This window comes from Lonchura striata, chromosome 1A (genome assembly GCF_050655825.1).
Source record: "Lonchura striata isolate lonStrDom1 chromosome 1A, ASM5065582v1, whole genome shotgun sequence".
In the NCBI taxonomy this organism is placed as follows: domain Eukaryota; kingdom Metazoa; phylum Chordata; class Aves; order Passeriformes; family Estrildidae; genus Lonchura; species Lonchura striata.
The window spans coordinates 6,302-286,848 of record NC_140741.1 but is presented as its reverse complement, the minus strand read 5'-3'; the positions used below and the strand labels follow the sequence as shown (position 1 = coordinate 286,848).

Genomic DNA, 280,547 nt, shown 5'->3' with positions numbered 1-280,547 from the left:
GGACTTGAAATTTGTCATTTGCAGGGTGTAGTTGGGCTCTAGATTGTATGGGGAGATTGACATAACATGTTTGGTGCTGTTAAGTTGTCCTGCAGCCATTTGACACTAGTCCTAACTTCCTTTCAGATACAGACAGTTCAGGTCAGTGGCAGAGAGCCCCAGTCCTGGGGTGAGGGTGTTGCCATGATCAGGTCAGTCATTGTTTGCGTTTGCAGGGGAAGCCTAAAGGGTGACTGTGTTACAGCAGTGTTCTTTGCCTTTATTTTTAGGAGGTCCAGGCAGGTAGCAGCAGTCAAGGCCCTGTGTGCCAGGTGAGCAGTGGACAGAAGCAGTTGTTCTTGCTCAGGTTTCAGGTTTTGGTGCAATTGTAAGCATCCATTGTTGTTTGTGTGCTTTAGGGAATCCACTCAGAGTATGCCAAGCCCCTGTCACCAACAGCTGATGGCCTGGATTTCCTGTGCTTGTGAGCTCTCAGGAAGTATTGCAGGACTCTGTGATGAAGCCTTGAAATTTTGTATTTCAAGATTGCATCAGAGTTGCCTTTGGCAATGGCTGAGGAGTTGCGGTGAGTCGCCGAGGTAGGGAGGGGGAGCCAAGGTCCACTCGTGTTTCAGCAATGCCGAGTCTCTTTGTCTCTTCTTAACCCAGGCAGACCCTGCGATGACGGTGGCAGCCTCTGAGCCTGGCCAAAGTGTGCGGCCCGAGCGTTCTCAGGAGAACGGTGAGTAGCAGGATTGCTGGGTTTTGTCCATTGTGCAGCTAAGATCATGCAGTGATGTTTGGTGTTCTCGATTGTAGCTGAGCACGGGACCACAGCCCGGTGACCATAGGACATTCCCCGCAGGCGAGGCAGCCTCCATTGCCAGGCGACGTGGATTCTCATCCCCAGATGCCAGAGAGATAAGTGGAGGGCTAAGGCCCGCAAGGGGGTGAAAGCGGGGTGCTGGGAGGGCCTTTAGGATCAGGTTTGGGGGCAGGGATGTGCAAGAAGTGTCCCCTTAGGCCAGCTAAAGGGAAAGTGTCTGTTTTGATCACAGTGCTGAGGTGCTCAGGGCAGAGCAGTTCTGGTGTGTGTCCTGTCACTTGTCTCTGGTGCACTCTGTGTTCTTTGGGTCTCTCGGTCCTTTCTTCTCCTCAAAAGCTCTCTCTCCCTGTCCTGTGTCACGGGTGTCTGCACGTATTTGTCCCACAACTGCTCTGCCCTGCTGCATAGCCTGTAATAGCACAAGTCCTGGGGACTTGAAATTTGTCATTTGCAGGGTGTAGTTGGGCTCTAGATTGTATGGGGAGATTGACATAACATGTTTGGTGATGCTAAGTTGTCTTGCAGCCGTTTGACACTAGTCCTAACTTCCTTTCAGATGCTGACAACTCCAATCAGTGGCAGAGAGTCCCAGTCCTGGGGGCGGGTTTTCTTGTATCTCTGTCGGCTTACATTGTATGCACTTATGTTGCACCTACCTGTGTCGGCTTCTATTGTATGTGTGTATGTTGCGCCTACCTATGTTGTCTTATATTGTTTGTGCTTATACTGTATGTACCTACGTTGCCTTATGTTGTTTGTGCTTATACTGTATGTACCTACGATGGCTTATGTTGTATGCACCTCTGTTGTGGCAATTGTGATCGGAGCTGCCTTGCCCGGGCACGTAGTCACGCTCAGGTAGAGCAGTTATAAAGCTTTGCCGTTCATCTGTTCTCTACGGGGTTTGGGGTACAACACTGATGGGCCCAGAGTTGGTATAGCTCCTAGCTCTCAGATAGTCAGTCACTGACCGCCTCCCCTTGTCTCGTAGGTCCCCGGGTCCCTACAGAATTTCCTGGAATCTACCATTTGACATGGAGGTCCTGCGGTCAGAAGAAGCGTTTAAGCATATTCTTCAGTGCAGCGTTTCACGTAAGGGTGGCAGCCAGCGTGTCAGCAGAAGAATGTGTGAGAGTGTGACTGTCTGTGTCTGTCTGTGAGAGTTTGTGTGTGCTTGTGTCTGCAGCTGTGTGTGTGTGTGTGTGTGTGTGGAGCAGTTCCAACCTTGTGTGTATGGCCTTTGCCTTTCAGGGGGGGTTTTCATCAGGCAGGAGGATTTTTTGGGAGTCTCTGGAGCGAGTTGCCGTGAATGTGAGTTTGTGCGTAACGCGAAGGGGGCGTGCACGTCGGCGGAGCGTTTTGCGCCGTTTTTGTTCCGGGTGCGTCATAACAATAAAAGCGTTGTGGACTTTTCTGAAATGGAGACACGGTTATATTGTGTCAATATGTATTTTCCTTGTAATACATTATATTGTTCTGTCTTTGCAGTTGTTCCTGTATTTTGATGTATTTTGCTATATGTAAATTGGACTTGTACTTGTGTGCCTAGGTATGATGTATTCTTTGTTGTATTTGTCTCTGTACTTGCATTTGTATGCATTGTTTCCCTGTGTATTGCTGAAGTTTAAATTAAGGGAATAAAGATTAATCAGCCCTAATAATGATGCCTCTTACCCTCTGTCCTGCCCACCATTCATCTCCTGTCTTTCTTTGGTGTGGTTGAGTCGTATCATTCTCACCCTTTTTCTCCCTTTGCCTCTTACTTTCCTCTTTAGTCTATTCCTCACTTTATCCTTCCATGTGTAACTCTTTGTCTCTGGCTGTGTTTTCCTTTGTTTCCATTTCTAACACATCTCTATGTTTCTCTAACCCTATTTCCTTCTCACCCTGTCTATTTTCTTCCATTCCTCTACATGTATTTCCCCATGTCTCTTTGTCTCTTTCAATCTAGGTTTCACTATGTTTTCTTCTTTTTTTTCTCTTTGTCAGCCTTTGTCTTTCTAACACTTGCTATCATTGTCTTTGTCTCTGACCCTTTTTCCTTTTCTGTCCAACTTTAACTTTTTTGTCTAACTCTCTATTTCTTTCTCTCTTGAACCCTACCTTGTGTTCAGTCTCTCCATTTGTTTTCCTGTAGGTTTTCAGCTCTATTTCTTCTTTTTCTTGTCTCTCTATTTGCTTTTCTCTTTCATTTCAAGTGCTTCCTTTTCTGATTGTCTTTCACTCTTTTTCTCTTTACCCCACCTTTCTTTCCTCTTTCTCTGCCTTTCTCTTTCTAATCTGACTTTTTTGGTTTTTCTTTTTATCTCTGACTCTTATTTTTCTTGCTTTGTTTTCTTCTTACTCTCTCCTCTTCCTTTTCTTCTCAGTCTTTCTTCTTCTCACTCTCTCCTCTTCCTTTTCTTCTCAGTCTTTCTTCTTCTCACTCTCTCCTCTTCCTTTTCTTCTCAGTCTTTCTTCTTCTCACTCTCTCCTCTTCCTTTTCTTCTCAGTTTTTCTTCTCACTCTCTCCTCTTTCTTCTCACTCTCTCCTCTTTCTTCTCACTCTCTCCTCTTTTTCTTCCTCTGTCCTGGGTTGTAAGATAAGCTTGTATTCCATTTGCCATCTGTCGAAGGCGAACCGGTTGGACAGGTTTTTTGTTATCTCTCTCAGAGACAATGGTTTGTGTATACACCTTCGACTGATTCAATGAAGGGGGTCCCACCCAGAGGGGGGAAGCAGCTCTCTCCCTCTTCTTCGCGGGACTCCGAGAGAAGCAGCTCTCTCTCTCTCTCTGCGCGGGATTCCCGGGGAAAGCAGCTCTCTCCCTCTTCTTCGCGGGACTCCGAGAGAAGCAGCTCTCTCTCTCTCTCTGCGCGGGATTCCCGGGGAAAGCAGCTCTCTCTCTCTTTCTTCGCGGGATTCCTGGGGAAGCAGCTCTCTCTCGCTCTCTCTTCGGCGGCACTCGCAGCGAAGCAGCCGGCGCGTTGAGCCGACGGCGGCGGAGCTCAGAGGCAACCCCGGCGCAGAGGAAGACCGGCCCCACTGCCACCAGATCTGCAGAGGGAAACTATACCCTTCTAGAGATCACCACTGCAGCTACAATTCACCAGCCACTGCAAGGGAAGCAAATTGTCCCAGTAGAACTGATACTGACACCCCGCAGGTTCTGGACTTTTTTTTTTTTCTTTCACTGGTTTTGTTTGTACCGATTGCATTTGCCTTTTTAAATTGTTGTCTAGTTTTCTCCTAGTAAAGAATTGTTACTCCCACTCCCATATCTTTGCCTGAGAGCCTTTTAATTTAAAGATCCTCGTAATTCAGAGGGAGGGGGGTTTGCCGTTCTCCATTGCACAGGAGGCTTTGCCCTCTTTCACAGACTCCTGTCTTGTCGAACCAAGACAGAATTTGGCGCATCAACGTGAGGCCCGAGGGCATTGAGAGGGAAAAAGGATTAACAGTTCTTAAGTAATTTGGTTTTGTTGTGTGTAAAAACATCTTCAGCATCACCATGTGGTCTAGTTTACCTTGGTTTGGGTGGCATGTGATCGTAGCTATACTTTTCCCATTTGCAGACCCTTATCTAAAAATGGGTCCTATAACTAAGGCTACGGTGTCTGTTATCAAGTTTGGCTTCTGGGTTAATTGGGTGAGGAATTCATGGATCTTTAATTTCCTCTGGAAGGCAGGTACATGGATTCATAGCTATCACACGTTAACTGTATGTTTTTGGGGTTACTTTAATAACGGTACCTACTGCGAGGAAATAGCACCTGGGCAAACTTTCTCTCAACCTTTTAACCATCTTTTTGGGTCTGCTCCACCAGTTCTCAAAGGGTTAAGATCCTTTATAAGTGCTAATGATACCATACAATGGGTGGTGTTGCTGATAGTCCTGTTATATTTAGCATTCAGAGATAAGGGAAGATTAACCTGGATAACTACCCTCACACCTACACCACAGACTCGAGATGCTGCTGCTCCAGAGCCTGACCCTGCCCCACAGCCCACCTCAGAAATGAACCGCCCAGATTGGGTGAGGGTTCTGGTTAAGGAGATACGAGAGATGCTGAAGGAGTGCATTTCCCCAGCTGGTGAGAAACCGGCCCTTTGCCTTGAGGAGGGACAGTCTAATAGTACAGCTGTGGAACCCACTAATGTTACAACTGTCCAGGTTCCAGCTGAACCACAAAGGCAGTCACGGTCAGCAGCAGTGGCCCCGGTAGAAACAAGGAAGTCTAAGGTGAAAGCAGAGCACCCTGCAGATAGGGACAGGAATGGAGGAACCTCACAACCCACAGGGGAGCCAGAGATTGCTATCATCACCGAGTCCCTGACGTACGAAAGTCTTCGCAATCTGCATAAAGACATTGTGCGACGAGGGCGTGAGGCTTATGCTACCTGGCTACTCCGGGTTTGGGATCTTATGGGTACAGGCGTGCAGCTGGACGGTGGTGAGGCAAGGAACTTGGGACCCTTGACCCAGGACTCAGGTATAAATCAGGTTTTTGTAAGGGAACCAGGGTCCCTTTCTCTCTGGGAGCGGCTCTTAATGAGTGTCAGGGAGAGGTTTATCCACAGAGAGAGAATGCAAGAGCACCATCATAGAATGCGCTGGAAGACCCTCGAGGAAGGGATCCAACAGCTGAGAGAAGTGGCAGTATTGGAGGTACTCTTTGGGAGGGATGGACGACACAATAATGATCCTGACAAGGTCAGGTGTACGGGACAAATGCTGTGGAGTCTGGCAAATCTTGGGCCATCTCAATACGCCACCTTCATTGCAACGATCAATGCTGACACCCACCGGGAGACAATAGGTTCTGTTGCCAACAAACTTAGGAATTATGAGAGTATGATTAATGGGCCAATGCAGGCTCATATCTCAGCTGTGATTAAGGAGTTTAAAGAGGAGATGAGGGAGGAGATAAGGAAGGTTAATACAGCACCCGTGAGAGTCACAGGCCCCAGAATCAGCACCCAACAATCCCCAGCTAGAGAGAGAGGGTACACCCCAAGGGCTAATCTGTGGTTCTTCCTGCGTGACCATGGGGAAGACATGGGGAGGTGGGATGGGAAACCCACTTCTGTCCTGGCAGCACGGGTCCGTCAACTCAAGGAGGGAAACTCTAACCGGGGGAGTTCTACCAAAGTGAAGGTAGCCTCAACCTCCCGTGACCAAGCTTGTGGGTACGATCTGTCAGACCCCCTTGAAGGGACCTCTAGTATGTATGCCCAGGGAAGGAATGATAACCAGTGTTAGAGGGGCCCTGTCTCTAGCCAGGGAGAGGCACGGGAAAACCGGATCTTCTGGACAGTGTGGATCCGATGGCCTGGCACATCAGAGCCACAAAAATATGATGCTTTAGTTGATACTGGTGCACAGTGTACTCTGATACCATCGGGACATGTGGGGGCAGAGCCTGTTTCCATTGCTGGTGTGACAGGGGGATCACAACAATTGACTCTGGTGGAAGCTGAGGTGAGCCTGACTGGGAAGGAGTGGAAGAAACACCCTATAGTGACTGGCCCAGATGCTCCGTGTATCCTAGGCATAGACTTCCTCCGGAACGGATATTACAAAGACCCAAAGGGACTCAGGTGGGCTTTTGGAATAGCCGCTGTAGAGGCAGAAGACATTAAGCAATTGAACACCTTGCCTGGACTGTCAGAAAACCCCTCTGCAGTAGGACTCCTAAGGGTGGAAGAACAACGCGTGCCAATTGCGACCTCGACAGTGCACCGCCGGCAGTATCGGACGGATCGAGATGCCGTGATCCCCATCCACAAAATGATTCGGGAGCTGGAGAGCCAAGGGGTGGTCAGCAAAACCCACTCACCCTTCAACAGCCCCATCTGGCCTGTGCGCAAATCTGACAAAGAATGGAGATTGACTGTGGACTATCGTGGCTTAAATGAAGTGACTCCACCGCTGAGCGCTGCTGTGCCGGACATGCTGGAACTCCAGTACGAGCTGGAGACCAAGGCAGCAAAGTGGTATGCCACCATTGATATTGCTAATGCGTTTTTCTCCATTCCTCTGGCAGCAGAATGCAGGCCTCAGTTTGCTTTCACCTGGAGGGGCGTGCAGTACACCTGGAACCGACTGCCCCAGGGGTGGAAACACAGCCCCACCATCTGCCATGGACTGATCCAGGCTGCACTGGAAAAGGGTGAGGCTCCAGAACACCTGCAATACATTGATGACATCATTGTGTGGGGGAGCACAGCGGCAGAAGTGTTTGAGAAAGGTGAGAGGATCATCCAGATACTACTAGAAGCTGGCTTTGCCATCAAGAAGAGCAAAGTCAAGGGACCTGCCCGAGAGATCCAGTTCCTGGGAGTGAAATGGCAAGATGGACGGCGCCAGATTCCCACTGAGGTCATCAACAAGATCACAGCTATGTCCCCACCAACCAGCAAAAAGGAAACACAAGCTTTCCTGGGTGCCATAGGTTTCTGGAGAATGCACATTCCTGAGTATAGCCAGATTGTGAGCCCTCTTTATCTGGTTACCCGAAAGAAGAATGATTTCCACTGGGGCCCTGAGCAGCAACAAGCCTTCACCCAGATCAAGCAGGAGATCGCTCATGCTGTAGCCCTTGGCCCAGTCAGAACGGGACCAGAGGTCAAGAATGTGCTCTACTCTGCAGCCGGGAACCATGGGTTGTCCTGGAGCCTTTGGCAGAAAGTGCCTGGGGAGACTCGAGGCCGACCACTGGGATTCTGGAGCCGAAGTTACAGAGGGTCTGAAGCCAACTACACTCCCACAGAGAAGGAAATCTTGGCTGCCTTTGAAGGAGTTCAAGCCGCCTCGGAGGTAATTGGCACAGAAACACAACTCCTCCTGGCACCCCGACTACCGGTGCTGGGGTGGATGTTTAAAGGAAAGGTTCCTACTACCCACCATGCCACTGACGCCACATGGAGCAAATGGATTGCCCTCATCACTCAACGCGCCCGTATTGGAAACCTGAATCGCCCTGGGATTTTGGAGATAATTACGAACTGGCCAGAAGGTGAAAACTTTGGTCTCACTGATGATGAGGAGCAGGTACAAGTGACAAGGGCTGAAGAGGCTCCACCATACAACCAACTACCAGCAGAAGAGACCTGCTACGCTCTTTTCACTGATGGTTCCTGTCGCATTGTAGGGATGAACCGGAAGTGGAAAGCAGCCGTATGGAGCCCCACACGCCAAGTTGCACAAGCTACCGAAGGAGAAGGTGGATCGAGCCAACTCGCCGAACTCAAGGCCGTTCAGCTGGCTCTGGACATTGCTGAAAGGGAGAAGTGGCCAAAGCTCTACCTTTATACTGATTCATGGATGGTAGCCAATGCTCTGTGGGGCTGGCTGGGAAGGTGGAGGAAGGCCAACTGGCAACGTAGAGGAAAGCCAATCTGGGCTGCTGATATATGGAAAGACATTGCCTCTCGGGTGGAAAAGCTGACGGTGAAAGTCCGTCATGTAGATGCCCATGTCCCCAAAAGTCGGGCTAATGAGGAGCACCGAAACAACGAGCAGGTAGATCAGGCAGCAAAAATAGAGGTGTCAAAGATAGACTTAGATTGGCACCATAAGGGGGAGTTGTTCCTGGCTCGATGGGCTCATGATGCCTCAGGTCATCAGGGCAGAGATGCCACCTACAAGTGGGCACGAGACCGAGGAGTGGATCTAACCATGGACAGTGTTTCCCAGGTTATCCATGACTGTGAGACGTGTGCTGCCATCAAACAGGCCAAGAGAGTGAAGCCCCTATGGTATGGTGGGCGGTGGTCCAAGTACAAGTATGGGGAGGCCTGGCAGATTGACTATATCACACTGCCCCAGACACGCCAAGGCAAGCGCTACGTGCTGACCATGGTGGAAGCCACCACTGGATGGCTGGAGACTTTCCCTGTACCTCATGCCACTGCCCGGAACACCATCTTAGGCTTGGAAAAGCAAGTCCTGTGGAGACACGGCACCCCTGAGAGAATTGAGTCTGACAACGGCACCCATTTCAAGAACAGCCTTATCAACACCTGGGCCAGAGAACATGGTATCGAATGGATATATCATATTCCCTATCATGCTCCAGCTGCCGGCAAAGTTGAACGGTGCAACGGACTCCTTAAGACTACCCTGAAGGCACTTGGTGGGGGAACATTTAGAAACTGGGAAATTAACCTGGCAAAAGCAACCTGGATGGTCAACACCCGGGGGTCTGTCAATCGAGCTGGCCCTGCTCAGTCAGAACCCTTACACGCAGTAGATGGAGATAAGGTCCCTGTAGTACATATGAAAGGTATTTTAGGGAAAACTGTTTGGATTAATCCCACCTCAGGCAAAGACCAACCCATTCGTGGGATTGTCTTTGCTCAAGGACCTGGTTACACTTGGTGGGTAATGCAGGAAGATGGGGAGACCCGCTGTGTACCACAGGGAAACTTGGTCTTAAGAGAGAACTGGGTGTAAGATTTCATGGTGTGCAGATGGAAATAGAATAAGGGGTGGATAATGTCCTGGGTTGTAAGATAAGCTTGTATTCCATTTGCCATCTGTCGAAGGCGAACCGGTTGGACAGGTTTTTTGTTATCTCTCTCAGAGACAATGGTTTGTGTATACACCTTCGACTGATTCAATGAAGGGGGTCCCACCCAGAGGGGGGAAGCAGCTCTCTCCCTCTTCTTCGCGGGACTCCGAGAGAAGCAGCTCTCTCTCTCTCTCTGCGCGGGATTCCCGGGGAAAGCAGCTCTCTCCCTCTTCTTCGCGGGACTCCGAGAGAAGCAGCTCTCTCTCTCTCTCTGCGCGGGATTCCCGGGGAAAGCAGCTCTCTCTCTCTTTCTTCGCGGGATTCCTGGGGAAGCAGCTCTCTCTCGCTCTCTCTTCGGCGGCACTCGCAGCGAAGCAGCCGGCGCGTTGAGCCGACGGCGGCGGAGCTCAGAGGCAACCCCGGCGCAGAGGAAGACCGGCCCCACTGCCACCAGATCTGCAGAGGGAAACTATACCCTTCTAGAGATCACCACTGCAGCTACAATTCACCAGCCACTGCAAGGGAAGCAAATTGTCCCAGTAGAACTGATACTGACACCCCGCAGGTTCTGGACTTTTTTTTTTTTCTTTCACTGGTTTTGTTTGTACCGATTGCATTTGCCTTTTTAAATTGTTGTCTAGTTTTCTCCTAGTAAAGAATTGTTACTCCCACTCCCATATCTTTGCCTGAGAGCCTTTTAATTTAAAGATCCTCGTAATTCAGAGGGAGGGGGGTTTGCCGTTCTCCATTGCACAGGAGGCTTTGCCCTCTTTCACAGACTCCTGTCTTGTCGAACCAAGACATTCCTCTTACGCTCTCCTCCTCCCTCTCTCCTCTTACTCTTCCTCTTACGCTCTCCTCCTCACTCTCTCCTCTTTTTCTTCCTCTTACGCTCTCCTCCTCACTCTCTCCTCTTTTTCTTCCTCTTAGGCTAAATACTTGTATCAAACATTTTAAACAGCTCTTTTATACAGAAGTGAATACATTAAAAGAGAAAGGGAAAGAAAATAACTGGTAATATATTTCAAAAGTCAAACCAGTATTTAATTTCTGCATCAAGTATTGCAATCAAAGACACCTAAAAGATTCACCTTTCCATAAAATCAAGGTTTTAGTTATTGAGATGGTGGTTTACTTATTTAGGTGGTTGTTTTTTGTCCTTCTAACAGCTTGTATTTTTAACTGTTTAGTCCATCAGCAGACAGACACCCTGTCCATCTTAACAGGCCATAAAAATAGTGCAGGTGATGACATTGGTTAGCAACCTTTTCTTCATCATCATCATCATCATCTCACATTAACCTAGAGAGACGAAAGGCACAAGGAATTCAAATTATTAGCTTTGAGAACTGAAATAAAAATCTTCTTTCTACAATTAGCCTACATATAGTGGCATTAGAAATACCACTTTAAGTTCTGAAAGTACCGGAAGGAATTTATACCCAAAGGATCCTAATTCTTTGGTAAGTCAAAGCTGCCATTTGTACCTGTGAACACTATCACTTGGAGAAAATGCAACACTTAGGAAGAGTTTTAATTGTTTTTTTCATTACTTGACTGTGTCATTTTTTCTGAAGTTTTTACAGCTTCTTGCATTCAAATGAAGGAAGATTAAGGCTGGATGGTTAAGGTTGTAATGCAGCATTTCAAAGTAATATTTGTGAAGATGTACTAGAAACTGCATTGCTTAGAAACCTATTATTTCAGTAATCCTTTCTCAGAACTTCACAAAGGTCCTCTTATTGTGTCTCTGATAAATAAAATGTGATTTCTATTTAGAAAGAATTAAGGTAGTGAAGACTAACTAGAGAAGAACATGCAACCTTATAGATACTGAGGCAAAAAATAAAGCAAAATGGTTAGTTGCTGGTTCCAACTGGTATTTTTAAGTCTGTATGGCTAAGCATCTCTATCTTAAATTTGTGATCTTTCTGCAATTTTGTATTTATGGGGCTTATGCCTGTTCAGAGTAATTAGTGTCATTTACATTAGAACAAATACTGAAATACAAAAAATGAAAAGTTATTGGCAAATGGGATACAGAGTAGCAAATCTGGAAATTAGACGCTGCTGATATTTATCTGTAATGAAATTTGGCATAGGACCAGCAATAGCCAGAAGTAGGTAGAATATCCTGTGATACAGCATCTGAAATTCATCAAAACCCCCCCTCCAAATTACCTTTGGTATTGTAAAAGTTTCCATTCTTTTTATTATTTGTACTTTATTAGAGGCATCTTGTCAGTACTACTTTTTCTTAGCCTTATCCGGAGATGCTTTCTTATGTCTGACTCCTGAAAGTCTCTGTGCAGAACCAGAGTTCTGCAGAGCTTTTCCCCCTGTATTCCTTCCCTTTTCTGTCTTCCCAAAAGCTTTTGGGATTATGGCTTTTACACCATAATTTACTTAATTGCCTTTTCGTGTCAGAGAATTCTTATGCATATAACATCTCATTTTTAACTACCTGCTTGGTATTGCTACAACATCAAAGAACTTATAAAATTATTCTTTGTTCTCTTATTAGATTTTTTGCTTTGTCCTTACAGAATCTTCTCTGATAAATAGAAGTGGTAGTGCTTTTTATTTACTGCCTTAATTTCCTGCAATAAAAAAACACTCTATGTTCATTAATCATTCAACGACAAAGGGTATTCTGTATTGGAGCCAAAATTGTATACGTTTCTAAGCAACTACAGCATTTTGCTTTATTTTCTTAAATCTGTTTCAGAGCTTTGATCAAATTGCACTCTCCAATTGTTTTCCAAAGGGTGTAATAAGAGAAAAAAATAACCATTTTTATAACGAAATTTCAAGCCAATAAAATCCTTAAAGGAAATTTGATTCTGTAAATGAGGACTAGGAAGAGGAAGGTCATAAGAAGTTACATCATCTGAGTTTAACCATCCCCTTAGCACACTGATCTAAAACAGGAAAAGCGTATGAAAAACTGCAGAGGTGTCTTCTGAGAAGGTATATGCACATTTCACATACTTCTTGTTCTGTATCTTTCTTCTAAACAGTGATTAAAGCAGCTCCCAGTACAGATCTGTAACAAATTCATGAGCAAATCTGATAAGACGTGTCTTTGAGTAAACTGTGAACCTAACCTGACAACTAAGATAACTAGTTTGTCAGTTGATCTAACCGCACCATTCTTTTCTCCTGTATCTGGTTTCTTTTCTTCAGAATTAACCCAGTACTTTCTCCCCCATCGTGCTTTACAAACAACCTCCCTATCTGCTTTTTGTGCCCTATGAAGCCAAGAGGAGCAGTGATGCACAGGAACACTGAAACTCCAATGTCTGGTCAACTAAATCTGGATGATGCTCTTTAGGAGCAGCAGAATGATTTTCTAACTGCAAAAACTGTTATAATACCACTTATTTAAACTTGATTTCCTGTTCACTTGTGAATTGATTATTTGACCTTAAATTGTTATGGTTTTTTTGACCATAAAGCCAGTTCTGATTTGCTGAGTTGATGCCGTAGAAAATACTTATATTTACATGGTTCAGCTGTTCGCAGGTAAAGTTGCATGATTCAATAGCCACTGGACATGCTGAGTTCTGACTGGCGTGTTAAAATTTTTCTAATATGTGGGAACTCAAAATGTCTCTCAGACATTTTTAGAGGTTCCAGGCCTTGGTCAGAGGCATTCTAGACCCTGGCAGACAGCTGAAAAACAGCTGTGATTTTGAGTTTGAGCCATGGAATGAATTGCCAACTTTGGAGGTGGAACAAGCAATCACAAAAGGTTAGATAGTATAGTAAAAGTAGTTACAAAGTAGAGGGGAAATTTTTTTAGTATTGTACAGGGGGGTTTTAACGCATGTACATGGGGGTCAGAAGTTCTAAGATGGAGGAAAGTGGGCTGATCCTGTTCTTCCTCCTTCTTTTTCCTTACCTCCATGTTCTTGGTGATGTTGGCACTCACAGATTGGTTTAGAGTAGAAAAACACTTGGCAACGTAGGTAGTAGGTATTGGGGAATAATTATAAACGTGTTATACGTAATATATCTTATAAAAGATAGCAGCAGCCCTGGGCGGAGAGGGAGACGAAGAAGGCAGCAGATCGAGAGGATGTCAGGGGCTGTGTGTGCCTCTACCCAGGCCGCTGATCAAACAGCCGCAGTCCAAGAACATAATCTGTTAGATAACTAGCGATAAACTGCCTTGAGACCGAACAGCTAAAGCCTGCGGAGTTTTTCTTTGGAAGCACGGGTGGGAGGAGGAATTTCACCACCACATGAGACCCCAGAGCAAGGCCGGGGTTCTCACAGTAATAAAGATGCACCCTTTGTTTATCCACCTTTGTCATTTATACATCCAGCTGTGAAGCTCTCCAGCTTTGCAGTGCTGTTTACTAGGACAATTGAATACCATAACTTCCCAAATTTGGTGTACGTGACCAATCAATATGCAGATTTTATAGCCATAATTTCACACACAGATAATTTGTTAATTGGGCTGCATGCTAAGCTGAGGAAAGCAACACAGCAAATAGTTTTTGCTTTTTGATAGTTTCTGCCATGTCGAGCTCTCATTCTGTCCATTGGTAATGATTGTACCTCTCATGGGAGGAAATCTGACGGACAAACATACAAAACAATCCACTATTTGGCATAGAGGGAACTAACAACAATAGCCGAAGTTTAATATTTTGCTTCCTTTGTCACCTAAGGGTGTGGAAGGTATTCTAGTTCATTGAGTTTATATTCTGTCACTGATCTTTAGCTGAGGGACACAAAGATATATGTGTTATGCGTGTTTGCATATTTATGTGTTTATATATGCATGTAGATATAGACATATAAAAACACATAAATACACACAGGTGGGGGTGTATGTATATGTATGTATTTATATATATATGCCTGAGGTCATATGTGTGTGGGATTCAGTTTGTGTTCTGTTAAACCCAGCCCTCTGTGTGTGTGTGTGTTTGCACCTCGTCCACAGGAGCTGGTTACAGTCCTGGCTATTGAACTGTTGTTGTTTTCAAGCTGTAATTTATTTGGTAATGATATACAATGTTTCACAGTGATAAGGAGTCAATAATGAATATGTTATGCTTTAACATCATAAAGACATCCTTAGGAAAAAGTCCCTGTCTTTCTCCAACAGTGATCCATATGGTGTGCTACTAAAAGGAGAAGATCTCTGAGTGAACAAATGTGAAATAGTACAGACTTAATCTTTATTGCTCTTTTCCTATCAAGATAGCCTTTGTTGTCTGGCCTATGAAGACACTGCAAGACTACTCACTCATACAGCATTGTTTTATTGTTCACTTTTATTTTCTCTAAAGCAGACCGGGGTTGTTTTTTTCTTTTTCCTTTGCATATGTCTTAAGAAGTTGACCTTTAGCTTTACTAATGCAATTAATAGTTTTTGCTTCCTATCTCCTATAAATGATGTTGGTGAAATAGGTCACCTGATTTCATGTTCTAGTAGGTACAGTCAGAGAAAATTCTGGCTATGTAAATTATCATATTTAATTAGCATTATTTCTATCCTCTTTATTACACATTTTGCAATACTATTGATTGTTGGACCTAGAGTATCTTTTGTCCTCAAGCCACACACCTAGAAGTCACCTAAATCTTCATTTTTTCTGAGGATAATTCAGCTTGGAATATTTTTTTTTAAATCTAGATTAAGAGTAAATAATTTAAATGGAAGTTTTGACAGGACCACACGTATAAGGTTTTGAAGTATTTCAAGACTACGAAAAATTGCTACCCTGTCATCTGACTTTTTAGTCTTTATCTAAGACATAAACCACGTGTTTGTTTGATGTTTGATTTTTTGTCATAAAAGGAGTAGGTGCTTTATCAATAGACTTTATTTTAATCAATACTGCCTTGATTATTCCCTACATGAATCCAATTTTTATTTCTACTGTCTAGAGTGGGAAAATATGAGAAAGAGTTCCCCACATCAAATCCATCTGCATCATCTCAGAGGCTGCCTTCAGTAGCTTAAACATGACTAAACCCCTCCCACTGTTACACTGGAAAGAGTCTTGCTGACTCAAAACTTTAAAAAAACCTTGTAGTTTTCACTCCATTTAAATGTGTCACTTTTAATAGCAAAACAAGTAGAGAAATTCCAATGTGAACTCATTTTAGAGCAATGACCAAGTATTATGAATATTTGACTGCATTTAATCTTTCAGTTCCTTTTCTTATTGCATCCTTAATCCTACTCCTGAAGGGACTTGGATTTAAATACAGTAGAATTTCCAGTGTTGAGCAAATCTCTGGTTTCATACCTGAAGATCTCCTTAGTTCAAAAATCCACTTTGTAATTAATTTTATTTATGCTGTGCAACTCTGCTTTCCCAGATATTAAAAAACATATTGGCAAAGAATATGACATTATTTCTTGAATAAAATGACAGGAAGTAATGCAGCAAGATTTTCTGCCTTGAGAGTCACCTGACTTCTCCATTCAGTGACTTTATATTCCTATTCAGGGATTATTATACCTAAGAGATCCAGAGTATAGCCAAGAGAATAGTAATAGAGAAGTTCTAACTAATGCTGATTTTCTACTGTTTGTTACTATTTCCTCACCCATAAAAGGCACTTGTAATTAATTTTCTGTTCCCTAGGACCACCTGTAGAAGTAAACTTCACTATTGGTGATGAGATTTAAACACGAAGAAAAAAAGCTGGGTAAGTATGAAGTTGTTAAACTCGCTGTCACAAGACTGTATTGTTGAAGACTGTTACAGGGATGATGGGAGTCTGGGATAAGTTTAGCTATGAAAACTTAGTTCCATTTCATTAAGTAGGCTTAAAAGAAGACCCAAATTGGGTTGGTTTTTTGCTGTTGTTGTTGGGGTTTTTTTGGTATTTTGGGTTTTTTTTGGTGGTTTTTTTTTTGGTTTTTTGTTTTTTTTTTTTTTAAACGGAATATTTTTGGAAAAAATATGAAGTAGTTATCTCTGACATTTCTATTGACAGGTTGCCAAGACATGTCTGGGGAATCGTAATGATTCAACATCTCGTTTGGAAGCAGCAGAAACAGAGACAAGCTTTCAGGTATTCTCTTCCAGAGTAATTTGTGGGGTTTTACTAAAAAGTCTCATGAGATTCAGTTACTTAAAGTATACTTACACATTCTTCACCAAGTTCTGTCTCAAAAGAGAAGACTACTTAATTCAGACTTTGTCTGTGTCTGATTGCAATTGACCTGTTCAAAATGATTTCTGGCTGGTAACAACTTGCAAACTATGAAATATTTGGAAAGCTGGTAGTCAAATGAATTAGTAGTCAAATTACTTAATTTGACAGTGTGATGTGTATAGCCCTGGAAGCAGGAGTAAGGAGAGTTATCCAAAATAATTAAATATTAAATACCTATGTGGTTGTTTTCATACATATATACATAAAATATGCAGTGATATGAAGCTGTATGTAGCATCAGACTTGTATGGTTTTGCACTGTGAAGGTTGTTAATGATGCTTTCTTAGAGATCAGGACCCTTTTCTAGGGACAATTCCATTGCCATGGAATTTTAACAGACTTTTTTATTTCTGTTTATGTATATATGTATTCTATACACCATGTTTTTACCTTTACAGAAGTTTCACAGCCCTCCATGGACTAAACCTGAAGATGAAAAATCACCTGAAAAAAAAGAGAAAAAATACGTAGAATCAGTTAGTACACCAGAATAAAAACTCTAAATGCTGCTAACCTACATTGAAAAATGCCAATCACTTCATGTTCTGCTAGCACAAAGGCATGAAATGTCCCAGGTTTCTAAAGCATGCGTTTTTCACTATTCTATGAATGTCTGTAAATTAGTCTATAACAGACCATTTAGTACCTTCCAGCAATAATCCAAAATTGATGTTTGAAGAAGTGCTTTGTAAAGCAGTCCAGTTTTTGAACTCTTGTTCTACCTTATCAGTAATTGTATACTATAAATTACCTGTTTTGTAAACAACAGTCATTCTCAAGTATGTTTCTCACTGTTTTATTTCATGTAATTTTGTGGCAGATTCGGTTCTAATATTAAGAGGCAGTCAATGTGGAGGGGGGGAAGATATCTGTGTAACCATATTTGAAGTACAATCCTTAAGTGCAACTGCAAAAAGACAACTGTGTGTGTGGGGGGGGGGTCCATGTATGCTTACCTTTTAGTAATTCCATCTCAAATCTACTTACTTACACAATAAAATATGCTTATTGTGTTCTTTCTTTCCTCAGTGCTATCTTAACTAGTTCATTTTTGAACACTGAAAAGCTGACAGAATTGGATTTTAAGGGATGGAGATGGAGAGAATCATTACTTTAAGGATTCAAGCAAAAAAATGTGCAGGTGGTACTGAGTTACAGTGTCATAGCTTGGATGGCAGCCGTGGGAAGTCGGTTTCATCCCTTGTGTTTGTGCTGATCTCGACGGGATGGAATACACTTCCAAGGGGAAAGCCCTGTTTGGTCCACTACAGTTGGCCTTTGATCACTCCATCGGGGAGGATTGATTGGAATCAGCTCTGTCACTCATGGATTCTTTTCGTTTCTCCTTAGTCACACTCTATGACAAGAAAGCAGAAAAGAAAGGGAGAAGAGAGAATGTTTTTCTTTTTTGGGTGCATGTCATTGTTGGTCTAATTTAAGAATTCATATGCCATATCTTTTTGAGATGCAAATCTTTCAGGAATGGATGCAATGCTATCTATCCCTAGCAAGAAGTGTCTTAAGCATTTGTAACTTGTAAACTTCCACCTTTGTCTTAATGCACACCTCAGCACATTTTCAACTAGATTTGAAGTAGTTATAATAATTTACTTTGTCTTGCTTTGTATCAGTTTAAAAGCAAATAGACAAATCTTTTATTTGACTTAGTGATGCTCTGTCTTCAGTTTTAGCATTTAAGACTTTACCTCTCCTTCAACAGTCTCCTTCAATACCTCCTTGTCCTTGCTGGTGTGAAAAATGCATATTTTATGATTGGCTTTTCTCAAAGGCTATAATGAATATTATAAGTGTAATGTTAGAAAGTTATGCTGTGTTCATTTGCTTAAGTAGTGTGTTAAATACAGTTTTAGGTTCTAACATAATGTTAAAATAGAGACTATGTAGGTGGGGAAGTTTTTTTTTTAGGAATGAGATACTTACTTCAAAGAACACCTAAATCTTCCAAAGGAGAGGAATTTATGGCTTCTTATCAGAAGAAGCTAATTTCTTCAGGCCTTACTCGAAGACACCAAGGGATTAAAGGAAACAATTAACATACAACAAACAGAGTTTCTTGTTTAAAATAGAATGCATTCATAACCATAAAGGATATATAAATATGCAACAAGTATATTAGTTTAAGGGTGATTCCTTTATTCACAAGTCATGCTTTTCGTAGCTTAATGTCCGAGAACATCCGGACGTCCGTAATTCTTTACTTTTTTTATTGTCTTGTAATTGTCCTAACTCTAAGCTTTAGTACTCTAATGATATTATTATTTTTATAGCCATTTTATTATTATTAAACTTTTAAAATTTTAAAAACCAAGCGATTAGCGTTTTTTTTCACACTGGTATGAGTAATCTTTCACCCTGACATTTTGTATGTGCTCCTCTACTCAAAGATAGATAGTTGCAGTTTCTCTGCCTCGAGAAAACACAATTTTAAAAACTAAAAAACCTCATGAGCTGACCAAATGATGACAAAGTACGGCTTAAGACTATCCATGTGAAGAGTCAAAACACATGAAATCATGGCTACAAAGTTTATTTCTCTTGATTTCCTGATGCCCCTGGAATGATTTGGGTCTCAGGAGGCACCTGGGAGCCTCCGTTTGTGTCCTGGGCGGGGCCGTGGCTCTAAAAGGGGTAAAGGCTGGAGGAAGGGGGGTCCGGGGGGGAGAGGGAGCAGGGGCTGGGATCGGCGGTGCCCTGGGCATTTGCATCTGGGAGCGGCCGCCGGTTTCCCGATGGGAGCCCTGGAAACGGAGCTCGGAGTCCGTGAGAGATGCGAACGCTGCAGCTGGAGCGCTGAGAATGGAGGCTCTGCCGAGAATGTCGTCTGGTGAGTCTCCCGATGTCCCGTAGCTAATGCTGTGCTGGCACCGAGTCGCCTCATTGCGATTTAAACTCTCTTGAAAGACGCTGAAATTACAAACTGGACTACAACATGCGCGCGGGGAGCTTCGTGTCCCTAAGGAAATGCTTTAGGGATGTGCAGCTTCTGAGCTGCAGCAACAATCCCCGCTCCCACAGAAATCTGCTGGGCCGTGGTTCTAGGGCAAGGGTGCCAGAAATGTGGCACCTTCAGTGCCACCCTAACAGGGATTTCCCTGGGAGCTCTCAGGCTCGGGAGGAAATGGTGTTCCTGCCCCTCTGGGAAAGCAGGGAGCGGGATCGGTGCTGCAGCTGTGTCTTTTTCCCGCTCTCCGCAGCTGTTCCAAGGATGCCCTGGAGTGCTCTGGCTCACGGCAGGATAATCGATCTGTGTGCCTGGGTGCGCAGCTGGGTCAGTCACTGGGCTCCCGTGGAACCCCTGAGGTTGGAAAAGCCCTTCGTGCTGCTGAAATGGCCCCAGGACAAACCTTCCCAAGCTGGAAGCAAAGCCAGGGGCAGGGAGGGAAATCCAAGAGGGTGGTGGGAAGGGCTTTCTCCCAGCTCTGGACGCCCTCAAGGCAGGGGTGATTTCTAAGTGTTGTTAAATGCTGCAGCAGCTCTGTCCCTACGTGAGAGCTGCCTCAGCTTGGGCGAGTGTGAGGATGTCCAGCTCTTCCTCAGGGCTTGGAGCACGGCAGGGTGCAGAGCTCAGGTTAAATCTTGTTTAAACACTTTTAATATCAAAATGTATTAGAACAGAGACCGAGGAAATAACACACGAAAGTCTGTTGCAAGCATAGGTACCAGCTGCCTTTATTAAAGATCCACGTTGACGGATGTTTTGTCAGACCACTCTGAGGCCAGAATGTGTCCAAAAAGCTTCACTAACCCCTTGTTCTTCTGCTGGTAGGGCAGCGTCTGACCCCAGGTCTCGGGGGCTGCGTGGAGAGTCCTCCCTGGAGCAGGTTCACCCCGTGAGGATGAGCCACAGAGGTTCAGTTCTTGGAGCAGGTGAGGATCTCTTTTACTTAGTAATTGCTTTTGCTGGTTTTAATGTCACAGCTCCGGTGTTCCTTCAGGCATTGTGCCCTGCAACAGCACTCGCAGCTCCTGTGCTGGGCAGGGAGCAGTTCTGCTGTGGGAAATGGACTTGCAGAAAATTGTCAGAGTTTGACAGGAGGTTTACATAGTATGTATCTGAATGGAAAATTTGAGATAAGAAACGCTGACTTAGAAATGCCATGGAATAGGACATTGAGAGAGATAAATCTTCCTCACACAACGCACCAGTTTATCAGATTATGCCCTTTTCTGACCCAGAAATAAGGCAACTGAGAAGTGTTTTTAAAAACTTTTATTTCATTTTCAGTCTCACGTGAAGGGTGAGACAATACAGATGTTATAATTCATGCCACCGCAATCAGAAGCCAACTATTTCCTAATTACAATACATTATAAGCGTTTCTTGGCCTATTAGCTTTTGCTACACTATGCCTTAAAACCAATCATCTGAAATTACCCCTCATGAATCTTATTAGAGTGCATCTTTCATAGTTCTATTTCTCTAAAGTATCTAGTCTTATTTACAAACTCATCCTTTAAAACTTGTTTCCAGTTCCATTTCTCTCTCAACAGGGACGTGCAGTGAAGGACGGTGCAGCAGGGAAGGGGAGTCTTTACAAACTCTATCAGTATTTCTCCCAAAATTGGGAGAAATGGGGTGGAGCAGAGATGGGGGTGGTTTGGTTTTGTCTGGGCCGGTTATTCCTTGCGCAACGTTTTAAATCTGTTGTAGGATTTACTCTCCAGTATCTTTCTAACAAAAGCTGACAGAAATTTAGGTCCAGGGTTAGAAGTTGGGTCCATTCGCTGCAAAACCTTGCCCAGGCTGGAGGACCGGGGTGATGGCCGCTCTCAGCAAAGGTTACCTATGAATACCGTGTCAGATTTCCCTCGGTGCTGGGCAGGACAGGTGAGGGCTTGGATCAGGAATTCTGCAAACAAGGCCTGTGTGATGTTGGTTTCTTGTGTTTTTCAGGGCGCCAGGGCTGGCACAAGGACTCGTGCAGGTGCCGCTCTGGCACGGGAGCCGTTGCCCTGTGGAGCCATTTTAAAGGTGTGATTATGGAACATTTTGGAGGCCGTTTCTGGAATTCCATTTGTAGCTGGATCTCGCTCCGAGTGCAGCGGTCCAGGTGAGGGTTCTGACCTCTCCAGACTTGTGCTCACCTTGGTACAGCCTGGAGCTGGAGCAGTTTTCCAGGGAAGTGGAGATGGCTGAGGACCGGCGCTCTGGGAAGCAGGGACCCGCTGGGATTTGCATTTGCAAAGCTGACGTAAAGTTTGTAAAAGCGGCCCGAAATTCTAATTCCTGCGGTTTCTGGGGAGGAGGTGCAGGTCACCCCGAGAGCGAGATCAGAACTCGTTTGTGGCGAGGAGTCTGAAGGTGCCACACCTGGCAGGAGCTGTGTGCTCGAGGCAGTCCCAGCCCCGGAGGGAGGCTGACGGGCTCTGCTCACGGCTGTCCCCAGCTGTCCCCAGCCCGCTGCTCAGCCCTGGAGCTGCTCTGGATCCGGGCTGTCCGTGCTGGAGCGCCCTGCTCCCCGCAGGGCCCTGCCCTAACCCACGCAGAGAGAGCCCTGCCGGCCAGAGTTTCCTTTTTTCCTTTGCGATCGCTGCGCGCTCAGCAGGGAAGGGCCGGGGCTGCTCTTGGGCCGGGGGCACTCGGGGCTCAGGCAAACCCAGCCCCGGCGCGTGGGGGTTCACAGAGCGAGCAGCTGCCGGGGCTCAGGAGCGCTCACGGCTCTTTGTTCCGAGGCAGCCGGAATTTCTGACCCCGGCCTTTATTTGGCTTTTCCAGCCCAGCGCCTTCGCTCGGCTCCGCTGCACCGAGGGGACTTTTGCTCAGCGCCTCCTGTCAGAAGGTGCAAACTCTCCGTTCAGCCCACACAGCCCCAGCCCTGCCCTGCGAGCCCTTCCCCATCGTGCCCACGCGGTTTCTCTCTCGCTCAGCCGGGGCAGGCTCTCACTGACAGCCACAGAAACAGAAGGGATTGCCTTTTATTTCATTCTTTTCCTGCTTAATGCCCGCGTCTTGTACTTGCACATCAATCCCAGCTTCTCCCGAGGCTGCAGATCAAATCTTTCAGTGTCCGTGGGAGTTTCTGGTTTTCCCGTTCCCACGTCTCCCCTCTCCCTCTGTATTTAAAAAAAATAAAATTATTAATGGATTTTGTTAAGCATTTGTTGCATATATTAACATAAAGAAGGTGTTATCGTTATTATTATTATAATAATATAATTTAAATGTATAATTTTGTTATAAGATTTTAAAATTATGGTGTTAAATTTTATTTATTGTTATATTAGTTATTCTTATTTTTGATATTTCTTAAAGTTGTACACTTTTATAAGTAGATTTTATGTGATTAGATGCATTTATAACTTTTATTCAATTTTTATATTTATGTTTGTGTGTTAATAAAAGAAAATTTATTGTTGATTTTTTGTAAAACTGCGTATTTAATATTTTATATTTGTTAGAAAGGTATTTAGTGTAAGGGATGTAGAATTAGATCGTTTATTTAGATAATATTTCAATTGATTTAATTATTTTAGTGTTGTTGAAGTAATAGGTGGTATAAAATGTGATCCTACCATTTTTAAGTTTCAAGGCTTAAAATTACTTTTATATTTTGATTACTATTGATGGATAAATTACTTTTTTGTTTTAAATTGGTAACTATTTTTATATTAAGAGCTAATAATGTAAGGGCTTTTTAATTATATGGATTACTTGTAATGTTTTTTATTGGTATATTAAGTAAGTAGGTAAAGAATGGATTTTTTTTGAGAAGCGCTAGATAAATACAAAGTATTTAAACTTGAAACTTTAGTTAAAGTTACTGAAATGTTTGTTTTAGGTTGGTTAATTGGTAAAGTGATATAATTAAAAGTAAATAAAGTAAAGAGAGTAGAAGTATAATATTTGATAGAATTTTATACTTTGTAAGTTATTAAATAAGATGTTTATAATATTGATTTTTATATTTATAAAAAAACCTAAAGTTTCTATATTTTGGTGGGTGCAGTACAAGACGTCAGGCGTATGTTGCAATTCTCGCGTAATCTACCATTTGTATTTACATAGTGTAGTGTATCTTTGTATTTACATTGGTGTTTTATTTGTGGAGTGGCGAGTGTGTTTTTTGTGTGATCTGGTTTTATGGTCCTTATTGAAATTGACTTGGGTTTTTGTACTTGTTGAGATATAAGTAAACTTTATGTTTTGACATGAGAAATAAGTCTTGTTAAGTTTTGTTTTATAAAATTGTATAGAGACTTGCAAGATAATGGTATAAGTTGTTATAATTTTTCAGTTATAAGCATGAAGAAATATAAGAATAAAATAATGTACGTAGTAAAGAAGAAATTGACAATAATTAGGAATTACTTAGATAACATCTATAATTAGTAACATAGGTGAAATTATATCATTAGTAAGTATTAAAATATGGTACGTTATTTTAGAGTTTTTAACAGTTGATAAATGTTAAATTAGTAGCAAGTTAAATAATTATGTGTGGATAATGATTTTTTAAGTTTAAAATAAAAATAAGTTTATTTGTTATATCGATAAAGTTAAATTGTTAAGTTAAAATTATTTGAATTTTATTTTTGACGTAGAAAATATTTGGGTTTCTTGTTAATTATTTTATTTAGGTAGAGTTAGGGTTAGGTTCTAGTTTAAATTTTAATTGGTGAATGTTACTTAATGTATTCTTATATAATGTTTCTAAAAATAGTAGTTAAGAGTAAAAATGTTAGGATTAAAGATGAATTACATTATTTAATAATTGGATTTTTTAGAAGTGTTTTTAGAATAGATTTGAGTATAGTAAACTTTTGTTTAAAGATTTGAAAGTGGTTATGGACAGGATTGTGAGTTTGGATTTGGATATTGAGAGTGTGAAGGTGGAGAAAATGTATGAGAGAGCGATTACTTAGTGTGAAACTTAGAAATAGAAATTAATGTTGTAGTCGGGTTTTACATTGAAGTGATTTTGTAATAATAACTGAGGAAAGTGATAAGATTAACAGTCTGGAGGAGGTTTTTAATAAAATATATTTTTTTTTAGTCTTGAAAAATATTTAAAACTGTGAGATAACATTAGGTTAAATTATAGAGTTAGTGTAGAGATTAGTTAGAGGGTTAACTTGTTTTAAGAGCTGTATAAGTAGAGAATAAAAAAAGTAGGAATTAGAAATTTTATGTGTTTTTTAGATCATTATATAAAGAGATAACAAAGTACATGAAAGTTGGTTGTAAATATTATAATAATATTTAATAAATATTGCTTATTATAAAAATTATTATATAATTAGTATATTAGTAGTAAGTGTTTGAAGGAGTTAGGATAACTTTAAAAATATATATTAAGGAAATAGAGTAAAATTCTTAAATAGCATGATATGAATAGTAATTGCTATTTTTTGGTGTTACTTATGAAAGATAAAAAGAGTAGAGATTGTAATGAAGAACAGAATTTTTGATGAAATTGATGACATAATACACTATATTTTTTTAACTTCTGAATAGGTGTTTGTTAGTGTTTTCTTTTAGTTGTTGTAATTTGAGTAGTTTCATTTTTTTAAAATAAAATTAACCATATACTGTATAGTTTAGAGAAGTGATTTTTAATAAAATTTAGGGTAAGTTATATTACATAACATTTAAATTTAGACTGAATGAATTTTGATAGTAAGGAATAATAAACTTAATTTTAATAGATAAAAAGAAACTTAATGTATTTATTTAAATGCATTGACATTTAAGTTTGTTTGATTTTACTAACACTTAACATATTGAATGTTGTTATTTATAAGTATTGAAGGTTTTTTAAGTCTTTTGGTTTTGGAGAAATTTTAGCTTGTTGAGTTGAGATTATTACTTATATCTTTACAGAGTGGTTTTATTTATTGGGAGATATGTTTCTTAGTCATAGATTTTTATTTATGTTACATTTCAAATGGTACTAATTTGTGTAGTGGGTTTTGTTAAATGTAGGATATCGATTGGATTGTTTTATATTTTTTGTGGGCTTGGACAAATGGTTTTTGTTTTTTAAGAGTTTTTGATTTAGAATTTGAAGAGTATTTGGCATTTGGAAGAAATAAAATCGGGGGTTTTTTGGATACGGTCGAGCTGTATTTTTAATGTTAGCAAGGACTAGTTTTGGTACGTTATTTTGATTTTTTTGTTTGCTTACGGGGAGGGTCTCCTGTTAGATGTGGAAGCCTGAGACTGGCACAAGGAATTTTTGTCTAATGCTTGATGAGTCTGTTTTATGGGGAGGAGGTGTTATTTTAAGTTTTATAAAATACACCGAGAATTAGTTAAAATCGTGGAAGAAACATTATGGTAATTAAAGGGCGCTACGTTTAAAGAGCTATAAATCTTTTTAAATAGCTGCTTGACGTAAGGCGAGCTTAATCTCCCTTTTCTGCCCCAGAAAGCATCGGGCACGTCCGCATCAATGGCACCACCTCTGCCCACTGCTCCTGCTCCACCCGACCAAAAGCAAGAGCAAAAGTTGGTCGGGCTTTAAGAACTTGCAATAACTTTGAAGCAAAAGAAATCACGTTTGTCTCCCGCGCTTTTTCCTTTCGGGTGCCGCACTCACCTCTGCGGACACGCGCCGAGCTCTCGCTGCAGGAACCCGTCAGGCCTCGGTGGCTGTGAGTTCACGCTCCTCTCCCCGGGGAATTGAAAGAATTGCTGAGGAATCGCAGAAATGTTTTCTGGAGCCTTTCCCCTTCGGTGCCCCTGTGCTGTGTGTGGGACGAGGGCAGAGGAGCCTCGGGCTGGAAAGGGGCAGGAGAAAGGCAAAGGGACCCGCCGGTGTCCCCAGGGCACCGTGGGGAACACAACGGACACCGCGCGGGCACGGGGAGGTGAGGAGTGACAGTCTGGGCCAAAATCCCAGCTCACCCCAGGGAAATAAGCGAGGGACATTTTGGAGGGGAAAGCTGAGGTCACGAGTTCACCCAGCCCGGCCACGTTGTGTTTGCGCAAAGCGGCACCAGAGGTGAAGGTCAATCCTGAGCCAACCCTGCTCAACCTCTAAGTCCCAGAATAAATTCTACAAGCTGTCCACTGAGGGACTAAAAATACACAAAAGAGAACCAAGAGCATTCCGAGAGCAAACCAGAAGGTTCCTGGCAATCCCGTTGCAGCGATGTCACAGCCTTTTTGACAGAGCTGTAAGATTTTTATTTCAATGCTGCGTTTCTCTGCTGGGATCATTCACTCCGTGGGCTGTGGGGATTTTTTGGGTTTGAACTCCCTCACGGTGGCCCTGACACTGCTCAGGAGCTGGAGGAAGAGCAGAGCCAGCGCTCCTGGCAGGGGCAGGGAGTTTTCCCCCACAGCAGATCCAGCAGCTGCCCTCCAGCCCGGCCAGGAGGGATCTGCTTTGGCTCCTGGCTGCTCCAGGTGACATTCCAGCAGCCTCATCTCCCATCCAGCCCGGCCAGGAGGGATCTGCTTTGGCTCCTGGCTGCTCCAGGTGACATTCCAGCAGCCTCATCTCCCATCCAGCCCGGCCAGGAGGGATCTGCTTTGGCTCCTGGCTGCTCCAGGTGACATTCCAGCAGCCTCATCTCCCATCCAGCCCGGCCAGGAGGAATCTGCTTTGGCTCCTGGCTGCTCCAATGACACTCCAGCAGCCTCATCTCCCATCCAGCCCGGCCAGGAGGGATCTGCTTTGGCTCCTGGCTGCTCCAGGTGACATTCCAGCAGCCTCATCTCCCATCCAGCCCGGCCAGGAGGGATCTGCTTTGGCTCCTGGCTGCTCCAATGACATTCCAGCAGCCTCATCTCCCATCCAGCCTGGCCAGGAGGGATCTGCTTTGGCTCCTGCAGGGACAGAACATGTTCAGCTGCTCCAGGTGACATTCCAGCAGCCTCATCTCCCATCCCTGCTCCTGCCCCTCCGGCTCTCAGCTCCCTCCCCACCCGGAGCTCAGGCTCCAGTTAATGTTTTAAAGCAGGACAAGGCGGTGGCTGGATGTGCTCCCGGCCTGTGCTGAGGCAGAACATCTCTCCTGCAGAAGCTCAGCTCCTTTCAGAGCCTCGGCATGTCCGTTTTCCTCAGGAAAGGGATGCACATCCCTGCCTGCAGCACACCTCCAGTGGGACCCACCTGTGAGAGTTTTCCATCCCTTCTGCACCTCCAGCTGGCTCCCTGGAAATCTCCGAACATCATCGCACTCGAACCTCTGATTTCAAGGCATCTCCGAGGCTCTTGCTTGGCATTTAGTACCCGTGAAGGAAGATTGCCTTGGCTGAAATGCTGCTGGTGAATGATGGCCTCAGGCTGGAAAAGAGGGAGGAGATTTGGGGTGGCTGGAACATACCTGGCAGCTGTGTGGGAGCTCGGGGAGGTCGGCAACAGGGATTGCCGTCAGAGCCCCTCTGCAAACGGCCCGTGCCTCCATTCCCAGGTAATGCCAGCCGTTCCCTGGGGTCCCTGTCGGCTGTCCGGGCTGAAGCATCCCTGCGTGCCTGTGGGGAGCAGCCCCTGGCCGAGGAGCCGCGGGCAGCCCTTCAGCCGTGTCCGTGCCAGCGCTGTCCCGTGCGCCGGTGCCCGTGCCGGGACGTGCGTTCGGCACGCTGCGAGCCACGGGCAGGGCACGGCAGCTCCCGCCCCGCAGAGCCAAGGACAGGAGGTGCTCTCTGCCCTTCGGGGGCTCCGGCGCCTCCAGCCCCGCACCGGGCACAGCCGGAGCGGGAGCAGCGGCCCCGGCGGAGCGGCCGCTCCCGGCCGCGGCGCCGCAGCCCCGCTCGTCCGGCGGGGCTCCCCCGGGGATGCGGACACGGGGCGGGGGAGGCGGGCGCTGCTGCTCGCAGGGGAGCGCGGTGGCCACGGGGCTACCGGGGCGGGGGGGCTCGGCATCCCGCGGGGGCTGCGGGGCGGCTCCGTGTCCGCCCGCGGGGCCGGAGGCGGCGCTGCGGGAGCGGCGGTGCCGATGGGGTCCCGGCCCCGACGCAGCCCCAGCTCCCCGCGGCCACAGCGAGAACGGGACCCGAGCCCCGGCGGGACCCGAGCCCCGGGCCGGCCGCAGCTGGAGCGGCGGCGCCCGTCCCGGAGCGGCTCCTCCCGGCCGCGGCGCTGCCGGTCCGGATCCCAGCCGCGATCCCGCCTCGATCCGCCGGCCCCGGCACCCCCTCCCTGCCCGCCGAGGAAGGAGCGGCTCTGCCCGGCTCCCCCAGCAGACACCGGCGGGCCCAGGACCCAAATCCCGATCCCGATCTCAGCTGAGCGCCTCGGACGCCGCGCAGGCCGGGAGCTGCCCCGATCCGATCCCCGCACGGAGCTCCGAGCGCCGGTCCCGCCGCAGTCCGTCCGAGCATCCACACAGAACACGGGGCGGGCGCGGAGCCGCCGCCATTTACGGGCGGGGGGCGGGGCCGGGGGCGGGGCCAGCACAGGTGCGCGCACAGGTGCGCGGGGCCCCAGCGCGCCTGCGCGGGGCGGGGCCGCGGGTATTTAAACCGCGGGGCGAGCGCGGCGGAGCCATTTGGTGCTGGGCGCTCGGAGCGGGAGGTTACGACCGGTCGGGCTCCATATCTCTGTTTCTTTTGCTTTCCTTGCGCGTTTCTTTTCTTTTGTATTTCTTTTTCTCTGTACCTCTCCTATCTACCCTCCTTTCCTCCCCTCCCCCACCCCCTACACCCTCCCCCCCCCCAAACCCCCCCCCCTCCCTCTCCCCCCTAGCCCTCCCCTCCCTCCCTCCCGGGCGGGCCCCCCTACACCCCTTTCCTTGTCCTCCCTCTCTATTCCCCTACTCACCCCTACACTATCCTGTCCCTCCATCGTGTCCCTGTTCCTTCCCTCCCCAGCCGGGCTCCCCCGTGCCCCCTCCCCCTGCTCCCCCCCACGCGCTCCCGGTTCCTCCTGCCGCCTTTCCGTGATACCTTTCCCCCTCCACACATTCCGCCTCCTTCCCCAAAGCTGCCTTCAATCTTTCTTTTCCTTCACCCGGCTCTCCCCCCAGGCCCCTCCCCAGCTGCCCTGCACACCCCGACCTCTCCCCACCGGCCCCCTGTCCTCGTCCCCTTCCCCTCGACTGCCGCTCTGCTCCCCTGTTCTCGTTCCCCATTCCCCTTTTCCTTCTTTCCTCGCAGCCGCGGGGCTCGGGGCGCCGCAGAATAAAGCCCAGAGGGCCGGAGCCGGCGCCCCCCGCCCTCGCTGGGGTCCCCACACGGGGCCGGAGCCGCTCTGCGGGTCCCCCCATTGCAGTCTAATACACGGCCCGACACTGCCGGGGTGCGGCTTTCCCGACATCACACTGGGGGTCGGGCTGGGGGTCGGGAGGGGGTCCTGGGGGGAGGAGGGTGGGGGGGTTAGGAAGGGCCCCCTCCGGAGGAGGGGGTCCCGGGGGTGGGGGGGGCCAGGGTGGGCCCCCTCCGGAGGAGGGGGTCCGGGGGAGGGGGGCGGGGTGGAGGGGGGTCTTCCCCCCTCCAGCCCCGCCCCCTCTCCGGGACCCCCTTCTCCGGACCGGGACCCGGGGGGAGGAGTGGGGGGGGGTGGGGGGTGGGAGGGGGGGTGGGTTGGGGGGGGTGGGGTGGGGGGCGGTGGGGGGGGGTGGGTGGGGGGGCGGGGTGGGGTGGGGGGGGGGTGGGGGGTGGGGCGGGGCGGGGGGGGGGGGGCGCTGGAGGGGACCGCCGGTCGTGTGTTTTTTTATTTCTGTTCACGGCGCAGAGTGACGTGACCCCCTCTGCTACCCCCCCCCCCCCCCCCACCCCACCCCCCCCCCCACCCCACCCACCCCCCCCACCCCACCCCCCCTCCTCCCCCCGGGTCCCGGTCCGGAGAAGGGGGTCCCGGAGAGGGGGCGGGGCTGGAGGGGGGAAGGCCCCCCCTCCACCCCGCCCCCCTCCCCCGGACCCCCTCCTCCGGAGGGGGCCCACCCTGGCCCCCCCCCCCCCCCCCCCGGGACCCCCTCCTCCGGAGGGGGCCCTTCCTAACCCCCCCACCCTCCTCCCCCCAGGACCCCCTCCCGACCCCCAGCCCGACCCCCAGTGTGATGTCGGGAAAGCCGCACCCCGGCAGTGTCGGGCCGTGTATTAGACTGCAATGGGGGGACCCGCAGAGCGGCTCCGGCCCCGTGTGGGGACCCCAGCGAGGGCGGGGGGCGCCGGCTCCGGCCCTCTGGGCTTTATTCTGCGGCGCCCCGAGCCCCGCGGCTGCGAGGAAAGAAGGAAAAGGGGAATGGGGAACGAGAACAGGGGAGCAGAGCGGAGCATGCGGGAAGGTGGGGAGGGAGGTCGGGCTGCGAGGAAAGCGGGCGGGGAAGGGAAAGACCGGCAGGGGGAAAGAGGGACGGGACAGAGGAGGGAAGAGAGAGGGAATGGAACGGAGCAGCGGGGCAGGGACAGGTGAGGGACGAGTGGGGGGGTCGCATTTGGGGGAGGAGGGGGAGTGGGTTTAGGGGAGAAAAAACAGAAATATGGAGAGAAGGAAGGAAGGGTAGATGGTGGGACGGGAGGGGAGGCCGAAATGGGACGAGAAGGAAAAGGAGGAAGACAAAGAAGGGGAATAGGAGCAGAAGGAAGGAAGAGTAGAAGGGGGCAAAAAAGGGGAGCGAAAGCAGTCGGCTTTGGGGAGGAGAGGAAAACGGGGGAAAGGCAGGGAAAGAAGGGGAATGGGAGCAGGAGGAAGGAAGAGTAAAGGGGGGGAAGGAGAGAAGGGCGAAGCTGCGGAGCCCGCACAGAACCCACCACCCTCACTGCGCTCCGAGTGAGCAAATGGCGGCTGCAGCGATTCCCGGCACTTAAATAACCTCGGCCCCACCCCACGCAGGTGCCCCGCGGTCCCGCGCACCTGAGCCAGCGCCGGCCCCGCCCCTGAGGCTCCGGCCCGGCCCCGCCCCTGAGGCTCCGGCCCGCCCGGGATGGAGGCGGGGCCATCGCTCCCGGCCCGCCGGGATGGGCCCGGGGCTGCCGCTTCGGCTCCCGGCGGTGCCGCCTCTGCCCCGGCGGGCGGGTCGGGGTCTCTCTCGGGCCGGAGCACCGGGGCGGCGCCGGGGCCGAGCCGGCGGCGGCGGCGATTTCCCGGGGCTGACCGAGACCGGCCGGGGCGCGGGGACCCCCGTGCCGCCCCAGCACCCCCAAACCCCGCCGCTCCCCGCCGTGCCAGGGAATTTTCTTTTTCCCGGTGCAGGCCGAGACATTTCTGTGAGAAAACTCAAAAGTCAGGGGTACGGGGTCTGAGGGGAGAGAAGAGATTCTGGTATAAATCCAAAACGCGTTGTGAAAAACAACATGGAAGAGCTCATTTGCTCTCCCAGCCCGGTTTCTGTGTGACCGTCTGTGATTCCAGCTGCTCCGCTGGCACTGGCAGCCTGCGGGGCTCGAAGGACTTGCCAGGTGCCCAGCACGACAGAAAAGAACGGGAGAACTCCCCGGCTCTGGCAGCGGAGCCTCTCGGCAGTGTCCCGAAAGCCCCGCAGTGCCAGCATCTCTGCATGGAAGCTGAGGGGCTCCAGCGCAGCCCCTCTGCAGCGTTCCTCTGCAGCTGGCACTGCCCAGCGCCCCTGACCAGGGTTTGGGGTCCCTGCACAGCCCCCGGCGCAGCCCCCTGGCTTCTTCCAGCTCCCTTCAGCCAGGATGATTTTCTCGGGGGTAGGAGCACCCAAAGCCAGCGGAACTGGCCTCAGCCACTTTCCGTGGGATCTCTCCTCTTCCTTCCTCACCAAATTCCCACTGTCAAAACCCAGCTTGAGGCACAGATCCCCATCCCCTCAATCTCTCCAAGGAATTGGGCTCGGATTTCCCAATCCAGCAGGGCAGAAATGCTCTTGTCCTTACCGTGCATCCTAATTGCAGTAATGGCTTAAGAAATAATTGAAAGAAATTAAAGGAATGAAGAGAAATTAAATAAGAGCTGCCAGCTCCAACTAAGGGATGCTCAAACCCCTTACCAACAATTCGCTTTAATTAACCGACTCAAACAAAGTAATCAACACCACATTGATACAGTAGGATTCTTTTTAATCGAGTTATAGATAAATATTGCAGAATGTAAAAACCTTTGTAAATCCAGAAACTCTTTCAAGAGATAGACAGGGCACAGCTGCAGAGAGTCTTGGGGAGTTCAGGGGAAAAACCCCAAAGTTTTCAGTGTTTAGCATCTCCCACCCTGTCGTCACTGACAGCAAACACGGCTTCAGCCTCGGGAAAACACGGAGAGTCAGGGATTTTACAGATCCTGGTCTCACCTCAGCCTCTCAGCAGGTACAGTCTGCAGGGAGAGGGAAGAAAAAGGGTCAGAATGGACAGCCTACTTCCAGAAAATCATCACCATTCATAAAGCACTAAGCAGAGCTGTAAGAACTTCCCCAAAGGTTCATTTCCCTGCGGACTGAGGGCTCTCAGTTGAAGCACGGGCTGGACCTGCCACGGACAGACTCCAGGAACCCCAGAAGTAAAAGCCACTGGGCCAATTCCAGAAAACATTCCAAAATCAGGCTCCTAGGATGTGACCATCTCCTCTCTCACCTGGAGGTGGAAGCACAAGGAATGATCTTCCCTCCTGTGGGTTTTCTGGGATCTGCAGTGAACCGCAGGGGGAAGAAAACAAAGCCTGAATATTTCGCACGACTGGAACAGAAAAGTGGGGAAAAGGGAGGCAGGGGCACTGCTGGGGTGATAACTGGGATCCAGCCTCTCCACACCAATGGAAGCAGAGACTGAGTGACAGAGCCTTTGGGACCACTTTGCTGGGATTCATAGGAAAACGGGTGAGTTTTATTTTGGCAATAAAGCCAAGCTGCTTCTCACCTCATCAGCCGGGTACAGCAGCAGCACCCGCAGGAACCTGGCCAGGTGGCTCTGCCTGGCAGAGGGCTCCCCACTTCCTGGGAATTGTGTGCTACAGGGCTGTGCCACTGGCCATTAAAACAGTTCCCACCTGGCCCTTCACAAAGGCAAGGTGCTTTTTCCATACAGCAAATGGTTTTTGAATTAAGAAGGTAACACTATACTCAACTGGAGAAGAAAAAAGTGAGAGCTGTAAAATTTTCCCACGCCAGGCAAAAAAGAAAGCCAAATCAAACCAAAACGAAAAGTAGCATAACAATGAAAAAAACCCCAAAACATATCAAGCATATTTCAAGAGAGTTTAAATCTGAATGAAGTGATTTACTTAGAGGCTTGAAAATCTGCCATGCTGCAAAAATCTAACTGCTGCAATAAAAGCCTTTTCTTACATCACATTTTAGCCCTGAATTTGCAAAAACCCCTGCCAAACTAACAATTCACCACATACAGTTCTTGAGTCATTCCTGTCCTTGAGCACGAGTCAAGCTAAAGTTATGGAGACAAGAAAAACATAAGTGACTCAATGCTGCTCCTTTGGAAATTACAGAATCAGAGGGAGGGTTTTCCTTAGCTTAGGAAAAATGCACAGCCAGTTCAGCAGATACTGAATAGCAGGGAAGTCAGGAGATACGTGCTTTGCTGTCAGAGACAAACATATAAATAAATATTTACATTAAGCCAGAGGTCTACAGATGGTCTGATCAGAAGTCTTGATGCAGAAAACCAGCCCTGGGGTATCCTCTTAAGGGACACAGGAGGAACTCCTTGGCTGGGACACAGCCTCGCTCAGCGCTGCTCCCATGGCTCTCGGCTCTTTGCCAGTGCTTGCAGTGTCCCCGGAGATCCCAGAGGATGGCAGGGCCAAGGCTCCCGTTCGCTCCTCCGGCACTCAGCGAGTGTTTCCTGCCACGCCCCCTGTGCAGAGCAGCCACGCGCGGCTCGCCGGTGCTCAGCCCTGCCTCCAGGGCTTTGAATGGCACATCCACCTGCAAAATAGGCAGGGAGAGCTTCTGGCTCACACGCGGGATTTGACAACACAAAGAGCACGCGTGGGTGTCAGAAAGGGCTCAAATCTCATCTCACACCACCGAGAGGGGGAATGGAACGGAGCAGCGGGGCAGGGACAGGACAGGACAGGAAGGAGCCGGGTTTGGGGGGGACACGGAAACGGGGGAAAGAGAGGTAACTGAACACGGGCAGGAGCATGGAGCGGGAGAGAGAGGGACAGGAGGGGATCCTCCCGGCGCCCCGGCTCCGCCCCGGCTCAGCCCCGCCCGGGCTGCTGCGCTCGGCAGAGCTCGGCTCCGTTCGGCTGGACTCGCCTCCTCGGCCAGCTTCGGCTACTTTCGGCCACGCTCGGCTATTTCCGGCCGCATTCGCCTCCATTCGCCTCTTCGGCAAAGCTCGGCTCGCCTCGGCTGAACTCGGCAAAGCTCGGCTCCGCTCGCCTCCTCGGCCCCTTTCGGCCGCTTTCGCCCACGCTCGCCTAGTCCCGCCCGCTCCCGCCTCCATTCGCCCACTCCCACAGCTCGGCTCCCTCCGCCCGGCCCCGGCTCCCTCCGGCTCACACATTTCCTCAGGGCACCTCAGCACAGGTTGCACACAGAAGCTGTGGCTGCCCCCGGATCCCTGGAAGTGTCCAAGGCCAGGCTGGACAGGGCTTAGAGCACCCTGGCATGGTGGAAGGTGTCCCTGCCCATGGCAGGGGCTGGAACGGGACGAGCTTTAAAAAAAGGTGCCTTCCCATCCAAACCCTTCTGGGATTCCACGAATCTGTGAACCGCTCCCGGCAGAAGGGCTAGATTTCCATTGTGCTTCGAAAATGCTGCTGCAAGAACACGAAGAGAGATTTCAAATACTGTTAAAGTGGCACAACCACATCAAAAATTACGTCTGGGGGTAAAGTGGCAACTCTGCAATTCCAACCTCTGATACCAAGGACACATGGAGGGCTGAATCCTGGAGGTCCTTACATGACAGGATTTCTAGAGTTATCCGTCCCCAGTTTGCTGCTTAGGGTTAGAAAAGGTGGAATTCTGTTCTTAAGGGGTTACCACGTACCATCAACGTGAGAGACGGGGATGCTGATGTTTGATCAGAGTCCTGGAGCAGCCTGGAGCACGCTGGCTTCCCGAACCAGGTCTGCTGCCTTGTCCGTGTAGGGGTAGGGCTTTGTCCTCAGCCTCAGCAGGATCTGTCAGCAAAGGAGGAGAGAAAAGTAGAGTGCACCGGCTCCCAAGTGTGGGGGAACCATGTGCTGCTAAGGAAGACCACGTGCTGAAAGTGGTTGGAAGCCGGGCGGGTTTTGGGAGGACAAATTCCATATTACTTCTGCAGGATTCTGTCTACAGTTCCTGCTCTACAAACCAAATACATCAAACGACAACAACAAACAAACAAACAAAAAAACCCCACATTAAATCAACAACAACAAAATAATTACTCCTACCTCAATAACCCCATACTGCCCCAAACCATTCCAAGGAGGGCGGCAGGAGGGGCTGGCAAAGGCAGGGCCCCGCCGGGCCCCCCTCGCCGCTGCCATCCTTCTCCAGCGCCGCCGCTGAGCCGCCTTCAGCCCAAAACCCACCCAAAAATACCCCAAAATCGTCCTAAATGCCCCCAAAAAACCCACCCAAAACTACCCAAACCCTCCTAAAAATATCCAAAAAACTCACCATAAAATGCCCCAAAACCAGCCCAAAACCCTCCCAAAAATACCCCAAAAAATCCACCCAAAAATATCCTAAAACCCACCAAAGAATACCCCAAAGCCCTCCCGAGAATACCCGAAAACCCTGCCCATAAACACCCTGAAACCCCAAATTAACCACTCTGAACCCCAAAATATCCCTGAGCTCCTCATACCCCAAATTTTCCTCCCCAACCCCCAAATTCCCCCCCGACCCCCAAAATTCACTTCTGGGTCTCGTCCTCGGGGGCCGGCGGCTGCCGGGGCCCCCCCAGGCCCGCAGGCGGCGCCCCCAAACCCGGGGGGAGTTCGGGGTCCGAGTCGGGGTCGTCCTCATGAGCCACCAGCCTGGGGACCCAAAAACCGGGGGGAACCCCGAATCGGGGGGGGACCCAAAATTGGAGGGGGTTCTGGGGGGTTCTGGAAGGTCTTTGGGGCATCCCAGGAGGACTTTTGGGGTCTCAGGGGGTTTTGGGGGTCCCAGGAGGAATTTCAGGGGTCCTAAAGGGAAATTTGGAGGTCCCAGGGGGAGTTTTGGGGTCCCAAAGAGAATTTTGGGCGTCCCAGGGAGGGCTTTGGAGTCCTGGGGAGAAGTTTGGAGGTTTCAAGGGGTTTTTGGGAGGAATTTTGGGGGTCCTGGGGGGGGGTTGGGGTCCTGAAGGGAATTTTTGGGTTCCCGAGGCTGTTTTTGGCGGTCCCGGGGCTGTTTTTGGGGGATCCCGCCGGGTATTTTTGGGGGTGCCGGGAGTGTTCTTGGGGTCCCCCCTCACCAGTCCATGGCCGGCTCCACTCCCCGGTTCCCGGTCAGCGCCAGCGCCTTCGCCCTGCGGGACCGGGGGGCTCCCGGTTATTTTTGGGGGGTCCCAGAGGGTTCTGAGGGGTCCCGGGGGGTTTTTTGGGGGTCTCGGTGGCGTTTTGGGGGTCCCGGGGGCTCCGGGGCCTGTCCGTGTGTCCCGCCCCCCCCCCAATCCCATTCCCGGTGCCGGGTCCCCTCCGGCTGCTCCCGCCCGCCCTCCCCCGCTGTCCCCCCGGTGCCGCCGCCCTCAGCGCGCCGGGCCCCGAATCCCACCTCCAGCAGCGCCTCCAGAGCCGCCCGAGCCCGGTCCCACCGCCCGCCGCCATCACGGCGGCGCCGGGCTCCCGACACGTGGGGGACGGCGGCCGGCGAGGGACAGAAAGGCACAAAGCGTTCCGGTACGGACGGCGGCCGGAACGGGACAGAAAGCCTCCCTCGCCGCTGCCATCCTAATCCGGCGCCGCCGCGGAGCCGCCTCCAGCCCTCCCCTCACTCACAGACATCGCCCCGCTCGCCGCTCGCTGCCGCCCCTCGCCCCGTCTCGGTGATTTTGCCGGGCGCTGGCTGGGGGGCTGCAGTACCGCCCTGTGCCCACAAGGCGGCAGCACTTTTCAAGCGAGTCCGCGCCAAGCCACTCCCAAGAGGGCGGCCGGGTTGCAGTACCGCCCTTTGTCCACAGGGCGGCAGCACTTTCCAAGCGAGTCTGCACCAAGCCACTCCCAAGAGGGCGGCCGTGGGCGGCGGGGTTGCAGTACCGCCCTGTGCCCACAAGGCGGCAGCACTTTTCAAGGGAGTCCGCGCCAAGCCACTTCCAAGAGTGCGGCTGCGGGTAGAGCGGCTGCACTACTGCCTTGTGTCCACAAGGCGGCAGCACTTTTCAAGCGAGTCCGCGCCAAGGCACTCCCAAGAGGGCGGTCGGGCTGCAGTACCGCCCTTTGTCCACAAGGCGGCAGCACTTTTCAAGGGAGTCCGCGCCAAGGCACTCCCAAGAGTGCGGCTGCGGGCAGAGCGGCTGCACTACTGCCCTTTGTCCACAAGGCGGCAGCACTTTTCAAGGGAGTCCGCGCCAAGCCACTTCCAAGAGGGCGGCCGGGCTGAAGTACCGCCCTGTGTCCACAAGGCGGCAGCACTTTTCAAGCGAGTCCGCGCCAAGCCACTCCCAAGAGGGCGGTCGGGCCGCAGTACCGCCCTGTGTCCACAAGGCGGCAGCACTTTTCAAGCGAGTCCGCGCCAAGGCACTCCCAAGAGTGCGGCTGCGGGCAGAGCGGCTGCACTACTGCCCTGTGCCCACAAGGCGGCAGCACTTTTCAAGTGAGTCCGCGCCAAGGCACTCCCAAGAGTGCGGCTGCGGGCAGAGCGGCTGCACTACTGCCTTGTGTCCACAAGGCGGCAGCACTTTTCAAGCGAGTCCGCGCCAAGGCACTCCCAAGAGGGCGGTCGGGCTGCAGTACCGGCCTTTGTCCACAAGGCGGCAGCACTTTTCAAGCGAGTCCACGCAAAGCCACTCCCAAGAGGGCGGCTGCGAGAGGCGGGGCCACAGTACCGCCCTTTGTCCACAAGGCGGCAGCACTTTTCAAGGGAGTCCGCGCCAAGCCACTTCCAAGAGGGCGGCCGGGCTGAAGTACCACCCTGTGCCCACAAGTCGGCAGCACTTTTCAAGCGAGTCCGCGCCAAGCCACTCCCAAGAGGGCGGCGGGGTTGCAGTACCGCCCTTTTTCCACAAGGCGGCAGCACTTTTCAAGCGAGTCCGCGCCAAGCCACTTCCAAGAGTGCGGCCACGGGCAGAGCGGCTGCACTACTGCCTTGTGTCCACAAGGCGGCAGCACTTTTCAAGCGAGTCCACGCCAAGCCACTCCCAAGAGGGCGGCTGCGAGCGGCAGGGCCGCAGTACCGGCCTTTGTCCACAAGGCGGCAGCACTTTTCAAGCGAGTCCGCGCCAATCCACTCCTAAGAGGGCAGCTGCGGGCGGCGGGGCCGCAGTACCGCCCTGTGTCCACAAGGCGGCAGCACTTTTCAAGCGAGTCCACGCCAAGGCACTCCCAAGAGGGCGGCTGCGAGAGGCGGGGCCGCAGTACCGCCCTTTTTCCACAAGGCGGCAGCACTTTTCAAGCGAGTCCGCGCCAAGGCACTCCCAAGAGGGCGGCGGGGTTGCAGTACCGCCCTGTGTCCACAAGGCGGCAGCACTTTTCAAGCGAGTCCGCGCCAAGGCACTCCCAAGAGGGCGGCCGGGTTGCAGTACCGCTCTCTGCCCACAAGGCGGCAGCACCGCGCCGTCCCCGCCGGCACGGCCTCGGCAGCGAACGCCCCAAAGCGTCCGCGCGGGAAAGAACGGAACAAAAAGCCTGCCTGAGACCCGATAGGAACCGAAAGAAAAAAGCTTTACTCTTAAGCTGCAGTTCAACACGCTTTATTTTTATGTTTTTCATATTTATATTCACATTCGGATTTGTAATGGATATTGATGGAAAATTATATTTTCATAATTTCTTACATTTATTCCTATTATATTTTATTTCAGATTTTTATACGTATCCTAATGGATATCTTAATAGAGGTCAGGGGAGGGTGTGTGGCTGGGGGCGGGGCCAGGGGAGGGGGTAAGGACAGGGGTGGGGGTTAGAGGGTGGGGTCAGCATTGGGGGAGGGGGGTCAGCATTGGGGGCGTGGTTAGGGGTGGGGTCAGGGTGTGGGGGAGGGGGTGGAGGGTGGGTCAGGGAAGGGGTTAGGGTAGAGGGAGGATTCAGGGTGGGGGTGTGGCTACCAGACAGACCCCTCCCCTACCCCCCCTATACATATATATATAAATATAAAAATATTGTCAGGCGCAGCAGTGGAAAATTTGATGCTACCAAGGAGTAAAAATTTTTATTTTTACTTTGATGCTCCCAGGGAGTAGAAATTTTTATTTTTAAAGTTGTTTTTCTTTTTTTTTACTTCCTCGGAGCACGGTATTTTCTACTCCTGCTTTTTTATTCTAAGTACAGAAAGGGGAAAAAAGAGAGAAAGAGGAGGAGAGAGTGAGAAGAAGAAGAAGAGGAGAGAGTGATAAGAAGAGGAGAGACAAGAAGAAAAGGAGAGAGGAGGAAGACGAGAGAGCGAGAAAAGGAAAAAGAGAGAGGAGGAAGATGAGAGAGTGAGAAGAAAAAGAGGAGAGAGGAGGAAGAGGAGTGAGAAGAAAGGGAGAGAGATGAAGAAGAGTGTGAGAAGGAGAGAAGAGAGCAAGAAGAAGAGGAAAGCGTGAGAGGAAGAAGAGAGTGTGAGAAGGAAAGGAGAGAGTGACAAGAGGAAGAGAGAGGAGGAAGAGGAGTAAGTGAGAGGAAGAAGAGGAGAGAGAGGAGGAAGATGAGAGAGAGGAGAGAGTGAGAAGAAGAGGAGAGAGGAGGAAAAGGAGAGAGTGAGAAGAAAAGGAAAGAGTGAGATGAAGAGGAGAGAGTGAGAGGAAGAGAAGAGAGTGAGAGGAAGAAGAGAGAGGAAGAAGAGGAGAGAGAGGAGGAAGAGGAGAGAGGAGGAAGAGCAGTGAGTGAGAAGAATAGGAGAGAGGAGGAAGAGCAGCGAGTGTGAAGAAGAGGAGAGAAGAGGAAAAGAGCGAGAAGGAGAGAGTGAGATGAAGAAGAGTGTGAGAAGAAGAGAACAGTGAGAAGAAGAGGTGAGAGTGAGAAGGAGAGAGGAGAAAGAGGAGAGAGGAGAAAGAGGAGAGAGTGAAAAGAAAAGGAGAGAGAGATGAAGCGAGTGTGAGAAGAAGAGAGGAGAGAGTGACAAGAGGAAGAGAGGAGGAAGAGGAGTAAGTGAGAGGAAGAAAAGGAGAGAGAGAGGAGGAAGATGAGAGAGAGAAGAAGAGGAGAGTGAGAAGGAGAGAGGAGGAAGAGGAGAGAGTGAGGAGAAAAGGAGAGAGATGAAGACGAGAGTGTGAGAAGAGGAGAGAGTGAGAAGACAGGAGAGTGAGAAGACGAGGAGAGAGGAAGAAGAAGTGAGAGGAGGAAGAGGAGAAAGTGAGGAGAGGAGGAAGAGAGTGAGAAGAAAAGGAGAAAGATGAAGAAGAGAGTGGGAGAAGAAGAGGTGAGAATGAGAACAAGAAGAGGAGAGAGGAGGAAGAAGAAGAGAGGAGGAAGAGGAGAAAGTGAGAAAAGGAGAGAGGAGGAAGAGGAGCGAGTGAGAAGAAACGGAGAGAATGAGATGAAAAGGAGAGTGTGAGAAGAAGAGAGAGATGAAGAAGAGGAGAGTGAGATGAGAGTGTGAGAAGAAGAGGAGAGAGTCAGAGGAAGAAGAAAGAGGAGGAAGAGGAGAAAGTGAGAAGAAGAGGAGAGAGGAGGAAGAGGAGAGAGTGAGACGAAAAGGAGAGAGTGAGAAGAAAAAGAGAGTGTGAGAAGTGGAGAGAGTGAGGAAGAAGAGAGAGGAAGAAGAGAGGAAGAAGAAGAGAGGAAGAAGAGGAGAAAGTGAGAAGAAGAGGAGAAAGGAGGAAGAGGACAGAGTGAGAAGAAAAGGAGAGAGTGAGATGAAGAAGAGGAGAAGGTGAGAAGAATAAGAGGAGAGAGTGAGAGGAATAAGAGGAGAGAGGAGGAAGAGGAGAGAGTGAGGAGAAAAGGAGAGAGAGAGATGAAGAAGAGAGTGTGAGGAGAGAGTGTGAGGAGAGGAGAGAGTGTGAAGAAGAGGAGTGAGAAGAAGAAGAGGAGAGAGGAAGAAGAAGAAGAGGAGAGAGGAAGAAGAAGAAGAGGAGAGAGTGAGAAGAAGAGGAGAGAGTGAGAAGAAGAAGAGGAGAGAGGAAGAAGAAGAGGAGAGAGGAGGAAGAAGAGGAGAGAGGAGGAAGAGGAGCGAGTGAGAAGGAGAGAGTGAGATGAAGAAAAGGAGAGTGTGAGAAGAAGAGGAGAGAGTGAGATGAAGAAGAGGAGAGTGAGAGGAGAGAGTAAGAAGAAGAGGAGAGAGTCAGAGGAAGAAGAAAGAGGAGGAAGAGGAGAAAGTGAGAAGGAGAGAGAGAGATGAAGACAGTGTGAGAAGAAGAGGAGAGAGCGAGAAGAAGGAGAGAGGAGGAAGAGGAGAGATGAGAGGAAGAGGAGAGAGGAGGAAGAGGAGTGAGAAGAAGAGGAGAGAGCGAGGAGAAGAAGAGGAGAGTGTGAGAAGAAGAGGAGAGAGAGTGAGAAGAAGAAGAAGAGGAGAGAGTGAGAAGAAGAGAGCGAGAAGAAAGAGTGAGAAAAAGAAAAGGAAGAGAAAAGAGTATGAAGAAAACAGAGCAAGAAAAATAAAAGAGATAAAAAGAGAAACCAAAAAATTCAGATTAGAAAGAGAAAGGCAAAAGAAAGGAGGGGTAAAGAGAAAAAGAGTGAAAGACAAAGAGAAAAGGAAGCACTTGAAATGAAAGAGAAAAGCAAATAGAGAGACAAGAAAAAGAAGAAATAGAGCTGAAAACCTACAGGAAAACAAATGGAGAGACTGAACACAAGGTAGGGTTCAAGAGAGAAAGAAATAGAGAGTTAGAAACACAAAAAATTAAAGTTGGACAGAAAAGTAAAAAGGGTTAGAGACAAAGAAAATGATAGCAAGTGTTAGAAAGACAAAGGCTGACAAAGAGAAAAAAAAGAAGAAAACATAGTGAAACCTAGATTGAAAGAGACAAAGAGACATGGGGAAATACATGTAGAGGAAGGGAAGAAAATAGACAGGGTGAGAAGGAAATAGGGTTAGAGAAACATAGAGATGTGTTAGAAATGGAAACAAAGGAAAACACAGCCAGAGACAAAGAGTTACACATGGAAGGATAAAGTGAGGAATAGACTAAAGAGGAAAGTAAGAGGCAAAGGGAGAAAAAGGGTGAAAATGATACGACTCAACCACACCAAAGAAAGACAGGAGATGGATGGTGGGCGGGGCAGAGGGTAAGAGGTATCATTATTAGGGCTGATTAATCTTTATTCCTTTAATTTAAACTTCAGCAATACACAGGGAAACAATGTATACAAACGCAAGTACAGAGACAAATACAACAAAGAATACATCATACCTAGGCACACAAGTACAAGTCCAATTTACATACAGCAAAATACATCAAAAGACAGGAACACCTGCAAAGACAGAACAATATAATGTATTACAAGGAAAATACATATTGACACAATATAACCGTGTCTCCATTTCAGAAAAGTCCACAACGCTTTTATTGTTATGACGCACCCGGAACAAAAACGGCGCAAAACGCTCCGCCGACGTGCACGCCCCCTTCGCGTTACGCACAAACTCACATTCACGGCAACTCGCTCCGGAGACTCCCAAAAAATCCTCCTGCCTGATGAAAACCCCCCCTGAAAGGCAAAGGCCATACACACAAGGTTGGAACTGCTCCACACACACACACACACACACAGCTGCAGACACAAGCACACACAAACTCTCACAGACAGACACAGACAGTCACACTCTCACACATTCTTCTGCTGACACGCTGGCTGCCACCCTTACGTGAAACGCTGCACTGAAGAATATGCTTAAACGCTTCTTCTGACCGCAGGACCTCCATGTCAAATGGTAGATTCCAGGAAATTCTGTAGGGACCCGGGGACCTACGAGACAAGGGGAGGCGGTCAGTGACTGACTATCTGAGAGCTAGGAGCTATACCAACTCTGGGCCCATCAGTGTTGTACCCCAAACCCCGTAGAGAACAGATGAACGGCAAAGCTTTATAACTGCTCTACCTGAGCGTGACTACGTGCCCGGGCAAGGCAGCTCCGATCACAATTGCCACAACAGAGGTGCATACAACATAAGCCATCGTAGGTACATACAGTATAAGCACAAACAACATAAGCCATCGTAGGTACATACAGTATAAGCACAAACAACATAAGGCAACGTAGGTACATACAGTATAAGCACAAACAACATAAGGCAACGTAGGTACATACAGTATAAGCACAAACAACATAAGGCAACGTAGGTGCATACAGTATAAGCACAAACAACATAAGGCAACGTAGGTACATACAGTATAAGCACAAACAACATAAGGCAACGTAGGTGCATACAGTATAAGCACAAACAACATAAGCCATCGTAGGTACATACAGTATAAGCACAAACAACATAAGGCAACGTAGGTACATACAGTATAAGCACAAACAATATAAGACAACATAGGTACATACAGTATAAGCACAAACAACATAAGCCAACATAGGTAGGCGCAACATACGCACATACAATAGAAGCCGACACAGGTAGGTGCAACATAAGTGCATACAATGTAAGCCGACAGAGATACAAGATAAGTGAGGACTTGATATAATTCTCCAGAAGACTAATTTTTGAGCCCTATATCCTTTGAGAAGGCAGATGCTACGGAACTACTGTGGTCAGGTGATGAAGGGCTAATAAGATCCGTACGGAAGTCCAAGAGAAGGGCTACCAAAACTGAGAATGAAGATGGATGAGAACATCTCATGTACATCGTCCGGTCCCAAAAAGTAAATATGTAAAGATGCCAGAATAACTGATATCCAGGAAGGTACGTGAGCAAAATATGGCCGATACGGCACAAAATGATGTTGCTAAAGCATGGAGATGTAACAAAGGCCTAAGACACAGACAACGTGACACGGACACAGACAACGTGACACAGACACACATGGAAACTGCCTGGCAATTTCACCTTATGGACCCAAGATTCCTGGCCCAAGATGAGCCATGGGCTGATGATGCCAAAGAAAAGAAAGCCCTAGGGCAGTAGCACTTGATGATGACATGCAACGCCTTTCAAGATGTTAGTGCCAAAGCACTTAAGAGAAAGCCTAAGAAGCTCAGTAGGCCTAGAGAAGGAAGAAATGACTACAGGGTGACTGTAGCTATAGCTCCAGACATGAAGGCGGGCTCCTATGGTGAAAAGATCCACGACAACGTCAAGAGTCAAAGAAGGCCGCCGATGCGAACGTCACGAGAACGCGGAGAGGGATCGGAACTGCCCTGCCCAGCAAAGACTCTGGGGGGGCTGAGGAGAAACCCTCTCCCTTTGCTCCCGAGGGGCCCATCCCACTATGGGCCTCTTCTCCAAGCTAACATCAAATAGCCTCCTGTGATAGTGAAGGTTTTTCCCCCATCTCCCACCTACTGGCCCCAGCACTTAGCTTTTGCAAGACAACCGGATGGAATCCCATGTCAGTTGGATGTGAACGGCGAGATGTTCTGTACATCCGCTTCGGTGCTGCCGTTTCCAAACTTCAGCTACGCTCCTCCTCAGGGTACCTAAGACAAAACAGAAAATGCAACTAGTGCCCACGAAAAGAGGAATCCCTGAAACTCCGACACACCGCTGCCCCAGCTCACCTGAAGTCTCAATTTGACTCCACAGGCTGCCAGGAGGATACCTGAAAAACAAAAAGCTACACACTTAGCATGCTGCTGCATAAGAGTCACCTGTGAGTCACCGTGCCAAAATGCCAACTCACCCGCTCGCCTCTGTTCCTTCACACAGCTAGGGCAGCGACAGCACCTGCAAAAAAACAAAGCAAAAAAACCCACACCGAGATTCTGTGAAAACAACATCCCCCTGCCCTGAAAAGCACACCCACCCAGACCTTACGCTTGCACCCACCTGGCCTTGGACATCCGGACCAGAGATATCTTGCAAGACGACTGCCTAAAATAAAACAAAGTAACTAAGAGTGGATGCTTAGAATTGCACCAGAAATGGAGACCTGAGCCAGAACAACTCCTTCTGTCCACTGCTCACCTGGCACACAGGGCCTTGACTGCTGCAAACTGCCGGGACCTCCTAAAATTAAAGGCAAAGAACACTGCTGTAACATGGTCACCATTCAGGCTGCCGCTGCAAATGCAAACAATGACTGACCTGATCATGGGAAAATCCTCACGCAAGAATGGGGCCCTCTGCCACTGACCTGAACTGTCTGCATCTGAAAGGAAGTTAGGACTAGTGTCAAATGGCTGCAGGACAACTTAGCATCACCAAACATGTTATGTCAATCTCCCCATACAATCTAGAGCCCAACTACACCCTGCAAATGACAAATTTCAAGTCCCCAGGACTTGTGCTATTACAGGCTATGCAGCAGGGCAGAGCAGCTGTGGGACAAATACGTGCAGGCACCCGTGACACAGGACAGGGAGAGAGAGCTTTTGAGGAGAAGAAAGAGCTGAGAGACCCAAAGAACACAGAGTGCACCAGAGACAAGTGACAGGACACACACCAGAACTGCTCTGCCCTGAGCACCTCAGCACTGTGATCAAAACAGACACTTTCCCTTTAGCTGGCCTAAGGGGACACTTCTTGCACATCCCTGCCCCCAAACCTGATCCTAAAGGCCCTCCCAGCACCCCGCTTTCACCCCCTCTGCGGGCCTTAGCCCTCCACTTATCTCTCTGGCATCTGGGGATGAGAATCCACGTCGCCTGGCAATGGAGGCTGCCTCGCCTGCGGGGAATGTCCTATGGTCACTGGGCTGTGGTCCTGTGCTCAGCTACAATCGAGAACACCAAACATCACTGCACGATCTCAGCCGCACAGCAGCCACAACTCAGCAATTCTGCTGCTCACCATTATTCTCTTGAGAACGCCGGGCTCCTCGGGCCGCACGCTTCGCCCACGCCCTCCTGGCAGGGTCTGCCTGGCTGAAGAGCAGGCGAGGTGAGGTGGCGTTCCCAAAACTCGAGTGGACCCTGGTCCCCCTCACTAGTAGTTCCCCCACTTACAGCAACTCCTCGGCCGCTCCTGAGGCTCCCTGGTGCCACCTCCAAGTGACAAAGATCAAGGCTTCGTCGCAGAGCCGTGTGCCGCTCCCCGAATTCCCAGGAGAGCGAAGGAGCGGCTCTGCGGCCGCTTGCAGGGGGGACTCGCTGGTACACGAGTGGACTGCCTAACGCACACAAACATGAATGGATACTGAGACTTGCAGCAGAGACACTACAGCTGCAGGCACACAAATTCATAAATAATTAAACTAACAAAACCCCAAAATTCTACCAAAATATTAATTTTATTTACCCAGTATCCAAATTGCCAAATAGATTAACAGAGACACCCTGTCCTATCCCCTCAATAACGCCTCTAAAATCTATGCCAAACAAATCCTTAAAACTAAGAAAACCCTGCCTGTATTGAAATAAAAACAAAAAAAATTCTTGTAAACGTTATAAATTCATTAACCTAACACATCAGAACCATAAAAATATTAAACCTTTATGAACACCAGTACGCACGACCCTCGTTTCAACGTATAAAAGTAAAGCTATCCCTACTACTAACCTAACACAAATATCAAAAAAATATAGCAATAAGCAATAAAAAAAAATAAACCTCACTAAAAATGAAAAATAAATTTTTTACTTTAAGCCAAAAAAAAATCATACATTCTAAACAGAAACTTCCTCAAAATTGAGGCACATGCCCAGGGGACCCTGCTCCTGAGCAGGGACCTGACAGCAAAAAATTCATACAACGAAGGATATATCCCAGACCATAGTTGCCACCATCTCCAGCAGGTGCTGCCCTGACAGTCCGCAGGGAGCCCTACAAACGGACATCAGGAACCTGGACTGGTGAATTTTCTTTTCCATGGAAAATGGCCAAAGGAAGTGCCCAGGGGCCCCTAGCACTGGGCTATGACCTCAAAGCAAAAAATCCTTATATTGAAGGATGGACCCCAGACCGAAGTTGTCCCCTCCCCAAAGTTGTGCCGCCCTGATAGACCCAAGGGAGCCCTACAAACTGACATCAGGAACCTGGACTGGTGAGTTTTCTTTCCCAGGGAAAATGGCCAAAGGACGTGCCCAGGTGCCCCTGGCCCTGGGCTAGGGCCTGACTGCAAAGAATCATTAAATCAAAGGCTGGACCCCAGACAAAATTGTCCCCATCTCATACTTGTGCTGCCCAGATAGACCCAAGGGAGCCCTACAAACTGACATCAGCAACCTGGACTGGTGAGTTTTCTTTTCCAGGGAAAATTGCCAAAGGATGTGCCCAGGGGCCCCTGGCACTGGGCTGGAACCTGAATGCAAAAAAATCCTTATATCGAAGGATGGATCGCAGACCAAAGTTGTCCCCTCCACAAACCTCTGCTGCCCTGATAAAGCCAAGGGAGCCCTACAAACTGACATCAGCAACCTGGACTGGTGAATTTTCTTTTCCATGGAAAATGGCCAAAGGATGTGCCCAGGGGCCCCTGGCCCTGGGCTGGGGCCGGACTGCAAAGAATCCATATATCGAAGGATGGATCGCAGACCAAAGTTGTCCCCTCCACAAACCTCTGCTGCCCTGATAAAGCCAAGGGAGCCCTACAAACTGACATCAGCAACCTGGACTGGTGAATTTTCTTTTCCATGGAAAATGGCCAAAGGATGTGCCCAGGGGCCCCTGGCCCTGGGCTGGGGCCGGACTGCAAAGAATCCCTATATCGAAGGATGGATCGCAGACCAAAGTTGTCCCCACCTCAAGTTTTGCTGCCCTGATAGACCCAAGGGAGCCCTACAAACTGACATCAGCAACCTGGACTGGTGAGTTTTCTTTCCCAGGGAAAATGGCCAAAGGATGTGCCCAGGGTCCCCTGGTCCTGGGCTGGGGCCTGAATGCAAAAAATCCTTATATCAAAGGATGGTCCCCAAACTGAACTTGTCCCCTCCACACACCTCTGCAGCCCTGATAAAGCCAAGGGAGCCTGACAAACTGACATCAGGAACCTGGTCTGGTGGGTTTTCTTTTCCAGGAAAAATGGCCAAAGGATGTGCCCAGGGGCCCCTGGCCCTGGGCTGGGACCTGACTGTAAAGAATCCCTCTATCGAAGGACGGATCGCAGACCAAAGTTGTCCCCACCTCCAACTTGTGCTACCCTGATAGACACAAGGGAGCCCTACAAACTGACATCAGGAACCTGGACTGGTGAGTTTCCTTTTCCAGGGAAAATGGCCAAAGGATGTGCCCAGGGGCCCCTGGCACTCGGCTGGGACCGGACTGCACAAAATCCTTATATCGAAGGATGGACCCCCGACCAAAATTGTCCCCTCCTCAAAACTCTGCTGCTCTGATAGACCCAAGGGAGCCCTACAAACTGACATCAGCAACCTGGACTGGTGAGTTTTCTTTCCCAGGGAAAATGGCCAAAGGATGTGCCCAGGGGCCCCTGGCACTGGGCTGGGGCCTGACTGCAAAGAATCCCTCTATCGAAGGATGGATCGCAGACCAAAGTTGTCCCCTCCTCAAAACTCTGCTGCCCTGATAGACACAAGGGAGCCCTACAAACTGACATCAGGAACTTGGACTGGTGAGTTTTCTTTCCCAGGGAAAATGGCCAAAGGATGTGCCCAGGGGCCCCTGGCACTGGGCTGGGACCTGACTGTAATGAATCCCTATATCGAAGGATGGATCGCAGACCAAAGTTGTCCCCACCTCAAACTTGCGCTGCCCTGATTGACCCAAGGGAGCCCTACAAACTGACATCAGGAACCTGGACTGGTGAGTTTTCTTTCCCAGGGAAAATGGCCAAAGGATGTGCCCAGGGGCCCCTGGCACTGGGCTGGGACCTGACTGCACAAAATCCTTATATCGAAGGATGGACCCCAGACCGAAGTTTTCCCCTCCTCAAAACTCTGCTGCCCTGATAGACCCAAGGGAGCCCTACAAACTGACATCAGCAACCTGGACTGGTGAATTTTCCTTTCCAGGAAAAATGGCCAAAGGATGTGCCCAGGGGCCACTGGCCTTGGACTGGGACCTGACTGCACAAAATCCTTATATCGAAGGATGGACCCCAGACCAAAATTGTCCCCTCCTCAAAACTCTGCTGCCCTGATATACCCAAGGGAGCCCGACAAACTGACATCAGCAACCTGGACTGGTGAGTTTTCTTTCCCAGGGAAAACTGCCAAAGGAAGTGCCCAGGGGCCCCTAGCACAGCACTGGGACCTGACTGCAAAGAATCCTTATATCGAAGGATGGATCGCAGACCAAAGTTGTCCCCACCTCAAGTTTTGGTGCCCTGATAGACCCAAGGGAGCCCTACAAACTGACATCAGGAACCTGGACTGGTGAGTTTTCTTTCCCAGGGAAAATGGCCAAAGGAAGTGCCCAGGGGCCCCTAGCACTGGGCTATGACCTCAAAGCAAAAAATCCTTATATTGAAGGATGGACCCCAGACCGAAGTTGTCCCCTCCCCAAAGTTGTGCCGCCCTGATAGACCCAAGGGAGCCCTACAAACTGACATCAGGAACCTGGACTGCTGAGTTTTCTTTCCCAGGGAAAATGGCCAAAGGATGTGCCCAGGGGCCCCTGGCCCTGGGCTGGGACCTGAATGCAAAAAATCCTTATATCAAAGGATGGATCGCAGACCAAAGTTGTCCCCTAATCAAACATGTGCTGACCTGATAGACCCAAGGGAGCCCTACAAACTGACATCAGCAACCTGGACTGGTGAGTTTTCTTTCCCAGGGAAAATGGCCAAAGGATGTGCCCAGGGGCCCCTGGAACTGGGCTGGGACCTGACTGTAAAGAATCCCTATATCGAAGGACGGATCGCAGACCAAAGTTGTCCCCACCTCAAACTTGTGGTGCCCTGATAGACCCAAGGGAGCCCTACAAACTGACATCAGCAACCTGGACTGGTGAGTTTTCTTTCCCAGGGAAAATGGCCAAAGGATGTGCCCAGGGGCCCCTGGTCCTGGGATGGGACCTGAATGCAAAAAATCCTTATATCAAAGGATGGTCCCCAAACTGAAGTAGTCCCCTCCACAAACCTCTGCTGCCCTGATAGACCCAAGGGAGCCCTACAAACTGACATCAGGAACTTGGACTGGTGAGTTTTCTTTCCCAGGGAAAATGGCCAAAGGATGTGCCCAGGGGCCCCTGGCCCTGGGCTGGGACCTGACTTCACAAAATCCTTATATCGAAGGATGGACCCCAGACCAAAATTGTCCCCTCCTCAAAACTCTGCTGCCCTGATAGACCCAAGGGAGCCCTACAAACTGACATCAGGTACCTGGACTGGTGAATTTTCTTTTCCAGGGAAAATGGCCAAAGGATGTGCCCAGGGGCCCCTGGTCCTGGGCTGGGACCTGACTGCAAAGAATCCCTCTATCGAAGGATGGATCGCAGACCGAAGTTGTCCCCTCCTCAAACTTGTGCTGCCCTGATAGACACAAGGTAGCCCTACAAACTGACATCAGGAACTTGGACTGGTGAGTTTTCTTTTCCAGGGAAAATGGCCAAAGGATGTGCCCAGGGGCCCCTGGCACTGGGCTGGGACCTGACTGCACAAAATCCTTATATCGAAGGCTGGACTCCAGACCGAAGTTCTCCCCACCTCAAACTTGTGCTGCCCTGATAGACCCAAGGGAGCCCTACAAACTGACATCAGCAACCTGGACTGGTGAGTTTTCTTTCCCAGGGAAAATGGCCAAAGGATGTGCCCAGCGGCCCCTGGCACTGGGCTGGGACCTGACTGTAAAGAGTCCCTCTATCGAAGGATGGATCGCAGACCAAAGTTGTCCCCACCTCCAACTTGTGCTGCCCTGATAGACCCAAGGGAGCCCTACAAACTGACATCAGCAACCTGGACTGGTGAGTTTTCTTTCCCAGGGAAAATGGCCAAAGGATGTGCCCAGGGGCCCCTGGTCCTGGGATGGGACCTGAATGCAAAAAATCCTTATATCGAAGAATGGATCGCAGACCAAAGTTGTCCCCACCTCAAGTTGTGCTGCCCTGATAGACCCAAGGGAGCCCTACAAACTGACATGAGGAACCTGGACTGGTGAGTTTTCTTTTCCAGGGAAAATGGCCAAAGGATGTGCCCAGAGGCCCCTGGCCCTGGGCTGGGACCTGACTGCAAAGAATCATTATATCGAAGGATGGATCGCAGACCAAAGTTGTCCCCACCTCAAACTTGTGCTGCCCTGATAGACCCAAGGGAGCCCTACAAACTGACATCAGGAACCTGGACTGGTGAGTTTTCTTTTCCAGGGAAAATGGCCAAAGGATGTCCCCAGGGGCCCCTGGTCCTGGGATGGGACCTGAATGCAAAAAATCCTTATATCAAAGGATGGTCCCCAAACTGAAGTTGTCCCCTCCACAAACCTCTGCTGCCCAGATAAAGCCAAGGGAGCCCTACAAACTGACATCAGCAACCTGGACTGGTGAGTTTTCTTTTCCAGGGAAAATGGCCAAAGGATGTGCCCAGGGGCCCCTGGCTCTGGGCTGGGACCTGACTTCACAAAATCCTTATATCGAAGGATGGACCCCAGACCAAAATTGTCCCCTCCTCAAAACTCTGCTGCCCTGATAGATCCAAGGGAGCCCTACAAACTGACATCAGGTACCTGGACTGGTGAATTTTCTTTTCCAGGGAAAATGGCCAAAGGATGTGCCCAGGCTCCCCTGGTCCTGGGCTGGGACCTGACTTCAAAGAATCATTATATCGAAGGATGGATCGCAGACCGAAGTTGTCCCCACCTCAAACTTGTGCTGCCCTGATAGACCCAAGGGAGCCCTACAAACTGACATCAGGAACCTGGACTGGTGAGTTTTCTTTCCCAGGGAAAATGGCCAAAGGATGTGCCCAGGGGCCCCTGGCCCTGGGCTGGGACCTGAATGCAAAAATTCCTTATATCGAAGGATGGACCCCCGACCGAAATTGTCCCCTCCTCAAAACGCTGCTGCCCTGATAGACCCAAGGGAGCCCTACAAACTGACATCAGCAACCTGGACTGGTGAGTTTTCTTTTCCATGGAAAATGGCCAAAGGATGTCCCCAGGGGCCCCTGGCCCTGGGCTGGCGCCTGACTGCAAAGAATCCTTATATCGAAGGATGGATCGCAGACCAAAGTTGTCCCCTCATCAAACATGTGCTGACCTGATAGACACAAGGGAGCCCTACAAACTGACATCAGGTACCTGGACTGGTGAGTTTTCTTTCCCAGGGAAAATGGCCAAAGGATGTGCCCAGGGGCCCCTGGCACTGGGCTGGGGCCTGACTGCAAAGAATCCCTCTATCGAAGGATGGATCGCAGACCAAAGTTGGCCCCACCTCCAACTTGTGGTGCCCTGATAGACCCAAGGGAGCCCTACAAACTGACATCAGGTACCTGGACTGGTGTGTTTTCTTTTCCAGGGAACATGGCCAAAGGATGTGCCCAGGGGCCCCTGGCCCTGGGATGGGACCTGAATGCAAAAAATCCTTACATCGAAGGATGGATCACAGACCGAAGTTGTCCCCTCCACAAACCTCTGCTGCCCTGATAAAGCCAAGGGAGCCCTACAAACTGACATCAGCAACCTGGACTGGTGAGTTTTCTTTCCCAGGGAAAATGGCCAAAGGATGTGCCCAGGGGCCCCAGGCCTTGGGCTGGGACCTGACTGCACAAAATCCTTATATCGAAGGCTGGACTCCAGACCGAAGTTGTCCCCTCCTCAAATTTGTACTGCCCTGATAGACCCAAGGGAGCCCTACAAACTGACATCAGCAACCTGGACTGGTGAGTTTTCTTTTCCAGAGAAAATGGCCAAAGGATGTGCCCAGGGGCCCCTGGCCCCTGGTTGGGACTTGATGGCACAAAATCCTTATATCGAAGGATGGACCCCAGACCGAAGTTTTCCCCTCCTCAAAACTCTGCTGCCCTGATAGACCCAAGGGAGCCCTACAAACTGACATCAGCAACCTGGACTGGTGAATTTTCTTTTCCAGGAAAAATGGCCAAAGGATGTGCGCAGGGGCCACTGGCCTTGGACTGGGACCTGACTGCACAAAATCCTTATATCGAAGGATGGACCCCAGACCAAAATTGTCCCCTCCTCAAAACTCTGCTGCCCTGATAGACCCAAGGGAGCCCTACAAACTGACATCAGCAACCTGGACTGGTGAGTTTTCTTTTCCAGGGAAAATGGCCAAAGGATGTGCCCAGGGGCCCCTGGCCTTGGGCTGGGACCTGACTGTAAAGAATCCCTCTATCGAAGGATGGATCCCAGACCAAAGTTGTCCCCAACCTCAAAGTTGTGCTGCTTTGATAGACCCAAGGGAGCCCTACAAACTGACATCAGCAACTTGGACTGGTGAATTTTCTTTTCCAGGGAAAATGGCCAAAGGATGTGCCCAGGGGCCCCTGGTCCTGGGATGGGACCTGAATGCAAAAAATCCTTATATCAAAGGATGGTCCCCAAACTGAAGTAGTCCCGTCCAGAAACCTCTGCTGCCCTGATAGACCCAAGGGAGCCCTACAAACTGACATCAGCAACCTGGACTGGTGAGTTTTCTTTTCCAGGGAAAATGGCCAAAGGATGTGCCCAGGGGCTCCTGGCCCTGGGCTGGGACCTGAATGCAAAAAATCCCTATATCAAAGGATGGATCGCAGACCAAAGTTGTCCCCACCTCAAACTTGTGCTGACCTGATAGACCCAAGGGAGCCCTACAAACTGACATCAGGTACCTGGACTGGTGAGTTTTCTTTCCACGGGAAAATGGCCTGTGATTGTGCGCAGAGCTCCCTGGGTCTTAGGGTGAGGCTGACTAGAAATAATCCGAATATTAAAGGATATATTCAGACCTCAGCTGCCCGCCCCCCCCCCCCCCAAACTTGTGCTTTTCTGACAGTGCCAAGGGAGCCCTACAAACTGACGCCAGGGACCTGGGCTGGTGAATTTGCTTTCACCAAGTAGATATCCCTCATATTTTCACAGGGCCCTGCGATGCCGCTGGGTTGTCAGGTCCCAAGTTTCCTTTTGCCTCCTCAATATCAAAACAGCACAGGATTTCTCCCAGTCGAAGTCTCCCATCCCCAAGTACTCAGGGTTTTTTATTTCTTTACCGAATACCCGTTGCAAACTGACAGTACAAAGCTTCGGGCTTGATATTTTCTGTGCAGTATTTCACCTCCAGAAATCTGCCACCATAAAACCCTAACCACAACCACCTTGCTTTGCTCAGAAATCACAACCTTCAGACCAGCATCATGGCACCTTACCCACTGGCCCTCCACTGGCACCTTCCCCAAGCACTCCAGTACATTCCAGAAGTACTCTGCATTTTCAGTGGGCATCCTGTCAGACCCTCATCCTTACCCTAAAAACACACCAAGGAATCCTAAAATAGCCATTAGGAAGGTATAACAATTCTCTAAAAGTCACCAGAGAAAGCCTTCAAAATTCCCCTAAATATTCCTAATAGCCCTGCAAAAAAAAAAAAAAAAAAAACACTCAAGGAAGCCTGCTCAGCCTCCAAACCCCTTCCTGTTGCTCTCTAGCCCACAGATGTCATCCCTACCTTTTAGCAGCGGGTCCTGTTGTCCTCTGAGGGTTCCGGCGTTGTCCTGGTGCGAGGGTCGCTGCCCTGTCCCACTGGGAGGCTTCTGGTGTGGTCTCGCTGTCAGGCTTGCTGTGCTGTGCTGCTGTTGTTGGGGCTGAAAAGGGAAAAGGCTGCTTAGGGTGAGGTACGGGTGGCGTGAGGGGTGCCGCACCTGTACCCTAACTTGCCTCCTAAGATGTACCCTGTAGCCCTGATCTCCACTGGACTGTCCAGCCCTCAAGGCCTCACCCTTTACCCCTGACCCCTCCCTCTGCCCCCCAGCCCTCAGGCTCTGGCTGTCACCCTCGAGCCCCCCCCTGCCCCTCAAGCCCCCTCTCAGCTGCCCCTCAGCTCCTGTGTGCCACCCTTAATCCCTCTCCTCTGCCCCTCAGCCCCCAGCTTCTCTGTGTCACCCTCCAGCTGCCCCTGCCCCCCTCAGCATCTCTCTGTGTCACCCACTGTCCCCCCCCCGTTCCCCCCTGAGGCACAGCCTCTGTCACCCTCAAGGCCCCACAGTGCCCCTCAAGCTGCCCCTCAGCCGCGATGCCATGAAAAGACCCTAAAAACCCATAAAAATGCCCTAAAAAATCCCTCATCTTCAAAATGCCTTAAAACTTTCACAACAACATAACAATAGCCTCTGAACGCCCTTAAAATAAAATAAAAACAAAATAAAAATACCCTACTTTAAAACACCCCTAAAAGCCCCCAAAGAACCTTTTAAAAAAAAAAAATCCCTACATATTCCTAAGAGCTCTTAGAACAGCTCCATAATCCTTAAAACACATCGATAAGACCCTAAAAACCAGCGCAGCGAGGGAGGCTGGAAGATGCGGAGCCGCGCTCCCGGCCCCGGGCGCAGCGCGGCTCCGGCAGGAAAGCGGCTCCTCCGGCAGGCAGAGGCGGCGCCGCGCCGGCAGACCCCCGCCCGCTGCCCCCGGCCCGGCGGGGCCGGCACCGGGCCCGGGGGGCCCCGGCGGCGCCCGAGCCCCGCGCCCGGAGCGGACGGAGCGGCGGCACCGGCCGGCACCGGCCCCGGCCGCCCTCGGCCCGCGGAGCCGCCTCCAGCCCTCCCCTCACTCACAGACACCGCCCCGCTCGCCGCTCGCTCCCGCCCCTCGCCCCTCCCGCCGCTTCGGCCGGGCTCCGGCTGGGGGGCTGCAGTACCGCCCTGTGCCCACAAGGCGGCAGCACTTGTCCAGAGGGTCCGCGACACGATGGCGGCCCGTGGGGACCTTGACGGAGAGAGGCGTTTTTGCCCATGCCTGTCGGCTCCCGCCAAAAACCCGCACGCTCGCGGTGCTGCTGACCCCACAGCCCGTGTGCACGACACCCGAACCTCCGCGGAAAATCTCGTCGGGGGGCGCCGGCGGTGCGCGCAATTCACGCAGTGTAAAAAACAGACACGGGTCCTCGAATTTCAACGTCCTCGTTTTCGCGCCCTCTCGAGAAGGTCAAGCGAGTCCGCGCCACGCCACTCCCAAGATGGCGGCCGCGGGCGGCGGGCTGCAGTACCGCTCTCTGCCCACACGGCGGCAGCACCGCGCCGTCCCCGCCGGCACGGCCTCGGCAGCGAACGCCCCAAAGCGTCCGCGCGGGAAAGAACGGAACAAAAAGCCTGCCTGCGACCCGACAGGAACCGAAAGAAAAAAGCTTTCCTCTTAAACTGCATTGCAACAGGGTTTGTTTTTATATTTTTCAGATTTATACTCACAGTCGGATTTGTAATGGATACTGATGGAAAATTGTATTTTTATCACTTCTTACATTTATTCCTATTCTATTTTATTACATTTTATTTTTTATACATATCTTATTAGATTGCTTACATATTTCTATAGTTAGATTTAGGTTTCTAAAAGGTTTGTATTGCTTAAAATAAAACCCTGCCTCTATCCAAGTAAAAATCTTTTTAAAAAAACCCTTTATTTAAACTCCATTTAAATGTATCTCCATTTCTCGCATTTATATTCAAATGTATATTTTAAATGTAGATTGATGTATGATGCTATTTATAGTCTATCTCTTCCTAATACTCATTTTTATTTCTATTTTATATTTTTATATATACACCTGTATACATTGATTATATATTTCCATATTTAGAATGATATCAAACTAAAATGTATATTCATCTCTTTTCCATTAAAACCCTGCCTCCAACCAAATAAAAACGAAAAAAGCCCTTTCTTTAAACGATTTTCGAATATTCTTATATTTTTTTCATCATTATAGTCACATTTGAACTTCTACTTTATATAGATGTATTTATAAATATATTTTATATATATATAATAAGGTAGTGAGATAGATAAATTATTTTTTAAACTCTATTTCGTACACACTGCTAATACTTATATTTACTTACCTTTGAATTATCAAATCGATCTCAACGTATTTAGGATATATTTCTATACAAAGACTTCTAATTTTACTTTATTTCTATTCATAATTTTAATAATAAAACCCCTACCTAATACCAAATAGAAAATAAAAATCCCCTTTATTCTAAATTATATTTAAATATTTCTATACTTCTATTTTTGATTTTTATAAGTAATTATCTATTCTATCACAACATTTTGAGGTACTATATTTCGATAGATAGTATTTATGACATGAAATGTGTTATAATAAGACACATACAGTTAAATATGCATTAGGTACTGTATTGATTCCTATTGTTTTGTAATATTCATATATCCACATGTATTAATTATACATTTCTATATGGATATTTATGTTTATAATCGATATTTATATGCATATAAACATATAAAATACTCCATATCAAACAAGGTTATACCTAATAGTAACGGACAGCATTATTTATGTTACACGTTTCATTTATATATTTTCCATTTACATTTAAAATTGAAGCTTTATATTCCCATTATCATGTTTATGCATGTGTTCTATTTCATTAGAGTTATAGTTAAAACTTTGCAGTTATAATCTAATTCCTAAATATAAAATGCCAAAACAAACAGCATCAAATTCCCACCAATACCGTCCAAAAAATTCAGAAAGGCTCCACCAGCCAACCAACTACCAGCAAAAAAACCCGCAGTACATTCCTTTCACCAGCAGCTCTTATCGCGTCACAAAAACGAAACAAATATTTTAAAAAACCCTATAGAAACCCACACAGCAAATCACAAAAACCACTATAAAGGAAAAAAAAAAAAGAGCCAACTAACTTACCATACTCCAAACCATACAAGAGACCCCCAAAGTTTGTAAAAAAAATAATAACCAAAACCCTACCACTACACTAACTCATAAAGAGAACCCCATGCTCTATAAAATTAACTAAAAAAAAACACCAAATAATTACAGATATAAAAATATGGGAACCACGAAGAAACAAAAAATTCACCCCCCAGATAAAATAAACACCTAAAGAGATCCACCATGGAAATGCCCATGTTCCCAAAAGTAAAACCAATAAAAACAACAACCAAACACATCAAACGACAAAAAAAATATATATTAACAACAACAAAATAAGTATTCTTAACTCAAGAAACAAAAATTGCCTCAAACCATCAAAACACAGATACCACCTAGAAATAAACACGTCGCCAAAAGAGAAATGTAACCACAAACAATATCTCCCAAGTTCTCGGCAACAATGAAACATACACGGCAATCAAATAAGCCAAACGAATGAAACCCCTATAATGTAATAAACAAGAATGCATTCATCAAGATTAAAAGAAACCTCACCGATTAACTCCAGGGCACTCCCTCAAGCCCACCAAAACAAACACTATGCACTCGCGCTAATAAAAGCCTCCACAACCGAATTGAAAAACAACCCTCTACATCATGCTACGACCCATAAAAACCAGCGTAAACCTTTAGAAACGCATCCTTAAAAAACATAAGAACCGATCAAAAAGAAATCCAACAACAACACTCAATCCAAAAAAAACCTTGTCACGAGCACCCGAAGCAACAACCGTAACAACCAAGAAGCGCCCGGGGCCCTTCTCCTACAGCGACGCCGATCAAAAGCCACCGATCCCAGGAGCTCCTCAGGAGCGCCTCAAAAGCAGCGCAGCGAGGGAGGCTGGAAGATGCGGAGCCGCGCTCCCGGCCCCGGGCGCAGCGCGGCTCCGGCAGGAAAGCGGCTCCTCCGGCAGGCAGAGGCGGCGCCGCGCCGGCAGACCCCCGCCCGCTGCCCCCGGCCCGGCGGGGCCGGCACCGGGCCCGGGGGGCCCCGGCGGCGCCCGAGCCCCGCGCCCGGAGCGGACGGAGCGGCGGCACCGGCCGGCACCGGCGCGGCGCCCGCGCCGCCTCCCCCGCCCGCCGGCCCGGCCAAAGCTCCGCTCGGCTCCGCACGGCTCGCACCGGCGCGGCTCCGGCGGGCCCGCGGCAGCCCAGCCGCGCCCAGCTCCCCTTCCGCCCCGGCCAGCCCCGGCACTGCCGGCAGGGCTCCGCGCCGCACCCTTCGCTGCCGGGCCGGGGGCAGAAGAAGCGCCCCGAATGCAGCGGCACAGCCCGATCCCCGCCCTGCCAGCGCTGCCACGGCTGCAGCTCCCTTCCTCTGAAGGCCCGACACGCTCCGGCGCTCACCTCACCCCAACGAGGGCACAGAAACGTAGCCTTCCCTTCAATCGCGTCCCCTAGAAGAGAAGAAAAGAAGCGGCTTGCCTCAAACGATGGCAAAAGGGGGCTTTTTACCTCAGTCCAAACCCCTTAAAAGGGGGGACAACAGGACTGCCCCCTCCAATTCAACCTCAGGAGGACAAAGTTTCAAAGGGAAAGGAGAAAAGTCCCGGCTGCAAAGGCGCACCGGCTCACCTGCTGCTTCTCGGCACAAAGGTTTGTCCCTCGGCTCCTCCTCAGAGCAAGGCTCCACGTATCCAGGTGTGTTTCCAGGTGATCCCCCAGACCCTGCCCGAAGCGCCCGCTGTCCTTCCAGGAGACAACCCCGGGAGCCCCCCATAAACTCCTCTCCTCCAGCAGCTCCGTGCAAAAGCATTGCGAGGAAAACCCCCTAAATCAGCTGCCGGAGGAGCCGCGCCCTCCTCATCATCCTCACAGCCCACACCTGGGGCTGCTCTGAGCCCTCCTCATCCTCACAGCTCACACCTGGGGCTGCTCTGAGCCCTCCTCATCCTCACAGCTCACACCTGCCGCTGTTGCCGCACTCCAACAGCGTCTCTCTGTCTCCAGCACACAGCCCACTTCGCACAGACACAGATCCAACAGAAATCTGCTACAGGTGTCGGCTTTTCTTAATCCGCCTGGGTGCACGGTTAAAACATGTACATGCATTGATGGTCATTGAGAGAAAGCTTTCCCCTGGAGAAAACAGTCCTTTTGCTGGCACACTTTGATACACCTTCGCAAAAAGCAGAAGCAGTAGCGAGTCCTAAGACCCCTGCCGAGGAACCCAGCCCTGCTTAGGACACCCAAAGCAGCAGACCTCGAAAAAGGAGGGGGAAAGTCAAGCTTGGAGGGGAAAAAGAGGATAGAAATACAGCAGCCTTTAAAAATGCCTGCACGGAGCAATAGTGGGAACCAGTCACATTTCTTCTTTCCTTGCTTTCTGTGATGACATAAATAGGAAGTAAGAACACGTTAAACAAAAGGCAAGAGTTAGGATTTGACAGGTATTCATTTTGGCAAGCTGCATAACAAACGCCTCTTCTGAGACTGAGACGCCTTTTGGGGAATGGCAGAGAACGGAGGGAAAAGGTGCCGGGGAGCCCTTTTTGTTCCCTTCAGCCTCTGCAGCTGCTCCGCTGGTTTCAGGGCACTTGCTTGGTTCGTTCCTAGAGAAAAAGGCTAGGGCATGATTTTCAGAACTACTGCCCGTCCCCAGCCAGCTTCCTACGTTCCTGCACACAAATGAACGGATAGAGAGATGGCTCATTTCCAAATGCGTTTAGTTTTAGAATCCTATTCTTTACCAATAGCTGTAAAAACAAAACACTTGCCAGGTTTTAGTGTTATACGCACACCCCTCCCAGGGAATTTTGGGGCAGCTTTGGGTTACTCTGCGGGACGGCACCCAGCGTGGCCCCCTCCCCTCATTCGCCACCCACCCGCTCCCCCACCGCAGTGTGCGTCCCTCTCCTGGGGACCTTGGGGTGCCCCAAATGGCATCAGAGCCCCGAGTCTTCAGCCCCTTTTCCTGACCCCCGAAGAAGGCACAGGGGGAGTCCAACTGCCCTGGAGAGCAGCTAAAAGGACTGTTTTCTCCGGGGGAAAGCTTTCTCTCAATGACCATCAATGCACGTACATGTTTTAACCGTGCACCCAGGCGGATTAAGAAAAGCCGACACCCGTAGCAGATTTCTGTTGGATCTGTGTCTGTGCGAAGTGGGCTGTGTGCTGGAGACAGAGAGACGCTGTTGGAGTGCGGCAACAGCGGCAGGTGTGAGCTGTGAGGATGAGGAGGGCTCAGAGCAGCCCCAGGTGTGAGCTGTGAGGATGAAGAGGGCTCAGAGCAGTCCCAGGTGTGAGCTGTGAGGCTGCGGAGGGCTCAGAGCAGCCCCAGGTGTAAGCTGTGAGGATGAGGAGGGCTCAGAGCAGCCCCCGGTGTGAGCTGTGAGGATGATGAGGAAGGGGCGGCTCCTCCGGCGGCTGATTTAGGGGGTTTTCCTCCCATCGCTTTTGTACGGAGCTGCTGGAGGAGAGGAGTTTATGGGGGGCTCCCGGGGCTCTCTCCTGGAAGGATGGTGGGCGCTTCGGACAGGGTGTGGGGGATCACCTGGAAAGCCACCTGGATACGTGGAGCATTGTTCAAAGGAGGAGCCGAGGGACAAACCTTTGTGCCGAGAAGCAGCAGGTGAGCCAGTGTGCCTTTGCAGCCGGGACTTTTCTCCTTTCCCTTTGAAACTTTGTCCTCCTGAGGTTGAATTGGAGGGGGCAGTCCTGTTGTCCCCCCTTTTAAGGGGTTTGGACTGAGGTAAAAAGCCCCCTTTTGCCATCGTTTGAGGCAAGCCGCTTCTTTTCTTCTCTTCTAGGGGACGCGATTGAAGGGAAGCCTACATTTCTTTTCCCTTGTCGGCGTGAGGTGAGCGCCGGAGCGTGGCGTCAGTGTCGGGGCTTCAGAGGAAGGGAGCTGCAGCCGTGGCAGCGCTGGCAGGGCGGGGATCGGGCTGTGCCGCTGCATTCGGGGCGCTTCTTCTGCCCCCGGCCCGGCAGCGAAGGGTGCGGCGCGGAGCCCTGCCGGGGCTGGCCGGGGCAGAAGGGGAGCTGGGCGCGGCTGGGCTGCCGCGGGCCCGCCGGAGCCGCGCCGGTGCGAGCCGTGCGGAGCCGAGCGGAGCTTTGGCCGGGCCGGTGGGCGGGGGAGGCGGCGCGGGCGCCGCGCCGGTGCCGGCCGGTGCCGCCGCTCCGTCCGCTCCGGGCGCGGGGCTCGGGCGCCGCCGGGGCCCCCCGGGCCCGGTGCCGGCCCCGCCGGGCCGGGGGCAGCGGGCGGGGGTCTGCCGGCGCGGCGCCGCCTCTGCCTGCCGGAGGAGCCGCTTTCCTGCCGGAGCCGCGCTGCGCCCGGGGCCGGGAGCGTGGCTCCGCATCTTCCAGCCTCCCTCGCTGCGCTGGGTCTTTAGGGTCTTATCGATGTGTTTTAAGGATTATGGAGCTGTTCTAAGAGCTCTTAGGAATATGTAGGGATTTTTTTTTTTTAAAAGGTTCTTTCGGGGCTTTTAGGGGTGTTTTAAAGTAGGGTATTTTTATTGTATTTTAAGGGCGTTCAGAGGCTATTTTTATGTTGTTGTGAAAGTTTTAAGGCGTTTTGAAGATGAGGGATTTTTTAGGGCATTTTTATGGGTTTTTAGGGTCTTTTCATGGCATCGCGGCTGAGGGGCAGCTTGAGGGGCACTGTGGGGCCTTGAGGGTGACAGAGGCTGTGCCTCAGGGGGGAACGGGGGGGGGACAGTGGCTGACACTGAGAGATGCTGAGGGGGGCAGGGGCAGCTGGAGTGTGACACAGAGAAGCTGGGGGCTGAGGGGCAGAGGAGAGGGATTAAGGGTGGCACACAGGAGCTGAGGGGCAGCTGAGAGGGGGCTTGAGGGGCAGGGGGGGGCTCGAGGGTGACAGCCAGAGCCTGAGGGCTGGGGGACAGAGGGAGGGGTCAGGGGTAAAGGGTGAGGCCTTGAGGGCTGGACAGTCCAGTGGAGATCAGGGCTACAGGGTACATCTTAGGAGGCAAGTTAGGGTACAGGTGCGGCACCCCTCACGCCACCCGTACCTCACCCTAAGCAGCCTTTTCCCTTTTCAGCCCCAACAACAGCAGCACAGCACAGCAAGCCTGACAGCGAGACCACACCGGAAGCCTCCCAGTGGGACAGGGCAGCGACCCTCGCACCAGGACAACGCCGGAACCCTCAGAGGACAACAGGACCCGCTGCTAAAAGGTAGGGATGACATCTGTGGGCTAGAGAGCAACAGGAAGGGGTTTGGAGGCTGAGCAGGCTTCCTTGAGTGTTTTTTTTTTTTTTTTTTTTGCAGGGCTATTAGGAATATTTAGGGGAATTTTGAAGGCTTTCTCTGGTGACTTTTAGAGAATTGTTATACCTTCCTAATGGCTATTTTAGGATTCCTTGGTGCGTTTTTAGGGTAAGGATGAGGGTCTGACAGGATGCCCACTGAAAATGTGGAGTATTACTGGAGTGCTTGGGGAAGGTGCCAGTGGAGGGCCAGTGGGTAAGGTGCCATGATGCTGGTCTGAAGGTTGTGATTTCTGAGCAAAGCAAGGTGGTTGTGGTTAGGGTTATACGGTGGCAGATTTCTCGAGGAGAATTCCAGCACAGAGAAAATCAAGCCCCAAGCTTTGTACTGTCAGTTTGCAACACGTATTCGGCATGAAAAAAAAAACAAAAACCCTGAGTACTTGGGGGTGGGAGATTTGGACTGGGAAAAGGAAACCTGGGACCAGGCAGCCCAGGGAGATTGCAGGGCCCTGGGAATAAATGAGGGATATCTACATGGTGAAAGCAAATTCAGCAGCCCGGGTTCCTGGCGTCAGTTCGTAGGGCTCCCTTGGGGCTGTCAGGGAAGCGCAAGTTTGTGGCGGGGACAACTTCGCTCTGGGGTACATGGGCAAAAACGCCTCTCTCCGTCAAGGTCCCCACGGGCCGCCATCGTGTCGCGGACCCTCTGGACAAGTGCTGCCGCCTTGTGGGCACAGGGCGGTACTGCAGCCCCCCAGCCGGAGCCCGGCCGAAGCGGCGGGAGGGGCGAGGGGCGGGAGCGAGCGGCGAGCGGGGCGGTGTCTGTGAGTGAGGGGAGGGCTGGAGGCGGCTCCGCGGGCCGAGGGCGGCCGGGGCCGGTGCCGGCGGGCGGCGGAGGCGCGGTCGCAGCGCTCCCGGGCCGCGGCCGAGCGGCATCGGAGCAGGGCTGCGCCGCCTTTCCCGGCCCCGCGCCCCTCTCCAGACGCCGGGAGCGGCCGCGTGCCGGAAAATGCCGCCGGGGCGGCGGAGCGGGGCCCTGGCTCTGCCCGCCCCTCCTGCCGCCCTCCCTGGAATGGTTCGAGGCGTTATGGGTTTAGTGAGGTAGGAATAATTATTTTGTTCGTGCTAATTTAAGGGTGGGTTTTTTTGTTGTTGTTGTTTGTTTGTTTGTTCGGTTTTATCTTCTGTTTTGTTGTGTTTTGGGTTTTTTTTTGGGGGGGAACTAGAAAGATACCTTGTGTTCCTGGAATGTTGCATTCTACCTCTGTTGTTTTCCCAGTTAGTCTGGATCCTCTGCTTACATTTTTTCCTTCACTTATTAGATGTCGTGGATATGCTGGCTGTTCTGATGGAGGGCAGTGATGGCTTAGATCAAGAAATTGAGTTCTCTTTAAATGAAGACGTGATTATCCAAAGAGTTCTCTGCAGTGCTGTTGTCCCTGCTGCATTAGCAGCCAGGAATATGCTGTTGCTTCAGTCTGAAAATGGAACAGGTACTGGGTTTTTTCTTACGTTTTGTGTCATTTCCAGCAGTGGAGTGAAAGTAGGAGAAGATTTTAACGAATTGCATTCATCCATACAGATCTCTTTTGTGGACCCATTTGGGCCAGTTGACTAAATCTGGCATAAAAGATAGCACAGAGATTTTAACTGTTGAAAAACTCTGAGCAGGAAGTGTTCCCACAGTGCAAGAATCCTTTGAGTCAGGGTGCTTAAATACTGTAATTCATAAGTTGTCTAGAGGAGGAGTAGAAGAAAGTTATACTAAGCTACCTTTTCAGGAAGATGAACTAAACCTCATTAGAAGTCTGTATGGACACTCATTCTGCAAATTAAAGGAGCAGGAAGGAAGGCAATTGATGGTGCTTCAATTCTCCATCAGAGGCCTAAGACGAATGTATCTTAACAGATTTCTCTTCTTAATTCAGTTAGTGTATTTTCATTTCCCTGAATGACTCCAGGTAGACAAAGGCACAAGGGAATAGTGGGTTTTGAATTGCCCAGGATACTACAGGTGGAGGTCCTCAGGAGGTGGCACGTCCTTTTTGGCTGTTGCCACAAACCATGGAGCTTTGAGCCATCCCAGGTGCCAGCAGCACCCTGAGCAGTGCTTACCAGCACCTGGCACTGGTAAACGTTCCTGGCACAAAAGATTTTCTCTCTGTGGCCGAGCTGTGTCCGTGCAGGTAGCAGGGACAGCCATGCCATGGTCAGGGTTGCTGCTGCAGCACGTCCCATTCTGTCCTGGTAGGATTCGCTGAGCGCTAGTCACAAGAAGAGTGTCTAAAGTGATTTCTAAGAGAAAAGCTGCAAGGGGTCAAACATGATCTTTCCTGTGGTTTTTGTAGCCAGATCACCGTCGGTTCCCAGCACTGAACCAGGGCAGGGTGTGCCGTAGCTTGGCTCGTCCCTGAACGGGTGCCACCGTGCCTCTCCCTTCTTTACTGCCCAAAGCTTTGTGTCCAGGCACAAGGGGAGTAGAGAAGCTTCCTGCCAGGAGATTGAGAGGCAGCCCGTGTGCTCATTCTTCTGCTCCATGAGCCTTTCCTGGCAGAGACGGGGCTGCATGGCGCTCCCTGCATTTGCAGCACTGGTACTTGCTGATAGCACAGCTTCTTCTCCCATCCTCTTGCTGGCTGCAAGGTCCTGTTACCTTCCCTCATGTTACTTTCTGGCTCTTTTCATCCCTAACTGAATTTAATTTTCCCTTGGGAGTGATCCCTGGGGTTCCGGTGCTTGCCCGTTTCTCTCTGCATGCTATAGAATTTTATTGTTCTGGGAAGACTTAAGTTTCCGCTTAAGCTAACAGGGTGATCAAAAAAATGTGTATAAAATGTCTTAGCTTTGGCCTTCTCTGCAGCAGGTGCACTGCGAAGGGAAAGAATTGTGAAAGGTATGGAGCTGCCTTCTCTGGCATACCACCAAGCCCCCATCCCCAGGCTTCTACTCTCCTGCTCTCTGGTTTCCAGTGCAGAATCAGCTGCCCATGGGTGCAGCATGGTGACAGTGCACTGGTGGCACAACTGCTCTGTGGTGTATTTCTTCCAGAAATAAAAAGGGCTAATTTCTTGTAATTTGCCAAAGAGAGGGGAATGATGGAATGAGTCTCTTGGAGGCATCTTTTCTCCCGTGGTGAGTAGACACTGTTACTTGCCTTCTGTCAGTAATTTCACAGTCTTACCCTTCATTTTGTTGCAGATGCAGAAGAAACAGCTATGTAACAAGGTGCTATGTGACGCGTGCTGTGAAATTCATTAACTTGCCACTACCTGATTATTGCAAGCAATGAAAAGGTAAAGAGATAATTGTGTTAGTAGAGCAGGGCTCAGATCACGTTATTTGATTTAAACCATTATCTGTTGTGAATCTTCTGTTACCAGTGAGCTACACGGCAGTGGCAGCAAAACTTGTGTAGCACACGGGTACGGTGATGTGCCAGATTGTGCCAGCTGTGTGGGCAGCTCTGCCCAGTGCCCCCAGTTATGGCTTTGGCATGATCCCCAAGTGGCTGGCCATGGCTGTGCTTTGGCTGAGAATGGGCATCCACCAAGAAGAAGGTGGAAGCTGTGGTGGGACAAGGCAGGTACCCAGAGAGGGAACGTGCTCTTGAGAGTGGATCCAGAGGCCTCTGGTTTGAAGTCATTAGGCAGAGCCTTGTGCTTTGATGTTTTTCTGATCCACAGGCAAAGCAAAAAGCAAGGGTACTTCCTCTGACAAGAGGAAGAGCCATAATTTAGCCTGGCTGAAATCTGTCAGAAAAGCGCTTTGCGAAATGCAGTTGTACTTGGAGTGGCTGTTGCATACAACAGATGAAATTTTGTTTGAGGAAGAGCTAAGAACTGTCAGCTGCTTGTGCTACTGGACACCAGATATCCCTAAGCCTCCCTCATTGCTAGACAAGAGTCCTCTTGCTGCATGAGCACTGCATAAACACAGTGAAGGCATGGTCTCTGCACTACGGATTGTGCAGCCTGATACATGAGAGTAGATGTATCTGGATGGACAAATGGGGAATGGCAAGAAACAAGGAGAGAAATATCACAAAAGTGATTTTATGACTGTTAAAATAATAATATATCGATGACCTGAGTGGTCAGAAGTCCCCTAGAGGGGCTTCCTTGTTGTCTTGTTGGTTGATTGTTGGGCTCCAAGAAAAAAATACTTCCCTCATTCCTTCTGTAGCACTCATGAGCCTTGTTCAGTTGAAGAGAAGAAAGCCTTGGAACAAGCAGTGAGATATTTCTCTCGTTTCTCCTCTGAACACATGAGAACAGATGTCCAGGCAGTATGAAGTTGATGCAGGTCTGCTAAAGCCCTTGTGTATAAAGGTGGAATTGGGTAATAGTTGCCTTAAAAGCTGTAGAACGTGGTTGTACATAGAGCCATGGAGATAATGTTTAAAAGAGAAGCAAGGAGAAGACTTGCTCCCTGGACATGGCTATGTGATAATATGTGGGTTAAATTAAAGCACTAGCCTGCACTGAGGGGAAAAAAAGAAATTTGTTTTAGTAGTTCCATTGCATGCAGCTGTCTATGGTTGTTGTAAGAATTCTGAACACTGTGAATTTTGCCGGAGTGTGGAGTTGCCATGTCCTTGTCAGGTGATGGATGAGGCAAAGTCAGCCCTTCAGAGCCACTGCTGATGGCTAATGCTAATCCACAGATTGTTTCTGTTTGGGGAGTGCACTGGCTATAAACTCACATTTTGTATGCTAGTATTTCTTTGCTTTCTCTACACGTTGGGTTGCTGATAAAAAGGGTATTGGCTCTAGATCAAAGCAGTTACTTTCGGAGTATTTTGAATTAGCAAAGACTTTTTTATTGAAATGAAAATGTTATGTAGGAATGCGTTGCTTTCAGCTGTGTAATTTGTAATTAATTTTGGGAAGTACCCAAAGTTTTCTAGGCTTTTGCAACAAGCCAAGTGGGCTGCCTCCAGCCCAGGCTTCCAGGGTCCTGGATTCCTAAACTCACGTGTTCTGGGACTCATGGCAGCTCAGCCTCCTCAAGAGTAGTGTCAAGACAGACAGGTGATCTGCTGCTCTCTGGCTCACAGGGATGGATACTGGTGATGAAAATGGTGTTGCTACCAGAAATAGTAAAACTTTAATGTCTGCTCAGTCTATTCGTGTGTATTTCAAAAAAGGAGAGAAAATTCTTGGAGTAGATTCAGTCACCTTGGAAGGGTGCGGCACCTTGGAGGATGCTCATTAGTGATTTCAAAGGGAAGTGTCCCTGGAAGCCAATGTCAGAAATCCTCACAAGTGGGTAACAGCAGTCAGGTTAATGTTTGTGGCTCTTCAAAAGCTTTACTTGGATGTCTCTTCAAAACAGTCTGGATGCACTGAAGGAGGGCTGTGCCTTCCTTTTTTCTTTTTGAGTAGCTGCCTGAAGATAAATATAAGATGGACTTTCTTAAAACATAAATGAGAAAACACCCAAGGCTGGGTGAAAGTCTTGAATGCTCAGACTTAAAAGTCATCAATTCCCCAGCAATGTTAGATGAGCCTAAAGTGTATAGGTCAGCAGCAACTTCAGCAGGCAGCCTAAAAAACACAAGACTCTTGGGTATTAAACATGGCATCTTATTCTTTGGCAGCTCATAGGTGATCTCTGCATGGGGCTGCACATGCCTTTCTCTGCGTGTGTGTATTTGCCTGCAAGTGTAATGTGACAGTCCTAAAGCATTTGTGGATGCAGATAAACTAAGTCCAGCTCAAATGTATTCCATAAACAGCTCTTGAGGTACACTCATCTTTGTGTTGTTTCATTTGTTCAGTTCTTGGAAAGCCACAGGAGCTTATTAGACTGCTCTGGCCTATGCCCAGGGGAGTCACTTAGGTGGGAATTGGACACCTCTAGCCGTAAACCTATAAAAGGAAGAAATGCATACCGTTATTTTTGTTGGGTCTTATTGAATGAACTGGCTGCTCATCTTCTGCAGAATCCTAAGCACTGTATTTAAAGCCTCCGAGTAAGTTCCTTACTTTGAATAATTTAATATCTTTCACTGGTCCTTCTGCTTTTTCTTTTGCAGTCCCATATAAAATGTTTTATGACAGTTTAAAGAAACATCAGTCATTGGATATCTGTAGGTCAGGCAAAGACTAGCCTGCTTTTAGTGTTTTAGTGTATGGTTCTGTCTGGAAAGAAAATTCCCATTGCTGCCTATCCTTGTGCAGCCAAGGCGTTTGAAAAACTCACCAGCTGAACACAAACTATGGCTGGGTGTTTTGTCTTCCTTATCTTTTGTCTGTGCCTCATTGGTGGCAACCAGTGAACGGAAGGAGAAGACAGAGCAGCTTCTCACACTGACATAATTTGGCACTTGCTGGAGATGAAAGTGAGTAGAGCAAGATCTTTCTTTCTGAGGCAGTAACAGGGATCTGAAGTGCTGACTTCTGTCAATATGGCAATGGCAAGCTCCTCTGCCTCTCCCTCCAGTGACTGCTGTTGCTATAAGAAAAGCAAGAGGTACAGGCTTTACCAATACGCCAATGCTTTAGGATAAAATGAGGAGAGGAAAAAATAATGTGAGGCAAGGCTCTCGAGGGCTCATAACAGTACAGCCATGAACGATGGGGGTGCATCTGTCCAGCATGTGCGGAAAGGATACCAATACCTAGGGATGAACATGTAATGCATCAGGCACGGCTTCCCATGGTTGTAAACCGGTATAAAAACATTAACCTAACAGGGGTTTTTCTAACTTGGTGTATATAAGAGTGTGTGATGTACCAGTCCTGCTTTTCCCACCTCGTTCTGCCATGAGGTAATGCCTGTTTGCAAACACACCTAATACAGTCTGAGAGGGTTACTGCAAGTGAGTCCAGTGTGAATTCTCAGCCCCCTCCACTGGGCTCAAAGAGCTCTCTCAGAGGGCAAACTGCATTCTTCAAGCTTGTTCCAGGCTGCAAAGGTGTGGCTTCTGTTTCTTCCCAGCCCAGGCACATTTTCTCATTTTGCCTTTGGACTGTGGTAGAGGAACCCCCATGGGAAGGGGGCATGCAGACTTGCAGCAGATCAGGTTAGCTTAGTAAACACAGGCTTCATCAAAGCAAAATGTAGTCCCTTATTGAAGCAGTTTTGGTTCTGTTTTGAATCTATTTCCTAAAGGGTAAAAAATGGCAGAGTTGTTTGCTTGGGATGAAAGTAGCATGAGTCATCAGGGAAAACCAGGAGGAAGTACCCAAAGTTTTCTAGGCAAACAAAGCCTGGCAAATATGGACAAGTGGGCTAGAAGCAGGAGCAGGTACATTAAATTCTCAGTCTTTCCCTTGTTCCCATTTACTTGGATGCAGGGCATTTCATTAGCCAGTTGTCTCTCCACAATGCATCGGTTGCTCTCGTAATCCCTCGCAGTGAGTTTATTCAGCACTTTTATGGGACTTGAATCTCTCAAGTGGAGTCCTCCAGAAATGCTGAGCCCCGTTGGAGCTACTAGAACTTGTGCAAACAGTGTGCCCTGGCTGCAGGGATGGCCAGTGGTCTCCTGGGCTGCGTTAGACAAAGTATTGTCAGCAGGGCAGGGAGGTGGTCCTGCCCCTCTGCTCTGCGCTGCTGAGGCCACGTCTGGAGTGCTGTGTGCAGCTCTGGGCTCCTCGGGACAGGAGAGACACGGACCTCCTTGAGAGAGTCTGACAGAGCACTGTGAAGGTGGTAAAGGGACAGGAGGAAAGACTGAGAGAGCTGAGGCTGTTCAGCATGGAGAAGAGATGTCTCAGGGGCGTCTAGTTACAAATACTTGAAGAGAGAATGTAAAAAAGATGGAGCCAAACTCTTCTCAGTGGTGCTGAGTGTCAGTGGTCACAAACTGAAGCAAATGGAGGTCCTCTGAACATCAGGAAGCATTGTCTTTGAGGGTGACTGAGCAGAAGGATTGAGAACTGCATTCACCCAACTGCTAAATAGGGAAGCTGCAACCACACAAGAAGAGCTCTTTGCAAAAGTACCACAGAGATCCATCCTCTCCTCTGTTCAGAGGAATCAATAGCTGAGTTGGTTCTTTATTTCTGGAAGTTAGTTATTTTATCAGTTATTGGCAACCTTCACCTCGATTGTTAAACCATTTCTAGCACAGCTTGTTTATGCTTTAGGGCTACTGCAAAGTCCCATGCAGCAAGTTTTTACATCCCTGTTTGCTAGAAGCACCAGCATATCCTCCAAGAAAGCCTGCACTCAGCATGGCCTATTTCCTTTCTTTGCCTGTGCATTTCTCCTGCTATCGCTGTTAGCAAGAAAATGTTGGATTTAGTTAACTTTTAGGTCTGAAGCTGCATGGCTGTTTCTCTGCATTGCGTTGTCCTTGGTGTCAAGTTAGCAAAAGCTGAGAAGAATCCATTGTCACATTAATACTTGGGTGAGTTTACTCATCAGTTTGTACTGTGTGCATGTGTAAATGGAGGCCAGATGTTGCTACCAAATGGAGTCTAATACTGCTGTATAAATGCGTGTAATACTGGGGCATTTGCCCTGCAGGACTGACATGCTGGAACAAGGCGGGCACTGGGGGTGAGAGAGCCCAGTGCTTCCTCCTCCTCGTGTGCGAGTTCCTGCAGTGCTGTAAGAGCCAGAGCTGTGAGCTTTTCCTTCGAGGGCTGGGCACGGCCACGGCAGATGGAGGCACGGGAGCAGGAGGCTTCAGGACAGGGCTCTGTGGTGCAGGGAGAGCAGCAGCTCCCGAGCAGCTCTGCGCTACAGGAAGGCTCCAGCTCCTGGCAGCACTTGCTGCTCCAAGGACCACTGTGGTCTCGTCCAGAGCATGTGCTGGGTGGGCTCAGACAAGCAAACGGTGCTGTAGAGAGCTGGTGACAACTCCTGAGGCCTCTTCTCCACTAAGTAAGCCATAATGTAACTTCACTGCCATAGGTTTGTCTGTGAGCGGTCTGTGATTTTTGTCTTGAAGATCGGTGCAAATTGGATGATTGGCTGTAGAGTGTGTGCATCTGTCTCTTCTAAGGCTGATGGAGGACTGCAGATCTCCATCCAGAATGTGATCCACAGTGTAACCGGGAGCATATGCTGTGCCATTGGTGATGCATGTGGCATGGACTAGTGGCCCATTTGTCTGCAGCTTGTCCCCATATGATTTCTTGCATGCCCCGAGGCAGGGTTGGTCTGTGTTACTCGAGTTCCAGAAGGCTGCGATGCAGTGAGAGTGGCATAACAAGTAGTTCTGACCTGTAAGGGCGCTGGTTCCCAAATGCCTCCCAAGCAAGGCTGCTGCTCTCTCTTTGGCTATGCCAAGCAGCACATCTTGCTGCATATGTGGTCACCACGGTGTCCAGATTGCAGTGCACCAAAAGTCTCCACCACCAGTGCTGGCTGAATAATGTATTTTCACAACAGATATTATTCTGCATCTGCCTTGTGACTTTTAATTTCAATTTTCTCTGGGAGCGTTTGGCCAATGATTGTTATCCGGTATGTGCCAGATTATCACCATTGCCCGAGTGTTTCTTTTTGTCAGATTGAGTTTTCCTTTTCTCCAAGGAATTTGCGGCTTTTAAGCAGAAAATAGTTACATTTCTTAGCTGTTTGCCTGTGTGGTTAAAACAGGGCAATGCATGAGGCCAGGACCTCGCTTTGCTTTCAGAACTGATCCCGTCAATGCTTCCTGGCAGTGTTTCCTTTCGCACAGCACCAGGTCAGGACTGTTTCAGCATTTTGCTGGTAGTCAAGCGTGAGTCCAGCCATCCAGGTTGCCCCTGCTGTCCCCATATGGAGGATGCTCCAGCAGACTGAGGTCAGAGTGTGTTATGTGGCCGTGAGCTGAGCCATACACAGTCACTTCTTGTCTCTGGGCAGAGGACTTTGCTCCTCTGTTCCATTAAGTTACCAAGAGTGATCGTTGCTGAAATTACTCTGTTAAATAATCCAGAAGTTTGCCTTTTCCTCCTTTCTTTCCTGAGTTCAGAAGTTGGTAACCTAAGCACCCAGCCGTGCTGTGCATCCCTTAGTGCTGTGTGTGTTGCTGGCAGGGCCTGGGGCTTGGGTCCGGAAGGTCTGGCTTGTTTGTTCCCCTGGGTCTGGAGGAATACAGATTTTATTTATTTTATTATTTTTGATTTTTTTAATTTAAAAGCTATCCAGCAGTTTGTCAGTTGAAGCAGAAGACAATCCTTTGCACCGATACGTACTCATGTGCACATGCTGATCAGCTGAAGTGTTAGAGCTCAAGGTGAGTGCTCCAGCCTTTAATCAGTGACCAGTCATTGATTTAGCACATCCACAAGTTTCAGGAAGTAGTTCCTCCATTGCATCCAGCTTTTAGAGTACCTTTAGACACTAGAGATACTTTTCAATGTGTAATTGATGAGGTAAATTGATGAGGTCTCTTAATAGCATGTGCTAAAGAGAGATGTGAAAAGCAGCTGAGCAATATTGCCACTTCTGGGGGTTACAGGTGGTGGGTACTATCAGTCAGAACTGGAAAACACAGAACTGTGACCTTTTATAAGTACTGAGCGAAACACTGAGTTACTGCTGGTCAATTAAAAGCAGTTTGGGTGTTTAATAGTTGTTTCTGATGATACTCATACACAGATGAGTGAGGAGCTACTTGAGGCAATGTGTGTGCAGCTGTCCAGCCAGAACTGAAGCAGCCTCTGGTGAAGGTGAATGCAGAGAGGCTTATGTGGCAGAGGAGCTCAGCAGATGACAGGGGGCTTGTCCATAGACTGAAAGAGGAGCCCGGGATGGGTGTGGGCTATTACAAAACAGCAGATGTCACAGGGATTGAGCAAAAGTTTAAAATGGAAGGAATCAGCCATGAGAGAGTGATGGCCAGATGGAAATCCAGCTAAGGCCCTGAAGTGGAATTATGTAAGGCAAACATCAATGAGAATCAGCTGGGGAGCAAGAGTAGCCAGCAGCCAGGCTTGTTTCTGGTCTCTTGCCATAGATGAGACATGCTTTAGGGTGTGCATGATGACTAGAGGCTGTGATAGCTTTAGCTGTAGCTCTTTTGTCTCCAGCCATTGTGAGTGAGTTCTGTGCTTAGTTCTCTGCTCTGGTGCATTGCAGGATTTTTAGGGTAAATATTTTTTCCATCAGTGTAACCCACCAATTGCCAACATCTCGAGGTGGCAGGATGGGGTGGTGAATATGCCATTCTTCTGCTGGTGGCTATCAGAAACTCTTAAGAGGAAAATTTCATCTTTGTTCTACATAGTGCTGTGCTAGCAAGTGCTTTCCAATAGGCTGTAATTCCCAGAGCAGTGGGGCAGGAGCTGCTCCATGATCCAGGAGCAGGCTCCCATGTAGTGGGTTGGATGCAAGGCACCCACCAAAGCCTCTCTTATCACTTGCCGCCACAGCTGGACAGAGGAGAGAAAATACAAAAAAGGGTTGCGATAAGGACCAGGAGAGATCGCTCGTCAAATACTGTCACAGGCGAAAGAGAGTCTTATTAGAGATACTAATTGAATTCATGGCTAAATAGTCAGAGCAGGATAATGAGAAACAACATAAAACCTTAAAAACATCATCTTCCCACACCCTCCTTCCCAGCTCTACCTCCTACCCCATCTGTGCAGGGACACAGGCAATGGAGGTGACAATCAGTTCATCAGGGAAAGCAGTCGCTCCCCTGCTGCTCCTTGGGGTCTCTCCCATGGGAGACAGTTCTCCATGAACTTTTGCAGCATGAGTCCGTCTCGCAGGCAGCAGATCCCTGTGAATTGCTGCAGTGTGAGTCCATCCCACAGGCAACACTCCCCATCACACTGCTGCAGTCTGTGTCCCTCCAGTGGGTGAAAGTCCCTTCAGGCTGCTGCAGCGTGGGCCACCCTACCACGGGTACAGCCTTTCAGGGACAAGCTGCTCCAGCAGGGGCTCCTCCTTCCACAGGCCTCCCACGGGGTCACAGCCTCCTCACAGGCATCCCCCTGCTCTGGCATGGGTCTCCTCCACAGGCTGCAGGTGGATCTTTGCATCCCCATGGATCTCCATGGGCTGCAGGGGCACAGCTGCCTCACCATGGTCGCAGAGCAATCCCAGCTCCTGTGCCTGGAACACCTTCTCCCCCTCCTTCTTCACTGACCTCGGTGTCTGCAGAGTTGTTCCTTTCACGTACTCTCACTCCACTCTCCTCTGGCTGCAATTACAACTGTGCAGAAACTTATTTTTTTCTTTTTTCTGAAACACATGATCACAGAGGCACCACCACCATTTCTCATGGGCTCAGCCTCGTCCTGAAGCACATCCATCTTTGGAGCTGCCAGGGACTGGCTCTGCCAGACATGGAGGAAGCTGCCAGCAGCTTCTTGCAGAAGCCGCCGCTCTGCCCCCCACCCTGCTACCAAAGCTTTGCCTTGCAAACCCAGTACAGTTGTATTTCATTGTTGGTCTGTCTGCACAGGCTATTAATGGTGGGGATCTGCCACCTCTTTGTTCCCCAGTACAAAGGTAAAAAGGATGTCTGCAGCTCCACGTCCAGTTTTTGGGGGTAAGGAGAGGAGTAAGCAGCAAAGGATGCACAAACCCAACTCCCATTCTGCCACGTGCCAGGTTTCCACAAGACAGGAACATAACGCACCCTACCTCTGCTCAGAAGAGTGTGGGGAGCCTAAAATTCTCTATCCTAATTCAGTCAGACTGCCCAATGATACGGGCCGAACTGTCAGCAGCCTAAATAGCTTTTCATGGCTGTCATTGTGGTTGGGGAATTGATTCACGTCTGGGTTTCTTGCCAGAGCCTGAGGAAAGGAAGTAGCCAAGACCAGGTGAGAAGCGGTGTAAGGTAGGCAATTAATTTTTGGATTCCTTTGCCACTCACAGAGCAGCTGCTAATGGGCTGGGCTTGGGGAGTCTGGTTTACAGGCACTTGGAAGTGCTGATACCATCTGGTGAAATGTTAGGTGTCTTTTTAAGAGAAAAAAATGAAAGTGTTTCTGTTACAACCGTGAATAAAGAGCCTGGGCGCAGCAGTGACTGCCTAGTAGCAGAGGGACAGAGGCTGCAGGCAGGTTTGTATCCTCCATAGAGCTGGAGCAATGGCAGGATTACTTTGCCTGCACGTTCACTGCTTTGAGGGAGGAACAGGGTAGGAGAAATTAATGTAATAGGAAACAGAAGCACAGACTTGAGACTGTGCCGTCTGTTTTGTTGCCGTGGTGAAATAAAGCAGGGACATTTGATGATTTTTAAAAATGTATTTATTTAAAGAAAAAAATGTGGCAAATCTTATCAGAAGAGTTTTGGTTTCTGGCAGCTTTACAAGTCAGGTACCCTGTGCCTACATACAGTATTAATAATGGCTTTGCAGTATTTTTGGTTAAAATTTACGTTCATTAAAAAATTCTTCAAAACACTCTGTAATTGGTGAGCAGCATATGAAAGGTTAATGAACATTGAACATGTTTTACAGTTTCCTTTGAGAAGGACCCTTTACATCCGTAAATGCCTGCCTGAGGTGGCCTCTGCTTTAGGACTTTAAAGCTTAAAGAAATCCTACATACAGAAGAAATTCTTCCCTGTTACGGTGACGAGGCCCTAGCAGAGGTTGCCCAGAGAAGCTGAGGCAGCCCCACCCCTGGAATTGTCCAAGGCCAGGTTGGATGGGGTTTGGAACAACCTGCTCTAGTGGAAGGTGTCCCTGCAGGGGATGGGATGAGAAAAGCTTTGGGGTCCCTTCCAACCCAAACCATTCTCTGATTCTACGATTGTACATGTTGAAAAAGGAGGCTGTGGCCTTATGTGCTTAGGTACAAACCTCCCACCTATTCTTCTGAACATACCAGTTTAGTCATTTATTCTTTCCTTTGTGCTTTCACAAGAAGCCCTTGTGCCCTTCAAAATCTCCGTAGGAGTTTGTGGTCAGTTTCCAGAATAAACAGAGATGGAAACCCGAGCAGTTTGGTGCATCCCTACTTGCTGCTGGAATGATTGTGGATTTGACTGACAGGGTTTTGTTCCTAAACACAAGAAAAGTTTTATTCCAGTGCCACACTCAAGCGTAGCAGTGGGGCCGTGTGCGTGGCTGACCCAGCAGATGGGGCAGAGTCTTCATAAAGTAAATATATAGTAGCAGTCCTTAAGGATGTGGCCCTTCTGGGAGTGCTTGCATGTTTATGTATCAAAACCGTTTACAGAGAGGGAGGGCCCTTTTAATGCCGTTGAACTGCTACGGAAAAATTTTGGTTTCAAGACCATTTAATTAAGGTTAATGAAGTCTGGGACTTGGGCACTGTATCTCGTGCAGTAACGCACGTCTCTGTTCTTGATAGATGTCTTCCATTTGCAACAGTAGTTACATACTGGGGACTCAAATCCCCATTGTCCCCATGCCTTCAGAGTAGGGCAGGCTCTTGTCTTAATTTTACATTATAATCCTTTCCAAATGGAGACATAATGACGTAATTCATTGTTGCATTTTGAAACAGTGTGGTCAGCGTGAGGATTTGATCGAGCAGTTCCACTCTTCCAAAAGTACTAAGGTGCTTGCAGATATTTGATATTGAGCTATTTTGGCTCTCAATTGCAAAATGAATAGGTCAGGCAAGGCCTTTGAAAGGAACTTAATAGATACATCTCACAGTCACAGAGAAGCAGGAAACTCTTCTGCTAAAATGAGACTGGGTTTATGAAAGGTCGCAGTTAACCTTTTAAAGTAAGTTTTTGCAGGTCTGCAGAGCAAATACTGCATTTTTAATGGGTATGGGGAGAATCTCTGTTTTACTGATAATGCTCCAAGTTTTATTTTTTCTCCAAATTGGAACAGAGCTTCTTGTAAGCTAAGCAAGCCAGCCTTAAGGCTTTTGCTTTATTGCTTCATAGTGAACTACTGAAATAGCAAGGCATTGAGCAGTAAGTACAAGAAGCAGCATAAGCTGCCAAATACTTTATTACTGTTGTTATTATTACTACTGTTGGTGACTTTTAAGTGCTGTCATCATTTTTTCAGAGACTGTTGTGACACAAATAGCCACCCCAGTTGGCTTAACTTAAAAGTTCATTTTTTTTGCCTCTATAAGCACCAATCACTTACAAATTTGGGGAGGGGTCTAAAAAGGACTTCATATAGATACCGGTGTAGGTGGGTGTACAGATGTCTGTACATATTTAGCTATCTATTTATCTATCTTTACATACAGATATATGAAACACGTATAATAACTATACTTTCCTCCATTCCTAAGCTTCTCCCAGAAGTGCTTTTCTGCTGTATTTGGTGTTGCACATGTGACACGGGGGAAGGGTTAGAAACCTCTGGTGGGGAGACAGGAGTTCAAATGCAGTCTTGGGCCTGGCATCTAAATCAAAACAAGCTTCTTCCAGGCTCCTAAAGCTTGCTCTGAGCCAACAGACACTTCTCTAGGCTACGTGGGCTGGGGTTCTCAGTAAATAAGTGACAGTGTCATTGCATCATATGGAAAGTTTAGATTGGGAAAGCTGAAATTGTCCTCGCTAAACGTTGGCATGTCCTTGTATTTGGTAACACAGAGGCCCAGAGGATGTTTGTCATTGAGTGTCACAGCAGGAAGGAATGCAGGAAAAACCCCTCTTTGGTGGGGTCAGGACAGGATCTGCACCCTGTTATGCTCCTGCCCTGACAGAAGCTCAGCAAGCTCCTGTTGCTCTGTCAGGCCCCTGCAGGAAAGCTTTGAACAATGGTCAACGCAGGAGAGATGTCACAGGTGATGGAGCGTGTTTGTGCCAAGGCACAGTGCAGAAGTGAGCCCTGGCTCCAGTGAATGCCACGTATTTTATGAGTTTTCAGTGTGTTTTCAAAAGTATCCCTTGGAATGCAGAACTGAGGACTAAAACTAATAGCAGGCTCTGTCAGTACTGAGTGGTTTTACTCTGTAATGGTAGAATTCAGTGGCCTCTTCACTTCAAAGGTGTCAATTGAAAGATGTTGCGATGAAAAAGAGGTGGAGATGAACAGTGCTTTGAGAGAGCAGAAATGAAGGTTGCGGGCAATACTGAAGAAGAAGCAGATGCAGGTGGTGAGGGAGTTGGGTTTTTGCGAGAAGAGAGTGTTTCTCAGGAGCAGAGAGCCAGCGGGCTCTCCGGGGACAGCAGTGCTGGGGATGAGGGGAGTCTGTGCCCTGCACAGCTCCCTGGCCCCGTGATGGAGAGTTGTCCCGGTGGCTGTAGCTTGGGGGCCGAGTCTCCATCCTCTCAGCTTACCATGGGAGCCTATCCCAGCCCAGCAGAGCTGCTGGAAATCTCCCTGTATTCGTGCAAGAGCAGCTGTCCATGCAGAATATAGCTCTGGCTTTTGGGGCGTTCATTAGAACATACAATTCAAAACCAAAGGAACTCTCCAGACCTGAAGGCCGATAGGAAATCAGACAGAGTCAGGGTGCCACCAGGTGTAAGGACACTTTCCCTCTGTGTCTCCCTTCTCCCTCTTGTTCTCTCCCCCATTCCTTTTCCATTTTCCTTCCTCCTTCTGTGTCGGCGAGCCGAGCTTTGCCGAAGAGGCGAATGGAGGCGAATGCGGCCGGAAATAGCCGAGCGTGGCCGAAAGTAGCCGAAGCTGGCCGAGGAGGCGAGTCCAGCCGAACGGAGCCGAGCTCTGCCGAGCGCAGCAGCCCGGGCGGGGCTGAGCCGGGGCGGAGCCGGGGCGCCGGGAGGATCCCCTCCTGTTCCTCTCTCTCCCGCTCCATGCTCCTGCCCGTGTTCAGTTACCTCTCTTTCCCCCGTTTCCGTGTTCCCCCCAAACCCGGCTCCTTCCTGTCCTGTCCTGTCCCTGCCCCGCTGCTCCGTTCCATTCCCCCTCTCTCCCTCCTCTGTGCCCCGTCCCTCTTGCTGCCCTGCCGGCCTTTCCCTTCCCCGACCGCTTTCCTCCGCAGCCCGACCTCCCTCCCCGCCCTTTCGCATGTCCCGCTCTCCCTCCTCTCTTGCCGTCGCCCCTTCGCTTCTTTCCCCCGCAGCCGTGGAGCTCGGGGCGCCTGCCAAAATGAAGACCTGTCAAATCCTAGCTCTGCCTTTTGTTTAACGTGTTCTTACTTCCTATTTATGTCATCACAGAAAGCAAGGAAAGAAGAAATGTGACTGGTTCCCACTATTGCTCCGTGCAGGCATTTTTAAAGGCTGCTGTATTTCTATCCTCTTTTTCCCCTCCAAGCTTGACTTTTCCCCTCCTTTTTCGAGGTCTGCTGCTTTGGGTGTCCCAAACAGGGCTGGGTTCTTCGGCAGGGGTCTTAGGACTCGCTACTGCTTCTGCTTTTTGCGAAGGTGTATCAAAGTGTGCCGGCAAAAGGACTGTTTTCTCCAGGGGAAAGCTTTCTCTCAATGACCATCAATGCACGTATGTGTTTTAGTCGTGTACCCAGACGGATTAAGAAAAGCCGACACCCGTAGCAGATTTCTGTTGGATCTGTGTCTGTGCGAAGTGGGCTGTGTGCTGGAGACGGAGAGACGCTGTTGGAGAGTGGCAACAGCGGCAGGTGTGAGCTGTGAGGATGAGGAGGGCTCAGAGCAGCCCCCGGTGTGAGCTGTGAGGATGAGGAGGGCTCAGAGCAGCCCCAGGTGTGAGCTGTGAGGATGAGGAGGGCTCAGAGCAGCCCCAGGTGTGAGCTGTGAGGATGAGGAGGGCTCAGAGCAGCCCCAGGTGTGGGCTGTGAGGATGAGGAGGGCTCAGAGCAGCCCCAGGTGTGAGCTGTGAGGATGAGGAGGGCTCAGAGCAGCCCCAGGTGTGGGCTGTGAGGATGATGAGGAGGGCGCGGCTCCTCCGGCGGCTGATTTAGGGGGTTTTCCTCGCAATGCTTTTGCACGGAGCTGCTGGAGGAGAGGAGTTTATGGGGGGCTCCCGGGGTTGTCTCCTGGAAGGACAGCGGGCGCTTCGGGCAGGGTCTGGGGGATCACCTGGAAACCCACCTGGATACGTGGAGCCTTGCTCTGAGGAGGAGCCGAGGGACAAACCTTTGTGCCGAGAAGCAGCAGGTGAGCCGGTGCGCCTTTGCAGCCGGGACTTTTCTCCTTTCCCTTTGAAACTTCGTCCTCCTGAGGTTGAATTGGAGGGGGCAGTCCTGTTGTCCCCCCTTTTAAGGGGTTTGGACTGAGGTAAAAAGCCCCCTTTTGCCATCGTTTGAGGCAAGCCGCTTCTTTTCTTCTCTTCTAGGGGACGCGATTGAAGGGAAGCCTACGTTTCTGTGCCCTCGTTGGGGTGAGGTGAGCGCCGGAGCGTGTCGGGCCTTCAGAGGAAGGGAGCTGCAGCCGTGGCAGCGCTGGCAGGGCGGGGATCGGGCTGTGCCGCTGCATTCGGGGCGCTTCTTCTGCCCCCGGCCCGGCAGCGAAGGGTGCGGCGCGGAGCCCTGCCGGCAGTGCCGGGGCTGGCCGGGGCGGAAGGGGAGCTGGGCGCGGCTGGGCTGCCGCGGGCCCGCCGGAGCCGCGCCGGTGCGAGCCGTGCGGAGCCGAGCGGAGCTTTGGCCGGGCCGGCGGGCGGGGGAGGCGGCGCGGGCGCCGCGCCGGTGCCGGCCGGTGCCGCCGCTCCGTCCGCTCCGGGCGCGGGGCTCGGGCGCCGCCGGGGCCCCCCGGGCCCGGTGCCGGCCCCGCCGGGCCGGGGGCAGCGGGCGGGGGTCTGCCGGCGCGGCGCCGCCTCTGCCTGCCGGAGGAGCCGCTTTCCTGCCGGAGCCGCGCTGCGCCCGGGGCCGGGAGCGCGGCTCCGCATCTTCCAGCCTCCCTCGCTGCGCTGCTTTTGAGGCGCTCCTGAGGAGCTCCTGGGATCGGTGGCTTTTGATCGGCGTCGCTGTAGGAGAAGGGCCCCGGGCGCTTCTTGGTTGTTACGGTTGTTGCTTCGGGTGCTCGTGACAAGGTTTTTTTTGGATTGAGTGTTGTTGTTGGATTTCTTTTTGATCGGTTCTTATGTTTTTTAAGGATGCGTTTCTAAAGGTTTACGCTGGTTTTTATGGGTCGTAGCATGATGTAGAGGGTTGTTTTTCAATTCGGTTGTGGAGGCTTTTATTAGCGCGAGTGCATTGTGTTTGTTTTGGTGGGCTTGAGGTAGTGTGCTGTAGTGAATTAGTGAGGTTTTTTTTTTAATCTTGGTAATTGCATTTTTTAAATTTTCCTATAGAGGTTTTATTCATTTGGTTTGTTTAATTGTTGTGGACGTTTTATTGTTACCGGTAATTTGGGACTTACTGTTTGTGGTTACATTTCTCTTTTGGTGATGTGTTTATTTCTAGGTGGTATTTGTATTTTGATGGTTTGAGGCATTATGGGTTTATTGAGTTAGGAATAATTTTTTTTGTTGTTACTGTATTTATTTGGGTTTTTGTTTCAGTTTGATCTATTTGTTGGTTGCTTTTTATCAGTGGTTTTTTTTTAGGAACTTGTGTATTTATACAGTGGATTTTTTTAGGTAGTTATTTATCTGGGTGCTTCTCTTTTTATTGTCTAGTGGTTTAGGTTTTTGTTAATCTCCTTTATTAGTTTGGTTTTTAAAGCTAACTTAGCAGAATGCTGGTTACTCTTTGAGTTAGTGTAGAGGTACCGTTTTAATTTTTAGCAGCTTTCAGGGTCTGTTGTATGGTTTGAAGTTTAGTAAATTGGTTGGACTTCTTTTTCTAGTGGGTTTTGTGATTTGTTTTGTGGGTTTCTCTAGGGCTGTTTTTTATTTTTGTTTCATTTTTGTGATGTGTCTCACTGACAACTGTTAGTGAAAAGAGTGTAGTGTGGGGTTGTTTTTGCTGGTAGTTAGTTCTATGGTGGTGTATTTTTAGTTTCTGTTGTTTGTTTTTGGGTTTCTTTTGTTAAAGTTTTCATTTTGGGGTTAATTTGTAATTATTTTTAAGGTTTTAGGGCGATTGAGATTTTTTTTTATATGGATGTCCTGTATGATAACAGTTAATTTATTTGCTTTATGTGGCATTGATGGAAGGGTAGAGGACATTTTTGTATAGAATGTGTATTTTAATCATAGTACTAAAATAATACCATGGTAAGAGGGGCTGTGTTTTATTGTTTGTTTCTGAGGTGGTTTGGCATTTTCTTATAGGTTGGGGTTTTTTTTGTTGGCTCGTGGAGCCATTCTGGCTGTTTTTGATGAAATTGGTGGGACTTTGATGCTTTTTGATTTTGCTTTTTTTTTTTTTTTTTTCTTTTTTGTGGTATAATAGTCTTTTAGAAGAATTTGGATGATTTAAAAAATATTTTTGTTATACTTTTCATCTAATGATGTTGGATTATTACAGATGTTTTGGAGCTTTATTTTTTTGAAGTTTCATTTGGATGAATTTATGCTGGATGGTAGGACTGTGTTTTTATTTTTGGGGCAGTTGGTTGTAGGTGTATTGTATGTTTTTCAAGTGAAAGTAAATCGAGGCTTGTATTTGGTTGTTAGAGGAATGGAGAAAAATGTTTTGGTGATGTTAACAGTGGTGTGTTTTGGGGTTTTTGATTTATAGTAAGTCTGGTACAGTAGTGTTTAATGGTGGAGTTCTTTAGGGTATGATAGTTTATAGTTAATTCTTACTGGTTTTAGATTTGTGTGTAGGTTAGAGGAGGTTATTGAAGGGTAAGTGGGTGTTTTAGATGAGTTTTAGTGTTTCAGTTTATAGAGCATTTTTTGGATGGGAGTTACAGTATTTTGAGTTGTTTGGTGTCGCTGGTGATGTATTGTTGAGGTGGTAAGAAGTATTTGTTGGGTTTTTTTAAAGAAGGTTTATTGTAGATAGTTTTAGATAGTTGTGGTGGGTTGCTTGATTGTTTTATGTTTTTTAGCCTTTTTGTAGTTATTTGAAATATGTTAGAGTTTTTTGGGTTTATTGAAATACTTGATTTTGAGGAAGTTCCTGTTTAGAATGTATGAATTTTTCTTGGCTTAAAATAAAAAATTTATATTCTAGTTATAGTGAGGATTATTTTTTTTTCTTTTCTTACTGCTATATTTTGTGATATTTGTGTTAGGTTAGTAGTAGGGATAGCTTTACTTTTATACGTTGAAACGAGGGTAGTGCGTACTGGTGTTCATAAAGGTTTAATATTTTTATGGTTCTGATGTGTTAGGTTAATGAATTTATAACGTTTACAAGACTTTTTTTTGTTTTTATTTCAATACAGGCAGGGTTTTCTTAGTTTTCAGGATTTGTTTGGCATAGATTTTAGAGGCGTTATTGAGGGGATAGGACAGGGTGTCTCTGTTAATCTATTTGGCAATTTGGATACTGGGTAAATAAAATTAATATTTTGGTAGAATTTTGGGGTTTTGTTAGTTTAATTATTTATGAATTTGTGTGCCTGCAGCTGTAGTGTCTCTGCTGCAAGTCTCAGTATCCATTCATGTTTGTGTGCGTTAGGCAGTCCACTCGTGTACCAGCGAGTCCCCCCTGCAAGCGGCCGCAGAGCCGCTCCTTCGCTCTCCTGGGAATTCGGGGAGCGGCACACGGCTCTGCGACGAAGCCTTGATCTTTGTCACTTGGAGGTGGCACCAGGGAGCCTCAGGAGCGGCCGAGGAGTTGCTGTAAGTGGGGGAACTACTAGTGAGGGGGACCAGGGTCCACTCGAGTTTTGGGAACGCCACCTCACCTCGCCTGCTCTTCAGCCAGGCAGACCCTGCCAGGAGGGCGTGGGCGAAGCGTGCGGCCCGAGGAGCCCGGCGTTCTCAAGAGAATAATGGTGAGCAGCAGAATTGCTGAGTTGTGGCTGCTGTGCGGCTGGGATCGTGCAGTGATGTTTGGTGTTCTCGATTGTAGCTGAGCACGGGACCACAGCCCAGTGACCATAGGACATTCCCCGCAGGCGAGGCAGCCTCCATTGCCAGGCGACGTGGATTCTCATCCCCAGATGCCAGAGAGATAAGTGGAGGGCTAAGGCCCGCAGAGGGGGTGAAAGTGGGGTGCTGGGAGGGCCTTTAGGATCAGGTTTGGGGGCAGGGATGTGCAAGAAGTGTCCCCTTAGGCCAGCTAAAGGGAAAGTGTCTGTTTTGATCACAGTGCTGAGGTGCTCAGGGCAGAGCAGTTCTGATGTGTGTCCTGTCACTTGTCTCTGGTGCACTCTGTGTTCTTTGGGTCTCTCGGTCCTTTCTTCTCCTCAAAAGCTCTCTCTGCCTGTCCTGTGTCACGGGTGTCTGCACGTATTTGTCCCACAACTGCTCTGCCCTGCTGCATAGCCTGTAATAGCACAAGTCCTGGGGACTTGAAATTTGTCATTTGCAGGGTGTAGTTGGGCTCTAGATTGTATGGGGAGATTGACATAACATGTTTGGTGATGCTAAGTTGTCCTGCAGCCATTTGATACTAGTCCTAACTTCCTTTCAAGATGCTGACAACTCCAATCAGTGGCAGAGAGCCCCCAGTCCTGAGTGAGGGTGTTGCCATGATCAGGTCAGTCATTGTTTGCATTTGCAGGGGCAGCCTAAAGGGTGACCGTGTTACAGCAGTGTTCTTTGCCTTTATTTTTAGGTGGTCCAGGCAGATAGCAGCAGTCAAGGCCAAGTGTGCCAGGTGAGCAGTGGACCAAAGCAGTTGTTTTTGCTCAGGTTTTAGTTTTTGGTGGAACTGTAAGCATCCACTGTTGTTTGTGTGCTTTAGGGAATCCACTCAGTGTACTCATACCTCTGTCTCCAACTGGCTGATGGACCGGGTTTCATGCACGTGTGGTCTTGCCAGAAGCATTACAGGACCCTGTGACAGAGCCTTCCAATTTTGCATTTCAAGGTCCCCTCCTGGTAACCCACAGGAATGGGCAAGGAGTTGTGGTGAGGCAGGGAAGAGGAGCGAGGGTACCCTCAAGTTGCAGCAATGCCATGTCACCTTGTCTGCCCTTAACCTAGGTGTGCCTTGAGATGACGGTGTCAGAATCCAAGCGCGCCTGAGGTGTGTGGCCCAAGACTTCTTGGGAGACGGTGAGTAGCAGAATTGTCAGGTTCTGGCCCATGTGCTGTTAAGGTAGTGCACTGACGTTTGGTTTTCTTTCTCTTGGCAGAGCAAGAGATAACAGCCTGGTGACAACTGGAACTTCCCAGACAGGCACGAGGCCTCGTTCTGCACCTGATGGGGATTTGCATCCCCAGATATGTGCAAGATAAGTGGAGACCTACAACCCACAGAGGGGATGGAAGAGGGGTGCCAGGTTGGGACTCCCCAGGAGGGGTTTTTGAGTCAATTTTGGAGATGGGGATGTCCAAGAAGTGTCCCCTTAGGGCAGCTAAAGGGAAAGTGTCTGTTTTGATCACAGTGCTGAGGTGCTCAGGGCAGAGCAGTTCTGGTGTGTGTCCTGTCACTTGTCTCTGGTGCACTCTGTGTTCTTTGGGTCTCTCGGTCCTTTCTTCTCCTCAAAAGCTCTCTCTCCCTGTCCTGTGTCATGGGTGTCTGCACGTATTTGTCCCACAACTGCTCTGCCCTGCTGCATAGCCTGTAATAGCACAAGTCCTGGGGACTTGAAATTTGTCATTTGCAGGGTGTAGTTGGGCTCTAGATTGTATTAGGGGATTGCCTTAATATGTTTGGTGATGCTAAGTTGTCCTGCAGCCATTTGACACTAGTCCTAACTTCCTTTCAAGATGCTGACAACTCCAATCAGTGGCAGAGAGCCCCAGTCCTGGGTGAGGGTGTTGCCATGATCAGGTCAGTCATTGTTTGCATTTGCAGGGGCAGCCTAAAGGGTGACCGTGTTACAGCAGTGTTCTTTGCCTTTATTTTTAGGTGGTCCAGACAGATAGCAGCAGTCAAGGCCGAGTGTCCAAGGTGAGCAGTGGACAGGAACAGTTGGTTTTGCTCAGGTCTCAATTTTTGGTGCAATTCTAAGCATTTATTCTTGATTTTGTGCTTTAGGGAATCAACTCTGAGTGCGCATACCTCCGTTACCAACTGGCTGATGGACCAGGTTTCATGCCCTTGTGATCTCGCTGGAAGCATTACAGGACCCTCTGATGGAGCCTTCCAATCCTGCATGTCAAGGTCCCATCCTGGTAGCCCTGAGGGAATGGCCAAAGTGTTGCGGTGAGTCGGGGGGGAATGAGATTCCACTCGTGTTTCAGCAATGCCATGTTGCCTTGTCTCCACTTAACCTAGGTGTCCCCTGCGATGACGGTGTCAGAATCCAAGCACGCCCAAAGTGTGAGGGCCAAGAACCCGGGCATTCTGAGGAGGATGGTGAGTAGCAGATTTACCAGGTTTTGGCCGATGTGCTGTTCAGATTGTGCACTGATGTTTAGTTTTCTTTCCCTTGGCAGACCAAGAGGTGACAGCTGGAACTTACCAGACAGGGAGATGGCGTTCTTCTGCACCCAACAGGGATTTGCATCCCCAGATATGTGCAAGATAAGTGGAGGGTTATGACCCACCGAGGGGCGTGATAAGCGAGGTGCCAGGTTGGGACTCCCCAGGAGGGGTTTTTCAGTCAGTTTGGAATTGGGGACGTCCAAGAAGTGTCTCCTTAGACCATCTAAAGGCGAAAAGTGTCTGTTTTGACCTTAGTGCTGAGGCATGCAGGGCAGAGCAGTTCCGATGAGTGTCCTGTCACATGTCTCTGGTGCACTCTGTGTTGTTTGGGTCTCTCGGTCCTTGCAGATATTCTTCTCATCAAGAGCTCTCTCTCCCTGTCCTGTCCCCTGGTTTGTCACATCCTGTCCTGTGTCACAGGTGTCTGCACGTATTTGTCCCACAGCTGCTCTGCCCTGCTGCATAGCCTGTAATAACACAAGTCCTGGGGACTTGAAATTTGTCATTTGCAGGGTGTAGTTGGGCTCTAGATTGTATGGGGAGATTGACATAACATGTTTGGTGATGCTAAGTTGTCCTGCAGCCATTTGACACTAGTCCTAACTTCCTTTCACATGAAGACAGTTCGAATCTGTGGCAGAGAGCCCCAGTTCTGGAGGAGGGTTTTCCCATGATCAGGTCAGTCATTGTTTGCACTTGCAGGAGCAGCCTAAATGGTAACCGTGTTACAGCAGTGTTCTTTGCCTTTATTTTTAGGTGGTCCAGGCAGATAGCAGCAGTCAAGGCCGAGTGTGCCAGGTGAGCAGTGGACCAAAGCAGTTGTTTTTGCTCAGCTTTTGGTGGAACTGTAAGCATCCACTGTTGTTTGTGTGCTTTAGGGAATCCACTCAGTGTACTCATACCTCTGTCTCCAACTGGCTGATGGACCAGGTTTCATGCACGTGTGGTCTTGCCAGAAGCATTACAGGACCCTGTGACAGAGCCTTCCAATTTTGCATTTCAAGGTCCCCTCCTGGTAACCCACAGGAATGGGCAAGGAGTTGTGGTGAGGCAGGGAAGAGGAGCGAGGGTACCCTCAAGTTGCAGCAATGCCATGTCACCTTGTCTGCCCTTAACCTAGGTGTGCCTTGAGATGACGGTGTCAGAATCCAAGCGCGCCTGAGGTGTGTGGCCCAAGACTTCTTGGGAGACGGTGAGTAGCAGAATTGTCAGGTTCTGGCCCATGTGCTGTTAAGGTGGTGCACTGACGTTTGGTTTTCTTTCTCTTGGCAGAGCAAGAAATAACAGCCTGGTGACAACTGGAACTTCCCAGACAGGCACGAGGCCTCGATCTGCCCCTGATGGGGATTTGCATCCCCAGATATGTGCAAGATAAGTGGAGACCTACAACCCACAGAGGGGATGGAAGAGAGGTGCCAGGTTGGGACTCCCCAGGAGGGGTATTGGAGTCAGTTTTGGAGATGGGGATGTCCAAGAAGTGTCTCCTAAGGCCAGCTAAAGGGAAAGTGTCTGTTTTGATCACAGTGCTGAGGTGCTCAGGGCAGAGCAGTTCTGGTGTGTGTCCTGTCACTTGTCTCTGGTGCACTCTGTGTTCTTTGGGTCTCTCGGTCCTTTCTTCTCCTCAAAAGCTCTCTCTGCCTGTCCTGTGTCACGGGTGTCTGCACGTATTTGTCCCACAGCTGCTCTGCCCTGCTGCATAGCCTGTAATAGCACAAGTCCTGGGGACTTGAAATTTGTCATTTGCAGGGTGTAGTTGGGCTCTAGATTGTATGGGGAGATTGACATAACATGTTTGGTGCTGTTAAGTTGTCCTGCAGCAGTTTGACACTAGTCCTAACTTCCTTTCAGATACAGACAGTTCAGGTCAGTGGCAGAGAGCCCCAGTCCTGGGGTGAGGGTGTTGCCATGATCAGGTCAGTCATTGTTTGCATTTGCAGGGGAAGCCTAAAGGGTGACTGTGTTACAGCAGTGTTCTTTGCCTTTATTTTTAGGAGGTCCAGGCAGGTAGCAGCAGTCAAGGCCCTGTGTGCCAGGTGAGCAGTGGACAGAAGCAGTTGTTCTTGCTCAGGTTTCAGGTTTTGGTGCAATTGTAAGCATCCATTGTTGTTTGTGTGCTTTAGGGAATCCACTCAGAGTATGCCAAGCCCCTGTCACCAACAGCTGATGGCCTGGATTTCCTGTGCTTGTGAGCTCTCAGGAAGTATTGCAGGACTCTGTGATGAAGCCTTGAAATTTTGTATTTCAAGATTGCATCAGAGTTGCCTTTGGCAATGGCTGAGGAGTTGCGGTGAGTCGCCGAGGTAGGGAGGGGGAGCCAAGGTCCACTCGTGTTTCAGCAATGCCGAGTCTCTTTGTCTCTTCTTAACCCAGGCAGACCCTGCGATGACGGTGGCAGCCTCTGAGCCTGGCCAAAGTGTGCGGCCCGAGCGTTCTCAGGAGAATGGTGAGTAGCAGGATTGCTGGGTTTTGTCCATTGTGCAGCTAAGATCATGCAGTGATGTTTGGTGTTCTCGATTGTAGCTGAGCACGGGACCACAGCCCAATGACCATAGGACATTCCCCGCAGGCGAGGCAGCCTCCATTGCCAGGCGACGTGGATTCTCATCCCCAGATGCCAGAGAGATAAGTGGAGGGCTAAGGCCCGCAAGGGGGTGAAAGCGGGGTGCTGGGAGGGCCTTTAGGATCAGGTTTGGGGGCAGGGATGTGCAAGAAGTGTCCCCTTAGGCCAGCTAAAGGGAAAGTGTCTGTTTTGATCACAGTGCTGAGGTGCTCAGGGCAGAGCAGTTCTGGTGTGTGTCCTGTCACTTGTCTCTGGTGCACTCTGTTCTTTGGGTCTCTCGGTCCTTTCTTCTCCTCAAAAGCTCTCTCTCCCTGTCCTGTGTCACGGGTGTCTGCACGTATTTGTCCCACAACTGCTCTGCCCTGCTGCATAGCCTGTAATAGCACAAGTCCTGGGGACTTGAAATTTGTCATTTGCAGGGTGTAGTTGGGCTCTAGATTGTATGGGGAGATTGACATAACATGTTTGGTGATGCTAAGTTGTCTTGCAGCCGTTTGACACTAGTCCTAACTTCCTTTCAGATGCTGACAACTCCAATCAGTGGCAGAGAGTCCCAGTCCTGGGGGCGGGTTTTCTTGTATCTTGTATCTCTGTCGGCTTACATTGTATGCACTTATGTTGCACCTACCTGTGTCGGCTTCTATTGTATGTGTGTATGTTGCGCCTACCTATGTTGTCTTATATTGTTTGTGCTTATACTGTATGTACCTACGTTGCCTTATGTTGTTTGTGCTTATACTGTATGTACCTACGATGGCTTATGTTGTATGCACCTCTGTTGTGGCAATTGTGATCGGAGCTGCCTTGCCCGGGCACGTAGTCACGCTCAGGTAGAGCAGTTATAAAGCTTTGCCGTTCATCTGTTCTCTACGGGGTTTGGGGTACAACACTGATGGGCCCAGAGTTGGTATAGCTCCTAGCTCTCAGATAGTCAGTCACTGACCGCCTCCCCTTGTCTCGTAGGTCCCCGGGTCCCTACAGAATTTCCTGGAATCTACCATTTGACATGGAGGTCCTGCGGTCAGAAGAAGCGTTTAAGCATATTCTTCAGTGCAGCGTTTCACGTAAGGGTGGCAGCCAGCGTGTCAGCAGAAGAATGTGTGAGAGTGTGACTGTCTGTGTCTGTCTGTGAGAGTTTGTGTGTGCTTGTGTCTGCAGCTGTGTGTGTGTGTGTGTGTGTGTGGAGCAGTTCCAACCTTGTGTGTATGGCCTTTGCCTTTCAGGGGGGGTTTTCATCAGGCAGGAGGATTTTTTGGGAGTCTCTGGAGCGAGTTGCCGTGAATGTGAGTTTGTGCGTAACGCGAAGGGGGCGTGCACGTCGGCGGAGCGTTTTGCGCCGTTTTTGTTCCGGGTGCGTCATAACAATAAAAGTGTTGTGGACTTTTCTGAAATGGAGACACGGTTATATTGTGTCAATATGTATTTTCCTTGTAATACATTATATTGTTCTGTCTTTGCAGTTGTTCCTGTATTTTGATGTATTTTGCTATATGTAAATTGGACTTGTACTTGTGTGCCTAGGTATGATGTATTCTTTGTTGTATTTGTCTCTGTACTTGCGTTTGTATGCATTGTTTCCCTGTGTATTGCTGAAGTTTAAATTAAGGGAATAAAGATTAATCAGCCCTAATAATGATGCCTCTTACCCTCTGTCCTGCCCACCATTCATCTCCTGTCTTTCTTTGGTGTGGTTGAGTCGTATCATTCTCACCCTTTTTCTCCCTTTGCCTCTTACTTTCCTCTTTAGTCTATTCCTCACTTTATCCTTCCATGTGTAACTCTTTGTCTCTGGCTGTGTTTTCCTTTGTTTCCATTTCTAAGACATCTCTATGTTTCTCTAACCCTATTTCCTTCTCACCCTGTCTATTTTCTTCCATTCCTCTACATGTATTTCCCCATGTCTCTTTGTCTCTTTCAATCTAGGTTTCACTATGTTTTCTTCTTTTTTTTCTCTTTGTCAGCCTTTGTCTTTCTAACACTTGCTATCATTGTCTTTGTCTCTGACCCTTTTTCCTTTTCTGTCCAACTTTAACTTTTTTGTCTAACTCTCTATTTCTTTCTCTCTTGAACCCTACCTTGTGTTCAGTCTCTCCATTTGTTTTCCTGTAGGTTTTCAGCTCTATTTCTTCTTTTTCTTGTCTATTTGCTTTTCTCTTTCATTTCAAGTGCTTCCTTTTCTGATTGTCTTTCACTCTTTTTCTCTTTACCCCACCTTTCTTTCCTCTTTCTCTGCCTTTCTCTTTCTAATCTGACTTTTTTGGTTTTTCTTTTTATCTCTGACTCTTATTTTTCTTGCTTTGTTTTCTTCTTACTCTCTCCTCTTCCTTTTCTTCTCAGTCTTTCTTCTTCTCACTCTCTCCTCTTCCTTTTCTTCTCAGTCTTTCTTCTTCTCACTCTCTCCTCTTCCTTTTCTTCTCAGTCTTTCTTCTTCTCACTCTCTCCTCTTCCTTTTCTTCTCAGTCTTTCTTCTTCTCACTCTCTCCTCTTCCTTTTCTTCTCAGTTTTTCTTCTCACTCTCTCCTCTTTCTTCTCACTCCTCTTTCTTCTCACTCTCTCCTCTTTCTTCTCACTCTCTCCTCTTTTTCTTCCTCTTACGCTCTCCTCCTCCCTCTCTCCTCTTACTCTTCCTCTTACGCTCTCCTCCTCACTCTCTCCTCTTTTTCTTCCTCTTACGCTCTCCTCCTCACTCTCTCCTCTTTTTCTTCCTCTTAGGCTAAATACTTGTATCAAACATTTTAAACAGCTCTTTTATACAGAAGTGAATACATTAAAAGAGAAAGGGAAAGAAAATAACTGGTAATATATTTCAAAAGTCAAACCAGTATTTAATTTCTGCATCAAGTATTGCAATCAAAGACACCTAAAAGATTCACCTTTCCATAAAATCAAGGTTTTAGTTATTGAGATGGTGGTTTACTTATTTAGGTGGTTGTTTTTTGTCCTTCTAACAGCTTGTATTTTTAACTGTTTAGTCCATCAGCAGACAGACACCCTGTCCATCTTAACAGGCCATAAAAATAGTGCAGGTGATGACATTGGTTAGCAACCTTTTCTTCATCATCATCATCATCATCTCACATTAACCTAGAGAGACGAAAGGCACAAGGAATTCAAATTATTAGCTTTGAGAACTGAAATAAAAATCTTCTTTCTACAATTAGCCTACATATAGTGGCATTAGAAATACCACTTTAAGTTCTGAAAGTACCGGAAGGAATTTATACCCAAAGGATCCTAATTCTTTGGTAAGTCAAAGCTGCCATTTGTACCTGTGAACACTATCACTTGGAGAAAATGCAACACTTAGGAAGAGTTTTAATTGTTTTTTTCATTACTTGACTGTGTCATTTTTTCTGAAGTTTTTACAGCTTCTTGCATTCAAATGAAGGAAGATTAAGGCTGGATGGTTAAGGTTGTAATGCAGCATTTCAAAGTAATATTTGTGAAGATGTACTAGAAACTGCATTGCTTAGAAACCTATTATTTCAGTAATCCTTTCTCAGAACTTCACAAAGGTCCTCTTATTGTGTCTCTGATAAATAAAATGTGATTTCTATTTAGAAAGAATTAAGGTAGTGAAGACTAACTAGAGAAGAACATGCAACCTTATAGATACTGAGGCAAAAAATAAAGCAAAATGGTTAGTTGCTGGTTCCAACTGGTATTTTTAAGTCTGTATGGCTAAGCATCTCTATCTTAAATTTGTGATCTTTCTGCAATTTTGTATTTATGGGGCTTATGCCTGTTCAGAGTACTTAGTGTCATTTACATTAGAACAAATACTGAAATACAAAAAATGAAAAGTTATTGGCAAATGGGATACAGAGTAGCAAATCTGGAAATTAGACGCTGCTGATATTTATCTGTAATGAAATTTGGCATAGGACCAGCAATAGCCAGAAGTAGGTAGAATATCCTGTGATACAGCATCTGAAATTCATCAAAACCCCCCCTCCAAATTACCTTTGGTATTGTAAAAGTTTCCATTCTTTTTATTATTTGTACTTTATTAGAGGCATCTTGTCAGTACTACTTTTTCTTAGCCTTATCCGGAGATGCTTTCTTATGTCTGACTCCTGAAAGTCTCTGTGCAGAACCAGAGTTCTGCAGAGCTTTTCCCCCTGTATTCCTTCCCTTTTCTGTCTTCCCAAAAGCTTTTGGGATTATGGCTTTTACACCATAATTTACTTAATTGCCTTTTCGTGTCAGAGAATTCTTATGCATATAACATCTCATTTTTAACTACCTGCTTGGTATTGCTACAACATCAAAGAACTTATAAAATTATTCTTTGTTCTCTTATTAGATTTTTTGCTTTGTCCTTACAGAATCTTCTCTGATAAATAGAAGTGGTAGTGCTTTTTATTTACTGCCTTAATTTCCTGCAATAAAAAAACACTCTATGTTCATTAATCATTCAACGACAAAGGGTATTCTGTATTGGAGCCAAAATTGTATACGTTTCTAAGCAACTACAGCATTTTGCTTTATTTTCTTAAATCTGTTTCAGAGCTTTGATCAAATTGCACTCTCCAATTGTTTTCCAAAGGGTGTAATAAGAGAAAAAAATAACCATTTTTATAACGAAATTTCAAGCCAATAAAATCCTTAAAGGAAATTTGATTCTGTAAATGAGGACTAGGAAGAGGAAGGTCATAAGAAGTTACATCATCTGAGTTTAACCATCCCCTTAGCACACTGATCTAAAACAGGAAAAGCGTATGAAAAACTGCAGAGGTGTCTTCTGAGAAGGTATATGCACATTTCACATACTTCTTGTTCTGTATCTTTCTTCTAAACAGTGATTAAAGCAGCTCCCAGTACAGATCTGTAACAAATTCATGAGCAAATCTGATAAGACGTGTCTTTGAGTAAACTGTGAACCTAACCTGACAACTAAGATAACTAGTTTGTCAGTTGATCTAACCGCACCATTCTTTTCTCCTGTATCTGGTTTCTTTTCTTCAGAATTAACCCAGTACTTTCTCCCCCATCGTGCTTTACAAACAACCTCCCTATCTGCTTTTTGTGCCCTATGAAGCCAAGAGGAGCAGTGATGCACAGGAACACTGAAACTCCAATGTCTGGTCAACTAAATCTGGATGATGCTCTTTAGGAGCAGCAGAATGATTTTCTAACTGCAAAAACTGTTATAATACCACTTATTTAAACTTGATTTCCTGTTCACTTGTGAATTGATTATTTGACCTTAAATTGTTATGGTTTTTTTGACCATAAAGCCAGTTCTGATTTGCTGAGTTGATGCCGTAGAAAATACTTATATTTACATGGTTCAGCTGTTCGCAGGTAAAGTTGCATGATTCAATAGCCACTGGACATGCTGAGTTCTGACTGGCGTGTTAAAATTTTTCTAATATGTGGGAACTCAAAATGTCTCTCAGACATTTTTAGAGGTTCCAGGCCTTGGTCAGAGGCATTCTAGACCCTGGCAGACAGCTGAAAAACAGCTGTGATTTTGAGTTTGAGCCATGGAATGAATTGCCAACTTTGGAGGTGGAACAAGCAATCACAAAAGGTTAGATAGTATAGTAAAAGTAGTTACAAAGTAGAGGGGAAATTTTTTTAGTATTGTACAGGGGGGTTTTAACGCATGTACATGGGGGTCAGAAGTTCTAAGATGGAGGAAAGTGGGCTGATCCTGTTCTTCCTCCTTCTTTTTCCTTACCTCCATGTTCTTGGTGATGTTGGCACTCACAGATTGGTTTAGAGTAGAAAAACACTTGGCAACGTAGGTAGTAGGTATTGGGGAATAATTATAAACGTGTTATACGTAATATATCTTATAAAAGATAGCAGCAGCCCTGGGCGGAGAGGGAGACGAAGAAGGCAGCAGATCGAGAGGATGTCAGGGGCTGTGTGTGCCTCTACCCAGGCCGCTGATCAAACAGCCGCAGTCCAAGAACATAATCTGTTAGATAACTAGCGATAAACTGCCTTGAGACCGAACAGCTAAAGCCTGCGGAGTTTTTCTTTGGAAGCACGGGTGGGAGGAGGAATTTCACCACCACATGAGACCCCAGAGCAAGGCCGGGGTTCTCACAGTAATAAAGATGCACCCTTTGTTTATCCACCTTTGTCATTTATACATCCAGCTGTGAAGCTCTCCAGCTTTGCAGTGCTGTTTACTAGGACAATTGAATACCATAACTTCCCAAATTTGGTGTACGTGACCAATCAATATGCAGATTTTATAGCCATAATTTCACACACAGATAATTTGTTAATTGGGCTGCATGCTAAGCTGAGGAAAGCAACACAGCAAATAGTTTTTGCTTTTTGATAGTTTCTGCCATGTCGAGCTCTCATTCTGTCCATTGGTAATGATTGTACCTCTCATGGGAGGAAATCTGACGGACAAACATACAAAACAATCCACTATTTGGCATAGAGGGAACTAACAACAATAGCCGAAGTTTAATATTTTGCTTCCTTTGTCACCTAAGGGTGTGGAAGGTATTCTAGTTCATTGAGTTTATATTCTGTCACTGATCTTTAGCTGAGGGACACAAAGATATATGTGTTATGCGTGTTTGCATATTTATGTGTTTATATATGCATGTAGATATAGACATATAAAAACACATAAATACACACAGGTGGGGGTGTATGTATATGTATGTATTTATATATATATGCCTGAGGTCATATGTGTGTGGGATTCAGTTTGTGTTCTGTTAAACCCAGCCCTCTGTGTGTGTGTGTGTTTGCACCTCGTCCACAGGAGCTGGTTACAGTCCTGGCTATTGAACTGTTGTTGTTTTCAAGCTGTAATTTATTTGGTAATGATATACAATGTTTCACAGTGATAAGGAGTCAATAATGAATATGTTATGCTTTAACATCATAAAGACATCCTTAGGAAAAAGTCCCTGTCTTTCTCCAACAGTGATCCATATGGTGTGCTACTAAAAGGAGAAGATCTCTGAGTGAACAAATGTGAAATAGTACAGACTTAATCTTTATTGCTCTTTTCCTATCAAGATAGCCTTTGTTGTCTGGCCTATGAAGACACTGCAAGACTACTCACTCATACAGCATTGTTTTATTGTTCACTTTTATTTTCTCTAAAGCAGACCGGGGTTGTTTTTTTCTTTTTCCTTTGCATATGTCTTAAGAAGTTGACCTTTAGCTTTACTAATGCAATTAATAGTTTTTGCTTCCTATCTCCTATAAATGATGTTGGTGAAATAGGTCACCTGATTTCATGTTCTAGTAGGTACAGTCAGAGAAAATTCTGGCTATGTAAATTATCATATTTAATTAGCATTATTTCTATCCTCTTTATTACACATTTTGCAATACTATTGATTGTTGGACCTAGAGTATCTTTTGTCCTCAAGCCACACACCTAGAAGTCACCTAAATCTTCATTTTTTCTGAGGATAATTCAGCTTGGAATATTTTTTTTTAAATCTAGATTAAGAGTAAATAATTTAAATGGAAGTTTTGACAGGACCACACGTATAAGGTTTTGAAGTATTTCAAGACTACGAAAAATTGCTACCCTGTCATCTGACTTTTTAGTCTTTATCTAAGACATAAACCACGTGTTTGTTTGATGTTTGATTTTTTGTCATAAAAGGAGTAGGTGCTTTATCAATAGACTTTATTTTAATCAATACTGCCTTGATTATTCCCTACATGAATCCAATTTTTATTTCTACTGTCTAGAGTGGGAAAATATGAGAAAGAGTTCCCCACATCAAATCCATCTGCATCATCTCAGAGGCTGCCTTCAGTAGCTTAAACATGACTAAACCCCTCCCACTGTTACACTGGAAAGAGTCTTGCTGACTCAAAACTTTAAAAAAACCTTGTAGTTTTCACTCCATTTAAATGTGTCACTTTTAATAGCAAAACAAGTAGAGAAATTCCAATGTGAACTCATTTTAGAGCAATGACCAAGTATTATGAATATTTGACTGCATTTAATCTTTCAGTTCCTTTTCTTATTGCATCCTTAATCCTACTCCTGAAGGGACTTGGATTTAAATACAGTAGAATTTCCAGTGTTGAGCAAATCTCTGGTTTCATACCTGAAGATCTCCTTAGTTCAAAAATCCACTTTGTAATTAATTTTATTTATGCTGTGCAACTCTGCTTTCCCAGATATTAAAAAACATATTGGCAAAGAATATGACATTATTTCTTGAATAAAATGACAGGAAGTAATGCAGCAAGATTTTCTGCCTTGAGAGTCACCTGACTTCTCCATTCAGTGACTTTATATTCCTATTCAGGGATTATTATACCTAAGAGATCCAGAGTATAGCCAAGAGAATAGTAATAGAGAAGTTCTAACTAATGCTGATTTTCTACTGTTTGTTACTATTTCCTCACCCATAAAAGGCACTTGTAATTAATTTTCTGTTCCCTAGGACCACCTGTAGAAGTAAACTTCACTATTGGTGATGAGATTTAAACACGAAGAAAAAAAGCTGGGTAAGTATGAAGTTGTTAAACTCGCTGTCACAAGACTGTATTGTTGAAGACTGTTACAGGGATGATGGGAGTCTGGGATAAGTTTAGCTATGAAAACTTAGTTCCATTTCATTAAGTAGGCTTAAAAGAAGACCCAAATTGGGTTGGTTTTTTGCTGTTGTTGTTGGGGTTTTTTTGGTATTTTGGTTTTTTTTTGGTGGTTTTTTTTTTGGTTTTTTTTTTGTTTTTTTTTTTTTTAAACGGAATATTTTTGGAAAAAATATGAAGTAGTTATCTCTGACATTTCTATTGACAGGTTGCCAAGACATGTCTGGGGAATCGTAATGATTCAACATCTCGTTTGGAAGCAGCAGAAACAGAGACAAGCTTTCAGGTATTCTCTTCCAGAGTAATTTGTGGGGTTTTACTAAAAAGTCTCATGAGATTCAGTTACTTAAAGTATACTTACACATTCTTCACCAAGTTCTGTCTCAAAAGAGAAGACTACTTAATTCAGACTTTGTCTGTGTCTGATTGCAATTGACCTGTTCAAAATGATTTCTGGCTGGTAACAACTTGCAAACTATGAAATATTTGGAAAGCTGGTAGTCAAATGAATTAGTAGTCAAATTACTTAATTTGACAGTGTGATGTGTATAGCCCTGGAAGCAGGAGTAAGGAGAGTTATCCAAAATAATTAAATATTAAATACCTATGTGGTTGTTTTCATACATATATACATAAAATATGCAGTGATATGAAGCTGTATGTAGCATCAGACTTGTATGGTTTTGCACTGTGAAGGTTGTTAATGATGCTTTCTTAGAGATCAGGACCCTTTTCTAGGGACAATTCCATTGCCATGGAATTTTAACAGACTTTTTTATTTCTGTTTATGTATATATGTATTCTATACACCATGTTTTTACCTTTACAGAAGTTTCACAGCCCTCCATGGACTAAACCTGAAGATGAAAAATCACCTGAAAAAAAAGAGAAAAAATACGTAGAATCAGTTAGTACACCAGAATAAAAACTCTAAATGCTGCTAACCTACATTGAAAAATGCCAATCACTTCATGTTCTGCTAGCACAAAGGCATGAAATGTCCCAGGTTTCTAAAGCATGCGTTTTTCACTATTCTATGAATGTCTGTAAATTAGTCTATAACAGACCATTTAGTACCTTCCAGCAATAATCCAAAATTGATGTTTGAAGAAGTGCTTTGTAAAGCAGTCCAGTTTTTGAACTCTTGTTCTACCTTATCAGTAATTGTATACTATAAATTACCTGTTTTGTAAACAACAGTCATTCTCAAGTATGTTTCTCACTGTTTTATTTCATGTAATTTTGTGGCAGATTCGGTTCTAATATTAAGAGGCAGTCAATGTGGAGGGGGGGAAGATATCTGTGTAACCATATTTGAAGTACAATCCTTAAGTGCAACTGCAAAAAGACAACTGTGTGTGGGGGGGGGGGGTCCATGTATGCTTACCTTTTAGTAATTCCATCTCAAATCTACTTACTTACACAATAAAATATGCTTATTGTGTTCTTTCTTTCCTCAGTGCTATCTTAACTAGTTCATTTTTGAACACTGAAAAGCTGACAGAATTGGATTTTAAGGGATGGAGATGGAGAGAATCATTACTTTAAGGATTCAAGCAAAAAAATGTGCAGGTGGTACTGAGTTACAGTGTCATAGCTTGGATGGCAGCCGTGGGAAGTCGGTTTCATCCCTTGTGTTTGTGCTGATCTCGACGGGATGGAATACACTTCCAAGGGGAAAGCCCTGTTTGGTCCACTACAGTTGGCCTTTGATCACTCCATCGGGGAGGATTGATTGGAATCAGCTCTGTCACTCATGGATTCTTTTCGTTTCTCCTTAGTCACACTCTATGACAAGAAAGCAGAAAAGAAAGGGAGAAGAGAGAATGTTTTTCTTTTTTGGGTGCATGTCATTGTTGGTCTAATTTAAGAATTCATATGCCATATCTTTTTGAGATGCAAATCTTTCAGGAATGGATGCAATGCTATCTATCCCTAGCAAGAAGTGTCTTAAGCATTTGTAACTTGTAAACTTCCACCTTTGTCTTAATGCACACCTCAGCACATTTTCAACTAGATTTGAAGTAGTTATAATAATTTACTTTGTCTTGCTTTGTATCAGTTTAAAAGCAAATAGACAAATCTTTTATTTGACTTAGTGATGCTCTGTCTTCAGTTTTAGCATTTAAGACTTTACCTCTCCTTCAACAGTCTCCTTCAATACCTCCTTGTCCTTGCTGGTGTGAAAAATGCATATTTTATGATTGGCTTTTCTCAAAGGCTATAATGAATATTATAAGTGTAATGTTAGAAAGTTATGCTGTGTTCATTTGCTTAAGTAGTGTGTTAAATACAGTTTTAGGTTCTAACATAATGTTAAAATAGAGACTATGTAGGTGGGGAAGTTTTTTTTTTAGGAATGAGATACTTACTTCAAAGAACACCTAAATCTTCCAAAGGAGAGGAATTTATGGCTTCTTATCAGAAGAAGCTAATTTCTTCAGGCCTTACTCGAAGACACCAAGGGATTAAAGGAAACAATTAACATACAACAAACAGAGTTTCTTGTTTAAAATAGAATGCATTCATAACCATAAAGGATATATAAATATGCAACAAGTATATTAGTTTAAGGGTGATTCCTTTATTCACAAGTCATGCTTTTCGTAGCTTAATGTCCGAGAACATCCGGACGTCCGTAATTCTTTACTTTTTTTATTGTCTTGTAATTGTCCTAACTCTAAGCTTTAGTACTCTAATGATATTATTATTTTTATAGCCATTTTATTATTATTAAACTTTTAAAATTTTAAAAACCAAGCGATTAGCGTTTTTTTTCACACTGGTATGAGTAATCTTTCACCCTGACATTTTGTATGTGCTCCTCTACTCAAAGATAGATAGTTGCAGTTTCTCTGCCTCGAGAAAACACAATTTTAAAAACTAAAAAACCTCATGAGCTGACCAAATGATGACAAAGTACGGCTTAAGACTATCCATGTGAAGAGTCAAAACACATGAAATCATGGCTACAAAGTTTATTTCTCTTGATTTCCTGATGCCCCTGGAATGATTTGGGTCTCAGGAGGCACCTGGGAGCCTCCGTTTGTGTCCTGGGCGGGGCCGTGGCTCTAAAAGGGGTAAAGGCTGGAGGAAGGGGGGTCCGGGGGGGAGAGGGAGCAGGGGCTGGGATCGGCGGTGCCCTGGGCATTTGCATCTGGGAGCGGCCGCCGGTTTCCCGATGGGAGCCCTGGAAACGGAGCTCGGAGTCCGTGAGAGATGCGAACGCTGCAGCTGGAGCGCTGAGAATGGAGGCTCTGCCGAGAATGTCGTCTGGTGAGTCTCCCGATGTCCCGTAGCTAATGCTGTGCTGGCACCGAGTCGCCTCATTGCGATTTAAACTCTCTTGAAAGACGCTGAAATTACAAACTGGACTACAACATGCGCGCGGGGAGCTTCGTGTCCCTAAGGAAATGCTTTAGGGATGTGCAGCTTCTGAGCTGCAGCAACAATCCCCGCTCCCACAGAAACCTGCTGGGCCGTGGTTCTAGGGCAAGGGTGCCAGAAATGTGGCACCTTCAGTGCCACCCTAACAGGGATTTCCCTGGGAGCTCTCAGGCTCGGGAGGAAATGGTGTTCCTGCCCCTCTGGGAAAGCAGGGAGCGGGATCGGTGCTGCAGCTGTGTCTTTTTCCCGCTCTCCGCAGCTGTTCCAAGGATGCCCTGGAGTGCTCTGGCTCACGGCAGGATAATCGATCCGTGTGCCTGGGTGCGCAGCTGGGTCAGTCACTGGGCTCCCGTGGAACCCCTGAGGTTGGAAAAGCCCTTCGTGCTGCTGAAATGGCCCCAGGACAAACCTTCCCAAGCTGGAAGCAAAGCCAGGGGCAGGGAGGGAAATCCAAGAGGGTGGTGGGAAGGGCTTTCTCCCAGCTCTGGACGCCCTCAAGGCAGGGGTGATTTCTAAGTGTTGTTAAATGCTGCAGCAGCTCTGTCCCTACGTGAGAGCTGCCTCAGCTTGGGCGAGTGTGAGGATGTCCAGCTCTTCCTCAGGGCTTGGAGCACGGCAGGGTGCAGAGCTCAGGTTAAATCTTGTTTAAACACTTTTAATATCAAAATGTATTAGAACAGAGACCGAGGAAATAACACACGAAAGTCTGTTGCAAGCATAGGTACCAGCTGCCTTTATTAAAGATCCACGTTGACGGATGTTTTGTCAGACCACTCTGAGGCCAGAATGTGTCCAAAAAGCTTCACTAACCCCTTGTTCTTCTGCTGGTAGGGCAGCGTCTGACCCCAGGTCTCGGGGGCTGCGTGGAGAGTCCTCCCTGGAGCAGGTTCACCCCGTGAGGATGAGCCACAGAGGTTCAGTTCTTGGAGCAGGTGAGGATCTCTTTTACTTAGTAATTGCTTTTGCTGGTTTTAATGTCACAGCTCCGGTGTTCCTTCAGGCATTGTGCCCTGCAACAGCACTCGCAGCTCCTGTGCTGGGCAGGGAGCAGTTCTGCTGTGGGAAATGGACTTGCAGAAAATTGTCAGAGTTTGACAGGAGGTTTACATAGTATGTATCTGAATGGAAAATTTGAGATAAGAAACGCTGACTTAGAAATGCCATGGAATAGGACATTGAGAGAGATAAATCTTCCTCACACAACGCACCAGTTTATCAGATTATGCCCTTTTCTGACCCAGAAATAAGGCAACTGAGAAGTGTTTTTAAAAACTTTTATTTCATTTTCAGTCTCACGTGAAGGGTGAGACAATACAGATGTTATAATTCATGCCACCGCAATCAGAAGCCAACTATTTCCTAATTACAATACATTATAAGCGTTTCTTGGCCTATTAGCTTTTGCTACACTATGCCTTAAAACCAATCATCTGAAATTACCCCTCATGAATCTTATTAGAGTGCATCTTTCATAGTTCTATTTCTCTAAAGTATCTAGTCTTATTTACAAACTCATCCTTTAAAACTTGTTTCCAGTTCCATTTCTCTCTCAACAGGGACGTGCAGTGAAGGACGGTGCAGCAGGGAAGGGGAGTCTTTACAAACTCTATCAGTATTTCTCCCAAAATTGGGAGAAATGGGGTGGAGCAGAGATGGGGGTGGTTTGGTTTTGTCTGGGCCGGTTATTCCTTGCGCAACGTTTTAAATCTGTTGTAGGATTTACTCTCCAGTATCTTTCTAACAAAAGCTGACAGAAATTTAGGTCCAGGGTTAGAAGTTGGGTCCATTCGCTGCAAAACCTTGCCCAGGCTGGAGGACCGGGGTGATGGCCGCTCTCAGCAAAGGTTACCTATGAATACCGTGTCAGATTTCCCTCGGTGCTGGGCAGGACAGGTGAGGGCTTGGATCAGGAATTCTGCAAACAAGGCCTGTGTGATGTTGGTTTCTTGTGTTTTTCAGGGCGCCAGGGCTGGCACAAGGACTCGTGCAGGTGCCGCTCTGGCACGGGAGCCGTTGCCCTGTGGAGCCATTTTAAAGGTGTGATTATGGAACATTTTGGAGGCCGTTTCTGGAATTCCATTTGTAGCTGGATCTCGCTCCGAGTGCAGCGGTCCAGGTGAGGGTTCTGACCTCTCCAGACTTGTGCTCACCTTGGTACAGCCTGGAGCTGGAGCAGTTTTCCAGGGAAGTGGAGATGGCTGAGGACCGGCGCTCTGGGAAGCAGGGACCCGCTGGGATTTGCATTTGCAAAGCTGACGTAAAGTTTGTAAAAGCGGCCCGAAATTCTAATTCCTGCGGTTTCTGGGGAGGAGGTGCAGGTCACCCCGAGAGCGAGATCAGAACTCGTTTGTGGCGAGGAGTCTGAAGGTGCCACACCTGGCAGGAGCTGTGTGCTCGAGGCAGTCCCAGCCCCGGAGGGAGGCTGACGGGCTCTGCTCACGGCTGTCCCCAGCTGTCCCCAGCCCGCTGCTCAGCCCCGGAGCTGCTCTGGATCCGGGCTGTCCGTGCTGGAGCGCCCTGCTCCCCGCAGGGCCCTGCCCTAACCCACGCAGAGAGAGCCCTGCCGGCCAGAGTTTCCTTTTTTCCTTTGCGATCGCTGCGCGCTCAGCAGGGAAGGGCCGGGGCTGCTCTTGGGCCGGGGGCACTCGGGGCTCAGGCAAACCCAGCCCCGGCGCGTGGGGGTTCACAGAGCGAGCAGCTGCCGGGGCTCAGGAGCGCTCACGGCTCTTTGTTCCGAGGCAGCCGGAATTTCTGACCCCGGCCTTTATTTGGCTTTTCCAGCCCAGCGCCTTCGCTCGGCTCCGCTGCACCGAGGGGACTTTTGCTCAGCGCCTCCTGTCAGAAGGTGCAAACTCTCCGTTCAGCCCACACAGCCCCAGCCCTGCCCTGCGAGCCCTTCCCCATCGTGCCCACGCGGTTTCTCTCTCGCTCAGCCGGGGCAGGCTCTCACTGACAGCCACAGAAACAGAAGGGATTGCCTTTTATTTCATTCTTTTCCTGCTTAATGCCCGCGTCTTGTACTTGCACATCAATCCCAGCTTCTCCCGAGGCTGCAGATCAAATCTTTCAGTGTCCGTGGGAGTTTCTGGTTTTCCCGTTCCCACGTCTCCCCTCTCCCTCTGTATTTAAAAAAAATAAAATTATTAATGGATTTTGTTAAGCATTTGTTGCATATATTAACATAAAGAAGGTGTTATCGTTATTATTATTATACTAATATAATTTAAATGTATAATTTTGTTATAAGATTTTAAAATTATGGTGTTAAATTTTATTTATTGTTATATTAGTTATTCTTATTTTTGATATTTCTTAAAGTTGTACACTTTTATAAGTAGATTTTATGTGATTAGATGCATTTATAACTTTTATTCAATTTTTATATTTATGTTTGTGTGTTAATAAAAGAAAATTTATTGTTGATTTTTTGTAAAACTGCGTATTTAATATTTTATATTTGTTAGAAAGGTATTTAGTGTAAGGGATGTAGAATTAGATCGTTTATTTAGATAATATTTCAATTGATTTAATTATTTTATTGTTGTTGAAGTAATAGGTGGTATAAAATGTGATCCTACCATTTTTAAGTTTCAAGGCTTAAAATTACTTTTATATTTTGATTACTATTGATGGATAAATGACTTTTTTGTTTTAAATTGGTAACTATTTTTATATTAAGAGCTAATAATGTAAGGGCTTTTTAATTATATGGATTACTTGTAATGTTTTTTATTGGTATATTAAGTAAGTAGGTAAAGAATGGATTTTTTTTGAGAAGCGCTAGATAAATACAAAGTATTTAAACTTGAAACTTTAGTTAAAGTTACTGAAATGTTTGTTTTAGGTTGGTTAATTGGTAAAGTGATATAATTAAAAGTAAATAAAGTAAAGAGAGTAGAAGTATAATATTTGATAGAATTTTATACTTTGTAAGTTATTAAATAAGATGTTTATAATATTGATTTTTATATTTATAAAAAAACCTAAAGTTTCTATATTTTGGTGGGTGCAGTACAAGACGTCAGGCGTATGTTGCAATTCTCGCGTAATCTACCATTTGTATTTACATAGTGTAGTGTATCTTTGTATTTACATTGGTGTTTTATTTGTGGAGTGGCGAGTGTGTTTTTTGTGTGATCTGGTTTTATGGTCCTTATTGAAATTGACTTGGGTTTTTGTACTTGTTGAGATATAAGTAAACTTTATGTTTTGACATGAGAAATAAGTCTTGTTAAGTTTTGTTTTATAAAATTGTATAGAGACTTGCAAGATAATGGTATAAGTTGTTATAATTTTTCAGTTATAAGCATGAAGAAATATAAGAATAAAATAATGTACGTAGTAAAGAAGAAATTGACAATAATTAGGAATTACTTAGATAACATCTATAATTAGTAACATAGGTGAAATTATATCATTAGTAAGTATTAAAAGATGGTACGTTATTTTAGAGTTTTTAACAGTTGATAAATGTTAAATTAGTAGCAAGTTAAATAATTATGTGTGGATAATGATTTTTTAAGTTTAAAATAAAAATAAGTTTATTTGTTATATCGATAAAGTTAAATTGTTAAGTTAAAATTATTTGAATTTTATTTTTGGCGTAGAAAATATTTGGGTTTCTTGTTAATTATTTTATTTAGGTAGAGTTAGGGTTAGGTTCTAGTTTAAATTTTAATTGGTGAATGTTACTTAATGTATTCTTATATAATGTTTCTAAAAATAGTAGTTAAGAGTAAAAATGTTAGGATTAAAGATGAATTACATTATTTAATAATTGGATTTTTTAGAAGTGTTTTTAGAATAGATTTGAGTATAGTAAACTTTTGTTTAAAGATTTGAAAGTGGTTATGGACAGGATTGTGAGTTTGGATTTGGATATTGAGAGTGTGAAGGTGGAGAAAATGTATGAGAGAGCGATTACTTAGTGTGAAACTTAGAAATAGAAATTAATGTTGTAGTCGGGTTTTACATTGAAGTGATTTTGTAATAATAACTGAGGAAAGTGATAAGATTAACAGTCTGGAGGAGGTTTTTAATAAAATATATTTTTTTTTAGTCTTGAAAAATATTTAAAACTGTGAGATAACATTAGGTTAAATTATAGAGTTAGTGTAGAGATTAGTTAGAGGGTTAACTTGTTTTAAGAGCTGTATAAGTAGAGAATAAAAAAAGTAGGAATTAGAAATTTTATGTGTTTTTTAGATCATTATATAAAGAGATAACAAAGTACATGAAAGTTGGTTGTAAATATTATAATAATATTTAATAAATATTGCTTATTATAAAAATTATTATATAATTAGTATATTAGTAGTAAGTGTTTGAAGAAGTTAGGATAACTTTAAAAATATATATTAAGGAAATAGAGTAAAATTCTTAAATAGCATGATATGAATAGTAATTGCTATTTTTTGGTGTTACTTATGAAAGATAAAAAGAGTAGAGATTGTAATGAAGAACAGAATTTTTGATGAAATTGATGACATAATACACTATATTTTTTTAACTTCTGAATAGGTGTTTGTTAGTGTTTTCTTTTAGTTGTTGTAATTTGAGTAGTTTCATTTTTTTTAAATAAAATTAACCATATACTGTATAGTTTAGAGAAGTGATTTTTAATAAAATTTAGGGTAAGTTATATTACATAACATTTAAATTTAGACTGAATGAATTTTGATAGTAAGGAATAATAAACTTAATTTTAATAGATAAAAAGAAACTTAATGTATTTATTTAAATGCATTGACATTTAAGTTTGTTTGATTTTACTAACACTTAACATATTGAATGTTGTTATTTATAAGTATTGAAGGTTTTTTAAGTCTTTTGGTTTTGGAGAAATTTTAGCTTGTTGAGTTGAGATTATTACTTATATCTTTACAGAGTGGTTTTATTTATTGGGAGATATGTTTCTTAGTCATAGATTTTTATTTATGTTACATTTCAAATGGTACTAATTTGTGTAGTGGGTTTTGTTAAATGTAGGATATCGATTGGATTGTTTTATATTTTTTGTGGGCTTGGACAAATGGTTTTTGTTTTTTAAGAGTTTTTGATTTAGAATTTGAAGAGTATTTGGCATTTGGAAGAAATAAAATCGGGGGTTTTTTGGATACGGTCGAGCTGTATTTTTAATGTTAGCAAGGACTAGTTTTGGTACGTTATTTTGATTTTTTTGTTTGCTTACGGGGAGGGTCTCCTGTTAGATGTGGAAGCCTGAGACTGGCACAAGGAATTTTTGTCTAATGCTTGATGAGTCTGTTTTATGGGGAGGAGGTGTTATTTTAAGTTTTATAAAATACACCGAGAATTAGTTAAAATCGTGGAAGAAACATTATGGTAATTAAAGGGCGCTACGTTTAAAGAGCTATAAATCTTTTTAAATAGCTGCTTGACGTAAGGCGAGCTTAATCTCCCTTTTCTGCCCCAGAAAGCATCGGGCACGTCCGCATCAATGGCACCACCTCTGCCCACTGCTCCTGCTCCACCCGACCAAAAGCAAGAGCAAAAGTTGGTCGGGCTTTAAGAACTTGCAATAACTTTGAAGCAAAAGAAATCACGTTTGTCTCCCGCGCTTTTTCCTTTCGGGTGCCGCACTCACCTCTGCGGACACGCGCCGAGCTCTCGCTGCAGGAACCCGTCAGGCCTCGGTGGCTGTGAGTTCACGCTCCTCTCCCCGGGGAATTGAAAGAATTGCTGAGGAATCGCAGAAATGTTTTCTGGAGCCTTTCCCCTTCGGTGCCCCTGTGCTGTGTGTGGGACGAGGGCAGAGGAGCCTCGGGCTGGAAAGGGGCAGGAGAAAGGCAAAGGGACCCGCCGGTGTCCCCAGGGCACCGTGGGGAACACAACGGACACCGCGCGGGCACGGGGAGGTGAGGAGTGACAGTCTGGGCCAAAATCCCAGCTCACCCCAGGGAAATAAGCGAGGGACATTTTGGAGGGGAAAGCTGAGGTCACGAGTTCACCCAGCCCGGCCACGTTGTGTTTGCGCAAAGCGGCACCAGAGGTGAAGGTCAATCCTGAGCCAACCCTGCTCAACCTCTAAGTCCCAGAATAAATTCTACAAGCTGTCCACTGAGGGACTAAAAATACACAAAAGAGAACCAAGAGCATTCCGAGAGCAAACCAGAAGGTTCCTGGCAATCCCGTTGCAGCGATGTCACAGCCTTTTTGACAGAGCTGTAAGATTTTTATTTCAATGCTGCGTTTCTCTGCTGGGATCATTCACTCCGTGGGCTGTGGGGATTTTTTGGGTTTGAACTCCCTCACGGTGGCCCTGACACTGCTCAGGAGCTGGAGGAAGAGCAGAGCCAGCGCTCCTGGCAGGGGCAGGGAGTTTTCCCCCACAGCAGATCCAGCAGCTGCCCTCCAGCCCGGCCAGGAGGGATCTGCTTTGGCTCCTGGCTGCTCCAGGTGACATTCCAGCAGCCTCATCTCCCATCCAGCCCGGCCAGGAGGGATCTGCTTTGGCTCCTGGCTGCTCCAGGTGACATTCCAGCAGCCTCATCTCCCATCCAGCCCGGCCAGGAGGGATCTGCTTTGGCTCCTGGCTGCTCCAGGTGACATTCCAGCAGCCTCATCTCCCATCCAGCCCGGCCAGGAGGGATCTGCTTTGGCTCCTGGCTGCTCCAATGACACTCCAGCAGCCTCATCTCCCATCCAGCCCGGCCAGGAGGGATCTGCTTTGGCTCCTGGCTGCTCCAGGTGACATTCCAGCAGCCTCATCTCCCATCCAGCCCGGCCAGGAGGGATCTGCTTTGGCTCCTGGCTGCTCCAGGTGACATTCCAGCAGCCTCATCTCCCATCCAGCCCGGCCAGGAGGGATCTGCTTTGGCTCCTGGCTGCTCCAATGACATTCCAGCAGCCTCATCTCCCATCCAGCCTGGCCAGGAGGGATCTGCTTTGGCTCCTGCAGGGACAGAACATGTTCAGCTGCTCCAGGTGACATTCCAGCAGCCTCATCTCCCATCCCTGCTCCTGCCCCTCCGGCTCTCAGCTCCCTCCCCACCCGGAGCTCAGGCTCCAGTTAATGTTTTAAAGCAGGACAAGGCGGTGGCTGGATGTGCTCCCGGCCTGTGCTGAGGCAGAACATCTCTCCTGCAGAAGCTCAGCTCCTTTCAGAGCCTCGGCATGTCCGTTTTCCTCAGGAAAGGGATGCACATCCCTGCCTGCAGCACACCTCCAGTGGGACCCACCTGTGAGAGTTTTCCATCCCTTCTGCACCTCCAGCTGGCTCCCTGGAAATCTCCGAACATCATCGCACTCGAACCTCTGATTTCAAGGCATCTCCGAGGCTCTTGCTTGGCATTTAGTACCCGTGAAGGAAGATTGCCTTGGCTGAAATGCTGCTGGTGAATGATGGCCTCAGGCTGGAAAAGAGGGAGGAGATTTGGGGTGGCTGGAACATACCTGGCAGCTGTGTGGGAGCTCGGGGAGGTCGGCAACAGGGATTGCCGTCAGAGCCCCTCTGCAAACGGCCCGTGCCTCCATTCCCAGGTAATGCCAGCCGTTCCCTGGGGTCCCTGTCGGCTGTCGCTGTCGGCTGTCCGGGCTGAAGCATCCCTGCGTGCCTGTGGGGAGCAGCCCCTGGCCGAGGAGCCGCGGGCAGCCCTTCAGCCATGTCCGTGCCAGCGCTGTCCCGTGCGCCGGTGCCCGTGCCGGGACGTGCGTTCGGCACGCTGCGAGCCACGGGCAGGGCACGGCAGCTCCCGCCCCGCAGAGCCAAGGACAGGAGGTGCTCTCTGCCCTTCGGGGGCTCCGGCGCCTCCAGCCCCGCACCGGGCACAGCCGGAGCGGGAGCAGCGGCCCCGGCGGAGCGGCCGCTCCCGGCCGCGGCGCCGCAGCCCCGCTCGTCCGGCGGGGCTCCCCCGGGGATGCGGACACGGGGCGGGGGAGGCGGGCGCTGCTGCTCGCAGGGGAGCGCGGTGGCCACGGGGCTACCGGGGCGGGGGGGCTCGGCATCCCGCGGGGGCTGCGGGGCGGCTCCGTGTCCGCCCGCGGGGCCGGAGGCGGCGCTGCGGGAGCGGCGGTGCCGATGGGGTCCCGGCCCCGACGCAGCCCCAGCTCCCCGCGGCCACAGCGAGAACGGGACCCGAGCCCCGGCGGGACCCGAGCCCCGGGCCGGCCGCAGCTGGAGCGGCGGCGCCCGTCCCGGAGCGGCTCCTCCCGGCCGCGGCGCTGCCGGTCCGGATCCCAGCCGCGATCCCGCCTCGATCCGCCGGCCCCGGCACCCCCTCCCTGCCCGCCGAGGAAGGAGCGGCTCTGCCCGGCTCCCCCAGCAGACACCGGCGGGCCCAGGACCCAAATCCCGATCCCGATCTCAGCTGAGCGCCTCGGACGCCGCGCAGGCCGGGAGCTGCCCCGATCCGATCCCCGCACGGAGCTCCGAGCGCCGGTCCCGCCGCAGTCCGTCCGAGCATCCACACAGAACACGGGGCGGGCGCGGAGCCGCCGCCATTTACGGGCGGGGGGCGGGGCCGGGGGCGGGGCCAGCACAGGTGCGCGCACAGGTGCGCGGGGCCCCAGCGCGCCTGCGCGGGGCGGGGCCGCGGGTATTTAAACCGCGGGGCGAGCGCGGCGGAGCCATTTGGTGCTGGGCGCTCGGAGCGGGAGGTTACGACCGGTCGGGCTCCATATCTCTGTTTCTTTTGCTTTTCTTGCGCGTTTCTTTTCTTTTGTATTTCTTTTTCTCTGTACCTCTCCTATCTACCCTCCTTTCCTCCCCTCCCCCACCCCCTACACCCTCCCCCCCCCCAAACCCCCCCCCCTCCCTCTCCCCCCTAGCCCTCCCCTCCCTCCCTCCCGGGCGGGCCCCCCTACACCCCTTTCCTTGTCCTCCCTCTCTATTCCCCTACTCACCCCTACACTATCCTGTCCCTCCATCGTGTCCCTGTTCCTTCCCTCCCCAGCCGGGCTCCCCCGTGCCCCCTCCCCCTGCTCCCCCCCACGCGCTCCCGGTTCCTCCTGCCGCCTTTCCGTGATGCCTTTCTCCCTCCACACATTCCGCCTCCTTCCCCAAAGCTGCCTTCAATCTTTCTTTTCCTTCACCCGGCTCTCCCCCCAGGCCCCTCCCCAGCTGCCCTGCACACCCCGACCTCTCCCCACCGGCCCCCTGTCCTCGTCCCCTTCCCCTCGACTGCCGCTCTGCTCCCCTGTTCTCGTTCCCCATTCCCCTTTTCCTTCTTTCCTCGCAGCCGCGGGGCTCGGGGCGCCGCAGAATAAAGCCCAGAGGGCCGGAGCCGGCGCCCCCCGCCCTCGCTGGGGTCCCCACACGGGGCCGGAGCCGCTCTGCGGGTCCCCCCATTGCAGTCTAATACACGGCCCGACACTGCCGGGGTGCGGCTTTCCCGACATCACACTGGGGGTCGGGCTGGGGGTCGGGAGGGGGTCCTGGGGGGAGGAGGGTGGGGGGGTTAGGAAGGGCCCCCTCCGGAGGAGGGGGTCCCGGGGGTGGGGGGGGCCAGGGTGGGCCCCCTCCGGAGGAGGGGGTCCGGGGGAGGGGGGCGGGGTGGAGGGGGGGCCTTCCCCCCTCCAGCCCCGCCCCCTCTCCGGGACCCCCTTCTCCGGACCGGGACCCGGGGGGAGGAGTGGGGGGGGGGTGGGGGGTGGGGGGGGGGGTGGGTTGGGGGGGGTGGGGGGGGTGGGTGGGGGGGTGGGTTGGGGGGGGTGGGGGGGGTGGGTGGGGGGGTGGGTTGGGGGGGGTGGGTGGGGGGGTGGGTGGGTTGGGGGGGGTGGGGGGGGTGGGTGGGGGGGTGGGTTGGGGGGGGTGGGTGGGGTGGGGGGGTGGGGGGGGGTGGGGGGGGTGGGGGGGTGGGGTGGGGGGGGGGGTGGGTGGGGGGGGGGGGCGCTGGAGGGGACCGCCGGTCGTGTGTTTTTTTATTTCTGTTCACGGCGCAGAGTGACGTGACCCCCTCTGCTACCCCCCCCCCCCCCGCCCCCCCCCCCACCCCACCCCCCCTCCCACCCCACCCCCCCCCCGCCCCCCCCCACGCCCCCCCCGCCCCCCCCCACCCCCCCCCCACCCCTCCCACCCCACTCCTCCCCCCGGGTCCCGGTCCGGAGAAGGGGGTCCCGGAGAGGGGGCGGGGCTGGAGGGGGGAAGGCCCCCCCTCCACCCCGCCCCCCTCCCCCGGACCCCCTCCTCCGGAGGGGGCCCACCCTGGCCCCCCCCCCCCCCGGGACCCCCTCCTCCGGAGGGGGCCCTTCCTAACCCCCCCACCCTCCTCCCCCCAGGACCCCCTCCCGACCCCCAGCCCGACCCCCAGTGTGATGTCGGGAAAGCCGCACCCCGGCAGTGTCGGGCCGTGTATTAGACTGCAATGGGGGGACCCGCAGAGCGGCTCCGGCCCCGTGTGGGGACCCCAGCGAGGGCGGGGGGCGCCGGCTCCGGCCCTCTGGGCTTTATTCTGCGGCGCCCCGAGCCCCGCGGCTGCGAGGAAAGAAGGAAAAGGGGAATGGGGAACGAGAACAGGGGAGCAGAGCGGAGCATGCGGGAAGGTGGGGAGGGAGGTCGGGCTGCGAGTAAAGCGGGCGGGGAAGGGAAAGGCCGGCAGGGGGAAAGAGGGACGGGACAGAGGAGGGAAGAGAGAGGGAATGGAACGGAGCAGCGGGGCAGGGACAGGTGAGGGACGAGTGGGGGGGTCGCATTTGGGGGAGGAGGGGGAGTGGGTTTAGGGGAGAAAAAACAGAAATATGGAGAGAAGGAAGGAAGGGTAGATGGTGGGACGGGAGGGGAGGCCGAAATGGGACGAGAAGGAAAAGGAGGAAGACAAAGAAGGGGAATAGGAGCAGAAGGAAGGAAGAGTAGAAGGGGGCAAAAAAGGGGAGCGAAAGCAGTCGGCTTTGGGGAGGAGAGGAAAACGGGGGAAAGGCAGGGAAAGAAGGGGAATGGGAGCAGGAGGAAGGAAGAGTAAAGGGGGGGAAGGAGAGAAGGGCGAAGCTGCGGAGCCCGCACAGAACCCACCACCCTCACTGCGCTCCGAGTGAGCAAATGGCGGCTGCAGCGATTCCCGGCACTTAAATAAGCTCGGCCCCACCCCACGCAGGTGCCCCGCGGTCCCGCGCACCTGAGCCAGCGCCGGCCCCGCCCCTGAGGCTCCGGCCCGGCCCCGCCCCTGAGGCTCCGGCCCGCCCGGGATGGAGGCGGGGCCATCGCTCCCGGCCCGCCGGGATGGGCCCGGGGCTGCCGCTTCGGCTCCCGGCGGTGCCGCCTCTGCCCCGGCGGGCGGGTCGGGGTCTCTCTCGGGCCGGAGCACCGGGGCGGCGCCGGGGCCGAGCCGGCGGCGGCGGCGATTTCCCGGGGCTGACCGAGACCGGCCGGGGCGCGGGGACCCCCGTGCCGCCCCAGCACCCCCAAACCCCGCCGCTCCCCGCCGTGCCAGGGAATTTTCTTTTTCCCGGTGCAGGCCGAGACATTTCTGTGAGAAAACTCAAAAGTCAGGGGTACGGGGTCTGAGGGGAGAGAAGAGATTCTGGTATAAATCCAAAACGCGTTGTGAAAAACAACATGGAAGAGCTCATTTGCTCTCCCAGCCCGGTTTCTGTGTGACCGTCTGTGATTCCAGCTGCTCCGCTGGCACTGGCAGCCTGCGGGGCTCGAAGGACTTGCCAGGTGCCCAGCACGACAGAAAATAACGGGAGAACTCCCCGGCTCTGGCAGCGGAGCCTCTCGGCAGTGTCCCGAAAGCCCCGCAGTGCCAGCATCTCTGCATGGAAGCTGAGGGGCTCCAGCGCAGCCCCTCTGCAGCGTTCCTCTGCAGCTGGCACTGCCCAGCGCCCCTGACCAGGGTTTGGGGTCCCTGCACAGCCCCCGGCGCAGCCCCCTGGCTTCTTCCAGCTCCCTTCAGCCAGGATGATTTTCTCGGGGGTAGGAGCACCCAAAGCCAGCGGAACTGGCCTCAGCCACTTTCCGTGGGATCTCTCCTCTTCCTTCCTCACCAAATTCCCACTGTCAAAACCCAGCTTGAGGCACAGATCCCCATCCCCTCAATCTCTCCAAGGAATTGGGCTCGGATTTCCCAATCCAGCAGGGCAGAAATGCTCTTGTCCTTACCGTGCATCCTAATTGCAGTAATGGCTTAAGAAATAATTGAAAGAAATTAAAGGAATGAAGAGAAATTAAATAAGAGCTGCCAGCTCCAACTAAGGGATGCTCAAACCCCTTACCAACAATTCGCTTTAATTAACCGACTCAAACAAAGTAATCAACACCACATTGATACAGTAGGATTCTTTTTAATCGAGTTATAGATAAATATTGCAGAATGTAAAAACCTTTGTAAATCCAGAAACTCTTTCAAGAGATAGACAGGGCACAGCTGCAGAGAGTCTTGGGGAGTTCAGGGGAAAAACCCCAAAGTTTTCAGTGTTTAGCATCTCCCACCCTGTCGTCACTGACAGCAAACACGGCTTCAGCCTCGGGAAAACACGGAGAGTCAGGGATTTTACAGATCCTGGTCTCACCTCAGCCTCTCAGCAGGTACAGTCTGCAGGGAGAGGGAAGAAAAAGGGTCAGAATGGACAGCCTACTTCCAGAAAATCATCACCATTCATAAAGCACTAAGCAGAGCTGTAAGAACTTCCCCAAAGGTTCATTTCCCTGCGGACTGAGGGCTCTCAGTTGAAGCACGGGCTGGACCTGCCACGGACAGACTCCAGGAACCCCAGAAGTAAAAGCCACTGGGCCAATTCCAGAAAACATTCCAAAATCAGGCTCCTAGGATGTGACCATCTCCTCTCTCACCTGGAGGTGGAAGCACAAGGAATGATCTTCCCTCCTGTGGGTTTTCTGGGATCTGCAGTGAACCGCAGGGGGAAGAAAACAAAGCCTGAATATTTCGCACGACTGGAACAGAAAAGTGGGGAAAAGGGAGGCTGGGGCACTGCTGGGGTGATAACTGGGATCCAGCCTCTCCACACCAATGGAAGCAGAGACTGAGTGACAGAGCCTTTGGGACCACTTTGCTGGGATTCATAGGAAAACGGGTGAGTTTTATTTTGGCAATAAAGCCAAGCTGCTTCTCACCTCATCAGCCGGGTACAGCAGCAGCACCCGCAGGAACCTGGCCAGGTGGCTCTGCCTGGCAGAGGGCTCCCCACTTCCTGGGAATTGTGTGCTACAGGGCTGTGCCACTGGCCATTAAAACAGTTCCCACCTGGCCCTTCACAAAGGCAAGGTGCTTTTTCCATACAGCAAATGGTTTTTGAATTAAGAAGGTAACACTATACTCAACTGGAGAAGAAAAAAGTGAGAGCTGTAAAATTTTCCCACGCCAGGCAAAAAAGAAAGCCAAATCAAACCAAAACGAAAAGTAGCATAACAATGAAAAAAACCCCAAAACATATCAAGCATATTTCAAGAGAGTTTAAATCTGAATGAAGTGATTTACTTAGAGGCTTGAAAATCTGCCATGCTGCAAAAATCTAACTGCTGCAATAAAAGCCTTTTCTTACATCACATTTTAGCCCTGAATTTGCAAAAACCCCTGCCAAACTAACAATTCACCACATACAGTTCTTGAGTCATTCCTGTCCTTGAGCACGAGTCAAGCTAAAGTTATGGAGACAAGAAAAACATAAGTGACTCAATGCTGCTCCTTTGGAAATTACAGAATCAGAGGGAGGGTTTTCCTTAGCTTAGGAAAAATGCACAGCCAGTTCAGCAGATACTGAATAGCAGGGAAGTCAGGAGATACGTGCTTTGCTGTCAGAGACAAACATATAAATAAATATTTACATTAAGCCAGAGGTCTACAGATGGTCTGATCAGAAGTCTTGATGCAGAAAACCAGCCCTGGGGTATCCTCTTAAGGGACACAGGAGGAACTCCTTGGCTGGGACACAGCCTCGCTCAGCGCTGCTCCCATGGCTCTCGGCTCTTTGCCAGTGCTTGCAGTGTCCCCGCAGATCCCAGAGGATGGCAGGGCCAAGGCTCCCGTTCGCTCCTCCGGCACTCAGCGAGTGTTTCCTGCCACGCCCCCTGTGCAGAGCAGCCACGCGCGGCTCGCCGGTGCTCAGCCCTGCCTCCAGGGCTTTGAATGGCACATCCACCTGCAAAATAGGCAGGGAGAGCTTCTGGCTCACACGCGGGATTTGACAACACAAAGAGCACGCGTGGGTGTCAGAAAGGGCTCAAATCTCATCTCACACCACCGAGAGGGGGAATGGAACGGAGCAGCGGGGCAGGGACAGGACAGGACAGGAAGGAGCCGGGTTTGGGGGGGACACGGAAACGGGGGAAAGAGAGGTAACTGAACACGGGCAGGAGCATGGAGCGGGAGAGAGAGGGACAGGAGGGGATCCTCCCGGCGCCCCGGCTCCGCCCCGGCTCAGCCCCGCCCGGGCTGCTGCGCTCGGCAGAGCTCGGCTCCGTTCGGCTGGACTCGCCTCCTCGGCCAGCTTCGGCTACTTTCGGCCACGCTCGGCTATTTCCGGCCGCATTCGCCTCCATTCGCCTCTTCGGCAAAGCTCGGCTCGCCTCGGCTGAACTCGGCAAAGCTCGGCTCCGCTCGCCTCCTCGGCCCCTTTCGGCCGCTTTCGCCCACGCTCGCCTAGTCCCGCCCGCTCCCGCCTCCATTCGCCCACTCCCACAGCTCGGCTCCCTCCGCCCGGCCCCGGCTCCCTCCGGCTCACACATTTCCTCAGGGCACCTCAGCACAGGTTGCACACAGAAGCTGTGGCTGCCCCCGGATCCCTGGAAGTGTCCAAGGCCAGGCTGGACAGGGCTTAGAGCACCCTGGCATGGTGGAAGGTGTCCCTGCCCATGGCAGGGGCTGGAACGGGACGAGCTTTAAAAAAAGGTGCCTTCCCATCCAAACCCTTCTGGGATTCCACGAATCTGTGAACCGCTCCCGGCAGAAGGGCTAGATTTCCATTGTGCTTCGAAAATGCTGCTGCAAGAACACGAAGAGAGATTTCAAATACTGTTAAAGTGGCACAACCACATCAAAAATTACGTCTGGGGGTAAAGTGGCAACTCTGCAATTCCAACCTCTGATACCAAGGACACATGGAGGGCTGAATCCTGGAGGTCCTTACATGACAGGATTTCTAGAGTTATCCGTCCCCAGTTTGCTGCTTAGGGTTAGAAAAGGTGGAATTCTGTTCTTAAGGGGTTACCACGTACCATCAACGTGAGAGACGGGGATGCTGATGTTTGATCAGAGTCCTGGAGCAGCCTGGAGCACGCTGGCTTCCCGAACCAGGTCTGCTGCCTTGTCCGTGTAGGGGTAGGGCTTTGTCCTCAGCCTCAGCAGGATCTGTCAGCAAAGGAGGAGAGAAAAGTAGAGTGCACCGGCTCCCAAGTGTGGGGGAACCATGTGCTGCTAAGGAAGACCACGTGCTGAAAGTGGTTGGAAGCCGGGCGGGTTTTGGGAGGACAAATTCCATATTACTTCTGCAGGATTCTGTCTACAGTTCCTGCTCTACAAACCAAATACATCAAACGACAACAACAAACAAACAAACAAAAAAACCCCACATTAAATCAACAACAACAAAATAATTACTCCTACCTCAATAACCCCATACTGCCCCAAACCATTCCAAGGAGGGCGGCAGGAGGGGCTGGCAAAGGCAGGGCCCCGCCGGGCCCCCCTCGCCGCTGCCATCCTTCTCCAGCGCCGCCGCTGAGCCGCCTTCAGCCCAAAACCCACCCAAAAATACCCCAAAATCGTCCTAAATGCCCCCCAAAAACCCACCCAAAACTACCCAAACCCTCCTAAAAATATCCAAAAAACTCACCATAAAATGCCCCAAAACCAGCCCAAAACCCTCCCAAAAATACCCCAAAAAATCCACCCAAAAATATCCTAAAACCCACCAAAGAATACCCCAAAGCCCTCCCGAGAATACCCGAAAACCCTGCCCATAAACACCCTGAAACCCCAAATTAACCACTCTGAACCCCAAAATATCCCTGAGCTCCTCATACCCCAAATTTTCCTCCCCAACCCCCAAATTCCCCCCCGACCCCCAAAATTCACTTCTGGGTCTCGTCCTCGGGGGCCGGCGGCTGCCGGGGCCCCCCCAGGCCCGCGGGCGGCGCCCCCAAACCCGGGGGGAGTTCGGGGTCCAAGTCGGGGTCGTCCTCATGAGCCACCAGCCTGGGGACCCAAAAACCGGGGGGAACCCCGAATCGGGGGGGGGGGACCCAAAATTGGAGGGGGTTCTGGGGGGTTCTGGAAGGTCTTTGGGGCATCCCAGGAGGACTTTTGGGGTCTCAGGGGGTTTTGGGGGTCCCAGGAGGAATTTCAGGGGTCCTAAAGGGAAATTTGGAGGTCCCAGGGGGAGTTTTGGGGTCCCAAAGAGAATTTTGGGCGTCCCAGGGAGGGCTTTGGAGTCCTGGGGAGAAGTTTGGAGGTTTCAAGGGGTTTTTGGGAGGAATTTTGGGGGTCCTGGGGGGGGGTTGGGGTCCTGAAGGGAATTTTTGGGTTCCCGAGGCTGTTTTTGGCGGTCCCGGGGCTGTTTTTGGGGGATCCCGCCGGGTATTTTTGGGGGTGCCGGGAGTGTTCTTGGGGTCCCCCCTCACCAGTCCACGGCCGGCTCCACTCCCCGGTTCCCGGTCAGCGCCAGCGCCTTCGCCCTGCGGGACCGGGGGGCTCCCGGTTATTTTTGGGGGGTCCCAGAGGGTTCTGAGGGGTCCCGGGGGGTTTTTTGGGGGTCTCGGTGGCGTTTTGGGGGTCCCGGGGGCTCCGGGGCCTGTCCGTGTGTCCCGCCCCCCCCCCAATCCCATTCCCGGTGCCGGGTCCCCTCCGGCTGCTCCCGCCCGCCCTCCCCCGCTGTCCCCCCGGTGCCGCCGCCCTCAGCGCGCCGGGCCCCGAATCCCACCTCCAGCAGCGCCTCCAGAGCCGCCCGAGCCCGGTCCCACCGCCCGCCGCCATCACGGCGGCGCCGGGCTCCCGACACGTGGGGGACGGCGGCCGGCGAGGGACAGAAAGGCACAAAGCGTTCCGGTACGGACGGCGGCCGGAACGGGACAGAAAGCCTCCCTCGCCGCTGCCATCCTAATCCGGCGCCGCCGCGGAGCCGCCTCCAGCCCTCCCCTCACTCACAGACATCGCCCCGCTCGCCGCTCGCTGCCGCCCCTCGCCCCGTCTCGGTGATTTTGCCGGGCGCTGGCTGGGGGGCTGCAGTACCGCCCTGTGCCCACAAGGCGGCAGCACTTTTCAAGCGAGTCCGCGCCAAGCCACTCCCAAGAGGGCGGCCGGGTTGCAGTACCGCCCTTTGTCCACAGGGCGGCAGCACTTTCCAAGCGAGTCTGCACCAAGCCACTCCCAAGAGGGCGGCCGTGGGCGGCGGGGTTGCAGTACCGCCCTGTGCCCACAAGGCGGCAGCACTTTTCAAGGGAGTCCGCGCCAAGCCACTTCCAAGAGTGCGGCTGCGGGTAGAGCGGCTGCACTACTGCCCTGTGCCCACAAGGCGGCAGCACTTTTCAAGTGAGTCCGCGCCAAGGCACTCCCAAGAGTGCGGCTGCGGGCAGAGCGGCTGCACTACTGCCTTGTGTCCACAAGGCGGCAGCACTTTTCAAGCGAGTCCACGCAAAGCCACTCCCAAGAGGGCGGCTGCGAGAGGCGGGGCCGCAGTACCGCCCTTTGTCCACAAGGCGGCAGCACTTTTCAAGCGAGTCCGCGCCAAGGCACTCCGAAGAGTGCGGCTGCGGGCAGAGCGGCTGCACTACTGCCCTGTGCCCACAAGGCGGCAGCACTTTGCAAGTGAGTCCGCGCCAAGGCACTCCCAAGAGTGCGGCTGCGGGCAGAGCGGCTGCACTACTGCCTTGTTTCCACAAGGCGGCAGCACTTTTCAAGCGAGTCCGCGCCAAGGCACTCCCAAGAGGGCGGTCGGGCTGCAGTACCGGCCTTTGTCCACAAGGCGGCAGCACTTTTCAAGCGAGTCCGCGCCAAGGCACTCCCAAGAGTGCGGCTGCGGGCAGAGCGGCTGCACTACTGCCCTTTGTCCACAAGGCGGCAGCACTTTTCAAGGGAGTCCGCGCCAAGCCACTTCCAAGAGGGCGGCCGGGCTGAAGTACCGCCCTGTGTCCACAAGGCGGCAGCACTTTTCAAGCGAGTCCGCGCCAAGCCACTCCCAAGAGGGCGGTCGGGCCGCAGTACCGCCCTGTGTCCACAAGGCGGCAGCACTTTTCAAGCGAGTCCGCGCCAAGGCACTCCCAAGAGTGCGGCTGCGGGCAGAGCGGCTGCACTACTGCCCTGTGCCCACAAGGCGGCAGCACTTTTCAAGCGAGTCCGCGCCAAGGCACTCCCAAGAGTGCGGCTGCGGGCAGAGCGGCTGCACTACTGCCTTGTGTCCACAAGGCGGCAGCACTTTTCAAGCGAGTCCGCGCCAAGGCACTCCCAAGAGGGCGGTCGGGCTGCAGTACCGGCCTTTGTCCACAAGGCGGCAGCACTTTTCAAGCGAGTCCACGCAAAGCCACTCCCAAGAGGGCGGCTGCGAGAGGCGGGGCCGCAGTACCACCCTTTGTCCACAAGGCGGCAGCACTTTTCAAGGGAGTCCGCGCCAAGCCACTCCCAAGAGGGCGGCGGGGTTGCAGTACTGCCCTTTTTCCACAAGGCGGCAGCACTTTTCAAGCGAGTCCGCGCCAAGCCACTTCCAAGAGTGCGGCCACGGGCAGAGCGGCTGCACTACTGCCTTGTGTCCACAAGGCGGCAGCACTTTTCAAGCGAGTCCACGCCAAGCCACTCCCAAGAGGGCGGCTGCGAGCGGCAGGGCCGCAGTACCGGCCTTTGTCCACAAGGCGGCAGCACTTTTCAAGCGAGTCCACGCCAAGCCACTCCCAAGAGGGCGGCTGCGAGAGGCGGGGCCGCAGTACCGCCCTTTTTCCACAAGGCGGCAGCACTTTTCAAGCGAGTCTGCGCCAAGGCACTCCCAAGAGGGCGGCGGGGTTGCAGTACCGCCCTGTGTCCACAAGGCGGCAGCACTTTTCAAGCGAGTCCGCGCCAAGGCACTCCCAAGAGGGCGGCCGGGTTGCAGTACCGCTCTCTGCCCACAAGGCGGCAGTACCGCGCCGTCCCCGCCGGCACGGCCTCGGCAGCGAACGCCCCAAAGCGTCCGCGCGGGAAAGAACGGAACAAAAAGCCTGCCTGAGACCCGATAGGAACCGAAAGAAAAAAGCTTTACTCTTAAGCTGCAGTTCAACACGCTTTATTTTTATGTTTTTCATATTTATATTCACATTCGGATTTGTAATGGATATTGATGGAAAATTATATTTTCATAATTTCTTACATTTATTCCTATTATATTTTATTTCAGATTTTTATACGTATCCTAATGGATATCTTAATAGAGGTCAGGGGAGGGTGTGTGGCTGGGGGCGGGGCCAGGGGAGGGGGTAAGGACAGGGGTGGGGGTTAGAGGGTGGGGTCAGCATTGGGGGAGGGGGGTCAGCATTGGGGGCGTGGTTAGGGGTGGGGTCAGGGTGTGGGGGAGGGGGTGGAGGGTGGGTCAGGGAAGGGGTTAGGGTAGAGGGAGGATTCAGGGTGGGGGTGTGGCTACCAGACAGACCCCTCCCCTACCCCCCCTATACATATATATATAAATATAAAAATATTGTCAGGCGCAGCAGTGGAAAATTTGATGCTACCAAGGAGTAAAAATTTTTATTTTTACTTTGATGCTCCCAGGGAGTAGAAATTTTTATTTTTAAAGTTGTTTTTCTTTTTTTTTACTTCCTCGGAGCACGGTATTTTCTACTCCTGCTTTTTTATTCTAAGTACAGAAAGGGGAAAAAAGAGAGAAAGAGGAGGAGAGAGTGAGAAGAAGAAGAAGAGGAGAGAGTGAGAAGAAGAGGAGAGACAAGAAGAAAAGGAGAGAGGAGGAAGACGAGAGAGCGAGAAAAGGAAAAAGAGAGAGGAGGAAGATGAGAGAGTGAGAAGAAAAAGAGGAGAGAGGAGGAAGAGGAGTGAGAAGAAAGGGAGAGAGATGAAGAAGAGTGTGAGAAGGAGAGAAGAGAGCAAGAAGAAGAGGAAAGCGTGAGAGGAAGAAGAGAGTGTGAGAAGGAAAGGAGAGAGTGACAAGAGGAAGAGAGAGGAGGAAGAGGAGTAAGTGAGAGGAAGAAGAGGAGAGAGAGGAGGAAGATGAGAGAGAGGAGAGAGTGAGAAGAAGAGGAGAGAGGAGGAAAAGGAGAGAGTGAGAAGAAAAGGAAAGAGTGAGATGAAGAGGAGAGAGTGAGAGGAAGAGAAAAGAGTGAGAGGAAGAAGAGAGAGGAAGAAGAGGAGAGAGAGGAGGAAGAGGAGAGAGAGGAGGAAGAGGAGAGAGGAGGAAGAGCAGCGAGTGAGAAGAATAGGAGAGAGGAGGAAGAGCAGCGAGTGTGAAGAAGAGGAGAGAAGAGGAAAAGAGCGAGAAGGAAAGGAGAGAGTGAGATGAAGAAGAGTGTGAGAAGAAGAGAACAGTGAGAAGAAGAGGTGAGAGTGAGAAGGAGAGAGGAGAAAGAGGTGAGAGGAGAAAGAGGAGAGAGTGAAAAGAAAAGGAGAGAGATATGAAGCGAGTGTGAGAAGAAGAGAGGAGTAAGTGACAAGAGGAAGAGAGGAGGAAGAGGAGTAAGTGAGAGGAAGAAAAGGGGAGAGATAGATGAAGCGAGTGTGAGAAGAAGAGAGGAGAGAGTGACAAGAGGAAGAGAGGAGGAAGAGGAGTAAGTGAGAGGAAGAAAAGGAGAGAGAGAGGAGGAAGATGAGAGAGAGAAGAAGAGGAGAGTGAGAAGGAGAGAGGAGGAAGAGGAGAGAGTGAGGAGAAAAGGAGAGAGATGAAGACGAGAGTGTGAGAAGAGGAGAGAGTGAGAAGACAAGGAGAGTGAGAAGACGAGGAGAGAGGAGGAAGAAGTGAGAGGAGGAAGAGGAGAAAGTGAGGAGAGGAGGAAGAGAGTGAGAAGAAAAGGAGAAAGATGAAGAAGAGAGTGGGAGAAGAAGAGGTGAGAATGAGAACAAGAAGAGGAGAGAGGAGGAAGAAGAAGAGAGGAGGAAGAGGAGAAAGTGAGAAAAGGAGAGAGGAGGAAGAGGAGCGAGTGAGAAGAAACGGAGAGAATGAGATGAAAAGGAGAGTGTGAGAAGAAGAGAGAGATGAAGAAGAGGAGAGTGAGATGAGAGTGTGAGAAGAAGAGGAGAGAGTCAGAGGAAGAAGAAAGAGGAGGAAGAGGAGAAAGTGAGAAGAAGAGGAGAGAGGAGGAAGAGGAGAGAGTGAGACGAAAAGGAGAGAGTGAGAAGAAAAAGAGAGTGTGAGAAGTGGAGAGAGTGAGGAAGAAGAGAGAGGAAGAAGAAGAGAGGAAGAAGAGGAGAAAGTGAGAAGAAGAGGAGAAAGGAGGAAGAGGACAGAGTGAGAAGAAAAGGAGAGAGTGAGATGAAGAAGAGGAGAAGGTGAGAAGAATAAGAGGAGAGAGTGAGAGGAATAAGAGGAGAGAGGAGGAAGAGGAGAGAGTGAGGAGAAAAGGAGAGAGAGAGATGAAGAAGAGAGTGTGAGGAGAGAGTGTGAGGAGAGGAGAGAGTGTGAAGAAGAGGAGTGAGGAAGAAGAAGAAGAGAGAGTGAGAAGAAGAAGAGGAGAGAGTGAGATGAAGAAGAGGAGAGTGAGAGGAGAGAGTAAGAAGAAGAGGAGAGAGTCAGAGGAAGAAGAAAGAGGAGGAAGAGGAGAAAGTGAGAAGGAGAGAGAGAGATGAAGACAGTGTGAGAAGAAGAGGAGAGAGCGAGAAGAAGGAGAGAGGAGGAAGAGGAGAGATGAGAGGAAGAGGAGAGAGGAGGAAGAGGAGTGAGAAGAAGAGGAGAGAGCGAGGAGAAGAAGAGGAGAGTGTGAGAAGAAGAGGAGAGAGAGTGAGAAGAAGAAGAAGAGGAGAGAGTGAGAAGAAGAGAGCGAGAAGAAAGAGTGAGAAAAAGAAAAGGAAGAGAAAAGAGTATGAAGAAAACAGAGCAAGAAAAATAAAAGAGATAAAAAGAGAAACCAAAAAATTCAGATTAGAAAGAGAAAGGCAAAAGAAAGGAGGGGTAAAGAGAAAAAGAGTGAAAGACAAAGAGAAAAGGAAGCACTTGAAATGAAAGAGAAAAGCAAATAGAGAGACAAGAAAAAGAAGAAATAGAGCTGAAAACCTACAGGAAAACAAATGGAGAGACTGAACACAAGGTAGGGTTCAAGAGAGAAAGAAATAGAGAGTTAGAAACACAAAAAATTAAAGTTGGACAGAAAAGTAAAAAGGGTTAGAGACAAAGAAAATGATAGCAAGTGTTAGAAAGACAAAGGCTGACAAAGAGAAAAAAAAGAAGAAAACATAGTGAAACCTAGATTGAAAGAGACAAAGAGACATGGGGAAATACATGTAGAGGAAGGGAAGAAAATAGACAGGGTGAGAAGGAAATAGGGTTAGAGAAACATAGAGATGTGTTAGAAATGGAAACAAAGGAAAACACAGCCAGAGACAAAGAGTTACACACGGAAGGATAAAGTGAGGAATAGACTAAAGAGGAAAGTAAGAGGCAAAGGGAGAAAAAGGGTGAGAATGATACGACTCAACCACACCAAAGAAAGACAGGAGATGGATGGTGGGCGGGGCAGAGGGTAAGAGGTATCATTATTAGGGCTGATTAATCTTTATTCCTTTAATTTAAACTTCAGCAATACACAGGGAAACAATGCATACAAATGCAAGTACAGAGACAAATACAACAAAGAATACATCATACCTAGGCACACAAGTACAAGTCCAATTTACATACAGCAAAATACATCAAAAGACAGGAACACCTGCAAAGACAGAACAATATAATGTATTACAAGGAAAATACATATTGACACAATATAACCGTGTCTCCATTTCAGAAAAGTCCACAACGCTTTTATTGTTATGACGCACCCGGAACAAAAACGGCGCAAAACGCTCCGCCGACGTGCACGCCCCCTTCGCGTTACGCACAAACTCACATTCACGGCAACTCGCTCCAGAGACTCCCAAAAAATCCTCCTGCCTGATGAAAACCCCCCCTGAAAGGCAAAGGCCATACACACAAGGTTGGAACTGCTCCACACACACACACACACACACAGCTGCAGACACAAGCACACACAAACTCTCACAGACAGACACAGACAGTCACACTCTCACACATTCTTCTGCTGACACGCTGGCTGCCACCCTTACGTGAAACGCTGCACTGAAGAATATGCTTAAACGCTTCTTCTGACCGCAGGACCTCCATGTCAAATGGTAGATTCCAGGAAATTCTGTAGGGACCCGGGGACCTACGAGACAAGGGGAGGCGGTCAGTGACTGACTATCTGAGAGCTAGGAGCTATACCAACTCTGGGCCCATCAGTGTTGTACCCCAAACCCCATAGAGAACAGATGAACGGCAAAGCTTTATAACTGCTCTACCTGAGCGTGACTACGTGCCCGGGCAAGGCAGCTCCGATCACAATTGCCACAACAGAGGTGCATACAACATAAGCCATCGTAGGTACATACAGTATAAGCACAAACAACATAAGGCAACGTAGGTACATACAGTATAAGCACAAACAACATAAGGCAACGTAGGTGCATACAGTATAAGCACAAACAACATAAGCCATCGTAGGTACATACAGTATAAGCACAAACAACATAAGGCAACGTAGGTGCATACAGTATAAGCACAAACAATATAAGACAACATAGGTACATACAGTATAAGCACAAACAACATAAGCCAACGTAGGTACATACAGTATAAGCACAAACAATATAAGACAACATAGGTACATACAGTATAAGCACAAACAACATAAGCCAACATAGGTAGGCGCAACATACGCACATACAATAGAAGCCGACACAGGTAGGTGCAACATAAGTGCATACAATGTAAGCCGACAGAGATACAAGATAAGTGAGGACTTGATATAATTCTCCAGAAGACTAATTTTTGAGCCCTATATCCTTTGAGAAGGCAGATGCTACGGAACTACTGTGGTCAGGTGATGAAGGGCTAATAAGATCCGTACGGAAGTCCAAGAGAAGGGCTACCAAAACTGAGAATGAAGATGGATGAGAACATCTCATGTACATCGTCCGGTCCCAAAAAGTAAATATGTAAAGATGCCAGAATAACTGATATCCAGGAAGGTACGTGAGCAAAATATGGCCGATACGGCACAAAATGATGTTGCTAAAGCATGGAGATGTAACAAAGGCCTAAGACACAGACAACGTGACACGGACACAGACAACGTGACACAGACAACGTGACACAGACACAGACAATGTGACACAGACACACATGGAAACTGCCTGGCAATTTCACCTTATGGACCCAAGATTCCTCGCCCAAGATGAGCCATGGGCTGGTGATGCCAAAGAAAAGAAAGCCCTAGGGCAGTAGCACTTGATGATGACATGCAACTCCTTTCAAGATGTTAGTGCCAAAGCACTTAAGAGAAAGCCTAAGAAGCTCAGTAGGCCTAGAGAAGGAAGAAATGACTACAGGGTGACTGTAGCTATAGCTCCAGACATGAAGGCGGGCTCCTATGGTGAAAAGATCCACGACAACGTCAAGAGTCAAAGAAGGCCGCCGATGCGAACGTCACGAGAACGTGGAGAGGGATCGGAACTGCCCTGCCCAGCGAAGACTCTGGGGGGGCTGAGGAGAAACCCTCTCCCTTTGCTCCCGAGGGGCCCATCCCACTATGGGCCTCTTCTCTGAGCTAACATCAAATAGCCTCCTGTGATAGTGAAGGATCTTCCCCCATCTCCCACCTACTGGCCCCAGCACTTAGCTTTTGGAAGACAACCAGATGGAATCCCATGTCAGTTGGATGTGAACGGCGAGATGTTCTGTACATCCGCTTCGGTGCTGCCGTTTCCAAACTTCAGCTACGCTCCTCCACAGGGTACCTAAGACAAAACAGAAAATGCAACTAGCGCCCACGAAAAGAGGAATCCCTGACACTCCGACACACCGCTGCCCCAGCTCACCTGAAGTCTCAATTTGACTTCACAGGCTGCCTGGAGGATACCTGAAAAACAAAAAGGTACACACTTAGCATGCTGCTGCATAAGGGTCACCTGTGAGTCACCGTGCCAAAATGCCAACTCACCCGCTCGCCTCTGTTCCTTCACACAGCTAGGGCAGCGACAGCACCTGCAAAAAAACAAAGCAAAAAAACCCACACTGAGATACTGTGAAAACAACATCCCCCTGCCCTGAAAAGCACACCCACCCAGACCTTATGCTTGCACCCACCTGGCCTTGGACATCCGGACCAGAGATATCTTGCAAGACGACTGCCTAAAATAAAACAAAGTAACTAAGAGTGGATGCTTAGAATTGCACCAGAAATGGAGACCTGAGCCAGAACAACTCCTTCTGTCCACTGCTCACCTGGCACACAGGGCCTTGACTGCTGCTAACTGCCGGGACCTCCTAAAAATAAAGGCAAAGAACACTACTGTAACATGGTCACCATTCAGGCTGCCGCTGCAAATGCAAACAATGACTGACCTGATCATGGGAAAACCCTCACCCAGGACTGGGGCTCCCTGCCACTGAACTGAACTGTCTTCGTCTGAAAGGAAGTTAGGACTAGTGTCAAACAGCTGCAGGACAACTTAACAGCACCAAACATGTTATGTCAATCTCCTGATACAATCTAGAGCCCAACTACACCCTGCATTAACAATTTCAAGTCCCCAGGACTTGTGCTATTACAGGCTATGCAGCAGGGCAGAGCAGCTGTGGGAAAAATAAGTGCAGACACCCGTGACACAGGACAGGGAGAGAGAGCTTTTGAGGAGAAGAAAGGACCGAGAGACCCAAAGAACACAGAGTGCACCAGAGACAAGTGACGGGACACACACCAGAACTGCTCTGCCCTGAGCACCTCAGCACTGTGATCAAAACAGACACTTTCCCTTTAGGTGGCCTAAGGGGACACTTCTTGCACATCCCCATCTCCAAAACTGACTCAAAAACCCCTCCTGGGGAGTCCCAACCCGGCACCTCTCTTCCATCCCCTCTGTGGGTTGCAGCCCTCCACTTATCTTGCACATATCTGGGGATGCAAATCCCCATCAGGTGCAGAACGAGGCCTCGTGCCTGTCTGGGAAGTTCCAGTTGTCACCAGGCTGTTATCTTTTGCTCTGCCAAGAGAAAGAAAACCAAACGTTAGTGCACTACCTTAACAGCACATGGGCCAGAACCTGACAATTCTGCTACTCACCGTCTCCCAAGAAGTCTTGGGCCACACACCTCAGGCGTGCTTGTATTCTGACACCGTCATCTCAAGGCACACCTAGGTTAAGGGCAGACAAGGTGACATGGCATTGCTGCAACTTGAGGGTACCCTCGCTCCTCTTCCCTGCCTCACCACAACTCCTTGCCCATTCCTGTGGGTTACCAGGAGGGGACCTTGAAATGCAAAATTGGAAGGCTCTGTCACAGGGTCCTGTATTGCTTCCCACAAGATCACACGTGCATGAAACCTGGTCCATCAGCCAGTTGGAGACAGTGGTATAAGTACTCTGAGTGGATTCCCTAAAGCACACAAACAACAGTGGATGCTTACAGTTCCACCAAAAACCAAAAGCTGAGCAAAAACAACTGCTTTGGTCTGCCTTGACTGCTGCTATCTGTCTGGACCTCCTAAAAATAAAGGCAAAGAACACTGCTGTAACACGGTCACCATTTAGGCAGCCCCTGCAAATGCAAACCATGACTGACCTGATCATGGCAACACCCTCACCCAGGACTGGGGCTCTCTGCCACAGATTTGAAAGAAAGTTAGGACTAGTGTCAAATGGCTGCAGGACAACTTAGCATCACCAAACATGTTATGTCAATCTCCCCATACAATTTAGAGCCCAACTACACCGCAAATTACAAATTTCAAGTCCCCAGGACTTCTGCTATTACAGGCTATGCAGCAGGGCAGAGCAGTTGTGGGACAAATACGTGCAGACACCCGTGACACTGGACAGGCAGAGAGAGCTTTTGAGGAGAAGAAAGGACCGAGAGACCCAAAGAACACAGAGTGCACCAGAGACAAGTGACAGGACACACACCAGAACTGCTCTGCCCTGAGCACCTCAGCACTGTGATCAAAACAGACACTTTCCCTTTAGCTGATCTAAGGGGACACTTCTTGCACATCCCCACCCCCAAAGCTCATTGAAAATGCTTCCCCAGCACTCCGCTTTCACCCCCTCTGTGGGCCTTAGCCCTCCACTTATCTCTCAGGCATCTGGGCTTTCTCTCAATGACCATCAATGCACGTACAGGTTTTAACCGTGCACCCAGACGGATTAAGAAAAGACAACACCCGTAGCAGATTTCTGCTGGATCTGTGTCTGGGAGAAGTGGGCTTTGTGCTGGAGACGGAGAGACGCTGTTGGAGTGCGGCAACAGTGGCAGGTGTGAGTTGTTAGGATGATGAGGGCTCAGAGCAGCCCCAGGTGTGAGCTGTGAGGATGAGGAGGGCTCAGAGCAGCCCCAGGTGTGGGCTGTGAGGATGAGGAGGGCTCAGAGCAGCCCCAGGTGTGAGCTGTGAGGATGAGGAGGGCTCAGAGCAGCCCCAGGTGTGAGCTGTGAGGATGATGAGGAGGGGGCGGCTCCTCCGGTGGCTGATTTAGGGGGTTTTCCTCGCAATGCTTTTGCACGGAGCTGCTGGAGGAGAGGAGTTTATGGGGGGCTCCCGGGGCTGTCTCCTGGAAGGACGGTGGGCGCTTCAGACAGGGTTCGGGGGATCACGTGGATCCCCACCTGGATACGTGGAGCCTTGCTCAAAGGAGGAGCCGAGGGACAAACCTTTGTGCCGAGAAGCAGCAGCCGAGCAGGTGAGCCGGTGCGCCTTTACAGCCGGGACTTTTCTCCTTTCCCTTTGAAATTTCGTCCTCCTGAGGTTGAATTGGAGGGGGCAGTCCTGTGGTCCCGCCTTTTAAGGGGTTTGGATTGAAGTAAGAAGCCCCCTTTTGCCATCGTTTGAGGCAAGCCGCTTCTTTTCTTCTCTTCTAGGGGACGCGATTGAAGGGAAGGCTACGTTTCTGTGCCCTCGTTGGGGTGAGGTGAGCGCCGGAGCGTGTCGGGCCTTCAGAGGAAGGGAGCTGCAGCCGTGGCAGCGCTGGCAGGGCGGGGATCGGGCTGTGCCGCTGCATTCGGGGCGCTTCTTCTGCCCCCGGCCCGGCAGCGAAGGGTGCGGCGCGGAGCCCTGCCGGCAGTGCCGGGGCTGGCCGGGGCGGAAGGGGAGCTGGGCGCGGCTGGGCTGCCGCGGGCCCGCCGGAGCCGCGCCGGTGCGAGCCGTGCGGAGCCGAGCGGAGCTTTGGCCGGGCCGGCGGGCGGGGGAGGCGGCGCGGGCGCCGCGCCGGTGCCGGCCGGTGCCGCCGCTCCGTCCGCTCCGGGCGCGGGGCTCGGGCGCCGCCGGGGCCCCCCGGGCCCGGTGCCGGCCCCGCCGGGCCGGGGGCAGCGGGCGGGGGTCTGCCGGCGCGGCGCCGCCTCTGCCTGCCGGAGGAGCCGCTTTCCTGCCGGAGCCGCGCTGCGCCCGGGGCCGGGAGCGCGGCTCCGCATCTTCCAGCCTCCCTCGCTGCGCTGCTTTTGAGGCGCTCCTGAGGAGCTCCTGGGATCGGTGGCTTTTGATCGGCGTCGCTGTAGGAGAAGGGCCCCGGGCGCTTCTTGGTTGTTACGGTTGTTGCTTCGGGTGCTCGTGACAAGGTTTTTTTTGGATTGAGTGTTGTTGTTGGATTTCTTTTTGATCGGTTCTTATGTTTTTTAAGGATGCGTTTCTAAAGGTTTACGCTGGTTTTTATGGGTCGTAGCATGATGTAGAGGGTCGTTTTTCAATTCGGTTGTGGAGGCTTTTATTTGCGCGAATGCGTAGTGTTTGTTTTGGTGGGCTTGAGGGAGTGCCCTGGAGTTAATCGGTGAGGTTTCTTTTAATATTGATGAATGCATTCTTGTTTATTACATTATAGGGGTTTCATTCGTTTGGCTTATTTGATTGCCGTGTATGTTTCATTGTTGCAGAGACCTTGGGAGATATTGTTTGTGGTTACATTTCTCTTTTGGCGACGTGTTTATTTCTATGTGGTATCTGTGTTTTGATGGTTTGAGGCAATTTTTGTTTCTTGAGTTAAGAATACTTATTTTGTTGTTGTTAATATACATATATTTTTTTGTTGTTTGATGTGTTTGGTTGTTGTTTTTTATTGGTTTTATTTTTGGGAGCATGGACATTTCCATGGTGGATCTCTTTAGGTGTTTATTTTATTTGGGGGGTGAATTTTTTTTTCTTCGTGTTTCCCATATTTTTATATCTGTAATTATTTGATGGTTTTTTTTAGTTAATTTTATAGAGCATGGGGTTCTCTTTATGAGTTAGTGTAGTGGTAGAGTTTTGGTTATTATTTTTTTTACAAACGTTGGGGGTCTCTTGTATGGTTTGGAGTATGGTAAGTTAGTTGGCTTTTTTTTTTTTTCCTTTATAGTGGTTTTTGTGATTTGCTGTGTGGGTTTCTATAGGGTTATTTAAGATGTTTGTTTCGTTTTTGTGGCGTGATAAGAGCTGCTGGTGAAAGGAATGTAGTGCGGGTTTTTTTGCTGGTAGTTGGTTGGCTGGTGGAGCCATTCTGAATTTTTTGGACGGTATTGGTGGGAATTTGATGCTGTTTGTTTTGGCATTTTATTTTTAGGAATTAGATTATAACTGCAAAGTTTTAACTATAACTCTAATGAAATAGAACACATGCATAAACATGATAAAGGGAATATAAAACTTCAATTTTAAATGTAAATGGAAAACATATAAATGAAACGTGTAATATAAATAATGCCGTCCATTACTATTAGGTATAACCTTGTTTGATATGGAGTATTTTATATGTTTATATGCATATAAATATCGATTATAAACATAAATATCCATATAGAAATGTATAATTAATACATGTGGATATATGAATATTACAAAACAATAGGAATCAATACAGTACCTAATGCGTATTTTACTGTATGTGTCTTATTATAACGCATTTCACATCATAAATACTATATATCGAAATATAGTACCTCAAAATGTTGTGATAGAATAGATAAGTACTTGTAAAAATCAAAAATAGAAATATATAAATATTTAAATATAATTTAGAATAAAGGGAATTTTTATTTTCTATTTGGTATTAGGTAGGGGTTTTATTATTAAAATTATGAATAGAAATAAAATAAAATTAGAAATCTTTGTATAGAAATATATCCTAAATACGTTAAGATCTATATAAAAATTCAAAGGTAAGTAAATATAAGTATTAGCAGTGTGTACGAAATAGAATTTAAAAAATAATTTATCAATCTCGCTACCGTATTATATATATATAAAATATATTTATAAATACATCTATATAAAGTAGAAGTTCAAAGGTGGCTATAATGATGAAAAAAATATAAAAATATTCGAAAATCGTTTAAAGAAAGGGCTTTTTTCGTTTTTATTTGGTTGGAGGCAGGGTTTTAATGGAAAAGAGATGAATATACATTTTAGTTTGATATCATTCTAAATATGGAAATATACAATCAATGTATACAGGTGTATATATAAAAATATAAAATAGAAATAAAAATGAGTATTAGGAAGAGATAGACTGTAAATAGCATCATACATCAATCTACATTTAAAATATACATTTGAATATAAATGCGAGAAATAGAGTTACATTTAAATGGAGTTTAAATGAAGGGTTTTTTTTAAAAGATTTTTACTTGGATAGAGGCAGGGTTTTATTTTAAGCAATACAAACCTTTTAGAAATCTAAATCTAACTATAGAAATATGTAAGCAATCTAATAAGATATGTATAAAAAATAAAAAGTAATAAAATAGAATAGGAATAAATGTAAGGAGTGATAAAAATACAATTTTCCATCAGTATCCATTACAAATCCGACTGTGAGTATAAATCTGAAAAATATAAAAACAAACCCTGTTGCAATGCAGTTTAAGAGGAAAGCTTTTTTCTTTCGGTTCCTGTCGGGTCGCAGGCAGGCTTTTTGTTCCGTTCTTTCCCGCGCGGACGCTTTGGGGCGTTCGCTGCCGAGGCCGTGCCGGCGGGGACGGCGCGGTGCTGCCGCCGTGTGGGCAGAGAGCGGTACTGCAGCCCGCCGCCCGCGGCCGCCATCTTGGGAGTGGCGTGGCGCGGACTCGCTTGACCTTCTCGAGAGGGCGCGAAAACGAGGACGTTGAAATTCGAGGACCCGTGTCTGTTTTTTACACTGCGTGAATTGCGCGCACCGCCGGCGCCCCCCGACGAGATTTTCCGCGGAGGTTCGGGTGTCGTGCACACGGGCTGTGGGGTCAGCAGCACCGCGAGCGTGCGGGTTTTTGGCGGGAGCCGACAGGCATGGGCAAAAACGCCTCTCTCCGTCAAGGTCCCCACGGGCCGCCATCGTGTCGCGGACCCTCTGGACAAGTGCTGCCGCCTTGTGGGCACAGGGCGGTACTGCAGCCCCCCAGCCGGAGCCCGGCCGAAGCGGCGGGAGGGGCGAGGGGCGGGAGCGAGCGGCGAGCGGGGCGGTGTCTGTGAGTGAGGGGAGGGCTGGAGGCGGCTCCGCGGGCCGAGGGCGGCCGGGGCCGGTGCCGGCCGGTGCCGCCGCTCCGTCCGCTCCGGGCGCGGGGCTCGGGCGCCGCCGGGGCCCCCCGGGCCCGGTGCCGGCCCCGCCGGGCCGGGGGCAGCGGGCGGGGGTCTGCCGGCGCGGCGCCGCCTCTGCCTGCCGGAGGAGCCGCTTTCCTGCCGGAGCCGCGCTGCGCCCGGGGCCGGGAGCGCGGCTCCGCATCTTCCAGCCTCCCTCGCTGCGCTGGTTTTTAGGGTCTTATCGATGTGTTTTAAGGATTATGGAGCTGTTCTAAGAGCTCTTAGGAATATGTAGGGATTTTTTTTTTTTAAAAGGTTCTTTGGGGGCTTTTAGGGGTGTTTTAAAGTAGGGTATTTTTATTTTGTTTTTATTTTATTTTAAGGGCGTTCAGAGGCTATTTTTATGTTGTTGTGAAAGTTTTAAGGCGTTTTGAAGATGAGGGATTTTTTAGGGCATTTTTATGGGTTTTTAGGGTCTTTTCATGGCATCGCGGCAGAGGGGCAGCTTGAGGGGCACTGTGGGGCCTTGAGGGTGACAGAGGCTGTGCCTCAGGGGGGAACGGGGGGGGGACAGTGGGTGACACAGAGAGATGCTGAGGGGGGCAGGGGCAGCTGGAGGGTGACACAGAGAAGCTGGGGGCTGAGGGGCAGAGGAGAGGGATTAAGGGTGGCACACAGGAGCTGAGGGGCAGCTGAGAGGGGGCTTGAGGGGCAGGGGGGGGCTCGAGGGTGACAGCCAGAGCCTGAGGGCTGGGGGGCAGAGGGAGGGGTCAGGGGTAAAGGGTGAGGCCTTGAGGGCTGGACAGTCCAGTGGAGATCAGGGCTACAGGGTACATCTTAGGAGGCAAGTTAGGGTACAGGTGCGGCACCCCTCACGCCACCCGTACCTCACCCTAAGCAGCCTTTTCCCTTTTCAGCCCCAACAACAGCAGCACAGCACAGCAAGCCTGACAGCGAGACCACACCGGAAGCCTCCCAGTGGGACAGGGCAGCGACCCTCGCACCAGGACAACGCCGGAACCCTCAGAGGACAACAGGACCCGCTGCTAAAAGGTAGGGATGACATCTGTGGGCTAGAGAGCAACAGGAAGGGGTTTGGAGGCTGAGCAGGCTTCCTTGAGTGTTTTTTTTTTTTTTTTTTTTTGCAGGGCTATTAGGAATATTTAGGGGAATTTTGAAGGCTTTCTCTGGTGACTTTTAGAGAATTGTTATACCTTCCTAATGGCTATTTTTGAATTCCTTGGTGCATTTTTAGGGTAAGGATGAGGGTCTGACAGAATGACCACTGAAAATGTGGAGTATTACTGGAGTGCTTGGGGAAGGTGCCAGTGGAGGGCCAGTGGGTAAGGTGCCATGATGCTGGTCTGAAGGTTGTGATTTCTGAGCAAAGCAAGGTGGTTGTGGTTAGGGTTATATGGTGGCAGATTTCTCCAGCACAGAAAAAAATCAAGCCTCAAGCTTAGTACTGTCAGTTTGCAACATGTATTTGGAATGAAAAAAAAAAAAACAACCCTGAGTACTTGGGGGTGGGAGATTTGGACTGGGAGAAATCATGGGCCGTTTTGACATCAGGGAGGCAAAAGGAAACCTGGGACCAGACAACCCAGGGGGATTGCAAGGCCCTGGGAATAAATGAGGGATATCTACATGGTGAAAGCAAATTCAGCAGCCCAGGTTCCTGGTGTCAGTTTGTAGGGCTCCCTTGGGACTGTCAGGGAAGCACAAGTTTGGGGTGGGGGCAGCTGGGGTCTGAACATATCCTTCCATGTTCGGATTTTTTTCAGTCAGCCTCACCCGAAGTCCCAGGGGGCTCTGGGCAGAAACACAGGCCATTTTCCCTGGGAAAGAAAACTCACCAGTCCAGGTTCCTGATGTCAGTTTGTAGGGCTCCCTTGGGTCTATCAGGGCAGCACAAGCTTGAGGAGGGGACTACTTTGGTCTGGGGTACATCCTTTGATGTATGGATTCTTTGCAGTCAGGTCCCAGCCCAGGGCCAGGGGCCCCTGTGCACGTGCTTTGGCCATTTTCCCTGGGAAAGAAAAGTCACCAGTCCAGGTTCCTGATGTCAGTTTGTAGGGCTCCCTTGGGTCTATCTGGGCAGCAGAAATTTGAGGAGGGGACAACTTTGGTCTCAGGTATGTCCTTTGATGTATGGATTCTTTGCTGTTAGGTCCCAGCTCAGGGCCAGGAGTCCCTGGGGACATGCTTTGGACATTTTCCCTGGGAAAGAAAAGTCACCAGTCCAGGTTCCTGATGTCAGTTTGTAGGGCTCACGTGTTCTGGGACTCATGGCAGCTCAGCCTCCTCGAGAGTAGCTGCAAAGTTTCAAGACAGACAGGTGATCTGCTCCTCTCTGGCTAAGAAGGATGGATACTGGTGATGAAAATGGTGTTGCTACCTGAAATAGTAAAACTTTAAAAAATTCCTGAAGGTACAGCTGATATGTCTGCTCAGTCTATTCGAGTGTATTTCAGAAAAGGAGAAAATTCTTGGAGTAGATTCAGTCACCTTGGAGGGGTGCAGCACCTTGGAGGATGCTCATTAATGATTTCAAAGGGAAGTGTCCCTGAAAGGCAATGTCAGAAATCCTCACAAGTGGGTAACAGCAGTCAGGTTAATGTTTGTGGCTCTTCAAAAGCTTTACTTGGATGTCTCTTCAAAACAGTCTGGATGCACTGAAGGAGGGCTGTGCCTTCCTTTTTTCTTTTTGAGTAGCTGCCTGAAGATAAATATAAGATGGACTTTCTTAAAACATAAATGAGAAAACACCCAAGGCTGGGTGAAAGTCTTGAATGCTCAGACTTAAAAGTCATCAATTCCCCAGCAATGTTAGATGAGCCTAAAGTGTATAGGTCAGCAGCAACTTCAGCAGACAGCCTAAAAAACACAAGAAGATTTATTCTCTTGGATATTAAACATGGCATCTTATTCTTTGGCAGCTCATAGGTGATCTCTGCATGGGGCTGCACATGCCTTTCTCTGCATGTGTGTATTTGCCTGCAAGTGTAATGTGACAGTCCTAAAGCATTTGTGGATGCAGATAAACTAAGTCCAGCTCAAATGTATTCCATAAACAGCTCTTGAGGTACACTCATCTTTGTGTTGTTTCATTTGTTCAGTTCTTGGAAAGCCACAGGAGCTTATTAGACTGCTCTGGCCTATGCCCAGGGGAGTCACTTAGGTGGGAATTGGACACCTCTAGCCGTAAACCTATAAAAGGAAGAAATGCGTACCGTTATTTTTGTTGGGTCTTATTGAATGAACTGGCTGCTCATCTTCTGCAGAATCCTAAGCACTGTATTTAAAGCCTCCGAGTAAGTTCCTTACTTTGAATAATTGTCCCTGCAGGTCTGACATGCTGGAACAAGGCGGGCACTGGGGGTGAGAGAGCCCAGTGCTTCCTCCTCCTCGTGTGCGAGTTCCTGCAGTGCTGTAAGAGCCAGAGCTGTGAGCTTTTCCTTCGAGGGCTGGGCACGGCCACGGCAGATGGAGGCACGGGAGCAGGAGGCTTCAGGACAGGGCTCTGTGGTGCAGGGAGAGCAGCAGCTCCCGAGCAGCTCTGCGCTACAGGAAGGCTCCAGCTCCTGGCAGCACTTGCTGCTCCAAGGACCACTGTGGTCTCGTCCAGAGCATGTGCTGGGTGGGCTCAGACAAGCAAACGGTGCTGTAGAGAGCTGGTGACAACTCCTGAGGCCTCTTCTCCACTAAGTAAGCCATAATGTAACTTCACTGCCATAGGTTTGTCTGTGAGCGGTCTGTGATTTTTGTCTTGAAGATCGGTGCAAATTGGATGATTGGCTGTAGAGTGTGTGCATCTGTCTCTTCTAAGGCTAATGGAGGACTGCAGATCTCCATCCAGAATGTGATCCACAGTGTAACCGGGAGCATATGCTGTGCCATTGGTGATGCATGTGGCATGGACTAGTGGCCCATTTGTCTGCAGCTTGTCCCCATATGATTTCTTGCATGCCCCGAGGCAGGGCTGGTCTGTGTTACTCGAGTTCCAGAAGGCTGCGATGCAGTGAGAGTGGCATAACAAGTAGTTCTGACCTGTAAGGGCGCTGGTTCCCAAATGCCTCCCAAGCAAGGCTGCTGCTCTCTCTTTGGCTATGCCAAGCAGCACATCTTGCTGCATATGTGGTCACCAGGGTGTGCAGATTGCACTGCACCAAAAGTCTCCACCACCAGTGCTGGCTGAATAATGTATTTTCACAACAGATATTATTCTGCATCTGCCTTGTGACTTTTAATTTCAATTTTCTCCGGGAGCGTTTGGCCAATGATTGTTATCCGGTATGTGCCAGATTCTCACCATTGCCTGAGTGTTTCTTTTTGTCAGATTGAGTTTTCCTTTTCTCCAAGGAATTTGCGGTTTTTAAGCAGAAAATAGTTACATTTCTTAGCTGTTTGCCTGTGTGGTTAAAACAGGGCAATGCATGAGGCCAGGACCTCGCTTTGCTTTCAGAACTGATCCCGTCAATGCTTCCTGGCAGTGTTTCCTTTCGCACAGCACCAGGTCAGGACTGTTTCAGCATTTTGCTGGTAGTCAAGGGTGAGTCCAGCCATCCAGGTTGCCCCTGCTGTCCCCATATGGAGGATGCTCCAGCAGACTGAGGTCAGAGTGTGTTATGTGGCCGTGAGCTGAGCCATACACAGTCACTTCTTGTCTCTGGGCAGAGGACTTTGCTCCTCTGTTCCATTAAGTTACCAAGAGTGATCGTTGCTGAAATTACTCTGTTAAATAATCCAGAAGTTTGCCTTTTCCTCCTTTCTTTCCTGAGTTCAGAAGTTGGTAACCTAAGCACCCAGCCGTGCTGTGCATCCCTTAGTGCTGTGTGTGTTGCTGGCAGGGCCTGGGGCTTGGGTCCGGAAGGTCTGGCTTGTTTGTTCCCCTGGGTCTGGAGGAATACAGATTTTATTTATTTTATTATTTTTGATTTTTTTAATTTAAAAGCTATCCAGCAGTTTGTCAGTTGAAGCAGAAGACAATCCTTTGCACCGATACGTACTCATGTGCACATGCTGATCAGCTGAAGTGTTAGAGCTCAAGGTGAGTGCTCCAGCCTTTAATCAGTGACCAGTCATTGATTTAGCACATCCACAAGTTTCAGGAAGTAGTTCCTCCATTGCATCCAGCTTTTAGAGTACCTTTAGACACTAGAGATACTTTTCAATGTGTAATTGATGAGGTAAATGGTTTCTTAATAGCATGTGCTAAAGAGAGATGTGAAAAGCAGCTGAGCAATATTGCCACTTCTGGGGGTTACAGGTGGTGGGTACTATCAGTCAGAACTGGAAAACACAGAACTGTGACCTTTTATAAGTACTGAGCGAAACACTGAGTTACTGCTGGTCAATTAAAAGCAGTTTGGGTGTTTAATAGTTGTTTCTGATGATACTCATACACAGATGAGTGAGGAGCTACTTGAGGCAATGTGTGTGCAGCTGTCCAGCCAGAACTGAAGCAGCCTCTGGTGAAGGTGAATGCAGAGAGGCTTATGTGGCAGAGGAACTCAGCAGATGACAGGGGGCTTGTCCATAGACTGAAAGAGGAGCCCGGGATGGGTGTGGGGTATTACAAAACAGCAGATGTCACAGGGATTGAGCAAAGGTTTAAAATGGAAGGAATCAGCCATGAGAGAGTGATGGCCAGATGGAAATCCAGCTAAGGCCCTGAAGTGGAATTATGTAAGGCAAACATCAATGAGAATCAGCTGGGGAGCAAGAGTAGCCAGCAGCCAGGCTTGTTTCTGGTCTCTTGCCATAGATGAGACATGCTTTAGGGTGTGCATGATGACTAGAGGCTGTGATAGCTTTAGCTGTAGCACTTTTGTCTCCAGCCATTGTGAGTGAGTTCTGTGCTTAGTTCTCTGCTCTGGTGCATTGCAGGATTTTTAGGGTAAATATTTTTTCCATCAGTGTAACCCACCAATTGCCAACATCTCGAGGCAGCTGGATGGGGTGGTGAATATGTCATTCTTTTGCTGGTGGCTATCAGAAACGCGTAAGAGGAATATTTCATCTTTGTTCTACATAGTGCTGTGCTAGCAAGTGCTTTCCAATAGGCTGTAATTCCCAGAGCAGTGGGGCAGGAGCTGCTCCATGATCCAGGAGCAGGCTCCCATGTAGTGGGTTGGATGCAAGGCACCCACCAAAGCCTCTCTTATCACTTGCCGCCACAGCTGGACAGAGGAGAGAAAATACAAAAAAGGGTTGAGATAAGGACCAGGAGAGATCGCTCGTCAGATACCGTCACAGGCGAAAGAGTCTTATTAGAGATACTAATTGAATTTATGGCTAAATAGTCAGAGCAGAATAATGAGAAACAACATAAAACCTTAAAAACATCATCTTCCCACACCCTCCTTCCCAGCTCTACCTCCTACCCCATCTGTGCAGGGACACAGGCAATGGAGGTGACAATCAGTTCATCAGGGAAAGCAGTCGCTCCCCTGCTGCTCCTTGGGGTCTCTCCCATGGGAGACAGTTCTCCATGAACTTTTACAGCATGAGTCCGTCTCGCAGGCAGCAGATCCCTGTGAATTGCTGCAGTGTGAGTCCATCCCACAGGCAACACTCCCCATCACACTGCTGCAGTCTGTGTCCCTCCAGTGGGTGAAAGTCCCTTCAGGCTGCTGCAGCGTGGGCCACCCTACCACGGGTACAGCCTTTCAGGGACAAGCTGCTCCAGCAGGGGCTCCTCCTTCCACAGGCCTCCCACGGGGTCACAGCCTCCTCACAGGCATCCCCCTGCTCTGGCATGGGTCTCCTCCACAGGCTGCAGGTGGATCTTTGCATCCCCATGGATCTCCATGGGCTGCAGGGGCACAGCTGCCTCACCATGGTCGCAGAGCAATCCCAGCTCCTGTGCCTGGAACACCTTCTCCCCCTCCTTCTTCACTGACCTCGGTGTCTGCAGAGTTGTTCCTTTCACGTACTCTCACTCCACTCTCCTCTGGCTGCAATTACAACTGTGCAGAAACTTATTTTTTTCTTTTTTCTGAAACACATGATCACAGAGGCACCACCACCATTTCTCATGGGCTCAGCCTCGTCCTGAAGCACATCCATCTTTGGAGCTGCCAGGGACTGGCTCTGCCAGACATGGAGGAAGCTGCCAGCAGCTTCTTGCAGAAGCCGCCGCTCTGCCCCCCACCCTGCTACCAAAGCTTTGCCTTGCAAACCCAGTACAGTTGTATTTCATTGTTGGTCTGTCTGCACAGGCTATTAATGGTGGGGATCTGCCACCTCTTTGTTCCCCAGTACAAAGGTAAAAAGGATGTCTGCAGCTCCACGTCCAGTTTTTGGGGGTAAGGAGAGGAGTAAGCAGCAAAGGATGCACAAACCCAACTCCCATTCTGCCACGTGCCAGGTTTCCACAAGACAGGAACATAACGCACCCTACCTCTGCTCAGAAGAGTGTGGGGAGCCTAAAATTCTCTATCCTAATTCAGTCAGACTGCCCAATGATACGGCCGAACTGTCAGCAGCTTAAATAGTTTTCATGGCTGTCATTGTGGTTGGGGAATTGCTTCATGTCTGGGTTTCTTGCCAGAGCCTGAGGAAAGGAAGTAGCCAAGACCAGGTGAGAAGCGGTGTAAGGTAGGCGATTAATTTCTGGATTCCTTTGCCACTCACAGAGCAGCTGCTAATGGGCTGGGCTTGGGGAGTCTGGTTTACAGGCACTTGGAAGTGCTGATACCATCTGGTGAAATGTTAGGTGTCTTTTTAAGAGAAAAAAAATGAAAGTGTTTCTGTTACAACCGTGAATAAAGAGCCTGGGCGCAGCAGTGACTGCCTAGTAGCAGAGGGACAGAGGCTGCAGGCAGGTTTGTATCCTCCATAGAGCTGGAGCAATGGCAGGATTACTTTGCCTGCACGTTCACTGCTTTGAGGGAGGAACAGGGTAGGAGAAATTAATGTAATAGGAACCAGAAGCACAGACTTGAGACTGTGCTTATTTCGTTGCTGTGGTGAAATAAAGCAGGGACATTTGATGATTTTTAAAAATGTATTTATTTAAAGAAAAAAATGTGGCAAATCTTATCAGAAGAGTTTAGGTTCCTGGCAGCTTTACAAGTCAGGTACCCTGTGCCTACATACAGTATTAATAATGGCTTTGCAGTATTTTTGGTTAAAATTTACGTTCATTAAAAATTCTTCAAAGCACTCCGTAATTGGTGAGCAGCATATGAAAGGTTAATGAACATTGAACATGTTTTACAGTTACCTTTGAGAAGGACCCTTTACATCCGTAAATGCCTGCCTGAGGTGGCCTCTGCTTTAGGACTTTAAAGCTTAAAGAAATCCTACATACAGAAGAAATTCTTCCCTGTTACGGTGACGAGGCCCTAGCAGAGGTTGCCCAGAGAAGCTGAGGCAGCCCCACCCCTGGAATTGTCCAAGGCCAGGTTGGATGGGGTTTGGAACAACCTGCTCTAGTGGAAGGTGTCCCTGCAGGGGATGGGATGAGAAAAGCTTTGGGGTCCCTTCCAACCCAAACCATTCTCTGATTCTATGATTGTACATGTTGAAAAAGGAGGCTGTGGCCTTATGTGCTTAGGTACAAACCTCCCACCTATTCTTCTGAACATACCAGTTTAGTCATTTATTCTTTCCTTTGTGCTTTCACAAGAAGCCCTTGTGCCCTTCAAAATCTCCGTAGGAGTTTGTGGTCAGTTTCCAGAATAAACAGGGATGGAAACCCGAGCAGTTTGGTGCATCCCTACTTGCTGCTGGAATGATTGTGGATTTGACTGACGGGGTTTTGTTCCTGAACACAAGAAAAGTTTTATTCCAGTGCCACACTCAAGCGTAGCAGTGGGGCCGTGTGCGTGGCTGACCCAGCAGATGGGGCAGTGTCTTCATAAAGTAAATATATAGTAGCAGTCCTTAAGGATGTGGCCCTTCTGGGAGTGCTTGCATGTTTATGTATCAAAACCGTTTACAGAGAGGGAGGGCCCTTTTAATGCCGTTGAACTGCTACGGAAAAATTTTGGTTTCAAAACCATTTAATTAAGGTTAATGAAGTCTGGGACTTGGGCACTGTATCTCGTGCAGTAACGCACGTCTCTGTTCTTGATAGATGTCTTCCATTTGCAACAGTAGTTACATACTGGGGACTCAAATCCCCATTGTCCCCATGCCTTCAGAGTAGGGCAGGCTCTTGTCTTAATTTTACATTATAACCCTTTCCAAATGGAGACATAATGACGTAATTCATTGTTGCATTTTGAAACAGTGTGGTCAGCGTGAGGATTTGATCGAGCAGTTCCACTCTTCCAAAAGTACTAAGGTGCTTGCAGATATTTGATATTGAGCTATTTTGGCTCTCAATTGCAAAATGAATAGGTCAGGCAAGGCCTTTGAAAGGAACTTAATAGATACATCTCACAGTCACAGAGAAGCAGGAAACTCTTCTGCTAAAATGAGACTGGGTTTGTGAAAGGTCACAGTTAACCTTTTAAAGTAAGTTTTTGCAGGTCTGCAGAGCAAATACTGCATTTTTAATGGGTATGGGTAGAATCTCTGTTTTACTGATAATGCTCCAAGTTTTATTTTTTCTCCAAATTGTAACAGAGCTTCTTGTAAGCTAAGCAAGCCAGCCTTAAGGCTTTTGCTTTATTGCTTCATAGTGAACTACTGAAATAGCAAGGCATTGAGCAGTAAGTACAAGAAGCAGCATAAGCTGCCAAAATAGCAGCAAAATACTTTATTACTGTTGTTATTATTATTACTATTGGTGACTTTTAAGTGCTGTCATCATTTTTTCAGAGACTGTTGTGACACAAATAGCCACCCCAGTTGGCTTAACTTAAAAGTTCATTTTGTTTGCCTCTATAAGCACCAATCACTTACAAATTTGGGGAGGGGTCTAAAAAGGACTTCATATAGATACCGGTGTAGGTGGGTGTACAGATGTCTGTACATATTTAGCTATCTATTTATCTATCTTTACATACAGATATATGAAACACTTATAATAACTATACTTTCCTCCATTCCTAAGCTTCTCCCAGAAGTGCTTTTCTGCTGTATTTGGTGTTGCACATGTGACACGGGGGAAGGGTTAGAAACCTCTGGTGGGGAGACAGGAGTTCAAATGCAGTCTTGGGCCTGGCATCTAAATCAAAACAAGCTTCTTCCAGGCTCCTAAAGCTTGCTCTGAGCCAACAGACACTTCTCTAGGCTACGTGGGCTGGGGTTCTCAGTAAATAAGTGACAGTGTCATTGCATCATATGGAAAGTTTAGATTGGGAAAGCTGAAATTGTCCTCGCTAAACGTTGGCATGTCCTTGTATTTGGTAACATAGAGGCCCAGAGGATGTTTGTCATTGAGTGTCACAGCAGGAAGGAATGCAGGAAAAACCCCTCTTTGGTGGGGTCAGGACAGGATCTGCACCCTGTTATGCTCCTGCCCTGACAGAAGCTCAGCAAGCTCCTGTTGCTCTGTCAGGCCCCTGCAGGAAAGCTTTGAACAATGGTCAATGCAGGAGAGATGTCACAGGTGATGGAGCGTGTTTGTGCCAAGGCACAGTGCAGAAGTGAGCCCTGGCTCCAGTGAATGCCACGTATTTTTATGAGTTTTCAGTGTGTTTTCAGAAGTATCCCTTGGAATGCAGAACTGAGGATTAAAACTAATAGCTGGCTGTGTCAATACTGAGTGGTTTTACTCTGTAATGGTAGAATTCAGTGGCCTCTTCACTTCAAAGGTGTCAATTGAAAGATGTTGCGATGAAAAAGAGGTGGAGATGAACAGTGCTTTGAGAGAGCAGAAATGAAGGTTGCGGGCAATACTGAAGAAGAAGCAGATGCAGGTGGTGAGGGAGTTGGGTTTTTGCGAGAAGAGAGTGTTTCTCAGGAGCAGAGAGCCAGCGGGCTCTCCGGGGACAGCAGTGCTGGGGATGAGGTGAGTCTGTGCCCTGCACAGCTCCCTGGCCCCATGATGGAGAGTTGTCCCAGTGGCTGTAGCTTGGGGGCCGAGTCTCCATCCTCTCAGCTTACCATGGGAGCCTATCCCAGCCCAGCAGAGCTGCTGGAAATCTCCCTGTATTCCTGCTTAGACTCTGGTCTTTGGTTTGGTCTGGGCAGTGCCCGGTGCTTTGCTCAGGGACCGTCTAGCCTTGCCCTGTACTTGCACTGCTGACCCCAGCATTTGCCACACTCTTCCCCGGGCTTTGATTGTGTTTCTGGACTCAAAGCTGTGCTTCTGACACTCGGTTTCCTTTGGCCTCGCTATGTGTTAGCTCAGTCTTTTGCTACCAGCCTGCTTCCCTGCTCAAGATTTCAATTGCTGGAGAGATGTGCAGACTCCCTGTAGAGTGTAGATTGGAGAAGCTCAGAAGCCATCTGAGGGCCTCCCCCAGAAATAAGCCAAGGGTTTGGTGCCTGTTTAGCTTCCCCGTGTTTGGCAAGTTCAGCTGTGCAGCCTGCCCTACAAGCAGGCATTTAAGCTAGATCATACTCAGAAGTCTCTCTTAGGCAGAGATAAATAATTGCTTCTACACTCAAGTCTCCCACCTCAGCCTGGGAACACAAGATGTGGGGCAGAATCAGTGAGGAGGGACCCCACACCAACTGCCTGAAACGCACAATATACCCTCAGAGAATGCAGCTGCAGTGCCTAAGGGGATCTTTGAGGTCCAGGAAATGAAATGTCTTAGGAACAGGCTATCAGACTGTCCCTCTGGAATTGCAGCTAAATTTAGGTTGCAGATTATCAGAGCATCCATTTGCTCTCTCCCTGGCCATGGCAATGTCTGCACAATTCCACAGCACATTCAAGAGGATGTTAGCAACTTGCTCAGTCTGAGGATCATCTGTTTCCTACCGATGGGTCTTTGCCCACCCTCTCCTTGCTGGAGGGCATGAGGAGCCCTCAGTCTCAAGGAGCTCTTGCCTTATTTGGCCCTGTGGAAACCACAGGAGAGAGTGGAGCTCTTGCTGAAATTGGATCCAGTATATTACAGGAGTGATGACTTCCAAAAGTGTCCTAAGGTGGTACAAGTCAGCATGCTGGCACCCTCAGTCTCTACCCTCATTATTTCTGACAAACACTGTTCTGTTTCCTCAATTATTCTTGTATTTGGAGAAAAAGAGTGTTCACAGCCTTGTTCTAAGGACACGGTGCAGGGATAAAGATAAGTTTCAAACCATTACGTAAGAATATATAACATAACCCCAAACGTAACAAACACAGTGGATCATATAGTGCCTCTACACGCCTTCTTCCCTCAAGGAACTTTAAATGTTCTAAGAGTCATAAGCATATTTAATTACTGGGGAATGTTTAAGCACAGTTTCTTGCAAAGGAGGAAAGAAGAGGACTGCTAGGATCCTTCCCGCTGGAGGTTTTGCGTGGTTAGTGCCTTCTGCTCTGATGGAAGGCCTTGGTATAGAGGATTCCTCTGGCGGAATCCTCTGGTATGCTGGCAATTAATTAACTTTTCCTACCTTGCACACATGGAGATAGTGAACAAAAATCCTCCTCTATTTGTGTCAGAAGGTTATTGAGAGACTGGGTTCGAGAGAGTGACTGCCTAAGAAAAATTCTCCTAGCAGCCACCTCAGAAAGCCTCAAGAAGGAAGCAGCCTTGGCTTCAGTGTTCCCACTTGTCCAGCACAGGCACCTGGCGTGGGTTGGCTTCACCTTCTCACAGGCACGGTGAGGGGCACTGCCTGCTCTGGGGCACTGCAGCCCAGCACATCCAATTGGCTTTTACATTTCCAGCTCTTAGGAGTGAGTTCTTCAAAGTCACAGCTCTAGCAGCAGCAGGAGAAAAATCTCCTAGAGGCTTTCATGAGCAGCACTTAGGCTCTTCAGAAAACAGAGTCCAAGGCCACTTCACTAGGACTACTCTGGAGAAGGACAGAAAAGAGAAATTCAGCCTAGCCTCACCCCCACGACTTTGATTACCAGCTGAGGTAGGGTTAAATGAGTATTTAAAGAGGTTGGGTTCACTGACACCTGCTGGGACGCATTACCTCTTGTTAGGATGATCTAAGAGTTCTGCTGAGCTGAAGTAAAAGGCTTATATTTGTCCTCTTTGGGATGAAGGGGCTCTCAGTTGGCTTCAGTTCTTGTAAGTTGCCCTGATGATGCTGTAATGGAACAGGCTGACCTGTGGTTTAGAGCTTGCTGAATTAAATTAGTCACAGGTGACAAATGCAGTGTCCACAGAAGTCCCTCTCTGTCTGCTGAGCTGCAGCTCTACTTTGGGGGGTAATGAGTAAGTAAGGAATAAACGCATTTTGACTTTCAGGGTTCGAGCTGCACTTCCAGCTTTTTTAATTAAATAAAACATTATAAACTCAGCAGGCTTGCTCTGAAGACCCTGGAAATCACAAAATTATTAAGGTTGAAAGGGACCCACCAGTGGAGTCATCTTGTACAATGTCCCTGCTCAAGCAGGAGGAAAATGTCTGAAATCAGAGTTCAGTTCCCTATTGCAACAGTGGTAGGGTGGAATTTTGTCTCTTTTTCGAGTTTATGTTAAAAGGTGTAGGCAGCTATGATGGAAAATTGTAAAACTGGACGTCTTGCTGACCAAGCCCAGTGTTCCTTGACTTTAAATGCTGCACAGATATGAGACTACCTAAGTTTGTGATCCTCCTGCTAGTAATCCGAGTGCAAGTGTGTCAGGGATATGGAAGTCCTAGAGACCAAGCACTGAGTCATTACAAAGGAGAAATACATGTCAAAGAGAATCGTGCAGGTTCTTGCCAAAATGTATTTATTAGGAGATGGACCCTGAATTTTTCAAATCCTGCTGTAGGGCAGTGTCACTTGGGCTTTGCCCTAAGGTGGAATTCTGAGTATGCCAGGTATTCCTCTTTATTCCTCCCACTGTTAGATTAAACTGTGGCACTTTGTGTCCTAATCCAAGAATCAAAAGCTGTTCTTTCCCTGGCTGGGACGGGTTCCTCAGTCCTATGAGGGTAATACAGAGCAACAGACAGCACTCAAAGCTCCTGTCATATGGCACTGCAGGGTGCACATTGTGCAAGCAAAAGGAAGAACTGGAGACTATAGGAGATCAACCTAATGAACAGCTCCTGAGCTCTGCGGAGAAGTGATACAGCTCCCTGGAGCACTGCTGGAAGTAGCAGAATAATTGGCTGCAAATAATGCTGTCCAAATGGAGGGCTTTTCTGTCACAGAAATGGAGAAAATGACTTTCATTATTCAGTTAGCTCCTGGCACGCTGGTTTCAGTGGTGCTTTTGACTCAATCTGAGCCTCCAAGGTGTGGTACCAGAAGAGGTGTTGCCAGCTTCTCCTAAGGCCACCATACAGACATGCGAGTATGTGAAAGTAACTGATAGCTCTAGCTCTAGTTCTGGTTAGAGATGTAGGGAATGCCCCTTTACTATGATAATATGCTGTAAGAGCATCTTCAAAAGGAAGGTGTCAGAAATTCTTTAGTGTTATTTTTGTGCTGTGGTCTGCAGAGGTGTAGCTGTCATTCCAGAACTATTTTTGTTTTGATGGTTTGAGGCATTGTGGGTTTGAGTCAGGAATAATTTTTTGTTAAGTTTATTTGTGATATTTAAAAACCCAGCTCCACGTGGCAGCTCATATTTCCAAGTGCTTTATTTAACAGGAAGCTGGTTTGTTCCTTCTTGTGAGTAGGATCGTTGGCTTTGCATGGGCAAAGCCACTCCGGAATTTCAGGCTAAGAAAAGAGTTAGGGAACTCTTTTCAAACATAGTCCTGGAGAGGTAGCAAGCAGCTTGGCTTGGTGATCCTGTGGGGAAATAGAAGAATATCTGTTCTGATTTTTGTCTTCTCTTTCTTCCACAGCTGATTCTGTATCCCTGACTTCCCTTCACGTCAGGGACACGTGGCTTGGAGTACAGGAGCTGGATTTGTCACTTAGCTGCGGCAGGTTGGTGCAGGTAACGAATTACAGGTGACTTGGAAACTGGGGAACAAAGGGAAGGATCTGTTATGTCTCTTAGCAAAAAAATTGGCTCCATCAGGGCATTAATTCAGGGGACTGACACTTCACCTTTAACGTTCTGCCCTGCTCCATCCTCATCGCCGTGAGCCATGAGAGCCTCCTGAGCTGTTCTCCTATAGACCTACCTTGTCTGGTCAAAAAAAAAAATCAGTATTTTATTACTGGGTGCAAACTCAGGGGGAAGATTTTATTCAACATCTCTCAGTGGGACATTAAAGCTCCAAATTCCCTTTTCTGGAACACTTTGAGAAACAATATTACTTCTGTAATTTTTATTACAGGCATTTTTATCTTTTTGAAGAACCAAAAAGACTGCGTGTGTGCCCTTCATATCCATCCTCTGTCTAATACAGGACAGGAGAAGAAGGCTGCAGAGCTTCCTACACTGGGGTGTAAGTAGCCAGTATGAATAGAAGACTGGGCTAGGGAATTAGGACGGTTTGCTTGGGTTTAAAAAGCTTGAATGGCACTTCAAGACATTTATGTCAGACATGGTTTGTTTTTATTACCCTTTTTTTAATTTAAAAAAAACCCACACACACACAAAAAAACCACAAACCAAACCAAAACAAAACCCTAATCCATCCCTGCTGCTGCGATGTGGGACCAAAACCCGCGTTCCCAGCGCTCGGAACAGGTGAGAGGTGGAACTAAAGCCCAAAGGATTTTCTGCTCAGTGACTGTAGCTGAGTTTTACTGGGAGCTCTCTGGGAAATCTGGCACATCGTTCGGGGATGTGGCCATGAGGGAAGCGGAGCCCAGCTGCAAACAGGCAGTGCCGGAGCGAGAACCTCTGCAATGCAAACCGGGCTTTCTTCCGTGGAATCCCGGCTGTGTGCTGCCCCAGGGCCTTTGTACAAATAGCGTCACCGGAGCTGCACATTCTTTGTGGTAGGGATGGGATTTTGGGGGGGGGTCAATAAAAAGGAGATTTAAAATGAGGGAATTGCTTTTACGTGTAACTATTCTTGTCCTAAAGGGGCCATCAGCTCTGTCCCGAGAGCTGAGTTATGAGTGTGTGTGTTGAAAGAGCCGCAAGCCTTTAGGGGTTGCAGTTTGTGTGCCCTGGAATGAGGTGCCCTGAGGAAATGTGTGAGCCGGAGGGAGCCGGGGCCGGGCGGAGGGAGCCGAGCTGTGGGAGTGGGCGAATGGAGGCGGGTGCGGGCGGGACTAGGCGAGCGTGGGCGAAAGCGGCCGAAAGGGGCCGAGGAGGCGAGCGGAGCCGAGCTTTGCCGAGTTCAGCCGAGGCGAGCCGAGCTTTGCCGAAGAGGCGAATGGAGGCGAATGCGGCCGGAAATAGCCGAGCGTGGCCGACAGTAGCCGAAGCTGGCCGAGGAGCCGAGTCCAGCCGAACGGAGCCGAGCTCTGCCGAGCGCAGCAGCCCGGGCCGGCCGGGGCGCCAGGGCGGGGCCGGGGCGCCGGGAGGGATCCCCCTCCTGTCCCTCTCTCTCCCGCTCCATGCTCCTGCCCGTATTCAGTTACCTCTCTTTCCCCCGTTTCCATGTCCCCCCCAAACCCGGCTCCTTCCTGTCCTGTCCTGTCCCTGCCCCGCTGCTCCGTTCCATTCCCCCTCTCTCCCTCCTCTGTGCCCCGTCCCTCTTGCTGCCCTGCCGGCCTTTCCCTTCCCCGACCGCTTTCCTCCGCAGCCCGACCTTCCTCCCCGCCCTTTCGCATGTCCCGCTCTCCCTCCTCTCTTCCCGTCGCCCCTTCGCTTCTTTCCCCCGCAGCCGCGGGGCTCGGGGCGCCGGAGAATAAAGCCCCGAGGGCCGGAGCCCGGCGCCCCCCGGGCCTTGCGGGAGTCCCCGCACGGGGCCGGAGCTCTCGGCGGATCCCCCGCGCCGCTCGGACCCCGCCCCGGCGCTGCCGGACCTGCGGCTCCGCCGGCATCGCGCTGCGAGCGGCCCCCGCTCTGTGCCGTGCCGGCCGTGCCGCGTCCCCGCCGCCTCTGCCGCTCCCTGTTTCTGCCCCTGGCCCGCGACAGCGAGGCGGGGCAGGAGCTTCGAGCCTTCTGGGGGCTGCCCCCCCCTTTCTTGTTGCGGCGGAGTCCCTTTCTGGGGGGATGGAGGTGTGGGAAGGGCTGGAAGGGAGTGCTGGGCTGCTGTCCGGGGCAGTTGGACTCGTCCTGTGCCTTCTTCGGGGGTCAGGGTTAGGGGCTGAAGCCTCGGGCCTCTGATGGCATTTGGGGCACCCCAAGGTCGCTAGGAGAGTTACGCACACTGCGGTGGAGGAGCGGGTGGGTGGCGAATGAGGGGGGCGGGTCACGCTGGGTGCCGTCCCGCAGAGGGACCCAAAGCTGCCCCAAAATTCCCTGGGAGGGGTGTGTGTAGAATACTAAAACCTGGCAAGTGTTTCGTTTTCACAGCTATTGGTAAAGAATAGGAAGCTATGGCTAACCTCTTTTGGAAAGAAGCCCTCTCTCGATCCACTCATTTGTACCCAGGAATGTAGGAAACTCTGACTGTGGATGGGCAGTAGTTTTGAAAATCATGCCCTAGCCTTTTTCTCTAGGAACGAACCAAGCAAGTGCCCTGAAACCAGCGGAGCAGCTGCAGGGGCTGAAGGGAACAGAAAGGGCTCCCGGCACCTTTTGCCTTCGTTCTCTGCCATTCCCCCAAACGTGTCGCAGTCCCAGAAGAGGCGTTTGTCATGCAGCCTGCCAAAATAAAGACCTGTAAAATCCTAGTTCTGCCTTTTGTTTAACGTGTTTTTACTTCCTATTTATGTCATCACAGAAAGCAAGGAAAGAATAAATATGTCTGGTTCCCACTATTGCTCCGTGCAGGCATTTTTAAAGGCTGCTGTACTTCTGTCCTCTTTTTCCACTCCAAGCTTGACTTTTCCCCTCCTTTTTCGAGGTCGGCTGCTTTGGGTGTCCCAAGCAGGGCTGGGTTCCTCGGCAGGGGTCTTAGGAGTTGGTGCCGATTCTGCTTTTTCCGAAGGTGTAGCAAAGTGTGCCAGCAAAAGGACTGTTTTCTCCAGGGGAAAGCTTTCTTTCAATCACCATCAGTGCATGTATGTGTTTTAATTGTGTAACCAGGTGGATTAAGAAAAGCCGACAGCCGTAGCAGATTTCTGTTGAATCTGTATCTGTGAGAAGTGGGCTGTGTGCTGGAGACGGAGAGACGCTTTTGGAGAGTGGAAACAGCGGCAGGTGTGAGCTGTTAGGATGATGAGGGCTCAGAGCAGGCCCCAAGTGTGAGCTGTGAGGATGATGAGGAGGGCTCAGAGCAGCCCCAGGTGTGAGTTATTAGGATGATGAGGGCTCAGACCAGCCACAGGTGTGAGTTGTTAAGATGATGAGGGCTCAGAGCAGCCACAGGTGTGAGCTGAGAGGATGATGAGGAGGGCGCGGCTCCTCCGGCGGCTGATTTAGGGGGTTTTCCTCCCATCGGTTTTGCACAAAGCTGCTGGAGAAGCGGAGTTTATGAGGGGCTCCCGGGGCTGTCTCCTGGAAGGACGGTGAGTGCTTTGGACAGGGTCCGGGGGATCACCTGGATTCGTGGAGCATTGCTCAAAGGAGGAGCCGAGGGACAAACCTTTGTGCCGAGAAGCAGCAGCCGAGCAGGTGAGCTGGTGCGCTTTTTTAGCCGGGACTTTTCTCCTTTCCCTTGAAATTTCGTCATCCTGAGGTTGAATTGGAGGGGGCAGTCCTGTGGTCCCGCCTTTTAAGGGGTTTGGATTGAGGTAAGAAGCCCCCTTTTGCCATCATTTGAGGCAAGCCGCTTCTTTTCTGCTCTTCTAGGGGACGCAGTTGAAGGGGATCCCACATTTCTTTTCCCTTGTTGGAGGGAGGTGAGCGCCGGAGCGTGGCGTCAGTGTCGGGCCTTCAGAGGAAGGGAGCTGCAGCCGTGGCAGCGCTGGCAGGGCGGGGATCGGGCTGTGCCGCTGCATTCGGGGCGCTTCTTCTGCCCCCGGCCCGGCAGCGAAGGGTGCGGCGCGGAGCCCTGCCGGCAGTGCCGGGGCTGGCCGGGGCGGAAGGGGAGCTGGGCGCGGCTGGGCTGCCGCGGGCCCGCCGGAGCCGCGCCGGTGCGAGCCGTGCGGAGCCGAGCGGAGCTTTGGCCGGTCCGGTGGGCGGGGGAGGCGGCGCGGGCGCCGCGCCGGTGCCGGCCGGTGCCGCCGCTCCGTCCGCTCCGGGCGCGGGGCTCGGGCGCCGCCGGGGCCCCCCGGGCCCGGTGCCGGCCCCGCCGGGCCGGGGGCAGCGGGCGGGGGTCTGCCGGCGCGGCGCCGCCTCTGCCTGCCGGAGGAGCCGCTTTCCTGCCGGAGCCGCGCTGCGCCCGGGGCCGGGAGCGCGGCTCCGCATCTTCCAGCCTCCCTCGCTGCGCTGCTTTTGAGGCGCTCCTGAGGAGTTTATTGGGTCGTAGTTGGTGTATGAGAAGGGTCACGGTGTACTTGTTGGTTGTTACGGTTCTTGGTTCAGGTGCTGTGACAAGGGTTTTTTTGGATTGAGTTTGTTGTTGGATTTTTTTTTTTTTGTGCGATATGTTGGATTTTTTTTTTTTCGTTGTTTTTATATTATAAAAATATAATTGTTGTTATCTTCTTAAAGGATATTTTTTTTAAGGTTTACAATAGTTTTTATGGGTCGTAGCATGAAGTACAGGGTTGGTTTTTAATTAGGTTGTGGTGGCTTTTATTAGCGCGAGTATGTAGTGTTAGTTTTGGTGGGTTTGAGGTAGTGTCCTGTAGTGAATTAGTGAGGGTTTTTTTTTAAATGTTGAGTATTGCTTTTTTAAAAATTCTATTATAGAGGTTTTATTCATTTGGTTTGTTTAATTGTCGTGGATGTTATATTGTTACCGGTAATTTGGGAGTTATCGTTTATGGTTACATTTATCTTTTGGTGACGTGTTTGTTTCTTGGTGGTATTTGTATTTTGATGGATTGAGGCATTTTGGGTTTATTGAGTTAGGAGTAATTTTTTTGGTTGTTAATTTCAGTTTATTTATTTGAGTTTTTGTTTTAGTTTGATGTATTTGTTGGTTGCTTTTTATTAGTGGTTTTTTTTAGGAACTTGTGTATTTATACGGTGGATTTTTTAGGTAGTTTTTTATTTGGGTGCTTTTTATTGTCTAGTGGTTTAGATTTTTTTAATATCGTTTATTACTTTGGTTTTTAAAGATAACTTAGCAGAGTACTGGTTACTCTTTGAGTTAGTGTAGAGATCAGGTTTTCATTTTTAGTAGCTTTCAGGGTCTGTTGTATGGTTTGAAGTTTAGTATGTTGGTTGGACTTCTTTTTCTAGGGGGTTTTGTGATTTGTGGGTTTCTATAGGGCTATTTTTTATTTTTGTTTCTTTTTTGTGATGTGCCTCATTAACAACTGGTAGTAAAAAGAGTAGTTTGGGGTTTTTTTTGCTGGTAGTTGGTTCTATGGTGGTGTATTTTTAGTTTCTGTTGTTTGTTTTTGGGTTTCTTTTGTTAGAGATTAAAGTTTTTATTTTGGGGTTAATTTGTAATTATTTTTAAGGTTTTAGGGCGATTGAGATTTTTTATATGGATGTCCTGTATGATAACAGTTAATTTATTTGCTTTATGTGGCATTGATGGCAGGGTAGAGGACATTTTTGTCTGTGTTTTATTGTTTGTTTCTGAGGTGGTTTGGCATTTTCTTATAGGTTGGGGTTCTTTTTGTTGGCTCATGGAGCCATTCTGGCTGTTTTTGATGAAATTGGTGGGAATTTGATGTTTCTTTTGTTATTTTATTTTTAGAAATTGGATCTTTTCAGTAGGCTTTTTGATATTCCTTTTTTTTTTTTTTTTGGTGGTGTAATAGTCTTTTAGATGAATTTGGATGATTTTAAAAAATATTTTTGTTATACTTTTCATCTAATGTTGTTGGATTATTACAGATGTTTTGGAGTTTTATTTTTTTAAGTTTCATTTGGATGAATTTATGCTAGATGGTAGGATTGTGTTTTTATTTTTGGGGTAGTTGGTTGTAGGTGTATTGTATGTTTTTCAAGTGAAGGTAAATTGAGGTTTGTATTCAGTTGTTAGAGGAATGGAGAAAAATATTGGTAATGTTAACAGTGGTGTGTTATTTTGTGGTTTTTGATTTATAGTAAGTCTGGTACAGTAGTGTTTAATGGTGGCGTTATTTAAGGTATGATAGTTTATAGTTAATTCTTATTTGTTTTAGATTTGTGTGTAGGTTAGAGGAGGTTGTTGAAGGGTGAGTGGGTTTTGTAGATTAATTTTAGTGTTTCAGTTTATAGAGCATTTTTTGGATGGGAGTTACGGTGTTTTGAGTTGTTTGGTATTGCTGGTGATGTATTGTTGAAGTCGTAAGGGGTATTTGTTGTTTTTTTTTCAAGAAGGTTTATTGTAGATAGTTTTAGATAGTTGTGGTGGGTTGCTTAATTGTTTTATGTTTTTTGGCTTTTTAGTAGTTGTTTGAAATATGTTAGAGTTTTTTGGGTTTATTGAAATACTTGATTTTGAGGAAGTTCCTGTTTAGAATGTATGATTTTTTTTTTTTTGCTTAAAATAAAAATTTTATATTTTATTTTTAGTGAGGTTTATTTTTTTTTTTCTTTTCTTACTGCTATATTTTGTGATATTTGTGTTAGGTTAGTAATAGGAATAGCTTTACTCTTATACGTTGAAATGAGAGTAGTGTGTAATGCGTACTGGTGTTCATAAAAGTTTAATATTTTTATGGTTCTGATGTGTTAGGTTAATGAATTTATAAAGTTTACAAGACTTTTTTTTTTTTTATTTCGATACAGGCAGGGTTATCTTAGTTTCAAGGATTTTTTGGCATAGATTAAGAGGTCTTATTGAGGGGATAGGACAGGGTGTCTCTGTCAATCTATTCGGATACTGGGTAAATAAAATTAATATTTTGGTAGAATTTTTGGATTTTGTTAGTTTATTTATTTATGAATTTGTGTGCCTGCAGTTGTAGTGTCTCTCAGTATCCATTCATGTTTGTGTGTGTTAGGCAGTCCACTCGTGTACCAGCGAGTCCCCCCTGCAAGCGGCCGCAGAGCCGCTCCTTCGCTCTCCTGGGAATTCGGGGAGCGGCACACGGCTCTGCGACGAAGCCTTGATCTGTGTCACTTGAAGGTGGCACCAGGGAGCCTCAGGAGCAGACGAGGAGTTGCTGTAAGTCGGGGAACTACTAGTGAGGGGGACCAGGGTCCACTCGAGTTTTGGGAACGCCACCTCACCTCGCCTGCTCTTCAGCCAGGCAGACCCTGCCAGGAGAGCGTGGGTGAAGCGTGTGGCCCGAGGAGCCCGGCGTTCTCAGGAGAATAATGGTGAGCAGCAGGATTGCTGGGTTTTGTCCATTGTGCAGCTAAGATCATGCAGTGATGTTTGGTGTTCTCGATTGTAGCTGAGCGCGGGACCACAGCCCGGTGACCATTGGACATTCCCCGCAGGCGAGGCAGCCTCCATTGGCACGCGATGTGGATTCTCATCCCCAGATGCCTGAGAGATAAGTTGAGTGCTCAGGCCCACAGTGGGGGTGAAAGCGGGGTGCTCTCATCCCCAGATGGCTGAGAGATAACTATAGGGGTCAGGCCCACATTGGGGGTGAAAGTGGGGTGCTGGGAGGGCCTTATGAATGAGCTTTGGGGGCAGGGATGTGCAAGAAGCATCTCCTAAGGCCATCTAAAGGCAAAAAGTGTCTGTTTTGATCACAGTGCTGAGGTGCTCAGGGCAGAGCAGTTGCGGTGTGTGTCCTGTCACTTGTCTCTGGTGCACTGTGTGTTCTTTGGGTCTCTCGGTCCTTTCTTCTCCTCAAAAGCTCTCTCTCCCTGTCCTGTGTCGTGGATGTCTGCACGTATTTTTCCTGGAGCTGTTCTGCCCTGCTGCATAGCCTGTAACAACACAAGTCCTGGGGACTTGAAATTGGCAGTGCAGGGTGTAGTTGGGCTCTAGATTGTATGGGGAGATTGGCTTAATATGTTTAGTCGTGTTAAGTTGTCCTGCAGCCGTTTGACACCAGTCCTAACTTTCTTTCAGATGCTGACAGTTCAAATCTGTGGCCAAGGGCCCCAGTCCTGGGTCAGGGTTTTCCCATGAGCAGGTCAGTCATTTTTTGCATTTGCAGGGGATGCTTGAAGGGTGTCTTTGTCACAGCGGTGTTCTTTGCCTTTATTTTCAGGAGGTCCAGGCAGATAGCAGCAGTCAAGGCCAAGTGTGCCAGGTGAGCAGTGGGCCAAAGCAGTTGTTTGTGCTCAGGTTTCAGGTTTTGGAGCAATTGTATGTATCTGTTCTTGTTTGTGTGTTTAGGGAATCCACCCAGAGTATGCCAAGCCCCTGTCACCAAGAGCTGATGGCCTGTATTTCCTGTGCTTGTGGGCTCTCTGGATGTATTTTAGGACTCTGAGATGAAGCCTTGAAATTTTGTATTTCACGATGGCATCCAGGGAGCCTTTGGCAATGGCTGAGGAGTTGCGGTGAGTTGCCGAGGTAGGGAGGGGGAGCCAAGGTCCACTCGTGTTTCAGCAATGCCGAGTCACTTTGTCTCTTCTTAACCCAGACAGACCCTGCGATGATGGTGGCAGCCTCCGAGCCTGGCCAAAGTGCGTGACCTGAGCATTCTTAGGAGAACGGTGAGTAGCAGGATTGCTGGGTTTTGTCCATTGTGCAGCTAAGATCATGCAGTGATGTTTGGTGTTCTCGATTGTAGCTGAGCGCGGGACCACAGCCCGGTGACCATTGGACATTCCCCGCAGGCGAGGCAGCCTCCATTGGCACGCGATGTGGATTCTCATCCCCAGATGGCTGAGAGATAAGTTGAGGGCTCAGGCCCACATTGGGGGTGAAAGTGGGGTGCTGGGAGGGTTTTATGAATGAGCTTTGGGGGCAGGGATGTGCAAGAAGCATCTCCTAAGGCCATCTAAAGGCAAAAAGTGTCTGTTTTGATCACAGTGCTGAGGTGCTCAGGGCAGAGCAGTTGCGGTGTGTGTCCTGTCACTTGTCTCTGGTGCACTGTGTGTTCTTTGGGTCACTCGGTCCTTTCTGCTCCTCAAAAGCTCTCTCTCCCTGTCCTGTGTCGTGGATGTCTGCACGTATTTTTCCTGGAGCTGTTCTGCCCTGCTGCATAGCCTGTAACAACACAAGTCCTGGGGACTTGAAATTGGCAGTGCAGGGTGTAGTTGGGCTCTAGATTGTATGGGGAGATTGGCTTAATATGTTTAGTCGTGTTAAGTTGTCCTGCAGCCGTTTGACACCAGTCCTAACTTTCTTTCAGATGCTGACAGTTCAAATCTGTGGCCAAGGGCCCCAGTCCTGGGTCAGGGTTTTCCCATGAGCAGGTCAGTCATTTTTTGCATTTGCAGGGGATGCTTGAATGGTGTCTTTGTCACAGCGGTGTTCTTTGGCCTTTATTTTCAGGAGGTCCAGGCAGATAGCAGCAGTCAAGGCCAAGTGTGCCAGGTGAGCAGTGGGCCAAAGCAGTTGTTTGTGCTCAGGTTTCAGGTTTTGGAGCAATTGTATGTATCTGTTCTTGTTTGTGTGTTTAGGGAATCCACCCAGAGTATGCCAAGCCCCTGTCACCAACAGCTGATGGCCTGGATTTCCTGTGCTTGTGAGCCCTCTGGATGTATTTTAGGACTGTGAGATGAAGCCTTGAAATTTTGTATTTCACGATGGCATCCAGGGAGCCTTTGGCAATGGCTGAGGAGTTGCGGTGAGTTGCCGAGGTAGGGAGGGGGAGCCAAGGTCCACTCGTGTTTCAGCAATGCCGAGTCACTTTGTCTCTTCTTAACCCAGGCAGACCCTGCGAAGACGGTGGCAGCCTCTGAGCCTGGCCAAAGTGCGTGGCCCGAGCATTCTTAGGATAGCGGTGAGTAGCAGGATTGCTGGGTTTTGTCCATTGTGCAGCTAAGATCATGCAGTGATGTTTGGTGTTCTCGATTGTAGCTGAGCACGGGACCACAGCCCGGTGACCATAGGACATTCCCCGCAGGCGAGGCAGCCTCCATTGGCACGCGATGTGGATTCTCATCCCCAGATGGCTGAGAGATAAGTTGAGTGCTCAGGCCCACAGTGGGGGTGAAAGCGGGGTGCTCTCATCCCCAGATGGCTGAGAGATAAGTTGAGGGCTCAGGCCCACATTGGGGGTGAAAGTGGGGTGCTGGGAGGGCCTTATGAATGAGCTTTGGGGGCAGGGATGTGCAAGAAGCATCTCCTAAGGCCATCTAAAGGCAAAAAGTGTCTGTTTTGATCACAGTGCTGAGGTGCTCAGGGCAGAGCAGTTGCGGTGTGTGTCCTGTCACTTGTCTCTGGTGCACTGTGTGTTCTTTGGGTCTCTCGGTCCTTTCTTCTCCTCAAAAGCTCTCTCTCCCTGTCCTGTGTCGTGGATGTCTGCACGTATTTTTCCTGGAGCTGTTCTGCCCTGCTGCATAGCCTGTAACAACACAGGTCCTGGGGACTTGAAATTGGCAGTGCAGGGTGTAGTTGGGCTCTAGATTGTATGGGGAGATTGGCTTAATATGTTTAGTCGTGTTAAGTTGTCCTGCAGCCGTTTGACACCAGTCCTAACTTTCTTTCAGATGCTGACAGTTCAAATCTGTGGCCAAGGGCCCCAGTCCTGGGTCAGGGTTTTCCCATGAGCAGGTCTGTGGGATGAGTATTCCTCTGCAACACAGGTCAGTCATTTTTTGCATTTGCAGGGGATGCTTGAAGGGTGTCTTTGTCACAGCGGTGTTCTTTGCCTTTATTTTCAGGAGGTCCAGGCAGATAGCAGCAGTCAAGGCCAAGTGTGCCAGGTGAGCAGTGGGCCAAAGCAGTTGTTTGTGCTCAGGTTTCAGGTTTTGGCGCAATTGTATGTATCTGTTCTTGTTTGTGTGTTTAGGGAATCCACCCAGAGTATGCCAAGCCCCTGTCACCAACAGCTGATGGCCTGGATTTCCTGTGCTTGTGAGCCCTCTGGATGTATTTTAGGACTCTGAGATGAAGCCTTGAAATTTTGTATTTCACGATGGCATCCAGGGAGCCTTTGGCAATGGCTGAGGAGTTGCGGTGAGTTGCCGAGGTAGGGAGGGGGAGCCAAGGTCCACTCGTGTTTCAGGCATGTCGAATCACTTTGTCTCTTCTTAACCCAGGCAGACCCTGCGATGACGGTGGCAGCCTCTGAGCCTGGCCAAAGTGCGTGGCCCGAGCATTCTTAGGAGAGCGGTGAGTAGCAGGATTGCTGGGTTTTGTCCATTGTGCAGCTAAGATCATGCAGTGATGTTTGGTGTTCTCGATTGTAGCTGAGCGCGGGACCACAGCCCGGTGACCATTGGACATTCCCCGCAGGCGAGGCAGCCTCCATTGGCACGCGATGTGGATTCTCATCCCCAGATGCCTGAGAGATAAGTTGAGTGCTCAGGCCCACAGTGGGGATGAAAGCGGGGTGCTTTCATCCCCAGATGGCTGAGAGATAAGTTGAGGGCTCAGGCCCACATTGGGGGTGAAAGTGGGGTGCTGGGAGGGCCTTATGAATGAGCTTTGGGGGCAGGGATGTGCAAGAAGCATCTCCTAAGGCCATCTAAAGGCAAAAAGTGTCTGTTTTGATCACAGTGCTGAGGTGCTCAGGGCAGAGCAGTTGCGGTGTGTGTCCTGTCACTTGTCTCTGGTGCACTGTGTGTTCTTTGGGTCTCTCGGTCCTTTCTTCTCCTCAAAAGCTCTCTCTCCCTGTCCTGTGTCGTGGATGTCTGCACGTATTTTTCCTGGAGCTGTTCTGCCCTGCTGCATAGCCTGTAACAACACAAGTCCTGGGGACTTGAAATTGGCAGTGCAGTGTGTAGTTGGGCTCTAGATTGTATGGGTTGATTGGCTTAATATGTTTAGTTGTGTTAAGTTGTCCTGCAGCCGTTTGACACCAGTCCTAACTTTCTTTCAGATGCTGACAGTTCAAATCTGTGGCCAAGGGCCCCAGTCCTGGGTCAGGGTTTTCCCATGAGCAGGTCTGTGGGATGAGTATTCCTCTGCAACACAGGTCAGTCATTTTTTGCATTTGCAGGGGATGCTTGAAGGGTGTCTTTGCCACAGCAGTGTTCTTTGCCTTTATTTTCAGGAGGTCCAGGCAGATAGCAGCAGTCAAGGCCAAGTGTGCCAGGTGAGCAGTGGGCCAAAGCAGTTGTTTGTGCTCAGGTTTCAGGTTTTGGAGCAATTGTATGTATCTGTTCTTGTTTGTGTGTTTAGGGAATCCACCCAGAGTATGCCAAGCCCCTGTCACCAAGAGCTGATGGCCTGGATTTCCTGTGCTTGTGGGCTCTCTGGATGTATTTTAGGACTCTGAGATGAAGCCTTGAAATTTTGTATTTCACGATGGCATCCAGGGAGCCTTTGGCAATGGCTGAGGAGTTGCGGTGAGTTGCCGAGGTAGGGAGGGGGAGCCAAGGTCCGCTCGTGTTTCAGCAATGCCGAGTCACTTTGTCTCTTCTTAACCCAGGCAGACCCTGCGATGACGGTGGCAGCCTCCGAGCCTGGCCAAAGTGCGTGGCCCAAGCATTCTTAGGAGAGCGGTGAGTAGCAGGATTGCTGGGTTTTGTCCATTGTGCAGCTAAGATCATGCAGTGATGTTTGGTGTTCTCGATTGTAGCTGAGCACGGGACCACAGCCCGGTGACCATTGGACATTCCCCGCAGGCGAGGCAGCCTCCATTGGCATGCGATGTGGATTCTCATCCCCAGATGCCTGAGAGATAAGTTGAGTGCTCAGGCCCACAGTGGGGATGAAAGCGGGGTGCTTTCATCCCCAGATGGCTGAGAGATAAGTTGAGGGCTCAGGCCCACATTGGGGGTGAAAGTGGGGTGCTGGGAGGGCCTTATGAATGAGCTTTGGGGGCAGGGATGTGCAAGAAGCATCTCCTAAGGCCATCTAAAGGCAAAAAGTGTCTGTTTTGATCACAGTGCTGAGGTGCTCAGGGCAGAGCAGTTGCGGTGTGTGTCCTGTCACTTGTCTCTGGTGCACTGTGTGTTCTTTGGGTCTCTCGGTCCTTTCTTCTCCTCAAAAGCTCTCTCTCCCTGTCCTGTGTCGTGGATGTCTGCACGTATTTTTCCTGGAGCTGTTCTGCCCTGCTGCATAGCCTGTAACAACACAAGTCCTGGGGACTTGAAATTGGCAGTGCAGGGTGTAGTTGGGCTCTAGATTGTATGGGGAGATTGGCTTAATATGTTTAGTCGTGTTAAGTTGTCCTGCAGCCGTTTGACACCAGTCCTAACTTTCTTTCAGATGCTGACAGTTCAAATCTGTGGCCAAGGGCCCCAGTCCTGGGTCAGGGTTTTCCCATGAGCAGGTCTGTGGGATGAGTATTCCTCTGCAACACAGGTCAGTCATTTTTTGCATTTGCAGGGGATGCTTGAAGGGTGTCTTTGTCACAGCGGTGTTCTTTGCCTTTATTTTCAGGAGGTCCAGGCAGATAGCAGCAGTCAAGGCCAAGTGTGCCAGGTGAGCAGTGGGCCAAAGCAGTTGTTTGTGCTCAGGTTTCAGGTTTTGGAGCAATTGTATGTATCTGTTCTTGTTTGTGTGTTTAGGGAATCCACCCAGAGTATGCCAAGCCCCTGTCACCAACAGCTGATGGCCTGGATTTCCTGTGCTTGTGAGCCCTCTGGATGTATTTTAGGACTGTGAGATGAAGCCTTGAAATTTTGTATTTCACGATGGCATCCAGGGAGCCTTTGGCAATGGCTGAGGAGTTGCGGTGAGTTGCCGAGGTAGGGAGGGGGAGCCAAGGTCCACTCGTGTTTCAGCAATGCCGAGTCACTTTGTCTCTTCTTAACCCAGGCAGACCCTGCGAAGACGGTGGCAGCCTCTGAGCCTGGCCAAAGTGCGTGGCCCGAGCATTCTTAGGAGAGCGGTGAGTAGCAGGATTGCTGGGTTTTGTCCATTGTGCAGCTAAGATCATGCAGTGATGTTTGGTGTTCTCGATTGTAGCTGAGCACGGGACCACAGCCCGGTGACCATAGGACATTCCCCGCAGGCGAGGCAGCCTCCATTGGCACGCGATGTGGATTCTCATCCCCAGATGCCTGAGAGATAAGTTGAGTGCTCAGGCCCACAGTGGGGGTGAAAGCGGGGTGCTCTCATCCCCAGATGGCTGAGAGATAAGTTGAGGGCTCAGGCCCACATTGGGGGTGAAAGTGGGGTGCTGGGAGGGCCTTATGAATGAGCTTTGGGGGCAGGGATGTGCAAGAAGCATCTCCTAAGGCCATCTAAAGGCAAAAAGTGTCTGTTTTGATCACAGTGCTGAGGTGCTCAGGGCAGAGCAGTTGCGGTGTGTGTCCTGTCACTTGTCTCTGGTGCACTGTGTGTTCTTTGGGTCTCTCGGTCCTTTCTTCTCCTCAAAAGCTCTCTCTCCCTGTCCTGTGTCGTGGATGTCTGCACGTATTTTTCCTGGAGCTGTTTTGCCCTGCTTCATAGCCTGTAACAACACAAGTCCTGGGGACTTGAAATTGGCAGTGCAGGGTGTAGTTGGGCTCTAGATTGTATGGGGAGATTGGCTTAATATGTTTAGTCGTGTTAAGTTGTCCTGCAGCCGTTTGACACCAGTCCTAACTTTCTTTCAGATGCTGACAGTTCAAATCTGTGGCCAAGGGCCCCAGTCCTGGGTGAGGGTTTTCCCATGAGCAGGTCTGTGGGATGAGTATTCCTCTGCAACACAGGTCAGTCATTTTTTGCATTTGCAGGGGATGCTTGAAGGGTGTCTTTGCCACAGCAGTGTTCTTTGCCTTTATTTTCAGGAGGTCCAGGCAGATAGCAGCAGTCAAGGCCAAGTGTGCCAGGTGAGCAGTGGGCCAAAGCAGTTGTTTGTGCTCAGGTTTCAGGTTTTGGAGCAATTGTATGTATCTGTTCTTGTTTGTGTGTTTAGGGAATCCACCCAGAGTATGCCAAGCCCCTGTCACCAACAGCTGATGGCCTGGATTTCCTGTGCTTGTGAGCCCTCTGGATGTATTTTAGGACTCTGAGATGAAGCCTTGAAATTTTGTATTTCACGATGGCATCCAGGGAGCCTTTGGCAATGGCTGAGGAGTTGCGGTGAGTTGCCGAGGTAGGGAGGGGGAGCCAAGGTCCACTCGTGTTTCAGCAATGCCGAGTCACTTTGTCTCTTCTTAACCCAGGCAGACCCTGCGAAGACGGTGGCAGCCTCTGAGCCTGGCCAAAGTGCGTGGCCCGAGCATTCTTAGGAGAACGGTGAGTAGCAGGATTGCTGGGTTTTGTCCATTGTGCAGCTAAGATCATGCAGTGATGTTTGGTGTTCTCGATTGTAGCTGAGCACGGGACCACAGCCCCGTGACCATAGGACATTCCCCGCAGGCGAGGCAGCCTCCATTGGCACGCGATGTGGATTCTCATCCCCAGATGCCTGAGAGATAAGTTGAGTGCTCAGGCCCACAGTGGGGGTGAAAGCGGGGTGCTCTCATCCCCAGATGGCTGAGAGATAAGTTGAGGGCTCAGGCCCACATTGGGGGTGAAAGTGGGGTGCTGGGAGGGCCTTATGAATGAGCTTTGGGGGCAGGGATGTGCAAGAAGCATCTCCTAAGGCCATCTAAAGGCAAAAAGTGTCTGTTTTGATCACAGTGCTGAGGTGCTCAGGGCAGAGCAGTTGCGGTGTGTGTCCTGTCACTTGTCTCTGGTGCACTGTGTGTTCTTTGGGTCTCTCGGTCCTTTCTTCTCCTCAAAAGCTCTCTCTCCCTGTCCTGTGTCGTGGATGTCTGCACGTATTTTTCCTGGAGCTGTTTTGCCCTGCTTCATAGCCTGTAACAACACAAGTCCTGGGGACTTGAAATTGGCAGTGCAGGGTGTAGTTGGGCTCTAGATTGTATGGGGAGATTGGCTTAATATGTTTAGTCGTGTTAAGTTGTCCTGCAGCCGTTTGACACCAGTCCTAACTTTCTTTCAGATGCTGACAGTTCAAATCTGTGGCCAAGGGCCCCAGTCCTGGGTGAGGGTTTTCCCATGAGCAGGTCTGTGGGATGAGTATTCCTCTGCAACACAGGTCAGTCATTTTTTGCATTTGCAGGGGATGCTTGAAGGGTGTCTTTGTCACAGCGGTGTTCTTTGCCTTTATTTTCAGGAGGTCCAGGCAGATAGCAGCAGTCAAGGCCAAGTGTGCCAGGTGAGCAGTGGGCCAAAGCAGTTGTTTGTGCTCAGGTTTCAGGTTTTGGAGCAATTGTATGTATCTGTTCTTGTTTGTGTGTTTAGGGAATCCACCCAGAGTATGCCAAGCCCCTGTCACCAACAGCTGATGGCCTGGATTTCCTGTGCTTGTGAGCCCTCTGGATGTATTTTAGGACTGTGAGATGAAGCCTTGAAATTTTGTATTTCACGATGGCATCCAGGGAGCCTTTGGCAATGGCTGAGGAGTTGCGGTGAGTTGCCGAGGTAGGGAGGGGGAGCCAAGGTCCACTCGTGTTTCAGCAATGCCGAGTCACTTTGTCTCTTCTTAACCCAGGCAGACCCTGCGAAGACGGTGGCAGCCTCTGAGCCTGGCCAAAGTGCGTGGCCCGAGCATTCTTAGGAGAGCGGTGAGTAGCAGGATTGCTGGGTTTTGTCCATTGTGCAGCTAAGATCATGCAGTGATGTTTGGTGTTCTCGATTGTAGCTGAGCACGGGACCACAGCCCGGTGACCATAGGACATTCCCCGCAGGCGAGGCAGCCTCCATTGGCACGCGATGTGGATTCTCATCCCCAGATGCCTGAGAGATAAGTTGAGTGCTCAGGCCCACAGTGGGGGTGAAAGCGGGGTGCTCTCATCCCCAGATGGCTGAGAGATAAGTTGAGGGCTCAGGCCCACATTGGGGGTGAAAGTGGGGTGCTGGGAGGGCCTTATGAATGAGCTTTGGGGGCAGGGATGTGCAAGAAGCATCTCCTAAGGCCATCTAAAGGCAAAAAGTGTCTGTTTTGATCACAGTGCTGAGGTGCTCAGGGCAGAGCAGTTGCGGTGTGTGTCCTGTCACTTGTCTCTGGTGCACTGTGTGTTCTTTGGGTCTCTCGGTCCTTTCTTCTCCTCAAAAGCTCTCTCTCCCTGTCCTGTGTCGTGGATGTCTGCACGTATTTTTCCTGGAGCTGTTTTGCCCTGCTTCATAGCCTGTAACAACACAAGTCCTGGGGACTTGAAATTGGCAGTGCAGGGTGTAGTTGGGCTCTAGATTGTATGGGGAGATTGGCTTAATATGTTTAGTCGTGTTAAGTTGTCCTGCAGCCGTTTGACACCAGTCCTAACTTTCTTTCAGATGCTGACAGTTCAAATCTGTGGCCAAGGGCCCCAGTCCTGGGTGAGGGTTTTCCCATGAGCAGGTCTGTGGGATGAGTATTCCTCTGCAACACAGGTCAGTCATTTTTTGCATTTGCAGGGGATGCTTGAAGGGTGTCTTTGCCACAGCAGTGTTCTTTGCCTTTATTTTCAGGAGGTCCAGGCAGATAGCAGCAGTCAAGGCCAAGTGTGCCAGGTGAGCAGTGGGCCAAAGCAGTTGTTTGTGCTCAGGTTTCAGGTTTTGGAGCAATTGTATGTATCTGTTCTTGTTTGTGTGTTTAGGGAATCCACCCAGAGTATGCCAAGCCCCTGTCACCAACAGCTGATGGCCTGGATTTCCTGTGCTTGTGAGCCCTCTGGATGTATTTTAGGACTCTGAGATGAAGCCTTGAAATTTTGTATTTCACGATGGCATCCAGGGAGCCTTTGGCAATGGCTGAGGAGTTGCGGTGAGTTGCCGAGGTAGGGAGGGGGAGCCAAGGTCCACTCGTGTTTCAGCAATGCCGAGTCACTTTGTCTCTTCTTAACCCAGGCAGACCCTGCGAAGACGGTGGCAGCCTCTGAGCCTGGCCAAAGTGCGTGGCCCGAGCATTCTTAGGAGAACGGTGAGTAGCAGGATTGCTGGGTTTTGTCCATTGTGCAGCTAAGATCATGCAGTGATGTTTGGTGTTCTCGATTGTAGCTGAGCACGGGACCACAGCCCCGTGACCATAGGACATTCCCCGCAGGCGAGGCAGCCTCCATTGGCACGCGATGTGGATTCTCATCCCCAGATGCCTGAGAGATAAGTTGAGTGCTCAGGCCCACAGTGGGGGTGAAAGCGGGGTGCTCTCATCCCCAGATGGCTGAGAGATAAGTTGAGGGCTCAGGCCCACATTGGGGGTGAAAGTGGGGTGCTGGGAGGGCCTTATGAATGAGCTTTGGGGGCAGGGATGTGCAAGAAGCATCTCCTAAGGCCATCTAAAGGCAAAAAGTGTCTGTTTTGATCACAGTGCTGAGGTGCTCAGGGCAGAGCAGTTGCGGTGTGTGTCCTGTCACTTGTCTCTGGTGCACTGTGTGTTCTTTGGGTCTCTCGGTCCTTTCTTCTCCTCAAAAGCTCTCTCTCCCTGTCCTGTGTCGTGGATGTCTGCACGTATTTTTCCTGGAGCTGTTTTGCCCTGCTTCATAGCCTGTAACAACACAAGTCCTGGGGACTTGAAATTGGCAGTGCAGGGTGTAGTTGGGCTCTAGATTGTATGGGGAGATTGGCTTAATATGTTTAGTCGTGTTAAGTTGTCCTGCAGCCGTTTGACACCAGTCCTAACTTTCTTTCAGATGCTGACAGTTCAAATCTGTGGCCAAGGGCCCCAGTCCTGGGTGAGGGTTTTCCCATGAGCAGGTCAGTCATTTTTTGCATTTGCAGGGGATGCTTGAAGGGTGTCTTTGTCACAGCGGTGTTCTTTGCCTTTATTTTCAGGAGGTCCAGGCAGATAGCAGCAGTCAAGGCCAAGTGTGCCAGGTGAGCAGTGGGCCAAAGCAGTTGTTTGTGCTCAGGTTTCAGGTTTTGGAGCAATTGTATGTATCTGTTCTTGTTTGTGTGTTTAGGGAATCCACCCAGAGTATGCCAAGCCCCTGTCACCAACAGCTGATGGCCTGGATTTCCTGTGCTTGTGAGCCCTCTGGATGTATTTTAGGACTGTGAGATGAAGCCTTGAAATTTTGTATTTCACGATGGCATCCAGGGAGCCTTTGGCAATGGCTGAGGAGTTGCGGTGAGTTGCCGAGGTAGGGAGGGGGAGCCAAGGTCCACTCGTGTTTCAGCAATGCCGAGTCACTTTGTCTCTTCTTAACCCAGGCAGACCCTGCGAAGACGGTGGCAGCCTCCGAGCCTGGCCAAAGTGCGTGGCCCGAGCATTCTTAGGAGAGCGGTGAGTAGCAGGATTGCTGGGTTTTGTCCATTGTGCAGCTAAGATCATGCAGTGATGTTTGGTGTTCTCGATTGTAGCTGAGCACGGGACCACAGCCCGGTGACCATAGGACATTCCCCGCAGGCGAGGCAGCCTCCATTGGCACGCGATGTGGATTCTCATCCCCAGATGCCTGAGAGATAAGTTGAGTGCTCAGGCCCACAGTGGGGGTGAAAGCGGGGTGCTCTCATCCCCAGATGGCTGAGAGATAAGTTGAGGGCTCAGGCCCACATTGGGGGTGAAAGTGGGGTGCTGGGAGGGCCTTATGAATGAGCTTTGGGGGCAGGGATGTGCAAGAAGCATCTCCTAAGGCCATCTAAAGGCAAAAAGTGTCTGTTTTGATCACAGTGCTGAGGTGCTCAGGGCAGAGCAGTTGCGGTGTGTGTCCTGTCACTTGTCTCTGGTGCACTGTGTGTTCTTTGGGTCTCTCGGTCCTTTCTTCTCCTCAAAAGCTCTCTCTCCCTGTCCTGTGTTGTGGATGTCTGCACGTATTTTTCCTGGAGCTGTTCTGCCCTGCTGCATAGCCTGTAACAACACAAGTCCTGGGGACTTGAAATTGGCAGTGCAGTGTGTAGTTGGGCTCTAGATTGTATGGGGAGATTGGCTTAATATGTTTAGTTGTGTTAAGTTGTCCTGCAGCCGTTTGACACCAGTCCTAACTTTCTTTCAGATGCTGACAGTTCAAATCTGTGGCCAAGGGCCCCAGTCCTGGGTGAGGGTTTTCCCATGAGCAGGTCTGTGGGATGAGTATTCCTCTGCAACACAGGTCAGTCATTTTTTGCATTTGCAGGGGATGCTTGAAGGGTGTCTTTGCCACAGCAGTGTTCTTTGCCTTTATTTTCAGGAGGTCCAGGCAGATAGCAGCAGTCAAGGCCAAGTGTGCCAGGTGAGCAGTGGGCCAAAGCAGTTGTTTGTGCTCAGGTTTCAGGTTTTGGAGCAATTGTATGTATCTGTTCTTGTTTGTGTGTTTAGGGAATCCACCCAGAGTATGCCAAGCCCCTGTCACCAACAGCTGATGGCCTGGATTTCCTGTGCTTGTGAGCCCTCTGGATGTATTTTAGGACTGTGAGATGAAGCCTTGAAATTTTGTATTTCACGATGGCATCCAGGGAGCCTTTGGCAATGGCTGAGGAGTTGCGGTGAGTTGCCGAGGTAGGGAGGGGGAGCCAAGGTCCACTCGTGTTTCAGCAATGCCGAGTCACTTTGTCTCTTCTTAACCCAGGCAGACCCTGCGAAGACGGTGGCAGCCTCTGAGCCTGGCCAAAGTGCGTGGCCCGAGCATTCTTAGGAGAGCGGTGAGTAGCAGGATTGCTGGGTTTTGTCCATTGTGCAGCTAAGATCATGCAGTGATGTTTGGTGTTCTCGATTGTAGCTGAGCACGGGACCACAGCCCCGTGACCATAGGACATTCCCCGCAGGCGAGGCAGCCTCCATTGGCACGCGATGTGGATTCTCATCCCCAGATGCCTGAGAGATAAGTTGAGTGCTCAGGCCCACAGTGGGGGTGAAAGCGGGGTGCTCTCATCCCCAGATGGCTGAGAGATAAGTTGAGGGCTCAGGCCCACATTGGGGGTGAAAGTGGGGTGCTGGGAGGGCCTTATGAATGAGCTTTGGGGGCAGGGATGTGCAAGAAGCATCTCCTAAGGCCATCTAAAGGCAAAAAGTGTCTGTTTTGATCACAGTGCTGAGGTGCTCAGGGCAGAGCAGTTGCGGTGTGTGTCCTGTCACTTGTCTCTGGTGCACTGTGTGTTCTTTGGGTCTCTCGGTCCTTTCTTCTCCTCAAAAGCTCTCTCTCCCTGTCCTGTGTCGTGGATGTCTGCACGTATTTTTCCTGGAGCTGTTTTGCCCTGCTTCATAGCCTGTAACAACACAAGTCCTGGGGACTTGAAATTGGCAGTGCAGGGTGTAGTTGGGCTCTAGATTGTATGGGGAGATTGGCTTAATATGTTTAGTCGTGTTAAGTTGTCCTGCAGCCGTTTGACACCAGTCCTAACTTTCTTTCAGATGCTGACAGTTCAAATCTGTGGCCAAGGGCCCCAGTCCTGGGTGAGGGTTTTCCCATGAGCAGGTCAGTCATTTTTTGCATTTGCAGGGGATGCTTGAATGGTGTCTTTGTCACAGCGGTGTTCTTTGCCTTTATTTTCAGGAGGTCCAGGCAGATAGCAGCAGTCAAGGCCAAGTGTGCCAGGTGAGCAGTGGGCCAAAGCAGTTGTTTGTGCTCAGGTTTCAGGTTTTGGAGCAATTGTATGTATCTGTTCTTGTTTGTGTGTTTAGGGAATCCACCCAGAGTATGCCAAGCCCCTGTCACCAACAGCTGATGGCCTGGATTTCCTGTGCTTGTGAGCCCTCTGGATGTATTTTAGGACTGTGAGATGAAGCCTTGAAATTTTGTATTTCACGATGGCATCCAGGGAGCCTTTGGCAATGGCTGAGGAGTTGCGGTGAGTTGCCGAGGTAGGGAGGGGGAGCCAAGGTCCACTCGTGTTTCAGCCATGTCGAATCACTTTGTCTCTTCTTAACCCAGGCAGACCCTGCGATGACGGTGGCAGCCTCCGAGCCTGGCCAAAGTGCGTGGCCCAAGCATTCTTAGGAGAGCAGTGAGTAGCAGGATTGCTGGGTTTTGTCCATTGTGCAGCTAAGATCATGCAGTGATGTTTGGTGTTCTCGATTGTAGCTGAGCGCGGGACCACAGCCCGGTGACCATTGGACATTCCCCGCAGGCGAGGCAGCCTCCATTGGCACGCGATGTGGATTCTCATCCCCAGATGCCTGAGAGATAAGTTGAGTGCTCAGGCCCACAGTGGGGATGAAAGCGGGGTGCTTTCATCCCCAGATGGCTGAGAGATAAGTTGAGGGCTCAGGCCCACATTGGGGGTGAAAGTGGGGTGCTGGGAGGGCCTTATGAATGAGCTTTGGGGGCAGGGATGTGCAAGAAGCATCTCCTAAGGCCATCTAAAGGCAAAAAGTGTCTGTTCTGATTACAGTGCTGAGGTGCACAGGGCAGAGCAGTTCTGATGTGTGTCCTGTCACTTGTCTCTGGTGCACTGTGTGTTCTTTGGGTCACTCGGTCCTTTCTTCTCCTCAAAAGCTCTCTCTCCCTGTCCTGTGTCGTGGATGTCTGCACGTATTTTTCCTGGAGCTGTTCTGCCCTGCTGCATAGCCTGTAACAACACAAGTCCTGGGGACTTGAAATTGGCAGTGCAGGGTGTAGTTGGGCTCTAGATTGTATGGGGAGATTGGCTTAATATGTTTAGTCGTGTTAAGTTGTCCTGCAGCCGTTTGACACCAGTCCTAACTTTCTTTCAGATGCTGACAGTTCAAATCTGTGGCCAAGGGCCCCAGTCCTGGGTGAGGGTTTTCCCATGAGCAGGTCAGTCATTTTTTGCATTTGCAGGGGATGCTTGAAGGGTGTCTTTGTCACAGCGGTGTTCTTTGCCTTTATTTTCAGGAGGTCCAGGCAGATAGCAGCAGTCAAGGCCAAGTGTGCCAGGTGAGCAGTGGGCCAAAGCAGTTGTTTGTGCTCAGGTTTCAGGTTTTGGAGCAATTGTATGTATCTGTTCTTGTTTGTGTGTTTAGGGAATCCACCCAGAGTATGCCAAGCCCCTGTCACCAACAGCTGATGGCCTGGATTTCCTGTGCTTGTGAGCCCTCTGGATGTATTTTAGGACTCTGAGATGAAGCCTTGAAATTTTGTATTTCACGATGGCATCCAGGGAGCCTTTGGCAATGGCTGAGGAGTTGCGGTGAGTTGCCGAGGTAGGGAGGGGGAGCCAAGGTCCACTCGTGTTTCAGCAATGCCGAGTCACTTTGTCTCTTCTTAACCCAGGCAGACCCTGCGAAGACGGTGGCAGCCTCCGAGCCTGGCCAAAGTGAGCGGCCCGAGCATTCTTAGGAGAACGGTGAGTAGCAGGATTGCTGGGTTTTGTCCATTGTGCAGCTAAGATCATGCAGTGATGTTTGGTGTTCTCGATTGTAGCTGAGCACGGGACCACAGCCCGGTGACCATAGGACATTCCCCGCAGGCGAGGCAGCCTCCATTGGCATGCGATGTGGATTCTCATCCCCAGATGCCTGAGAGATAAGTTGAGTGCTCAGGCCCACAGTGGGGGTGAAAGCGGGGTGCTCTCATCCCCAGATGGCTGAGAGATAAGTTGAGGGCTCAGGCCCACATTGGGGGTGAAAGTGGGGTGCTGGGAGGGCCTTATGAATGAGCTTTGGGGGCAGGGATGTGCAAGAAGCATCTCCTAAGGCCATCTAAAGGCAAAAAGTGTCTGTTTTGATCACAGTGCTGAGGTGCTCAGGGCAGAGCAGTTGCGGTGTGTGTCCTGTCACTTGTCTCTGGTGCACTGTGTGTTCTTTGGGTCTCTCGGTCCTTTCTTCTCCTCAAAAGCTCTCTCTCCCTGTCCTGTGTCGTGGATGTCTGCACGTATTTTTCCTGGAGCTGTTCTGCCCTGCTGCATAGCCTGTAACAACACAAGTCCTGGGGACTTGAAATTGGCAGTGCAGTGTGTAGTTGGGCTCTAGATTGTATGGGGAGATTGGCTTAATATGTTTAGTTGTGTTAAGTTGTCCTGCAGCCGTTTGACACCAGTCCTAACTTTCTTTCAGATGCTGACAGTTCAAATCTGTGGCCAAGGGCCCCAGTCCTGGGTGAGGGTTTTCCCATGAGCAGGTCTGTGGGATGAGTATTCCTCTGCAACACAGGTCAGTCATTTTTTGCATTTGCAGGGGATGCTTGAAGGGTGTCTTTGCCACAGCAGTGTTCTTTGCCTTTATTTTCAGGAGGTCCAGGCAGATAGCAGCAGTCAAGGCCAAGTGTGCCAGGTGAGCAGTGGGCCAAAGCAGTTGTTTGTGCTCAGGTTTCAGGTTTTGGAGCAATTGTATGTATCTGTTCTTGTTTGTGTGTTTAGGGAATCCACCCAGAGTATGCCAAGCCCCTGTCACCAACAGCTGATGGCCTGGATTTCCTGTGCTTGTGAGCCCTCTGGATGTATTTTAGGACTGTGAGATGAAGCCTTGAAATTTTGTATTTCACGATGGCATCCAGGGAGCCTTTGGCAATGGCTGAGGAGTTGCGGTGAGTTGCCGAGGTAGGGAGGGGGAGCCAAGGTCCACTCGTGTTTCAGCAATGCCGAGTCACTTTGTCTCTTCTTAACCCAGGCAGACCCTGCGAAGACGGTGGCAGCCTCCGAGCCTGGCCAAAGTGCGTGGCCCGAGCATTCTTAGGAGAGCGGTGAGTAGCAGGATTGCTGGGTTTTGTCCATTGTGCAGCTAAGATCATGCAGTGATGTTTGGTGTTCTCGATTGTAGCTGAGCACGGGACCACAGCCCGGTGACCATAGGACATTCCCCGCAGGCGAGGCAGCCTCCATTGGCACGCGATGTGGATTCTCATCCCCAGATGCCTGAGAGATAAGTTGAGTGCTCAGGCCCACAGTGGGGGTGAAAGCGGGGTGCTCTCATCCCCAGATGGCTGAGAGATAAGTTGAGGGCTCAGGCCCACATTGGGGGTGAAAGTGGGGTGCTGGGAGGGCCTTATGAATGAGCTTTGGGGGCAGGGATGTGCAAGAAGCATCTCCTAAGGCCATCTAAAGGCAAAAAGTGTCTGTTTTGATCACAGTGCTGAGGTGCTCAGGGCAGAGCAGTTGCGGTGTGTGTCCTGTCACTTGTCTCTGGTGCACTGTGTGTTCTTTGGGTCTCTCGGTCCTTTCTTCTCCTCAAAAGCTCTCTCTCCCTGTCCTGTGTCGTGGATGTCTGCACGTATTTTTCCTGGAGCTGTTTTGCCCTGCTTCATAGCCTGTAACAACACAAGTCCTGGGGACTTGAAATTGGCAGTGCAGGGTGTAGTTGGGCTCTAGATTGTATGGGGAGATTGGCTTAATATGTTTAGTCGTGTTAAGTTGTCCTGCAGCCGTTTGACACCAGTCCTAACTTTCTTTCAGATGCTGACAGTTCAAATCTGTGGCCAAGGGCCCCAGTCCTGGGTGAGGGTTTTCCCATGAGCAGGTCAGTCATTTTTTGCATTTGCAGGGGATGCTTGAAGGGTGTCTTTGTCACAGCGGTGTTCTTTGCCTTTATTTTCAGGAGGTCCAGGCAGATAGCAGCAGTCAAGGCCAAGTGTGCCAGGTGAGCAGTGGGCCAAAGCAGTTGTTTGTGCTCAGGTTTCAGGTTTTGGAGCAATTGTATGTATCTGTTCTTGTTTGTGTGTTTAGGGAATCCACCCAGAGTATGCCAAGCCCCTGTCACCAACAGCTGATGGCCTGGATTTCCTGTGCTTGTGAGCCCTCTGGATGTATTTTAGGACTCTGAGATGAAGCCTTGAAATTTTGTATTTCACGATGGCATCCAGGGAGCCTTTGGCAATGGCTGAGGAGTTGCGGTGAGTTGCCGAGGTAGGGAGGGGGAGCCAAGGTCCACTCGTGTTTCAGCCATGTCGAATCACTTTGTCTCTTCTTAACCCAGGCAGACCCTGCGATGACGGTGGCAGCCTCCGAGCCTGGCCAAAGTGCGTGGCCCAAGCATTCTTAGGAGAGCAGTGAGTAGCAGGATTGCTGGGTTTTGTCCATTGTGCAGCTAAGATCATGCAGTGATGTTTGGTGTTCTCGATTGTAGCTGAGCGCGGGACCACAGCCCGGTGACCATTGGACATTCCCCGCAGGCGAGGCAGCCTCCATTGGCACGCGATGTGGATTCTCATCCCCAGATGCCTGAGAGATAAGTTGAGTGCTCAGGCCCACAGTGGGGATGAAAGCGGGGTGCTTTCATCCCCAGATGGCTGAGAGATAAGTTGAGGGCTCAGGCCCACATTGGGGGTGAAAGTGGGGTGCTGGGAGGGCCTTATGAATGAGCTTTGGGGGCAGGGATGTGCAAGAAGCATCTCCTAAGGCCATCTAAAGGCAAAAAGTGTCTGTTTTGATTACAGTGCTGAGGTGCACAGGGCAGAGCAGTTCTGATGTGTGTCCTGTCACTTGTCTCTGGTGCACTGTGTGTTCTTTGGGTCACTCGGTCCTTTCTTCTCCTCAAAAGCTCTCTCTCCCTGTCCTGTGTCGTGGATGTCTGCACGTATTTTTCCTGGAGCTGTTCTGCCCTGCTGCATAGCCTGTAACAACACAAGTCCTGGGGACTTGAAATTGGCAGTGCAGGGTGTAGTTGGGCTCTAGATTGTATGGGGAGATTGGCTTAATATGTTTAGTCGTGTTAAGTTGTCCTGCAGCCGTTTGACACCAGTCCTAACTTTCTTTCAGATGCTGACAGTTCAAATCTGTGGCCAAGGGCCCCAGTCCTGGGTGAGGGTTTTCCCATGAGCAGGTCAGTCATTTTTTGCATTTGCAGGGGATGCTTGAAGGGTGTCTTTGTCACAGCGGTGTTCTTTGCCTTTATTTTCAGGAGGTCCAGGCAGATAGCAGCAGTCAAGGCCAAGTGTGCCAGGTGAGCAGTGGGCCAAAGCAGTTGTTTGTGCTCAGGTTTCAGGTTTTGGAGCAATTGTATGTATCTGTTCTTGTTTGTGTGTTTAGGGAATCCACCCAGAGTATGCCAAGCCCCTGTCACCAACAGCTGATGGCCTGGATTTCCTGTGCTTGTGAGCCCTCTGGATGTATTTTAGGACTCTGAGATGAAGCCTTGAAATTTTGAATTTCACGATGGCATCCAGGGAGCCTTTGGCAATGGCTGAGGAGTTGCGGTGAGTTGCCGAGGTAGGGAGGGGGAGCCAAGGTCCACTCGTGTTTCAGCAATGCCGAGTCACTTTGTCTCTTCTTAACCCAGGCAGACCCTGCGAAGACGGTGGCAGCCTCCGAGCCTGGCCAAAGTGAGCGGCCCGAGCATTCTTAGGAGAACGGTGAGTAGCAGGATTGCTGGGTTTTGTCCATTGTGCAGCTAAGATCATGCAGTGATGTTTGGTGTTCTCGATTGTAGCTGAGCACGGGACCACAGCCCGGTGACCATAGGACATTCCCCGCAGGCGAGGCAGCCTCCATTGGCACGCGATGTGGATTCTCATCCCCAGATGCCTGAGAGATAAGTTGAGTGCTCAGGCCCACAGTGGGGGTGAAAGCGGGGTGCTCTCATCCCCAGATGGCTGAGAGATAAGTTGAGGGCTCAGGCCCACATTGGGGGTGAAAGTGGGGTGCTGGGAGGGCCTTATGAATGAGCTTTGGGGGCAGGGATGTGCAAGAAGCATCTCCTAAGGCCATCTAAAGGCAAAAAGTGTCTGTTTTGATCACAGTGCTGAGGTGCTCAGGGCAGAGCAGTTGCGGTGTGTGTCCTGTCACTTGTCTCTGGTGCACTGTGTGTTCTTTGGGTCTCTCGGTCCTTTCTTCTCCTCAAAAGCTCTCTCTCCCTGTCCTGTGTCGTGGATGTCTGCACGTATTTTTCCTGGAGCTGTTCTGCCCTGCTGCATAGCCTGTAACAACACAAGTCCTGGGGACTTGAAATTGGCAGTGCAGTGTGTAGTTGGGCTCTAGATTGTATGGGGAGATTGGCTTAATATGTTTAGTTGTGTTAAGTTGTCCTGCAGCCGTTTGACACCAGTCCTAACTTTCTTTCAGATGCTGACAGTTCAAATCTGTGGCCAAGGGCCCCAGTCCTGGGTGAGGGTTTTCCCATGAGCAGGTCTGTGGGATGAGTATTCCTCTGCAACACAGGTCAGTCATTTTTTGCATTTGCAGGGGATGCTTGAAGGGTGTCTTTGCCACAGCAGTGTTCTTTGCCTTTATTTTCAGGAGGTCCAGGCAGATAGCAGCAGTCAAGGCCAAGTGTGCCAGGTGAGCAGTGGGCCAAAGCAGTTGTTTGTGCTCAGGTTTCAGGTTTTGGAGCAATTGTATGTATCTGTTCTTGTTTGTGTGTTTAGGGAATCCACCCAGAGTATGCCAAGCCCCTGTCACCAACAGCTGATGGCCTGGATTTCCTGTGCTTGTGAGCCCTCTGGATGTATTTTAGGACTGTGAGATGAAGCCTTGAAATTTTGTATTTCACGATGGCATCCAGGGAGCCTTTGGCAATGGCTGAGGAGTTGCGGTGAGTTGCCGAGGTAGGGAGGGGGAGCCAAGGTCCACTCGTGTTTCAGCAATGCCGAGTCACTTTGTCTCTTCTTAACCCAGGCAGACCCTGCGAAGACGGTGGCAGCCTCTGAGCCTGGCCAAAGTGCGTGGCCCGAGCATTCTTAGGAGAGCGGTGAGTAGCAGGATTGCTGGGTTTTGTCCATTGTGCAGCTAAGATCATGCAGTGATGTTTGGTGTTCTCGATTGTAGCTGAGCGCGGGGCCACAGCCCCGTGACCATAGGACATTCCCCGCAGGCGAGGCAGCCTCCATTGGCACGCGATGTGGATTCTCATCCCCAGATGCCTGAGAGATAAGTTGAGTGCTCAGGCCCACAGTGGGGGTGAAAGCGGGGTGCTCTCATCCCCAGATGGCTGAGAGATAAGTTGAGGGCTCAGGCCCACATTGGGGGTGAAAGTGGGGTGCTGGGAGGGCCTTATGAATGAGCTTTGGGGGCAGGGATGTGCAAGAAGCATCTCCTAAGGCCATCTAAAGGCAAAAAGTGTCTGTTTTGATCACAGTGCTGAGGTGCTCAGGGCAGAGCAGTTGCGGTGTGTGTCCTGTCACTTGTCTCTGGTGCACTGTGTGTTCTTTGGGTCTCTCGGTCCTTTCTTCTCCTCAAAAGCTCTCTCTCCCTGTCCTGTGTCGTGGATGTCTGCACGTATTTTTCCTGGAGCTGTTTTGCCCTGCTTCATAGCCTGTAACAACACAAGTCCTGGGGACTTGAAATTGGCAGTGCAGGGTGTAGTTGGGCTCTAGATTGTATGGGGAGATTGGCTTAATATGTTTAGTCGTGTTAAGTTGTCCTGCAGCCGTTTGACACCAGTCCTAACTTTCTTTCAGATGCTGACAGTTCAAATCTGTGGCCAAGGGCCCCAGTCCTGGGTGAGGGTTTTCCCATGAGCAGGTCAGTCATTTTTTGCATTTGCAGGGGATGCTTGAAGGGTGTCTTTGTCACAGCGGTGTTCTTTGCCTTTATTTTCAGGAGGTCCAGGCAGATAGCAGCAGTCAAGGCCAAGTGTGCCAGGTGAGCAGTGGGCCAAAGCAGTTGTTTGTGCTCAGGTTTCAGGTTTTGGAGCAATTGTATGTATCTGTTCTTGTTTGTGTGTTTAGGGAATCCACCCAGAGTATGCCAAGCCCCTGTCACCAACAGCTGATGGCCTGGATTTCCTGTGCTTGTGAGCCCTCTGGATGTATTTTAGGACTCTGAGATGAAGCCTTGAAATTTTGTATTTCACGATGGCATCCAGGGAGCCTTTGGCAATGGCTGAGGAGTTGCGGTGAGTTGCCGAGGTAGGGAGGGGGAGCCAAGGTCCACTCGTGTTTCAGCAATGCCGAGTCACTTTGTCTCTTCTTAACCCAGGCAGACCCTGCGAAGACGGTGGCAGCCTCCGAGCCTGGCCAAAGTGAGCGGCCCGAGCATTCTTAGGAGAACGGTGAGTAGCAGGATTGCTGGGTTTTGTCCATTGTGCAGCTAAGATCATGCAGTGATGTTTGGTGTTCTCGATTGTAGCTGAGCACGGGACCACAGCCCGGTGACCATAGGACATTCCCCGCAGGCGAGGCAGCCTCCATTGGCACGCGATGTGGATTCTCATCCCCAGATGCCTGAGAGATAAGTTGAGTGCTCAGGCCCACAGTGGGGGTGAAAGCGGGGTGCTCTCATCCCCAGATGGCTGAGAGATAAGTTGAGGGCTCAGGCCCACATTGGGGGTGAAAGTGGGGTGCTGGGAGGGCCTTATGAATGAGCTTTGGGGGCAGGGATGTGCAAGAAGCATCTCCTAAGGCCATCTAAAGGCAAAAAGTGTCTGTTTTGATCACAGTGCTGAGGTGCTCAGGGCAGAGCAGTTGCGGTGTGTGTCCTGTCACTTGTCTCTGGTGCACTGTGTGTTCTTTGGGTCTCTCGGTCCTTTCTTCTCCTCAAAAGCTCTCTCTCCCTGTCCTGTGTCGTGGATGTCTGCACGTATTTTTCCTGGAGCTGTTCTGCCCTGCTGCATAGCCTGTAACAACACAAGTCCTGGGGACTTGAAATTGGCAGTGCAGTGTGTAGTTGGGCTCTAGATTGTATGGGGAGATTGGCTTAATATGTTTAGTTGTGTTAAGTTGTCCTGCAGCCGTTTGACACCAGTCCTAACTTTCTTTCAGATGCTGACAGTTCAAATCTGTGGCCAAGGGCCCCAGTCCTGGGTGAGGGTTTTCCCATGAGCAGGTCTGTGGGATGAGTATTCCTCTGCAACACAGGTCAGTCATTTTTTGCATTTGCAGGGGATGCTTGAAGGGTGTCTTTGCCACAGCAGTGTTCTTTGCCTTTATTTTCAGGAGGTCCAGGCAGATAGCAGCAGTCAAGGCCAAGTGTGCCAGGTGAGCAGTGGGCCAAAGCAGTTGTTTGTGCTCAGGTTTCAGGTTTTGGAGCAATTGTATGTATCTGTTCTTGTTTGTGTGTTTAGGGAATCCACCCAGAGTATGCCAAGCCCCTGTCACCAACAGCTGATGGCCTGGATTTCCTGTGCTTGTGAGCCCTCTGGATGTATTTTAGGACTGTGAGATGAAGCCTTGAAATTTTGTATTTCACGATGGCATCCAGGGAGCCTTTGGCAATGGCTGAGGAGTTGCGGTGAGTTGCCGAGGTAGGGAGGGGGAGCCAAGGTCCACTCGTGTTTCAGCAATGCCGAGTCACTTTGTCTCTTCTTAACCCAGGCAGACCCTGCGAAGACGGTGGCAGCCTCTGAGCCTGGCCAAAGTGCGTGGCCCGAGCATTCTTAGGAGAGCGGTGAGTAGCAGGATTGCTGGGTTTTGTCCATTGTGCAGCTAAGATCATGCAGTGATGTTTGGTGTTCTCGATTGTAGCTGAGCACGGGGCCACAGCCCCGTGACCATAGGACATTCCCCGCAGGCGAGGCAGCCTCCATTGGCACGCGATGTGGATTCTCATCCCCAGATGCCTGAGAGATAAGTTGAGTGCTCAGGCCCACAGTGGGGGTGAAAGCGGGGTGCTCTCATCCCCAGATGGCTGAGAGATAAGTTGAGGGCTCAGGCCCACATTGGGGGTGAAAGTGGGGTGCTGGGAGGGCCTTATGAATGAGCTTTGGGGGCAGGGATGTGCAAGAAGCATCTCCTAAGGCCATCTAAAGGCAAAAAGTGTCTGTTTTGATCACAGTGCTGAGGTGCTCAGGGCAGAGCAGTTGCGGTGTGTGTCCTGTCACTTGTCTCTGGTGCACTGTGTGTTCTTTGGGTCTCTCGGTCCTTTCTTCTCCTCAAAAGCTCTCTCTCCCTGTCCTGTGTCGTGGATGTCTGCACGTATTTTTCCTGGAGCTGTTTTGCCCTGCTTCATAGCCTGTAACAACACAAGTCCTGGGGACTTGAAATTGGCAGTGCAGTGTGTAGTTGGGCTCTAGATTGTATGGGGAGATTGGCTTAATATGTTTAGTTGTGTTAAGTTGTCCTGCAGCCGTTTGACACCAGTCCTAACTTTCTTTCAGATGCTGACAGTTCAAATCTGTGGCCAAGGGCCCCAGTCCTGGGTGAGGGTTTTCCCATGAGCAGGTCAGTCATTTTTTGCATTTGCAGGGGATGCTTGAAGGGTGTCTTTGTCACAGCGGTGTTCTTTGCCTTTATTTTCAGGAGGTCCAGGCAGATAGCAGCAGTCAAGGCCAAGTGTGCCAGGTGAGCAGTGGGCCAAAGCAGTTGTTTGTGCTCAGGTTTCAGGTTTTGGAGCAATTGTATGTATCTGTTCTTGTTTGTGTGTTTAGGGAATCCACCCAGAGTATGCCAAGCCCCTGTCACCAACAGCTGATGGCCTGGATTTCCTGTGCTTGTGAGCCCTCTGGATGTATTTTAGGACTGTGAGATGAAGCCTTGAAATTTTGTATTTCACGATGGCATCCAGGGAGCCTTTGGCAATGGCTGAGGAGTTGCGGTGAGTTGCCGAGGTAGGGAGGGGGAGCCAAGGTCCACTCGTGTTTCAGCAATGCCGAGTCACTTTGTCTCTTCTTAACCCAGGCAGACCCTGCGAAGACGGTGGCAGCCTCTGAGCCTGGCCAAAGTGCGTGGCCCGAGCATTCTTAGGAGAGCGGTGAGTAGCAGGATTGCTGGGTTTTGTCCATTGTGCAGCTAAGATCATGCAGTGATGTTTGGTGTTCTCGATTGTAGCTGAGCACGGGACCACAGCCCGGTGACCATAGGACATTCCCCGCAGGCGAGGCAGCCTCCATTGGCACGCGATGTGGATTCTCATCCCCAGATGCCTGAGAGATAAGTTGAGTGCTCAGGCCCACAGTGGGGGTGAAAGCGGGGTGCTCTCATCCCCAGATGGCTGAGAGATAAGTTGAGGGCTCAGGCCCACATTGGGGGTGAAAGTGGGGTGCTGGGAGGGCCTTATGAATGAGCTTTGGGGGCAGGGATGTGCAAGAAGCATCTCCTAAGGCCATCTAAAGGCAAAAAGTGTCTGTTTTGATCACAGTGCTGAGGTGCTCAGGGCAGAGCAGTTGCGGTGTGTGTCCTGTCACTTGTCTCTGGTGCACTGTGTGTTCTTTGGGTCTCTCGGTCCTTTCTTCTCCTCAAAAGCTCTCTCTCCCTGTCCTGTGTCGTGGATGTCTGCACGTATTTTTCCTGGAGCTGTTCTGCCCTGCTGCATAGCCTGTAACAACACAAGTCCTGGGGACTTGAAATTGGCAGTGCAGTGTGTAGTTGGGCTCTAGATTGTATGGGGAGATTGGCTTAATATGTTTAGTTGTGTTAAGTTGTCCTGCAGCCGTTTGACACCAGTCCTAACTTTCTTTCAGATGCTGACAGTTCAAATCTGTGGCCAAGGGCCCCAGTCCTGGGTGAGGGTTTTCCCATGAGCAGGTCAGTCATTTTTTGCATTTGCAGGGGATGCTTGAAGGGTGTCTTTGTCACAGCGGTGTTCTTTGCCTTTATTTTCAGGAGGTCCAGGCAGATAGCAGCAGTCAAGGCCAAGTGTGCCAGGTGAGCAGTGGGCCAAAGCAGTTGTTTGTGCTCAGGTTTCAGGTTTTGGAGCAATTGTATGTATCTGTTCTTGTTTGTGTGTTTAGGGAATCCACCCAGAGTATGCCAAGCCCCTGTCACCAACAGCTGATGGCCTGGATTTCCTGTGCTTGTGAGCCCTCTGGATGTATTTTAGGACTCTGAGATGAAGCCTTGAAATTTTGAATTTCACGATGGCATCCAGGGAGCCTTTGGCAATGGCTGAGGAGTTGCGGTGAGTTGCCGAGGTAGGGAGGGGGAGCCAAGGTCCACTCGTGTTTCAGCAATGCCGAGTCACTTTGTCTCTTCTTAACCCAGGCAGACCCTGCAAAGACGGTGGCAGCCTCTGAGCCTGGCCAAAGTGCGTGGCCCGAGCATTCTTAGGAGAGCGGTGAGTAGCAGGATTGCTGGGTTTTGTCCATTGTGCAGCTAAGATCATGCAGTGATGTTTGGTGTTCTCGATTGTAGCTGAGCACGGGACCACAGCCCCGTGACCATAGGACATTCCCCGCAGGCGAGGCAGCCTCCATTGGCACGCGATGTGGATTCTCATCCCCAGATGCCTGAGAGATAAGTTGAGTGCTCAGGCCCACAGTGGGGGTGAAAGCGGGGTGCTCTCATCCCCAGATGGCTGAGAGATAAGTTGAGGGCTCAGGCCCACATTGGGGGTGAAAGTGGGGTGCTGGGAGGGCCTTATGAATGAGCTTTGGGGGCAGGGATGTGCAAGAAGCATCTCCTAAGGCCATCTAAAGGCAAAAAGTGTCTGTTTTGATCACAGTGCTGAGGTGCTCAGGGCAGAGCAGTTGCGGTGTGTGTCCTGTCACTTGTCTCTGGTGCACTGTGTGTTCTTTGGGTCTCTCGGTCCTTTCTTCTCCTCAAAAGCTCTCTCTCCCTGTCCTGTGTCGTGGATGTCTGCACGTATTTTTCCTGGAGCTGTTCTGCCCTGCTGCATAGCCTGTAACAACACAAGTCCTGGGGACTTGAAATTGGCAGTGCAGTGTGTAGTTGGGCTCTAGATTGTATGGGGAGATTGGCTTAATATGTTTAGTTGTGTTAAGTTGTCCTGCAGCCGTTTGACACCAGTCCTAACTTTCTTTCAGATGCTGACAGTTCAAATCTGTGGCCAAGGGCCCCAGTCCTGGGTGAGGGTTTTCCCATGAGCAGGTCTGTGGGATGAGTATTCCTCTGCAACACAGGTCAGTCATTTTTTGCATTTGCAGGGGATGCTTGAAGGGTGTCTTTGCCACAGCGGTGTTCTTTGCCTTTATTTTCAGGAGGTCCAGGCAGATAGCAGCAGTCAAGGCCAAGTGTGCCAGGTGAGCAGTGGGCCAAAGCAGTTGTTTGTGCTCAGGTTTCAGGTTTTGGAGCAATTGTATGTATCTGTTCTTGTTTGTGTGTTTAGGGAATCCACCCAGAGTATGCCAAGCCCCTGTCACCAACAGCTGATGGCCTGGATTTCCTGTGCTTGTGAGCCCTCTGGATGTATTTTAGGACTGTGAGATGAAGCCTTGAAATTTTGTATTTCACGATGGCATCCAGGGAGCCTTTGGCAATGGCTGAGGAGTTGCGGTGAGTTGCCGAGGTAGGGAGGGGGAGCCAAGGTCCACTCGTGTTTCAGCAATGCCGAGTCACTTTGTCTCTTCTTAACCCAGGCAGACCCTGCGAAGACGGTGGCAGCCTCTGAGCCTGGCCAAAGTGCGTGGCCCGAGCATTCTTAGGAGAGCGGTGAGTAGCAGGATTGCTGGGTTTTGTCCATTGTGCAGCTAAGATCATGCAGTGATGTTTGGTGTTCTCGATTGTAGCTGAGCACGGGGCCACAGCCCCGTGACCATAGGACATTCCCCGCAGGCGAGGCAGCCTCCATTGGCACGCGATGTGGATTCTCATCCCCAGATGCCTGAGAGATAAGTTGAGTGCTCAGGCCCACAGTGGGGGTGAAAGCGGGGTGCTCTCATCCCCAGATGGCTGAGAGATAAGTTGAGGGCTCAGGCCCACATTGGGGGTGAAAGTGGGGTGCTGGGAGGGCCTTATGAATGAGCTTTGGGGGCAGGGATGTGCAAGAAGCATCTCCTAAGGCCATCTAAAGGCAAAAAGTGTCTGTTTTGATCACAGTGCTGAGGTGCTCAGGGCAGAGCAGTTGCGGTGTGTGTCCTGTCACTTGTCTCTGGTGCACTGTGTGTTCTTTGGGTCTCTCGGTCCTTTCTTCTCCTCAAAAGCTCTCTCTCCCTGTCCTGTGTCGTGGATGTCTGCACGTATTTTTCCTGGAGCTGTTTTGCCCTGCTTCATAGCCTGTAACAACACAAGTCCTGGGGACTTGAAATTGGCAGTGCAGGGTGTAGTTGGGCTCTAGATTGTATGGGGAGATTGGCTTAATATGTTTAGTCGTGTTAAGTTGTCCTGCAGCCGTTTGACACCAGTCCTAACTTTCTTTCAGATGCTGACAGTTCAAATCTGTGGCCAAGGGCCCCAGTCCTGGGTGAGGGTTTTCCCATGAGCAGGTCAGTCATTTTTTGCATTTGCAGGGGATGCTTGAATGGTGTCTTTGTCACAGCGGTGTTCTTTGCCTTTATTTTCAGGAGGTCCAGGCAGATAGCAGCAGTCAAGGCCAAGTGTGCCAGGTGAGCAGTGGGCCAAAGCAGTTGTTTGTGCTCAGGTTTCAGGTTTTGGCGCAATTGTATGTATCTGTTCTTGTTTGTGTGTTTAGGGAATCCACCCAGAGTATGCCAAGCCCCTGTCACCAACAGCTGATGGCCTGGATTTCCTGTGCTTGTGAGCCCTCTGGATGTATTTTAGGACTCTGAGATGGAGCCTTGAAATTTTGTATTTCACGATGGCATCCAGGGAGCCTTTGGCAATGGCTGAGGAGTTGCGGTGAGTTGCCGAGGTAGGGAGGGGGAGCCAAGGTCCACTCGTGTTTCAGCCATGTCGAATCACTTTGTCTCTTCTTAACCCAGGCAGACCCTGCGATGACGGTGGCAGCCTCCGAGCCTGGCCAAAGTGCGTGGCCCGAGCATTCTTAGGAGAACGGTGAGTAGCAGGATTGCTGGGTTTTGTCCATTGTGCAGCTAAGATCATGCAGTGATGTTTGGTGTTCTCGATTGTAGCTGAGCACGGGACCACAGCCCGTGACCATTGGACATTCCCCGCAGGCGAGGCAGCCTCCATTGGCACGCGATGTGGATTCTCATCCCCAGATGCCTGAGAGATAAGTTGAGTGCTCAGGCCCACAGTGGGGATGAAAGCGGGGTGCTTTCATCCCCAGATGGCTGAGAGATAAGTTGAGGGCTCAGGCCCACATTGGGGGTGAAAGTGGGGTGCTGGGAGGGCCTTATGAATGAGCTTTGGGGGCAGGGATGTGCAAGAAGCATCTCCTAAGGCCATCTAAAGGCAAAAAGTGTCTGTTTTGATCACAGTGCTGAGGTGCTCAGGGCAGAGCAGTTGCGGTGTGTGTCCTGTCACTTGTCTCTGGTGCACTGTGTGTTCTTTGGGTCTCTCGGTCCTTTCTTCTCCTCAAAAGCTCTCTCTCCCTGTCCTGTGTCGTGGATGTCTGCACGTATTTTTCCTGGAGCTGTTCTGCCCTGCTGCATAGCCTGTAACAACACAAGTCCTGGGGACTTGAAATTGGCAGTGCAGGGTGTAGTTGGGCTCTAGATTGTATGGGGAGATTGGCTTAATATGTTTAGTCGTGTTAAGTTGTCCTGCAGCCGTTTGACACCAGTCCTAACTTTCTTTCAGATGCTGACAGTTCAAATCTGTGGCCAAGGGCCCCAGTCCTGGGTCAGGGTTTTCCCATGAGCAGGTCTGTGGGATGAGTATTCCTCTGCAACACAGGTCAGTCATTTTTTGCATTTGCAGGGGATGCTTGAAGGGTGTCTTTGTCACAGCGGTGTTCTTTGCCTTTATTTTCAGGAGGTCCAGGCAGATAGCAGCAGTCAAGGCCAAGTGTGCCAGGTGAGCAGTGGGCCAAAGCAGTTGTTTGTGCTCAGGTTTCAGGTTTTGGAGCAATTGTATGTATCTGTTCTTGTTTGTGTGTTTAGGGAATCCACCCAGAGTATGCCAAGCCCCTGTCACCAACAGCTGATGGCCTGGATTTCCTGTGCTTGTGAGCCCTCTGGATGTATTTTAGGACTGTGAGATGAAGCCTTGAAATTTTGTATTTCACGATGGCATCCAGGGAGCCTTTGGCAATGGCTGAGGAGTTGCGGTGAGTTGCCGAGGTAGGGAGGGGGAGCCAAGGTCCACTCGTGTTTCAGCAATGCCGAGTCACTTTGTCTCTTCTTAACCCAGGCAGACCCTGCGAAGACGGTGGCAGCCTCTGAGCCTGGCCAAAGTGTGTGGCCCGAGCATTCTTAGGAGAGCGGTGAGTAGCAGGATTGCTGGGTTTTGTCCATTGTGCAGCTAAGATCATGCAGTGATGTTTGGTGTTCTCGATTGTAGCTGAGCACGGGACCACAGCCCGGTGACCATAGGACATTCCCCGCAGGCGAGGCAGCCTCCATTGGCACGCGATGTGGATTCTCATCCCCAGATGCCTGAGAGATAAGTTGAGTGCTCAGGCCCACAGTGGGGGTGAAAGCGGGGTGCTCTCATCCCCAGATGGCTGAGAGATAAGTTGAGGGCTCAGGCCCACATTGGGGGTGAAAGTGGGGTGCTGGGAGGGCCTTATGAATGAGCTTTGGGGGCAGGGATGTGCAAGAAGCATCTCCTAAGGCCATCTAAAGGCAAAAAGTGTCTGTTTTGATCACAGTGCTGAGGTGCTCAGGGCAGAGCAGTTGCGGTGTGTGTCCTGTCACTTGTCTCTGGTGCACTGTGTGTTCTTTGGGTCTCTCGGTCCTTTCTTCTCCTCAAAAGCTCTCTCTCCCTGTCCTGTGTCGTGGATGTCTGCACGTATTTTTCCTGGAGCTGTTCTGCCCTGCTGCATAGCCTGTAACAACACAAGTCCTGGGGACTTGAAATTGGCAGTGCAGTGTGTAGTTGGGCTCTAGATTGTATGGGGAGATTGGCTTAATATGTTTAGTTGTGTTAAGTTGTCCTGCAGCCGTTTGACACCAGTCCTAACTTTCTTTCAGATGCTGACAGTTCAAATCTGTGGCCAAGGGCCCCAGTCCTGGGTGAGGGTTTTCCCATGAGCAGGTCTGTGGGATGAGTATTCCTCTGCAACACAGGTCAGTCATTTTTTGCATTTGCAGGGGATGCTTGAAGGGTGTCTTTGCCACAGCGGTGTTCTTTGCCTTTATTTTCAGGAGGTCCAGGCAGATAGCAGCAGTCAAGGCCAAGTGTGCCAGGTGAGCAGTGGGCCAAAGCAGTTGTTTGTGCTCAGGTTTCAGGTTTTGGAGCAATTGTATGTATCTGTTCTTGTTTGTGTGTTTAGGGAATCCACCCAGAGTATGCCAAGCCCCTGTCACCAACAGCTGATGGCCTGGATTTCCTGTGCTTGTGAGCCCTCTGGATGTATTTTAGGACTGTGAGATGAAGCCTTGAAATTTTGTATTTCACGATGGCATCCAGGGAGCCTTTGGCAATGGCTGAGGAGTTGCGGTGAGTTGCCGAGGTAGGGAGGGGGAGCCAAGGTCCACTCGTGTTTCAGCAATGCCGAGTCACTTTGTCTCTTCTTAACCCAGGCAGACCCTGCGAAGACGGTGGCAGCCTCTGAGCCTGGCCAAAGTGCGTGGCCCGAGCATTCTTAGGAGAGCGGTGAGTAGCAGGATTGCTGGGTTTTGTCCATTGTGCAGCTAAGATCATGCAGTGATGTTTGGTGTTCTCGATTGTAGCTGAGCACGGGGCCACAGCCCCGTGACCATAGGACATTCCCCGCAGGCGAGGCAGCCTCCATTGGCACGCGATGTGGATTCTCATCCCCAGATGCCTGAGAGATAAGTTGAGTGCTCAGGCCCACAGTGGGGGTGAAAGCGGGGTGCTCTCATCCCCAGATGGCTGAGAGATAAGTTGAGGGCTCAGGCCCACATTGGGGGTGAAAGTGGGGTGCTGGGAGGGCCTTATGAATGAGCTTTGGGGGCAGGGATGTGCAAGAAGCATCTCCTAAGGCCATCTAAAGGCAAAAAGTGTCTGTTTTGATCACAGTGCTGAGGTGCTCAGGGCAGAGCAGTTGCGGTGTGTGTCCTGTCACTTGTCTCTGGTGCACTGTGTGTTCTTTGGGTCTCTCGGTCCTTTCTTCTCCTCAAAAGCTCTCTCTCCCTGTCCTGTGTCGTGGATGTCTGCACGTATTTTTCCTGGAGCTGTTTTGCCCTGCTTCATAGCCTGTAACAACACAAGTCCTGGGGACTTGAAATTGGCAGTGCAGGGTGTAGTTGGGCTCTAGATTGTATGGGGAGATTGGCTTAATATGTTTAGTCGTGTTAAGTTGTCCTGCAGCCGTTTGACACCAGTCCTAACTTTCTTTCAGATGCTGACAGTTCAAATCTGTGGCCAAGGGCCCCAGTCCTGGGTGAGGGTTTTCCCATGAGCAGGTCAGTCATTTTTTGCATTTGCAGGGGATGCTTGAATGGTGTCTTTGTCACAGCGGTGTTCTTTGCCTTTATTTTCAGGAGGTCCAGGCAGATAGCAGCAGTCAAGGCCAAGTGTGCCAGGTGAGCAGTGGGCCAAAGCAGTTGTTTGTGCTCAGGTTTCAGGTTTTGGCGCAATTGTATGTATCTGTTCTTGTTTGTGTGTTTAGGGAATCCACCCAGAGTATGCCAAGCCCCTGTAACCAACAGCTGATGGCCTGGATTTCCTGTGCTTGTGAGCCCTCTGGATGTATTTTAGGACTCTGAGATGGAGCCTTGAAATTTTGTATTTCACGATGGCATCCAGGGAGCCTTTGGCAATGGCTGAGGAGTTGCGGTGAGTTGCCGAGGTAGGGAGGGGGAGCCAAGGTCCACTCGTGTTTCAGCCATGTCGAATCACTTTGTCTCTTCTTAACCCAGGCAGACCCTGCGATGACGGTGGCAGCCTCCGAGCCTGGCCAAAGTGCGTGGCCCGAGCATTCTTAGGAGAACGGTGAGTAGCAGGATTGCTGGGTTTTGTCCATTGTGCAGCTAAGATCATGCAGTGATGTTTGGTGTTCTCGATTGTAGCTGAGCACGGGACCACAGCCCGTGACCATTGGACATTCCCCGCAGGCGAGGCAGCCTCCATTGGCACGCGATGTGGATTCTCATCCCCAGATGCCTGAGAGATAAGTTGAGTGCTCAGGCCCACAGTGGGGATGATAGCGGGGTGCTTTCATCCCCAGATGGCTGAGAGATAAGTTGAGGGCTCAGGCCCACATTGGGGGTGAAAGTGGGGTGCTGGGAGGGCCTTATGAATGAGCTTTGGGGGCAGGGATGTGCAAGAAGCATCTCCTAAGGCCATCTAAAGGCAAAAAGTGTCTGTTTTGATCACAGTGCTGAGGTGCTCAGGGCAGAGCAGTTGCGGTGTGTGTCCTGTCACTTGTCTCTGGTGCACTGTGTGTTCTTTGGGTCTCTCGGTCCTTTCTTCTCCTCAAAAGCTCTCTCTCCCTGTCCTGTGTCGTGGATGTCTGCACGTATTTTTCCTGGAGCTGTTCTGCCCTGCTGCATAGCCTGTAACAACACAAGTCCTGGGGACTTGAAATTGGCAGTGCAGGGTGTAGTTGGGCTCTAGATTGTATGGGGAGATTGGCTTAATATGTTTAGTCGTGTTAAGTTGTCCTGCAGCCGTTTGACACCAGTCCTAACTTTCTTTCAGATGCTGACAGTTCAAATCTGTGGCCAAGGGCCCCAGTCCTGGGTCAGGGTTTTCCCATGAGCAGGTCTGTGGGATGAGTATTCCTCTGCAACACAGGTCAGTCATTTTTTGCATTTGCAGGGGATGCTTGAAGGGTGTCTTTGTCACAGCGGTGTTCTTTGCCTTTATTTTCAGGAGGTCCAGGCAGATAGCAGCAGTCAAGGCCAAGTGTGCCAGGTGAGCAGTGGGCCAAAGCAGTTGTTTGTGCTCAGGTTTCAGGTTTTGGAGCAATTGTATGTATCTGTTCTTGTTTGTGTGTTTAGGGAATCCACCCAGAGTATGCCAAGCCCCTGTCACCAACAGCTGATGGCCTGGATTTCCTGTGCTTGTGAGCCCTCTGGATGTATTTTAGGACTGTGAGATGAAGCCTTGAAATTTTGTATTTCACGATGGCATCCAGGGAGCCTTTGGCAATGGCTGAGGAGTTGCGGTGAGTTGCCGAGGTAGGGAGGGGGAGCCAAGGTCCACTCGTGTTTCAGCAATGCCGAGTCACTTTGTCTCTTCTTAACCCAGGCAGACCCTGCGAAGACGGTGGCAGCCTCTGAGCCTGGCCAAAGTGTGTGGCCCGAGCATTCTTAGGAGAGCGGTGAGTAGCAGGATTGCTGGGTTTTGTCCATTGTGCAGCTAAGATCATGCAGTGATGTTTGGTGTTCTCGATTGTAGCTGAGCACGGGACCACAGCCCGGTGACCATAGGACATTCCCCGCAGGCGAGGCAGCCTCCATTGGCACGCGATGTGGATTCTCATCCCCAGATGCCTGAGAGATAAGTTGAGTGCTCAGGCCCACAGTGGGGGTGAAAGCGGGGTGCTCTCATCCCCAGATGGCTGAGAGATAAGTTGAGGGCTCAGGCCCACATTGGGGGTGAAAGTGGGGTGCTGGGAGGGCCTTATGAATGAGCTTTGGGGGCAGGGATGTGCAAGAAGCATCTCCTAAGGCCATCTAAAGGCAAAAAGTGTCTGTTTTGATCACAGTGCTGAGGTGCTCAGGGCAGAGCAGTTGCGGTGTGTGTCCTGTCACTTGTCTCTGGTGCACTGTGTGTTCTTTGGGTCTCTCGGTCCTTTCTTCTCCTCAAAAGCTCTCTCTCCCTGTCCTGTGTCGTGGATGTCTGCACGTATTTTTCCTGGAGCTGTTCTGCCCTGCTGCATAGCCTGTAACAACACAAGTCCTGGGGACTTGAAATTGGCAGTGCAGTGTGTAGTTGGGCTCTAGATTGTATGGGGAGATTGGCTTAATATGTTTAGTTGTGTTAAGTTGTCCTGCAGCCGTTTGACACCAGTCCTAACTTTCTTTCAGATGCTGACAGTTCAAATCTGTGGCCAAGGGCCCCAGTCCTGGGTGAGGGTTTTCCCATGAGCAGGTCAGTCATTTTTTGCATTTGCAGGGGATGCTTGAAGGGTGTCTTTGTCACAGCGGTGTTCTTTGCCTTTATTTTCAGGAGGTCCAGGCAGATAGCAGCAGTCAAGGCCAAGTGTGCCAGGTGAGCAGTGGGCCAAAGCAGTTGTTTGTGCTCAGGTTTCAGGTTTTGGAGCAATTGTATGTATCTGTTCTTGTTTGTGTGTTTAGGGAATCCACCCAGAGTATGCCAAGCCCCTGTCACCAACAGCTGATGGCCTGGATTTCCTGTGCTTGTGAGCCCTCTGGATGTATTTTAGGACTCTGAGATGAAGCCTTGAAATTTTGAATTTCACGATGGCATCCAGGGAGCCTTTGGCAATGGCTGAGGAGTTGCGGTGAGTTGCCGAGGTAGGGAGGGGGAGCCAAGGTCAACTCGTGTTTCAGCAATGCCGAGTCACTTTGTCTCTTCTTAACCCAGGCAGACCCTGCGAAGACGGTGGCAGCCTCTGAGCCTGGCCAAAGTGCGTGGCCCGAGCATTCTTAGGAGAGCAGTGAGTAGCAGGATTGCTGGGTTTTGTCCATTGTGCAGCTAAGATCATGCAGTGATGTTTGGTGTTCTCGATTGTAGCTGAGCACGGGACCACAGCCCGGTGACCATTGGACATTCCCCGCAGGCGAGGCAGCCTCCATTGGCACGCGATGTGGATTCTCATCCCCAGATGCCTGAGAGATAAGTTGAGTGCTCAGGCCCACAGTGGGGGTGAAAGCGGGGTGCTCTCATCCCCAGATGGCTGAGAGATAAGTTGAGGGCTCAGGCCCACATTGGGGGTGAAAGTGGGGTGCTGGGAGGGCCTTATGAATGAGCTTTGGGGGCAGGGATGTGCAAGAAGCATCTCCTAAGGCCATCTAAAGGCAAAAAGTGTCTGTTTTGATCACAGTGCTGAGGTGCTCAGGGCAGAGCAGTTGCGGTGTGTGTCCTGTCACTTGTCTCTGGTGCACTGTGTGTTCTTTGGGTCTCTCGGTCCTTTCTTCTCCTCAAAAGCTCTCTCTCCCTGTCCTGTGTCGTGGATGTCTGCACGTATTTTTCCTGGAGCTGTTCTGCCCTGCTGCATAGCCTGTAACAACACAAGTCCTGGGGACTTGAAATTGGCAGTGCAGTGTGTAGTTGGGCTCTAGATTGTATGGGGAGATTGGCTTAATATGTTTAGTTGTGTTAAGTTGTCCTGCAGCCGTTTGACACCAGTCCTAACTTTCTTTCAGATGCTGACAGTTCAAATCTGTGGCCAAGGGCCCCAGTCCTGGGTGAGGGTTTTCCCATGAGCAGGTCTGTGGGATGAGTATTCCTCTGCAACACAGGTCAGTCATTTTTTGCATTTGCAGGGGATGCTTGAAGGGTGTCTTTGCCACAGCAGTGTTCTTTGCCTTTATTTTCAGGAGGTCCAGGCAGATAGCAGCAGTCAAGGCCAAGTGTGCCAGGTGAGCAGTGGGCCAAAGCAGTTGTTTGTGCTCAGGTTTCAGGTTTTGGAGCAATTGTATGTATCTGTTCTTGTTTGTGTGTTTAGGGAATCCACCCAGAGTATGCCAAGCCCCTGTCACCAACAGCTGATGGCCTGGATTTCCTGTGCTTGTGAGCCCTCTGGATGTATTTTAGGACTGTGAGATGAAGCCTTGAAATTTTGTATTTCACGATGGCATCCAGGGAGCCTTTGGCAATGGCTGAGGAGTTGCGGTGAGTTGCCGAGGTAGGGAGGGGGAGCCAAGGTCCACTCGTGTTTCAGCAATGCCGAGTCACTTTGTCTCTTCTTAACCCAGGCAGACCCTGCGAAGACGGTGGCAGCCTCTGAGCCTGGCCAAAGTGCGTGGCCCGAGCATTCTTAGGAGAGCGGTGAGTAGCAGGATTGCTGGGTTTTGTCCATTGTGCAGCTAAGATCATGCAGTGATGTTTGGTGTTCTCGATTGTAGCTGAGCACGGGGCCACAGCCCCGTGACCATAGGACATTCCCCGCAGGCGAGGCAGCCTCCATTGGCACGCGATGTGGATTCTCATCCCCAGATGCCTGAGAGATAAGTTGAGTGCTCAGGCCCACAGTGGGGGTGAAAGCGGGGTGCTCTCATCCCCAGATGGCTGAGAGATAAGTTGAGGGCTCAGGCCCACATTGGGGGTGAAAGTGGGGTGCTGGGAGGGCCTTATGAATGAGCTTTGGGGGCAGGGATGTGCAAGAAGCATCTCCTAAGGCCATCTAAAGGCAAAAAGTGTCTGTTTTGATCACAGTGCTGAGGTGCTCAGGGCAGAGCAGTTGCGGTGTGTGTCCTGTCACTTGTCTCTGGTGCACTGTGTGTTCTTTGGGTCTCTCGGTCCTTTCTTCTCCTCAAAAGCTCTCTCTCCCTGTCCTGTGTCGTGGATGTCTGCACGTATTTTTCCTGGAGCTGTTTTGCCCTGCTTCATAGCCTGTAACAACACAAGTCCTGGGGACTTGAAATTGGCAGTGCAGGGTGTAGTTGGGCTCTAGATTGTATGGGGAGATTGGCTTAATATGTTTAGTTGTGTTAAGTTGTCCTGCAGCCGTTTGACACCAGTCCTAACTTTCTTTCAGATGCTGACAGTTCAAATCTGTGGCCAAGGGCCCCAGTCCTGGGTGAGGGTTTTCCCATGAGCAGGTCAGTCATTTTTTGCATTTGCAGGGGATGCTTGAAGGGTGTCTTTGTCACAGCGGTGTTCTTTGCCTTTATTTTCAGGAGGTCCAGGCAGATAGCAGCAGTCAAGGCCAAGTGTGCCAGGTGAGCAGTGGGCCAAAGCAGTTGTTTGTGCTCAGGTTTCAGGTTTTGGAGCAATTGTATGTATCTGTTCTTGTTTGTGTGTTTAGGGAATCCACCCAGAGTATGCCAAGCCCCTGTCACCAACAGCTGATGGCCTGGATTTCCTGTGCTTGTGAGCCCTCTGGATGTATTTTAGGACTGTGAGATGAAGCCTTGAAATTTTGTATTTCACGATGGCATCCAGGGAGCCTTTGGCAATGGCTGAGGAGTTGCGGTGAGTTGCCGAGGTAGGGAGGGGGAGCCAAGGTCCACTCGTGTTTCAGCAATGCCGAGTCACTTTGTCTCTTCTTAACCCAGGCAGACCCTGCGAAGACGGTGGCAGCCTCCGAGCCTGGCCAAAGTGCGTGGCCCGAGCATTCTTAGGAGAGCGGTGAGTAGCAGGATTGCTGGGTTTTGTCCATTGTGCAGCTAAGATCATGCAGTGATGTTTGGTGTTCTCGATTGTAGCTGAGCACGGGACCACAGCCCGGTGACCATAGGACATTCCCCGCAGGCGAGGCAGCCTCCATTGGCACGCGATGTGGATTCTCATCCCCAGATGCCTGAGAGATAAGTTGAGTGCTCAGGCCCACAGTGGGGGTGAAAGCGGGGTGCTCTCATCCCCAGATGGCTGAGAGATAAGTTGAGGGCTCAGGCCCACATTGGGGGTGAAAGTGGGGTGCTGGGAGGGCCTTATGAATGAGCTTTGGGGGCAGGGATGTGCAAGAAGCATCTCCTAAGGCCATCTAAAGGCAAAAAGTGTCTGTTTTGATCACAGTGCTGAGGTGCTCAGGGCAGAGCAGTTGCGGTGTGTGTCCTGTCACTTGTCTCTGGTGCACTGTGTGTTCTTTGGGTCTCTCGGTCCTTTCTTCTCCTCAAAAGCTCTCTCTCCCTGTCCTGTGTCGTGGATGTCTGCACGTATTTTTCCTGGAGCTGTTCTGCCCTGCTGCATAGCCTGTAACAACACAAGTCCTGGGGACTTGAAATTGGCAGTGCAGTGTGTAGTTGGGCTCTAGATTGTATGGGGAGATTGGCTTAATATGTTTAGTTGTGTTAAGTTGTCCTGCAGCCGTTTGACACCAGTCCTAACTTTCTTTCAGATGCTGACAGTTCAAATCTGTGGCCAAGGGCCCCAGTCCTGGGTGAGGGTTTTCCCATGAGCAGGTCTGTGGGATGAGTATTCCTCTGCAACACAGGTCAGTCATTTTTTGCATTTGCAGGGGATGCTTGAAGGGTGTCTTTGCCACAGCAGTGTTCTTTGCCTTTATTTTCAGGAGGTCCAGGCAGATAGCAGCAGTCAAGGCCAAGTGTGCCAGGTGAGCAGTGGGCCAAAGCAGTTGTTTGTGCTCAGGTTTCAGGTTTTGGAGCAATTGTATGTATCTGTTCTTGTTTGTGTGTTTAGGGAATCCACCCAGAGTATGCCAAGCCCCTGTCACCAACAGCTGATGGCCTGGATTTCCTGTGCTTGTGAGCCCTCTGGATGTATTTTAGGACTGTGAGATGAAGCCTTGAAATTTTGTATTTCACGATGGCATCCAGGGAGCCTTTGGCAATGGCTGAGGAGTTGCGGTGAGTTGCCGAGGTAGGGAGGGGGAGCCAAGGTCCACTCGTGTTTCAGCAATGCCGAGTCACTTTGTCTCTTCTTAACCCAGGCAGACCCTGCGAAGACGGTGGCAGCCTCTGAGCCTGGCCAAAGTGCGTGGCCCGAGCATTCTTAGGAGAGCGGTGAGTAGCAGGATTGCTGGGTTTTGTCCATTGTGCAGCTAAGATCATGCAGTGATGTTTGGTGTTCTCGATTGTAGCTGAGCACGGGACCACAGCCCGGTGACCATAGGACATTCCCCGCAGGCGAGGCAGCCTCCATTGGCACGCGATGTGGATTCTCATCCCCAGATGCCTGAGAGATAAGTTGAGTGCTCAGGCCCACAGTGGGGGTGAAAGCGGGGTGCTCTCATCCCCAGATGGCTGAGAGATAAGTTGAGGGCTCAGGCCCACATTGGGGGTGAAAGTGGGGTGCTGGGAGGGCCTTATGAATGAGCTTTGGGGGCAGGGATGTGCAAGAAGCATCTCCTAAGGCCATCTAAAGGCAAAAAGTGTCTGTTTTGATCACAGTGCTGAGGTGCTCAGGGCAGAGCAGTTGCGGTGTGTGTCCTGTCACTTGTCTCTGGTGCACTGTGTGTTCTTTGGGTCTCTCGGTCCTTTCTTCTCCTCAAAAGCTCTCTCTCCCTGTCCTGTGTCGTGGATGTCTGCACGTATTTTTCCTGGAGCTGTTTTGCCCTGCTTCATAGCCTGTAACAACACAAGTCCTGGGGACTTGAAATTGGCAGTGCAGGGTGTAGTTGGGCTCTAGATTGTATGGGGAGATTGGCTTAATATGTTTAGTCGTGTTAAGTTGTCCTGCAGCCGTTTGACACCAGTCCTAACTTTCTTTCAGATGCTGACAGTTCAAATCTGTGGCCAAGGGCCCCAGTCCTGGGTGAGGGTTTTCCCATGAGCAGGTCAGTCATTTTTTGCATTTGCAGGGGATGCTTGAATGGTGTCTTTGTCACAGCGGTGTTCTTTGCCTTTATTTTCAGGAGGTCCAGGCAGATAGCAGCAGTCAAGGCCAAGTGTGCCAGGTGAGCAGTGGGCCAAAGCAGTTGTTTGTGCTCAGGTTTCAGGTTTTGGAGCAATTGTATGTATCTGTTCTTGTTTGTGTGTTTAGGGAATCCACCCAGAGTATGCCAAGCCCCTGTCACCAACAGCTGATGGCCTGGATTTCCTGTGCTTGTGAGCCCTCTGGATGTATTTTAGGACTGTGAGATGAAGCCTTGAAATTTTGTATTTCACGATGGCATCCAGGGAGCCTTTGGCAATGGCTGAGGAGTTGCGGTGAGTTGCCGAGGTAGGGAGGGGGAGCCAAGGTCCACTCGTGTTTCAACCATGTCGAATCACTTTGTCTCTTCTTAACCCAGGCAGACCCTGCGATGACGGTGGCAGCCTCCGAGCCTGGCCAAAGTGCGTGGCCCAAGCATTCTTAGGAGAGCAGTGAGTAGCAGGATTGCTGGGTTTTGTCCATTGTGCAGCTAAGATCATGCAGTGATGTTTGGTGTTCTCGATTGTAGCTGAGCGCGGGACCACAGCCCGGTGACCATTGGACATTCCCCGCAGGCGAGGCAGCCTCCATTGGCACGCGATGTGGATTCTCATCCCCAGATGCCTGAGAGATAAGTTGAGTGCTCAGGCCCACAGTGGGGATGAAAGCGGGGTGCTTTCATCCCCAGATGGCTGAGAGATAAGTTGAGGGCTCAGGCCCACATTGGGGGTGAAAGTGGGGTGCTGGGAGGGCCTTATGAATGAGCTTTGGGGGCAGGGATGTGCAAGAAGCATCTCCTAAGGCCATCTAAAGGCAAAAAGTGTCTGTTTTGATTACAGTGCTGAGGTGCACAGGGCAGAGCAGTTCTGATGTGTGTCCTGTCACTTGTCTCTGGTGCACTGTGTGTTCTTTGGGTCACTCGGTCCTTTCTTCTCCTCAAAAGCTCTCTCTCCCTGTCCTGTGTCGTGGATGTCTGCACGTATTTTTCCTGGAGCTGTTCTGCCCTGCTGCATAGCCTGTAACAACACAAGTCCTGGGGACTTGAAATTGGCAGTGCAGGGTGTAGTTGGGCTCTAGATTGTATGGGGAGATTGGCTTAATATGTTTAGTCGTGTTAAGTTGTCCTGCAGCCGTTTGACACCAGTCCTAACTTTCTTTCAGATGCTGACAGTTCAAATCTGTGGCCAAGGGCCCCAGTCCTGGGTCAGGGTTTTCCCATGAGCAGGTCAGTCATTTTTTGCATTTGCAGGGGATGCTTGAAGGGTGTCTTTGTCACAGCGGTGTTCTTTGCCTTTATTTTCAGGAGGTCCAGGCAGATAGCAGCAGTCAAGGCCAAGTGTGCCAGGTGAGCAGTGGGCCAAAGCAGTTGTTTGTGCTCAGGTTTCAGGTTTTGGAGCAATTGTATGTATCTGTTCTTGTTTGTGTGTTTAGGGAATCCACCCAGAGTATGCCAAGCCCCTGTCACCAACAGCTGATGGCCTGGATTTCCTGTGCTTGTGAGCCCTCTGGATGTATTTTAGGACTCTGAGATGAAGCCTTGAAATTTTGAATTTCACGATGGCATCCAGGGAGCCTTTGGCAATGGCTGAGGAGTTGCGGTGAGTTGCCGAGGTAGGGAGGGGGAGCCAAGGTCCACTCGTGTTTCAGCAATGCCGAGTCACTTTGTCTCTTCTTAACCCAGGCAGACCCTGCGAAGACGGTGGCAGCCTCTGAGCCTGGCCAAAGTGCGTGGCCCGAGCATTCTTAGGAGAGCGGTGAGTAGCAGGATTGCTGGGTTTTGTCCATTGTGCAGCTAAGATCATGCAGTGATGTTTGGTGTTCTCGATTGTAGCTGAGCACGGGACCACAGCCCGGTGACCATAGGACATTCCCCGCAGGCGAGGCAGCCTCCATTGGCACGCGATGTGGATTCTCATCCCCAGATGCCTGAGAGATAAGTTGAGTGCTCAGGCCCACAGTGGGGGTGAAAGCGGGGTGCTCTCATCCCCAGATGGCTGAGAGATAAGTTGAGGGCTCAGGCCCACATTGGGGGTGAAAGTGGGGTGCTGGGAGGGCCTTATGAATGAGCTTTGGGGGCAGGGATGTGCAAGAAGCATCTCCTAAGGCCATCTAAAGGCAAAAAGTGTCTGTTTTGATCACAGTGCTGAGGTGCTCAGGGCAGAGCAGTTGCGGTGTGTGTCCTGTCACTTGTCTCTGGTGCACTGTGTGTTCTTTGGGTCTCTCGGTCCTTTCTTCTCCTCAAAAGCTCTCTCTCCCTGTCCTGTGTCGTGGATGTCTGCACGTATTTTTCCTGGAGCTGTTCTGCCCTGCTGCATAGCCTGTAACAACACAAGTCCTGGGGACTTGAAATTGGCAGTGCAGGGTGTAGTTGGGCTCTAGATTGTATGGGGAGATTGGCTTAATATGTTTAGTCGTGTTAAGTTGTCCTGCAGCCGTTTGACACCAGTCCTAACTTTCTTTCAGATGCTGACAGTTCAAATCTGTGGCCAAGGGCCCCAGTCCTGGGTCAGGGTTTTCCCATGAGCAGGTCTGTGGGATGAGTATTCCTCTGCAACACAGGTCAGTCATTTTTTGCATTTGCAGGGGATGCTTGAAGGGTGTCTTTGTCACAGCGGTGTTCTTTGCCTTTATTTTCAGGAGGTCCAGGCAGATAGCAGCAGTCAAGGCCAAGTGTGCCAGGTGAGCAGTGGGCCAAAGCAGTTGTTTGTGCTCAGGTTTCAGGTTTTGGAGCAATTGTATGTATCTGTTCTTGTTTGTGTGTTTAGGGAATCCACCCAGAGTATGCCAAGCCCCTGTCACCAACAGCTGATGGCCTGGATTTCCTGTGCTTGTGAGCCCTCTGGATGTATTTTAGGACTGTGAGATGAAGCCTTGAAATTTTGTATTTCACGATGGCATCCAGGGAGCCTTTGGCAATGGCTGAGGAGTTGCGGTGAGTTGCCGAGGTAGGGAGGGGGAGCCAAGGTCCACTCGTGTTTCAGCAATGCCGAGTCACTTTGTCTCTTCTTAACCCAGGCAGACCCTGCGAAGACGGTGGCAGCCTCCGAGCCTGGCCAAAGTGCGTGGCCCGAGCATTCTTAGGAGAGCAGTGAGTAGCAGGATTGCTGGGTTTTGTCCATTGTGCAGCTAAGATCATGCAGTGATGTTTGGTGTTCTCGATTGTAGCTGAGCACGGGACCACAGCCCGGTGACCATAGGACATTCCCCGCAGGCGAGGCAGCCTCCATTGGCACGCGATGTGGATTCTCATCCCCAGATGCCTGAGAGATAAGTTGAGTGCTCAGGCCCACAGTGGGGGTGAAAGCGGGGTGCTCTCATCCCCAGATGGCTGAGAGATAAGTTGAGGGCTCAGGCCCACATTGGGGGTGAAAGTGGGGTGCTGGGAGGGCCTTATGAATGAGCTTTGGGGGCAGGGATGTGCAAGAAGCATCTCCTAAGGCCATCTAAAGGCAAAAAGTGTCTGTTTTGATCACAGTGCTGAGGTGCTCAGGGCAGAGCAGTTGTGGTGTGTGTCCTGTCACTTGTCTCTGGTGCACTGTGTGTTCTTTGGGTCTCTCGGTCCTTTCTTCTCCTCAAAAGCTCTCTCTCCCTGTCCTGTGTCGTGGATGTCTGCACGTATTTTTCCTGGAGCTGTTCTGCCCTGCTGCATAGCCTGTAACAACACAAGTCCTGGGGACTTGAAATTGGCAGTGCAGTGTGTAGTTGGGCTCTAGATTGTATGGGGAGATTGGCTTAATATGTTTAGTTGTGTTAAGTTGTCCTGCAGCCGTTTGACACCAGTCCTAACTTTCTTTCAGATGCTGACAGTTCAAATCTGTGGCCAAGGGCCCCAGTCCTGGGTGAGGGTTTTCCCATGAGCAGGTCTGTGGGATGAGTATTCCTCTGCAACACAGGTCAGTCATTTTTTGCATTTGCAGGGGATGCTTGAAGGATGTCTTTGCCACAGCAGTGTTCTTTGCCTTTATTTTCAGGAGGTCCAGGCAGATAGCAGCAGTCAAGGCCAAGTGTGCCAGGTGAGCAGTGGGCCAAAGCAGTTGTTTGTGCTCAGGTTTCAGGTTTTGGAGCAATTGTATGTATCTGTTCTTGTTTGTGTGTTTAGGGAATCCACCCAGAGTATGCCAAGCCCCTGTCACCAACAGCTGATGGCCTGGATTTCCTGTGCTTGTGAGCCCTCTGGATGTATTTTAGGACTGTGAGATGAAGCCTTGAAATTTTGTATTTCACGATGGCATCCAGGGAGCCTTTGGCAATGGCTGAGGAGTTGCGGTGAGTTGCCGAGGTAGGGAGGGGGAGCCAAGGTCCACTCGTGTTTCAGCAATGCCGAGTCACTTTGTCTCTTCTTAACCCAGGCAGACCCTGCGAAGACGGTGGCAGCCTCTGAGCCTGGCCAAAGTGCGTGGCCCGAGCATTCTTAGGAGAGCGGTGAGTAGCAGGATTGCTGGGTTTTGTCCATTGTGCAGCTAAGATCATGCAGTGATGTTTGGTGTTCTCGATTGTAGCTGAGCACGGGACCACAGCCCGGTGACCATAGGACATTCCCCGCAGGCGAGGCAGCCTCCATTGGCACGCGATGTGGATTCTCATCCCCAGATGCCTGAGAGATAAGTTGAGTGCTCAGGCCCACAGTGGGGGTGAAAGCGGGGTGCTCTCATCCCCAGATGGCTGAGAGATAAGTTGAGGGCTCAGGCCCACATTGGGGGTGAAAGTGGGGTGCTGGGAGGGCCTTATGAATGAGCTTTGGGGGCAGGGATGTGCAAGAAGCATCTCCTAAGGCCATCTAAAGGCAAAAAGTGTCTGTTTTGATCACAGTGCTGAGGTGCTCAGGGCAGAGCAGTTGCGGTGTGTGTCCTGTCACTTGTCTCTGGTGCACTGTGTGTTCTTTGGGTCTCTCGGTCCTTTCTTCTCCTCAAAAGCTCTCTCTCCCTGTCCTGTGTCGTGGATGTCTGCACGTATTTTTCCTGGAGCTGTTCTGCCCTGCTGCATAGCCTGTAACAACACAAGTCCTGGGGACTTGAAATTGGCAGTGCAGTGTGTAGTTGGGCTCTAGATTGTATGGGGAGATTGGCTTAATATGTTTAGTTGTGTTAAGTTGTCCTGCAGCCGTTTGACACCAGTCCTAACTTTCTTTCAGATGCTGACAGTTCAAATCTGTGGCCAAGGGCCCCAGTCCTGGGTGAGGGTTTTCCCATGAGCAGGTCAGTCATTTTTTGCATTTGCAGGGGATGCTTGAAGGGTGTCTTTGTCACAGCGGTGTTCTTTGCCTTTATTTTCAGGAGGTCCAGGCAGATAGCAGCAGTCAAGGCCAAGTGTGCCAGGTGAGCAGTGGGCCAAAGCAGTTGTTTGTGCTCAGGTTTCAGGTTTTGGAGCAATTGTATGTATCTGTTCTTGTTTGTGTGTTTAGGGAATCCACCCAGAGTATGCCAAGCCCCTGTCACCAACAGCTGATGGCCTGGATTTCCTGTGCTTGTGAGCCCTCTGGATGTATTTTAGGACTGTGAGATGAAGCCTTGAAATTTTGTATTTCACGATGGCATCCAGGGAGCCTTTGGCAATGGCTGAGGAGTTGCGGTGAGTTGCCGAGGTAGGGAGGGGGAGCCAAGGTCAACTCGTGTTTCAGCAATGCCGAGTCACTTTGTCTCTTCTTAACCCAGGCAGACCCTGCGAAGACGGTGGCAGCCTCTGAGCCTGGCCAAAGTGCGTGGCCCGAGCATTCTTAGGAGAGCAGTGAGTAGCAGGATTGCTGGGTTTTGTCCATTGTGCAGCTAAGATCATGCAGTGATGTTTGGTGTTCTCGATTGTAGCTGAGCACGGGACCACAGCCCGGTGACCATTGGACATTCCCCGCAGGCGAGGCAGCCTCCATTGGCACGCGATGTGGATTCTCATCCCCAGATGCCTGAGAGATAAGTTGAGTGCTCAGGCCCACAGTGGGGGTGAAAGCGGGGTGCTCTCATCCCCAGATGGCTGAGAGATAAGTTGAGGGCTCAGGCCCACATTGGGGGTGAAAGTGGGGTGCTGGGAGGGCCTTATGAATGAGCTTTGGGGGCAGGGATGTGCAAGAAGCATCTCCTAAGGCCATCTAAAGGCAAAAAGTGTCTGTTTTGATCACAGTGCTGAGGTGCTCAGGGCAGAGCAGTTGCGGTGTGTGTCCTGTCACTTGTCTCTGGTGCACTGTGTGTTCTTTGGGTCTCTCGGTCCTTTCTTCTCCTCAAAAGCTCTCTCTCCCTGTCCTGTGTCGTGGATGGCTGCATGTATTTTTCCTGGAGCTGTTCTGCCCTGCTGCATAGCCTGTAACAACACAAGTCCTGGGGACTTGAAATTGGCAGTGCAGGGTGTAGTTGGGCTCTAGATTGTATGGGGAGATTGCCAGAACATGTTTGGTGATGCTAAGTTGTTCTCCCCCCTGCCAGTCCCTCTGGGACTCCCCCTTCCTCCCCATATCTCAATTGGGAGATCTGACCCCTTGGACCCTACAAAACTCTCTCGGTACCCCTAAAAAGATCCCCCAGGGACCTACCTTGATCTTTCTGGGACCCTCTGAATGATCCCCAGTAACCCTAAGGGATCCCTGGTACCCCCCAGTGGTCCCCAGGACACCCTGGGATGCCCTTGGGACCCCTCCCCATATGACCATTGAGAGCCCCCCTTGAACACTCCATGCCCCCCTCCCGAAATCCATCTGGATTTCCAACCCCCAGAGTGACATCGCTGGGACCCCTGCATCCCTCCCCACCATCCCCAAGAACCCGCAGAGCCTTCCTGTGGTGTCAGTAAGGGCTACAAGCAGTGACAGAACTGCTTCTACTGCGTCCTGTACCTGCTATGGGAGCACTTGCAGGGACCCTGGGAAAATCAGGAGGGAAGTGGGAATGTTGGGTGGCACACTGGGAGGGAACTGGGGCAGCTGAGACGACTTGGGGACACCTGGGAGAGATCTCCTGTGGAAAAGGAGACAAAGGGAGCCGAAGTCATCCCAGTGCCATGGGATATTCCAGACGGAGATCCCAGGGCCACCCAGGACCACGGCAAGAGCAGTCAGGCCATGAGCCGGGGGCAGCTTTGGTGTGGAAGGCATCTGGCATCCCATTTGGAATTTCAGGAGGCCCAGTGGTGTCCACAAGGCCGTGAGCACAAACAGTGCTTCTTTTCCCTGGGAAAGAAAACTCACCAGTCCAGGTTCCTGATGTCAGTTTGTAGGGCTCCCTTGGGTCTATCAGGGCAGCACAAGTTATAAGTTGGGGCAGATGAAGTCTCGGAGATCTCCTTTGATGTTTGTACTTGTTGCTGTCAGGGCCCAGCGCAGGGCCACAGGATCTTGTGCGCAAATTCCAGACTTTTTGAATGGGAAAGAAAACTCACAAATCCAGGATCCTGATGTCAGTTTGTAGGTCTCCCTTGGCACTGTAGTGGGTCTATCAGGGCAACACAAGTTCGAGGCGGGGACAGCTTTGTTCTGGGATGCATCCTTTGATGTTTGGCGTTTTTGGAGTGAGGTGACAGCTCAGGGCCTGGGGCACCTGGGCACATTTCCCAGCCTTTTCCCTGAAAAGTAAACTCACCAGTCCAGGTTCCTAATGTCAGTTTGTAGGGCTCCCTTGGGACTCTCAGGGCAGCGCAAGTTTGAGGTGGGGGCAGACGAAGTCTTGGAGATATGCTTTGATATTCTTAAGAGTTGCAGTCAGGCGCCTGCCCAAGGCCAGGGGTAACTTTGTTCTAATTCCAGCCCTTTTCCCTGGAAAGGAAACTCACCAGGCCAGGTTCCTGATGTCAGTTTGTAGGGAACCATTGGAACTGTCACGGCAGCGCAAGTTTGAGGCCGGGACAGCTTTGTTCTGGGATGCATCTTTTGATGTTTGGAGTTTTTGGAGTGAGGTGCCAGCTCAGGGCCTGGGGCACCTGGGCACATTTCCCAGCCTTTTCCCTGGAAAGAAAACTCACCAGTCCAGGTTCCTAATGTCAGTTTGTAGGGCTCCCTTGGGACTCTCAGGGCAGTGCAAGTTTGAGGTGGGGGCAGATGAAGTCTCGGAGATATCCTTTGATGTTCTTATGAGTTGCAGTCAGGCGCCTGCCCAAGGCCAGGGGGACCTTTGCTCTAATTCCAGCACTTTTCCCTGAAAAGGAAACTCACCAGTCCAGGTTCCTGATGTCAGTTTGTAGGGCTCCCTTGGGACTCTCAGGGCAGCGCAAGTTTCATGTTGGGGCAGATGAAGTCTCGGAGATATGCTTTGATATTCTTAAGAGTTGCAGTCAGGCGCCTGCCCAAGGCCTGGGGGACCTTTGCTCTAATTCCAGCCCTTTTCCCTGGAAAGAAAACTCACCAGTCGAGGTTCCTGATGTCAGTTTGTAGGTCTCCCTTGGCACTGTACTGGCAGCACAAATTTGAGGTGGGGACAGCTTTGTTCTGGGATGAATCCTTCGATGTTTGTAGTTTCTGCAGTCACGCACTAGCTCAGGGTCAGGGGCCCCTGGGCACATACTTTGTCCATTTTCCCTGGGAAAGAAAACTCACCAGTCCAGGTTCCTGATGTCAGTTTGTAGGTCTGCCTTGGCACTGTAGTGGCAGCACAAATTTTCTGGTGGGGACAGCTTTGTTCTGGGAGATATTCTTTGATGTTCCTATTTGTTGCAGTCAGCCTCCCACCCGGGGTCACGGGGTCCTGTGCGCTAATTCCAGCCTTTTTGCCTGGGAAAGAAAACTCACCAGTCCAAGTTCCTGATGTCAGTTTGTAGGGCTCCCTTGGGACTCTCAGGGCAGCGCAAGTTTGAGGTGGGGGCAGATGAAGTCTCGGAGATATCCTTTGATGTTCTTATGAGTTGCAGTGAGGTGCCTGCCCAAGGCCAGGGGGACCTTTGCTCTAATTCCAGCCCTTTTCCCTGGAAAGGAAACTCACCAGGCCAGGTTCCTGATGTCAGTTTCTAGGGAACCATTGGAACTGTCACGGCAGCACAAGTTCGAGGCGGGGACAGCTTTGTTCTGGGATGCATCCTTCCATGTTTGGACTTTTTGGAGTGAGGCGCCAGCTCAGGGCCAGGTGCACCTCGGCACATTTCCCAGCCTTTTCCCTGGAAAGAAAACTCACCAGTCCAGGTTCCTAATGTCAGTTTGTAGGGCTCCCTTGGGACTCTCAGGGCAGCGCAAGTTTGAGGTGGGGGCAGATGAAGTCTCGGAGATATCCTTTGATGTTCTTATGAGTTGCAGTCAGGCGCCTGCCCAAGGCCAGGGGGACCTTTGCTCTAATTCCAGCCTTTTTCCCTGAAAAGGAAACTCACCAGTCCAGGTTCCTGATGTCAGTTTGTAGGGCTCCCTTGGGACTCTCAGGGCAGCGCAAGTTTGAGGTGGAGACAGCTTTGTTCTGGGATGCAGCCTTCGATGTTTTGATTTTTTGCATTTAGGTGCCCACCGAGGGCCGGGGGCCCCTGGGCTCATTTCCCAGACTTTTCCCTGGAAAGAAAACTCACCAGTCCAGGTTCCTGATGTAAGTTTGTAGGGCTCCCTTGGCACTGTAGTGGCAGCACAAGTTAGAGGTGGGGACAGCTTTGTTCTGGGATGCATCCTTTGATGTTTGGAGTTTTTGGAGTGAGGTGCCAGCTCAGGGCCTGGGGCACCTGGGCATATTTCCCAGCCTTTTCCCAGGAAAGAAAACTCACCAGTCGAGGTTCCTGATGTCAGTTTGTAGGTCTCCCTTGGCACTGTAGTGGTAGCACAAATTTGAGGTGGGGACAGCTTTGTTCTGGGATGAATCCTTCGATGTTTGTAGTTTCTGCAGTCACGCACTAGCTCAGGGTCAGGGGCCCCTGGGCACATACTTTGGCCATTTTCCCAGGGAAAGAAAACTCACGAGTCCAGGTTCCTGATGTCAGTTCGTAGGTCTCCCTTGGCACTCTAGTGGCAGCACAAATTTTCTGGTGGGGACAGCTTTGTTCTGGGAGATATTCTTTGATGTTCCTATTTGTTGCAGTCAGCCTCCCACCCGGGGTCAGGGGGTCCTGTGCGGTAATTCCAGCCTTTTTGCCTGGGAAAGAAAACTCACCAGTCCAAGTTCCTGATTTCAGTTTGTAGGGCTCCCTTGGGACTCTCAGGGCAGCGCAAGTTTGAGGTGGGGGCAGATGAAGTCTCGGAGATATCCTTTGATGTTCTTATGAGTTGCAGTGAGGTGCCTGCCCAAGGCCAGGGGGACCTTTTCTCTAATTCCAGCCCTTTTCCCTGGAAAGGAAACTCACCAGGCCAGGTTCCTGATGTCAGTTTCTAGGGAACCATTGGAACTGTCACGGCAGCACAAGTTCGAGGCGGGGACAGCTTTGTTCTGGGATGCATCCTTTGATGTTTGGAGTTTTTGGAGTGAGGCGCCAGCTCAGGGCCAGGGGCACCTGGGCACATTTCCCAGCCTTTTCCCTGGAAAGAAAACTCACCAGTCCAGGTTCCTAATGTCAGTTTGTAGGGCTCCCTTGGGACTCTCAGGGCAGCGCAAGTTTGAGGTGGGGGCAGATGAAGTCTCGGAGATATCCTTTGATGTTCTTATGAGTTGCAGTCAGGCGCCTGCCCAAGGCCAGGGGGACCTTTGCTCTAATTCCAGCCTTTTTCCCTGAAAAGGAAACTCACCAGTCCAGGTTCCTGATGTCAGTTTGTAGGGCTCCCTTGGGACTCTCAGTGCAGCGCAAGTTTGAGGTGGGGGCAGACGAAGTCTCGGAGATATGCTTTGATATTCTTAAGAGTTGCAGTCAGGCGCCTGCCCAAGGCCTGGGGGACCTTTGCTCTAATTCCAGCCCTTTTCCCTGAAAAGGAAACTCATCAGTCCAGGTTCCTGATGTCAGTTTGTAGGGCTCGCTTGGCACTCTCAGGGTAGCGCAAGTTTGAGGTGGGGGCAGATGAAGTCTCGGAGATATCCTTTGATGTTCTTATTTTTGCAGTCAGGCGCCCACCCGGGGTCAGGGGACCTGTGCGCCAATTCCAGACTTTTTCCCTGGGAAAGAAAGCTCACCAGTCCAGGTTCCTGATGTCAGTTTGTAGGTCTGCCTTGGCACTGTACTGGCAGCACAACTTTGAGGTGGGGACAGCTTTGTTCTGGGATGCATCCTTCGATGTTTTGATTTTTTGCATTCAGGTGCCCACCCAGGGCCGGGGGCCCCTGGGCACATACTTTGGCCATTTTCCCTGGGAAAGAAAACTCACGAGTCCAGGTTCCTGATGTCAGTTTGTAGGTCTCCCTTGGCACTGTAGTGGCAGCACAAATTTTCTGGTGGGGACAGCTTTGTTCTGGGAGATATTCTTTGATGTTCCTATTTCTTGCTGTCAGCCTCCCCCCCCGGGTCAAGGGGTCCTGTGCGCTAATTCCAGCCTTTTTGCCTGGGAAAGAAAACTCACCAGTCCAAGTTCCTGATGTCAGTCTGTAGGGCTCCCTTGGGACTCTCAGGGCAGCGCAAGTTTGAGGTGGGGACAGATGAAGTCTCGGAGATGTCCTTTGATGTTCTTATGAGTTGCAGCCCGGCGCCTGCCCAAGGCCAGGGGGACCTTTTCTCTAATTCCAGCCCTTTTCCCTGGAAAGGAAACTCACCAGGCCAGGTTCCTGATGTCAGTTTCTAGGGAACCATTGGAACTGTCACGGCAGCACAAGTTCGAGGCGGGGACAGCTTTGTTCTGGGATGCATCCTTCGATGTTTGGAGTTTTTGGAGTGAGGCGCCAGCTCAGGGCCTGGGGCACCTCGGCACATTTCCCAGCCTTTTCCCTGGAAAGAAAACTCACCAGTCCAGGTTCCTGATGTCACTTTCTAGGGCTCCCTTGGGACCATCAGGGCAGTGTAAGTTTGAGGTGGGGGCAGATGAAGTCTCCGAGATATATGTTCTTCCTTTTGTATTCAGGCGCCCACCCTGGGTCAGGGGACCTGTGCACCAATTCCAGCCTTTTTCCCTGGGAAAGAAAACTCACCAGTCCAGGATCCTGATGTCAGTTTGTAGGTCTCCCTTTGCACTGTACAAGCAGCACAAGTTTGAGGTGGGGATAACTTCGGTTTGGGGTCCATCCTTAGATAAAAGGATTTTTTGCGGTCAGGGTCCAGAACAGGGCTGGGGGCCCCTGGGCACATACTTTGGCCATTTTCCCTGGAAAGAAAACTCAGCAGTCCAGATTCCTGATGTCAGTTTGTAGGGCTCCCTTGGCACTGTACTGGCAGCACAAGTTAGAGGTGGGGACAGCTTTGTTCTGGGATGCATCCTTTGATGTTTGGAGTTTTTGGAGTGAGGTGCCAGCTCAGGGCCTGGGGCACTTGGGCATATTTCCCAGCCTTTTCCCTGGAAAGAAAACTCACCAGTCGAGGTTCCTGATGTCAGTTTGTAGGTCTCCCTTGGCACTGTACTGGCAGCACAAGTTAGAGGTGGGGACAGCTTTGTTCTGGGATGAATCCTTCGATGTTTGTAGTTTCTGTAGTCACGCACTAGCTCAGGGTCAGGGGCCCCTGGGCACATACTTTGGCCATTTTCCCTGGGAAAGAAAACTCACGAGTCCAGGTTCCTGATGTCAGTTTGTAGGTCTCCCTTGGCACTGTAGTGGCAGCACAAATTTTCTGGTGGGGACAGCTTTGTTCTGGGAGATATTCTTTGATGTTCCTATTTGTTGCAGTCAGGTGCCCACCCGGGGTCAGGGGGTCCTGTGCGGTAATTCCAGCCTTTTTGCCTGGGAAAGAAAACTCACAAGTCCAAGTTCCTGATTTCAGTTTGTAGGGCTCCCTTGGGACTCTCAGGGCAGCGCAAGTTTGAGGTGGGGGCAGATGAAGTCTCGGAGATATCCTTTGATGTTCTTATGAGTTGCAGCCAGGTGCCTGCCCAAGGCCAGGGGGACCTTTGCTCTAATTCCAGCCCTTTTCCCTGGAAAGGAAACTCACCAGGCCAGGTTCCTGATGTCAGTTTCTAGGGAACCATTGGAACTGTCACGGCAGCACAAGTTAGAGGCGGGGACAGCTTTGTTCTGGGATGCATCCTTCGATGTTTGGAGTTTTTGGAGTGAGGCGCCAGCTCAGGGCCAGGGGCACCTGGGCACATTTCCCAGCCTTTTCCCTGGAAAGAAAACTCACCAGTCCAGGTTCCTGATGTCAGTTTGTAGGGCTCCCTTGGGACTCTCAGGGCAGCGCAAGTCTGAGGTGGGGGCAGATGAAGTCTCGGAGATATCCTTTGATGTTCTTATGAGTTGCAGTCAGGCGCCTGCCCAAGGCCAGGGGGACCTTTGCTCTAATTCCAGCCTTTTTCCCTGAAAAGGAAACTCACCAGTCCAGGTTCCTGATGTCAGTTTGTAGGGCTCCCTTGGGACTCTCAGGGCAGCGCAAGTTTGAGGTGGAGACAGCTTTGTTCTGGGATGCAGCCTTCGATGTTTTGATTTTTTGCATTTAGGTGCCCACCCAGGGCCGGGGGCCCCTGGGCTCATTTCCCAGACTTTTCCCTGGAAAGAAAACTCACCAGTCCAGGTTCCTAATGTCAGTTTGTAGGGCTCCTTTGGGACTCTCAGGGCAGCGCAAGTTTGAGGTGGGGGCAGATGAAGTCTCGGAGATATCCTTTGATGTTCTTATGAGTTGCAGTGAGGCGCCTGCCCAAGGCCAGGGGGACCTTTTTTCTAATTCCAGCCCTTTTCCCTGAAAAGGAAACTCACCAGTCCAGGTTCCTGATGTCAGTTTGTAGGGCTCCCTTGGGACTCTCAGGGCAGCGCAAGTTTGAGGTGGGGGCAGACGAAGTCTCGGAGATATGCTTTGATATTCTTAAGAGTTGCAGTCAGGCGCCTGCCCAAGGCCTGGGGGACCTTTGCTCTAATTCCAGCCTTTTTCCCTGAAAAGGAAACTCACCAGGCCAGGTTCCTGATGTCAGTTTGTAGGGCTCGCTTGGCACTCTCAGGGCAGCACAAGTTACACGTTGGGGCAGATGAAGTCTCGGAGATATCCTTTGATCTTCTTATGTGTTGCAGTCAGGCGCCTGCCCAAGGCCAGGAGGACCTTTGTTCTAATTCCAGCCTTTTTCCCTGGAAAGAAAACTCACCAGTCCAGGTTCCTGATGTCAGTTTGTAGGGCTCCTTTGGGACTCTCAGGGCAGCGCAAGTTTGAGGTGGGGGCAGATGAAGTCTCGGAGATATACTTTGATGTTCTTATTTTTGCAGTCAGGCGCCCACCCGGGGTCAGGGGGTCCTGTGCGCCAATTCCAGACTTTTTCCCTGGGAAAGAAAGCTCACCAGTCCAGGTTCCTGATGTCAGTTTGTAGGTCTGCCTTGGCACTGTAGTGGCAGCACAAATTTTCTGGTGGGGACAGCTTTGTTCTGGGAGATATTCTTTGATGTTCCTATTTGTTGCAGTCAGCCTCCCACCCGGGGTCAGGGGGTCCTGTGCGCTAATTCCAGCCTTTTTGCCTGGGAAAGAAAACTCACCAGTCCAAGTTCCTGATGTCAGTCTGTAGGGCTCCCTTGGGACTCTCATGGCAGCGCAAGTTTGAGGTGGGGGCAGATGAAGTCTCGGAGATATCCTTTGATGTTCTTATGAGTTGCAGCCAGGCGCCTGCCCAAAGCCAGGGGGACCTTTGCTCTAATTCCAGCCCTTTTCCTTGAAAAGGAAACTCACCAGTCCAGGTTCCTGATGTCAGTTTGTAGGTCTCCCTTGGGACTCTCAGGGCAGTGCAAGTTTGAGGTGGGGACAGCTTTGATCTGGGATGCATCCTTCGAAGTTTTGATTTTTTGCATTCAGGTGCCCACCCAGGGCCGGGGGCCCCTGGGCACATTTCCCAGACTTTTCCCTGGAAAGAAACCTCACCAGTCCAGCTTCCTGATGTCAGTTTGTAGGTCTCCCTTGGCACTGTACTGGCAACACAAGTTTGAGGTGGGGACAGCTTTGTTCTGGGATGCATCCTTTGATGTTTGGAGTTTTTGGAGTGAGGCGCCAGCTCAGGGCCTGGGGCACCTCGGCACATTTCCCAGCCTTTTCCCTGGAAAGAAAACTCACCAGTCCAGGTTCCTAATGTCACTTTCTAGGGCTCCCTTGGGACCATCAGGGCCGTGCAAGTTTGAGGTGGGGGCAGATGAAGTCTCGGAGATATATGTTCTTCTTTTTGTATTCAGGCGCCCACCCTGGGTCAGGGGACCTGTGCACCAATTCCAGCCTTTTTCCCTGGGAAAGAAAACTCACCAGTCCAGGATCCTGATGTCAGTTTGTAGGTCTCCCTTTGCACTGTACAAGCAGCACAAGTTTGAGGTGGGGATAACTTCGGTTTGGGGTCCATCCTTAGATATAAGGATTTTTTGCGGTCAGGGTCCAGAACAGGGCTGGGGGCCCCTGGGCACATACTTTGGCCATTTTCCCTGGAAAGAAAACTCAGCAGTCCAGATTCCTGATGTCAGTTTGTAGGGCTCCCTTGGCACTGTACTGGCAGCACAAGTTAGAGGTGGGGACAGCTTTGTTCTGGGATGCATCCTTCGGAGTTTTGATTTTTTGCATTCAGGTGCCCACCCAGGGCCGGGGGCCCCTGGGCACATTTCCAAGACTTTTCCCTGGAAAGAAAACTCACCAGTCCAGGTTCCTGATGTCAGTTTGTAGGGCTCCCTTGGCACTGTACTGGCAGCACAAATTTGAGGTGGGGACAGCTTTGTTCTGGGATGAATCCTTCGATGTTTGTAGTTTCTGCAGTCACGCACTAGCTCAGGGTCAGGGGCCCCTGGGCACATACTTTGGCCATTTTCCCTGGGAAAGAAAACTCACGAGTCCAGGTTCCTGATGTCAGTTTGTAGGTCTCCCTTGGCACTGTAGTGGCAGCACAAATTTTCTGGTGGGGACAGCTTTGTTCTGGGAGATATTCTTTGATGTTCCTATTTGTTGCAGTCAGGTGCCCACTCGGGGTCAGGGGGTCCTGTGTGGTCATTCCAGCCTTTTTGCCTGGGAAAGAAAACTCACCAGTCCAGGTTCCTAATGTTAGTTTGTAGGGCTCCTTTGGGACACTCAGGGCAGCGCAAGTTTGAGGTGGGGGCAGACGAAGTCTCGGAGATATGCTTTGATATTCTTAAGAGTTGCAGTCAGGCGCCTGCCCAAGGCCTGGGGGACCTTTGCTCTAATTCCAGCCCTTTTCCCTGAAAAGGAAACTCATCAGTCCAGGTTCCTGATGTCAGTTTGTAGGGCTCGCTTGGCACTCTCAGGGTAGCGCAAGTTTGAGGTGGGGGCAGATGAAGTCTCGGAGATATCCTTTGATGGTCTTATTTTTGCAGTCAGGCGCCCACCCGGGGTCAGGGGACCTGTGCGCCAATTCCAGACTTTTTCCCTGGGAAAGAAAGCTCACCAGTCCAGGTTCCTGATGTCAGTTTGTAGGTCTGCCTTGGCACTGTACTGGCAGCACAACTTTGAGGTGGGGACAGCTTTGTTCTGGGATGCATCCTTCGATGTTTTGATTTTTTGCATTCAGGTGCCCACCCAGGGCCGGGGGCCCCTGGGCACATACTTTGGCCATTTTCCCTGGGAAAGAAAACTCACGAGTCCAGGTTCCTGATGTCAGTTTGTAGGTCTCCCTTGGCACTGTAGTGGCAGCACAAATTTTCTGGTGGGGACAGCTTTGTTCTGGGAGATATTCTTTGATGTCCCTATTTGTTGCAGTCAGGTGCCCACCCGGGGTCAGGGGGTCCTGTGCGCTAATTCCAGCCTTTTTGCCTGGGAAAGAAAACTCACCAGTCCAAGTTCCTGATGTCAGTCTGTAGGGCTCCCTTGGGACTCTCAGGGCAGTGCAAGTTTGAGGTGGGGACAGCTTTGTTCTGGGATGCATCCTTCGGAGTTTTGATTTTTTGCATTCAGGGGCCCACCCAGGGCCGGGGGCCTCTGGGCACATTTCCAAGACTTTTCCCTGGAAAGAAAACTCACCAGTCCAGGTTCCTGATGTCAGTTTGTAGGGCTCCCTTGGCACTGTACTGGCAGCACAAATTTGAGGTGGGGACAGCTTTGTTCTGGGATGCATCCTTCGATGTTTGTAGTTTCTGCAGTCACGCACTACCTCAGGGTCAGGGGCCCCTGGGCACATACTTTGGCCATTTTCCCTGGGAAAGAAAACTCACCAGTCCAGGTTCCTGATGTCAGTTTGTAGGTCTCCCTTGGCACTGTAGTGGCAGCACAAATTTTCTGGTGGGGACAGCTTTGTTCTGGGAGATATTCTTTGATGTTCCTATTTGTTGCAGTCAGGTGCCCACCCGGGGTCAGGGGGTCCTGTGCGGTAATTCCAGCCTTTTTGCCTGGGAAAGAAAACTCACCAGTCCAAGTTCCTGATTTCAGTTTGTAGGGCTCCCTTGGAACTTTCAGGGCAGCGCAAGTTTGAGGTGGGTACAGATGAAGTCTCGGAGATATCCTTTGATGTTCTTATGAGTTGCAGTGAGGTGCCTGCCCAAGGCCAGGGGGACCTTTGCTCTAATTCCAGCCCTTTTCCCTGGAAAGGAAACTCACCAGGCCAGGTTCCTGATGTCAGTTTCTAGGGAACCATTGGAACTGTCACGGCAGCACAAGTTCGAGGCGGGGACAGCTTTGTTCTGGGATGCATCCTTCGATGTTTGGAGTTTTTGGAGTGAGGCGCCAGCTCAGGGCCAGGGGCACCTGGGCATATTTCCCAGCCTTTTCCCTGGAAAGAAAACTCACCAGTCCAGGTTCCTAATGTCAGTTTGTAGGGCTCCTTTGGGACTCTCAGGGCAGCGCAAGTTTGTGGTGGAGACAGCTTTGTTCTGGGATGCAGCCTTCGATGTTTTGATTTTTTGCATTAGGTGCCCACCCAGGGCCGGGGGCCCCTGGGCTCATTTCCCAGACTTTTCCCTGGAAAGAAAACTCACCAGTCCAGGTTCCTAATGTCAGTTTGTAGGGCTCCTTTGGGACTCTCAGGGCAGCGCAAGTTTGAGGTGGGGGCAGATGAAGTCTCGGAGATATCCTTTGATGTTCTTATGAGTTGCAGTCAGGCGCCTGCCCAAGGCCAGGGTGACCTTTTTTCTAATTCCAGCCCTTTTCCCTGAAAAGGAAACTCACCAGTCCAGGTTCCTGATGTCAGTTTGTAGGGCTCCCTTGGGACTCTCAGGGCAGCGCAAGTTTGAGGTGGGGGCAGACGAAGTCTCGGAGATATGCTTTGATATTCTTAAGAGTTGCAGTCAGGCGCCTGCCCAAGGCCTGGGGGACCTTTGCTCTAATTCCAGCCCTTTTCCCTGAAAAGGAAACTCATCAGTCCAGGTTCCTGATGTCAGTTTGTAGGGCTCGCTTGGCACTCTCAGGGCAGCACAAGTTACACGTTGGGGCAGATGAAGTCTCGGAGATATACTTTGATGTTCTTATTTTTGCAGTCAGGCGCCCACCCGGGGTCAGGGGGTCCTGTGCGCCAATTCCAGACTTTTTCCCTGGGAAAGAAAGCTCACCAGTCCAGGTTCCTGATGTCAGTTTGTAGGTCTCCCTTGGCACTGTAGTGGCAGCACAAATTTTCTGGTGGGGACAGCTTTGTTCTGGGAGATATTCTTTGATGTTCCTATTTGTTGCAGTCAGCCTCCCACCCGGGGTCAGGGGGTCCTGTGCGCTAATTCCAGCCTTTTTGCCTGGGAAAGAAAACTCACCAGTCCAAGTTCCTGATGTCAGTCTGTAGGGCTCCCTTGGGACTCTCAGGGCAGCGCAAGTTTGAGGTGGGGACAGATGAAGTCTCGGAGATGTCCTTTGATGTTCTTATGAGTTGCAGCCCGGCGCCTGCCCAAGGCCAGGGGGACCTTTTCTCTAATTCCAGCCCTTTTCCCTGGAAAGGAAACTCACCAGGCCAGGTTCCTGATGTCAGTTTCTAGGGAACCATTGGAACTGTCACGGCAGCACAAGTTCGAGGCGGGGACAGCTTTGTTCTGGGATGCATCCTTCGATGTTTGGAGTTTTTGGAGTGAGGCGCCAGCTCAGGGCCTGGGGCACCTCGGCACATTTCCCAGCCTTTTCCCTGGAAAGAAAACTCACCAGTCCAGGTTCCTGATGTCACTTTCTAGGGCTCCCTTGGGACCATCAGGGCAGTGTAAGTTTGAGGTGGGGGCAGATGAAGTCTCCGAGATATATGTTCTTCCTTTTGTATTCAGGCGCCCACCCTGGGTCAGGGGACCTGTGCACCAATTCCAGCCTTTTTCCCTGGGAAAGAAAACTCACCAGTCCAGGATCCTGATGTCAGTTTGTAGGTCTCCCTTTGCACTGTACAAGCAGCACAAGTTTGAGGTGGGGATAACTTCGGTTTGGGGTCCATCCTTAGATAAAAGGATTTTTTGCGGTCAGGGTCCAGAACAGGGCTGGGGGCCCCTGGGCACATACTTTGGCCATTTTCCCTGGAAAGAAAACTCAGCAGTCCAGATTCCTGATGTCAGTTTGTAGGGCTCCCTTGGCACTGTACTGGCAGCACAAGTTAGAGGTGGGGACAGCTTTGTTCTGGGATGCATCCTTTGATGTTTGGAGTTTTTGGAGTGAGGTGCCAGCTCAGGGCCTGGGGCACTTGGGCATATTTCCCAGCCTTTTCCCTGGAAAGAAAACTCACCAGTCGAGGTTCCTGATGTCAGTTTGTAGGTCTCCCTTGGCACTGTACTGGCAGCACAAGTTAGAGGTGGGGACAGCTTTGTTCTGGGATGAATCCTTCGATGTTTGTAGTTTCTGTAGTCACGCACTAGCTCAGGGTCAGGGGCCCCTGGGCACATACTTTGGCCATTTTCCCTGGGAAAGAAAACTCACGAGTCCAGGTTCCTGATGTCAGTTTGTAGGTCTCCCTTGGCACTGTAGTGGCAGCACAAATTTTCTGGTGGGGACAGCTTTGTTCTGGGAGATATTCTTTGATGTTCCTATTTGTTGCAGTCAGGTGCCCACCCGGGGTCAGGGGGTCCTGTGCGGTAATTCCAGCCTTTTTGCCTGGGAAAGAAAACTCACAAGTCCAAGTTCCTGATTTCAGTTTGTAGGGCTCCCTTGGGACTCTCAGGGCAGCGCAAGTTTGAGGTGGGGGCAGATGAAGTCTCGGAGATATCCTTTGATGTTCTTATGAGTTGCAGCCAGGTGCCTGCCCAAGGCCAGGGGGACCTTTGCTCTAATTCCAGCCCTTTTCCCTGGAAAGGAAACTCACCAGGCCAGGTTCCTGATGTCAGTTTCTAGGGAACCATTGGAACTGTCACGGCAGCACAAGTTCGAGGCGGGGACAGCTTTGTTCTGGGATGCATCCTTCGATGTTTGGAGTTTTTGGAGTGAGGCGCCAGCTCAGGGCCAGGGGCACCTGGGCACATTTCCCAGCCTTTTCCCTGGAAAGAAAACTCACCAGTCCAGGTTCCTGATGTCAGTTTGTAGGGCTCCCTTGGGACTCTCAGGGCAGCGCAAGTTTGAGGTGGGGGCAGATGAAGTCTCGGAGATATCCTTTGATGTTCTTATGAGTTGCAGTCAGGCGCCTGCCCAAGGCCAGGGGGACCTTTGCTCTAATTCCAGCCTTTTTCCCTGAAAAGGAAACTCACCAGTCCAGGTTCCTGATGTCAGTTTGTAGGGCTCCCTTGGGACTCTCAGGGCAGCGCAAGTTTGAGGTGGAGACAGCTTTGTTCTGGGATGCAGCCTTCGATGTTTTGATTTTTTGCATTTAGGTGCCCACCCAGGGCCGGGGGCCCCTGGGCTCATTTCCCAGACTTTTCCCTGGAAAGAAAACTCACCAGTCCAGGTTCCTAATGTCAGTTTGTAGGGCTCCTTTGGGACTCTCAGGGCAGCGCAAGTTTGAGGTGGGGGCAGATGAAGTCTCGGAGATATCCTTTGATGTTCTTATGAGTTGCAGTGAGGCGCCTGCCCAAGGCCAGGGGGACCTTTTTTCTAATTCCAGCCCTTTTCCCTGAAAAGGAAACTCACCAGTCCAGGTTCCTGATGTCAGTTTGTAGGGCTCCCTTGGGACTCTCAGGGCAGCGCAAGTTTGAGGTGGGGGCAGATGAAGTCTCGGAGATATCCTTTGATGTTCTTATGAGTTGCAGTCAGGCGCCTGCCCAAGGCCTGGGGGACCTTTGCTCTAATTCCAGCCTTTTTCCCTGAAAAGGAAACTCACCAGGCCAGGTTCCTGATGTCAATTTGTAGGGCTCGCTTGGCACTCTCAGGGCAGCACAAGTTACACGTTGGGGCAGATGAAGTCTCGGAGATATCCTTTGATCTTCTTATGTGTTGCAGTCAGGCGCCTGCCCAAGGCCAGGAGGACCTTTGTTCTAATTCCAGCCTTTTTCCCTGGAAAGAAAACTCACCAGTCCAGGTTCCTGATGTCAGTTTGTAGGGCTCCTTTGGGACTCTCAGGGCAGCGCAAGTTTGAGGTGGGGGCAGATGAAGTCTCGGAGATATACTTTGATGTTCTTATTTTTGCAGTCAGGCGCCCACCCGGGGTCAGGGGGTCCTGTGCGCCAATTCCAGACTTTTTCCCTGGGAAAGAAAGCTCACCAGTCCAGGTTCCTGATGTCAGTTTGTAGGTCTGCCTTGGCACTGTAGTGGCAGCACAAATTTTCTGGTGGGGACAGCTTTGTTCTGGGAGATATTCTTTGATGTTCCTATTTGTTGCAGTCAGCCTCCCACCCGGGGTCAGGGGGTCCTGTGCGCTAATTCCAGCCTTTTTGCCTGGGAAAGAAAACTCACCAGTCCAAGTTCCTGATGTCAGTCTGTAGGGCTCCCTTGGGACTCTCATGGCAGCGCAAGTTTGAGGTGGGGGCAGATGAAGTCTCGGAGATATCCTTTGATGTTCTTATGAGTTGCAGCCAGGCGCCTGCCCAAAGCCAGGGGGACCTTTGCTCTAATTCCAGCCCTTTTCCTTGAAAAGGAAACTCACCAGTCCAGGTTCCTGATGTCAGTTTGTAGGTCTCCCTTGGGACTCTCAGGGCAGTGCAAGTTTGAGGTGGGGACAGCTTTGATCTGGGATGCATCCTTCGAAGTTTTGATTTTTTGCATTCAGGTGCCCACCCAGGGCCGGGGGCCCCTGGGCACATTTCCCAGACTTTTCCCTGGAAAGAAACCTCACCAGTCCAGCTTCCTGATGTCAGTTTGTAGGTCTCCCTTGGCACTGTACTGGCAACACAAGTTTGAGGTGGGGACAGCTTTGTTCTGGGATGCATCCTTTGATGTTTGGAGTTTTTGGAGTGAGGCGCCAGCTCAGGGCCTGGGGCACCTCGGCACATTTCCCAGCCTTTTCCCTGGAAAGAAAACTCACCAGTCCAGGTTCCTAATGTCACTTTCTAGGGCTCCCTTGGGACCATCAGGGCCGTGCAAGTTTGAGGTGGGGGCAGATGAAGTCTCGGAGATATATGTTCTTCTTTTTGTATTCAGGCGCCCACCCTGGGTCAGGGGACCTGTGCACCAATTCCAGCCTTTTTCCCTGGGAAAGAAAACTCACCAGTCCAGGATCCTGATGTCAGTTTGTAGGTCTCCCTTTGCACTGTACAAGCAGCACAAGTTTGAGGTGGGGATAACTTCGGTTTGGGGTCCATCCTTAGATATAAGGATTTTTTGCGGTCAGGGTCCAGAACAGGGCTGGGGGCCCCTGGGCACATACTTTGGCCATTTTCCCTGGAAAGAAAACTCAGCAGTCCAGATTCCTGATGTCAGTTTGTAGGGCTCCCTTGGCACTGTACTGGCAGCACAAGTTAGAGGTGGGGACAGCTTTGTTCTGGGATGCATCCTTCGGAGTTTTGATTTTTTGCATTCAGGTGCCCACCCAGGGCCGGGGGCCCCTGGGCACATTTCCAAGACTTTTCCCTGGAAAGAAAACTCACCAGTCCCGGTTCCTGATGTCAGTTTGTAGGGCTCCCTTGGCACTGTACTGGCAGCACAAATTTGAGGTGGGGACAGCTTTGTTCTGGGATGAATCCTTCGATGTTTGTAGTTTCTGCAGTCACGCACTAGCTCAGGGTCAGGGGCCCCTGGGCACATACTTTGGCCATTTTCCCTGGGAAAGAAAACTCACGAGTCCAGGTTCCTGATGTCAGTTTGTAGGTCTCCCTTGGCACTGTAGTGGCAGCACAAATTTTCTGGTGGGGACAGCTTTGTTCTGGGAGATATTCTTTGATGTTCCTATTTGTTGCAGTCAGGTGCCCACTCGGGGTCAGGGGGTCCTGTGTGGTCATTCCAGCCTTTTTGCCTGGGAAAGAAAACTCACCAGTCCAGGTTCCTAATGTTAGTTTGTAGGGCTCCTTTGGGACACTCAGGGCAGCGCAAGTTTGAGGTGGGGGCAGACGAAGTCTCGGAGATATGCTTTGATATTCTTAAGAGTTGCAGTCAGGCGCCTGCCCAAGGCCTGGGGGACCTTTGCTCTAATTCCAGCCCTTTTCCCTGAAAAGGAAACTCATCAGTCCAGGTTCCTGATGTCAGTTTGTAGGGCTCGCTTGGCACTCTCAGGGTAGCGCAAGTTTGAGGTGGGGGCAGATGAAGTCTCGGAGATATCCTTTGATGGTCTTATTTTTGCAGTCAGGCGCCCACCCGGGGTCAGGGGACCTGTGCGCCAATTCCAGACTTTTTCCCTGGGAAAGAAAGCTCACCAGTCCAGGTTCCTGATGTCAGTTTGTAGGTCTGCCTTGGCACTGTACTGGCAGCACAACTTTGAGGTGGGGACAGCTTTGTTCTGGGATGCATCCTTCGATGTTTTGATTTTTTGCATTCAGGTGCCCACCCAGGGCCGGGGGCCCCTGGGCACATACTTTGGCCATTTTCCCTGGGAAAGAAAACTCACGAGTCCAGGTTCCTGATGTCAGTTTGTAGGTCTCCCTTGGCACTGTAGTGGCAGCACAAATTTTCTGGTGGGGACAGCTTTGTTCTGGGAGATATTCTTCGATGTCCCTATTTGTTGCAGTCAGGTGCCCACCCGGGGTCAGGGGGTCCTGTGCGCTAATTCCAGCCTTTTTGCCTGGGAAAGAAAACTCACCAGTCCAAGTTCCTGATGTCAGTCTGTAGGGCTCCCTTGGGACTCTCAGGGCAGTGCAAGTTTGAGGTGGGGACAGCTTTGTTCTGGGATGCATCCTTCGGAGTTTTGATTTTTTGCATTCAGGGGCCCACCCAGGGCCGGGGGCCTCTGGGCACATTTCCAAGACTTTTCCCTGGAAAGAAAACTCACCAGTCCAGGTTCCTGATGTCAGTTTGTAGGGCTCCCTTGGCACTGTACTGGCAGCACAAATTTGAGGTGGGGACAGCTTTGTTCTGGGATGCATCCTTCGATGTTTGTAGTTTCTGCAGTCACGCACTACCTCAGGGTCAGGGGCCCCTGGGCACATACTTTGGCCATTTTCCCTGGGAAAGAAAGCTCACCAGTCCAGGTTCCTGATGTCAGTTTGTAGGTCTCCCTTGGCACTGTAGTGGCAGCACAAATTTTCTGGTGGGGACAGCTTTGTTCTGGGAGATATTCTTTGATGTTCCTATTTGTTGCAGTCAGGTGCCCACCCGGGGTCAGGGGGTCCTGTGCGCTAATTCCAGCCTTTTTGCCTGGGAAAGAAAACTCACCAGTCCAAGTTCCTGATTTCAGTTTGTAGGGCTCCCTTGGAACTTTCAGGGCAGCGCAAGTTTGAGGTGGGGACAGATGAAGTCTCGGAGATATCCTTTGATGTTCTTATGAGTTGCAGTGAGGTGCCTGCCCAAGGCCAGGGGGACCTTTGCTCTAATTCCAGCCCTTTTCCCTGGAAAGGAAACTCACCGGGCCAGGTTCCTGATGTCAGTTTCTAGGGAACCATTGGAACTGTCACGGCAGCACAAGTTCGAGGCGGGGACAGCTTTGTTCTGGGATGCATCCTTCGATGTTTGGAGTTTTTGGAGTGAGGCGCCAGCTCAGGGCCAGGGGCACCTGGGCACATTTCCCAGCCTTTTCCCTGGAAAGAAAACTCACCAGTCCAGGTTCCTAATGTCAGTTTGTAGGGCTCCCTTGGGACTCTCAGTGCAGCGCAAGTTTGAGGTGGGGGCAGATGAAGTCTCGGAGATATCCTTTGATGTTCTTATGAGTTGCAGTCAGGCGCCTGCCCAAGGCCAGGGGGACCTTTGCTCTAATTCCAGCCTTTTTCCCTGAAAAGGAAACTCACCAGTCCAGGTTCCTGATGTCAGTTTGTAGGGCTCCCTTGGGACTCTCAGGGCAGCGCAAGTTTGTGGTGGAGACAGCTTTGTTCTGGGATGCAGCCTTCGATGTTTTGATTTTTTGCATTAGGTGCCCACCCAGGGCCGGGGGCCCCTGGGCTCATTTCCCAGACTTTTCCCTGGAAAGAAAACTCACCAGTCCAGGTTCCTAATGTCAGTTTGTAGGGCTCCTTTGGGACTCTCAGGGCAGCGCAAGTTTGAGGTGGGGGCAGATGAAGTCTCGGAGATATCCTTTGATGTTCTTATGAGTTGCAGTCAGGCGCCTGCCCAAGGCCAGGGTGACCTTTTTTCTAATTCCAGCCCTTTTCCCTGAAAAGGAAACTCACCAGTCCAGGTTCCTGATGTCAGTTTGTAGGGCTCCCTTGGGACTCTCAGGGCAGCGCAAGTTTGAGGTGGGGGCAGACGAAGTCTCGGAGATATGCTTTGATATTCTTAAGAGTTGCAGTCAGGCGCCTGCCCAAGGCCTGGGGGACCTTTGCTCTAATTCCAGCCCTTTTCCCTGAAAAGGAAACTCATCAGTCCAGGTTCCTGATGTCAGTTTGTAGGGCTCGCTTGGCACTCTCAGGGCAGCACAAGTTACACGTTGGGGCAGATGAAGTCTCGGAGATATACTTTGATGTTCTTATTTTTGCAGTCAGGCGCCCACCCGGGGTCAGGGGGTCCTGTGCGCCAATTCCAGACTTTTTCCCTGGGAAAGAAAGCTCACCAGTCCAGGTTCCTGATGTCAGTTTGTAGGTCTCCCTTGGCACTGTAGTGGCAGCACAAATTTTCTGGTGGGGACAGCTTTGTTCTGGGAGATATTCTTTGATGTTCCTATTTGTTGCAGTCAGCCTCCCACCCGGGGTCAGGGGGTCCTGTGCGCTAATTCCAGCCTTTTTGCCTGGGAAAGAAAACTCACCAGTCCAAGTTCCTGATGTCAGTCTGTAGGGCTCCCTTGGGACTCTCAGGGCAGCGCAAGTTTGAGGTGGGGGCAGATGAAGTCTCGGAGATATCCTTTGATGTTCTTATGAGTTGCAGCCAGGCGCCTGCCCAAGGCCAGAGGGACCTTTGCTCTAATTCCAGCCCTTTTCCTTGAAAAGGAAACTCACCAGTCCAGGTTCCTGATGTCAGTTTGTAGGTCTCCCTTGGGACTCTCAGGGCAGTGCAAGTTTGAGGTGGGGACAGCTTTGTTCTGGGATGCATCCTTTGATGTTTGGAGTTTTTGGAGTGAGGTGCCAGCTCAGGGCCTGGGGCACCTGGGCATATTTCCCAGCCTTTTCCCAGGAAAGAAAACTCACCAGTCGAGGTTCCTGATGTCAGTTTGTAGGTCTCCCTTGGCACTGTAGTGGCAGCACAAATTTGAGGTGGGGACAGCTTTGTTCTGGGATGAATCCTTCGATGTTTGTAGTTTCTGCAGTCACGCACTAGCTCAGGGTCAGGGGCCCCTGGGCACATACTTTGGCCATTTTCCCTGGGAAAGAAAACTCACGAGTCCAGGTTCCTGATGTCAGTTCGTAGGTCTCCCTTGGCACTGTAGTGGCAGCACAAATTTTCTGGTGGGGACAGCTTTGTTCTGGGAGATATTCTTTGATGTTCCTATTTGTTGCAGTCAGGTGCCCACCCGGGGTCAGGGGGTCCTGTGCGGTAATTCCAGCCTTTTTGCCTGGGAAAGAAAACTCACCAGTCCAAGTTCCTGATTTCAGTTTGTAGGGCTCCCTTGGAACTTTCAGGGCAGCGCAAGTTTGAGGTGGGGACAGATGAAGTCTCGGAGATATCCTTTGATGTTCTTATGAGTTGCAGTGAGGTGCCTGCCCAAGGCCAGGGGGACCTTTGCTCTAATTCCAGCCCTTTTCCCTGGAAAGGAAACTCACCAGGCCAGGTTCCTGATGTCAGTTTCTAGGGAACCATTGGAACTGTCACGGCAGCACAAGTTAGAGGCGGGGACAGCTTTGTTCTGGGATGCATCCTTCGATGTTTGGAGTTTTTGGAGTGAGGCGCCAGCTCAGGGCCAGGGGCACCTGGGCACATTTCCCAGCCTTTTCCCTGGAAAGAAAACTCACCAGTCCAGGTTCCTAATGTCAGTTTGTAGGGCTCCCTTGGGACTCTCAGTGCAGCGCAAGTTTGAGGTGGGGGCAGATGAAGTCTCGGAGATATCCTTTGATGTTCTTATGAGTTGCAGTCAGGCGCCTGCCCAAGGCCAGGGGGACCTTTGCTCTAATTCCAGCCTTTTTCCCTGAAAAGGAAACTCACCAGTCCAGGTTCCTGATGTCAGTTTGTAGGGCTCCCTTGGGACACTCAGGGCAGCGCAAGTTTGTGGTGGAGACAGCTTTGTTCTGGGATGCAGCCTTCGATGTTTTGATTTTTTGCATTAGGTGCCCACCCAGGGCCGGGGGCACCTGGGCTCATTTCCCAGACTTTTCCCTGGAAAGAAAACTCACCAGTCCAGGTTCCTAATGTCAGTTTGTAGGGCTCCCTTGGGACTCTCAGGGCAGCGCAAGTTTGAGGTGGGGGCAGATGAAGTCTCGGAGATATCCTTTGATGTTCTTATGAGTTGCAGTCAGGCGCCTGCCCAAGGCCAGGGTGACCTTTTTTCTAATTCCAGCCCTTTTCCCTGAAAAGGAAACTCACCAGTCCAGGTTCCTGATGTCAGTTTGTAGGGCTCCTTTGGGACTCTCAGGGCAGCGCAAGTTTGAGGTGGGGGCAGATGAAGTCTCGGAGATATACTTTGATGTTCTTATTTTTGCAGTCAGGCGCCCACCCGGGGTCAGGGGGTCCTGTGCGCCAATTCCAGACTTTTTCCCTGGGAAAGAAAGCTCACCAGTCCAGGTTCCTGATGTCAGTTTGTAGGTCTGCCTTGGCACTGTAGTGGCAGCACAAATTTTCTGGTGGGGACAGCTTTTTTCTGGGAGATATTCTTTGATGTTCCTATTTGTTGCAGTCAGCCTCCCACCCGGGGTCAGGGGGTCCTGTGCGCTAATTCCAGCCTTTTTGCCTGGGAAAGAAAACTCACCAGTCCAAGTTCCTGATGTCAGTCTGTAGGGCTCCTTTGGGACTCTCAGGGCAGCGCAAGTTTGAGGTGGGGGCAGATGAAGTCTCGGAGATATCCTTTGATGTTCTTATGAGTTGCAGCCAGGCGCCTGCCCAAGGCCAGAGGGACCTTTGCTCTAATTCCAGCCCTTTTCCTTGAAAAGGAAACTCACCAGTCCAGGTTCCTGATGTCAGTTTGTAGGTCTCCCTTGGGACTCTCAGGGCAGTGCAAGTTTGAGGTGGGGACAGCTTTGTTCTGGGATGCATCCTTTGATGTTTGGAGTTTTTGGAGTGAGGTGCCAGCTCAGGGCCTGGGGCACCTGGGCATATTTCCCAGCCTTTTCCCAGGAAAGAAAACTCACCAGTCGAGGTTCCTGATGTCAGTTTGTAGGGCTCCCTTGGCACTGTAGTGGCAGCACAAATTTGAGGTGGGGACAGCTTTGTTCTGGGATGAATCCTTCGATGTTTGTAGTTTCTGCAGTCACGCACTAGCTCAGGGTCAGGGGCCCCTGGGCACATACTTTGGCCATTTTCCCTGGGAAAGAAAACTCACCAGTCCAGGTTCCTGATGTCAGTTCGTAGGTCTCCCTTGGCACTGTAGTGGCAGCACAAATTTTCTGGTGGGGACAGCTTTGTTCTGGGAGATATTCTTTGATGTTCCTATTTGTTGCAGTCAGGTGCCCACCCGGGGTCAGGGGGTCCTGTGCGGTAATTCCAGCCTTTTTGCCTGGGAAAGAAAACTCACCAGTCCAAGTTCCTGATTTCAGTTTGTAGGGCTCCCTTGGGACTCTCAGGGCAGCGCAAGTTTGAGGTGGGGGCAGATGAAGTCTCGGAGATATCCTTTGATGTTCTTATGAGTTGCAGCCAGGCGCCTGCCCAAGGCCAGGGGAACCTTTTCTCTAATTCCAGCCCTTTTCCCTGGAAAGGAAACTCACCAGGCCAGGTTCCTGATGTCAGTTTCTAGGGAACCATTGGAACTGTCACGGCAGCACAAGTTCGAGGCGGGGACAGCTTTGTTCTGGGATGCATCCTTTGATGTTTGGAGTTTTTGGAGTGAGGCGCCAGCTCAGGGCCAGGGGCACCTGGGCACATTTCCCAGCCTTTTCCCTGGAAAGAAAACTCACCAGTCCAGGTTCCTAATGTCAGTTTGTAGGGCTCCCTTGGGACTCTCAGAGCAGCGCAAGTTTGAGGTGGGGACAGCTTTGTTCTGGGAGATATTCTTTGATGTTCCTATTTCTTGCAGTCAGCCTCCCCCCCGGGGTCAAGGGGTCCTGTGCGCTAATTCCAGCCTTTTTGCCTGGGAAAGAAAACTCACCAGTCCAAGTTCCTGATGTCAGTCTGTAGGGCTCCATTGGGACTCTCAGGGCAGCGCAAGTTTGAGGTGGGGACAGATGAAGTCTCGGAGATATCCTTTGATGTTCTTATGAGTTGCAGCCAGGCGCCTGCCCAAGGCCAGGGGGACCTTTTCTCTAATTCCAGCCCTTTTCCCTGGAAAGGAAACTCACCAGGCCAGGTTCCTGATGTCAGTTTCTAGGGAACCATTGGAACTGTCACGGCAGCACAAGTTCGAGGCGGGGACAGTTTTGTTCTGGGATGCATCCTTCGATGTTTGGAGTTTTTGGAGTGAGGCGACAGCTCAGGGCCAGGGGCACCTGGGCACATTTCCCAGCCTTTTCCCTGGAAAGAAAACTCACCAGTCCAGGTTCCTGATGTCAGTTTGTAGGGCTCCCTTGGGACTCTCAGGGCAGCGCAAGTTTGAGGTGGGGGCAGATGAAGTCTCGGAGATATCCTTTGATGTTCTTATGAGTTGCAGTCAGGCGCCTGCCCAAGGCCAGGGGGACCTTTGCTCTAATTCCAGCCTTTTTCCCTGAAAAGGAAACTCACCAGTCCAGGTTCCTGATGTCAGTTTGTAGGGCTCCCTTGGGACTCTCAGGGCAGCGCAAGTTTGAGGTGGGTGCAGATGAAGTCTCGGAGATATCCTTTGATGTTCTTATGAGTTGCAGTCAGGCGCCCACCCGGGGTCAGGGGACCTTTGCTCCAATTCTAGACTTTTTCCCTGGGAAAGAAACCTCACCAGTCCAGGTTCCTGATGTCAGTTTGTAGGTCTCCCTTGGCACTGTACTGGCAACACAAGTTAGAGGTGGGGACAGCTTTGTTCTGGGATGCATCCTTTGATGTTTGGAGTTTTTGGAGTGAGGCGCCAGCTCAGGGCCTGGGGCACCTCGGCACATTTCCCAGCCTTTTCCCTGGAAAGAAAACTCACCAGTCCAGGTTCCTAATGTCACTTTCTAGGGCTCCCTTGGGACCATCAGGGCAGTGCAAGTTTGAGGTGGGGGCAGATGAAGTGTCGGAGATATATGTTCTTCTTTTTGTATTCAGGCGCCCACCCTGGGTCAGGGGACCTGTGCACCAATTCCAGCCTTTTTCCCTGGAAAGAAAACTCACCAGTCCAGGTTCCTGATGTCAGTTTGTAGGGCTCCATTGGGACTCTCAGGGCAGCGCAAGTTTGAGGTGGGGGCAGATGAAGTCTCGGAGATATCCTTTGATGTTCTTATGAGTTGCAGTCAGGCGCCTGCCCAAGGCCAGGGGGACCTTTGCTCTAATTCCAGCCTTTTTCCCTGAAAAGGAAACTCACCAGTCCAGGTTCCTGATGTCAGTTTGTAGGGCTCCTTTGGGACTCTCAGGGCAGCGCAAGTTTGAGGTGGGGGCAGATGAAGTCTCGGAGATATCCTTTGATGTTCTTATGTGTTGCAGTCAGGCGCCTGCCCAAGGCCAGGGGGACCTTTGTTCTAATTCCAGCCTTTTTCCCTGGGAAGAAAACTCACCAGTCCAGGTTCCTGATGTCAGTTTGTAGGGCTCCTTTGGGACTCTCAGGGCAGCGCAAGTTTGAGGTGGGGGCAGATGAAGTCTCGGAGATATCCTTTGATGTTCTTATGAGTTACAGTCAGGCGCCGGCCCAAGGCCAGGGGGACCTTTGCTCTAATTCCAGCCCTTTTCCCTGAAAAGGAAACTCACCAGGCCAGGTTCCTGATGTCAGTTTGTAGGTCTCCCTTGGGACTCTCAGGGCAGTGCAAGTTTGAGGTGGGGACAGCTTTGTTCTGGGATGAATCCTTCGATGTTTGTAGTTTCTGCAGTCACGCACTAGCTCAGGGTCAGGGGCCCCTGGGCACATACTTTGGCCATTTTCCCAGGGAAAGAAAACTCACGAGTCCAGGTTCCTGATGTCAGTTTGTAGGTCTGCCTTGGCACTGTAGTGGCAGCACAAATTTTCTGGTGGGGACAGCTTTGTTCTGGGAGATATTCTTTGATGTTCCTATTTGTTGCAGTCAGCCTCCCACCCGGGGTCAGGGGGTCCTGTGCGCTAATTCCAGCCTTTTTGCCTGGGAAAGAAAACTCACCAGTCCAAGTTCCTGATTTCAGTTTGTAGGGCTCCCTTGGGACTCTCAGGGCAGCGCAAGTTTGAGGTGGGGGCAGATGAAGTCTCGGAGATATCCTTTGATGTTCTTATGAGTTGCAGCCAGGCGCCTGCCCAAGGCCAGGGGGGCCTTTTCTCTAATTCCAGCCCTTTTCCCTGAAAAGGAAACTCACCAGGCCAGGTTCCTGATGTCAGTTTCTAGGGAAACATTGGAACTGTCACGGCAGCACAAGTTCGAGGCGGGGACAGCTTTGTTCTGGGATGCATCCTTCGATGTTTTGATTTTTTGCATTCAGGTGCCCACCCAGGGCCGGGGGCCCCTGGGCTCATTTCCCAGACTTTTCCCTGGAAAGAAAACTCACCAGTCCAGGATCCTGATGTCAGTTTGTAGGGCTCCTTTGGGACTCTCAGGGCAGCGCAAGTTTGAGGTGGGGGCAGATGAAGTCTCGGAGATATCCTTTGATGTTCTTATGTGTTGCAGTCAGGCGCCTGCCCAAGGCCAGGGGGACCTTTGTTCTAATTCCAGCCTTTTTCCCTGGAAAGAAAACTCACCAGTCCAGGTTCCTGATGTCAGTTTGTAGGGCTCCTTTGGGACTCTCAGGGCAGCGCAAGTTTGAGGTGGGGGCAGATGAAGTCTCGGAGATATCCTTTGATGTTCTTATGTGTTGCAGTCAGGCGCCCACCGGGGGTCAGGTGACCTGTGCGCCAATTCCAGACTTTTTCCCTGGGAAAGAAAGCTCACCAGTCCAGGTTCCTGATGTCAGTTTGTAGGTCTGCCTTGGCACTGTAGTGGCAGCACAAATTTTCTGGTGGGGACAGCTTTGTTCTGGGAGATATTCTTTGATGTTCCTATTTGTTGCAGTCAGGTGCCCACCCGGGGTCAGGGGGTCCTGTGCGGTAATTCCAGCCTTTTTGCCTGGGAAAGAAAACTCACCAGTCCAAGTTCCTGATTTGAGTTTGTAGGGCTCCCTTGGGCCTCTCAGGGCAGCGCAAGTTTGAGGTGGGGGCAGATGAAGTCTCGGAGATATCCTTTGATGTTCTTATGAGTTGCAGTGAGGTGCCTGCCCAAGGCCAGGGGGACCTTTTCTCTAATTCCAGCCCTTTTCCCTGGAAAGGAAACTCACCAGGCCAGGTTCCTGATGTCAGTTTCTAGGGAACCATTGGAACTGTCACGGCAGCACAAGTTCGAGGCGGGGACAGCTTTGTTCTGGGATGCATCCTTCGATGTCTGGAGTTTTTGGAGTGAGGCGCCAGCTCAGGGCCAGGGGCACCTGAGCACATTTCCCAGCCTTTTCCCTGGAAAGAAAACTCACCAGTCCAGGTTCCTAATGTCAGTTTGTAGGGCTCCCTTGGGACTCTCAGGGCAGCGCAAGTTTGAGGTGGGGGCAGATGAAGTCTCGGAGATATCCTTTGATGTTCTTATGAGTTGCAGCCAGGCGCCTGCCCAAGGCCAGGGGGTCCTTTGCTCTAATTCCAGCCTTTTTCCCTGAAAAGGAAACTCACCAGTCCAGGTTCCTGATGTCAGTTTGTAGGGCTCCCTTGGGACTCTCAGGGCAGCGCAAGTTTGAGGTGGAGACAGCGTTGTTCTGGGATGCAGCCTTCGGTGTTTTGATTTTTTGCATTTAGGTGCCCACCCAGGGCCAGGGGCCCCTGGGCTCATTTCCCAGACTTTTCCCTGGAAAGAAAACTCACCAGTCCAGGTTCCTGATGTCAGTTTGTAGGGCTCCTTTGGGACTCTCAGGGCAGCGCAAGTTTGAGGTGGGGGCAGATGAAGTCTCGGAGATATCCTTTGATGTTCTTATGAGTTGCAGTGAGGCGCCTGCCCAAGGCCAGGGGGACCTTTTTTCTAATTCCAGCCCTTTTCCCTGAAAAGGAAACTCACCAGTCCCGGTTCCTGATGTCAGTTTGTAGGGCACCCTTGGGACTCTCAGGGCAGCGCAAGTTTGAGGTGGGGGCAGACGAAGTCTCGGAGATATGCTTTGATATTCTTAAGAGTTGCAGTCAGGCGCCTGCCCAAGGCCTGGGGGACCTTTGCTCTAATTCCAGCCCTTTTCCCTGAAAAGGAAACTCATCAGTCCAGGTTCCTGATGTCAGTTTGTAGGGCTCGCTTGGCACTCTCAGGGCAGCACAAGTTACACGTTGGGGCAGATGAAGTCTGGGAGATATCCTTTGATGTTCTTATGTGTTGCAGTCAGGCGCCTGCCCAAGGCCAGGAGGACCTTTGTTCTAATTCCAGCCTTTTTCCCTGGAAAGAAAACTCACCAGTCCAGGTTCCTGATGTCAGTTTGTAGGGCTCCTTTGGGACTCTCAGGGCAGCGCAAGTTTGAGGTGGGGGCAGATGAAGTCTCGGAGATATCCTTTGATGTTCTTATTTTTGCAGTCAGGCGCCCACCCGGGGTCAGGGGACCTGTGCGCCAATTCCAGACATTTTCCCTGGGAAAGAAAGCTCACCAGTCCAGGTTCCCGATGTCAGTTTGTAGGTCTGCCTTGGCACTGTTGTGGCAGCACAAATTTTCTGGTGGGGACAGCTATGTTCTGGGAGATATTCTTTGATGTTCCTATTTGTTGCAGTCAGCCTCCCACCCGGGGTCAGGGGGTCCTGTGCGCTAATTCCAGCCTTTTTGCCTGGGAAAGAAAACTCACCAGTCCAAGTTCCTGATGTCAGTCTGTAGGGCTCCCTTGGGACTCTCAGGGCAGCGCAAGTTTGAGGTGGGGGCAGATGAAGTCTCGGAGATATCCTTTGATGTTCTTATGAGTTGCAGCCAGGCGCCTGCCCAAGGCCAGGGGGACCTTTTCTCTAATTCCAGCCCTTTTCCCTGGAAAGGAAACTCACCAGGCCAGGTTCCTGATGTCAGTTTCTAGGGAACCATTGGAACTGTCACGGCAGCACAAGTTCGAGGCGGGGACAGCTTTGTTCTGGGATGCATCCTTTGATGTTTGGAGTTTTTGGAGTGAGGCGCCAGCTCAGGGCCAGGGGCACCTGGGCACATTTCCCAGCCTTTTCCCTGGAAAGAAAACTCACCTGTCCAGGTTCCTAATGTCAGTTTGTAGGGCTCCCTTGGGACTCTCAGGACAGCGCAAGTTTGAGGTGGGGGCAGATGAAGTCTCGGAGATATCCTTTGATGTTCTTATGAGTTGCAGTCAGGCGCCTGCCCAAGGCCAGGGGGACCTTTGCTCTAATTCCAGCCTTTTTCCCTGAAAAGGAAACTCACCAGTCCAGGTTCCTGATGTCAGTTTGTAGGGCTCCCTTGGGACTCTCATGGCAGCGCAAGTTTGAGGTGGGGGCAGATGAAGTCTCGGAGATATACTTTGATGTTCTGACTTTTGCAGTCAGGCGCCCACCCGGGGTCAGGGGACCTGTGCGCCAATTCCAGACTTTTTCCCTGGGAAAGAAAGCTCACCAGTCCAGGTTCCTGATGTCAGTTTGTAGGTCTCCTTTGGCACTGTACTGGCAGCGCAAGTTTGAGGTGGGGGCAGCTTTGTTCTGGGATGCATCCTTCGATGTTTGGAGTTTTTGGAGTGAGGCGCCAGCTCAGGGCCAGGGGCCCCTGAGCACATTTCCCAGCCTTTTCCCTGGAACGAAAACTCACCAGTCGAGGTTCCTGATGTCAGTTTGTAGGTCTCCCTTGGCACTGTACTGGCAGCACAAGTTTGAGGTGGGGACAGCTTTGTTCTGGGATGCATCCTTCGATGTTTTGATTTTTTGCATTCAGGTGCCCACCCAAGGCCGGGGGCCCCTGGGCACATTTCCTAGCCTTTTCCCTGGAAAGAAAACTCACCAGTCCAGGTTCCTGATGTCAGTTTCTAGGGCTCCCTTGGGACCATCAGGGCAGTGCAAGTTTGAGGTGGGGGCAGATGAAGTCTCGGAGATATATGTTCTTCTTTTTGTATTCAGGCGCCCACCCTGGGTCAGGGGACCTGTGCACCAATTCCAGCCTTTTTCCCTGGGAAAGAAAACTCACCAGTCCAGGATCCTGATGTCAGTTTGTAGGTCTCCCTTTGTACTGTACAAGCAGCACAAGTTTGAGGTGGGGATAACTTCGGTTTGGGGTCCATCCTTAGATAAAAGGATTTTTTGCGGTCAGGGTCCAGAACAGGGCTGGGGGCCCCTGGGCACATACTTTGGCCATTTTCCCTGGAAAGAAAACTCAGCAGTCCAGATCCCTGATGTCAGTTTGTAGGGCTCCCTTGGCACTGTAGTGGCAGCACAAATTTTCTGGTGGGGACAGCTTTGTTCTGGGAGATATTCTTTGATGTTCCTATTTGTTGCAGTCAGGTGCCCACCCGGGGTCAGGGGGTCCTGTGCGGTAATTCCAGCCTTTTTGCCTGGGAAAGAAAACTCACCAGTCCAAGTTCCTGATTTCAGTTTGTAGGGCTCTCTTGGGACTCTCAGGGCAGCGCAAGTTTGAGGTGGGGACAGCTGTGTTCTGGGATGCATCCTTTGATGTTTGGAGTTTTTGGAGTGAGGCGCCAGCTCAGGGCCTGGGGCACCTGGGCACATTTCCCAGACTTTTCCCAGGAAAGAAGACTCACCAGTCCAGGTTCCTGATGTCAGTTTGTAGGGCTCCTTTGGGACTCTCAGGGCAGCGCAAGTTTGAGGTGGGGGCAGATGAAGTCTCGGAGATATCCTTTGATGTTCTTATGTGTTGCAGTCAGGCGCCTGCCCAAGGCCAGGGGGACCTTTGTTCTAATTCCAGCCTTTTTCCCTGGGAAGAAAACTCACCAGTCCAGGTTCCTGATGTCAGTTTGTAGGGCTCCTTTGGGACTCTCAGGGCAGCGCAAGTTTGAGGTGGGGGCAGATGAAGTCTCGGAGATATCCTTTGATGTTCTTATGAGTTACAGTCAGGCGCCGGCCCAAGGCCAGGGGGACCTTTGCTCTAATTCCAGCCCTTTTCCCTGAAAAGGAAACTCACCAGGCCAGGTTCCTGATGTCAGTTTGTAGGTCTCCCTTGGGACTCTCAGGGCAGTGCAAGTTTGAGGTGGGGACAGCTTTGTTCTGGGATGAATCCTTCGATGTTTGTAGTTTCTGCAGTCACGCACTAGCTCAGGGTCAGGGGCCCCTGGGCACATACTTTGGCCATTTTCCCAGGGAAAGAAAACTCACGAGTCCAGGTTCCTGATGTCAGTTTGTAGGTCTGCCTTGGCACTGTAGTGGCAGCACAAATTTTCTGGTGGGGACAGCTTTGTTCTGGGAGATATTCTTTGATGTTCCTATTTGTTGCAGTCAGGTGCCCACCCGGGGTCAGGGGGTCCTGTGCGCTAATTCCAGCCTTTTTGCCTGGGAAAGAAAACTCACCAGTCCAAGTTCCTGATTTCAGTTTGTAGGGCTCCCTTGGGACTCTCAGGGCAGCGCAAGTTTGAGGTGGGGGCAGATGAAGTCTCGGAGATATCCTTTGATGTTCTTATGAGTTGCAGCCAGGCGCCTGCCCAAGGCCAGGGGGGCCTTTTCTCTAATTCCAGCCCTTTTCCCTGAAAAGGAAACTCACCAGGCCAGGTTCCTGATGTCAGTTTCTAGGGAAACATTGGAACTGTCACGGCAGCACAAGTTCGAGGCGGGGACAGCTTTGTTCTGGGATGCATCCTTCGATGTTTTGATTTTTTGCATTCAGGTGCCCACCCAGGGCCGGGGGCCCCTGGGCTCATTTCCCAGACTTTTCCCTGGAAAGAAAACTCACCAGTCCAGGATCCTGATGTCAGTTTGTAGGGCTCCTTTGGGACTCTCAGGGCAGCGCAAGTTTGAGGTGGGGGCAGATGAAGTCTCGGAGATATCCTTTGATGTTCTTATGTGTTGCAGTCAGGCGCCTGCCCAAGGCCAGGAGGACCTTTGTTCTAATTCCAGCCTTTTTCCCTGGAAAGAAAACTCACCAGTCCAGGTTCCTGATGTCAGTTTGTAGGGCTCCTTTGGGACTCTCAGGGCAGCGCAAGTTTGAGGTGGGGGCAGATGAAGTCTCGGAGATATCCTTTGATGTTCTTATGTGTTGCAGTCAGGCGCCCACCGGGGGTCAGGTGACCTGTGCGCCAATTCCAGACTTTTTCCCTGGGAAAGAAACCTCACCAGTCCAGGTTCCTGATGTCAGTTTGTAGGTCTGCCTTGGCACTGTAGTGGCAGCACAAATTTTCTGGTGGGGACAGCTTTGTTCTGGGAGATATTCTTTGATGTTCCTATTTGTTGCAGTCAGGTGCCCACCCGGGGTCAGGGGGTCCTGTGCGCTAATTCCAGCCTTTTTGCCTGGGAAAGAAAACTCACCAGTCCAAGTTCCTGATTTGAGTTTGTAGGGCTCCCTTGGGCCTCTCAGGGCAGCGCAAGTTTGAGGTGGGGGCAGATGAAGTCTCGGAGATATCCTTTGATGTTCTTATGAGTTGCAGTGAGGTGCCTGCCCAAGGCCAGGGGGACCTTTTCTCTAATTCCAGCCCTTTTCCCTGGAAAGGAAACTCACCAGGCCAGGTTCCTGATGTCAGTTTCTAGGGAACCATTGGAACTGTCACGGCAGCACAAGTTCGAGGCGGGGACAGCTTTGTTCTGGGATGCATCCTTCGATGTCTGGAGTTTTTGGAGTGAGGCGCCAGCTCAGGGCCAGGGGCACCTGAGCACATTTCCCAGCCTTTTCCCTGGAAAGAAAACTCACCAGTCCAGGTTCCTAATGTCAGTTTGTAGGGCTCCCTTGGGACTCTCAGGGCAGCGCAAGTTTGAGGTGGGGGCAGATGAAGTCTCGGAGATATCCTTTGATGTTCTTATGAGTTGCAGCCAGGCGCCTGCCCAAGGCCAGGGGGTCCTTTGCTCTAATTCCAGCCTTTTTCCCTGAAAAGGAAACTCACCAGTCCAGGTTCCTGATGTCAGTTTGTAGGGCTCCCTTGGGACTCTCAGGGCAGCGCAAGTTTGAGGTGGAGACAGCGTTGTTCTGGGATGCAGCCTTCGGTGTTTTGATTTTTTGCATTTAGGTGCCCACCCAGGGCCAGGGGCCCCTGGGCTCATTTCCCAGACTTTTCCCTGGAAAGAAAACTCACCAGTCCAGGTTCCTGATGTCAGTTTGTAGGGCTCCTTTGGGACTCTCAGGGCAGCGCAAGTTTGAGGTGGGGGCAGATGAAGTCTCGGAGATATCCTTTGATGTTCTTATGAGTTGCAGTGAGGCGCCTGCCCAAGGCCAGGGGGACCTTTTTTCTAATTCCAGCCCTTTTCCCTGAAAAGGAAACTCACCAGGCCAGGTTCCTGATGTCAGTTTGTAGGGCTCCCTTGGGACTCTCAGGGCAGCGCAAGTTTGAGGTGGGGGCAGACGAAGTCTCGGAGATATGCTTTGATATTCTTAAGAGTTGCAGTCAGGCGCCTGCCCAAGGCCTGGGGGACCTTTGCTCTAATTCCAGCCCTTTTCCCTGAAAAGGAAACTCATCAGTCCAGGTTCCTGATGTCAGTTTGTAGGGCTCGCTTGGCACTCTCAGGGCAGCACAAGTTGCACGTTGGGGCAGATGAAGTCTGGGAGATATCCTTTGATGTTCTTATGTGTTGCAGTCAGGCGCCTGCCCAAGGCCAGGAGGACCTTTGTTCTAATTCCAGCCTTTTTCCCTGGAAAGAAAACTCACCAGTCCAGGTTCCTGATGTCAGTTTGTAGGGCTCCTTTGGGACTCTCAGGGCAGCGCAAGTTTGAGGTGGGGGCAGATGAAGTCTCGGAGATATCCTTTGATGTTCTTATTTTTGCAGTCAGGCGCCCACCCGGGGTCAGGGGACCTGTGCGCCAATTCCAGACATTTTCCCTGGGAAAGAAAACTCACCAGTCCAGGATCCTGATGTCAGTTTGTAGGTCTCCCTTTGTACTGTACAAGCAGCACAAGTTTGAGGTGGGGATAACTTCGGTTTGGGGTCCATCCTTAGATAAAAGGATTTTTTGCGGTCAGGGTCCAGAACAGGGCTGGGGGCCCCTGGGCACATACTTTGGCCATTTTCCCTGGAAAGAAAACTCAGCAGTCCAGATTCCTGATGTCAGTTTGTAGGGCTGCCTTGGCACTGTACTGGCAGCACAAATTTTCTGGTGGGGACAGCTTTGTTCTGGGAGATATTCTTTGATGTTCCTATTTGTTGCAGTCAGGTGCCCACCCGGGGTCAGGGGGTCCTGTGCGGTAATTCCAGCCTTTTTGCCTGGGAAAGAAAACTCACCAGTCCAAGTTCCTGATTTCAGTTTGTAGGGCTCTCTTGGGACTCTCAGGGCAGCGCAAGTTTGAGGTGGGGACAGCTGTGTTCTGGGATGCATCCTTTGATGTTTGGAGTTTTTGGAGTGAGGCGCCAGCTCAGGGCCTGGGGCACCTGGGCACATTTCCCAGACTTTTCCCAGGAAAGAAGACTCACCAGTCCAGGTTCCTGATGTCAGTTTGTAGGGCTCCTTTGGGACTCTCAGGGCAGCGCAAGTTTGAGGTGGGGGCAGATGAAGTCTCGGAGATATCCTTTGATGTTCTTATGTGTTGCAGTCAGGCGCCTGCCCAAGGCCAGGGGGACCTTTGTTCTAATTCCAGCCTTTTTCCCTGGGAAGAAAACTCACCAGTCCAGGTTCCTGATGTCAGTTTGTAGGGCTCCTTTGGGACTCTCAGGGCAGCGCAAGTTTGAGGTGGGGGCAGATGAAGTCTCAGAGATATCCTTTGATGTTCTTATGAGTTACAGTCAGGCGCCGGCCCAAGGCCAGGGGGACCTTTGCTCTAATTCCAGCCCTTTTCCCTGAAAAGGAAACTCACCAGGCCAGGTTCCTGATGTCAGTTTGTAGGTCTCCCTTGGGACTCTCAGGGCAGTGCAAGTTTGAGGTGGGGACAGCTTTGTTCTGGGATGAATCCTTCGATGTTTGTAGTTTCTGCAGTCACGCACTAGCTCAGGGTCAGGGGCCCCTGGGCACATACTTTGGCCATTTTCCCAGGGAAAGAAAACTCACGAGTCCAGGTTCCTGATGTCAGTTTGTAGGTCTGCCTTGGCACTGTAGTGGCAGCACAAATTTTCTGGTGGGGACAGCTTTGTTCTGGCAGATATTCTTTGATGTTCCTATTTGTTGCAGTCAGGTGCCCACCCGGGGTCAGGGTGTCCTGTGCGCTAATTCCAGCCTTTTTGCCTGGGAAAGAAAACTCACCAGTCCAAGTTCCTGATGTCAGTCTGTAGGGCTCCCTTGGGACTCTCAGGGCAGCGCAAGTTTGAGGTGGGGGCAGATGAAGTCTCGGAGATATCCTTTGATGTTCTTATGAGTTGCAGCCAGGCGCCTGCCCAAGGCCAGGGGGACCTTTGCTCTAATTCCAGCCTTTTTCCCTGGAAAGAAAACTCACCAGTCCAGGTTCCTGATGTCAGTTTGTAGGGCTCCTTTGGGACTCTCAGGGCAGCGCAAGTTTGAGGTGGGGGCAGATGAAGTCTCGGAGATATCCTTTGATGTTCTTATGTGTTGCAGTCAGGCGCCCACCGGGGGTCAGGTGACCTGTGCGCCAATTCCTGACTTTTTCCCTGGGAAAGAAACCTCACCAGTCCAGGTTCCTGATGTCAGTTTGTAGGTCTGCCTTGGCACTGTAGTGGCAGCACAAATTTTCTGGTGGGGACAGCTTTGTTCTGGGAGATATTCTTTGATGTTCCTATTTGTTGCAGTCAGGTGCCCACCCGGGGTCAGGGGGTCCTGTGCGCTAATTCCAGCCTTTTTGCCTGGGAAAGAAAACTCACCAGTCCAAGTTCCTGATGTCAGTCTGTAGGGCTCCCTTGGGACTCTCAGGGCAGCGCAAGTTTGAGGTGGGGGCAGATGAAGTCTCGGAGATATCCTTTGATATTCTTATGAGTTGCAGTGAGGTGCCTGCCCAAGGCCAGGGGGACCTTTTCTCTAATTCCAGCCCTTTTCCCTGGAAAGGAAACTCACCAGGCCAGGTTCCTGATGTCAGTTTCTAGGGAACCATTGGAACTGTCACGGCAGCACAAGTTCGAGGCGGGGACAGCTTTGTTCTGGGATGCATCCTTCGATGTCTGGAGTTTTTGGAGTGAGGCGCCAGCTCAGGGCCAGGGGCACCTGAGCACATTTCCCAGCCTTTTCCCTGGAAAGAAAACTCACCAGTCCAGGTTCCTAATGTCAGTTTGTAGGGCTCCCTTGGGACTCTCAGGGCAGCGCAAGTTTGAGGTGGGGGCAGATGAAGTCTCGGAGATATCCTTTGATGTTCTTATGAGTTGCAGCCAGGCGCCTGCCCAAGGCCAGGGGGTCCTTTGCTCTAATTCCAGCCTTTTTCCCTGAAAAGGAAACTCACCAGTCCAGGTTCCTGATGTCAGTTTGTAGGGCTCCATTGGGACTCTCAGGGCAGCGCAAGTTTGAGGTGGAGACAGCGTTGTTCTGGGATGCAGCCTTCGGTGTTTTGATTTTTTGCATTTAGGTGCCCACCCAGGGCCAGGGGCCCCTGGGCTCATTTCCCAGACTTTTCCCTGGAAAGAAAACTCACCAGTCCAGGTTCCTGATGTCAGTTTGTAGGGCTCCTTTGGGACTCTCAGGGCAGCGCAAGTTTGAGGTGGGGGCAGATGAAGTCTCGGAGATATCCTTTGATGTTCTTATGAGTTGCAGTGAGGCGCCTGCCCAAGGCCAGGGGGACCTTTTTTCTAATTCCAGCCCTTTTCCCTGAAAAGGAAACTCACCAGGCCAGGTTCCTGATGTCAGTTTGTAGGGCTCCCTTGGGACTCTCAGGGCAGCGCAAGTTTGAGGTGGGGGCAGATGAAGTCTCGGAGATATCCTTTGATATTCTTAAGAGTTGCAGTCAGGCGCCTGCCCAAGGCCTGGGGGACCTTTGCTCTAATTCCAGCCCTTTTCCCTGAAAAGGAAACTCATCAGTCCAGGTTCCTGATGTCAGTTTGTAGGGCTCGCTTGGCACTCTCAGGGCAGCACAAGTTACACGTTGGGGCAGATGAAGTCTGGGAGATATCCTTTGATGTTCTTATGTGTTGCAGTCAGGCGCCTGCCCAAGGCCAGGAGGACCTTTGTTCTAATTCCAGCCTTTTTCCCTGGAAAGAAAACTCACCAGTCCAGGTTCCTGATGTCAGTTTGTAGGGCTCCTTTGGGACTCTCAGGGCAGCGCAAGTTTGAGGTGGGGGCAGATGAAGTCTCGGAGATATCCTTTGATGTTCTTATTTTTGCAGTCAGGCGCCCACCCGGGGTCAGGGGACCTGTGCGCCAATTCCAGACATTTTCCCTGGGAAAGAAAGCTCACCAGGCCAGGTTCCTGATGTCAGTTTGTAGGGCTCCCTTGGCACTGTACTGGCAGCACAAGTTAGAGGTGGGGACAGCTTTGTTCTGGGATGAATCCTTCGATGTTTGTAGTTTCTGCAGTCACGCACTAGCTCAGGGTCAGGGGCCCCTGGGCACATACTTTGGCCATTTTCCCTGGGAAAGAAAACTCACCAGTCCAGGTTCCTGATGTCAGTTTGTAGGTCTCCCTTGGCACTGTAGTGGCAGCACAAATTTTCTGGTGGGGACAGCTTTGTTCTGGGAGATATCCTTTGATGTTCCTATTTGTTGCAGTCAGGTGCCCACCCGGGGTCAGGGGGTCCTGTGCGGTAATTCCAGCCTTTTTGCCTGGGAAAGAAAACTCACCAGTCCAAGTTCCTGATTTCAGTTTGTAGGGCTCCCTTGGGACTCTCAGGGCAGCGCAAGTTTGAGGTGGGGGCAGATGAAGTCTCGGAGATATCCTTTGATGTTCTTATGAGTTGCAGCCAGGCGCCTGCCCAAGGCCAGGGGGGCCTTTTCTCTAATTCCAGCCCTTTTCCCTGAAAAGGAAACTCACCAGGCCAGGTTCCTGATGTCAGTTTCTAGGGAACCATTGGAACTGTTACGGCAGCACAAGTTCGAGGCGGGGACAGCTTTGTTCTGGGATGCATCCTTCGATGTTTTGATTTTTTGCATTCAGGTGCCCACCCAGGGCCGCGGGCCCCTGGGCACATTTCCCAGACTTTTCCCTGGAAAGAAAACTCACCAGTCCAGGTTCCTGATGTCAGTTTGTAGGGCTCCCTTGGCACTGTAGTGGCAGCACAAATTTTCTGGTGGGGACAGCTTTGTTCTGGGAGATATTCTTTGATGTTCCTATTTTTTGCAGTCAGGTGCCCACCCGGGGTCAGGGGGTCCTGTGCGGTAATTCCAGCCTTTTTGCCTGGGAAAGAAAACTCACCAGTCCAAGTTCCTGGTTTGAGTTTGTAGGGCTCCCTTGGGACTCTCAGGGCAGCGCAAGTTTGAGGTGGGGGCAGATGAAGTCTCGGAGATATCCTTTGATGTTCTTATGAGTTGCAGCCAGGCGCCTGCCCAAGGCCAGGGGGACCTTTTCTCTAATTCCAGCCCTTTTCCCTGGAAAGGAAACTCACCAGGCCAGGTTCCTGATGTCAGTTTCTAGGGAACCATTGGAACTGTCACGGCAGCACAAGTTCGAGGCGGGGACAGCTTTGTTCTGGGATGCATCCTTCGATGTTTGGAGTTTTTGGAGTGAGGCGCCAGCTCAGGGCCAGGGGCACCTGGGCACATTTCCCAGCCTTTTCCCTGGAAAGAAAACTCACCAGTCCAGGTTCCTAATGTCAGTTTGTAGGGCTCCCTTGGGACTCTCAGGGCAGCGCAAGTTTGAGGTGGGGGCAGATGAAGTCTCGGAGATATCCTTTGATGTTCTTATGAGTTGCAGTCAGGCGCCTGCCCAAGGCCAGGGGGACCTTTGTTCTAATTCCAGCCCTTTTCCCTGAAAAGGAAACTCACCAGTCCAGGTACCTGATGTCAGTTTGTAGGGCTCCCTTGGGACTCTCAGGGCAGTGCAAGTTTGAGGTGCGGGCAGATGAAGTCTCGGAGATATCCTTTGATGTTCTTATGTGTTGCAGTCAGGCGCCTGCCCAAGGCCAGGGGGATCTTTGTTCTAATTCCAGCCTTTTTCCCTGGAAAGAAAACTCACCAGTCCAGGTTCCTGATGTCAGTTTGTAGGGCTCCTTTGGGACTCTCAGGGCAGCGCAAGTTTGAGGTGGGGGCAGATGAAGTCTCGGAGATATCCTTTGATGTTCTTATTTTTGCAGTCAGGCGCCCACCCGGGGTCAGGGGACCTGTGCGCCAATTCCAGACTTTTTCCCTGGGAAAGAAAGCTCACCAGTCCAGGTTCCTGATGTCAGTTTGTAGGTCTGCCTTGGCACTGTAGTGGCAGCACAAATTTTCTGGTGGGGACAGCTTTGTTCTGGGAGATATTCTTTGATGTTCCTATTTGTTGCAGTCAGGTGCCCACCCGGGGTCAGGGGGTCCTGTGCGCTAATTCCAGCCTTTTTGCCTGGGAAAGAAAACTCACCAGTCCAAGTTCCTGATGTTAGTCTGTAGGGCTCCCTTGGGACTCTCAGGGCAGCGCAAGTTTGAGGTGGGGGCAGATGAAGTCTCGGAGATATCCTTTGATGTTCTTATGAGTTGCAGCCAGACGGCTGCCCAAGGCCAGGCGGACCTTTGCTCTAATTCCAGCCCTTTTCCCTGAAAAGGAAACTCATCAGTCCAGGTTCCTGATGTCAGTTTGTAGGGCTCCCTTGGGACTGTCAGGGCAGTACAAGTTTGAGGCCGGGACAGCTTTGTTCTGGGATGCATCCTTTGATGTTTGGAGGTTTTGGAGTGAGGTGCCAGCTCAGGGCCTGGGGCCCCTGGGCACATTTCCCAGCCTTTTCCCTGGAAAAAAACTCACCAGTCCAGGTTCCTGATGTCAGTTTGTAGGGCTCCCTTGGGACTCTCAGGGCAGCGCAAGTTTGAGGTGGGGGCAGATGAAGTCTCGGAGATATCCTTTGATGTTCTTATTTTTGCAGTCAGGCGCCCACCCGGGGTCTGGGGACCTGTGCGCCAATTCCAGACTTTTTCCCTGGGAAAGAAAGCTCACCAGTCCAGGTTCCCGATGTCAGTTTGTAGGTCTCCCTTGGCACGGTACGGGCAGCACAAGTTTGAGGTGGGGACAACTTCGTTCTGGGAGATATTCTTTGATGTTCCTATTTGTTGCAGTCAGGTGCCCACCCGGGGTCAGGGGGTCCTGTGCGGTAATTCCAGCCTTTTTGCCTGGGAAAGGAAACTCACCAGGCCAGGTTCCTGATGTCAGTTTCTAGGGAACCATTGGAACTGTCACGGCAGCACAATTTCGAGGCGGGGACAGCTTTGTTCTGGGATGCATCCTTCGATGTCTGGAGTTTTTGGAGTGAGGCGCCAGCTCAGGGCCAGGGGCACCTGAGCACATTTCCCAGCCTTTTCCCTGGAAAGAAAACTCACCAGTCCAGGTTCCTAATGTCAGTTTGTAGGGCTCCCTTGGGACTCTCAGGGCAGCGCAAGTTTGAGGTGGGGGCAGATGAAGTCTCGGAGATATCCTTTGATGTTCTTATGAGTTGCAGCCAGGCGCCTGCCCAAGGCCAGGGGGTCCTTTGCTCTAATTCCAGCCTTTTTCCCTGAAAAGGAAACTCACCAGTCCAGGTTCCTGATGTCAGTTTGTAGGGCTCCCTTGGGACTCTCAGGGCAGCGCAAGTTTGAGGTGGAGACAGCGTTGTTCTGGGATGCAGCCTTCGGTGTTTTGATTTTTTGCATTTAGGTGCCCACCCAGGGCCAGGGGCCCCTGGGCTCATTTCCCAGACTTTTCCCTGGAAAGAAAACTCACCAGTCCAGGTTCCTAATGTCAGTTTGTAGGGCTCCCTTGGGACTCTCAGGGCAGCGCAAGTTTGAGGTGGGGGCAGATGAAGTCTCGGAGATATCCTTTGATGTTCTTATGAGTTGCAGTGAGGCGCCTGCCCAAGGCCAGGGGGACCTTTTTTCTAATTCCAGCCCTTTTCCCTGAAAAGGAAACTCACCAGTCCAGGTTCCTGATGTCAGTTTGTAGGGCTCCCTTGGGACTCTCATGGCAGCGCAAGTTTGAGGTGGGGGCAGATGAAGTCTCGGAGATATACTTTGATGTTCTGACTTTTGCAGTCAGGCGCCCACCCGGGGTCAGGGGACCTGTGCGCCAATTCCAGACTTTTTCCCTGGGAAAGAAAGCTCACCAGTCCAGGTTCCTGATGTCAGTTTGTAGGTCTCCTTTGGCACTGTACTGGCAGCGCAAGTTTGAGGTGGGGGCAGCTTTGTTCTGGGATGCATCCTTCGATGTTTGGAGTTTTTGGAGTGAGGCGCCAGCTCAGGGCCAGGGGCCCCTGAGCACATTTCCCAGCCTTTTCCCTGGAACGAAAACTCACCAGTCGAGGTTCCTGATGTCAGTTTGTAGGTCTCCCTTGGCACTGTACTGGCAGCACAAGTTTGAGGTGGGGACAGCTCTGTTCTGGGATGCATCCTTCGATGTTTTGATTTTTTGCATTCAGGTGCCCACCCAAGGCCGGGGGCCCCTGGGCACATTTCCTAGCCTTTTCCCTGGAAAGAAAACTCACCAGTCCAGGTTCCTGATGTCAGTTTCTAGGGCTCCCTTGGGACCATCAGGGCAGTGCAAGTTTGAGGTGGGGGCAGATGAAGTCTCGGAGATATATGTTCTTCTTTTTGTATTCAGGCGCCCACCCTGGGTCAGGGGACCTGTGCACCAATTCCAGCCTTTTTCCCTGGGAAAGAAAACTCACCAGTCCAGGATCCTGATGTCAGTTTGTAGGTCTCCCTTTGTACTGTACAAGCAGCACAAGTTTGAGGTGGGGATAACTTCGGTTTGGGGTCCATCCTTAGATAAAAGGATTTTTTGCGGTCAGGGTCCAGAACAGGGCTGGGGGCCCCTGGGCACATACTTTGGCCATTTTCCCTGGAAAGAAAACTCAGCAGTCCAGATTCCTGATGTCAGTTTGTAGGGCTCCCTTGGCACTGTACTGGCAGCACAAGTTAGAGGTGGGGACAGCTTTGTTCTGGGATGCATCCTTTGATGTTTGGAGTTTTTGGAGTGAGGTGCCAGCTCAGGGCCTGGGGCACTTGGGCATATTTCCCAGCCTTTTCCCTGGAAAGAAAACTCACCAGTCGAGGTTCCTGATGTCAGTTTGTAGGTCTCCCTTGGCACTGTACTGGCAGCACAAATTTGAGGTGGGGACAGCTTTGTTCTGGGATGAATCCTTCAATGTTTGTAGTTTCTGCAGTCACGCACTAGCTCAGGGTCAGGGGCCCCTGGGCACATACTTTGGCCATTTTCCCTGGGAAAGAAAACTCACCAGTCCAGGTTCCTGATGTCAGTTTGTAGGTCTCCCTTGGCACTGTAGTGGCAGCACAAATTTTCTGGTGGGGACAGCTTTGTTCTGGGAGATATTCTTTGATGTTCCTATTTGTTGCAGTCAGGTGCCCACCCGGGGTCAGGGGGTCCTGTGCGGTAATTCCAGCCTTTTTGCCTGGGAAAGGAAACTCACCAGGCCAGGTTCCTGATGTCAGTTTCTAGGGAACCATTGGAACTGTCACGGCAGCACAAGTTCGAGGCGGGGACAGCTTTGTTCTGGGATGCATCCTTCGATGTTTGGAGTTTTTGGAGTGAGGCGACAGCTCAGGGCCAGGGGCACCTAGGCACATTTCCCAGCCTTTTCCCTGGAAAGAAAACTCACCAGTCCAGGTTCCTGATGTCAGTTTGTAGGGCTCCCTTGGGACTCTCAGGGCAGCGCAAGTTTGAGGTGGGGGCAGATGAAGTCTCGGAGATATCCTTTGATGTTCTTATGAGTTGCAGCCAGGCGCCTGCCCAAAGCCAGGGGGACCTTTGCTCTAATTCCAGCCTTTTTCCCTGAAAAGGAAACTCACCAGGCCAGGTTCCTGATGTCAGTTTCTAGGGAACCATTGGAACTGTCACGGCAGCACAAGTTCGAGGCGGGGACAGCTTTGTTCTGGGATGCAGCCTTCGATGTTTTGATTTTTTGCATTCAGGTGCCCACCCAGGGCCGGGGGCCCCTGGGCTCATTTCCCAGACTTTTCCCTGGAAAGAAAACTCACCAGTCCAGGATCCTGATGTCAGTTTGTAGGGCTCCTTTGGGACTCTCAGGGCAGCGCAAGTTTGAGGTGGGGGCAGATGAAATCTTGGAGATATCCTTTGATGTTCTTATGAGTTGCAGTCAGGCGCCTGCCCAAGGCCAGGGGGACCTTTGCTCTAATTCCAGCCCTTTTCCCTGAAAAGGAAACTCACCAGTCCAGGTTCCTGATTTCAGTTTGTAGGGCTCGCTTGGCACTCTCAGGGCAGCACAAGTTACATGTTGGGGCAGATGAAGTCTCGGAGATATCCTTTGATGTTCTTATGTGTTGCAGTCAGGCGCCTGCCCAAGGCCAGGGGGACCTTTGTTCTAATTCCAGCCTTTTTCCCTGGAAAGAAAACTCACCAGTCCAGGTTCCTGATGTCAGTTTGTAGGGCTCCTTTGGGACTCTCAGGGCAGCGCAAGTTTGAGGTGGGGGCAGATGAAGTCTCGGAGATATCCTTTGATGTTCTTATTTTTGCAGTCAGGCGCCCACCCGGGGTCAGGGGACCTGTGCGCAAATTCCAGACTTTTTCCCTGGGAAAGAAAGCTCACCAGTCCAGGTTCCTGATGTCAGTTTGTAGGTCTGCCTTTGCACTGTAGTTGCAGCACAAATTTTCTGGTGGGGACAGCTTTGTTCTGGGAGATATTCTTTGATGTTCCCATTTGTTGCAGTCAGGTGCCCACCCGGGGTCAGGGGGTCCTGTGCGCTAATTCCAGCCTTTTTGCCTGGGAAAGAAAACTCACCAGTCCAAGTTCCTGATGTCAGTCTGTAGGGCTCCCTTGGGACTCTCAGGGCAGCGCAAGTTTGAGGTGGGGGTAGATGAAGTCTCGGAGATATCCTTTGATGTTCTTATGAGTTGCAGCCAGGCGCCTGCCCAAGGCCAGGGGGACCTTTGCTCTAATTCCAGCCCTTTTCCCTGAAAAGGAAACTCACCAGTCCAGGTTCCTGATGTCAGTTTGTAGGTCTCCCTTGGGACTCTCAGGGCAGTGTAAGTTTGAGGTGGGGACAGCTTTGTTCTGGGATGCATCCTTCGAAGTTTTGATTTTTTGCATTCAGGTGCCCACCCAGGGCCGCGGGCCCCTGGGCACATTTCTCAGACTTTTCCCTGGAAAGAAAACTCACCAGTCCAGGTTCCTGATGTCAGTTTGTAGGGCTCTCTTGGCACTGTACTGCCAGCACAAATTTGAGGTGGGGACAGCTTTGTTCTGGGATGAATCCTTCGATGTTTGTAGTTTCTGCAGTCACGCACTAGCTCAGGGTCAGGGGCCCCTGGGCACATACTTTGGCCATTTTCCCTGGGAAAGAAAACTCACCAGTCCAGGTTCCTGATGTCAGTTTGTAGGTCTCCCTTGGGATTCTCAGGGTAGCGCAAGTTTGAGGTGGGGACAGCTTTGTTCTGGGATGCATCCTTCGAAGTTTTGATGTTTTGCATTCAGGTGCCCTCCCAGGGCCGGGGGCCCCTGGGCACATTTCCCAGCCTTTTCCCTGGAAAGAAAACTCACCAGTCCAGGTTCCTAATGTCAGTTTCTCGGGCTCCCTTGGGACTCTCAGGGCAGCACAAGTTAGAGGTGGGGACAGCTTTGTTCTGGGATGCATCCTTCGATCTTTGGAGTTTTTGGAGTGAGGCGCCAGCTCAGGGCCAGGGGCCCCTGGCATATTTTCCAGCCTTTTTCCTGGAAAGGAAACTCACCAGTCCAGGTTCCTGATGTCAGTTTGTAGGGCTCCCTTGGGACTCTCAGGGCAGCGCAAGTTTGAGGTGGGGGCAGATGAAGTCTCGGAGATATCCTTTGATGTTCTTATGAGTTGCAGTCAGGCGCCTGCCCAAGGCCAGGCGGACCTTTGCTCTAATTCCAGCCCTTTTCCCTGAAAAGGAAACTCATCAGTCCAGGTTCCTGATGTCAGTTTGTAGGGCTCCCTTGGGACTGTCAGGGCAGCACAAGTTTGAGGCCGGGACAGCTTTGTTCTGGGATGCATCCTTTGATGTTTGGAGGTTTTGGAGTGAGGTGCCAGCTCAGGGCCTGGGGCCCCTGGGCACATTTCCCAGCCTTTTCCCTGGAAAGAAAACTCACCAGTCCAGGTTCCTGATGTCAGTTTGTAGGGCTCCCTTGGGACTCTCAGGGCAGCGCAAGTTTGAGGTGGGGGCAGATGAAGTCTCGGAGATATCCTTTGATGTTCTTATTTTTGCAGTCAGGCGCCCACCCGGGTTCAGGGGACCTGTGCGCCAATTCCAGACTTTTTCCCTGGGAAAGAAAGCTCACCAGTCCAGGTTCCCGATGTCAGTTTGTAGGTCTCCCTTGGCACGGTACGGGCAGCACAAGTTTGAGGTGGGGACAACTTCGTTCTGGGAGATATTCTTTGATGTTCCTATTTGTTGCAGTCAGACTCCCACCCGGGGTCAGGGGACCTGAGCGCAAATTCCAGCCTTTTCCCTGGGAAAGGAAACATAGCAGTCCAAGTTCCTGATGTCAGTTTCTAGGGAAGCATTGGGACTGTCAGGGCAGCGCAAGTTTGAGGTGGGGGCAGATGAAGTCTCGGAGATATCCTTTGATGTTCTTATGAGTTGCAGTCAGGCGCCTGCCCAAGGCCAGGCAGACCTTTGCTCTAATTCCAGCCCTTTTCCCTGAAAAGGAAACTCACCAGTCCAGGTTCCTGATGTCAGTTTGTAGGGCTCCCTTGGGACTCTCAGGGCAGCGCAAGTTTGAGGTGGGGACAGCTTTGTTCTGGGATGCATCCTTCGATGTTTGGAGTTTTTGGAGTGAGGCGCAAGCTCAGGGCCCGGGGCCCCTGGCATCTTTTCCGGCCTTTTCCCTGAAAAGGAAACTCACCAGTCCAGGTTCCTGATCTCAGTTTGTAGGGCTCCCTTGGGACTCTCAGGGCAGCGCAAGTTTGAGGTGGGCGCAGATGAAGTCTCGGAGATATCCTTTGATGTTCTTATATGTTGCAGTCAGGCGCCTGCCCAAGGCCAGGCGGACCTTTGCTCTAATTCCAGCCCTTTTCCCTGAAAAGGAAACTCATCAGTCCAGGTTCCTGATGTCAGTTTGTAGGGCTCCCTTGGGACTGTCAGGGCAGCACAAGTTTGAGGCCAGGACAGCTTTGTTCTGGGATGCATCCTTTGATGTTTGGAGGTTTTGGAGTGAGGTGCCAGCTCAGGGCCTGGGGCCCCTGGGCACATTTCCCAGCCTTTTCCCTGGAAAAAAACTCACCAGTCCAGGTTCCTGATGTCAGTTTGTAGGGCTCCCTTGGGACTCTCAGGGCAGCGCAAGTTTGAGGTGGGGGCAGATGAAGTCTCGGAGATATCCTTTGATGTTCTTATTTTTGCAGTCAGGCGCCCACCCGGGGTCAGGGGACCTGTGCGCCAATTCCAGACTTTTTCCCTGGGAAAGAAAGCTCACCAGTCCAGGTTCCCGATGTCAGTTTGTAGGTCTCCCTTGGCACGGTACGGGCATCACAAGTTTGAGGTGGGGACAACTTCGTTCTGGGAGATATTCTTTGATGTTCCTATTTTTTGCATTCAGCTGCCCACCCGGGGTCAGGGGGTCCTGTGCGGTAATTCCAGCCTTTTTGCCTGGGAAAGGAAACTCACCAGGCCAGGTTCCTGATGTCAGTTTCTAGGGAACCATTGGAACTGTCACGGCAGCACAATTTCGAGGCGGGGACAGCTTTGTTCTGGGATGCATCCTTCGATGTCTGGAGTTTTTGGAGTGAGGCGCCAGCTCAGGGCCAGGGGCACCTGAGCACATTTCCCAGCCTTTTCCCTGGAAAGAAAACTCACCAGTCCAGGTTCCTAATGTCAGTTTGTAGGGCTCCCTTGGGACTCTCAGGGCAGCGCAAGTTTGAGGTGGGGGCAGATGAAGTCTCGGAGATATCCTTTGATGTTCTTATGAGTTGCAGCCAGGCGCCTGCCCAAGGCCAGGGGGTCCTTTGCTCTAATTCCAGCCTTTTTCCCTGAAAAGGAAACTCACCAGTCCAGGTTCCTGATGTCAGTTTGTAGGGCTCCCTTGGGACTCTCAGGGCAGCGCAAGTTTGAGGTGGAGACAGCGTTGTTCTGGGATGCAGCCTTCGGTGTTTTGATTTTTTGCATTTAGGTGCCCACCCAGGGCCAGGGGCCCCTGGGCTCATTTCCCAGACTTTTCCCTGGAAAGAAAACTCACCAGTCCAGGTTCCTGATGTCAGTTTGTAGGGCTCCTTTGGGACTCTCAGGGCAGCGCAAGTTTGAGGTGGGGGCAGATGAAGTCTCGGAGATATCCTTTGATGTTCTTATGAGTTGCAGTGAGGCGCCTGCCCAAGGCCAGGGGGACCTTTTTTCTAATTCCAGCCCTTTTCCCTGAAAAGGAAACTCACCAGTCCAGGTTCCTGATGTCAGTTTGTAGGGCTCCCTTGGGACTCTCATGGCAGCGCAAGTTTGAGGTGGGGGCAGATGAAGTCTCGGAGATATACTTTGATGTTCTGACTTTTGCAGTCAGGCGCCCACCCGGGGTCAGGGGACCTGTGCGCCAATTCCAGACTTTTTCCCTGGGAAAGAAAGCTCACCAGTCCAGGTTCCTGATGTCAGTTTGTAGGTCTCCTTTGGCACTGTACTGGCAGCGCAAGTTTGAGGTGGGGGCAGCTTTGTTCTGGGATGCATCCTTCGATGTTTGGAGTTTTTGGAGTGAGGCGCCAGCTCAGGGCCAGGGGCCCCTGAGCACATTTCCCAGCCTTTTCCCTGGAACGAAAACTCACCAGTCGAGGTTCCTGATGTCAGTTTGTAGGTCTCCCTTGGCACTGTACTGGCAGCACAAGTTTGAGGTGGGGACAGCTTTGTTCTGGGATGCATCCTTCGATGTTTTGATTTTTTGCATTCAGGTGCCCACCCAAGGCCGGGGGCCCCTGGTCACATTTCCTAGCCTTTTCCCTGGAAAGAAAACTCACCAGTCCAGGTTCCTGATGTCAGTTTCTAGGGCTCCCTTGGGACCATCAGGGCAGTGCAAGTTTGAGGTGGGGGCAGATGAAGTCTCGGAGATATATGTTCTTCTTTTTGTATTCAGGCGCCCACCCTGGGTCAGGGGACCTGTGCACCAATTCCAGCCTTTTTCCCTGGGAAAGAAAACTCACCAGTCCAGGATCCTGATGTCAGTTTGTAGGTCTCCCTTTGTACTGTACAAGCAGCACAAGTTTGAGGTGGGGATAACTTCGGTTTGGGGTCCATCCTTAGATAAAAGGATTTTTTGCGGTCAGGGTCCAGAACAGGGCTGGGGGCCCCTGGGCACATACTTTGGCCATTTTCCCTGGAAAGAAAACTCAGCAGTCCAGATTCCTGATGTCAGTTTGTAGGTCTCCCTTGGCACTGTACTGGCAGCACAAGTTAGAGGTGGGGACAGCTTTGTTCTGGGATGCATCCTTTGATGTTTGGAGTTTTTGGAGTGAGGTGCCAGCTCAGGGCCTGGGGCACTTGGGCATATTTCCCAGCCTTTTCCCTGGAAAGAAAACTCACCAGTCGAGGTTCCTGATGTCAGTTTGTAGGTCTCCCTTGGCACTGTACTGGCAGCACAAATTTGAGGTGGGGACAGCTTTGTTCTGGGATGAATCCTTCAATGTTTGTAGTTTCTGCAGTCACGCACTAGCTCAGGGTCAGGGGCCCCTGGGCACATACTTTGGCCATTTTCCCTGGGAAAGAAAACTCACCAGTCCAGGTTCCTGATGTCAGTTTGTAGGTCTCCCTTGGCACTGTAGTGGCAGCACAAATTTTCTGGTGGGGACAGCTTTGTTCTGGGAGATATTCTTTGATGTTCCTATTTGTTGCAGTCAGGTGCCCACCCGGGGTCAGGGGGTCCTGTGCGGTAATTCCAGCCTTTTTGCCTGGGAAAGGAAACTCACCAGGCCAGGTTCCTGATGTCAGTTTCTAGGGAACCATTGGAACTGTCACGGCAGCACAAGTTCGAGGCGGGGACAGCTTTGTTCTGGGATGCATCCTTCGATGTTTGGAGTTTTTGGAGTGAGGCGACAGCTCAGGGCCAGGGGCACCTAGGCACATTTCCCAGCCTTTTCCCTGGAAAGAAAACTCACCAGTCCAGGTTCCTGATGTCAGTTTGTAGGGCTCCCTTGGGACTCTCAGGGCAGCGCAAGTTTGAGGTGGGGGCAGATGAAGTCTCGGAGATATCCTTTGATGTTCTTATGAGTTGCAGCCAGGCGCCTGCCCAAAGCCAGGGGGACCTTTGCTCTAATTCCAGCCTTTTTCCCTGAAAAGGAAACTCACCAGGCCAGGTTCCTGATGTCAGTTTCTAGGGAACCATTGGAACTGTCACGGCAGCACAAGTTCGAGGCGGGGACAGCTTTGTTCTGGGATGCAGCCTTCGATGTTTTGATTTTTTGCATTCAGCTGCCCACCCAGGGCCGGGGGCCCCTGGGCTCATTTCCCAGACTTTTCCCTGAAAAGGAAACTCACCAGTCCAGGTTCCTGATTTCAGTTTGTAGGGCTCGCTTGGCACTCTCAGGGCAGCACAAGTTACATGTTGGGGCAGATGAAGTCTCGGAGATATCCTTTGATGTTCTTATGTGTTGCAGTCAGGCGCCTGCCCAAGGCCAGGGGGACCTTTGTTCTAATTCCAGCCTTTTTCCCTGGAAAGAAAACTCACCAGTCCAGGTTCCTGATGTCAGTTTGTAGGGCTCCTTTGGGACTCTCAGGGCAGCGCAAGTTTGAGGTGGGGGCAGATGAAGTCTCGGAGATATCCTTTGATGTTCTTATTTTTGCAGTCAGGCGCCCACCCGGGGTCAGGGGACCTGTGCGCAAATTCCAGACTTTTTCCCTGGGAAAGAAAGCTCACCAGTCCAGGTTCCTGATGTCAGTTTGTAGGTCTGCCTTGGCACTGTAGTGGCAGCACAAATTTTCTGGTGGGGACAGCTTTGTTCTGGGAGATATTCTTTGATGTTCCCATTTGTTGCAGTCAGGTGCCCACCCGGGGTCAGGGGGTCCTGTGCGCTAATTCCAGCCTTTTTGCCTGGGAAAGAAAACTCACCAGTCCAAGTTCCTGATGTCAGTCTGTAGGGCTCCCTTGGGACTCTCAGGGCAGTGCAAGTTTGAGGTGGGGGCAGATGAAGTCTCGGAGATATCCTTTGATGTTCTTATGAGTTGCAGCCAGGCGCCTGCCCAAGGCCAGGGGGACCTTTGCTCTAATTCCAGCCCTTTTCCCTGAAAAGGAAACTCACCAGTCCAGGTTCCTGATGTCAGTTTGTAGGTCTCCACTTGGGACTCTCAGGGCAGTGTAAGTTTGAGGTGGGGACAGCTTTGTTCTGGGATGCATCCTTCGAAGTTTTGATTTTTTGCATTCAGGTGCCCACCCAGGGCCGGGGGCCCCTGGGCACATTTCCCAGACTTTTCCCTGGAAAGAAAACTCACCAGTCCAGGTTCCTGATGTCAGTTTGTAGGGCTCCCTTGGCACTGTAGTGGCAGCACAAATTTTCTGGTGGGGACAGCTTTGTTCTGGGAGATATTCTTTGATGTTCCTATTTTTTGCAGTCAGGTGCCCACCCGGGGTCAGGGGGTCCTGTGCGGTAATTCCAGCCTTTTTGCCTGGGAAAGAAAACTCACCAGTCCAAGTTCCTGATTTGAGTTTGTAGGGCTCCCTTGGGACTCTCAGGGCAGCGCAAGTTTGAGGTGGGGGCAGATGAAGTCTCGGAGATATCCTTTGATGTTCTTATGAGTTGCAGCCAGGCGCCTGCCCAAGGCCAGGGGGACCTTTTCTCTAATTCCAGCCCTTTTCCCTGGAAAGGAAACTCACCAGGCCAGGTTCCTGATGTCAGTTTCTAGGGAACCATTGGAACTGTCACGGCAGCACAAGTTCGAGGCGGGGACAGCTTTGTTCTGGGATGCATCCTTCGATGTTTGGAGTTTTTGGAGTGAGGCGCCAGCTCAGGGCCAGGGGCACCTGGGCACATTTCCCAGCCTTTTCCCTGGAAAGAAAACTCACCAGTCCAGGTTCCTAATGTCAGTTTGTAGGGCTCCCTTGGGACTCTCAGGGCAGCGCAAGTTTGAGGTGGGGGCAGATGAAGTCTCGGAGATATCCTTTGATGTTCTTATGAGTTGCAGTCAGGCGCCTGCCCAAGGCCAGGGGGACCTTTGCTCTAATTCCAGCCCTTTTCCCTGAAAAGGAAACTCACCAGTCCAGGTTCCTGATGTCAGTTTGTAGGGCTCCCTTGGGACTCTCAGGGCAGTGCAAGTTTGAGGTGCGGGCAGATGAAGTCTCGGAGATATCCTTTGATGTTCTTATGTGTTGCAGTCAGGCGCCTGCCCAAGGCCAGGGGGATCTTTGTTCTAATTCCAGCCTTTTTCCCTGGAAAGAAAACTCACCAGTCCAGGTTCCTGATGTCAGTTTGTAGGGCTCCTTTGGGACTCTCAGGGCAGCGCAAGTTTGAGGTGGGGGCAGATGAAGTCTCGGAGATATCCTTTGATGTTCTTATGAGTTGCAGTGAGGCGCCTGCCCAAGGCCAGGGGGACCTTTGCTCTAATTCCAGCCTTTTTCCCTGAAAAGGAAACTCACCAGTCCAGGTTCCTGATGTCAGTTTCTAGGGCTCCCTTGGGACCATCAGGGCAGCGCAAGTTTGAGGTGGGGGCAGATGAAGTCTCGGAGATATATGTTCTTCTTTTTGTATTCAGGCGAGCACCCTGGGTCAGGGGACCTGTGCACCAATTCCAGCCTATTTCCCTGGGAAAGAAAACTCACCAGTCCAGGATCCTGATGTCAGTTTGTAGGTCTCCCTTTGCACTGTACAAGCAGCACAAGTTTGAGGTGGGGATAACTTCGGTTTGGGGTCCATCCTTAGATAAAAGGATTTTTTGCGGTCAGGGTCCAGAATAGGGCTGGGGGCCCCTGGGCACATACTTTGGCCATTTTCCCTGGAAAGAAAACTCAGCAGTCCAGATTCCTGATGTCAGTTTGTAGGTCTCCCTTGGCACTGTACTGGCAGCACAAGTTAGAGGTGGGGACAGCTTTGTTCTGGGATGCATCCTTTGATGTTTGGAGTTTTTGGAGTGAGGTGCCAGCTCAGGGCCTGGGGCACCTTGGCATATTTCCCAGCCTTTTCCCTGGAAAGAAAACTCACCAGTCGAGGTTCCTGATGTCAGTTTGTAGGTCTCCCTTGGCACTGTACTGGCAGCACAAATTTGAGGTAGGGACAGCTTTGTTCTGGGATGCATCCTTTGATGTTTGGAGGTTTTGGAGTGAGGTGCCAGCTCAGGGCCTGGGGCCCCTGGGCACATTTCCCAGCCTTTTCCCTGGAAAGAAAACTCACCAGTCCAGGTTCCTGATGTCAGTTTGTCGGGCTCCCTTGGGACTCTCAGGGCAGCGCAAGTTTGAGGTGGGGGCAGATGAAGTCTCGGAGATATCCTTTGATGTTCTTATTTTTGCAGTCAGGCGCCCACCCGGGGTCAGGGGACCTGTGCGCCAATTCCAGACTTTTTCCCTGGGAAAGAAAGCTCACCAGTCCAGGTTCCCGATGTCAGTTTGTAGGGCTCCCTTGGCACGGTACGGGCAGCACAAGTTTGAGGTGGGGACAACTTCGTTCTGGGAGATATTCTTTGATGTTCCTATTTGTTGCAGTCAGACTCCCACCCGGGGTCTGGGGACCTGAGCGCAAATTCCAGCCTTTTCCCTGGGAAAGGAAACATAGCAGTCCAAGTTCCTGATGTCAGTTTCTAGGGAAGCATTGGGACTGTCAGGGCAGCGCAAGTTTGAGGTGGGGGCAGATGAAGTCTCGGAGATATCCTTTGATGTTCTTATGAGTTGCAGTCAGGCGCCTGCCCAAGGCCAGGCGGACCTTTGCTCTAATTCCAGCCCTTTTCCCTGAAAAGGAAACTCACCAGTCCAGGTTCCTGATGTCAGTTTGTAGGGCTCCCTTGGCACTGTACTGGCAGCACAAGTTTGAGGTGGGGACAGCTTTGTTCTGGGATGCTTCCTTCGATGTTTGGAGTTTTTGGAGTGAGGCGCCAGCTCAGGGCCAGGGGCCCCTGGTCACATTTCCCAGCCTTTTCCCTGAGAAGGAAACTCACCAGTCCAGGTTCCTGATGTCTGTTTGTAGGGCTCCCTTGGCACTGTACTGGCAGCACAAGTTTGAGGTGGGGGCAGCTTTGTTCTGGGATGCATCCTTCGATGTTTGGATTTTTTGGAGTGAGGCGCCAGCTCAGGGCCAGGGGCCCCTGGCATATTTTCCAGCCTTTTCCCTGAAAAGGAAACTCACCAGTCCAGGTTCCTGATGTCAGTTTGTAGGGCTCCCTTGGGACTCTCAGGGCAGCGCAAGTTTGAGGTGGGGGCAGATGAAGTCTCGGAGATATCCTTTGATGTTCTTATGAGTTGCAGTGAGGCGCCTGCCCAAGGCCAGGGGGACCTTTGCTCTAATTCCAGCCCTTTTCCCTGAAAAGCAAACTCACCAGTCCAGGTTCCTGATGTCAGTTTGTAGGGCTCCCTTTGGGACTGTCAGGGCAGCGCAAGTTTGAGGTGGGGACAGCTTTGTTCTGGGATGCATCCTTTGATGTTTGGAGGTTTTGGAGTGAGGTGCCAGCTCAGGGCCTGGGGCACCTGGGCACATTTCCCAGCCTTTTCCCTGGAAAGAAAACTCACCAGTCCAGGATCCTGATGTCAGTTTGTAGGGCTCGCTTGGGACTCTCAGGGCAGCACAAGTTACATGTTGGGGCAGATGAAGTCTCGGAGATATCCTTTGATGTTCTTATGTGTTGCAGTCAGGTGCCAGCTCAGGGCCAGGGGACCTTTGTTGTAATTCCAGCCTTTTTCCCTGAAAAGGAAACTCACCAGGCCAGGTTCCTGATGTCAGTTTGTAGGTCTCCCTTGGCACTGTACTGGCAGCACAATTTTGAGGTGGGGACAGCTTTGTTCTGGGATGCATCCTTTGATGTTTGGAGGTTTTGGAGTGAGGTGCCAGCTCAGGGCCTGGGGCACCTGGGCACATTTCCCAGCCTTTTCCCTGGAAAGAAAACTCACCAGTCCAGGATCCTGATGTCAGTTTGTAGGGCTTGCTTGGGACTCTCAGGGCAGCACAAGTTACATGTTGGGGCAGATGAAGTCTCGGAGATATCCTTTGATGTTCTTATGTGTTGCAGTCAGGTGCCAGCTCAGGGCCAGGGGACCTTTGTTGTAATTCCAGCCTTTTTCCCTGAAAAGGAAACTCACCAGGCCAGGTTCCTGATGTCAGTTTGTAGGTCTCCCTTGGCACTGTACTGGCAGCACAATTTTGAGGTGGGGACAGCTTTGTTCTGGGATGCATCCTTTGATGTTTGGAGGTTTTGGAGTGCGGTGCCAGCTCAGGGCCTGGGGCACCTGGGCACATTTCCCAGCCTTTTCCCTGGAAAGAAAACTCACCAGTCCAGGTTCCTGATGTCAGTTTGTAGGGCTCCCTTGGGACTCTCAGGGCAGCGCAAGTTTGAGGTGGGGACAGCTTTGTTCTGGGATGCATCCTTCGATGTTTGGAGTTTTTGGAGTGAGGCGCCAGCTCAGGGCCAGGGGCCCCTGGCATATCTTCCAGCCTTTTCCCTGAAAAGGAAACTCACCAGTCCAGGTTCCTGATGTCAGTTTGTAGGGCTCCCTTGGGACTCTCAGGGCAGCGCAAGTTTGAGGTGGGGGCAGATGAAGTCTCGGAGATATCCTTTGATGTTCTTATGAGTTACAGTCAGGCGCCTGCCCAAGGCCAGGGGGAACTTTGCTCTAATTCCAGCCCTTTTCCCTGAAAAGGAAACTCACCAGTCCAGGTTCCTGATGTCAGTTTGTAGGGCTCCCTTGGGACTCTCAGGGCAGCGCAAGTTTGAGGTGGGGACAGCTTTGTTCTGGAATGCTTCCTTCGATGTTTGGAGTATTTGGAGTGAGGCGCCAGCTCAGGGCCAGGGGCAGCTGGAAATATTTTCCAGCCTTCTCCCTGGAAAGAAAACTCACCAGTCCAGGTTCCTGATGTCAGTTTGTAGGGCTCCCTTTGGGACTCTCAGGGCAGCGCAAGTTTGAGGTGGGGGCAGATGAAGTCTCGGAGATATCCTTTGATGTTCTTATGAGTTGCAGCCAGGCACCTACCCAAGGCCAGGGGGACCTTTGCTCTAATTCCAGCCTTTTTCCTTGAAAAGCAAACTCACCAGTCCAGGTTCCTGATGTCAGTTTGTAGGGCTCCCTTGGGACTCTCAGGGCAGCGCAAGTTTGAGGTGGGGACAGCTTTGTCCTGGGATGCATCCTTCAGTGTTTCGATGTTTTGAAGTCAGGTGCCAGCTCAGGGGCAGGGACCTCTGGGCACATACTCTGGCCCTTTACCCTGGGAAAGAATACTCAAAGTCCAGTTTCTTGATGTCGGTTTGTAGTGCTCCCATGGGACTATCAGGGCAGTGCAAGTCTGAGATGGGGACAACTTTGTTCTGGGATGCATCCTTCGATGATTGGAGTTTTTGTAGTTCTGTGCCAGCTCATGCCCAGGGATCCCTGAGCACATACTCCAGCCCTTTTCCCTGGAAAGAAAACTCACCAGTCCAGGTTCCTAATGTCAGTTTGCAGGGCTCCCTTGGGACTGTCAGGGCAGCACAAGTTTGAGGTTGGAGGAGATGGTGTCTGGGTGATATCCTTCCATATTCGTATTTGTTGCAGTCAGGCGCCTGCCCAAGGCCAGGGGGTCCAGTGCTGTAATTCCAGCTCTTTTTCCTGGGAAAGAAAGCTCACCAGTTCCGGTTCTTGATGTCAGTTTGTAGTGCTCCCATGGGACTGTCAGGGCAGTGCAAGTTTGAGGTGGGGACAGCTGTGTTCTGGGATACATCCTTTGATGATTGGAGTTTTTGAAGTCAGGTTCCTGCTCAGGGCCAGGAGCCCCTGGGCCCATACTCCTGCCCTTTTCCCTTGGAAGAAAACTCACCAGTCCAGGTTCCTGATGTCAGTTTTTAGGGCTCCATTGGGACCATCAGGGCAGTACAAGTTTGAGGTGGGGGCAGATGGGGTCTGGGAGATATTCTTCGATGGTCATATTTGTTGCAGTCAGCTGCCCACCCAGGGCCAGGGGGTCCTGAGTGCCAATTCCAGACTTTTAGCCTGGGAAAGAAAACTCACCAGTCCAGGTTCCTGATGTCAGTTTGCGAGTTGTGCTTGGGATGTTTAAGATAACCCCTGATTAACATCAGGGCAGCTTGGGTCCACAACACATCCTTCTGCATTCAGATTTTCAGTGGGCGGCCCTTCTTTCATGGCCCCTGGGTTTTGGACTCTGTCACTGGCCCTATTCTCTGTGAAACATGGCTCACCCTCTACACTTCCTGGTTTCAATTTTAAGGAGGTGCTTGTCTCTTCCGGGGCAGGCAGAATTCTTGGTGGGAGCAGTTTTGCTCCAGGATAAATCCTGTGCCATTCAGAACAAAATGATGTAGAATGTCACTTGCAGCCACAGACCTCGTGATCCAACCTCTGCCCTTTTTCCCTATAAAACCAACCTCACCCTCTCTGTGTGTTGATGTCTCTTCACTGGAGGTGTGCTGCTCTCTAAGGGCAGCGAGAATTCCTGGTGTTGGCAGCTGTGGTCTGTGAGAAATCATTCACTGTTTGCAATTTTGTTAGCACCATTCCTGTTTGGCCAGGGGAAAGATTGTTAATTATCTTGGCAATGAAAATCTGGCACCCCATTGTTTAAGGGTCTGGCAAAGGGCTGTGTAGGGGAGGGAACACCCCACAGGACCTTTCTTCACCTTATCCCCCACTCTTAGGTGTAGCAGCTCCCCATGCGAGCAGCTGCTTTTAGTGCAGCTACCTGCGCACACCTGCACAGGGAGCTGCTAATCCAGAGGGGCTAACAGGGGTATCCCAAGCGTCCCTCCAGGAGCTACAGTCGGAACATCCAGCTGGGACCGGGGAACAGCCGGACCCACCCGGGCACGGAGCATCCCTCTGAGAAAATGCAGAGGGCAGAGCCCTCTTGCCAAGGGGCAGCACCTGAGCAGGCCGGGCAGCATGTGGGGTTCCATAGGAGAGCTTTCAACTTTCCCCTTTTATTGTGTCAGTCCCTCCCTAGAACCCCAAGACCTTCCACAGCACTCCCAGAAAAAAGAGGGGTTATGGAGAGACAAGGGGTTTAAAGTATGGGAAAAAACTTCCTTTTCCATTATTTCTTGCTTTCAAATAATGAGGAAATGCACTTCCCCTGCAATTTTAATGGTCTCATTTGAAAGAGTCCCTGCCTTTTCTATGCTGTTAGGGGTGGTAATTGACAGGGAATCCCCATATTCCATTATTTTCCAGTTTAAATAGAGGGGGAAAACCTTGACAATGTTGTTTATGGGTTTGAATTAAGAGTAACCCTTTTTGTTGTCCTAAGGCTTAAATTGAGGGGGAAGCCCAGCTATCTCTCTTTCTTAAGGGTTTGGATTGAGGGGAAAATCCCTCTGTCTTCATAACTGGAGAGATTTAAATTGAGGAAAGCCTCTCTTTTCCCAGTATTCGAGGGGATTAAGTTAAAGGGCGGAAGCCATTTATTTGCCATGGTATCAGTGGAGGCAACTTCCCCATTTCTTCATTTTAAGGGATTAATTTGAAGGAGGCTCTTCTAAGATGCTTTTTCAGCATTTAAAACTACTTTTCAGGGCACTTCTTTCTGTGCCCTAGGACTAAGTACCTCAGAGAAAGGCAAGCCTAGCACGTACTTAACCTTTATGCTGCCCAGGAGCCTATTGTTTTTCTTATTGTTATTTATAATGTAGTTAGTCCTAATTAGCAGCCCCAAGGAGACTTAAACTGTTCATATAATTAGTGTTTTTCTCCACCCTTAGTCTCAGGTTGAGTACTACTTAGTAGTCACTGAGGAATAATTATATAAGTTAACAGCAAATTACCCAACTTATCTAGATATGCTGCCTAAAAACAAAGTTTTATTTCTTACCAGATTTTTTGCCCTTTTGCTCCAAGCAGTTGTAGAAAAAAGAAAGAGCTGTCATTTCCCTGAAGAGTTTTCTTCTATATCCAGCCCTTTCTTCTCCTTGAATTCAAGCCAGAGGAGCCAAATAGCCACAGCTCCTCTGATGGCTTTTATACACTGTGGGGTTTGCCCCCTCCCTTTTCCCAGGTGCCACGGGAACGAGAGGCGGGCCCAATCAGGGGTATATTAACCCCAGCCTTTCCCAAGGGGCTTCATTCCCTCAGTGGGATCAGCTGGGGTAAGAGCTCTCCTCTCATTCAGATGAAGAGGCTCCTTTAGCTTAGCTTGTTCTCTGCAGCTGCTTTTGGGCTTCTAATGCAACAGAGACTTTGAAGATACTGCAAAGAAAACAATGTTGAACACAGGGAGTATTTAAATTCACAGTTTGGGGTTGAGTATTCAGGGCTGGTAAGGTGCTTTTGTAATTTCTGATTTTTTTCTTCTTTTTTTAGGAGGAGGGCAACTTCCAGTAATTGCAGTTTGTGTCAAGCGCAACATTTTTCCAGCAGATTCATCACAACGCAGAAGGCATCCGCACTGTGTCAAAGATGATGTGTGAGATGGTGGCTTCAGGTGAGTTGACGATTGTGACTAGGAGAGGGAGAGTAAGCAGGGTACCGAGTTAGGAGTTATCCCGGTGGGGGTTTGCAGGCAGTAGGGTGAGAAACGGTGCGTATCTGCAAAGCTTTTCACAAGCATAGCAGAGGCATCCACGTGTCATACGGCACACAAGCTCATCCACCGAACTCACACAAATGCCACGTAGCTTTGCCTCTCTAACCCCGGTGCCACTCATCATAACAGCCATACCTTAGACTGAGGATGAGGCCGGAGACTTGAACACCCAGGCACACTCAGGAGAGGATAAGTAACTGACTTGCTGAGATTCGGCCCACATAGCACGAAACACAACCATTGATTATCCCGTTCTTTATTTTAGGAGACTAAGAGGCTAACAGGCTATCTCCTCTGAGCCAGACTCATTTCAGGTCCAAGGTGGATTCACATCACCAGTCATCCAAAAGATAAGTCAGGGCCAGGGCCTGGAGATGGGAGCAGTGTCTTCCTTCTGCACCCGATGGGGATTTTCATCCCCTGATACGTGCAAGATAAGTGCAGGGCTACAACCCACAGAGGGAATGGAAGAGAGGTGCCGGGTGGGATTCCCCAGGAGGGGTTTTTGAGTCAATTTTGGAGATGGGGATGCCCAAGAAGCGTCTCCTAAGGCCACCTAAAGGGAAAGCGTCTGTTTTGATCTCAGTGCTGAGCTGCTCAGGGCAGAGCAGTGCTGGCGTGTGTCCTGTCACTCATCTCTGGTGCACCCTATTATCTTTGCATCTCTCAGTCCTTTTTTCTCCTCAAAAGCTCTCTCGCCCTGTCCTGTGTCACAGGTGTCTGCACATATTTTTCCTGGAGCTGCTCTGCCCTGCTGCATAGCCTGTATTAGCACAAGTCCTGGGGACTTGAAATTTGTAATGCCGGGTGTAGTTGGGCTCTAGATTGTATCAGGAGGTTGCCGTAACATGTTTGGTGATGCTAAGTTGTCCTGCACCTGTTTGACACTAGTCCTAACTTCCTTTCAGATGCTGACAACTGAAATCAGTGGCAGAGGGCCCCAGTCCTGGGGGAGGGTGTTTCCATGAGCAGGTCAGTCATTGTTTGCATTTGCAGGGGAAGCCTAAATGGTGACTGTATTACAGCAGTGTTCTTTGCCTTTATTTTCAGGAGGTCCAGGCAGATAGCAGCAGTCAAGGCCAAGTGTGCCAGGTGAGCAGTGGACAAAAGCAGTTGTTTTTGCTCAGCTTTTACTTTTTGATTCAACTGTAAGCATCCATTCTTGTTTGTGTGCTTTAGGGAATCCACTCAGAGTATGCCAAGCCCCTGTCCCCAACAGCTGATGGCCTGGATTTCTTGTGCTTGTGAGCCTTCTGGAAGTATTGCTGGACTCTGAGATGAAGCCTTGAAATTTTGTATTTCACGATGGCATCCAGGGAGCCTTTGGCAATGGCTGAGGAGTTGCGGTGAGTCGCTGAGGTAGGGAGGGGGAGCCAAGGTCCTCTTAGGTTTCAGCAATGCCGAGTCACTTTGCCTCTTCTTAACCCAGGCTGACCCTGCGATGATGGTGGCAGCCTCCGAGCCTGGCCAAAGTGAGCGGCCCGAGCATTCTTAGGAGAACGGTGAGTAGCGGGATTGCTGGGTGTTGTCCATTGTGCAGCTAAGATCATGCAGTGATGTTTGGTGTTCTCGATTGTAGCTGAGCACGGGACCACAGCCCGGTGACCATAGGACATTCCCCGCAGGCGAGGCAGCCTCCATTGGCACACGACGGGATTCTCATCCCCAGATGCCTGAGAGATAAGTATAGGGCTAAGGTCCACAGAGGGGATTAAAGTAGGGTGCTGGGAGGGCCTTATGAATGAGCTTTGGGGGCAGGGATGTGCAAGAAGTGTCCCCTTAGGCCAGCTAAAGGGAAAGTGTCTGTTTTGACCATAGCGCTGAGGTGCTCAGGGCAGAACAGTTCCGGTGTGTGTCCTGTCACTTGTCTCTGGTGCACTGTGTGTTCTTTGGGTCTCTCGGTCCTTTCTTCTCCTCAAAAGCTCTCTCTCCCTGTCCTGTGTCACGGGTGTCTGCATGTATTTGTCCCGCAGCTGCTCTGCCCTGCTGCGTAGCCTGTAATAGCACAAGTCCTAGGGACTTGAAATTTTTAATGCAGGATGTAGTTGGGCTCTAGATTTTATGGGGAGATAGACATAACATGTTTGGTTCTGCTAAGTTGTCCTGCAGCCATTTGACACTAGTCCTAACTTCCTTTCAGATGCTGACAACTGAAATCAGTGGCAGAGAGCCCCAGTCCTGGGTGTGGTTTTTCCTATGTGCAGGTCAGTCATTGTTTACATTTGCAGGGGCAGCCTCAATGGTGACCGTCTTACAGCAGTGTTCTTTGCCTTTATTTTCAGGAGATCCAGGCAGACGGCAGCAGTCAAGGCCAAGTGTGCCAGGTGAGCAGTGGACCAAAGCAGTTGTTTTTGCTCAGCTTTTAGTTTTTGATTGAACTGTTAGCATCCATTCTTGTTTGTGTGCTTTAAGGAATCGACTCAAGAGTATGCCAAGCCTTTTTGACCGACAGCCGATGGCCTGGATTTCCTGTGCTTGTGAGCCTTCTGGAAGTATTGCTGGACTCTGAGATGAAGCCTTGAAATTTTTTATTTCACGATGGCTGCCAGGTAGCCCTTGGCACTGGCTGAGGAGTTGCGGTGAGTTGCTGAGGTAGGGAGGGGGAGCCAAGGTCCTCTTAGGTTTCAGCAATGCTGAGTCACTTTGTCTCTTCTTAACCCAGGCAGACCCTGCGATGACGGTGGCAGCCTCCGAGCCTGGCCAAAGTGAGCGGCCCGAGCATTCTTAGGAGAACGGTGAGTAGCGGGATTGCTGGGTGTTGTCCATTGTGCAGCTAAGATCTTGCAGTGATGTTTGGTGTTCTCCATTGTAGCTGAGCACGGGACCACAGCCCGGTGACCATTGGACATTCCCCGCAGGCGAGGCAGCCTCCATTGGGACGCGACGTGGATTCTCCTCCCCAGATGCCCAAGAGATAAGTATAGGGCTCAGACCCATAGAGGGATGAAAGAGGATGTACTGGGAGGGCCTTTTGAATCAGCTTTGGGAGCGGGGTTGTGCAAGAATTGTCCCCTTAGGCCAGCTAAAGGGAAAGTGTCTGTTTTGACCACAGTGCTGAGGTGCTCAGGGCAGAGGAGTTCCGGTGTGTGTCCTGTCACTTGTCTCTGGTGCACTGTGTGTTCTTTGGGTCTCTCAGTCCTTTCTTCTCTTCAAAAGCTCTCTGTCCCTGTCCTGTGTCACGGGTGTCTACACATATTTTTCCTGGAGCTGCTCTGCCCTGCTGCACAGCCTGTAATAGCACAAGTCCTGGGGACTTGAAATTGGTAATGCCAGGTGTAGTTGGGCTCTAGATTGTATCAGGAGTTTGCCATAACATGTTTGGTGATGCTAAGTTGTCCTGCAGCCGTTTGACATTAGTCCTAATTTCCTTTCAGATGCAGACAATTCAAATCTGTGGCAGAGGGCCCCAGTCCTGGGTCAGGGTGTTTCTATGTGCAGGTCAGTCGATGTTTGCATTTGCAGGGGAAGCCTAAATGGTGACTGTATTACAGCGGTGCTCTTTACCTTTATTTTCAGGAGGTCCAGGCAGACAGCAGCAGTCAAGGCCAAGTGTGCCAGGTGAGCAGTGGGCCAAAGCAGTTGTTTTTGCTCAGCTTTTACTTTTTGATTCAACTGTAAGCATCCATTCTTGTTTGTGTGCTTTAGGGAATCGACTCAGAGTATGCCAAGCCTTTGTGACCGACAGCCGATGGCCTGGATTTCCTGTGCTTGTGAGCCCTTTGGAAATATTGCAGGACTCTGAGATGAAGCCTTGAAATTTTGTATTTAAAGATGGCATCCAGGTAGTCCTTGGCAATGGCAGAGGAGTTGGGGTGAGTCACCGAGGTAGGGAGGGGGAGCCAAGGTCCTCTTAGGTTTCAGCAATGCTGAGTCACTTTGTCTCTTCTTAACCAGGCAGACCCTGCGATGACGGTGGCAGCCTCCGAGCCTGGCCAAAGTGAGCGGCCCGAGCATTCTTAGGAGAACGGTGAGTAGCGGGATTGCTGGGTTTTGTCCATTGTGCAGCTAAGATCATGCAGTGATGTTTGGTGTTCTCGATTGTAGCTGAGCACGGGACCACAGCCCGGTGACCATAGGACATTCCCTGCAGGCGAGGCAGCCTCCATTCACACGTGACATGGATTCTCATCCCCAGATGCCCAAGAGATAAGTATAGGGCTCAGACCCATAGAGGGATGAAAGAGGGTGTGCTGGGAGGGCCTTTTGAATCAGCTTTGGGAGCGGGGATGTGCAAGAATTGTCCCCTTAGGCCAGCTAAAGGGAAAGTGTCTGTTTTGACCACAGTGCTGAGGTGCTCAGGGCAGAGCAGTGCCGGTGTGTGTCCTGTCACTTGTCTCTGGTGCACTCTGTGATCTTTGGGTCTCTCGGTCCTTTCTTCTCCTCAAAAGCTCTCTCTCCCTGTCCTGTGTCACGGGTGTCTGCACGTATTTTTCCCGGAGCTGATCTGCCCTGCTGCATAGCCTGTAATAGCGCAAGTCCTGGGGACTTGAAATTGGCAGTGCAGGGTGTAGTTGGGCTCTAGATTTTATGGGGATATTGACATAACATGTTTGGTTCTGCTAAGTTGTCCTGCAGCCATTTGACACTAGTCCTAACTTCCTTTTAGATGCAGACAGTCCAAATCAGTGGCAGAGGGCCCCAGTCTTGTGTGGAGATTTTTCCATGAGCAGGTCAGTCATTGTTTGCATTTGCAGGGGCAGCCTAAATGGTGACCGTGTTACAGCAGTGTTCTTTGCCTTTATTTTCAGGAGGTCCAGGCAGATAGCAGCAGTCAAGGCCAAGTGTGCCAGGTTAGCAGTGGACAAAAGCAGTTGTTCTTGCTAAGCTTTCCGTTTTTGGTGTGACTCTAAGCATCTATTCTTGTTTGTGTGCTTTAGGGAATCGACTCGGAGTACGCATACCTCTGTTACCAACCAGCTGATGGACCAGGTTTCATGCACTTTGGATCTCTCTGGAAGCATTACAGGACCCTGTGACGGAGCCTTCCAGTCCTGCATTTCAAGGTCCCATCTGAGTAGCCCTGAGGAATGGCTGCGGAGTTGCGGTGAGTCCCAGAGGCAGGGAGGGGGGTGTGAGAGTACAGTCACGTTTCAGCAATGTCATGTCGCCTTGTCTCCACTTAACCTAGGCGTACCCTGCAATGACGGCGTCGGAATCCAAGCACGTCTGAAGCGTGCAGGCCAAGAACCCGGGCATTCTGAGGAGGACGGTGAGTAGCAGAATTACAAGTTTTTGGCTGATGTGCTGTTCAGACCGTGCACTGATGTTTAGTTTTCTTTGTCTTGGCAGACCCAGAGGTGACAGCTGGAACTTAGCAGACAGGCAGATGGCCACCTTCTACACTCAAGAGGGATTTGCATCCCCAGCTGCGTGCAAGATAAGTGGAGGGTTATGACCCACAGAGGGGATGAAAGAGGGGTGCTGGGTTGGGACTTTCTAGAAGGGGTTTTTTGTGTCAGTTTTGGAGACGGGGATGTGCAAGAAGCATCTCCTTAGGCCACCTAAAGGGAAAGTGTCTGTTTTGACCACAGTGCTGAGGTGCTCAGGGCAGAGCAGTTCCAGTGTGTGTCCTGTCACTTGTCTCTGGTGCACTCTGTGTTCTTTGGGTCTCTCAGTCCTTTCTTCTCTTCAAAAGCTCTCTGTCCCTGTCCTGTGTCACGGGTGTCTGCACATATTTTTCCCGGAGCTGCTCTGCCCTGCTGCATAGCCTGTAACAACACAAGTCCTGGGGACTTGAAATTGGTAATGCCAGGTGTAGTTGGGCTCTAGATTGTATCAGGAGTTTGCCGTAACATGTTTGTAATTTGAGCAAAGGACCACAGCCCAGTACTCTCATGTTTCAGTAATGCCATGTTGTCTTGTCTCCACTTAACCTAGGTGTACCCTGCGATGATGACATCAGAGTCCAAGCACGCTTGAAGCGTGCATGCCAGGAACCCAGGCATTCTGAGGAGGACGGTGAGTAGCAGAATTACAAGTTTTTAGCCGATGTGCTGCTAAGACCGTGCACTGATATTTAGTTTTCTCTCTCTTGGCAGACCAAGAGGTGACAGCTGGAACTTAGCAGACAGGCAGATGGCCACCTTCTACACTCAAGAGGGATTTGCATCCCCAGCTGCGTGCAAGATAAGTGGAGGGTTATGACCCACAGAGGGGATGGAAGTGGGGTGCTGAGTTAGGACTTCCTGGAAGGGGTTTTTGTGTCAGTTTTGGATAAGAGGATGTCCAAGAAGTGTCTCCTTCAGCCACCTAAAGGCAAAAAGTGTCTGTTTTGACCACAGTGCTGAGGTGCTCAGGGCAGAGCAGTTCCAGTGTGTGTCCTGTCACTTGTCTCTGGTGCACTCTGTGTTCTTTGGGTCTCTCAGTCCTTTCTTCTCTTCAAAAGCTCTCTGTCCCTGTCTTGTGTCACGGGTGTCTACACGTATTTTTCCTGGAGCTACTCTGCCCTGTTGCATAGCCTGTAACAACACAAGTCCTGGGGACTTGAAATTTGTAATGCCTGGTGTAGTTGGGCTCTAGATTGTATGGGGCTATTCATATAACTTTTTGGTGCTGCTAAATTTTCCTGCAGCTGTTTGACACTAGTCAAGTTCCTTTCAGATGCTGACAGTTCAAATCTGCGGCAGAGGGCCCCAGTCCTGGGGGAGGGTGTTGCCATTAGCGGGTCAGTCATTGTTTGCATTGGCAGGGGAAGCCTCAATGGTGAATGTGTTACCACAGTGTTCTTTGCCTTTATTTTTAGGAGGTCCAGGCAGACAGCAGCAGTCAAGGCCAAGTGTGCCAGGTGAGCAGTGGACAGAAGGAGTTGTTCTGAATCAGGTCTCAATTTCTGGTGCAATTCTAAGCATCCATTCTTGGTTCCTTTGTTTTATTTTAGGCAGTCATCTTGCAAGATGTCTCCGGTCCGGATGTCCAAGGCCAGGTGGGTTCAAGTGTAAGGTCTGGGTGTGTATATTTTTCAGGTCAGGGGGATGTTGTTTTCACAGTTTCTGAGTGTGGGTTTTTTTTGCTTTGTGTTTTTGCAGGTGCTGTCGCTGCCCGAGCTGTGTGAAGGAACAGAGGCGAGCGGGTGAGTTGGCATTTAGGCACGGTGACTCACAGGTGACCGTTACGCAGCAGCATGTTTAAGCGTGTACCTTTTTGTTTTCCAGGTATCCTCCAGGCAGCCGGTGGAGTCAAATTGAGATTTCAGGTGAGCCGGGGCGGCGGTGTGTCGGCGTTTCGGGGATTTCTCTTTTTGTGTGCACTAGTTGAATTTTCCGTTTTGTCTTAGGTACCCTGAGGAGGAGCGTAGCTGAAGTTTGGAAACGGGAGCGCCGAAGCTGATGCAGAGAACGTCTCGCCGTCCGCATCCAACTGACGTGGGATTCCATCCGGTCATCTTGCAAAAGCTAAGTGCTGGGGCCAGTAGGTGGGAGCTGGGGGGGAAAACCTTTACTAGTACAGGAGGCTATTTGATGTTAGCTCAGAGAAGAGGCCCATAGTGGGACGGGCCCCTCGGGAGCAAAGGGAGAGGGTTTCTCCTCAGCCCCCCCAGAGTCGTCGCCGGGCAGGGCAGTTCCGATCCCTATCCGCGTTCTCGTGACGTTCGCATCGGCGGCCTTCTTCGACTCTCGACGTCGTCGTGGATCTCTTCACTGTAGGAGCACGCCTTCACGACCGCAGCTATAGCCACGGTCACCCTGTAGTCATTTCTTCCTTCTCTAGGCCTACTGAGCTTCTTAGGCTTCCTCTTAAGTGCTTTGGCACTAACATCTTGAAAGGAGTTACACATCATCATCAAGTGCTATTGCCCTAGGGCTCTCTTTCCTTTGGCATCATCAGCCCATGGCTCATCTTGGCTTAGGAATCTTGGGTCCATAAGATGAAATTGCCAGGCAGTTTCCACTTGTGTCCGTGTCCCGTTGTCTGTGTCCATGTCCCGTTGTCTGTGTCATAGGTCTTTGTTACATCTCCATGCTTTAGCAGCATCATTTTTTTGCCGTATCGGCCATATTTTGCTCACATACCTTTCCGGATATCAATTATTCCGGCATCTTTACATATTTACTTTTTTGGGACCGAAAGATGTACACGAGATGTTCTCATTCATCTTCATTCTCAGTTTTGGTAGCCTTTCTCTCGGACTTCCGTACAGAGCTTATTAGCCCCTCATCACCTGACCACAGTAGTTCTGTAGCATCTGCCTTCTCAAAGGATATAGGGCTTAAAAATTAGTCTTCTGGAGAATTGTATCAAGTCCTCACTTATCTCTTATCTCCGTCAGCTTATGTCGCGCCTACCTACATCGGCTTATATCGTACACGCGCATGTTACGCCTACCTAGGTTGGCTTATGTTGTTTGCGCTTATACTGTATGTACCTAACGTTGGCTTATGTTGTTTGCGCTTATACTGTATGTACCTAACGTTGGCTTGTGTTGTTTGCGCTTATACTGTATGTACCTACCTTGGCTTATGTTGTTTGCGCTTATACTGTATGTACCTAACGTTGGCTTATGTTGTTTGCGCTTATACTGTATGTACCTAAGGTTGGCTTATGTTGTTTGCGCTTATACTGTATGTACCTACCTTGGCTTATGTTGTTTGCGCTTATACTGTATGTACCTAACGTTGGCTTATGTTGTTTGCGCTTATACTGTATGTACCTACCTTGGCTTATGTTGTTTGCGCTTATACTGTATGTACCTAACGTTGGCTTATGTTGTTTGCGCTTATACTGTATGTACCTAAGGTTGGCTTATGTTGTTTGCGCTTATACTGTATGTACCTAACGTTGGCTTATGTTGTATGCACCTCTGTTGTGCCAATTAGGATCGGAGCTGCCTTGCCCGGCCACGTAGTTATGCTTAGGTAGAGCAGTTATAAAACTTTGCCATTCATCTGTCCTCTACGGGGTTTCGGGTACAACAGCGATGGGCCCAGAGTCTGTGTAGCTCCTAGCTCTCAGATAGTCAGTCATTGACCGCCTCCCCTTGTCTCATAGGTCGCCGGGTGCCTACAGGATTTCCCGGAATCTACCATTCGACATCGAGGAGCTGCGGTCAGAAGATGCGTTTAAAGCATATTCTTCAGCGTATTCTTTCACGTAAGGGTGGCAGCCAGCCTGTCAGCAGAAGAACGTGTGAGAGTGCGATTGTCTGTGTCTGTCTGTAAGGGTTTGTGTGTACTTGTGTCTGCAGCTGTGTGTCTGCAGCAGTTATAACCTTGTGTGTATTGCCTTTCAGGTTTTTCACTCATTTTTAAATTTAGAATAAAAAATCCCCAGCCGGGGGGTTTTTTTTTTTTCCCCCCGGCTGGGTTTTTTTTTCCTCGGTCCCGGCCGGTCAGCGAGGCGACGTTCATCGCCAAAGTTAGGGCGCCGACCGCCCCGGGACCGAGGTTTTCGTCAGGCAGGAGGATTTTTTGGGAGTCTCCCGGGAGCCACGTTCCCGAGGAGCGTCACGACTGAGCGTCGGCGGCCAGGGCTTAGCGGAGCGGTTGAGACGAGAGCGAGTGTGGGTTTGCGTGTAAGCCGAAGGAGTGCTGTGTGTGTGAAGCAGTCATAACCTTGTGCATATTGCCTTTCAGGTTTTTCCACTCATTTTTAAATTTAGATTAAAAAATCCCCAGCCGGGGGGTTTTTTTTTTTTTCCCCCCGGCTGGGTTTTTTTTTCCTCGGTCCCGGCCGGTCAGCGAGGCGACGTTCATCGCCAAAGTTGGGGCGCCGACCGCCCCGGGACCGGGGTTTTCGTCAGGCAGGAGGATTTTTTGGGAGTCTCCAGGGAACCACGTTCCCGAGGAGCGACGACGGCTCAGGTGTCAGAATGCAGTTGCAGCGAATGTGAGTTTGTGCGCAACAGGAAGGGGGCGTGCAGGTCGGCCGAGAGTTTCGTGCCGTTTTTGTTCCGGGCGCGTCATAACAATCAAAGCGTAAAGGGCTCGTCTGAAACGGTTATATTGCGTCAATATGTATTTGGCTTGTAGTACATTATATTGTTCTGTATCTGCAGTTGTTCCTGTCTTTTGATGTATTTTGCTGTATGTAAATTGGACTTGTACTTGTGTGCCCAGGTACGATGTATTTTTAATTGTATTTGTATCTGTACTCACATTTGTATACCTTGTTTCCCTGTGTATTGCTGAAGTGTATATTAAAGGAATAAAGATTAATCAGCCCTAATAACAATTCCCCTTACCCTCTGCCCCGCCCACCATTCGTGTCGCGTCTTTCTTCGGTGTGGTCGCGTCATCATTTTTACCCTATTTCTCCCTCTGCCTCTTACTTTCCTCTTTAGTCTATTCCTCACTTTATCCTTCCACATCTAACTCTTTCTCTGTCTCTGGCTGTGTTTCCTTTGTTTCAATTTCTAACACATCTCTATGTTTCTCTAACCCTGTCTATTTTTTCTAGTCCTCTACATGTATTTCCCCATGTCTCTTTGTATGTCTCTTTCAATCTAGGTTTCACTGCATTTTCTTCTTCTTTTTTTTTTCTCTTTGTCACCCTTTGTCTTTCTAACACTCGCTATCCTTTTCTTTGTCTCTAACACTTTTTTGTTTTCTGTCTAACTTTAACTCTTTTGTCTTTCTAACTCTCTATTTCTTTCCCTCTCGAACCCTACCTTTTGTTCCGTCTCTATTTCTTTTTTTCCTCGCCCATTTCCTTTTCTCTTTCATTTCAAGCGCTTCCTTTTCTGTTTGCGTTTCACTCTTTTTCTCTTTACTCTTTCTGATCTGACTTTTTTGGTTTTTCTTTTCTCTCTAAGTCTTTCATTTTTCTTTCTCTGTCTCCTCCTCACTCTCTCCTCTTGTTCTCACTGTCTCTTCTTCTTATTCTACTCACTCTCTCCTCCTCACTCTCTCTTCTTATTCTTCTCACTCTGACTCTCTCCTCCTCACTCTCTCCTCTTGTTCTGTCTCTTCTTCTTATTCTACTCACTCTCTCCTCCTCACTCTCTCTTCTTGTTCTTCTCACTCTGACTCTCTCCTCCTCACTCTCTCCTCTTGTTCTCACTGTCTCTTCTTCTTATTCTACTCACTCTCTCCTCCTCACTCTCTCTTCTTATTCTTCTCACTCTGACTCTCTCCTCCTCACTCTCTCCTCTTGTTCTGTCTCTTCTTCTTATTCTACTCACTCTCTCCTCCTCACTCTCTCTTCTTGTTCTTCTCACTCTGACTCTCTCCTCCTCACTCTCTCCTCTTGTTCTCACTGTCTCTTCTTCTTATTCTACTCACTCTCTCCTCCTCACTCTCTCTTCTTGTTCTTCTCACTCTGACTCTCTCCTCCTCACTCTCTCCTCTTGTTCTCACTGTCTCTTCTTCTTATTCTACTCACTCTCTCCTCCTCACTCTCTCTTCTTCTTCTTCTCACTCTGACTCTCTCCTCCTCACTCTCTCCTCTTGTTCTCACTGTCTCTTCTTCTTATTCTACTCACTCTCTCCTCCTCACTCTCTCTTCTTCTTCTTCTCACTCTGACTCTCTCCTCCTCACTCTCTCTTCTTCTTCTTCTCACTCTGACTCTCTCCTCCTCACTCTCTCCTCTTCTTCTTCTCACTCTGACTCTCTCCTCCTCACTCTCTCCTCTTCTTCTTCTCACTCTGACTCTCTCCTCCTCACTCTCTCCTCTTCTTCTTCTCACTCTGACTCTCTCCTCCTCACTCTCTCCTCTTGTTCTCACTGTCTCTTCTTCTTCTTCTTCTCACTCTCTTCTTCTCACTCTCTCCTCTTCTTCTTCTCACTCTCTCCTCTTCTTCCTCTCACTCTCTCTTCTTTTTCCTCTCTTTCTCTTCCTTTCTAAACTTAGAATAAAAAAGCAGCAGTAGAAATTTTCATGCTCCCAGGGAGTAAAAAAAAAAAAAAAAAAAACATTTAAAAGAGAAATTTTTACTCCCTGGGAGCATCAAAATTTCTACTGCTGCACCAGACTTTATATTTTTCTTCTTTTTATATATATACTATATAGTATATATACTGTATATACTATATATATACACTATATATACACTATATATACTATAGTGTGTATATATATATACTATATACATAATAGGGGTTCTAGTAGGTAGCCCCAACCCCTCCTCCTCTCCCCGCCCCTTGCCACTCCCCCGACGCTCACCCCGCCCCCTGCCACTCCCCCGCCCCTAGCCACTCCCCCGACGCTCACCCCGCCCCCTGCCACTCCCCCGACGCTCACCCCGCCCCTAGCCACTCCCCCGCCCCCAGCCCCTCCCCTAACCCTAACCCCGCCCCTAACCACTCCCCCGACCCCGCCCCCAGGCCCTCCCCTAACCCTAACCCCGCCCCCAGCCCCTCCCCTAACCCTAACCCCGCCCAGGCAGGGGGGCGTGTCGGGGGGCGGAGCCGGGGGCGTGTCGGGGGGCGGAGCCGGGGGCGTGTCGGGGGGCGGAGCCGGGGGGCGTGTCGGGGGGCGGAGCCGGGGGGCGGAGCCGGAAGCGTGTCGGGGGGCGGAGCGGGGGGCGTGTCGGGGGCGGAGCCGGGGGCGTGTCGGGGGGCGGAGCGGGGGGCGTGTCGGGGGCGGAGCCGGGGGCGAGCCGGGGGGCGTGTCGAGGGGCGTGTCGGGGGGCGGAGCGAGGGCGTGTCGGGGGGCGGAGCGGGGGCGTGTCGGGGGGGCGGAGCCGGGGGGCGTGTCGGGGGCGGAGCGGGGGCGTGTCGGTGGGCGTGTCGGGGGCGGAGCGGGGGCGTGTCGGGGGCGGAGCCGGGGGGCGTGTCGGGGGCTGAGCCGGGGGCGTGTCGGGGGGCGGAGCCGGGGGGCGGAGCGGGGGCGTGTCGGGGGCGGAGCGGGGGGCGTGTCGGGGGCGGAGCGGGGGGCGTGTCGGGGGCGGAGCGGGGGGCGTGTCGGGGGCGGAGCGGGGGGCGTGTCGGGGGCGGAGCGGGGGCGTGTCGGGGGGCGGAGCCGGGGGCGTGTCGGGGGCGGAGCAGAGGGTTAGGGTTAGGGTTAGGGTTAGGGTTAGGGTTAGGGTTAGGGTTAGGGTTGGGGTTGGGGTTAGGGTTAGGGTTAGGGTTAGGGTTAGGGTTAGGGTTAGGGTTAGGGTTAGGGTTAGGGTTAGGGTTAGGGTTAGGGTTAGGGTTAGGGTTAGGGTTAGGGTTAGGGTTAGGGTTAGGGTTAGGGTTAGGGTTAGGGTTAGGGTTAGGGTTAGGGTTAGGGTTAGGGTTAGGGTTAGGGTTAGGGTTAGGGTTAGGGTTAGGGTTAGGGTTAGGGTTAGGGTTAGGGTTAGGGTTAGGGTTAGGGTTAGGGTTAGGGTTAGGGTTAGGGTTAGGGTTAGGGTTAGGGTTAGGGTTAGGGTTAGGGTTAGGGTTAGGGTTAGGGTTAGGGTTAGGGTTAGGGGTTAGGGTTAGGGTTAGGGTTAGGGTTAGGGTTAGGGTTAGGGTTAGGGTTAGGGTTAGGGTTAGGGTTAGGGTTAGGGGTTAGGGTTAGGGTTAGGGTTAGGGGTTAGGGTTAGGGTTAGGGTTAGGGTTAGGGTTAGGGTTAGGGTTAGGGTTAGGGTTAGGGTTAGGGTTAGGGTTAGGGGTTAGGGTTAGGGTTAGGGTTAGGGGTTAGGGTTAGGGTTAGGGTTAGGGTTAGGGTTAGGGTTAGGGTTAGGGTTAGGGTTAGGGTTAGGGTTAGGGTTAGGGTTAGGGTTAGGGTTAGGGTTAGGGTTAGGGTTAGGGTTAGGGTTAGGGTTAGGGTTAGGGTTAGGGTTAGGGTTAGGGTTAGGGTTAGGGTTAGGGTTAGGGTTAGGGTTAGGGTTAGGGTTAGGGTTAGGGTTAGGGTTAGGGTTAGGGTTAGGGTTAGGGTTAGGGTTAGGGTTAGGGTTAGGGTTAGGGTTAGGGTTAGGGTTAGGGTTAGGGTTAGGGTTAGGGTTAGGGTTAGGGTTAGGGTTAGGGTTAGGGTTAGGGTTAGGGTTAGGGTTAGGGTTAGGGTTAGGGTTAGGGTTAGGGTTAGGGTTAGGGTTAGGGTTAGGGTTAGGGTTAGGGTTAGGGTTAGGGTTAGGGTTAGGGTTAGGGTTAGGGTTAGGGTTAGGGTTAGGGTTAGGGTTAGGGTTAGGGTTAGGGTTAGGGTTAGGGTTAGGGTTAGGGTTAGGGTTAGGGTTAGGGTTAGGGTTAGGGTTAGGGTTAGGGTTAGGGTTAGGGTTAGGGTTAGGGTTAGGGTTAGGGTTAGGGTTAGGGTTAGGGTTAGGGTTAGGGTTAGGGTTAGGGTTAGGGTTAGGGTTAGGGTTAGGGTTAGGGTTAGGGTTAGGGTTAGGGTTAGGGTTAGGGTTAGGGTTAGGGTTAGGGTTAGGGTTAGGGTTAGGGTTAGGGTTAGGGTTAGGGTTAGGGTTAGGGTTAGGGTTAGGGTTAGGGTTAGGGTTAGGGTTAGGGTTAGGGTTAGGGTTAGGGTTAGGGTTAGGGTTAGGGTTAGGGTTAGGGTTAGGGTTAGGGTTAGGGTTAGGGTTAGGGTTAGGGTTAGGGTTAGGGTTAGGGTTAGGGTTAGGGTTAGGGTTAGGGTTAGGGTTAGGGTTAGGGTTAGGGTTAGGGTTAGGGTTAGGGTTAGGGTTAGGGTTAGGGTTAGGGTTAGGGTTAGGGTTAGGGTTAGGGTTAGGGTTAGGGTTAGGGTTAGGGTTAGGGTTAGGGTTAGGGTTAGGGTTAGGGTTAGGGTTAGGGTTAGGGTTAGGGTTAGGGTTAGGGTTAGGGTTAGGGTTAGGGTTAGGGTTAGGGTTAGGGTTAGGGTTAGGGTTAGGGTTAGGGTTAGGGTTAGGGTTAGGGTTAGGGTTAGGGTTAGGGTTAGGGTTAGGGTTAGGGTTAGGGTTAGGGTTAGGGTTAGGGTTAGGGTTAGGGTTAGGGTTAGGGTTAGGGTTAGGGTTAGGGTTAGGGTTAGGGTTAGGGTTAGGGTTAGGGTTAGGGTTAGGGTTAGGGTTAGGGTTAGGGTTAGGGTTAGGGTTAGGGTTAGGGTTAGGGTTAGGGTTAGGGTTAGGGTTAGGGTTAGGGTTAGGGTTAGGGTTAGGGTTAGGGTTAGGGTTAGGGTTAGGGTTAGGGTTAGGGTTAGGGTTAGGGTTAGGGTTAGGGTTAGGGTTAGGGTTAGGGTTAGGGTTAGGGTTAGGGTTAGGGTTAGGGTTAGGGTTAGGGTTAGGGTTAGGGTTAGGGTTAGGGTTAGGGTTAGGGTTAGGGTTAGGGTTAGGGTTAGGGTTAGGGTTAGGGTTAGGGTTAGGGTTAGGGTTAGGGTTAGGGTTAGGGTTAGGGTTAGGGTTAGGGTTAGGGTTAGGGTTAGGGTTAGGGTTAGGGTTAGGGTTAGGGTTAGGGTTAGGGTTAGGGTTAGGGTTAGGGTTAGGGTTAGGGTTAGGGTTAGGGTTAGGGTTAGGGTTAGGGTTAGGGTTAGGGTTAGGGTTAGGGTTAGGGTTAGGGTTAGGGTTAGGGTTAGGGTTAGGGTTAGGGTTAGGGTTAGGGTTAGGGTTAGGGTTAGGGTTAGGGTTAGGGTTAGGGTTAGGGTTAGGGTTAGGGTTAGGGTTAGGGTTAGGGTTAGGGTTAGGGTTAGGGTTAGGGTTAGGGTTAGGGTTAGGGTTAGGGTTAGGGTTAGGGTTAGGGTTAGGGTTAGGGTTAGGGTTAGGGTTAGGGTTAGGGTTAGGGTTAGGGTTAGGGTTAGGGTTAGGGTTAGGGTTAGGGTTAGGGTTAGGGTTAGGGTTAGGGTTAGGGTTAGGGTTAGGGTTAGGGTTAGGGTTAGGGTTAGGGTTAGGGTTAGGGTTAGGGTTAGGGTTAGGGTTAGGGTTAGGGTTAGGGTTAGGGTTAGGGTTAGGGTTAGGGTTAGGGTTAGGGTTAGGGTTAGGGTTAGGGTTAGGGTTAGGGTTAGGGTTAGGGTTAGGGTTAGGGTTAGGGTTAGGGTTAGGGTTAGGGTTAGGGTTAGGGTTAGGGTTAGGGTTAGGGTTAGGGTTAGGGTTAGGGTTAGGGTTAGGGTTAGGGTTAGGGTTAGGGTTAGGGTTAGGGTTAGGGTTAGGGTTAGGGTTAGGGTTAGGGTTAGGGTTAGGGTTAGGGTTAGGGTTAGGGTTAGGGTTAGGGTTAGGGTTAGGGTTAGGGTTAGGGTTAGGGTTAGGGTTAGGGTTAGGGTTAGGGTTAGGGTTAGGGTTAGGGTTAGGGTTAGGGTTAGGGTTAGGGTTAGGGTTAGGGTTAGGGTTAGGGTTAGGGTTAGGGTTAGGGTTAGGGTTAGGGTTAGGGTTAGGGTTAGGGTTAGGGTTAGGGTTAGGGTTAGGGTTAGGGTTAGGGTTAGGGTTAGGGTTAGGGTTAGGGTTAGGGTTAGGGTTAGGGTTAGGGTTAGGGTTAGGGTTAGGGTTAGGGTTAGGGTTAGGGTTAGGGTTAGGGTTAGGGTTAGGGTTAGGGTTAGGGTTAGGGTTAGGGTTAGGGTTAGGGTTAGGGTTAGGGTTAGGGTTAGGGTTAGGGTTAGGGTTAGGGTTAGGGTTAGGGTTAGGGTTAGGGTTAGGGTTAGGGTTAGGGTTAGGGTTAGGGTTAGGGTTAGGGTTAGGGTTAGGGTTAGGGTTAGGGTTAGGGTTAGGGTTAGGGTTAGGGTTAGGGTTAGGGTTAGGGTTAGGGTTAGGGTTAGGGTTAGGGTTAGGGTTAGGGTTAGGGTTAGGGTTAGGGTTAGGGTTAGGGTTAGGGTTAGGGTTAGGGTTAGGGTTAGGGTTAGGGTTAGGGTTAGGGTTAGGGTTAGGGTTAGGGTTAGGGTTAGGGTTAGGGTTAGGGTTAGGGTTAGGGTTAGGGTTAGGGTTAGGGTTAGGGTTAGGGTTAGGGTTAGGGTTAGGGTTAGGGTTAGGGTTAGGGTTAGGGTTAGGGTTAGGGTTAGGGTTAGGGTTAGGGTTAGGGTTAGGGTTAGGGTTAGGGTTAGGGTTAGGGTTAGGGTTAGGGTTAGGGTTAGGGTTAGGGTTAGGGTTAGGGTTAGGGTTAGGGTTAGGGTTAGGGTTAGGGTTAGGGTTAGGGTTAGGGTTAGGGTTAGGGTTAGGGTTAGGGTTAGGGTTAGGGTTAGGGTTAGGGTTAGGGTTAGGGTTAGGGTTAGGGTTAGGGTTAGGGTTAGGGTTAGGGTTAGGGTTAGGGTTAGGGTTAGGGTTAGGGTTAGGGTTAGGGTTAGGGTTAGGGTTAGGGTTAGGGTTAGGGTTAGGGTTAGGGTTAGGGTTAGGGTTAGGGTTAGGGTTAGGGTTAGGGTTAGGGTTAGGGTTAGGGTTAGGGTTAGGGTTAGGGTTAGGGTTAGGGTTAGGGTTAGGGTTAGGGTTAGGGTTAGGGTTAGGGTTAGGGTTAGGGTTAGGGTTAGGGTTAGGGTTAGGGTTAGGGTTAGGGTTAGGGTTAGGGTTAGGGTTAGGGTTAGGGTTAGGGTTAGGGTTAGGGTTAGGGTTAGGGTTAGGGTTAGGGTTAGGGTTAGGGTTAGGGTTAGGGTTAGGGTTAGGGTTAGGGTTAGGGTTAGGGTTAGGGTTAGGGTTAGGGTTAGGGTTAGGGTTAGGGTTAGGGTTAGGGTTAGGGTTAGGGTTAGGGTTAGGGTTAGGGTTAGGGTTAGGGTTAGGGTTAGGGTTAGGGTTAGGGTTAGGGTTAGGGTTAGGGTTAGGGTTAGGGTTAGGGTTAGGGTTAGGGTTAGGGTTAGGGTTAGGGTTAGGGTTAGGGTTAGGGTTAGGGTTAGGGTTAGGGTTAGGGTTAGGGTTAGGGTTAGGGTTAGGGTTAGGGTTAGGGTTAGGGTTAGGGTTAGGGTTAGGGTTAGGGTTAGGGTTAGGGTTAGGGTTAGGGTTAGGGTTAGGGTTAGGGTTAGGGTTAGGGTTAGGGTTAGGGTTAGGGTTAGGGTTAGGGTTAGGGTTAGGGTTAGGGTTAGGGTTAGGGTTAGGGTTAGGGTTAGGGTTAGGGTTAGGGTTAGGGTTAGGGTTAGGGTTAGGGTTAGGGTTAGGGTTAGGGTTAGGGTTAGGGTTAGGGTTAGGGTTAGGGTTAGGGTTAGGGTTAGGGTTAGGGTTAGGGTTAGGGTTAGGGTTAGGGTTAGGGTTAGGGTTAGGGTTAGGGTTAGGGTTAGGGTTAGGGTTAGGGTTAGGGTTAGGGTTAGGGTTAGGGTTAGGGTTAGGGTTAGGGTTAGGGTTAGGGTTAGGGTTAGGGTTAGGGTTAGGGTTAGGGTTAGGGTTAGGGTTAGGGTTAGGGTTAGGGTTAGGGTTAGGGTTAGGGTTAGGGTTAGGGTTAGGGTTAGGGTTAGGGTTAGGGTTAGGGTTAGGGTTAGGGTTAGGGTTAGGGTTAGGGTTAGGGTTAGGGTTAGGGTTAGGGTTAGGGTTAGGGTTAGGGTTAGGGTTAGGGTTAGGGTTAGGGTTAGGGTTAGGGTTAGGGTTAGGGTTAGGGTTAGGGTTAGGGTTAGGGTTAGGGTTAGGGTTAGGGTTAGGGTTAGGGTTAGGGTTAGGGTTAGGGTTAGGGTTAGGGTTAGGGTTAGGGTTAGGGTTAGGGTTAGGGTTAGGGTTAGGGTTAGGGTTAGGGTTAGGGTTAGGGTTAGGGTTAGGGTTAGGGTTAGGGTTAGGGTTAGGGTTAGGGTTAGGGTTAGGGTTAGGGTTAGGGTTAGGGTTAGGGTTAGGGTTAGGGTTAGGGTTAGGGTTAGGGTTAGGGTTAGGGTTAGGGTTAGGGTTAGGGTTAGGGTTAGGGTTAGGGTTAGGGTTAGGGTTAGGGTTAGGGTTAGGGTTAGGGTTAGGGTTAGGGTTAGGGTTAGGGTTAGGGTTAGGGTTAGGGTTAGGGTTAGGGTTAGGGTTAGGGTTAGGGTTAGGGTTAGGGTTAGGGTTAGGGTTAGGGTTAGGGTTAGGGTTAGGGTTAGGGTTAGGGTTAGGGTTAGGGTTAGGGTTAGGGTTAGGGTTAGGGTTAGGGTTAGGGTTAGGGTTAGGGTTAGGGTTAGGGTTAGGGTTAGGGTTAGGGTTAGGGTTAGGGTTAGGGTTAGGGTTAGGGTTAGGGTTAGGGTTAGGGTTAGGGTTAGGGTTAGGGTTAGGGTTAGGGTTAGGGTTAGGGTTAGGGTTAGGGTTAGGGTTAGGGTTAGGGTTAGGGTTAGGGTTAGGGTTAGGGTTAGGGTTAGGGTTAGGGTTAGGGTTAGGGTTAGGGTTAGGGTTAGGGTTAGGGTTAGGGTTAGGGTTAGGGTTAGGGTTAGGGTTAGGGTTAGGGTTAGGGTTAGGGTTAGGGTTAGGGTTAGGGTTAGGGTTAGGGTTAGGGTTAGGGTTAGGGTTAGGGTTAGGGTTAGGGTTAGGGTTAGGGTTAGGGTTAGGGTTAGGGTTAGGGTTAGGGTTAGGGTTAGGGTTAGGGTTAGGGTTAGGGTTAGGGTTAGGGTTAGGGTTAGGGTTAGGGTTAGGGTTAGGGTTAGGGTTAGGGTTAGGGTTAGGGTTAGGGTTAGGGTTAGGGTTAGGGTTAGGGTTAGGGTTAGGGTTAGGGTTAGGGTTAGGGTTAGGGTTAGGGTTAGGGTTAG

At 50.3% G+C, this 280,547-nt stretch overlaps 5 long non-coding RNA genes and 1 pseudogene across 14 annotated transcripts; 2 read left to right on the top strand and 4 right to left on the bottom strand.

Moving 5' to 3' along the window:
- Window positions 1-27,568: 27,568 nt before the first annotated feature.
- On the bottom strand, window positions 27,569-28,876 carry LOC146763318 (uncharacterized; annotated as a pseudogene).
- Window positions 28,877-32,412: 3,536 nt separating this feature from the next.
- Window positions 32,413-34,184, bottom strand: LOC144248635 (uncharacterized). Its single transcript, XR_013341944.2, has 2 exons — window positions 33,931-34,184; window positions 32,413-32,680 (listed from the first exon to the last, which is right to left on the bottom strand). It is a non-coding gene; the product is annotated as an uncharacterized LOC144248635 (long non-coding RNA).
- Window positions 34,185-115,244: 81,060 nt separating this feature from the next.
- On the bottom strand, window positions 115,245-117,388 carry LOC144248462 (uncharacterized). Its single transcript, XR_013341742.2, has 2 exons — window positions 116,763-117,388; window positions 115,245-115,512 (listed from the first exon to the last, which is right to left on the bottom strand). It is a non-coding gene; the product is annotated as an uncharacterized LOC144248462 (long non-coding RNA).
- An 8,173-nt stretch (window positions 117,389-125,561) lies between these two features.
- On the bottom strand, window positions 125,562-126,481 carry LOC144248463 (uncharacterized). The gene is made up of 2 exons (XR_013341743.2): window positions 126,157-126,481; window positions 125,562-125,999 (listed from the first exon to the last, which is right to left on the bottom strand). It is a non-coding gene; the product is annotated as an uncharacterized LOC144248463 (long non-coding RNA).
- An 8,287-nt stretch (window positions 126,482-134,768) lies between these two features.
- LOC144248468 (uncharacterized) lies at window positions 134,769-270,418 on the top strand. 10 transcript variants are annotated; one of them, XR_014952334.1, is made up of 13 exons: window positions 134,769-135,656; window positions 260,929-261,049; window positions 262,060-262,653; window positions 262,731-263,475; window positions 263,564-263,730; window positions 263,814-266,195; window positions 266,280-266,360; window positions 266,441-267,109; window positions 267,190-267,935; window positions 268,029-268,073; window positions 268,177-268,220; window positions 268,303-268,343; window positions 268,425-270,418. It is a non-coding gene; the product is annotated as an uncharacterized LOC144248468 (long non-coding RNA). The 10 variants fall into 10 exon arrangements; XR_014952333.1 differs by having other exon boundaries at window positions 261,417-262,653; XR_014952329.1 differs by lacking the exon at window positions 134,769-135,656 and having other exon boundaries at window positions 257,711-262,653; window positions 263,814-264,589; window positions 264,668-264,709; window positions 264,797-266,195.
- Window positions 148,285-150,506, top strand: LOC144248473 (uncharacterized). The gene is made up of 2 exons (XR_014952039.1): window positions 148,285-149,500; window positions 149,847-150,506. It is a non-coding gene; the product is annotated as an uncharacterized LOC144248473 (long non-coding RNA).
- Window positions 270,419-280,547: the final 10,129 nt, after the last annotated feature.